Here is a 288,358-nt window from a genome sequence, read left to right on the forward strand (position 1 = left end):
CTGTGGATGTATATGCTTACCCCAACCTGTGTTTGTGTCTATTTGTGTGTGTCTGTGAGAATGAGGGAGAGAGAGGGAATGTTGAGGGGCTGGTCTGTGCCAGTCTAACCTACAGGAGTTGAATGCTGGACACATTTTTCTGTTGTCATCAACAATTTGTTTCTTAATTACATTTGGGTGGCATGGGCCTCATGACAGGCACACAAACACATAGACACACACACACAAAGAGGAAGGAGGTTTCCGCTGGTGATAAATTATGTTTATGGGAGAGGGACTGAGAGACTGCTCCAATGGCCACTGCTGCTATCTGAGTGTGTGTGAGTGTGTTTGATGTGTGTGCATGTGTGTGTGTTGTGTACACCATGGCCACTGTTGTTACTGCTTCTGCTGCCACAGTTGGGGTGGGAATGATAAACACCCGGTGTGTGTGTGTGTCTTCCCTCTGTGCTCCTCTGTTTTGCATTACTCTCCACAGCCAGAGCCAATCTATCACTGCTGCCTCCATCCTCAGCTGATTCCACACAGCCAAGACACAACAGTCCAACATAACATGCCAGGGACCAGGGGGGTATTCCAGTAAGCGAGTTTAGTGAAAACCCTGAGTTGGGTTACCCTAAAATGAGGCAAACTCAGGGTTTTTCAAGAAAGAGAGGTACCGAAAACTTTTGGTCAGTGTCCATGGTAACTTACTCTGTGAACCTAACCTACTAGCTAGCAGGTTTTCCATAACAAACTCTGCATTTCTACCTATCCCCTCCCACTTTCTGAGCCTGATAGGCCTATACAGTTGACAGGTGGGGTGTCCTTTCCTGGTTCAGCCGACCAATCTCGAACAAAATTTAATTTGCTTAGTTATATGTCGGGAGAGGATTATAAAACCGCAATTCGATGTGCTTTAATTCCCTGATGAATACCTAAGTTAACGTTACCATTTCCCGTCACACTCCCGTTGGCCTAATTTATTTTAGCAACATTCTCAGCCCTTACATCGCTTTACACACCGTGGACATACACCCACCAAATGCTTTTTGGCACTGAAATAATGACAAATCATTAATATTTAATTTGGTCTTCTTCGTTGTCTATAAATAGAAAATCAACAAAGAGTATTTATATAGGCTATTGTTCCTACAATTAACATTATTTACCTGTGACCATGCACCCTCCTGTAACTGGTGTTCCAGCGAATCTATTTCAAGATTAGCCTTTATTCTTCTGCCTAGAGTAGGCCTACACAATCTCTTGGTCAGTTTTTGGCACTTGCTTCATGAGACGCAGTTTGTAGAACTAATTTACTGGTAACTGGAATACATGAGATTACATTAAATTCCACAGTTCCACATCCAGAATTCACCTGCCATTAAATAAACATCTCACTGTATACAGCGTCCATGCTCTATTCAAACAGGATCAGAATGTGCAAATTGTTTTTCTATTCATAATTCTCTTAATGTCAGTGTAACTGACAATTCCACAAAAGCCTGTAAATAAAAGTACATGGGGAGAGAACTACCAGTAGCTCCCATACATAGGCTTCTCTGCATCCATTTCTGCAGCAGCAGTCAACATCTCTTCATCATCTTAATCATCATCATCATCCTGTGATGAATAGCATTCTGTTGGGGGTTACTGCGACTACAAGTTGAAATAGGCACCAACTGATATTTACTTTGTATCATGTCGAGTATGATTAAACCCAAGGTGACGTATAGGCTACGCTACAATAACAAACTTATAGGCCAAAGCAAAATATGCAGTCCCGTTCACCAATCAGAAGGTCAGTACCAGAGTCTTGAATCTGATACGGGCCATGATGGGAAGCCAGTGGAGGGAGATGAGGAGTGGGGTAACATGGGAGCGTCTGGGTAGATTGAAGTCCAGGTGGGCCGCTGCGTTCTGAATCCTCTGGAGAGGGCGGGTTGCGCATGCTGGGAGACCGGCGAGCAGCGAGTTGCAGTAGTCCAACTTGGAGAGGACAAGTGCTTGGACTAGCAGCTGGGTGGAATGCTCAGACAGGTATCTCCTGATCTTCCGGATGTTGTAGAGGGTGAATCTACACGACCGGGAGATAACATTGAACATGCTACAAGTCCACCACTTTTTCACCTGTAATATTAACGGAGAATGTGGTTAAATGTTCAATGTATGGACTGGCTACTGCATTCAAATTTATGCATTGACTCGGCCAGCAATTGTCTCCCACGCCATACGCTGCTACAGCCGTATTGCTTTTTTCCGTAATATCTGCTCAGATTCACCATGAACACGTTAACACTTTTATCTGAAGTGTGGTGAAGTAAGACAAAGTTTTTTTGTTGCCAGGTGCCATGGTGAATCCTAGTATTGGAGCTCCATTGATGTTGGCTCAGGGTGGACCTACTCCGAGTTGATTTAACAAATTCAAATCAGCTTTTCTGGAACCTGAAAGACGGAGTTTCCCATTTTAGGGTAAATCATTTCAGAGTTCAGGGTTAGGTTCACAACCCGCTTTCTGGAATACCCCCCAGGTGTTTGGATCTGTGTGTGTGTGCAATACCTGCATATTGCTTTTCAGCCTATTCCACTGTTCAAAAGTCGGGTAAATGTGGTGTCTGTGTGTGTGCCCCTGTGTATAGTTATACAGCAGGTATTAGGCCATACTTATTGTGGGATGTAGAAGTGTTTTATTTGTGTGAAAGTTAATGGCTGTGAGCTGAGCTCGAAAGCCCTGTAATCCTACTGTAGTCGCCACCGGCCTGATTGAAAACATGGAATAAAGTGTAAAAGGATAGAGAAAGAGAGAGAGAGAAAGGGGGTGTGTGTAGAGGGAGAGAGTGTTGTAGGGGAGGGGAAAACCAAGACACACACATACCCACCTGCAGTCATGCACACACATTTAGTCATTTAGCAGACGCTCTTATCCAGAGCGACACACACACACATCGAACCAGCAGTTTAGAGATGTTATGAGATATTATTATGTGCTGTCCACATCATCAAAAAGTTTGGCTCCAGAAAATGCGAACAACAATTCCACAACATCAGCCAAACTTTCACAACGACTAAGCAGCAATGATGGCCTGGCTTGAAACTGCAGCATCTTCAGTGACCACCAGGGGGGCGCGCACATCACACAAAGACAGTATCTTTAATTAGGACGACATGAAGGAACGCTGTAGTCTCACAAACAAACACACACTCCATTAATCACCCCACACTACCGCTCTGACTGCAGTAGGGAGGAGGAGGGAGGGATGGAGGGATTGCGTGCATATGCTCCTGTAGGGTGTGTGTGTGAGTGTGAGACAGATAACAGGAAAAAAGCAATTGTAGCAGAAACTGAGAGAAAAAGAGTGAGGATAATAAATGGTTCAAAAGAGGAGAGGGGGAGGAGTGGAGGAGAAAAAAAACAACGTAATAAAGTTTTTTTTTACTTCAAGCTCTTTATGATTGCATGTCGAACCTGTGTAGGTATTCTCATTCTCCTCAGAGCGCACACACAAACACACACACGCATACGCAGACTGACATGAGTCTAATGGGGCCTGAACAAGGGATGCTTAACAAGAAGAAATGCTAACAGGTGCTTCTCATTAAGGGCAGAAGAAAAGAAAAGAGAGTGAGTGAGGGGAAAAAAAGAAGAAAAACAAGGATGAAGAGAGGAGCAAACGATGTGCTGATATCCCCTTGTTCTTCATTAGTGCCTGCTATGCTGCTGATACCCAAGAACCCCCCTTTCCCCCCACAATCCTCCCCTCTCCTCTCACTGTTCTTATGTCTCTCCCTATCGTTCTCTCGTTCTCCCTCTCTCATTACTCTTCCTCTGCTCTGTCTCCGTTTCATCCTCCACTCCAGGTGTCGGCCTGTAGTAGCACCAGCAGTAATTGATCAAATTCTAACCAACAGATTCAAAGAAGCACATACACGCAAGTGTAGTACCAGTGCGCGCGCGTGCCCACACACACACACACAAACAGACACACACTTACGCACCTTGAGGGATGGTCCTCCTCTCGCAAGGCCAGACATTTACATTCTGCCTCTACCCATTCTAATTAGCCAGCTGGACCTAACTGTCACCGAGGGACCGGGTTATTAACCCTCTCTCCCCCTCTCACTTTGCACATGGATGCATCTGCTCCATTAACCATTGAAAAGTACCGTGCCAAAGCCCACAGGAGATGGGGGGGGGGGGGTCCTCATTAAACACTTTGAGCCCCAACTGAATCCATCACTGTGAAGTATTGATCCGTCAAAGGGTTCCTGGGATTGGGATGACCTCTGAGGTTAGGGGTGTATGTAAGCGGAGGGGGTGGGGGGTGTATGGTGAGGGGTGTATGTGGGGAGGGTAAGGGGGATGTGGTGGAGGGGGGGATGTTGGGGCGAATCTGATGGTGTGGTGTATTGGTGTATTTGAGGGGGGATGTGATGATGGGGTGGAGGGGCGTATTTTGTGGGGGTGATGTTTGGGAGGGTGATGAGGGGGGGGGGATATAGTGGTGGGGGGGGTGTATGTGGGGGAAGGGTGCGGCAAGTTTTCCACCCATTCCTCCTGTCCTTGCTTTATATTCATATCTCTATTTCTCTCTTCCCGTTCCTCTTCCTCTGTTTTTCTGCCCCTTTCCATCTCCCCCCTCTCTATCTCTTTCTCACTCTCTTTCTCTCTCTTGCTCTCTCCTTCTTTTAACACTTTTCTTCTAGCCCCCTGATTCCAATTACCATACATTTGTCCTGAGTTTGATATGGTGAACATCACTGTTGAGGCTTTGGGAACAGATGTGTGTGTGTCTGCTTGTGTGTGTGTGTGTGCTTGTATGTCAGAGAGCCTGGATGGTCTGGAAAGTTCCATGTTATTGTAAGTTATTTGAGGGACAGAGGGATATGGCCTGGGGGTAGCTTTGAAAAGATAACACACATTTATATTTTCATCCATGTCTCACAGAGAATCTCTTTTTTCCAATAATGGTCTTGCAGGGGTCTGATCCCCGTACATGGATAGGGATTAGGTTACTCTGTCCATAGTACATCAGCCTCCAACCTGGCAACCCTGGAATAAACTGTTGCTGTTGTTCTCATCAATTACTTACACACACACACCATTTTTGCTCTCTTCTCCCAGTGTGGGTATTATTAAAGCTAGTTGCTCTAATAACAAATGTTGCACATTGTCTTTCTGTCTCACGGCCACCCATTATGTGGATTTTTTTCATGGATTTTCAAGTCATGGCAGGGTGCTGTAGTTCCAGCTGGAGACAAAAATATTTGAAGCAAACACACTGAAGTGCACACACACACAGTGTGAGCTTTTGTCGATCACTGGCAGAAGGGGTATTTATTCAATTTATTGCCAACCTTAAAAAAATACTGAAAACATATCTACCCAGTAGTTTTGTGTGTGTTTGTATCCAAATAAATGTTTCATTTTACAATAGAAACATTCAAAGAGAGGACAGACCATCTTTTGTCTACAGACACACATTGAGTCATATCTCATGTGCATGTTGGGTCACTGTCACTGACCATCCCTGCCGGAGGGGACCTCTCCCGTAACTACTCTTCCCAAGGTTTCTTCCATTTGGTCTCAATCAGTTTTCCTGGGAGTTTTTCTTGGTTTAGGTGCAGTTCTAATGGGCATTTGTGAAGCCCTGTGTGACTGCTTGTAAAAAGTGCTCTACAAATAATTTAAATTACATTTACATTTATTCATTTAGCAGAGGCTTTTATCCAAAGCGACTTCCTAATCATAACAACGAGATAGCCAAACATGAAGCATACATTGTGAAAAGCAAATAAGTGCCAATGGGAAGAACCATAAGAGCATGTGGTTAAACAAGTTACAAATTAAACAACATGAACTTCAAAAAGTGCAAGAGTGTACCTGTACAAAAAGCAAGCAACAATAAGATAATTCACAGCGAGTACAAGAAGTTAAATCAGTTGCAACTAACCAACAAGAGCAACAAGTCCCTCAATAAGAGTCATTGTGTTCCTGGAGGAAGCTAACATCAGGTACAGCAAATCATTTCTAACTACCGTTGTACTCCCGGAACAAGTGCGTCTTAAGCCTTTTCTTGAAGGTGGGGAGACAGTCAGTGTCTCTGATGGAGGTGGGGAGGTGATTCCACCATTGGGGGGCCAGAAAGGAGAAGAGCTAGGGCTGGGAGCGGGCTCTCTTGAGAGGTGGGACCACCAGACGGTTGTCAGAAGAAGACCGTAGGTGGCGTGTGGGGATGTAAGGCTGGAGGAGAGACTTGATGTAGTCGGGTGCAGTCCCGTTCACCGCTCGGAAGGTCACTACCAGGGTCTTGAATCTGATACGGGCCATGATGGGAAGCCAGTGGAGGGAGATGAGGAGTGGGGTAACATGGGAGCGTCTGGGTAGATTGAAGTCCAGGCGGGCCGCTGCGTTCTGAATCCTCTGGAGAGGGCGGGTTGCGCATGCTGGGAGACCGGTGAGCAGCGAGTTGCAGTAGTCCAACTTGGAGAGGACAAGTGCTTGGACTAGCAGCTGGGTGGAGTGCTCAGACAGGTATCTCCTGATCTTCCGGATGTTGTAGAGGGTGAATCTACACGACCGGTAGACTGCAGCAATGTGGGCAGTGAGGGAGAGCTTGTCATCCATGGTAACCCCAAGGTTCCTGGCAGAGGATGAAGGGGTCACCGTCGCAGATCCAATGGTGATTGAGAGATTGTGGGAGATGGAGGGTTTGGCTGGGATACTGAGAAGTTCTGTTTTGGCGAGGTTCAGCTGGAGGTGGTGCTTGGTCATCCAGGTGGATGTGAGGCAGGCCTCGATCCTAGCTGAGATCCCCGGATCAGTCGTGGGGAAACGACAGGTACAGCTGCGTGTCATCAGCGTAGCAGTGGTAGGAGAAGCCATGGGAGGTGATGATTGGTCCAAGTGAGGTGGTGTACAGGGAGAAGAGGAGGGGTCCAAGGACAGAGCCCTGTGGGACACCAGTGGAGAGCTGGCGAGGGCCTGACACTTTGCCTCCCCAGGAGTCCTGATTGGATCTTCCCGACAGGTAGGATGAGATCCACTGAAGTGCAGTGCCAGTGATGCCCATCTCATAAAGTCTAGCGAACAGGATCTGATGGTTAACCGTATCAAACGCTGCAGAAAGGTCCAGCAGGATGATGACGGATGACCTTGAAGCCGCTCTGGCAGACTGGAGGGCAGTGGTGACTGACAGGAGGGCAGTTATGGAGTGCCCAGTCTTGAAGCCTGATTGGTTGGGGTCAAGCAGGTTGTTCTGAGAGAGGAAGTTTGACAGTTGGTTAGATGCAGCACGTTCAATTGTTTTTGAAGGGAAGGGTAGTAGTGATACTGGTCTGTAGTTCTGGAGGACGGCAAGGTTAAGGGAGGGTTTTTTGAGTAGAGGTAACTCTGGCCTGTTTGAAGGCAGAGGGGAAGGTGCCGGAAGTAAGAGAGAAGTTAAGGACATAGAGAAGAAAAGTTATGATGGAGGGAGAGATGGTTTGAAATAGAGGAGATGGGACTGGATCAAGTGGACAGGTGGGGCGATGAGAGAGAATGAGGTCAGAGATCTCTGCCTCGGACAGGGGAGAGAAAGAGTTTAGACATTTAGTTGGGTCAGTCATAGAGGGTGAGTGGGTAGGAATGGTGGGCACAGGGAACTGGCTGCTAATGTCAGCGACTTTTTACTCAAAGAAGGAGGAGAAGTCGTCTGTCGTCAGGGGGGGGCGGGGGGGGGGCGGGGGAGATGGTTTAAGAAGGGTGAAGGTAGAGAAAAGTTTGTGAGGGTTTGAGGCAGAGTTAATTTTGTTCAGGAAGTAGTGGGTTTTAGCACCAGTTATGTGAGCAGAGAAGGATTTACGGAGGGAGTGATACTTATCAAGGTCCAGACCGTCTTTGGACTTGCGCCATCTCCTCTCAGCTGCCCAAAGGACGGACCGTTCTTCACGAATAACATCCGTGAGCCATGGGCAGGAGGGAGAATATCGTTCAGGCCTGGTTAACAGGGGACAAAGAGTGTCAAGTGATGCAGTTAATATGGATAACAGGGTGTTGGTGGCAGTGTCAGTGGGGTGGGACGTGAACTCGTCAATGGGAGGGAGGGTGGATGTTACAATGGAGGAGAAATGGGAGGGGGATAGGGAGCGGAGGTTGCGACGGAAAGTTACGAGGGGTGGGGAGACAGGAGGAGTTGGAGGAATTAGATTTGATGTTGCCCTGTGCTCTATGATAATTAGTGACCAAGCAATCAAAACCCAACCTCTATTAACATAGTTTACACAAAATGTTTCATTGTAAGGGCTTGTGTGTTTTGAGGATGTATGAGTGGGTGTGTCATGCTGTACCATTATTTGGCGTGTGTACGCATGCATTTGTGCATGTATTCTCTTCATAGGGTGTGTTAGCGTGTGCACATGTTGTGTGAACGTGCTCTCCTCTTAGTGTGTGCACACCAGTGCTGTGCCTGTAAAACATTGGGGCTAAACACACTTAAGGCTGAGCAATCAGCCAGTAAACTTTCTACTGTGCTGTCATTAAGCCTGAGACTAAGCTGCCTTTATCCCTGTAAAGAAGAAAGGGACGCTGTCAGCATGTAATTAAATTAGATGAAAGAGAGGAATTACAGTGGTCCCCTCGTCTTTAAAGAGACGGCTTGATCAGGACCTAGGGCAAAATAAAGCTTCCCCTCTCTCTCTCTCTCTGTCTCTCTCTCTATCCATCTATATCTCTGGCCATGTGTAACTTGTAAACAGCATCAATAGCTAGCCCTTGACTGAAAATCTTGTACAGTTCTGTGCTATGTAGACCTCCTGCACCTCCCTTCGTTTTATGTTAGGGCCTTGAGTTCCTACCTTCTGGCTGCTTGCTCAACATCAACAGGCTGGACTAGTCTACAGTTGCTCAAATCAACACAGACCATCCATATGAATCCAACCCTGGCAAGCTTCAATGAACGCTAAGATTGGGACTATAACTTGTTATGGCCATTCTGTGCGCTCTTGAAAAACAGACCAAGAAGTGTGTGTGTTCACAGTTTCGCACGTGGGACGGTGGGCAGAGGATGAGAGGCGAAGAGGGGGAGACGGGGGAGGAAGAGAAAGGAGATAAAGGAAGCTGCTTAATGTGACAGTGTTTTGAGTTCACTGTTAAGTTGAGCTTGCGTGATAAAAGCATGTCCTGCCCCCCTCTACCCCTCTCCACCCTAAGGGGAGAAGATGAGACTGCTAATTAGACAAACAGAGAAACAGACCCAGCGGCCAATCAAATCAGCTTTTGAAACCCAACCCCCCTGAGATGCCGTGGAAATGGGACAACTCTGTAACCACGGCAATGGGGTAGGATATGATGTCATGCTGGGAAGAACTGTAACCACCCCCTCCACCAACACCACAATTACTGCCCGAAATTGTCTTCTTTTTTTTGTTTGTTCTTTTCTTCATATTTCCTCACCCCTATGATGAGCTGGTGTGCTGTGTCGCTTGGTGAGGGGGTGGGGGAGGCCGGGGGAGGGAAACAGGAAGTTAATTTATAGTGCAGTATAACACACTAAACTGTTTTTTTCTCTCTCCCTAGACAGAATCTAAGGGTGAGAAGAGAGATAGACATGTGGTTGGGGGGGGGAGGGGTTGAGAGAGAGAGATAGAGGGAGACATTGTTTTATGTTAAAGTCTTCATTGGACAGTCAAAAATGCCAGGTACCCATCAATTACATCACCCTGGACATTAGAAAAGTTATTTAATCACATTCATTCATGTCTTAGGCTAAATAAACAGAAATACATCTATTAACCCCCCCTGGTTACAAGTGAAGCAGTAGAGCCCCATCCACATAACTGTTTACATGGCATCCCTCTCCCCCCACACAACAATTAACTTCAATCTTTCCAATCAGCATACACTACAAAAAGACAATGCGCAATCTTGCTGTGATGAGCCCAAGCAACAAGGGCCCCAACCTTTGCATTCAGTGACCATATTCCCAACAACCTGAGAGACATACAATTGGATCCATCTGATCAATCACTGCGCAATGTAAGGCACAGGGTCTAATAAACTCCCAGCTGGTAACAACAGACAGGAAGGAGATGGTGAGAGATGGATAGGATTTGAAAGAGGGACAGCTGGAGGAGAGATAGAAATGAAGACAGAGAGACTATGAAGGAGAACCACAGAATGTGCCAGTGTAGTGATGTCTGAACGGAGATAGACAGATAGAAGAAAAAGAGGGTGAGCGAAAGAGGGAACATGGCAAGAGAGGAATCGATGTGGGTTATCACTGAGGGACATAATGTGATTTTCATTTGAGCTGTGGGGGGGGTGTGTGATGGTGTGTGTGGGTGAGAGAGGTTCTGGGATTGATCATGTCTGACCACACAATTGATGGACAATGTCACATCTCTCTGACCTGCACTCTTTCAATTATTCATCCCTTCATCCCTACTTCCCTGCTCCAATTACCCAGATCAAAGTAGGCCTGCTGTTCAATGTACGCGTCTGTCGTGATCCTGCGCCACACACATACACACACATACACATGTTCAACACAATGCAATTAAATCCCCATTTCAGAGCTTTTTGTGACATGCCATAACATTATACAGGAGTAACAGACCATGGAAGAGGAGAGAGAGTGTGAGAGAAAGAGAACGAGAGAAAGTGGTTAACATGAATGTAATGAGTGCTATACAATCTCTAAGAGAATTTGAACACAGAATGGAGCGGAGTTATACCCAAATAGTAATGAGGCAGATTACTGTGTTCGTGAACAGAGACCTGTCCAGGACTGGGGTGCGAGAGGGAAAGGAAGATTGAGAGAAAAGGGAAAGAGAAGAAAAGAGAGAAGGGGGAGAGTAAAAGACAAAGGAGTACCGAAGGTACCGTATTTTCCAAAATAAAGCCGCGGCCCGCATTTTAATTTTCTTGTGGTTGTACGGCTTATAGTTCGGAACGGCTTATAGACCGGTTTTAGAACAAAAAGGTGACTTTGTCCCAAGATTTCTACAGACAGTGCAGCTAATTTAATGCTCAACACTTGAACGGGGGCTTACTTGAAAGAGAAATTATTTACGGTGTCTCAGTTACACTATCTGGGCTTGGAAATACAGTGACTTGCTAAAGTAGGCAAATGGCTAGTAGAACATAACATTTCATAATAATTTCAGTAAATCTAACAGCTGCAAGACCCAGTGAAATGTTATACAGCTAGCAAACTAACATTATCTAGCATCGCTAACGACATTGGCCACCGTTAAACCTTCGGCTAGAGCACAACCTTTGTTCTCTCGCATATATATTATTGGGTGTGCTTTGCCTTCGGCAAGGGCTCAACCTTTGTTCTCTCACATATATATTATTGTGTGTGCTTTGCCTTCAGCAAGGGCACAACCTTTGTTCTCTCACATATATATTATTATTGGGTGTGCTCAAGCCTTCGGCGAGAGCACAACCTTTGTTCTCTCACATATATATTATTGGGTGTGCTCAAGCCTTCGGCGAGAGCACAACCTTTGTTCTCTCACATATATATTATTATTTTTATTTCTTTTTGCCCCCCTAAAACTCAGTCAATATTTGGCCTACATAGACAATGTAGGTGTCAAAAGTTTCGTCTTGGTAGCGATTGAGTTGCTTCTATTGGAATTTACGTTCCGTTGCATGGTTTAAGCTTAAGTTAAGTTTTTGTGGCGAAAAGTGAAGCTAACGGTGGCTAATTTGCTAGCCACAGTCACTGACGTTACTAACGTCACTGCGTCACTAACGTCACGAAAACACGCGTGACTACCTTTGCCAGAACATTCGTTTAGCATCTGTTAACTTGGGGGATAGCTAGGCTAACTATAGCTTTACTGCAAGGCAGCTGCAGAAACGCCACAAGAAAAGAGGCCACGGTGATAACTATTTACTCATTTTACTTTGTGATATGACACACAATTGTGATGTGTAATGTACAATATAAGCTGATATTATTAAGGAAGTACATCTACTTTCGGAAACAGTAGTCTACTATTTCACTGAAGTATTAGCATCATGACATTAGCCTGTGTTGCCCGGGCAACACATACTACAGTGGTTTATGATGTATCATTATCTCTTTTCAATCGTTAAAATAAACATTCCTCACATATACATTTTCGTTGTAGGATTTATTCTGACATTAGAAAACGATTTGTTGGTGAAATTACCATTACCTGTGGTTTCAAACCAGTGTAGGTCACTGCAACGCTGTAGCTTACGCGAGACACATTACTGTACAAAAACATCTACACTAAACAGCTGTTTAGGAAGTCAAACGGTGACAGAACATGTTCGGTACTCCCCTTACTTAAATCAAAAGTCTATCTAACTATAACCTGAACTTCATTGCCACAGCCTAAACGTTGTCAATCTGTTCATGAAAATAATTAATATCAGCTTAAACCGTACAACGGAACGTTAAATCCAATTCAACCAACGCAATCGCTACCAAGACGAACACAGCAGTAGTCTAGTACTGTACCGTAGTAGTACAATTTACTGGGGCAGCTTCTCCACACAGGGCTATATCGCATTTTGCGTTGTTACTGACAATGATCGCTACCAGTGAGCTTTTTATGAATGAGCGATTTTCCACTAAATAAATGTCAAGCTTGTTTACGTTTTGGGGGGCATATTTTCAGTTAGCAGATGGTACTGTTTGAATCGCGATTCCATCTTCTACTGCCGGGTAACGTCGTAGAATAATCTTCAAAGGGGGTTCTTTATTAATGAATGAATGCAATGAGTAGGCTAAATGCCTGAAAATATCATGAGAAGGGAAAAACTTAAAATGACGTTTAAGTCATAGAGATTAGGTCAATTTTTACACCGGTCTGCACAATTTATTCGTTTTGTTTCAACGATGAGGCTGCCTCTTGCAGGGGAAATGAGAAGACATCTATTTCATTCTACACTTCACTCGTATTTTCAGTTGTAAATGAGCAGCAAAAAAAAAATGCTTTTAAATCTATGTCATCTTTATAAATAATAAGTATGCATTTTTATATAAAATATACAGAAATTTCAGTTGTAAAAATGTCATTCAAAAACAGACCCCTGTGCAACCGACGCAAGCAAGCACACCCTACAATTTCCCCAGAAATTGTACCCTCTCTAGTTATTATTATTATTCTTTTTGCCCCCCTAAAACTCAGTCAACATTTGGCCTACATAGACAACGTAGGTGTCAAAAGTTTCGTCTTGGTAGCGATTGAGTTGCTTCTATTGGAATTTACGTTCCGTTGCATGGTTTAAGCTTAAATTACGTTTTTGTGGCGAAAAGTGAAGCTAACGGTGGCTAATTTGCTAGCCACAGTCACTGACGTTACTTACGTCACTAACGTCACGAAAACACGCGTGACTACCTTTGGCAGAACATTCGTTTCGCATCTGTTAACTTGGGGGATAGCTAGGCTAACTATAGCTTTACTGCAAGGCAGCTGCAGAAACGCCACAAGCAAAGAGGCCAGGGTGATAACTATTTACTCATTTTACTTTGTGATATGACACACAATTGTCATGTGTAATGTACAGTATAAGCTGATATTATTAAGGAAGTACATCTACTTTCGGAAACAGTAGTCTACTATTTCACTGAAGTATTAGCATCATGACATTAGCCTGTGTTGCCCGGGCAACACATACTACAGTGGTCTATGATGTATCTGTTTTCAATCGTTAAAATAAACATTCCTCACATATACATTTTCGTTGTAGGATTTATTCTGACAATAGTAAACGATTTGTTGGTGAAATTACCATTACCTGTGGTTTCAAACCAGTGTAGCTCACTGCAACGCTGTAGCTTACGCGAGACACACTACAAAAACATCTACACTACACAGCTGTTTAGGAAGTCAAAAGGCGACAGAACATGTTCGGCACTCCCCTTACTTAAATCAAAAGTCTATCTAACTACTAACCTGAACTTCATTGCCACAGCCTAAACGTTGTCAATCTGTTCATGAAAATAATTAATTTCAGCTTAAACTGTACAACGGAACGTTAAATCCAATTCAACCAACGCAATCGCTACCAAGACGAACACAGCAGTAGTCTAGTACTGTACCGTAGTAGTACAATTTACCGGGGCAGCTTCTCCACACAGGGCTATATCGCATTTTGCGTTGTTACTGACAATGATCGCTACCAGTGAGCTTTTTATGAATGAGCGATTTTCCACTAAATAAATGTCAAGCTTATTTACGTTTTTGGGGGCATATTTTCAGTTAGCAGATGGTACTGTTTGAATCGCGATTCTATCTTCTACCGGTAAAGTCGTAGAATAATCTTCAAAGGGGGTTCTTTATTAATGAATGAATGCAATATGAGTAGGCTAAATGCCTGAAAATATCACGAGAAGGGACAACTTAAAAGGACGTTTAAGTCATAGAGATTAGGTCAATTTTTACACCGGTCTGCCAAATGTATTCGTTTTGATTCAGCCTGTCAGCTGCCTCTTGCAGGGGAAATGAGAAGACATCATATTTCATTCTACACTTCACTCGTATTTTGAGTTGTAAATGAGCAGCAAAAAAAAGATGCTTTTAAATCTATGTAATATTTATAAATAATAAGTAGGCCCGATGCATTTTTATATAAAATATACAGACCCCTGTGCAACCGACGCAAGCAAGCACACCCTACAATTTCCCCAGAAATTGTATCCTCTCTAGTTATTATTCTTTTTGCCCCCCTAAAACTCAGTCAATATTTGGCCTACATAGACAACCTAGGTATCAAAAGTTTCGTCTTGGTAGCGATTGAGTTGCTTCTATTGGGATTTATGTTCCGTTTCATGGTTTAGGCTCAAGTTACGTTTTTGTGGCGAAAAGTGAAGCTAACGGTGGCTAATTTGCTAGCCACAGTCACTGACGTTACTAAAGTCACAACGTCACTAACGTCACGAAAACACGCGTGACTACCTGTAGCAGAACATTCGTTTCGCATTTGTTAACTTGGGGGATAGCTAGGCTAACTATAGCTTTACTGCAAGGCAGCTGCAGAAACGCCACAAGCAAAGAGGCCAGGGTGATAACTATTTACTCATTTTACTTTGTGATATGACACACAATTGTGATGTGTAATGTACAATATAAGCTGATATTATTAAGGAAGTACATCTACTTTCGGAAACAGTAGTCTACTATTTCACTGAAGTATTAGCATCATGACATTAGCCTGTGTTGCCCGGACAACACATACTACAGTGGTCTATGATGTAGCGTTATCTGTTTTCAATCGTTAAAATAAACATTCCTCACATATACATTTTCGTTGTAGGATTTATTCTGACATTAGTAAACGATTTGTTGGTGAAATTACCATTACCTGTGGTTTCAAACCAGTGTACTGTAGCTCACTGCAACGCTGTACTGTAGCCTACTTGAGACACTACACAAACATCTACACGACTGTTTAGGAAGTCAAACGGCGACAGAACATGTTCGGCACTCCCCTTACTTAAATCAAAAGTCTATCTAACTACTAACCTGAACTTCATTGCCACAGCCTAAACGTTGTCAATCTGTTCATGAAAATAATTAATTTCTGCCTAAACCGTACAACGGAACGTTAAATCCAATTCAACCAACGCAATCGCTACCAAGACGAACACAGCAGTAGTCTACTGTACTGTAGTAGTACAATTTACCGGGGCAGCTTTTCCACACAGGGCTATATCGCATTTTGCGTTGTTACTGACAATGATCGCTACTAGTGAGCTTTTTATGAATGAGCGATTTTCCACTAAATAAATGTCAAGCTTATTTACGTTTTGGGGGGCCTATTTTCAGTTAGCAGATGGTACTGTTTGAATTGCGATTCCATCTTCTACTGCCGGGTAACGTCGTTGAATAATCTTCAAAGGGGGTTCTTTATTAATGAATGAATGCAATGAGTAGGCTAAATGCCTGAAAATATCACGAGAAGGGAAAAACTTAAAATGACGTTTAAGTCATAGAGATTAGGTCAATTTTTACACCGGTCTGCCAAATTTATTCGTTTTGATTCAACGATGAGGATGCCTCTTGCAGGGGAAATGAGAAGACATCTATTTCATTCTACACTTCACTCGTATTTTCAGTTGTAAATGAGCAGCAAAAAAAAAATGCTTTTAAATCTATTTAATCTTTATAAATAATAAGTATGCATTTTTATATACCAACGCAAACAAGCACACCCTACAATTTCCCCAGAAATTGTACCCTCTCTAGTTTGATATGGTCTTGTGGACAATAAGACACGGACTCGGTGTCTTTTCAAAACTTGTATTTTCCCACTTCTGTTCTTGACATCGCCATTCGAACAGCCCTCACTGACTTCACGTAATGCTTACGTCAGCATCATGCCTACGGCAACTCCCGAGGGACAAAACACCCCTTTCCGCTGAACATAGAAAGGTCTGCTACAGTAGGCTATCCTCTGGATTTGCAAGATAGTTAAACTTATACCAGTGCTCGAATTATCTTTGTCTTTAAGGGGGTCTATCTCATAAAAAAAGTTGGCATAGCCTTACAAGGCTATACAATTAAATAGCCTAGGCGCGAGTGACGCTTTTGCTTAGTACGCGCACGGTAGGCCTAGGCTATAACTTGAGAAACGCACACAACAGACAGAGAGATTTTTTTGGCATAAATTGATTCCCTGTAATTAATTTCAACGTCAGACATGCAAACAGGTCAGAGGTAACAAAGGTGAGAACGATACGGCCAACCCAGACCCTCTAGGGGATCCGGGGGCATTGTACCCCCAAAGAACATTTCTTAAAATTGAAAGTTAAACGCATCAATCTAGTGCACTTTGAGAGCAAAATTAAGAGGCTAGATACATGTAGAATCTGTGCTCTTGAAAACAATGTCATGTTATTTTAACCAGCCCCTGATTGGCTGTGAGGTTTAGGCATTAGGAGTGACGATTGGTTCCAGAGCCAGTTGTAAAGTTGCGAAGCACAGGTAAAATGCTGTGTTGGCCAAGGCCACGACTAGGGATGGGCAATACCAGTAGGTCCGTTCGACATGGACTTACTTCATGCAGCGCTGCAGCCGGCTGCAGGCGGCTGACTTGAAACAGTGAATTCTGGTTACTTTTTGTCTGACTTGAGACGGCGCCGAGGCTAGGTCACTGTGACAGAGCCATCAAAGTACCGTGAGATCGATTCGAAGCTCATTTTCTCAAGAGCAACTGCACGGGTTCTAATGACGACACAGCTATTTCATGATTGGCCAGACTCACACACACGACAACTTTGACGCGTGTTTTGTAATTATTCTGACACCTTCAGTTTCGCCAACACTCAAATCCGGACCAAACTGCTAGTGATGGGCATTCCGGCTCTTTTTCGTGAGCCGGCTCGTATGGCTCAGCTCACTAAAAAGAGCCGGCTCTTTTGGCTCCCTAACGGCTCTTTAAAAAATACATGTTTTAACTATGAATTTGAATATGATAGGTGTGAAAACAATTTGATTAAATTATTAAATGAAATCATACTCGACCGTAACCACATATCTTTAAAAATGCATTGATTTGTCATGGCTCTCCTCCGAGTTTTGACTACTCTGACTGTGTGAGTTGGCTCGGCCCTCCCTCATGCAGGATTGACAGGAACAGACGATGATCGTGTGCGCCTTTAAGCCTACAAGTATTTTTTCGTTGTTCTTTGAATTAGTCAATTATTTTAAATACAATTAAAATTCATTATTTCATAATCATTTAGTTTTTATAGGCTGTATTAATCTATTAAAAATAGAGTCGGCTCTTCAGATATGCGAGCCAGCTCCCGACGTTCACCTTCAAGAGCCGGCTTAGAGCCGGATCGTTCCCGAACGACCCATCACTACAAACTGCTTAATTGAATTAAAAATGTGCTGAAGAAAGGGTTTTAGTCCGCCTCTTCACTAACGGAAAGACTAAGTTTAATTATAAATAAAGTAAAGTACAGCGCTTGATCGGCCATGACTGACGTCAACGCAGCAAACCACGAGAAGCTGGAATGTCCGACTTCACAGAGCCGTTTTCAACTCCTCCCCGACTGCAAGCGGCTACTCTCGCCGGTCGTTTCATGCAGTCGCAGTCCATGTCAAACGCACCTAATCATTTTATTTTCGATCTGATACCAAGTACTTTCAAGACCAGTATTGTCAATATCAATACCTGTAGGAGCCAATTGAGTCCTTTTTGAGTATTTGAGTTGACATTCCAGTTTGTGTGACTGTTACTAGTAATGATTTAATTTGTATCGAATTAGCCTGAAGTAGGACGTTGTAATTGTTTCTGAGTGTGTGCCCCCTATGAGTGTGTGCCCCCTATAGGTCAGACATTTACTGGCATCAGGATAAAGGTGTGACAGGCCAAGGAGAAGGGAGGGTTCCGGCCTGCGCATACCATCATTGACCGTGATTGGGATGCGTAACCGGGAAACGTGCAGAGCAGTGAACTGATCATAACGAAACAAGACAATACTTTACTTTACTTTTGATGGAGCTTGCGAAATAAATGCAATCAAGTTCGCTAAATCCACGTCTCCTGGACTCTATTCAGATCACGCGTCAAGATACAATCAACGGGACTCCAAGAAGTGGTCAAACAGATTAGCAAAGTTTTAGCCATTACAATACCGATACCGATACTTCTATGATTTTTTTGTTTGTTGTAATTTTATGATGCATTCTGAAAGTCATCGTTATTAATATTAAATAAACCGCAATAGGCATTACTGTCTGTGTTGCCTCCTCTGCTCGCGTCAGCTGTACTTCGTTGTGCTCTTTGAGGTGTTTAACTTTTAGATGCTTGTCATGTTTGTGGTATTGCCACAATGGCGTATTGTTGTTTGACAAATGTCATATAAAGCTTCATCGTTGTTAACTAGAGTGAAATAACTCCAGATTATGCTTCTTTTTCTTTTAGTCATGACCGCAGCAATGCACTCGAATCTGCGCTGAGTGTGCTTTCACTGAGTGAGAGTGAGAGAGCGTGGCACGCTGCCGCTGATGAACTAATGATAAGCACAGACACAGCGGAAGAAAAAATAGTTCCCATTGACTTTCTTATTTAAGTGAATTTCGATACTATATGGCCTACAACTATTATAAAAATATTCTAAAATCACTTGTTTAAAATAAATCCCAGGTAGGATCGATATTTCAAATTGAGAATCGATCCTTTTGATACAATGCCAGTATCAAAAATATCGCTACTTTAGGATCGATCCGCCCATTCCTAGCCACGACCACCCCCCACCCCCCCACCCCCAGGTGAGGAGTTTGCATGCCTGCAACATTTTATTGATTGTAATAGTCCATATTTAATTTCAATTTCGCAGTACAAAGAAGTAGACTAAACGATTTAGTCTGAGTGTCATTCTAAGTTTCAAAATGAAATATAACGTTTGAACATTCACTCATTTGAACCAGACCACCGTATTTACCTTCATAAATTCCTCCTCAACGTCCTCTGCCTCGGTAGAGCTAGTAGGCGCCTGGCTAGAACTAGCTGTTGCTAGTGCCATATTTTCTGATTCTCAATCTGCATCTATTTTTTGTTTTTTTTGGTGGTAAAACCTAAATTTGTAAGGGCCGAATATGAATTTGGCGCAGTTAGCCTTTTTTGGTGGCATAACTGAGAGTGATATTTAAGGTTTATTGTGGTCAGGGACGTGCACAGGGGGTGGCTAAGGTTGCCTGGGCAACTGCCCGTTTGCCCTCCTCGAGTCAAAGTGCCTCTCCGAGGGAAATATTTTAAATTAAATTAATAGTAAATTTAAACAGCTGCAGAATTTCATGTAGACCTAGATTTAAAAAATCGCCCCCCGAAACATTTCATAAAGTAGCCTTATTCACTTCCAATCAATAAGCCTATGTGCAACGAGAGTGGAAGTCAAAAGGGGGAGGCTTGTATGCCCCTTACGGTGCGTTCACACTGCAGCGTTTTTTAACGCTCTGCACCTCTTGCCTTCCCACAGTACACCACGCTCGGGGGCGTGTTATAAAAGTTAATACAGAGTTGTAGTTCTCTAAGGTCACTACTGTAGTCATGACCAAGAAAGCAGACATGGGTTCATGTACTGACAATATCGATCAAAATACCACTTTTACACAACATTTGTGTAAAAATACAGAATTTTTACTAGTGCAAGATTACAGTAGAATACATGTTACGCCACCGGTCACTCAACATTACGTGACAGAACAGTCACTTAATGTGACCAGACTGAATATAAAAAGTATAAAAACACACTAGGGACACTGACAACGTCGGAAACCCTGCACCATGCATTATTGGGTGTGCTCAAGCCTTCGGCGAGAGCACAACCTTTGTTCTCTCACATATATATTTATTAATTAATTGTTATTTCTTTTCGCCCCCCTAAGGATCAGTCAATATTTGGACTACATACACAACGGCGGTGTCAAAAGGTTCGTCTTGGTAGCGATTGCGTTGGTTGTATTTTTATTTACGTTCCGTTGCATGGTTTAAGTAGAAATTGCGTTTTTGTGGTGAAAAGTGAAGCTAACGGTGGCTAATTTGCTAGCCACAGTCACTGACGTTACTAACGTCACTACGTCACTAACGTCAGGAAAACACGCGTGACTACCTGTAGCAGAACATTCGTTTCACATCTGTTAACTTGGGGGATAGCTAGGCTAACTATAGCTTTACTGCAAGGCAGCTGCAGGAACGCCACAAGCAAAGAGGCCAGGGTGATAACTATTTACTCCTTTTACTTTGTGATGTGAAACACAATTATGAAATGTAATGTACAATATTAGCTGATATTATTAAAGAAGTAGGCCCACATCTACTTTTGGAAACGGTAGTCTAGTCTAGTCTACTATTTCACTGAAGCATTAGCATCATGACATTAGCCTCTGTTGACCGGGCAACACATACTACAGTGGTCTATGATGCATCTGTTTTCAATCTTTAAAATAAACATTCATCACAAATACATTTTCGTTGTAGGATTTATTATGACATTACATTACAAGTAAACGATTTGTGGGTGAAATTATCATTACCTGTGGTTTCAAACCAGTGTTGCTCACTGCAATGCTGTAGCCTACGCGAGACACTACAAAAACATCTACAGAGCTGTAGGAAGTCAAACGGCGACAGAACATGTTCGGCACTCCCCTTACTTAATCAAAAGTCTATCTAACTACTAACCTGAACTTCATTGCCACAGCCTAAACGTTGCCAATCTGTTCATGAAAATAATTAATTTCAGCCTAAACCGTACAACGGAACGTTAAATCCAATTCAACCAAGCAATCGCTACCAAGACGAACACAGCAGTAGTCTACTAGTACTGTACCGTAGTAGTACAATTTACCGGGGCAGCTTCTCCACACAGGGCTATATCGCATTTTGCGTTGTTACTGACAATGATCACTACCAGTGAGCTTTTTATGAATGAGCGATTTTCCACTAAATAAATGTCAAGCTTATTTACGTTTTGGGGGGCATATTTTCAGTTAGCAGATGGGAATGTCTGAATCGCGATTCCATCTTCTACTGCCGGGTAACGTCGTAGAATAATCTTCAAAGGGGGTTCTTTATTAATGAATGAATGCAATGAGTAGGCTACATGCCTGAAAATATCACGAGAAGGGAAAAACTTAAAATGACGTTTAAGTCATAGAGATTAGGTCCATTTTTACACCGGTCTGCCAAATTTATTCGTTTTGATTCAACGATGAGGCTGCCTCTTGCAGGGGAAATGAGAAGACATCTATTTCATTCTACACTTCACTCGTATTTTCAGTTGTAAATGAGCAGCAAAAAAAAATTCCTTTAAATCTATTTAATCTTTATAAATAATAAGTATGCATTTTCATATAAAATATACAGAAATCAGTTGTAAAAATTTCATTCAAAAACGGACCCCTGTGCAACTGACGCAAGCAAGCACACCCTACAATTTCCCCAGAAATTGTACCCTCTCTAGTTAGTTTAATGTAATCTTAAAATTCAGGCTCGTCACATTACGTAACTTTGTTCTGAACAGAACTGGGTGTGCAGACACATACGATAAGTTTCTCCTCTATCTTGAAATTGTAAAACCTAGAAATGTTTACCATGACCAACAGTTGCTACGTTACAAGAAACAAGAAACCAATCCGATTGGCCAACGCTAGCATTTTCCCGCTCCTCATTTACATAAAGTTGAGAAAATCCAACTTGCAACGCTTCTCTCCGCTCGCCTTCCCACAATGCCCTACGCGAGTGTCAACGCCTGGTTTCATTGAAAATGAATTGGAAGCCTGGCTTTTTTCAGGCCAGAGCAACTGCCCTTCAAAATTCCTGTGCATGTCCCTGATTGTGGTATTTACCTCCAAAGCACATTAAGCTAAAAGCAAGGTGCCTTCTTCGGACTTGCGAGTGCTGTCAAATCGATCGTATGCGGTTTGCTCACACATAGCCTAGTGGTGTGGTGGTGAAGTGCAGTCATGCTGCGTTCATGAGCGTAGGGTAGGCTCAGGTCTACATACGTCCCGTAGTAGCCTATATTTTAATTTAAAGTCTTTAATGGTAAGAGACCGCGGCGCACAGGGATGGATAATGAGCGTTGTTTAAGATTAAATTGCAATGCAACATATGGCAGACACCTTCAGATATGAGAGACCCTTCAGATTTTTTACTTTGTTGCTTTCATGGGAGCCAGTCCTCACTCTATGGGAGCTCGGCTCCCTCTGGCTCCCATGTAATTTGAGCACTGACTTATACTATATCTAAAATAATTTTGTAGACGTAACAATGGATTTTGCCACTAAATGAGTGACTTGGCTTTAATTCTGGACATACTATTCACAATCGAAGTGTGTTACACAATGCTGTAAAATCACCTATACTTGTGCATTGCTTGGTATTGTAGTGACAACGCTCTTGGTACCCAGAATAACCCGCGGCAAGCTGAAAAGCTACTAAGTTAAGGGCATTAGCTTAGTTAGATAAGCATTGTTCGGAGTTCTATTGTTGTGTTCGTTCTGTTTTGATATGTGTAATGCTTATGGTCTGTAGTTTAGATCATTTGAGTTTTCACCCTGATTGTGAATGTTGTCTAGTTAGATGGCTGTCCAATGTGAAAGAGTTTTTGGGTAAATAAACAGTCGGCCTATCCTGTGCGGCCTAGACGCCGATTTACAAACACAAAGTTCCTATTCTGGTGGGATGCAGCTTATAGAAAATGCGGCCTATTTTCTGTAAAATACGGTAAATGATAGAGAGAGTGAGAAAGGGAGAAAAGAGTGAGAGTGTGGGGAGAGGTGGAGAGTCCTTGGTAGTGATTAATACAGGACTGAGGAAAAACTGCTGGCTTGGCGCTTGCTAGACAGAGGGAGAGAGAAGGAGTGAGAGAGAGGGAAACTTAAAAAAAGCAATGTTTGAGAGGATGAGACAGAGGGAGAGAAGGTGGAGAAAGAGGAAAAAATGAGTGAGAGAGAGAAAGAAAGAGCAGTAGCTGAGATAGTTGGCATGATGTCATGGCTAAGGTGTAAGATAATTCTCTTCATTGTTCCTGCTTTCCGCTCTAAACTACTGAAGTGAATCCTGGATATACCCCTCCCCCCACCCACTGCAATTCCTTCAAACCCTTTCTCCTCACTTTTCCTGGGCCGATTCTCATTGTCTGCATCTAACGCTCTGTTCTGGAAGGCTATTTAATGTTCTGCTTCCGTTCTTTGATTCATTCCCTCCATTCTCCACCAATCTGTTTTTATTTTCCGTAGCCGGCATTGCTGCAACGCTCTGGAGCTTTCCTTAATGCTGCACTCAGAACTTCGCCAAACGCCTGCACCTCACACTGGTGTGTATGTGTGAGTGTGAATGGGGAGACCAGGTTTATGTAAAGACACACACAGTAGGGGTACGAGGATCCATGGAAATCCAGCTCTGCTATATAATGATGCCTCTTTGTTTTAATGAGAGCCCAATGAGGCAGCAAACCCGCCTGTCGCTGTGAGCTATAGACCAGCAGGGCCAATGTCCCTGATCACCACACTCTGTGGACACTTGGTTTGCTGGTATGATGTTGAATTGCACTATAGGTTAACCAGTATGATATCCTACCATCCAACCAAGTTTCACTTAATTAACAATGTAGGTTTATGTTTTGGAGGGTTGTCAACAGATTACAACAGCTTATGTAAGCTTGTGTCTTTGCTCAAAATCCCTTCATAGAGAGGCTCCACCCAGCTACCAACCCACCGGAAGGCATGGGGGGGGGGTGGGGGGAGGGTTCCGCACCATGGCCAGATGTAGCAGGGACTGGACCCTGAAGACTGCAGTACTCTTGGCAGACCCAGGTCTGGCACTGTCAAAGGTATCGCTTTCAAAGGCTATATGGGATAGTTAGTCATTAATGAACTGTGTCAGTGATAAATGTTGAATACTGAGTGCCTCTGTATGTGAGTGTAGCTCTCTTTCTGTCTTTCTATCTTTCTCTCTGTCTCTTCCTCTTCCTCCCTCTTTCTCAGATCATCACATCAACAGGGACATCAGCTTCTATTGAACAATGGAACAGGTCACACATAAATCTAACTTTATTTGGCCAACCTCCCATCTTCTCTCTTTCCTTCTGTTTCTCTCACTTGCTCTCTTTTGTGTTTTGATATTGGTTTACAATGAATTACAGCATTCTGAATACTCAGAATGCTGTAGGGGGATGACCTAGCCAGAGAGATTCATAACTAAGTGTTTGAGGAGGAGCAGGAGAGTAGTAGGAGATAGAAATATATTAGAAGATTGAGATAGTGTAGGATATAGATATGGAGGTAAAGGATAAGAAGTCAGAGATGGTGGAAAGGACGGAGATGAGCAAAATAGAGGCGGAAGTTCCTTCCAGAGGACATGCAGGATTTAAGGAGCAAAAGACAGAGATGGATGATCCCACCAAAATTGTGTATGATGCCAACACAAGGGACATGGGATGAGAGTGTGTATTAGGGGTGAAATAGAATATCATTATTAGTCTGCTGGAGAGCACAGCAAACACTGTGGGAACCAGACAACACTGAAAACCGACCCCCCCCCCCCCACACACACACACACACACGCAGGGATCGCCTGCTCATAAGCGTGAGTGTGTGTGACAGAGTGGTTCCACAGACCCCCGACTGAGCTTGTGAAGTTTTCCTGGCTCCTCCATTCTCGCTCAACAAAACGCAGGAATCAAGCTGTGTGAGAGAGAGGGAGGGAGAAAGAGAGATGGATGGAGAGAAAGAGTTGGAGAGAGAGGAGGGCATCAAACACGTTCTGCAATAACTGGCCTTAATTAAGACCAAAGGGATTAGGGGAGTTATTAGCTGTCATAAGCAAGTTTACCAGGCCAAGAGAAGGAGTGTTTGCTTGTGTGTGTGCGCGCACACTTGTGAATGCTAATAAAGCACATTTAGGTTTCCTCCTGTTATGAATATGTATGCTGAAGAAGAACATGACCTCATATCTCTTCAAAGCCACTCATAGACCAGTCATCATCCTTCCTTTAAACCGCCAGATCTGCAACACATACAGTATGACACACTCGTATTCCAACACACACTCACACACACTCGCAATAGCATTATTTATTGATCTTATATAGCACTTTCTACTACTCAAAGTACTCAAGGGTCACTTTACAGAGTCCAGTATTCATTCAGACACAGTCAAACTGGTGGTGGTAAGCCACAGCTGCCCTGGGGCAGACTGACAGAGGGCGTGGCTACCAATCAGTGCCTACGGCCCCTCCAACCACCACCAACATTCATTAACCAACATTCATTCACATTCATACGATGCATGTCTTTATAATGGTGGGGGAAACCGGAGTACCCGGAGGAAACCCACACAGGCACGGGGAGAATATGTTAACTCCACACAGAAAGGACCTGGAACGACCGGGGTTGGAACCAAGGACCTTCTTGCTGTGAGACGACAGTGCTAAACACTGAGCCACTGTGCTGCCCATTATGCATTATGTTAAAATGGTTCAAAGATTGGACATTTTCATTTGTTCCCCAGACAATCTGTGAAAGCTTCTGTTAGCATTAGTGCTAGTGGAGCAATGCATACAAAACTATTTAGAAAACACTTTCAGCTGTTTGGTACTCTGAATATGGCACAGTGTATGGTCAAGATTCAGTAGTACTGTATGTCTGGCTTTGTATCATAGTTGAATGTTGATACGTAATCAGAAAGTGTGGTGTCCTGTTTGTAAACTGCACAGAACTCACACACAGATACACAAACAGACTCACACGCACACCCACAGGCACATTCCATTTGGTTACAGGACCCTCTATCCCAAAAATCTAACGACTTGCCCACATGTACAAACACAGTATAATGACAAACCGGCTCTGTATTTATTTACAACATGTTGATACATACCCACCTTTTTTGCTCATTGTCTTCTCCTTCTCCCGCTCTCCTTCTCTGCACAATGCATTCTATTACAGTCTTCGCTCCATTGATTTGCTCTCCATGGTAAAGTGCTATTGATCAGGCTACATGTGCTAGTGTACTGCTACTGAAGGAAGGACCCCACTCGGCTCCTGTACCACTGCACACACTCTTTCTTTCACCCAGGGACGTGCACAGGGGGTGGCTAAGGTTGCCCGGGCAACTGCCCGTTTGCCCTCGTCGAGTCAAAGTGCCCCTCCAAGAAAAATAAAATAATTAATAGTAAATTTAAACAGCTGCAGAATTTCATGTAGACCTAGATTTTAAAAATCACCTCCCGAAACATTTCATAAAGTAGCCTTATGAGTTTTACGTTGTAGAAATGTATAACAAACGAACATTCATCATCAAGCTTTATGAAATGAATTAAAATATTCATAAATCCAGGCTCAGTTTGCCACGTTTAGCCAAAATAATCAGACGGCTAGCTTGCCTACCAGACAACCAGCCCGTTATCACATGCTACTTATTTGGTAGGAAAACTAAGCTATACATGTCTGCTGATGGTTAGTTTATAACATTTCAATTATGTTTGTGTTCATGTAATGTTGTTCAACACAACGTACCGTATTTCTTAAAATAAACGCTGCATCGTTTATTAAATAACGTTCATTTTTGGTGCGCCGTTTATTTGAGGGCGGCGTTTAATTAGTAAGGGTGATGTGACAATCATGCTGCTAAAAACGCAGGTTTAATTTACTACCGCTGATTTCCTTCTCTATTCTTTATTTGTCTCTGAGTGCGGCAACTCCCTTTCTCATTGGCTATCAATTAGTAAGTAAGACTTTATTTATATAGCACATTTCATACAAGAATTGTAGCTCTAGGTGCTTTACATAAAATCAATAAAAACAATAATACAAGTGATAAACAATTCAAACAAAAATACAAATCCCAATAAGATCTCTGTTCAAGAGAGAAAACAACTTTAAAAGTAGGAAAACCCTTTTGAGATAAAATTACTTAAATGCTTTGGTAAAAAGGTAGGTTTTAAACTGTCTTTTAAAAATGTGTGAATATGAGTGTTTGCTTCCCTAATATTTATGGGTAATTTGTTCCATAGTTTTGGGGCGTAATTGACAAAGGCCGAATCACCAATCTTCTTATGACTGCTTCTGGTGACCTCTAATAGGCCTGCATTTGATGATCGCAGTGTTCTAGCTGGTGTGTAATTTATAAAGGAGTTAGCAATGTAGCTAGGTCCTTGTCCGTGTAGAGCTTTGTATGTGAGGAAAAGGACCTTAAAGTCAATTCTGAAGGTAACAGGGAGCCAGTGTAAAGTAGCTAGGACAGGACTAATGTGTTCTCTCCTTTTAGTTTTGGTTAATAATCTAGCTGCAGAATTTTGAATGAGCTGTAGTCTTTCAGTGGTTTTCTTGGGAAGACCAGTGAAAAGTGCATTACAGTAGTCCAGCCGGCTGGATATAAAAGCATGAATTAACTTCTCTGCATCATTTTGGTTTATGAATGGTCGTACCTTTGCTATATTCCTCAGGTGCATCATTGGGTTCAGTGGATATATATAGTTGTGTGTCATCCGCATAGCTATGGAAATCGATGTTATGTTCTCTGATTATGTCGCCGAGTGGTAACATATAAAGAGAAAAAAGTAATGGACCTAAGCAGCTTCCTTGAGCAACCCCGTAGCAGTTCTCATGTTTGTTGGACCTATGGTCACCTAAACTAACATAAAACTTCCTTCCTGTGATATATGATTTCAGCCAGTTCAATACACTATCCGTGAACCCAATAAGCTTTTCCAGTCTATTGATTAGGATGTCGTGATCAATTGTATCAAATGCTGCACTGAGATCTAACAGGATAAGGATAGAGACTTTATTTGCATCAGAGTTTAGTCTGAGGTCGCTAATTATTTTGGTGAGAGCAGTTTCAGTACTGTGATATTTCCTGAAACCTGACTGCGAGACTTCCAGGATGTTATTTTCTTCAAGAAAATAATTTAATTGGACTAAAACTATATTTTCCAGTACTTTACTAATAAATGGAAGGTTTGATATTGGTCTGTAATTTGCAAGTAGACTGTTATCCAATTTGGGTTTCTTTAATAGGGGCTTTACAACAGCTGTTTTGAAGGCATCTGGGAAGACGCCAGTTCTAAGGGATGTGTTTATAATCTCTAGCACCGGACCTGAGACACTATCAAACACTCGCTTAAAGAATGTTGTGGGTATAGGATCAATATCTGAGGTTGTGGAGTTAGATTCGCTGACAATTTTGGAAAGTTCACTAAGTGTGATACAGGTAAATGTGCTCATGGTTATGTTGCAGAATCTACTGATGTCAGTTTCGACCCCACTATTAATAATACTCGCTCTGATCAAAGTTATTTTGTTCTTGAAGAACAAAGCAAGCTCTTCACATTTAACTGCTGAGGATGGAGGTGGGGCAGGGACAGTGTTTAGCAGCTGGTCAATGGTGGAGAAAAGAACTCTGGAATTAGGTGTGTGTTGGTAGTACAACTGTCTCAAATACAGGTATTCTACATTGTGTAGAAATCTGAAGCAGCATGCCTAAATGTTCATACACGTTAGCTTTCAAACAGAAAGTGTAATAACTACTGGGGTTGAATTTAACCAATTAAATGACCGTTTTCAGATTTTTTTCGTGCAGCGTTTATTCGAGGGCCGCGTTTATTACACAACGTTCATTTTTGGTGCAGCGTTTATTCGAGGGCGGCGTTTATTCGAGGGCGGCGTTTATTCGAAGAAATACGGTATTGTTCTTCTTCAACTCATGTTCTTCTTTGTTATCATTAGTAGGCAGGCTAATCTCTTGTTTTTATCCTAGTCTATAGAGCATAGACAGTAAGACAGTTCTTAGTTAGGGGATTGATTGCTGTATTGTAGTGTTTCATTTATTTATATTCATAAATATCCTGTTGTTGTCAGTTATCATGGGGATATTTCAGGCCAGAGCAACTGCCCTTCAAAATTCCTGTGCACGTCCCTGCTCTCACCTCTCCTGTCTCTTCTCTCTCTCTTCACTCTCTCATCATCCTCCTTTCTTTCTCTGTCCCCACCAATCTCCCTCCATTTCCATCCCTCTCTTTTCCATTTCCTCATTCTACCCTTTTCAAACTTTTAACTCCTCCCACACATCACCTACCTTCTCTCTTTTCATTGTCATTCTTTGTCTCTCTCGTTCTCTATCTCCATCCCTCGTTTAGAGCTGCTTGTTTTTTCATTAGAGAGGACCTGTATTGACTTTCCTCTCTCCCTGGAAGACATCTGTTTTCATGTGCCAGTTCTCAGCCATTGTTTTGGAAATAAAGGTTTGAGGCTATGGGAGGCGTATGTATCGAACCGGTAAAGTGAATAGGAATAGTGTGTGTGTGTGTTTGTGTGTGTGCTGATGGGGCTGATGAGTTTGGGAGTTTTCTGTGCTCGAGGTGCAGTGGTCCATTGACAAACTTCCTTGCTTGAAAAAAAATGCACACTTGGAATGCTGACAGCTCCAGGACTCATGGAAAAATCAATACGTACTCTCTCTCTTTCTCTTTCTTTCTCTATTTTTCTCTCTCCCTCTCTCTGCCTCTCAATCTCTCTCACTCTCTTCTCCATTTCTACCTTTCTCTCTCCTCTTCATTTCCATCTCCTTCCAGCCTCTTTCTCTCATCATCACTCTTTCCTCTTCAAATCTTCCTCCATTGTCTCTTCGTCTGTTTTTCATCATCCTCATGCTGGACGGAGCCAGCCAGCCAGCAGCATTCAATGTATGTCTGGTCAGCTCTGGGTGTTTCCCAGTAATGATGCTGCTGTTAGTTTTGAGCCAGATCCTGCATGCCCATTGGCTCCTTGGAGAGCCGTTTCCCAACAGTTACATCAGCCCGCCCATTACCGGTAAACCCTGCCTAATTGGACATTAGTCTAATTCATCTGTATCAGTGTCCCATGCCAAATGTGTATGTGTGTTTGTGTGACTGTGTGTTTATGTGTGTGTGTGAGTGAGGGAGTGTGTGTGTGTTTGTGAGAGAGAAAGCATGTATGTGTGTGTGTGCTTGGTTCAAAACAGCGGTTTCTGTGTGTATTCCAGGAATCAACTGTAATCTAATTGTTGTCTAGCCAGAGTATGCAGGAGGAGGAGAGAGTGTGTGTGTGTGTGTGTGTGTGTGCGTATATATGTACAGTATGTGTGTGTGCACATACACGTGAGTGTGTGTAAATGTGTGATGACAGAATGAGGTCCCACAACTCCCTTCTGCTGTTTCAGCACCTTGTTGTGTGTCTGTGGTGCTCTCTCAGGTTAGTGAGAGAGCACTGCTTGATGTCACTCACAAAGTCAGTCATTGCTACATTCAATACACACACACAAACACGCACACACACACAATTTCTCAAAGGACAGATCCATATTAATACCGACAAGCCATTTAATCCAACTTGTGAGACAGACACTGGAACAGTAAGAGGTCATGTGGTCAGCAGTATCTGTCAGTTTGGACTCTTCTCCTTACTACCTAGCCTGCTCCCTTACTGTGTACATACATCCATCAGGCTCGTTTTGTAATCAGATTTAATTTAACTTTAAATTTAGTTAAAAGTACTTAACAGCAGTCCTGACACACACACACACACACACACACACACAGTACACACACAAACTCAACAGGGTAATCAGGGTGGTGATGAATCCAGCATACTGATGTGTGTTTTGACCTCTGACCTGAGATTGAATAGGCTGTGGCTCACACACTTCATCATACAGGCTGCTCATTCCACTGTAACGGCGATAGGTGGTGCACTCAAAAGCACGACTCAGAATATTCACAAAAAAGGTTTTACTGGATTCAGAAGTCAAGGCAGAGAATGACATGAGGTACAAAGACAAATTAGCAATTAGAGATTGAAACACAAGGGCTAAATTCACTGGGGCTAGATTGAAAACAGGTGTTGTCAATCAGGACTGGGGAGGGCAATCACAGGCAGGGTAGGAGACACTGAAATGAGAGGAGAGGTGAGTACACACACACAGAAAGAACCAAGACATAACCTATGGAGTTTGGCGGGATGTGACAGTACATTTAGTCATTTTTACCCCTCCCCTTAGGGACGGCACCGGACATCCCAGGCTGGCGGCTGTGGAAATCATCAATATGAGTAGGATCCATGATGTAACTGGTGGGAACCCATCGCCTCTCCTCAGGACCATACCCCACTCAGTCCACCAGGTACTGACGTCCACGACCCCTACGACGAACAGCCAGGAGACGCTTCAGAGTACACTGGGCCACCATCTACAAGCCAGGGAGGTGTCGGGGGTCTAGAAGCAGGAACTAAGGGTCTGACCTTAACTGGCTTTATCCGGGAGACGTGAAATGTGGGGTGGACCCTCATGGAACTGGGTAGCCGGAGACACAGAGTCACAGGATTCATGACTCTGGTGATGGGGAAAGGACCCACAAACCGGGGAGCCAACTTGGGAGAGTCGACCCTCAGGGGGAGCTCTTGGGTCGACAACCACACACTTTGCCTGAGACGGTAGGCGGGAGCAGGGTTTCAACGTCAATCAGCCAGCCTCTTATACCGGCTGGAGTTTCGCAGAAACATCCGGCGAGCGTTGTTCCAGGTCCGTCGACATAAACGGACAAACTCTTGTGTAGAGGGAACAGCCACCTCTGGCTCCAGGTCAGGGAACAGGGGTGGCTGGTAGCCGTAGACGCACTGAAAGGGGGAGAGACCAGTGGCAGAACTAGGCAGTGTGTTGTGGGCATACTCCACCCAGATGAGGTGCTTGCTCCATGCAGTAGGGTTTCGGGAGACGAGACAGCGCAGCCCCGTTTCTCCTACTACACAACAGGGGGCCAGAATGTTAGTGGGGGCCTAGGATCAGAGCAGGGATAAAACAGGCGAGACATAGCGTCTGGTTTGACATTCTTGGAGCCAAGACGGTAAGAAAGGGAAAAATCGATTGAAAAACAGTGCCCATCTGGCCTGTCGAGAATTGAGGCGCTTTGCTGTTCGGATGTATGCCAAGTTTTTGTGGTCTATCCAAACGAGGAAAGGGTGCTCTGCTCCCTCCAGCCAATGGCACCACTCTTCTAGAGCGACCTTAACAGCCAGCAGCTCTCTGTTTCCCACGTCATAGTTCTTCTCAGCAGAAGAGAGCTTTCGGTAGAGGAAAGCGCAGGGATGGAGCTTGTGTTCCTCTGCCCGATGGGAGAGGACTGCGCCTACACCCACCTCCGAGGTGTCAACCTCCACAACAAACTGCCAATGGGGATCGGTTATGGTCAGGATAGGTGCGGACGTCAAGTACTGCTTGAGCCTACAAAAAAAATCCTCCACTTGAGGAGACCACAGGAACTTCACAAGAGGAGACGTCAGTGCATGCAATGGGGCTGCGATGGTACTGAAATTGCGGATAAACCGTCAATAAAAATTGGCAAATCCCCAGAAAACGTTGGACCTGTTTATGATCCGTGGGCTTTGGCCATTCAGCCACTGCACTGACCTCGGAGGGATCCATGTGGACAGAAACAACGTAGCCCAGGAACATGACCGTAGGAACATGAAATTCACACTTCTCCGCCTTCACAAAGAGATTGTGGCGAAGACGCTGTAGGACCAGACGGACATGCTGAGTGTGTACCTCTGTGTTGAGAGAGAAGATGAGGATATAATCTAGGTAAACAAAAACAAAGCGGTCAAGGAAGTCTCTCAAAACATTTCGTTCACCAAGGCCTGGAACACGGCAGGAGCGTTGGTGAGACCGAAAGGCATCACGAGATATTTGTAGTGCTAAACACAGTCTTCCACTCGTCTCCCTCTCTCATCCTCACAAGATGGTAGGCATTGCGCAAGTCCAGCTTGGTAAAGATCTTAGAACCTTGCAGTAAATCCAATGCAGAAGAAAGGAGTGGGTACCTGTTCTTGACAGTTAGGGCGTTCAGTCCACGGTAGTCAATGCAGGGGCGTAACGTCTTGTCTTTCTTCCCCAGGAAAAAGAAGCCGGCCCTAGCAGGGGAGGAAGACGGGCGAATAATCCCAGCCGCCAGTGAGGACTCAATGTACTCCTTCATGGTCGCAGTCTCAGGAGCAGACAAGGAGTAGAGACATCCCCTGGGCGGCATGGTACCTGGCAGCAAGTCAATGCTACATTCATAGGGTCGGTGAGGTGGCACAGCAGTGGCCCGAGACTTATTGAATACCTCCTTGAGGTCCAAGTAGCAGGAGGGAACCTTGGAAAGGTCCGGGAAGTCGGAGTCCGAAGATGGCAGGAGGGGACTGGAGACTCAGGAGTTGCAGGCAACGGAGAGACAGAGGAGTCTGGGCTGTCGTAAACAGGGTCCTGACCAGTGGCGGTGCGTCAATAGTGGGCGCAAGTGCGCCACCCCACTTAAAATTTTGAGATGAAAATATGTCAAAAGACATGTCAAAAAACATTAAATACAAAATAATAAGAAATGTACCGTGTTTATGCGTTAAATGTGTGTGGGAGACCGTAAGCCCCTGACAACAACCACTTAAATGTGACCAAACATAATATATTGCCATTCGTCATTACTGAGAAAAGACCCTCCTTCAGGTGAAGGGTGCAGGTAACAGCAAAGTCTATGGAAGCTTTCATTGGAACAGCATTTCAGCTGTTCCTGCTGAAATGCTGTCATTTCATTGGAACAGCTTTTCATTGGCGGATTGAAAGTTTGATTCTGGGGCGCAAATCTTTGCGCCCTAACCAATAACATGGGTTCCTATCATTCTTACTTCAACGCGATTGGACTGATTCGGTGACCATCAGCGACCTTTAAAATTCCCCTAGTTACCAGAACAAGCATCTACGAGAGCAGCATAGCTAGCAGAAACTTAAGTTTTGTGAATCAGTGGTGGTGCGTCAAAACAAATTCTGTCATTGATTTACAAAAAAAACCTTTCACAAGACGTTCGCTGGAAGAAGAAAAGAGGATAAAGGATCTCGGACCAACACAATTTACAAATCCAGCAGCAGGCCAGTGACCGAAGACGAAGCAGCAGGCTAGTGACCGGGGACGAAGCTACTAGTACAACCAGGGCTTCTTACCTGCTCTTTATGCGAAGTTGGCTGGCTGGATGTTCAAGTAGCTACTTAACATGCTTTTTGGTGGTGGATGGGAGGATATAGTAAAAAAAAAACGATATCCTCACTATCATGTTATGTTTGTAACTTGAATCTTGTATCGTATTGTCTTGCTCTTCTTAAATACAGTTGTTTAAATAAAGTAGTGGTGGTTGTTTTGCCCAGTTTCTAAGTGCTGCTTTCTGTTTATTGCCCCCCCCCCCCCCCCCCCCCCCAAAAAAAAAAACGCCCTCCCCAGAAAAATTATCACCAGCCGCTACTGGTCCTGACGGATACAGGCATTAGCACACCCCTCTCCCCAGCTGGTTACCTCGACTGTATCCCAATTCATGTTAGGGTTATGCTTAATGAACCAGGGTAAACCTAGGATGAGAGGCTGCACCGGGGAGCTGAAGATATGAAAAACAATGACTTGTGTGATTATCAGCCATGAGGAGCTGAAGGGGGCAAGTGCGGTGGGTTATCTGGCAAAGCAGACCACCATAAAAAGCATTCGCCTCCAACGGCTCTTGCAAAGGGACTATATTGAGCCCCAGTCTTTAGGCCAAACCGACGTCCATGAAACTTTCATCTGCCCGAGTCCACTAACACAGGATGACAAAGGGTTGTGGAAGGCGTTACCAGCCGGGCCTGTGTGAGGAGGCTCACCAGTGCTCCTCCTCTTTTGACTGGCAGGAAGAAACAAAGTGGCCCAACTGAGCGCAATACATGCATCTCCCCTTCTGCATGCGGCGCTGACGCTCGTCGGTGGACAGCCTAGCCGTTCCCAGCTGCATCGGCTCCTCCTACGTTGTAGGGGGTGGATGAGATCCCCCCATAGGCAGCATTCTGGCCGGTAAACACCAGGAGGGAAACTGCTGGGACTGCCCTTTCTGGGCCTGTGAAGCAACCATGTTCTTGGACCTCTCCTTCACTCTCTCCTGGAGCCGAGTGTCGATCCTGATTGCCATAGCGACGAGGGAGTCCAAGTCAGGGGGTAGTTCCAGAGGGACCAACTGGTCTTTTAGTGGTTCGGATAATCCTTGGAGAAAAGCATCGAACAGCGAATCGTGATTCCAGTTACTGTCAGCCACCAAGGTGCGGAATTCGATGGCATAGTCTGAGACTCGACGCTTACCCTGACGTACACTCATCAGCACCCTCGCTGCCTCCCGACCAGGAGGTGTGTGATCAAAAATCTGACTAAGCGACTGGGTGAAACGCTGGAGTGACAAAGCGGGGAATTCCTTCCCACTCTGCCTTAGCCCAGTCCCTCGCTTTGCCGGTGAGGAAGGAGACGATAAATGCTACTTGGGAGCTCCGTCGGAAACGAGGCCACCTGCAGTTCAAAGAGCAGCTCTGGAGCAGCATTGGACCAGGAACGGCTTGCAATTCCCTGAGTCCCCGGAAAAAGGTTTGGGGTTAGCTATGTGCGTAATCGGGGCTTGCGTTGCAGTGGCTCCAACTGGAGCAGGGACTGGAGAAACCCCCTCCGGCTCTGGGTTAGTCGGCTCACGAACAGGTGGGTCGAGCCGCTGCAGCAAACGCTCAAGGTTGCTGCCTTCGAGTGACATGACCCAAAGGTTCATTACCCAATTTTACCCAATACAAAAACAAATAAAAATAATTTTCTTTTAACCATTCCAATGTGGGGGATCTGAGACAGCCCGACAGTTAAAAGAAAATGCTTCACTTTGTTTTTGTATGAGGTAAATTTGTCGCAATACGACGGTGGGTCACAATGACTGATGGGTCAGAATGACCCGAAGATAACACAAGGGTTAAAAAGACATCAGAAATCACTAATATTTGTAGGTGATAGAGAGGAGACATAGGCCTATTTACGGACGCTATAGAATATATTCATTGACAGAGCCAGAGATACAGATATATTGCCAGAGCTAGATAGACACAGAGATTGATAAAGATGTTAGAGAGTAGGTGTACACAAGCACATACATCTTTCTATAGTTTTACCTTCAAATGTGGCCTTTCCCAGTTGCAAAAGCATGTTCCAAAACCTGAGCCGATAGTCTCAGGTTAAGTTATTAATTTAGCATATACTTCCTCTAAAACGAGGTCCCCGAGACTCGAACTCGCAAGATCAGTCTATAAAGCAGAGCTCTTACCACGAGGCTATACGGAACATAACTATACTTGAGAATTTTGCTATAAGAACCGGAACAAAAATATTATGAATGTAAAATTGCAAAAACTTTACGTTGTTTATAATACAAGATATATGCAAACATATTTTTGACACTAACAAATCGACACATTTGTCACATAACCTTTATTTATCAATGACGATTGTGAGACTGACGTCTCGAGGACTTGACGTCACTTGATTCCTTCCATCGCTCGATACAGTCGCCATACCATAATTCGGCCAGCAGATGTCCCTATGGAGAAGATGTATCGAACGCTTCGAAAAAGCAATACTTTTTCGACACAATTGTGTCAAATAGCTTGTTGCTTCGGAAAGCTTTGTTTCCTCCATCACTACTGGATTCAGAAGTCAAGGCAGAGAATAACATGAGGTACAAAGACAAACTAGCAAGGAGAGATTGAAACACAAGGGCTAAATACACTGGGGCTAGATTGAAAGCAGGTGCTGTCAATCAGCACTGGGGAGGTCAATCACAGGCAGGGTAGGAGACCCTGAAATGAGAGGAGGTGAGTACACACACACAGAAAGAACCAAAACATGACCTAGGGAGTTGAGCAAGATGTGACATCCACAGGTCAGTGCCTGCTAAACGGCAGATTCTTCCAGCACACACTCACACACACACACACACACACACACACACACACACACACACACACACACACACACACACACACACACACACACACACTGCTACTACTGTAACTCAACTGTTGTCTCAGTGGCCCACTCAAATACGGAGAACATGGGAATCAGCTCTGGATGGAGCATAGGAGAGAGAGACAGGAGAAAGAGGAGAGGGGGGGAGGGGGAGAGAGAGACGGGGGGGAGAGAGAGAGAGGGGGGAGGACAGGGAGAGAAAGGGAGTGATTCAGTAGAGATACAAAGAGAGAGAGAGAGAGAGAGGGAGTAAGAGAAAGACAAAGACACACAAAAAGAAAGAGAGAGAGACAGGAAGGAAGGAAGGGAACGAACGAGCAAGCAAGCGGCATAAGGGAAGAAGGGGGACACAGCTTCCTCAAGGTCATCCTTTTGACAAGACATCCCTTTAAAAATCCCTTGTTCTCATCCTTCTGCATGCTGGCGTTCCTTCCCTCACCTCCTTGTGTTTAAGTTCCCCTCCCCCGCCTGCTCCATAATGGAATCCCCTGACACACTCCGCAGGGTCCGGCTGTGAGGGGACTCCCAAGCGTGTGTGTTTCCATGTTCTTTTGATGAGGATGTCAAATAAACAGCGTTGATTGTATCAGAGGTGTGTGTCCCTGGTGAAGGGAGCTAATGAGCATTCCTGGTGTGTGTGTGTGTGTTTCCTTGCCTTTGAATGTTCTCACAGTTTGAAAGTAAGTTTGTATAACCTTGTGCGTTCTCAATTGTTCAAAACGTATTACTATGTATTGGTCAGGTGTAGTTCCATCCCCTACCTGTTGTGGGCATTAGGTATTTGCTAAAATTGGCTTAGTCAAAACTAATCAATTATTCACACTAAGTCACTCTATTCTGCCCATTTTGGTAAATTTGCAGGAGAAAAGAAGCCCCTTTCTGGTGGCCAATTTGGGCATGCGTGTGTGTGTGTGTATGTATAGACCCTTGTTAGTGTATATCGAGCTGCACTCAATGCTTGAACAACAGTAGCATGTGGTTGTGTGTGTTTGCATGCGTGCCTACATGTGTGTCAAAGCAAACAAGTATGTGTAGCATGTGAATCAACCAAAAACGTTATTTTGGTCACATTATTCCTGTCCGTTCTGCGTAAAGTGTGTATAGCAGCAGCCCTGCTCCCCATAGTCCTCTTCTGTCCTGTCCTGTGCTGCTTCTTATTACCTCTTCTTACCTCTTATTACCGCCGGAGGGCCGTAGGATTGTTAAAGCTGTGTCCTGCTGCAGGGTGTCAGCTCCACTGCAGGCTGGTCCTGCCTGGTAGAGCAGGGCTGGCCTGTCTCAGTTATGATATCTCTGATTAGGATCAGCTACGGAGTTCTGAATTATTGATAGGCGCTCATATAAGGGAGCTTTGTAGTGCCGGGTTAGCTCTGGTGCCAACACTCTGATAGACCATCGCACCCCACACCCCCTCGGTCTCCTCCCCTACACCCCTCTGACAACCCCATACCTCCTCCTTCTTCTCCTTTTGCTACTCAGAGATAAAGAAATGAAGAGTGAGAAATAGAGGGTGAGGGAAAGAGGCACTTGGTTGCTTATCACAATGTATGCTCATGTTTTGGCTTCCCGCAATGTTTTTTGGGGCTATCTCGTTGTTTATGATCATTGACCTATGCACTTTTTGTAAAGCTCTCTCTTGGAAGTTGCTTTGGATAAAAGCATCAGCTAAATGAATAAATGTAAATGTAATTTACACCCACGCCTGTTTAACCGAAGCTAATTCAGGTGGGTTTCTTGTCCCATCCCCATACAATGTCACTTCTCTATCTTTTACGGCCCTGACGAGAACGTCGGTCTCCTCGGCTGTGAACCGCTCCTGGCATGCGTCTGGCAAATCCGCCATTATAATAGCAATCCGCCATGGAACAAGCGCACCTGCTCTTAAAGGGAAGGTGAGGTGACACTATGATTGGTTTATTGCACGTTACGCCCAAACCACACCTATGAGTTATGCAGCTACTTCAGACCAACCCATTTTAGATTTGCGTTGGACGCAAGAGTCATTTATCCCGCCGGTATAATAGCAACAGCGCCGTAGTCCCACCCACAAAGTTACTTGTGTTTCGCATTTGATACTTGCGTTTCAGATAGTTAAAATAGGGCCCCAAGGCTGATGCATGAGATCGCGGATGCATGAGAGCAAGGAGGACTGAGCGGAGGAGTGTCCCATTATTCCACAAGTACGCATCATTGCACCCTTCACTTGGGAGGTGGATGAGGCCATATGCCAGGGACTAAGCGAACCGTCTCCTTCTAACTGTCTCCAAGGGGTGTCCTATGTTCCTACAGCAGTGAGAGATCAACTCCTCGACTGGGCCCACGCGACCCTAGCATCAGGACACTCTGGCATTACGCGTACCCTGCAGGCCTTACAAGGGAATTATTGGTGGCCAAAAATTGCATCTGATGTGCGCAGATATGTCTCTTCCTGTTACATCTGCGCTCAGAGCAAGACCCCTCAAGTCCTCCCTTACGGTAAGCTCCACCTGCTCATATTGCCGCAACGACCTTGTTCTCATCTGTCGGTGGATTTTATCTCAGATTTGCCTCCATCCCAGGGCTACACCACCATCATTGTCGTTGTGGATCGATTTTCTAAATCATGTCAGCTCATTCCACTGTCGAGGCTACCTATCGCTTTCCAGGCAGCAGAGGTATTATTCACATATGTCCTCCGCAGCATTTGACATTAACATTTTTGCTCACCAGCCACTGTGGCTAGTGGTTACTAACCACTAATTTCATTAGCCACAATTTTGTTGTTGGGAAATTAAGTTTTATTTGATTAAAGTTGACTACGGTTTGCTACAATTGACTTGAATAACTAGTTTTACAATCCTTTCACATGTAAATGACCATTGTCAACACCCAAATAAAGATTGTAAAATGTATATGTGTAAAATATATGAACTAAATTGAAAAACCCACAAGCAAAACTTTGTCAACTTAAATATTTATAAACATCATTATTTTTGTCTAATCAATTCCGATTCCCAAATGTCCTACAAACAAATGTTTATCTTATATTGTATTTTTGTGTATGTGTGAAAGCGAGAATGAATGTTGAAATGCGTGAGGCTTGAGAACCCTGCAATGAGTTTATTATTTTAGATGTGTTTTGGGAAGACTAGCCTACAACAGGGTTGCAAACTTTTCAAAAAACCTTGGAGTGAGATTTGGTGGGGCTGTCACAGTTACAGTGAACCCAGCACCACCCGTGCAGGGTTTAGATCTCGGCACAAGGCAACACAAAAGACTAGTAGAGGCCGACGTACAGAAATATATTTTATTATTTAGTAAAAACAAATATCTCCAGCCCCGCTCAGCCTGATTAGCAACTGGTGCGTCAAAACCCTCCCTCTCCTGTTCCACCCCGCGACAGGGCCAACCAAAAGTTTGCTGCGCAACCCAGCCCCAAGATTTCACGGGTGTTCCGTGTCCATTACTGGTCACAAAGTTAGCTAAACTACTTGGTCGTTTCCTTCTCAGCGTGAGAAATACAATGTGTGGCGTGAGAGCGTGTGAATTGGGTGAAATGCGAGAGAGTTGGCAGCCCTGCTACAATAAAAAAAATATATAGAGATACAGAATTCCACCCGCCAAAGTGACTAGTAAGACTGACTGCTTTACCCTCCACAGACGAATTCTACCCGCATTTGGCGGGTGGGCGGGTGCTAATGTCATGCCCTGGTCCTCCGGTATTATGGCATACCGGAGGACATCGTGTCTGACCGCGAACCACAATTTACCTCTAGAGTGTGTAAATCCTTCATGGAACGGCTTGGTGTGTCTGTTAGTCTAACATCTGGTCATTGCCCACAGTCCAACGGTCATGTGGAGAGGGTAAACCAAGAGCTGGAAAAGTTCCTGCGGTGTTACTGCCACGACCGCCCTGGGGAGTGGGCTGACATTCTTCCTTGAGCTGAGTACACCCAGAATTCCCTCCGACATTCTGCCATGTGTTCCAATGTTTTCTAGGCTTCCAGCCCCCCTTGCGCCTTGGCATCCTAGTTCAATGCAAGCCCCTGCAGTGGATGAGTGGTTTTGACGGGCAGAGACCATATGGAATGCGGCCCATGTCCGCCTGCAAAGGGCTGTGCGCCGTCAACGTATACAGGCTGAACGACGCAGAAGCGCAGCTCCTGTCTTCAGACCCGGAGATCACGCGCGTATGGTTATCACGCAAAACCTTCAGTTACGCTTGCCCTGTCGTAAATTAGCACCCTGGTATGTAAGGCCTTTTAAGGTCCTGAGAAAGGTGAATGAAGTAACGTACTCACTCCATCTTCCAGAGCACTTTAACCCGTTAAGGAATAGCGTTGCACATATGTGATCGTTCGAATGCGGGTCTCACAGCGTAACGTCGCACATATGCGATTTAGAAACATTCCAACTGAATATTTTCCGATAGACAAAAACTATATGACAAACGCTATAGTTAGTCTTCAAAATGTACTAAAGAGGAGGCTAACGAGTAACACTAGCAGGTAGTAACAGTGCTACGAGTATTATGCTAGGTAACTAGGTAACAGAAGCTAACTAAAGCCAGCTAATTTCCGTTTCGGAAAAATAACTTGCGCTGTGGGGACCGTCGGAAATATTTAGAACTCACGCATCTAAAGGTTAAGATCCATCGTACCTTTCATGTGTCCCTCCTCAGGCCGGTGGTGATGGGTGCATTCTGGTTTGCATAACCTGTACTTTGGGAACACAAAGCGCTCCAGGTTCTCTTCGCCCTTTGCCATTGTATTTTATCCCCTAGGCTTGCTGTAGAGAGATCACACGCTATTGACTGGAATATAAAAAAATTAAAACATGGAGCCACGGGAGCTGGTAACGCTAGTCATATAGTAATTCTAGTGGATGAGGAGAAGTTTGGTCAAACGAAGAAACTACAGTACTTCTCCATATACGAAGAACACATCAAACAGCAACTAAAGTCTACCATGCACAAAAATGTGAGGGGCTAGTCTACATTTGCTTTTTGTGTTCAAATGTGGTCTGAACAAGTATAATTTGGTTTCCCTATCTCTGTGGGCTAATTTAACTAAATACCACAGGAATGTAGCAGCAGCCATCTTGTTCCAATTGAAAACTACCTGTAATCCAAATCAGTAAAGGTTCGAGCTCCAGATAGTGGGAACAGAAGGAGGACTGAGGCTGCATCAGAGTTAAAGTGGACCTGAGAGAACTGAGTCCTCTTTCAAATGACTTGACAATGTGAACTAAAAAAGAATTGAGTTCCTTTTCGATTGGTCCAAACGGACAGTGTGTGTGTGTGCAAGTGTGTATGGACCTGACTGGATAGAGGTCCAAAGATGATTCAAACCCTGCAGGTCTACACTTCACTCTGCTTTTGAATCCCCTAAGATAAAGTTTATGTGTGTGTGTGTGTGTGTGTCATCATAGGGAATATATTGCTTTTGTGATTATGGACTGTTGAGGCTTGTCCAGAATATGCTTTATTAGAAATGCTTTGAATACATATCTCTCATTGTCAATGTTTCTTTTTCCTCTTCTCTTTCAATTGCTCCTCTCATTTTTCTTTGCCCTCCATCTCTCACTTTTTTTCTTTTCCCCCGAAGAGCTAAACTTCATATTTCATGAAAAGAGCTGGACGAACAGAAAGAAGAGGTCCTCTTCTTTAGTCAAGCTCAGACTGACAGATTGAAATCCTATACCATGAAATGACTTGGAGGGATGACCTCTGACTGTGGTTCTTGTACCTCTCCTCCTCTTCCTCTACTCCTCTCCTTTTCCTCTCCACCTATTCTTATACTCTCTTCCTCTCCTCCACTCCTCCTCCTCTCCACCTCTTCTCAATCCTCATGTTTGTTCAGCTGCTTCAGAGAAAAAAAAAACTTGCATTGTATTTCCTAACTCTTCCTTTGGCTCTCGACGAAGGCGGTCGCATTTTCTCTCCCTCTCCCCCCCCGACCTTCCCTGCTTGGCTTCTATCGTATTGTTTAGTCCTGTGTCTGGTGTCCTATACTGAGAGACTCTGTCCGCACCTCTCTCCGAACAAAAAATCATGGATTTGATCAGCTGGTCTCTTAATGCAATTGACACCATCTTCTCAACGAGAAGTTTGGGTTCGGGGGAACCTGACTGTCCTGACGGGACGTTCGCAGCTGGCTACTCAATGGACGCGTCGTGTGCCTAGCGGTGCTTTCCGTGGAGGGCATTGAAGACATCTACCTATTCGGAACCGCAATTACAGGCTTTTGCTGATTGGATTAGGCGCTGCCCTGGCAAATCGAAAAATTAAGGAAACGGCTACAGCTGTCAAAAGCCCCCTAAGGCTGGCCGACATGATTGGACCGACGGAGACCGGTGGAAAAATGAGTAGACGTGCAAATTGGAATGCGTCTACACGACCAAACAACCTCAATCTTATCTGCTTTCGGCACCCTAAACAGCACAGGCCTTGGCCAAGGCTGTTGCTGTTGCTGGAACAACATTTACCCTGAAGAGCGCTGCAGAGAGACTCTCTTGCATTCCCTACCCCCTTCCAACAGACACCTGAGGATTGCTGTCTCTGTCTGGGACCTGATCAAGGCTATCTCCATGGCAATACAATCTGCGAACTGAGAACTGTCTGATTGTGGCCTAGGCGATGGCGACAACCCAGGCTTACTCATACACTAACTTTCACATATAACAGGTATGCACGCACCCCCCCACCCCCATCCAACGCATTCGCCTGCTTCGTTCCCCCAGTGTGACAGGTGGGTCTGTGACCAGCGCCTATCATGGCTGCAGGACCAGATGGCTGCTTGTTGCGCTGGCTTACCTCCATCCCCGTTGCAAGTCATGAGTTTCTGTAATGTTGTAAAATGTATGTGCTTATGTGCTGAGGTGTTTTTTTTCCTGTTCCCACACTGTACTCCTCTAGGAGCACAGTCTGGGGGTTGCCTTTTTTTTCTCCTCTCTCCTCATGTTATGCTGAAATTTCTTCCTCAACCTTGTCTGTCTTCCCCCTTGTCATGTTTGTGTATTAGAAACTGCAAGTGGCAGCTCGGATCTAAGACCAGAGAGACCACAGATATGAGACGTTCCCAGGCCAGCCGAGAGACATAGTCCCTCCAGCTTGTCCTGGGTCTTCCCAGGGGCCTCTTCCCAGTGAGACATGCCCAGAACACCTCACCAGGGAGGCGTCCAGGAGGCATCCTGATCAGATGCCCGAGCCACCTCAACTGGCTCCTCTCAACTCGCCTTAAATTGTACATTGTACATTTCCCATGTCTTTGTTTGGAGAGTTACGCCTGGGACACACTGGCTGCGAAGCGCCTGGACGCGCCGCGAAGCACCACGATCGGCTACGACTGAGCAAAAGCTGTTCACACCAGACGCGCATTTCTCCGGTCACCAAGACTTTCAGCTACTCTGAGCTTTCCTTTTTCACATTACACTAACATGGTACATAAACATGGCATAGGTTATATTTAGAAAACGTGTTATTCCAACAGCATCCCAGTATTGATGCTTCTACGTTGTCCTTGTAAAAATCCCTGTGCTTTTCAACTTCGAGAAATAATTTGATGTTGTCCATCTCCTTGAATTTCTCGCAGATTTTAGAAATCGACTTGAGGGTTCTCTCTCGGCAGGCTATGCACGCATGTGTGTTGTGTGCAACGCGTGACAACTCGTTTCTCTCAAACAAACAAAACAACTACGGGCATGCTAGCTCAACAGATCCGAGTTTTTCTGGGAGTTTTTCCTTGTCTTCTGTGAAAGAAATTTTGGGCCTATGTACAATGAATGTGTTTTAGGAGAAGTTTACAGTTGGTTAAGAAGCTTGATACAATGAATGTTGATTCAACTCCATTTGGTAGAGATGCCATTTGCAGTTTTATGACACCTAACTAGGAGACGTGAAGTCTAGAGACGGGAAGTCTGGGTGACCTGGGAGAGTTCTTGTCACCTGGGGAGGAAGAGACAGTTGGTCTGGAGACAATGTGGATTCAACTGTATTGTTCTTAGGAGTTAACCAATAACAGAAGAGATTTGGTATAGCTGCACGTCTGTACGATGGACCAATGACTTTTGAGAACTGTCGTATCTATAAAATGGTCTGTTGAAGAATTTTCTTGGGGGTTTCAGGGCCATCAGCTGGGTAGTGCTGGTGGGCTGGATTCTCCCGGTTCCATTCTAGAATGCTAGATGGAGCTGTATGGAATTGTCTTTGTTTATTGTCTTATGTTTGTGTGTCGAAGATGTTATGTTGATAACGTTATTATTTTTAAATATACTCAAATAAACATTAACTCTGTACTTCACCCGACTTCAGTTTAAACGGTTTATTCTCTCAAAAACTTCCACGACACTTCCCTGAGGGTTTAGGTTGGTTGAGGATCAGTTCTATGGGTGTATGTGAAGCCCTCTGTGACATGCTTGCGTGTAAAAAGGGCTATACAAATAAATGTTGACTGATTGAACAGATCAATCTGTTTATTTTCATTCATTTTCATCAGGGTAACCACATGGAAAGGCCGTTCGTTACCAACATTGTGTAGTTAGGTTTAATATAGGGTGAATATTGGTACGTAGGCGTCCAAAGTAATATTAAAAAATCATTATAAAGTCTACAACTTTACAAATGTTCACCGTAGTCTACAATTAATGTAATAAAATCTTAATTGAATTGACTTTAAGGTCCTTTTCCTCACATACAAAGCTCTACACGGACAAGGACCTAGCTACATTGCTAACTCCTTTATAAACTACACACCAGTTAGAACACTGCGATCATCAAATGCAGGCCTATTAGAGGTCACCAGAAGCAGTCATAAGAAGATTGGTGATTCGGCCTTTGTCAATTACGCCCCAAAACTATGGAACAAATTACCCATAAATATTAGGGAAGCAAACACTCTAGACATTTTTTAAAGACAGCTTAAAACCTACCTTTTTACCGAAGCATTTAAGTAATTTTATCTCAAAAGGGTTTTCCTACTTTTAAAGTTGTTTTCTCTCTTGAACAGAGATCTTATTGGGATTTTTATTTTTGTTTGAATTGTTTATCACTTGTATTATTGTTGTTTTTATTGATTTTATGTAAAGCACCTTGAGCTACAATTCTTGTATGAAATGTGCTATATAAATAGTCTTACTTACTTACTTAATAACATGGTTTTTCATTCAAATATATCAACTAATATGGTGCATTTTATCATCCTGCAGCCGATTTCGGAAGTGTCTCGCGAAAGAATTCGACCAGCTGCAGAAACGATCGCTGCAGATTGCAGGCAATCACATGCAATCTCGGCGCTTTGCGGCCAGTGTTTTCGGTCCCATTTGACAACATGGGCGTCGAAATAAAAAGGCGGCGCTTCCAGGCGCTTCGCAGCAGATCGCAGCTAATTCGCAGCCAGTGTGTTCTAGGCGTTCTCATTTTCGTGCCACATCATCAATCCTGCGCAGAGCTGTTTTTTCCTCATGTTGTTTGTCATGAACAGAGAGCCTGTGGAGTTAGTCACGGGGGTGTAGTGTTGGCTCCAGGCGTGATGTTACATATTAGTAACTTGAAGTCCGTTGTTTATTTAGTGGAATGAGATGATGAAGACATTATGCACACTCACACAAACGGACACGCACTTCTTTTTGTCCATAATGCCTGTATCGTTTCATCCTTCATCATTCATCTCTTTCTGTGCATGATACCCTCTGTATCACACTCCATCAATTTACTTCTTCTTCCATCAATTGTCCTCCACTCTCTCTGTCTCTCTCTGTCTTTTCTTATCTATCCCTTCACAGCTGTCCCCAGTGTCATTCAGCCTTTACTGATGACTGCACTTGCGTGGAGCTCCCGCTCCTCTCTTTCTCTCTCTACCTCTCTTTCTCTCTCTCTACCTCTCTTTCTCTCTATCGCTCTCTTTATTTCTCTCTCTTTATTTCTCTCTCTCTTTATTTCTCTCTCTTTCTCTCTTCATTTGTCAATCCCCATACAAACATGTTCTACTGTTCTACTTGTTCTACTGTATTTCGTAATATACACTGTCGTCCTGCATGCATTATTTTGCTTACTAATGAAATAATAATGTGTCAGTGTGCTATAACCACCAGTATTTTGGACCGTACACATTTATAGGCATTGAATAAAAATCCAACCTCAGCCAAGTCCTCTTGAGGCATGTCAAAAGGGTTCACACTCTTTTGATCCCTTCAAAGGACATCCAAGGTGTTAGAATATGTGTTTGTGTGCATGAGTGTGTGAGGTTGGTGTGTGCGTTCAGGAGAAAATGTATGTGTGCGTGTTCTTTATGACAACCTGAAGTCACTAACCATTTTATGATCCCCAGGTGTAAATCAAAGACTAATTGTCTGCAATAAACAATATGAACAAGCATGATTCCTGGCTTTGACACACACAAACATGCACACATACACAGACCCACACACCCACACACACTAATGGTTTCATAATGAGGTTGTCACGCATGACTGAAACCTTAAAAGAAGAAAATACTCTTGCTTGCATGTATTTATGTAATGATTAGTAGGTATGTGTGTATGTGCGCTGAATGCATGTGTGTATGTTTGTATACAATCACTTCTGATGTAAGTGTAGTCAACTTGGAACGATTAGTATGTATGAGGCATTTTACTGGTTCAAACAGTGAACAGTTAACCAATCAAAAAGCTTGCCGCTCCTCCTTTAGAATTGTAATTAGGACTGTCGACAGGGAGAGAACAAAGGTGATGGAATGACATCCATTGAACTAATCCTGCTGGTGTCAAACTGACTAGGGTTTTTATTCGAAAGGGTACATGAGAAAAAAATTACTAAAAGAGAAAAAAAGAAAAAGAGAGAGCAAGAAGAAAGAGTGTATGTGTGAAAAGATATTTGATTTACTTAAATTGACAGGATTGATGAATTTCACATCTGGTGTGTTAATTAACCTCCTTTGTCCCCATCATTGTCCTGCTGCAAAATTTCATTCTAGTAATTTTTGATGACCAGATTCCCTTGACTTTGGCCCTTTGAGGTTCACTGCCAGTATAGAGACCTTAGCCCTTGTGTTATCTTCGGGTCATTCTGACCCATCAGTCATTGTGACCCACTGTCGTATTGCGACAAATTTACCGCATACAAAAACAAAGTGAAGCATTGTCTTTTAACGGTTGGGCTGTCTCAGACCCCCCACATTGCAAAGGTTAAAAGAAAATTATTTTTATTTGTTTTTTGTATTGGGTAAAATTGGGTAAACACAACGATGGTTCGTTATGAACCGTTGGGTCATGTGACCCGAAGGCAGCACAAGGGTTAAAGGGGTGATTGACTGGGTTTTTGGGGTATTTCAAACTGTTCCTTAACCCTTGTGCTGCCTTCGGGTCACATGACCCAAAGGTTCATAACATTTAGTCATTTAACAGACGCTCTTATCCAGAGCCATCGAACCATCGTTGTGTTTACCCAATTTTACCCAATACAAAAACAAATACAAATAATTTTCTTTTAACCTTTGCAATGTGGGGGGGTCTGAGCCATCCCAACGGTTAAAAGAAAATGCTTCATTTTGTTTTTGTATGCGGTAAATTTGTCGCAATACGACGGTGGGTCACAATGACTGATGGGTCAGAATGACCCAAATATAACACAAGGGTTAAGGTCTCCGAATAGGGTATGTAACATTGGTTGGGCTGAAAATGGCCCTCGGGCTGTTATGCTCCCTGATACATCCAGTGAAATTTTTCTGGGAAAAAACGCTAGGTTTTCTCCTTTTATGGTATGCTCATGAATATATAGATGAGCTGCTCATGATTGGTTGGTCTACAACGAGTGAAGCTGCGGAGCAAAAACGCAACATGAAGTTGGAGACTTGAAATAAAAATGAACAAATACACAACACTGTTTTCAACAGATTGACTAGATATCATTTGAAATTATTACGTTAGTTGTTTCCACTTCTGTTGTCGAAGCAAACAGGATCACCTTAGGTGGGTGAAACAAACTATCGTGATTCAACTCAGCTTCAGTTAGCTCCAGCTATCTAGCTGAAAAATAGATCTGGACAAATATGCATCTTGAATTGTAGATTTATATGACAACACGGGTTCTTTATTAGAATGAAACAGTCAGGAACATGAAATAACATTAGCTCCATTGCCAATAAACTAGGCTAAATCATCACACATTCTACCTATGCTCTTGCGTTACCAAGCTAAACTAGTTTACATGCCTATAGTCTAGGTGTTTTCGCTATCTAGCTGTTCTTGCATTCCTTGCAAATCAGCGTTAAAAAAACAGATAACCTAGAGTCTGGCTAACATTGACCAGGCGGGCATGGCTGATGTTTGTCTAGCGTAGAAGATCCCTGTGCAGTTCGACCCTCGACACATTTGTGCAAACTATTTCACCAAGGACGGTTTTGAAAACCTGGGACAATGTAAAGCAGGATTTGCTATGAAGCTGTAAAAGAGGTGCGATCCGACCTTACGTTCATCACAACCGCAAGCTGTAGTATGATTTTGTTGGTAACAGTTATTAGCAATGCTAACGTATCCTGTATCTAGGACCTGCCTTTCTCCAGTTCTTTCAAATAGATAATCTGGACAGGTGTTAGCAATAGGCTAGACTGCTATTCTTTTTCCGGCAATTTTTTCGGTAGCTTCCCTTCTAATGCCGACTACAGCTAGTCTAGCTACGGTAATTTGCTAAGTAAGGTAGAGCTATGTTGATGTGTTTAGAAACTTATTTAAATTCATTCAAAACTGTCTTTGATTAAATGGTTCGAGCAAATGAATAAATGTGTAGCGGGGTTTGCTCGTTTAAGATTAGCAATACTTAATTAATAATAAAGTATGTAGTTCTTGGGGGCACCACCTATTATTTGTTAAAGGGACAGAGGAAACCGTATTGAATAATAGCCTTCGTAATAATCAGTCTAATCTTTAGTGAATTTCTATGAAAGTAGAGTAGATCAGATAACGTGAGGGATAACGCGAGTATTATAAACAATGATTTATTTAAGGAAATGTAATTATAATGAACAAATACCAGAGAAGTTGTAGGTTAGTTGAAAGTGAGTTGAGTTGAACTGTATACAGTAGGTCCTAAACTATGATGAGGGTTGGTACAAGATGGTAGGTTGAGAGCGCGTGGGGAGGGGGAAGGGAGAGAGAGAGAGATAGGCTTCTGGAGAACAATGGGAGAGTATGTTAACTAATCCTAACGAAAGTTAGGTTAAATCATTTGCAACTAAAATCAAACGTAACAAATTAAATCACAATATGCCAATGTTCACAAGTAAGAAATGTAGCAATATCGCAGTTACTGTTGTCAGTTTGAAGAAGAAGAGTCAAAGTTCCGTTCGTCGTTGTCAAACGGTTAGAGCAAAGGAATCTTTCGTTCAAGTTCCTAGTGGTCCAGTGAGTTGCTGATTGAGAAGGATAGGTCAGATGTGTCGCGAACACTTCCGGTGAATCCTTGCGAAAAAGCAAGGATTGCTTGTGCGTCGAGGTTTTATAATCTTTGCGAAAGGGGGTATCCTTTTGGAGGTGAACTCTTTGATTGGTCAGAGTTCAGCTATTTCAAATGTCCATGTATTGCTTATACTTCAAAATATAACAATACAACATTAATAAATGGTTTAGTTTGTAGATTAGAATCATTTTGATATCAAGATTGACTGATTTATCATAACAGGAAAGGAAGTTACATTAAAACATCAAATTATATCAACACAGCATTAAAGGGAAAGCATACATTATAACACATCAACTGTCATTGAAATAGTGTCCATGAGCCATGTAGTCCTTGAGAATATGTTTGTAAATCCAGAAAAGTTAGTTATTCCTTAAAATCCTTTGTCTCCATACTGTAAGGCCATTTTGGTCTACCTTCTGACCCCATGCTGGGCCAGAAGCTTTGAAGCTCCTGCTCTGGAGATAAGGACAAGGGGGAAAACCCCCTTTCTCCTTGTCGGGGGTAGGGGAAAGGTGTGATGGTACGTGGTTTGTCTGTTGGCTCTGCTACAAATGAGTGTCGAACTTCACAGGGATCTTCTCATAGAAAAACATCAGACATGCCCGTCGAGTGTCTGGTTCCTTGGGAAGATTATGAAAAGTGTCAGCATTCCCTGTACAGCCTGGAAAACTGCATTTACCACCGTAGTCCATTTTCAATATGCTAGAAAAACTTTCTTTTTAATTTTGTGGAAGTGGCAGCGACAGCAAATGTTGGGGCGTAACCAAGGTACAGACCTGAGCCAAAAAAGGTGGAGCCACCGAACTGACCTGCCGTTTTACAGCTACATGTTTTAATTGTGAGATTTGCATAGGAACGAGGTGTCAATGGACTTTGAGGTTCACTGTATGTCCACTGTATGTTATTCAACTGTGACAAGGTTAATTCGGTTCTGCAATCAATGACCCCTTTAACAATCCGAGTGTTAATCAGGCCAGACGTTGTGAACATTCGGGACTTAGCCCATTCGGGGCTTAGCCATAGGACGTATGGTTTGATGTGATGCAAGAAAGGGACTTCCACACTTAATGCGAGCGCACAAAACATTTTGGCCATTATTTGAGTGCAAAATAGTTTTTTTAGCTGTTTGTAAAATAAACATAGCTGTTTTCCAATTGGTAAAACCTTGTCTAGTGATGCCATCACTCCGGCCCTTCTCCCATCCATCCTCCCTGACACGCATCGTTATGGTAGGGCCGCCCGGCCCAGCTATCGATAGCCTATCTGAAAAAACTTTTTGGAAAAGACGGGCTATGGACCCAACCAACTCTATTTGGGAGGGGAGAACTCCCTCATATGGTTGTATCATGCAGAGGCTGCGGTGTCTGAATGCGGAACGTGTGTATCATACTTTAAGAGAAGATACACTAACGTGACAAATGTAAAAAAAAAAAAATACTCGACCAGCCCAAAAGTGAAGCGGCCCACCGGCCCAAAAGTGAAGCGGCCCACCGGGACCTCTCCAAATTCTCCCGATTACCCACCCCGGGCCTGCTCCTCTCTCCCTCCTTGTCTTCTCTCCCGTTTCTCCTGCCTCCCCGCACCAATCCCCCTTCCCTCTTTCTACCTTCACTAATCAGCCTGATTGGTGTGTCAAAACCCTCTCTCTCCCGTTCCACCCAGCGACATATACTGTCTGTCTATCCCTGCTATACATGCAGGCCCCTAAAGATTACCCCCGCATCCCCCGCACCGCGGGGGGGCCTCGCGTGGCAGGCCCCCCGTTTTATTTATTTTTGTATCCAATTTGAATTACATGGGATGTCTTATTGTCTTGTCTGTGTTTCCAGAGTTGATATAAAAATAAAGGAAAGTATATTTAAATGTGCTTTCTTTGTTAGCTCGGTAAGTGACATGACGAAGTAGGTCAGATGGTCACACAGACCGGCGAGCCTGCTGCAAATAAGTAGCTAACTGTAGCGTAGCGTAGGAAAAATGAAACGCACATTTAAAAGCGGTGCCCAAAAGCGGCATTCAAAACAGAAAATTTCTGAATTAATTGCCAAACTTCCCAAAATTACAAATTTCTTTTTCGACCAGCCGGTGAAGGATGCACTCATCTGCCAGAAGAGACAGGTATTGTACTGTTTGCTATAGCTAACATTACTGTACCACGTAGCTAACGTTAGCCTATACTTGGACAGCTGTACTGCTCTGTCTGTGGTGTGCTTCCTAGCGTTAACAGAGCCTCCTTTCCAAGAGCCCGGACATATTAGCCTTGCTCCTTTATTGACTTCCTATCAAGCTGACAACATTGAAATGGAGTGAAACTACAAAAAAAGAGAAAGTAGAAAAAGTGCTTAATTATAAAATATATTACATAACTGACATTATTAGGGAGTCAGTTGGCTGAGCGGTGAGGGAGTGGGGCTAGTAATCCGAAGGTTGCCAGTTCGATTCCCGGTGTAGTTTAGATGTAAAGAGTGTGGTAAAAGACTTTGCACACAGATTTGCTAAAAGACGCGCACATGTGTAGGCTATTCACCTGCAAACCGTTTGAGCGTTTTTTTCTTATTGAATACATTTCCCTCACAAGACAAGCTTAAGTTTTGATATCTTGCATTTATTACACGGCTCTTCAGAATGTTCCAAAAAGTTCAGTTGATCGCGTCGGGGTCCTGTTCGTCCCGTCGGTATTTGTATTACATTATCCGTTACATATGTGGTGGTGGGGGGGGGGGTTATTCTGCGGGGGGGGCTCATGAGTTTCCGTTACGGGCCTGTATACATATGTGTTTATGTGTGAGGGTATGTGTCTGCGTGTGTGTGTGTGTGTGTGTGTGTGTGTGTGTGTTTGCATGTACGAGGTGTAATACTATGGGGTCTAAGTATGGGGTGTAATCAGTGTCAGCGTAGCTGCACACAGTGCGTTCACCGGGTACCTGATGTGGGTGAATTACGCGTGGGCTACTCTGGAGAGTTTTAGAAAGCGCGGAATGAATAGCCTACTACACCTTACAGTTTGATAGAAAAATGTGGTGTGCGTAATTTGTGCATATTACATTTGATAAGGCATGCGCACAGGCAGGTGATATGTGTGCTTCGAATACAAGCATACAAACCTGCGCACACCTGCCCGCCTAGACGTGTGAGATCTTTTGGCATGGGTTAGACCGCTTTTTAGAAATTTGTTTTGTGCCATTAGTTTTCAGTCATTTACAGGCTTAAACAAACCATTCATGGTTGGACTCGCATCCACCATGCTAAAATTGTAGAAGGCAATAATCACCGACTAACAACATGAACATGCATGACATATTGACCCAAAGCAAGCAAGTACATTTTCGGACAACGAGTAGGGAAAATGGCTCTGCGCTTCTAGAGATGAGGATTTTCATCGTGGTGGCACAGAATGAATTTGGAAACAGCGATCCCTTGATGAAACCTCTAGGCGGGCAGGTGTGCACAGCTGTTTGTGCGCTGACAATGTATTTCGAAGCACACATGTCACCTGCCTGTGCGCACGACTAATCAAATGTAATATGCCGGCCCTTCCTACAGGCGACATAGCCAGCCGCCTAGGGTGGCATGAAGAGGGGGGCGGCAATTTCCCAAGTACATCCTTTTAAATGGTATTCTGTATTGAATATTTTATATTATTTGTATATTAGGAGGTTTACTATATTTTAGGTTATCATAGATGTAATCTATGTTCTGTGTACTTATATGTTATGTTGTGCCAGGGCGCTCGCCTCGGTTTGGGGTGTAGGTAAACCTTGCCTAGGGCACCAAATGTGCTAGGACCATCACTGATTCTGCGCTTTGTAAAACTCGCCAGAGTAACCATAATTCACCCGTATCAGGTACGCGGTAAACGCACTGTGTGCAGCGACGCTGACACTGATTACACCCCATAGTGTGCATGCATGTGGGTGTATGTTTTTGCATGTGTGTGTGTGTACGTGTGTGGCCGGTCTAGACAAGCTCAGACAGCAGTACCATGGTGTGCTAGAGTTTATTACAGACTCATAAACACAGTTGTAAAAGGATGGTCATTACAGGCAGGCAAGCCCTCAGGCTGTGACAAATTAAAACTCTTCCAGCACGACACAACATCACACGCACTGACACATCCGCACTGATGAATTATACAGTTAATCAACAACCTCCCCCTCCACCACCACCTACCTAAACCTTTCTCCCACCCTAGTCCAACCCCTGTTCCTCCACTGTCCCACCCCCTCGCACGCCCCTTCACACACTCTTCTTCACTCTACCCCCCTGCAGCCCCCCCCCCCCCCATCCTCTCCACTCAGCACACTGAGAATTTACGGATGCCCATGCATCTCAAGCATGTGTGTTTACCGGCTCAATGGTGGGATGAAATTGGATCAATGAGCATGTAGTACATCACTCTGTGCTGAGGGCTTTATGGCCCTTCTGCGGAGAGCTAGGCCTGCTGTGTATGTGTGTGTAAATGTATATGTCTGTGCGTGTGTGAGAGAGGGTTTGTCAATGTGTGTGTTTGTGTTTGGTTGTTTGAAGTGCCGTAGCTGCACTGCCTTTGTGTGTAGGTATGTGTGTGTTTGTTGTGCTCTTGCAGACTTTGGATCGACAGGTTTGACAAAAGTAACATTAAAAGTAACATTAAAAAGTAAAATAGGTTCATATCTTGCAAGGTTATCCTGTCTCTGTCAAGGTTATTATAGTTTAGCATTTTTCATTAGTTTTTATTTAGATTTCGTTTTGCCATTTGGTTTCAAATTCAGTTTAGTTTAAATTTGTTTTTAAAGCTTGTTTTCTAGTTTAGTTTCTATTTTTTGAAAATGCTTAGTTTTAGTTTAGTTTTTATTAGATTTACTGTTAGTTTTAGTCTTTTGTATTAACATATTAACCAACGCTTCCTCCCGTTTGTGGTGTTCCTGCTTATTTACTAACCAGCAGCCATCGGTTCCCCGGTGAAAGCACTGCTGTAGTGTTCTGTCCTACGGTTGTCTCAGTCATGCTGCCTAGCCCTGTACCGGGGTTAGCGTCTGTTTCAGGGGAGGGGGGCTTGGCGTTGTCCTTTACCTTATTGAGGTAAGCTAGTTTAGCCTCCTTGTGCGAGCTTCTGAAATGTACTTTCAAATTTGTGGGATTTTTCCCTTTAATAAATTGTCCACATATTTCACCACCTTCCACTGCAAGGCACTTGCTTTTATCTGACACACAGTCATATTCAAAGTTGTCCCAAATAGGACTCTACTGCTTTCTTCTGACTTTCGGTACCACCATGATGCCAGGCGAGGAGCATAGACTATGCTGTGTTAAATTTGACATGGAATGTCGTAATGTCTGGGTTCACAGTCGGAAATGTAAACTTATTTGCTCTATGAAAGACATCGACAAAGACTAAGGACATATACTCTATAACTGTATTTTATTTTAGTTAGTTTTGCGACCAGACAATACAGTTTTAGTTAGTTATAATTTTTTTTTTAATGCCTAGTTTTCATTTCAGTTAACAACAATGGCCGGGTTTCCCAGATTCGTTAAGAAGCTCTTAACGCTAAGAGCTTCTTAGGAACGTCCTAAGAACGAATATGGGAAACCTGGCCAATGTTTTTTACCACCTAGTTTTCATTATTTCGTTTGTTTTCGTTTACAATTATAACCTTGGTACAATGCACCAGCATCGACAAAGATGGCAAAACTCACTTTCTTCACCTTCACACCTCCTGTGGCTTTAGTACCACCTCCATCACTCCATCCCACATCCCTCCTCCCCAACTCTATGTCTCTGCTCCATCACTCTGTCTTTGCACAGAGAGCTGTTTCGAACTTTTTTTTTTTGCTTCTGACAGATTTACTCAAACCCTCCTTCACTTCCTCCCTCTCTCTCTTTTAGTCTCTCTCTCCATCTCCCTTGCTCTCTCCCTCCAGCCCTCCATCTCCCTCTCTCGGTCTCCCAGTGTTTCATTCCCATTTTACCTCTCCCTCCCAACCTTTGTCTCTCTCTCATTTCCTCTCATTCCCCTTCTATCACATTTCTTTTTCAATCAATAATTTGCAGTGGCCCGATCGGGACAGTGAGTTGCTAGTTTAACTGTCAACTTTACTTTTTACTGGCCCCAGGCCATCGGGCCATCGTTATGGTCGAGCCTTGTACGGTTTAGTGGGCGTATGTTTCGTAAATACGACGTAAACTGAAGTATCACAGCGTGCGCAATCTGCGGGTTGGCCATGGCGCTAATAACGCTACGTTTGTGAATGTATGTACATGAGGCCCAAGGTCCGGTCAGAATCTCACCAAAATTTTACTTCAACACTGCTGGGCCACTGACTCCTCCTCCTAAGTGGCAATCAATAGGTACTATTTTAGCAACCTACTCAGTTTCCCTCCTCCCCCGCTCATCTCCCTCCATCGATATACCTTTCCTGATCCTACTGTTGCTATGCCCGAGGACACAGGGAGAGGTGAGGTGACAACAGTTACAGAGAAACAGCTCTGCCCCCCCAGGTATGTGGAGGTGTCTGTACACACACGCTCATACACATTCACACACACACACACACATGCATGCACACACACACACATGCACACAAACGTGCACACACACTCACACATGGGATGTAATCAGTCAGCGTAAGTGCACATTCATTGCATTCACCGCAGACCTGATACGGGTGAAGTACGAGTATGCTACTCTGGCGAGTTGTAGCAAGTGCGGAATGAACACTACACCTTACAGTTTGATAGATAATTAGGTGTGCGTATAAACAGGCGTAATTTGTGCATATCACATTTGATAAGGCGTGTGTATAGGCAGGTGTTATGTGCTTCGAATACTGTGTCAGCCCAGCACATATAACACCTTTTTGGAAAATGAGTCAGGGAAAAATGGCTCTGCGCTTCTAGTGATGAGCATGTTCATCGTGGCACAGAACGAATTTTGAAACAGCGGTCCCTTGATGTAACCTATTCTAACCCATGCTTAGAGAGCTCACGCGTTTAGGCAGGCAGGTGTGCCGTGCTGACACAGTATTCAAAGCACATATAACACCTGCCTATACACACGCCTTATCAGATGTCATATGAAAAAAAAAAATACGACTGTTTATACGCACACTTAATTATCTATCAAACTGTAAGGTGTTGTGTTCATTCCGCGCTTGCTAAAACTCGCCAGAGTTGCCTACGTGTAATTCACCCGCATCAGGTACGCGGTGAATGCTCTGTGTGCAGCTACGCTGACAATGACATTGACGCTACCCGCCCCTCCCCTACTCCTTTCATCTCAGGTAATGATCCAGCCTGAGGCCCTGGTGAATGTGAGGTCATCAGAGAGGGCCTGGAATCGAGGATTATCCTTGTGGAGTGCTGGGAAAACTGTGTGCGGCATTGGGGAAAGCTGTCAGGTGTCAGAAATGTGCTATTCCAGCCTGGTCAAAGAATGGCTCATTGTCACGGTTACTCACACACACACACACACACACACACACACACACACACACACACACAAAGAAACACATACATCAAGCTTAACACCTCACCAATTGACAGCATGGCTTTGATAGCCTGGAGCATGTGCCACAGTACTTCCGTCTTTCAGTCACTGACAGATGGCTTTAAACATGCTCTCCAGCTGTGTGTGTGGATGTGGCTGTGACAACCGTGTAACTGGTGTGTCAGCCTGCTGGGTTTCCGTGTGTGTGTGTGCCCTTGCTGTGTCTTAGCCAGAGGGTTGCTGTGCTTTTCTCAGCACCCCATCTGTGTAACATGGGTACCACCTGTTCTCCAGTTTGACAGTAGTCACATGAAGCCGGGGTAGAGGGTGGTCATGTATGTACCTGGAACATGTATGTTAGAAATCATTAGGTCTATACATGCTGGACTCCCTTGTGGTCCGTGACACAAAGCAAGACAGATGAAGGCAATCACAGCAGATGTTAACACACCGTGTTATAGAGTGTGTGTGAGAGAGAGAAAGAGAGAGGGGGAGAATAGTGTAAAGAAAGACTGAGGGCCTTATCTTGCACCCAGCGCAATTGACTTTGTCAACGACGCAAGTATCATTCCTAGTTTGCACTTGACGCGAAGCGGACTTTTCCCTCCACAGACACACGCCGGTAAATTAGGGAATGACTTTGCTCTCCTGGGGGCGATTCAGCGAAAAAAGGAGGCGTGTTCCGGCGCAAACGTTCCCTGGTGCTATTTTGCAGTTTCAGAAAAACAATTCTGCCACAGACCAGGAAAAACGTAGCCGTTAAACGTTATTCAGATGATATTTTAAGGGTGCATGCTTGGCCCGTGCGTACTGCTGGCGAGGCCAGGGTCTTCTTCCTGCGAAGCTACGTTATGCCTACATTGTTTTGATTTATTGTATGGCTGTGTTACATTTCTTTCATGTCAATGATTAAAAATATTTTTGAGAATATGAGAAATCTCTATGTATTTGAACTTGATTTGTAACAATTGTGGCAATTTCTTCCCACGCCTGTTTAACCGAAGCTAATTGGGGTGGGTTTCTTCTCCCATCCCAATCAGAATCAGAATTCTCTTTATTTGCCATGTATACACAAACACGGAATTTACTGTGGCAGGAAGGTGCAAACAATAAACATATACAGGTCTTAAATTAAGTAAAAAAGTACAATGGTTAAACTAATTCTAAGAACTAAACAATTGAAAAATATAGCAATTGAAAAAAATTAAATATATATAAAAATAAGACTAAGAATTTGAATGAACAGCATGAGTGGGCAACTTAGTGCAATGAGAAAACTGCTCTGCCTTTCCCATACAATGTCACTTCTCTATCTTTTACGGCCCTGACGAGAACGTCGGTCTCCTCGGCTGTGAACCGCTCCTGGCGTGCCCCTGGCAAATCCGCCATTATCATAGCAATCCGCCATGGAACAAGCGCGCCTGCTCTTAAAGGGAATGTGAGATGATTGGTTTATTGCACGATACGCCCAAACCACACAATTAGTAATGTAGTTACTTCAGACCAACCCATTTTAGGTTTGCGCCAGGCGCAAAGTAATTTATCCGGCCGGTATAATAGCAACAGCGCCGGAGCCCCGCCCACAAAGTTACTTGCGCTTTGCGTTTTGATACTTGCGTTTCAGATCGTTAAAATACGGCCACTAAGACTGTTTGTAATCTGTGTGTGTACTGTGTTTGTGCTTGCATGAGTGTGTGTTTGTGAAAGAGAGAGCGAGTCTGGCTCTCTGTGTGTGTGTGTGTTGGCTCGCCAAGCCAGCTGTAAATCCTTGTGAAAATGCTTAGTCACTCACACGCACGCACAGACACACACATCTCCATCATTATAAATCAGATGTCGCCAACGCCTTCATGCAGGAAGAATCCTTGTTACATCACTCTGTGAATGTATGTGTGAGTTAGGGTGGGTAAGAGAGTGACAGAGAGTGAAATTAGACAGAGTCTAGTGGGTTTGTGTGTTTGATGGCATGGATTTTCAAGGTCTTTGGACATAAAAGCAGATAGGAACTGATGTTGAACAGCTCAACACCTGTCCTTCAGGGCATGTTTCATTTCTTTCCCTTTTTCTGTTCTTTTCTCCATCCCTCCATCCATCCCAGCGCTTCTGGTTTTATTCAGGTTTTATTCAATTCTGAAATAAACACTTTTGGCACTTTTGATATTCTTAATGGGGCAATTACAAGCACTCAATTTCCAACAGCTTTGCTACCTGAACCTGTCTCTGGCTCTGGTCATCGACGTGGTTCCCAGCTGAGAAGCTCTCTCCACAACCCTGCTATTAAAGCTGTAATTATTAGTCTGCAACACAGTACTGGGACAAGAGAGGGGAAACACTGAAGCACCAAAAAGGCAGGGCAGGAATGGAAGGAGAGGCTTCAAACAGAGCTGGAAGAAAGATCATTGGCTGCTCCTTGGTTGATCAGAAAATACCTAGGCAATATTCCACATCTGCTGTTTGGAGTGCGTCTGTTCCTGACCGTCCTGGTGTGATAGAAGATGCTCTCCAAAGTTACAGCATATTCACTGAGCTGTCCATGGTTCCGAACCCCCCAATGTATGAAGACACGGGCAAAGCGCTCTCCATGGTGCTGAATTTGCAGCTCTAAGGGCCCTATTTTAACGATCTGAAACGCAAGTATCAAAACGCAAAGCGCAAGTAACTTTGTGGGCGGGACTCTGGCGCTGTTGCTATTATAGCGGCGGGATAAATGACTTTGCGCCTGGCACAAATCTAAAATGGGTTGGTCTGAAGTAGCTACATTACTAATGGGTGTGGTTTGGGCGTAACGTGCAATAAACCAATCAGAGCGTCATCTCACGTTCCCTTTAAGAGCAGGCGCGCTTGTTCCATCGTGGATTGCTAATATAATGGTGGATTTGCCAGGCGCACGCCAGGAGCGGTATACAGCCAAGGAGACCGACGTTCTCGTCAGGGTCGTAAAAGATAAAGTGACATTGTATGGGAAAGGCAGAGCAGTTTTCTCATTGCACTAAGTTGCCCACTCATGATGCTCATTCAAATTCTTTGTCTTAATTTTCTATATTTTATTTTTTAAATTGATATATTTATAAATTGTTTAGTTCTTATAATTAGTTTAACCATTGTACTTTTTCCTACTTAATTTAAGACCCGTATATGATTATTGTTCGCATCTTCCTGCCACAGTAAATAATATGTTTGTGTAACATACATGGAGAATAAACCAAATTCTGATTGGGGTGGGAGAAGAAACCCACCCAAATTAGCTTTGGTTAAACAGGCGTGGGAGGAAATTGCCACAATTGTTACAAATCAAGTTCACATGCATAGATATTTCTCATGAAAATCTTTTTAATCATTGACATGAAAAAAATTCTATGTAACGTAGCTTCACAGGAAGAAGACCCTGGCCTCGCCAGAAGTGCGCACGGGCCAAGCATGCGCCCTTAAAATAGCATCTAAATAACACGCCATTGACTTTAAACTACGTTTTTCCTGGTCTGTGGCGGAATTGTTTTTCTGAAACTGCAAAATAGCACCAGGGAACGTTTGCGCCGGAACACACCTCCTTTTTTCGCTGAACCGCCCCCGGGAGCGCAAGGTCATTCCCTAATTTACCGACGTGCGTCTGTGGAGGGAAAAGTCCGCTTTACGCCGAGTGAAAACTAGGAATGATATTTGCGTCGTTGACAAAGTCAATTGCGCTGGGTGCAAGATAGGGCCCTAAAAGTGTACGTATTACAAGCAACTGTACATGGTGCTGAACATGTTGCTGCACGGGGAGAGCAAAGAGCTGTCCATGGGCTTTAACCTGCGATTCACAACAACTTATTATTATTCTTATACCAGTTGAACTGGATGTTTTAGGGTTCACAGCGTTAATTATGTTCCCACTTTAAACAACACACTACCTGCAAGAGCAAAATGACAGTGTGACAGACACAAAAGCATAAGTGTCTTGTCAAGTCTGCCAGAGTGGGCGACCCTGACACTCAAACACACTTTAACACATGTTAATACAAGTTCCAAAGGCTTTCCATTCAGTCACGTTGACTAAATGCTGTATATGTTGTACTTGACTCCTCATACAGCTCATGTATCAGCTAATGTTCCAGTGTTTTGCAGGTATGTAATGTAGGAGTGTAATAGCCTATCTTAGAGACTGGGTTGGCCATCGCCCCTGTCTTCCTCTGATTCACCTGATGAAGGGAACCCCGCTCAGAAACTGGTGTGGGGGAGCGAGGGATGAAGGGAGGTGGAGGAGGGACTTAGGGGAAACGTTAATAAGTGAAGAGAACATGACGATGGGGGAGCAAGGGAGTGTGAAAGTGTGAAAAGAAATCCGGACGAAAAAATCTAATTGAAAGAAAGTGCAGATGAGGAAAAGGAAAATTCATTCCCTATTGAAGAGGAGAGAAGAGAGAAGGAGGTGCAACGCAGTGAAGAGTGTGGAGAGGTGAGAAAGACGCTGTTGTTGTCTGACCTCAGGCTGTGCGTCAATCAAACTGAGGTATCATTCATCCCACCTACACTTCCTATCATCAGGTACAGATGTAGAGCATGATATACTTTAGGTGTTTGAGTGTGCACCTGTGTGCCTTTGTATACTTGTGTGCCTGCGTGTGTGTCTGTGTGTGTGAGCTCACACAGGCACAAACACACACACGTACAGCAACAAAGACACCTTTTTTTTTTTAAGAGAGAGAGGAAGATAAGACAGACAAATAACAAGAAGCAAAGTGAGGGGTGGCTGAGGTTCGTGCTGTACATCACCAGAGAGATAGAGCTGAGAGCAGCAGCACAGGAGAGCTAGGATGAGAAGGGCTTTGTCTGCCTGTACACTCACAGAGAGAGAGAGAGAGAGAGAGAGAGAGAGAGAGAGAGAGAGAGAGAGAGAGAGAGAGAGAAAGAAAGAGAGCACGGTGATGGGATACTTCCTGATGGGAAACAAGCTTGTTAACCACACACTGTCTGGGCCTCTACCACCAATCCCTTCATACACATCTTGTGTGGTGTGGTTGTGTTTTTGTGTGTGTGTTGTACAACTCAGTAGCTGTGTAATAGGGATTCCCTGTCTTGGGACCCATTCTCACTTGAAGGGAAACATCAACAGTAGTTTGCAGTGTGTGTGTGTTTTTACAGCAGCAGTGCGACCAATTAGGACCTTACAGAAACTCTGCTGAGAGAGATGGAATGTAGAAAACCTGACACACCTCAACACACTCCACACACATCCTCAAAAGCTTCCCTCATGTAAACGTGTTCACCCAGGTGGCACCTGTTGGGCAGATTTTCTATGTACATGAAGCTTGGGTCTTCGTGAGGTCAAGAGGTCATGCAGCGAGGCCCGTCATTGAGAGCGAATATAGACATGGGGAACGTAATCGACCAAGACTTTGAGGAGACAGCAGGGGGAAAACATGCACAAATAGGAGCTTACATGAGTTACGACGGGGTTCACCTGTTGTCCGTTCTACTGTATCAATGTACTGATCTCTGAGACCCAGTAAGGAGGCGATTCTGTGAATTCTGTGTTTGAACATGTCCAGACTCACGTCGTGAGAGACAGAGTCTTCACTCATGCTAATCATTTTGTCATGAACTGATGGGTGTGATCCGAACAGCTCGTCTAATAAACCAAGTCAACTCTTTTACATTGTCGTGCCTCCTTCCGGCCTGCCTTCTGACAGAGAATTCATCTAACAGCACCCCAGTCCCTGTTGTGTGGGTGTTTGTCTATATCTCTCATTTATTGTTTACACATGATCCCTCATCATATTCTCTGTAGATGACCCCCCCAAGCACTAAGTTAATACACCCTGGCCCCCCTCACGTTCTATCTGTCTCTTCCCCTCCTCTCTCTCTGTCGTCTCCCCCCTCTCCTTTTCTCTCTGTCCCTCCCCCTCTTCCCCTCTCCTTCTCTCTGTCTCCCCCTTCCCTATCTCTCTTTCTGTCTCCCCAATCCTTGTCTATTACAGGTACCAGGCCACTAGGTCCCAGTGCTGGCCTCCCAATCACAGCCAAGTGACTCACCGGGTGAATTGGGTAAAATCTGGTCCCCTAAAGGAATTACATGCTCTATTTAAGAAGAGGAATGAAATTAACAAACAACCTCAGAGCCAAAGCAGTCCAGCAGCCTGCAGGGGAAGTCATAAATCTCTGTCTAATTTCAATCTTATATTTCATCGACTGATGCGTAGTTTAGATATGCTGACTCATTTGCTATGATGTTTTTAATCAAAATCAGACTGTGATCAGTCACTTCATTCACCTGGTGAAATAACACAGCCATACTGCTAGATCAGAGGAGTGTAGAGGAGGGTATGGGAGGGGAGAAGGGAGCAGAGCAGAGGACAGGACAGCGTCAGTGTCATTGTCAGCGTAGCTGCACACAGAGCATTCACCAGGTACCTGATACGGGTGAATTACAAGTAGGCTACTCTGGCGAGTTTTAGCAAGCGTGGAATGAACACTACACCTTACAGTTTGATAGATAATTAGGTGTGCGTGTAAACTGGCGTAATTTGTGCATATTACATTTGATAAGGCGTGTGTATAGGCAGATGTTATATGTGCTTTGTCTTGCTCACAGTCTGAATATAACTGTAGCTTGAAAGTGTGTGTGTTCTTTGTATTCATTTTCATACTAGGGGCCCTAGGGGCGCAATTGACTTTGTCAACGACGCAAGTATCATTCCTTGTTTGCACTCGACGCAAAGCAGACTTTTCCCTCCACAGACGCACGTCGGTAAATTAGGGAATGAACTTGCACTCCCGGGGACGGTTCAGCGAAAAAATAAGGCGTGTTCTGGCGCAAACATTCCCTGGTGCTATTTTGCAGTTTCCAAAAAACAATTCCACCAGAGATCAGGAAAAACGTAGTCTAAAGTCAACGCATTATTCATATGCTATTTTAAGGGCGCAAGCTTGGCCCGTGCGCACTGCTGGCGAGGCCAGGGTCTTCTTCCTGCGTAGCTTCGTTACATTGTTGTGATTTATTCTATGGCTGTTACATTTCTTTCATGTCAATGATTAAAAAGATTTTCATGAGAAATCTCTATGTATTTGAACTTGATTTGTAACTGTAGTGGCACTCCGTCTGTTCTGAGTCTTCTGTACCACAATTTTGAGTTCAGTCTTAGAAACGATTCATTGACACGCGAGTGAGACAAGTAAATCTTCAATACATTTTTTTTACTAGAAAACGTACAGATACAAGTTCACACGGTCAAAAAAAACTGTCGCTTCCAACCTCTCTGAGCTCAAATCTAAACTAAAAGTCCAACACGCAGGTATTATACTGACGTAACGTCATCTGATGGAAGCTTACATTCTGACAAGTTATTCAGCTTTGAAAAGCCAATACTAAATGATATAGTTTAACCTAAACATTCTTTCAAATCATAATGAAATTATTTATCTTCAGTTACCTTTTTAAATCTTTTTAAACTAAATTATTATAACACATGAAATAATGAATTTGGCTCTTACATTACCCGGCCCCTAATTGGTTAGACAGCAGGACTAAGCAATTATAACTTAAATAACAACAAACAAGAGCCACAATACTTCAAATGTCCATAAACTATTAAACTAGTATCTTCTCTCTTCACTCTTCTGATATTGCCTTTTCCAATAGGCACAGCTTGTTTACAGGCCTTTCCAGCGTGCTGGTTTTAGTCTTTATCTTTACTCTTCTCACTGTTCCATTTGAGTCTGGCAATATTTCCACAACTTTCCCCATGAGCCAGGAATTGCGTGGAGAGGAACTGTCCACTAGTAGCACGACATCTCCGGTCATGAAGTTTCTTCTAGGCTTCAGCCATTTCTGGCGCTCCTGTAGAAGTGGAAGATACTCACGTGTCCATCTGGTCCAGAATAAATCCATGAGATATTGGACTTGTTTCCATCTCCTTCTTGTGTATATGTCGTCTTTGCTGAATATGCCTGGAGGCATGCTGGGTTGACATTTCAGCAACAACAAGTGGTTCGGTGTCAGAGGCTCAACGTCGTTCACATCATCCGAGACGCTTGTGAGCGGCCTGCCATTTATGATGCTTTCCACTTCACACATTATTGTGTGTAGGCAATCGTCATTCACTGTCTGTTCTTTCAATAAGGAATTAAGGATTCTTCGCACTGTCCGGACTTGTCTTTCCCAAACCCCACCTTGGTGAGAGGCTGCTGGGCTGTTGAATATCCACTTTATCCCTTTTGGTTTCAGGGCTCTTTCAATCTTGACGTTATCCAGCTGTTGGATGGCTTCTCTCAGTTCTCTTTCAGCAGACACAACATTAGTGCCATTATCCGACCTCGTGATGGTAACTTGGCCTCTTCTGCTTATGAAACGTCAAATTGCATTAACACAAGAGTCAGTGTCAAGGCTATCTGCAACTTCGATGTGCACCGCTCTGAGAGTGAGACAAGTGAACATCACGCCGTATCTCTTGACCGTACCCCGGCCCCGTCTGACATCAAACGGTCCGAAGAAATCAACACCAGTGTTTGTGAAAGGAGGTTTGTCTGGCAAGAGACGATCTTCAGGCAAGCTTGCCATCTTCTGTTCTCCAACCTTTCCGTTGATCCTGCGGCATGTTGCACATTTGCTGATTATCTTTCGGATCGCAGAATTGGCCTGTGGGATCCAGTACTTGCGTCTAAGTTGTGCCAAGACATAACTGCATCCACAGTGTCCTGTTCTTTGGTGTATGTCTCTTAAAATCAGTGTGGCGGCTCTGCTATGCTTAGACAGAATCACAGGATGTTTAGCATTTTCTGGCATGGCAGACTTGTTGAGTCTTCCACCAACCCTTAAGGTGTTGTCTTGGAGAATGGGATCTCGTTTGAGCAACTGACTGCTGCGGCTGAGCTGTCTGCCCTCCTGCAAGGTTTTGACCTCTTCTCTGAACTGCTGTCTCTGGCTGCATCGGATAATCTCTGATTCCGCAGCTACTAAATCATCCAAGGTAAGTGATTTCTTTCCTTTTGTTCTTTTGTATTTCTTCATGTGTTGTTCTAATTTTGACTTTTGCTTTTCAGGGTCCTTTTCAGTTTGATGGATTGTTTGTGATAACTCTTTTCTTTCTTCCTTCAGCTTCCACAGAGTTTCCTTTACTTTCAAAATCCAGGCTACTGATCTTTTCAATTTATGCCAATCTGAGTGATAGTTTATCAGTTCGTTCAATGGTTCCATATCTTCTTTGACCTTGATTGCGTTGACTATGACTTTGTTCTTGACTTCCGGATCGTTTGTAAGGCTTTCTTCTTTTCTGTCTGGCTGCTCTGGCATTTGTCATTTTCACTGTTCAACAAAAAGTTTGGCATGTTGATCCAGGTTCCCCCTTGGACCAAGTTCTTTGCCTTCAGGCCTCTGCTGGCTTGATCTGCAGGATTCTGCAGGATTCTCTGTCGTCCTAACATACTTCCATTGTGACGGCTTGGTTGCTTCTTTGAGGAGTACAATTCTGTTAGCGACGAAGGTCTTGAAACGGGCTCTTTCTCTGTCAATGTATCTGAGCACCGTAGTGCTATCTGTCCAGAAGATGGATTGTTGCAGTGGGATCTTAAGTTCTTGCTGTAGCATCTTGTCTACCTTCACTGCCACAACCGCTGCGGTCAGCTCAAGTCTTGGGATAGTGATCAACTTGAGTGGGGATACTCTTGATTTCCCCATAAGGAACGCACAATGTTTCTTGCCTTCTGTATTCTCCAATAACAGATAAGACACAGTGCCATATGCGTACTCTGAGGCATCAGAAAAATGGTGCAACTGCGCTGCAGCAGTGCATCCTAAATCCAAAGGCTTCAAACACTTGTTCACTCGAAAGTTGGAGAGGTGAGTAACATCTCCAATCCACTTTCTCCAATGTTCAGCATGCTTCTCACCGACGTCTTCATCCCACCCATGTTGTTCTTTACAGAGTTCTTTCAACAGGAGTTTAGCTGGCAAGATGACCGGGGCCAGAAAGCCGAGGGGGTCGTAGATGGAATTGACAACTGACAAGATGCCTCTTCTGGTCATCGGTTTGTCTTGCAGCTTCATTTGGTATGTGAAATGATCTGATTCCGTGTCCCACTGGACACCGAGGGTCCTTTCAACTGGCAAAGCGTTGTGTCTCAGATCCAGGTCTTTCAATTCACTAGCTCTGTGAACCTCTGGGATTGACAGCAACACCTTCCTGCTGTTACTCATCCACTTTGCCAATGTAAAGCCCCCATTGGCACACAAAGTCCGTAGATCTTGAGCTAAAGCCACTGCATAATCTTCTGTTGCTAGGCTCTTCAAGCAGTCATCCACATAGAAGTTACGGAGGACTGTCTGAACGGCTTCTGGGGATGCAACGTCTCTGTGATCTTCAGCTGTTCTTCTTAGCGCATATGAGGCAACACTCGGCGAAGAGGTGGCTCCGAAGAGGTGCACTGTCATCCGGAATTCTTCCACAGGTTCAGTCAACTTGCCGTTTGGCCACCAAAGAAAACGTAGAAGGTCTGCGTCATGTTCTGGCACTTTAACCTGATAAAACATCGAATCGATGTCTGCCATTAACGCCACAGGTTCCTCACGAAATCTTAAGAGGACACCAACCAATGTGTTGGTCATGTCGGGCCCTTGAAGCAACTCACTGTTCAAAGATCGATCCTGGAAGGAGGCGGTGCAGTCAAAAACCACCCGGAGCTTTTTCTTCTTCGGGTGATAAACACCGTGGTGTGGTATGTAGAACACCCTGTTGTCGTCACGGTTCAGCTGGTGTGGTGGAACTTGAATGGCATAGCCCTTTTCAATGATCGTGTGCATGAAGCTCTTGTAGTCCTCAAAGAACTCATGATTCTTCCGTAGCTTTTTTGGCAGACAGGTTATGCGCTGTTCAGCAACGCACCGGTTGTTGGGCATTTTGACCTTCTCGTTCCTGAGTGGCAATCCAACACAGTAATGCCCCCTCTCGAACGTTGTAGTCTTCTGCACAGACTGCAAAAACTGCTTGTCTTCCTGGGACATCTCTTCTTTGTCGTCGTACTTCCGCTCTGGAAAATCAGTGTTGTACTGTTCGACTAGAAGTTTCTCAATTTCCATCACAGAGATCCTATTCACTGAAAGATGAGGTGACTCACTATCTTCGTCTTTCAGTTATTTTCTTATGGGTCCGTTCACCACCCAGCCAATGGCGGTCTTGACAGCATATGGGCCTCCATATTGACTGTTGATAATGTGCCATGGCTCCATTGTTCTCGCACAGTTGGCTCCAATAAGTAGGCCTATGTCAGCTTTTATTTCTGGCAAGCTCACTTCTCTGAGGTAAGGCCACTTCTGGATGTCTGACTGCTTAGGTATGTTTCCAGTGTGCACAGGTATGTTTCTGTGTGTGAACACCTTCGGCAGGTCAATGAAGCTGGTGTCTTCCCATCCGCACACTTCAAGGTCTGAGATAGCTAAACTGTTCATGAGCTTTGGTTCTTCAGGTTTGTCTTGTCCCATGGTGCTGAGATGTATTTGTGTCGGTTTTCCTTTGACACTCAGTTTTCTTTGCAGGTCTTCCGTACAGAAGGTTGCTGTGCTTCCCGGGTCTAAAAAGGCGTATGTTTCTACACACTTGTTACTCTTCTTTGATTTAATTTTCACCGGTACTATTGACAGCACACATTCAGCTTCTCCGGCCCCTGTGAGGCTACAAGACTCTTGGTGGACAGAAACCTGAGCACATGATACTTGGCTTCCATGAGCATGTTCTTTCTTTTCAGACACAGCAGATCCTTCTTTGATTATGTTCAGAATGTCCAGATGCTTCAACTTACATTCTTTACATTCAATTCTTACATTTACATTTAGTCATTTAGCAGACGCTCTTATCCAGAGCGACTTACAGTAAGTACAGGGACATTCCCCCGAGGCAAGTAGGGTGAAGTGTCTTTCCCATGGACACAACGTCAGTTGGCATGACCGGGAATCGAACTGGCAACCTTCGGATTACTAGCCCGATTCCCTCACCGCTCAACCACCTGACTCCCTTCTTCCTTTGCAGAATTTGATGAGATGGCCAGGCATTAAGCATCCGAAACACAATCCCTTTGACTTCAAGAAGTCCACTTGTTCTTTGTGTGGTTGAGCTTTGATTTTACTGCATGCAGCAAGAGTGTGAGGCTGCTGGCAGTACAGACACGGCTTATCGAAGGCGCTTGTGGTTTTGCTTGAGATCGCTGGCTTACCATGCGTTTCTTGAGGCCCTTTGCTTTCTGCTGAAACATTGGTGGCGAAGCTGCTTCCACGTATTTCTTTCTTTGGGGGATACCTCTCTTTCTGTTCTGTTTTTCCACTTGTAGATGGGCGGCTGTCTGGTATATTACCAAAGAGGGGATCTGATGCTATTTTAGCTTGACGGTCAATGTATTTCACCAAGTCAGCAAACTTCGCTCTTCTGCCACTTCGCTCTTTGATATCGAAAGCTCCAACCCGCCAACGTTCTCTCATTTTGTACGGCAGTTTGGACACCATTGTCCGTAGATTGGTAGGGTTGTCCATCTCTTCTAAGTATTCAATGTCCATCATGGTGTTGTGACATCCAATTAAGAACATTGCATAAGCACTCAATGCTTTTCCATCCTCAGACTTCACTTGCGGCCATTTTAGTGCTTTATCAATATACGTGCTGACAATCCGTAGTTCGTCCCCGTAGTGCTTATGAAGTAACCGCTTTGCTTCAAGATAGCCTTTGCTTTGTGTCATATGAGTGCAGCTGCGGACAAGCTCTTGGGGTTCACCGGCTGTATACTGTTCCAAGAAGTACAATTTATCCTGCTCATTGTCAGTCTTCTGGTCTATTGCATGTTCGAATGCTCTGATGAAAGATTTGAACTGTAGCGCATCGCCCTTGAACACAGGAATGTCCTTTGTTGGTAGCTGAGACAGCTGCTGTTGTTTTACAAGTAGCTCTGTGATTACATTCTGCCTTTGCATGACCTTTAGTATGTCATCATCTCTGTCCACTCGAGTGTTAGGCCGATGACTTGTGGCTGACTGAGACGGTGGTGGTTGAGAGTGCAGCATTGATTGTTGAATGCGACCGTTTGTGTTAGCTTGTTGCGGGATCCTTATGCTAACGCTTTCCTTCTTCACATTCCCAAAATGCGTATGGTAACTGTAACTATCTTCAGATCTTTCATATTCTTTAAGCACCTTTAATTTTGCTTGACTTTCAGCTTACGCCGTTTTCATCTCTAATTCTTATTTTTCAGCTTGAATTCTAGCGGTTTCAAATTCCTTTTCAGCTTGGATTCTAGCGGATTCAAATTCAAGCTCTTGCTTTCTCTTCAGTGCTGCAGCACGCTCTAGCAGAGCTGCATGCTGTGCTTCCTGCCTAATCAGTGTTGACGAAACACGTGATGCGGCTGTTGCATGACTTACTTGTGTTCCACATAGGCTACCACGTTCTGCATTTCTATCTCCTGCCTGGGAAATACTGTCATTTGGTCTAACAGCTTCTTGCAGGCTATCCATCCGATCAAATTCTTTTTGCTGTACGTTTTCCATTGGCAGCACTGATGTTGATTCATGCACAGCTGCTATCCATCTTTTAGTTTCTTTCATAAATTCTCTGATTGGTGCCATTTTAATTTCAAACCAATAATCCTGGTCAAACATCTTTCATCCTCACTTAAAAGATTTGCAACTTCACTGTTGAGACTTCTGAACTCTCCTACCAACTCTGCAAAATCATTTTCCATTGCATCTTGCACATTTTGGACGTTTCTAGCATCACGCATTAATATCTCAAACTCCCTTATTGTGTTTGTCAGAGTTCCTAATTTTCGTCTCCTCAATGCAATGTATTTCTGCAACTTGTCTTCTAATGCCTTCTCAGTTAGCTTACGTGATCTTCCCTGCGCCATCATATCCTCCTCGCCTCTCTGTTCTTCCCCATCAGCCATCGTACACGTTGCCGAGTTAATGCTCAAGCTGTATGCCACAGTTCAAAAGCTCTTTCTTACACGAAACTTTTCTTAATAAACGAGTTCAAAACAGCTTCTCAAAAATCGCTAAAAACTCTGCATTGACTGAATAAAGGCTTGCTATCAGCGTAGGTTCTTGCTAGGGGTGAATCACGTTGCAATTTCCAGCATGGAGTAGTTACAGTTTTAACTTTTGTTTTCCTCCAATCTCACTAATTATCTTCATGTCTTCTTAATACTCAAAGATAAAAAGTTGTTTTTCGATACTTGTTCTCGTAGAATACTTCAATGGATTACCGGTTCCAACGTTAGCTTCCAGTCCTTTTTACTCCAGCAGCAGGCTAAGCTGCGTTCTTCTCCTTGTTAAGGCAATCCAGTTAAACTCGGCTAAACTAGTTAGTTTTTTTGACTAAATGTAGTGGCACTCCGTCTGTTCTGAGTCTTCTGTACCACAATTTTGAGTTCAGTCTTAGAAACTATTCATTGACACGCGAGTGGAAATTGTAGGGTGTGCTTGCTTGCGTCGGTTGCACAGGGGTCTGTTTTTGAATGACATTTTTACAACTGATATTTCTGTATATGTTATATAAAAATGCATACTTATTATTTATAAAGATTACATAGATTTAAAAGCATATTTTTTTTGCTGCTCATTTACAACTGAAAATACGAGTGAAGTGTAGAATGAAATGGATGTCTTCTCATTTCCCCTGCAAGAGGCAGCCTCATCGTTGAATCAAAACGAATACATTTGGCAGACCGGTGTAAAAATTGACCTAATCTCTATGACTTAAACGTCCTTTTAAGTTTTTCCCTTCTCGTGATATTTTCAAGCATTTAGCCTACTCATATTGCATTCATTCATGAATAAAGAACCCCCTTTGAAGATTATTCTACAACGTTACCGGCAGTAGAAGATTGAATCGCGATTCAAACAGTACCATCTGCTAACTGAAAATATGCCCCCCAAAACGTAAATAAGCTTGACATTTATTTAGTGGAAAATCGCTCATTCATAAAAAGCTCACTGGTAGCGACCATTGTCAGTAACAACGCAAAATGCGATATAGCCCTGTGTGGAGAAGCTGCCCCGGTAAATTGTACTACTACGGTACAGTACTAGACTACTGCTGTGTTCGTCTTGGTAGCGATTGCGTTGGTTGAATTGGATTTAACGTTCCGTTGTACGGTTTAGGCTGAAATGAATTATTTTCATGAACAGATTGACAACGTTTAGGCTGTGGCAATGAAGTTCAGGTTAGTAGTTAGATAGACTTTTGATTTAAGTAAGGAGAGTGCCGAACATGTTCTGTCGCTGTTTGACTTCCTAAACAGCTGTTTAGTGTAGATGTTTTTGTAGTGTGTCTCGCGTAAGCTACAGCGTTGCAGTGAGCTACACTGGTTTGAAACGACAGGTAATGGTAATTTCACCAACAAATCGTTTACTAATGTCAGAATAAATCCTACAACGAAAATGTATATGTGAGGAATGTTTATTTTAACGATTGAAAACAGATAACGCTACATCATAGACCACTGTAGTATGTGTTGCCCGGGCAACACAGGCTAATGTCATGATGCTAATACTTCAGTGAAATAGTAGACTACTGTTTCCGAAAGTAGATGTACTTCCTTAATAATATCAGCTTATATTGTACATTACACATCACAATTGTGTGTCATATCACAAGGTAAAATGAGTAAATAGTTATCACCCTGGCCTCTTTGCTTGTGGCGTTTCTGCAGCTGCCTTGCAGTAAAGCTATAGTTAGCCTAGCTATCCCCCAAGTTAACAGATGCGAAACGAATGTTCTGCTACAGGTAATCACGCGTGTTTTCGTGACGTTAGTGACGTAGTGACGTTAGTAACGTCAGTGACTGTGGCTAGCAAATTAGCCACCGTTAGCTTCACTTTTCGCCACAAAAACTTAACTTCAGCCTAAACCATGCAACGGAACGTAAATTCCAATACAAGCAACTCAATCGCTACCAAGACGAAACTTTTGACACCTACGTTGTCTATATAGGCCAAATATTGACTGAGTTTTAGGGGGGCAAAAAGAATAATAATAATAATATATATGTGAGAGAACAAAGGTTGTGCCCTTGCCGAAGGCAAAGCACACCCAATAACAAATGTTTACTAGAAAACGTACAGATACAAGTTCACACGGTCAAAAAAAACTGTCGCTTCCAACCTCTCTGAGCTCAAATCTAAACTAAAAGTCCAACACGCAGGTATTATACTGACGTAACGTCATCTGATGGAAGCTTACATTCTGACAAGTTATTCAGCTTTGAAAATCCAATACTAAATGATTTAACCTAAACATTCTTTCAAATCATAATGAAATTATTCATCTTCAGTTACCTTTTTAAATCTTTTTAAACTAAATTATTATAACACATGAAATAATGAATTTGGCTCTTACAGTAACAATTGTGGCAATTTCCTCCCACGCCTGTTTATCCAAAGCTAATTGGGTGGGTTTCTTCTCCCATCCCAATCATTTACATTTAGTAATTTTTTTAGCAGACGCTCTTATCCAGAGCGACTTATAGTAAGTACAGGGACATTCCTCCCGAGACAAGTAGGGTGAAGTGCCTTGCCCAAGGACACTACGTCATTTGGCACAGCTGGGAATCGAACTGGTAACCTTCAGATTACTAGCCCGACTCCCTAACCGCTCAGCCACCTGACTCCCAATCAGCATCAGAATTTGGTTTATTCGCCATGTAGCCTATGTTACACAAACACAGAATTTACTGTGGCAGGAAGGTGCAAACAATAAACATATACGGGTCTTAAATTAAGTTAAAAAGTACAATGGTTAAACTAATTCTACGAACTTAACAATTAAAAAATACCACAATAAAAAAAAATATATATATAAAAATAAGAATTTGAATGAGCAGCATGAGTGGGCAACTTAGTGCAATGAGAAAACTGCTCTGCCTTTCCTATACAATGTCACTTCTCTATCTTTTACTGCCCTGACGAGAACGTCTGTCTCCTCGGCTGTGAACCGCTCCTGGCGTGCACCTGGCAATGCCGCCGTTATAATAGCAATCCGCCAATGAACAAGCGCGCCTGCTCTTAAAGGGGAGATGAGAGCACGTTACACCCAAACCACACCCATTAGTAATGTAGCTACTTCAGATCAACTTATTTTAGATTTGCGCCAGGCGCAAAGTCATTTATCCCGCCGGTATAATAGCAACAGCACCGGAGTCCCGCCCACAAAGTTACTTGCGCTTTGCGTTTTGATACTTGCGTCTCAGATCATTAAAATAGGGGCTTATGGGTTTTTATTTATGTGGGTATTTGTGTTTGATTATCTCTCTTTCTCTCTGTGTGTGTGTGTGTGTGTGTCTAAGGCCGTTCTGTCAGGTGTGAAATTAGTTTGGCTGAAAAGTTTCAACTGGTCCAGGAAGCACAGGGAGAGACTCCACACTGTCTTCCGATCACTAGAGAGAGACGGGGAGACAGAGAGAAAGAGAGCGAGAGAGAGAGCGAGAGAGATGGACAGAAAAAGAAGCAGATGGAGATGGAAAGAGAGAGAGAGGAGGGAAGGAGGTGAAAGAGGGAAAGGAAGAATCAACCAGGAGAGTGGGGAAAAAGAGGGAGAGAGAAAGCCAGAGAGATACAGTAGAAACACATAGACTGTGAAACGCACACAAAAGACCTTAAGATCAAAGTACGTGAAAGAGAAACAAAACACATCCTCTTTTCCTCATCACCCTCTTTTCCCCTTCTCTACTCTTCCCCTCTTCTCTCATTTGCTCGCTGCTCACTCTCCCTCCTCCCTGGCTCCGGAGTGAGAGGAATGGTACCAGTCGACCCCCATTCTCCACCTTCATTCCACATATACACAAAGATGGAGGGATGGAGAATAGACACAGAGGGAGAGAGAGAGAGAGAGCCGGCAGCCACAAGGGCGGGTCATTAAGCTCATCACATTATTTTAGCCCTACACTTTATTACACTTAAGTGTGGGAAAAGACACACTCACAACACACAAATGCACACACAAGGTAAAGGGCAGGTGTGGCATGATGTATGTGGGTGTGTGTGGCTTAGTTGATTGAGAGAATGATCCATCTAGTCGACTGCTTCCTCACAGTGAGCCCAGGGTGGTGAGACAGGCCAAGCAACTCTAATGTGATGCTAATTGTTTCATAACCTGGAAAATATGGGCTTAAGGACATACTTACAAATGCTAACCATTGCAGTGTGTGCACATGCGTGTCCGTGTGTATGCTTGTATGCGTGTGTATATGTGTGTGCTTGGATTGTGTGTGTGTGTGTGTGTGTGTGGGGGGGGGGGGGGGGGGGGGGTTGCGGAAAGCACTGATGCATTGCAGGTGCTCCATCACTCTGTCCAGGGTAATAAGGAAGAATGGGACACTAAGCAGGTCCAAGTCTGATTTATAAAGCATACGCACCAGGATAAACAGCTCAATCACCTGGACGGATTGCCTTGGAGATCTTATAGTACTCATAAGCTAGAAGAGAGGATCCGTGCATTTTGACTGACTGGTTTTATCTTCATTCGGGGCTTGAAAGTTTTTTTAGACAAAAAAGAAATACTATTTAAGATTTTTATTTATCCCCTTAGATCAGGGGTGGGCAATTCATTTTCCCGAAGGGCCACATGAGAAATTGGGACCGTTGTGGCGGGCTGAACCAAAGGCTGAACTTAATTCTGCTCAATATTAATTTGATTACTTTATAAAAAAAACAATACATTATATGGTTTTGAGCTGCTACTGGTAATACATGTTACAATAAGGCTATGAAAATATGTCAAAAGTGTCTTTTTTTGTTATTTTTACATACCTTTAAACCTTCACAAAAATACATAAGATGTATGTTAAAGGCCAGCAATTGATAAACTTTATACAAAAGCGCCCACACTGCATCAGTCAAGTTCTTGTATTGTATTGTTCGCGTGTTTAGTCCCGTAGTGCCGATTTAAATTGTAATCCTTGAACACAGTGACCTGTTCTCCACAACCAATAGCTACCTTTGTTTCCTGTCGGTGAGGCTGCCTAAGCGCACATACGTAAATTGCCTGATCACTGTAGTCTTTCAGGACTACAGATTTCCTACCGCTCAACGCATTTATTTATTTTTTATTTTTTATTTACCTCACTCGCCAGACTGGGACAGCAAAAGGGCCGGGTGTGGCCCGTGGGCCGTAAAATGCCCAGGTCTGCCTTAAATACATATTTTCTCTCTTTCCATCCCTCTCTCTTTCTTTCTCTATCTTACTGTCTCTTGCTCTCTCTCTCTCTTAGTTATTGTGATGGGGAGGGGGCCTCAAGCCCTCAGGTGGTATTCATTCTTATTTTTCTAAAATCAGTTTGACCTGAGTACATTTTCTAAAGTCCAGGGTGATGTAACTGGTGGGCAGTTTTGACTGCCCAGCAGACTTTTAAAATCATAATCTCACTCTCTTTCTCTAGATCACAAACTCTCCTCCACCCTCTGTAGTGTAAGTCTGAAAAGTGGTTTAGTGTACTGGGGCAAAGTAGTTGGGCTTCAAGTGTGTGTGAACATGGTTGTGTTTGTGTGCATGTGCGTATCTGTGTGTTGTGTCTGTGTGTGTTGTGTGTGCGTGTGTGCATGTTGTGTGTATGTATGTGTGTTATGTGTGTTGAGTATGCTGTGTGTCGTGTGTGTATGCAGCCCAGCGCTTGACATTAACATTTTTGCTCACCAGCCACTGTGGCTAGTGGTTTTCCAAAGTTACCAGCCACTCAGTAATTTCATTAGCCACAATTTTGTTGTTGGGAAATTAAGTCTTATTTGATTAAAGTTGACTACAGTTTGCTACAATTTACTTGAATAACTAGTTTTACAATCCTTTCACATGTAAATGACCATTGTCAACACCCAGATAAAGATTACATAAAATGTATATGTACAAAATATATGAACTAAACTGAAAAACCCACAAGCAAAACAACACCATCAACATCATTATTTGTGTCTAATCAATTCCGATTCCCAAATGTCCTACAAACAAATGTTTATCTTATATTGTATGTTTGTGTATGTGTGATAGTGAGAATGAATGTTGAAATGCGTGTGTTCCACGGTCAATGCGGGAGGCTTGAGAACCCTGCAATGAGTTTATTATTTTAGATGTGTTTTGAGAAGACTAGCCTACAACAGGGTTGCAAACTTTTCAAAAAACCTTGGAGTGAGATTTGGTGGGGCTGTCACAGTTACAGTGAACCTGGCTCCACCTGTGCAGGGTTTAGATCTCGGCACAAGGCAACACAGAAGACTAGTAGAGGCCGACATATAAAAATATATTTTATTATTTACTAAAAACAAATATCTCCAGCCCCGCTCAGCCTGATTAGCAACCGGTGCGTCGAAACCCTCCCTCTCCCATTCCACCCCGCGACAGGGCCAACCAAAATTTTGCTGCGCAACCCAACCCAGCCCTGAGACGAGATTTCACGGGTGTTTGCGCGTCGCGAGCTTGAGTGTTGCTTCACTCAGTGTATCTGCGCCTCGTCCATTACTGGTTACAACGTTAGCAGAACTACTTGGTCATTTCCTTATCAGCGTGAAAAATACAATGTGTGGCGTGAGAGCGTGTGAATTGGTTGAAATGCGAGAGAGTTGGCAGCCCTGCTACAATAAAAAATATATAGAGAGATATAGAATTCCACCCGCCAAAGTGGCTAGTAAGACTGACTGCTTTACCCGCCACAGACGAATTCTACCCGCATTTGGCAACTGCACATCGTAACTCATCCACTCAGCAATAAGTGATGTTTTTTATTGGACATCTGCCCCCATGTCATTGGGTCTAAGTCAACTTTCTATAAGATAAAAAAGATGGCCACACACAAACACGCGCACGCACACACACACACACACACACATACAGTGCACTCTATAAGATGAGGGGAACTCAGGATGGAGCAAACATGAGATGAAAATCTATTAAATCGCCCGTGGTGATTGGCACAGCCTATCAGAGACAAGCTGTTTGAGGATACCCTCACTTGTAGCATTGGCACCAAACATAAAACACTGCACAACATGTGTGTTGAAAGGGAATACTAAAGTCTAGCATACACTTCTGTAGAGGTGGGAAATATTGAATTGTAAATTCTGAGCATTATATTTTCATATCTTTAAATGTACCTTTAAAACACATTGTGCTCTAAGAGTGATAGTTAGACACGATGCCAGCTATAAAACCTTGCTTTACATCTGGTTGAAACTGTCAAGCATACATTTTACACCTTAATATTTGTATGCTTTAAAACTTATTCTATTGGCCAGAGATGATGTTTTATGTAAATTGTCTTATGAATAATTCACACATTGGTTATGTGTCAACTGCAAGTGTGTTTGTTTATTTGCAAATGACAGTGAGTGAGTGAGGGTGTTATCCAATTATTGCCATCAGCTCATGACGGTCATTTGGCATCGACCTCACGTAATGGGGTCTGCTTGTGAATGGCTGAGAGAATTATTACAAAATACAGCAGCGGACAGTATCAAAGCACACCTATGAGAATGGCAATCATATTAAAACTGGTTCTGCTAAACAGAGCCAATTATCTCCTCACAATACTGCAACCAGTGGAAGGAGAAAGGAGAGACATCTCAACTGTAATGAGAAAAAGCTCTAACATGTTTAACAAAAGCAGTTTTTTGCTGTTTTAAAGATGTTCTTAAGAGTTCATATGACGGATGCTGCCCCTCTCCTCCCCTCTCATCCTTGATTCCTGTAGGTGTCACTGCTGTTCCATGAGCCCGAAGAGAATGGAGCAGTGCATCGTGGGATACAAACACTCACAGTTGACGATAATGGTGACGAAGGGACTGGAGAAGGCAGGGGAATTACATAGGGAGGGGCGATTGGGATGGGTGTGTGGGGTTGGAGAGTATGGAGTTTGGGACAGGAGGGTTGGAGGGGTGGGGAGGGGGGTGGAGGGGTTAGGGGATGGGGTGAGGGCAGAAGGGGTGGAGTATTTTGGAAGAGCAGGGCTAGAGAAAGGAGATGAACAGACCACAAGCTTCAAATGAAGCCTGCAAAAACTCCTCTTTTCTCGCTCTTGCTCTCTCTCTCTTTCTCTCTTCCTCCCTGTTTCTCTCTCTGTCTCTCACACACACAAACACAATTAACTGTCGAGCATCCATTTCCCATTGTGGGGTAATGGAGATGGCATTTCCTGTATCTAGGGAAATGGGCGAGATAGCGCAAGCGTGTTGTCTCTATCAAACAGAGATTAATCAGCTTTTGAGTCTCTCTCCCCCTCCTCTCTGTCCTTCCTCCCACTATCATGCCCCTGTCTCCCTCTCTTTACTGTATCTCTCTCTTCCTCTCCCTCCCTCATTTCTCTTGTGTTTTTCTGATTGAGACTGTAATTACTTTGGTGTGGCCGGATAGAAGAGATAATACAGCTGTTTATCTAGTCACATGTCACTCACTACTTCTAAGTTTTGTGTTCTTCAAACACAAGGAACAGGACTGCAACACACACACACAAAATGCGTGGCTGCCCTGTGTGTGTGTGTGTGTGTGTGTTCAAAAGTTCCTGTGAATGTGTTTCATTGTATCATTTGTGGATTTGGGATGCATTTCAAAGTGTCCCCAGGCAAACCACTTTGAATGGTTTTCATAATCCAAAAGTGTTATTGTGTGTGTGTGCATGCATGTGTTCAATAAAAAGTAAAGCAGAGCGATCAGAGCAGTAATACACACCTCTCCCCTCCAAATCAGGGATTAGTCAGTGTTTAAGAGAAGAAGGGGAGTCAACAATTGACTGATAATAGACAGAGAGAAAGAGAGGTAGAGACACAGAGACAGCCAGAGAGAGAGAGAGAGAGAGAGGAGGGGGGTGGGGGGTGTAGTCCACACCAACAGGTTTCTGTGTCTGTGCGGGTATTCAAAAGAAATGTATCTCTTTTACACACACACACATACACACACAGTCATGCACACACAGACACAAACACAAACAGAGTAATATTGGAACAAACGACTCATACGACAGACAGGCCTAACACCACAAAGGTAACTTACACAGGGAAAGCGAAGGAGGGGAGTAGGGGGGTGAGGAGGAGAGAGAAGAGGACACTGGTCTTCCGTGGAATGGATGGATGATTAATGGGAAGCTGTCAGAGAGGTGGAGAGGGGAGGGCAAACAGGGCCAGGTGTAGAGAAACGACAGCGTGGATGACGAGGGAGAGAGATAAAGAGAGAGAGAGAAAGAGAGATGGAGGACAGTGAGGAGGAGAGAACCACATGCTGGGAAAGACCGTTACGAGACCGTTACAACTCTGTGCTTGTGATTTGACTGTGTGTTAGTGGGAGTGTGTGTGTATAATATTAAACTTGAGATTATATATGTGTGTATCATTATAAATATACTGTATACTCTCTATCCATATGCACAGCAGACACAGACATTCACATTTGAGAAACTTACCTGGACACTGAGTAAACCGTCCCTCACAGGAGAAGGAGTGAATCAGCACGTTTCAGTGACAGACACGAGCTCCACCGGCCCAGTATTCACACACACACACAGAAGCTGGTGGAGTGACAGACAGACGCAGGACACGTTTCTCCCAGTGAGACTCCAGCTGATAGAGATCTATGATGCAGACAGCGCTAGAGTCTACTTCTGCAGAAAGTACCATGGAGGACGTCTTATCTAGCAGCACTCATCAGAGATGGACGGAAATGCTTTCTCTCTCTCTATCTCTCTTTCTCTTTCTTTCGGACTATTTGTGGACGTTTGTTTTTTGTTGTTTTTTTCTCCCTGAATTGATCTCTCTCCCCATCCCTGTCTCCTTCTCTTTCACTTCCTCCTTGTGTTTCTGCCTCTCCTTCTCTGGTGTCCCTGCTCTCCTCTCTCTGAGTGTGTGGGTAAAGTCTATGTGGGACATGATGGTTGCGCAGATAGTACTTTAGGCCTCATTAATCATAACAGCCCATTTTAAAGACAATTAACAGGCTTTAGAGGCCGCAGAGAAGAGATTAAAGCAGAGAGAGAGAGAGAAAGAGAAGAAACAGAGAGAGAGAAGACAGAGAGAGGAGAAAACGACTTCAGAAGTAGTTCTATGAGATGAAAGATAGGATGGGAGAAATGAGTGGGTTTAAATGCAATAGATGTAATAAAAATTATACATACTATTTTACAGAAACTTCTCCGCGAGGTAGCATTTGACTACTTTTTGAAGAGTAAATGGTCCCATTGCACTTTGTGGCATGGATACGTCCTTGTTTTAAAAGTTCAATTTGAAAGTTAAACTGCAACTAAATCCAACAATAATCAGTTCAGTCAACACACTCACGTGATTGATTTCACAATTTATTCATGAGAATAGGTTTACCTTTGGCGGAATGGATGTACATGGGGAAGCGCTCCCTGCCTTCACTGCAGCATGCATGACATGAGGCAGGGAGCAACGAGTTCAATCCCCCAACAAGGAGTACAGACAGACAACATGGGGGAGAAGGAGATGGTGGTGGGTGGCAGCAGCGCAGAACACTAAGGTAATCGAGGATGTGTGTGCGTGCATGTGTGTAACTTTATAGCGCCGCTTATCGAGCTAAGCCTATGGGCTTAGAACAAGGCGATGGGTGATATGTTGTGCGCTGCCCGAATGCCATGCCTGAACTAGCTTCGCTCATTTAGTTTTGGCGTGAATCTTTTGATTGACATCTAGACAGTGGATGGGGAATGTGCTCAGAAAGCAGAAAGGAAATACCTTTCTGCTTTATATCTCTTTCTCTTTCCACTCCCCTTGTAGTCACTTCTTCTTCCCTCCCTCTCAATCTACTCCTTTTTATGCCCCTGCTCCTCCTCCTCCTCCATCCCTCCTACCCCCCTCCTCCCTCCTTCTCCTCCACCTCCCTCTTCCCCTCCTCCTCTTCATCCTTATACTCCTTCCTCATCCTCCTCCACCCCTCTTCCTCCATCCTACTGCTCCACCCCTCTCTTCCGCCTCCCTCCTCTTCGTTTCTCAGAGCTGTCGGGTCTCATCATCATCACTCCCTCTCCTGTCCACTCTGAACCAGGCCAGCTCCATCCCATGCTGGCTCACAGCAGAACTCCCTTTTCCAATGGTTTGGTATTCAGAACCCAGACGGAGAACTGTGCTTCCTCATTAAACCCCGGCACAGAGAGGAGGGAATGACATTGATTGGCTGAGAGAGGGCAGGGATTGACATTGATTGGTCCCGGCTTGTTTATGTGAGGAGGAAGAGATTTGCATAATGCGGACATTTACAGTCAGGGACGGTACCAGTGGTCAGAGACCAGGAATATAAACCTGAACAAAACAAGGATAGGCCTCTGCATCTTTTGCAGAATCATCTTGGCCCGAACCATCCTTCATATTTCAATTTAGAACAGCTTTATTTCTCTGTCTTGATAGTGATCATAGCGTTCTCATGCGATAAAGTTTGCGAGATGCCAAGGAGTTAGATTGATAAAACAGAGGATTCGAAAAAGACTGATATGAATAAAGAGACAGAGACAGAGAGGGAGAGAGGGGGGGAAGGAAAGTGAGAGGCAAGGAGAGAAGGAGAGAGGGAGCGAGGGAGAGATAAAGAGACGATAGAAATGGAATGACACAGAGGAAGAAAGAGATAGAGAAGACAGGGAGAAAGAGAGAACGACAGAGAGAGAATACTGGAGAGAGAAAAGAAGAAAGAAACAGACGGAAAAAAGACAGAGGGATAAAGAGAGAGAGAGAGAAAGGAAGAAAGAAAGAAAGAGAAAGAAAGAGGCCTGGATGTCTTTGTCTACCATGACAGAGACAGGCAGAGGGTGACAGAAAGACCTTTACGGGCGAGCTGGTTAAATAGAGACGAGATGGAGGGATGGAAATTAGGAGGAGAGAGGAACAAAGGAACGATGGTAACACTGGACCTAAATGCCAGTCCCCACATGTCAACCAGCCCTTCTGTTTCTCCGACGTCCAGAGATTCATCAGCCAGAACCACATTTAATAATCACCAAGGAAACCACCACCAGCATCGACGGTGCTGGAGTAAACTTGGCCTGTCGAGGTTTTAATTGTTCGACAGCAACGGTTAAATCAAGTTTGTCAGTTTGAAGGTGTGGAGGATGGGGGGGGGGGGGGGGGTGGTACACATCAATGCTTTGCAGACATGTGAAGCTGGTGTATGGGGTACTGTATGCCTTACACAGCTTTGAGGATGTTGTGCTGAAGTCGTTCCATCAACGGTGTGATCCAGGTGACTTTAAAGCATGCTTCTGTTAGTAACTGTTTCAGCTGAGAAGACTGGCCAAACCTACACAGAGCAGTCAGCTGTAGAAATAAGTCAGTGAAATGATTGGACCACTGACTGATGAGCTAGAGAGTTGATTGGATAATTGACTTGAGTGAGCTAAATGATTGGGAGAGTTATGGTAGAGTGGATGAAATGAGACATAATTGGTTCCACTTTGTTCCCATCCAAGGTTTTTGGACCATGTGGTATTTATCATGGAGTGCTTCTCCTTCGTCACCGTGTCCTTGAATTGAGATACGCTGGTTTAACAAGACTCAATACCAGAAGTACAAATCATTCCAATGACAAAAGGGAGTTGAACGTAAACGGAAGTTTGACATAAAGGGCCCGATCTTGCACCCAGCGCAATTGACTTTGTCAACGACGCAAGTATCATTCCTAGTTTGCACTCGACGCAAAGCGGACTTTTCCCTCTACAGACGAACGTCGATATGACCTTGAACTAGAGAGGGTACAATTTCTGGGGAAATTGTAGGGTGTGCTTGCTTGCGTCGGTTGCACAGGGGTCCGTTTTTGAATGACATTTTTACAACGGATATTTCTGTATATTTTATATAAAAATGCATACTTATTATTTATAAAGATTACATAGATTTTAAAGCATTTTTTTTTGCTGCTCATTTACAACTGAAAATACGAGTGAAGTGTAGAATGAAATAGATGTCTTCTCATTTCCCCTGCAAGAGGCAGCCTCATCGTTGAATCAAAACGAATAAATTTGGCAGACCGGTGTAAAAATTGACCTAATCTCTATGATTTAAACGTCATTTTAAGTTTTTCCCTTCTCATGATATTTTCTGGCATTTAGCCTACTCATTGCATTCATTCATTAATAAAGAACCCCCTTTGAAGATTATTCTACGACGTTACCCGGCAGTAGAAGATGGAATCGCGATTCAAACAGTACCATCTGCTAACTGAAAATATGCCCCCCAAAACGTAAATAAGCTTGACATTTATTTAGTGGAAAATCGCTAATTCATAAAAAGCGACGAAACTTTTGACACCTACGTTGTCTATGTAGGCCAAATATTGACTGAGTTTTAGGGGGGCAAAAAGAAAATAAATAAATAATAATAATAATATATGTGAGAGAACAAAGGTTGTGCTCTCGCCGAAGGCTTGAGCACACCCAATGAGCAGCATGAGCGGGCAATTTAGTGTGATGAGAAAACTGCTCTGCCTTTCCCATACAATGTCACTTATCTATCTGTTACGGCCCTGACTAGAACGTCGGTCTCCTTGGCTGTGAACCTCTCCTGGCGTGCGCCTGGCAAATCTGCCGTTATAATAGCAATCCACCATGGAACAAGCGCTGCTCTTAAAGGGAATGTGAGATGACGCTTTGATTGGTTTATTGCACGTTACGCCCAAACCACACCCATTAGTAATGTAGCTACTTCGGACCTACCATTTTAGATTTGCGCCAGGCGCAAAGTCATTTATCCCGCCGGCAAAATAGCAACAGCGCCGGAGTCCCGCCCACAAAGTTACTTGCGCTTTGCGTTTTGATACTTGCGTTTCAGATCGTCAAAATATGGGGGAAAGGGTTATGTTCTTATCTGAATGCACACACACATATGCACATGCACACACTCAGACACACGCACACACTTCTCTGTGAACCTTAGAGTAGAACCCCTTGAAGACCTCCAATTGTTGACTTAGGATCAATGGGACATTGAAAACAAACAAACAAACAGAGCCTCTCTCTCTCTCTCTCTCACACACACAGACACACACACACACACAGACACAACCAGACGCACACACACACAAACACATACATGTTGGGTCAGGAGCCTTGGTGACAGAGATTATCCAGCGTTCCGAGAGGGGAATTTAGGAACATCCAATCCCAAACCGGAAAAGCCGATTAGGGAAAAGGGGAACAACTGAGAGAGAGAGAGAGAGAGAGAGATAGAGAGAGAGAGAGAGAGAGAGAGAGAGAGAGAGAGAGAGAGAGGAGAGACAGAGAGAGAGGGCAGAGGGCAGAGGAAAATAGAGATATGACAAGGCCATGGCCAGCAACATGACGAGGCTAGATACAGTTTACAGAGGACAAAGGAGGATTGAGAAGGTAGATGGAGAGAAAGGATGGAACGTAGATGCATGTGTCCATTGTCCCACTCTATCCCATGGGTGAACATGGATCCACAATAACTAGATGAAATGGCAACAGAGGATAGATCAGTGTATGTGTGTTCATATCTGGAGTGTGTGTGTAGTATGTAGGGAACTCTCCTTTCTCTGTCCACCACACAGAATCACTCAATCCTTTCTCACACTCACACTCACTCTCTCTCACACTCACTCACTCTCACTCTATTTTTCTATTGATCAATGTGGCCATGTTAGTCTGAGTTAGACAGCAGGGTTTGTAGAAACACAGAGCTGGTAACACACACACTCACGATCACACACACACACATGAAATCCACAGGAAAACACCACTCCTAGATGTCCATAAAGATGTGCTAGCTGCTGAGATATCCATAACAGCATATGTATAGACAACCTCATAACAAATCATAGCAACTCGCATGTCTGGCAAAAATAGCATAGAGATCCACAGGAGATACAGCTCCGTATCTGTAGACTCAATTGGAGAGGACAGCAATGCAAAATCTGTGCGAGTGTGTGTGTTTGTAAGGAGGATGCGGGTGTTGGAGAGGAAGGGAAAATAAGAGACATAGAGAGATAAATTGGATGTGTGCATGTTTCTGTCTCGGTGTGTGTTAGCATATGACTTTGTGTCATCTGTAGATTCCAAAGTTAGGGCAGGCCTGGACTGGGTGTGGGAAGTGGGGTGAGGGGTAAAGGGCGAGGGGTGCGGGATGCAGGAGCAAATTGAAGTGTCATATAGATATTAATAGAGTGTCTGCGTAGCTCCCCCAAAGTCAGAACTAATGTGTCTAGCAGGGATACCTTGAGGAGCAGGCGGAGAGAGAAGCCTACTGGTTACAACATCATGCTGGTTGACTTGTAAACAGCTTGTAAACAACATATACCTAAGCAGTCTGTAAATAACCTGTAAACAGCCAGTAAGCAGCTTGTATACAAGTACAGTCGTGGCCGAAAGTATTGACAGTGACATTGTGGTGGAAATTAATTTAAAAAATCAATCGTTACATAAAAGGAATTGAAGGTTTTTCTACGGTGGCCCTGAAGTGCAAATCACAACAGCAAATAGAAAAACGCAACCGAAATCATAAAACAACTTCTCTCAAACGTGAATTCAAAGTGCGTATACTCATCCTGATGTTGTGATTGGTTGACAACATATCAACTATCACGTCGTATATATGCCCCGCATCAAAATGATTCTTAAAAATAGCGAAAGTATCTTCAGGAGTCCTCATGTTTTCAAAATAGGTGCTTTTCCGTGTTTTTCACCTCTTCTTCCTGTTACAGTTTTTTCCAATTGCTTTGTCCTCATCCTCTTCCACGTCCGACTCCTCTCTCTCTTTGTCCTCCTCTTACTCCATGCTTGCAAAGTTTTTTTACAGTTTTTTCCAATTGCTTAAGCACAATTTTGAAAACAGGGCTCACTTTGTCAAAACACAACACACGATTCACACAACTAGACACACAAGTAGCAGAACACCTCCAATCTTTTGCAAAATGAAACACTTTGTTCAAAACTATACAATCATGTATAAAAACCCATTTCTGTCACCGTATGCCACACATGGTTCATAAAATTGGACTCTGTTTGAATCTGTTACACACTGTAGTGAAAAATTTAAAACACTTTTACACCAACTATTCTTTTCTAATGATAGAACCTGCTTGATTTTGTCAGAGATATTGTTCCAGTAGAGTACGTACAAGTACATGAATATGTTGACCAAACAACCAACAAGACCAGTACTGCACACTGCTGATAATATTTACTGTATTTTTCCACATTGTCTACGTAAAGGTTGAATTTTGTGCAGAAATTCTGAACATATTTCAAATCAAATACTGTAGTAGGCTACATAGTAGTCTGTAAACACGCCAAATACATTTGTGGAGACAAAAGAAAGAATACAGCAAATGAAATACAGTACATTATTTCAATCATGGACTGCAGTGAATATGTACAAAAAAAGTACTGATGTAGTGCATATAGCTGTAGCTACATGTTGCTACATTTTACTGTATTGTACTGTAAACAGTAGAGAACAGTAGTTGTCACCTGTGCTCTCAGAGCACAGCTCTAGAGCTCTAGAGTGCGACCAAATTGGTCGCACTCTAGAGCCCTGCCTATGCAAATCTCAAAATGAAAAGATTTGGCTGTAAAACGCTAGCTTTTCAACAAAGCCACCGGACTGACGTCAGTCCGGGGACCGCCATTTTTGGCTCTGGTCTGTATCTTTGTCACGCCCCAAAATTTAGATCCGGACCAGCCCACTCACTGGTGTTCTTGCCCAGTCCGAGGTAGCGTAGATCTCCGATGCAAGTTTAGCTGCGCGCTGCTCTGTGTAGGCTACTTCTAAGCAATTACAAAGAATAACGTTTTGAAGTATAACGAGGATATTGAAAATGGACCACGGTCGTAAATGCTGTGTTCCAGGCTGTACAGGGAAGGCTAACACTCATAGTCTTCCCAAGGAGCCAAACATTCGACAGGCACGGCTGCTGTTTGTCTATGAGAAGATCCCGGCGAAGTTCGACACTCAATTATTCATTTGCTCTAAACATTTCACCCAAGACAGTTTTGACAACCTTGGACAATTTCAAGCATGATTTGCTAAGAAGCTGAACCTGAAAAGATGTGCTGTTCCGACCGTACGCTCATCGCAACCGTAATCTGTAAGTAGGCTACAGTATGATTTTGTCGGTAACAGTTATTAGCAATGCTAACGTCTCCTGTATCTAGCATAGGTAGAATGCTAAATACGTTTCTAAACACATCAACATACTTTACTTAGCAAATGACTCTAGCTAGACTAGCTGTAGTCGGCATTAGAAGGGAAGCTTCCGAAGAAATAGCAGTAGCGGTTAGAACCGAAACTGTACTGTACGTGACAGTGGAGCGAGTGGTACGTGACAGTGGCTAGTGGTACATGCCAGTGCCTCCACTGGCACGTGACAGTGGCTAGTGGTACGTGCCAGTGCCTCCACTTGTACGTGACAGTAGCTAGTGGTACATGCCAGTGCCTCTACTGGCACCTAGTGGTACGTGCCAGTGGAGCTAGTGGTACGTGACAGCGCCTCCACTGGTACATGACAGTTACTGTTCTGTTGATAGTGGTATGCAAGTGTGTCGTGGCAGTTGCATTGGGTGTCTTGCAGCTTTTGTTTACTGTCGTGTAACTGCCCCACGGCCATTTTAGAATAGGAGAACAGGCTATAAACTTTTATTTAAAAAAATAAGTTAAACTGTTCTTGCTAACAGACTCCAAACCATACTTTTGATGTCTCACTGCAAGCTCACCATACAAAGTAGTCGATTTAAACATTATATTGCATATAGTGTAATGGTGTGACTGTAATGTAAAGCAGACTTGTACACACATAATGAATTAGTAACAAATTATTTTACTCAGAGTAACTGAATTTAAGCGTGCACATGAGCCACCGTTGTAGACTCTCGTCTCTAATGCACATCGTTGTGTTGTTATCAGCGCCTCCTAGTGGCGTATATCATTAATTGTAATAACTGAAGTCAATATAGGTAGCCTACATTTGCATTTCGATACTCTGAGTAAATATAGTTGTTAATAATAGTTCATTATTTTCATATGAAGAACCTTGTCAATTAATGACACCCTATGATTGCAAATGTACTTTCCGGGTATTATACATATTGGAAACTACAAACTCTCCTGGAAATCTGTTTAAATCACTATTTAAAGATATCTTTATCACAACTGAAGTTACATCATTTTAAAGTCGACCTGTGTCAAAAAGTGATATGGGAGAAAATCCTTTTGTTCGTAAGGATGTTGTGAATGTAGGCTAAATGTCAGTTTAAGTATAGGCTACATTAATAACTTCTCAGCAAGTTATTTCATTGATCAGTTGTTATGGGTTGCTGCAGCACTCAAAGGAGCAGGCAAACTAAGCATTTGATTTGACATGGCTTGAAAATCTTGCTAGCTGTCCAAAAACCGTTGAAATTCATAGTTTTTCATAAGTAATCATATACTTTGTGTACATTACAATGAAGTTTAGGGTGTTAACGATATAAAACATCAAAAATCTCAATTTTGACAGAAAACGATTTTCGATCTTTTTTGGCTTATAGCCAACAATGAACGGCCGCGACATCCACGGGTTTCCGCAGGCCGCCACACATACTTAAACAATTCTATTCTAAAATGGCCGCGGGGCAGTTAGGCTACATGACAGTAAACAAGCAAGACACCCAATGCAACTGCCACGAGACACTTGCACACCACTATCAACAGAACAGTAACTGTCATGTACCAGCGGAGGCACTGGCATGTACCACTAGCTACTGTCACGTACCACTCGCTCCACTGGCACGTACCACTAGCTACAGTACAGTACAGTTTCGGTTCTAACTGCCTCTCAGAAATAGCCAGAAAACAAATTGCAGTCTGGCCTATTGCTAACGCCTGTCTAGATTATCTATTTTAAAGAACTGGAGAAAGGCAGGTGCTAGATACAGGATACGTTAGCATTGCTAATATGTTACCGACAAAATCATACTACAGCTTGCGGTTGTGATGAACGTAAAGTCGGAACGCACTCTTATCAGCAACAGCTGCATAGGAAATCCTGCTTTAGCTACACTGTCCCAGGTTTTCAAAACCGTCCTTGGTGAAATGGTTCGCGCAAATGTGTCGAGGGTCGAACTGCACAGGGATCTTCTACGCTACGGTATAGACAAACATCAGCCATGCCCGTCTAGTCAATGTTAGCTAGACTCTAGCTCATCTGCTTTTTATTAACGCTGATTTGCAAGGAATGCAAGAACAGCTAGATAGCGAAAACACCTAGACTGTAGGCATGTAAACTAGTTTAGCTTGCTAACGCAAGAGCATAGGTAGAATGTGTTATGATTTAGCCTAGTTTGTTGGCAATGGGGCTAACGTTGTTTCATGTTCCTGACTGTTTCATTCAAATAAATAACCCGTGTTGTTATGTAAATCTACAATTCACGATGCATGTTTGTCCAGATCTTTGTCAGGTTATTTTTCAGCAAGATGTCTAGAGCTAGCTAACTGAAGCTGAGTTGAATCACGATATAGTTTGGTTGCTATAACCTGTAACGTTCTACCCACCTAAGTCAATCCAGTTTGCTTCGACAACAGAAGTGGAAACAACTAACGTTATCATTTCAAATATCTAGTCAATCTGTTGAAAACAGTGTTGTGTAGACACAATAGATTTATTCGCGTTTTTATTTCAAGTCTCCACCTTCGGTGTTTCAGTGAGTGCTGTTGGCCGTATTGCGTTTTTGCTCCCCAGCTTCACTCGTTGAAAATCAACCAATCAGCGCGCAGCTCATCTAAATATTAATGAGCCTACCATAAAAGGAGAAAAGCTAGTGTTTTTTCCCGGGAACATTTCAGAGTATCTATCAGGGGGCATAGAACAGCACCCAGGCCATTTTCAACCGAACCAATGTTACATACCCTATTCGGAGACCTTAAGGAACAGTGTGAAATACCCCAAAAACCCAGTCAATCACCCCTTTAGAGAGCAGATTGATTGATGTAAAAGAGAGGACTATTTGCATATATTGAACATGTTTGCCAAAAAAAGCTTTTAAAACCTATGAAATGTGTATTATTGTTTTCCAGTATTCCATAAAATTACAAATAAATGACAAATACTGAATCAGCAAACTTTGCAAAACACAAAATTATTTTGGCCACAAATGAGCGAAGCTAGTTCAGGCATGGCACTCGGGAAACGCTCAGAATCAGTTATTTGCCCCTAGTCTTAGCGCGATAGGCACGCACATGCGTCCTTGATTACCTTAGTGTTCTGCGCTGCTGCCATTGCTGGTCGCTTCCCGTTCTATCTATTGTGTCTATCTGTCGTTCGCGTAACCCTGTCCGTCTCTTCGGACCCTGACAGCGTGTGCCTATTTTGGGAATCTGGAAGAAGGTTTCGAGCTGCTCCCTGATGGTTCTCTGTCCGAGGAACCCTGGGGTTGGTGAAAACTTGCGGCGCCGAGTCAGGCGCAGTTCCCGTTTGGCCTTGAATCGGACAACATTAAGGACTGTCCGTTGTACAAGATGGGGTTCCTGAAGCCACGAGGAGCTGTTCCTGTTTGTTCCTCGAGTGCAGCAAGGCCGTTCCATCCACGCCCCTGCGGAGAAGGCTCAGGCGAAGCATGGCTCCGTTACCCGTGCTGCTGTTCTGCTGCCCTCAAAAGGGGGCTCGCGTCCACGAGCCGACCACGTGCACTCGCGGCATATCGGCACATCTGATGAGCGAAATCTGCAGGTACAGACGTGAATCACGTTCAGATTTTCTCGGTGCACTGACCTGTTGGACAGGCGTCTGATCGATTGCAGGGATTTCAATTGCTTGGATTACAATACACTAGTCTGGTCCTACCAGACTCCCGTACATTTCATTTGTACAGAGAGTCTGGGCTCTCCATTGACAAGTGTTAACTTCCTTGAAGGCGGGTATTCTGTTGAAGTTTAAAACTATTGGATCTGCCCAGAGCCACTCTGGATCTGCCATAACCAATCGCTAACTGGACTGACACTGGTCGCACACATGCACGCACACGTGTCCTCCATACCTTAGTGTTCTGTGCTGCTGCCACCCACCACCATCCCCTTCTCCCCCATGTTGTCTGTCTGTACTCCTCGTTGGGGGATTGAACTCGTTGCTGCCTGCCTCATGTCATGCATGTTGCAGTGAAGGCAGGGAGTGCTTCCCCATGTACATCCATTCTGCCAAAGTTAAACCTATTCTCATATATATGAATAAATGGTGAAATCAATCATGTGAGTGTCTTGACTGAACTGTATGTTTGACTGGGACATGGTATGACCACACAGAAGGTGGAGTACATTTCTATGAGTGTGTGTGTGTGTGTGTGTGTGAAAATTATTCATTTGCCAGCCAAGCAATACAACCTAATTTGCTTAAAGGAAAATTCAGGGAGAGAATTGGAAGAGTGAGAAAGAAGCCAGAGTGAGGGCCAGGCCTCAGAGAGTAGAACAGAGTCGAATAGTAGAAGAAAGTGGAGATGGAGTTAGGTAGAGACAGAGCTCAAAAAAAGTGGGAGAGAGATGTAGATGGAAAGTATGAGAAGTAGATGGAGAGAGAGAGAAAGAGAGACTTAGTCAGGGGGCTATCGATATTTCCAGCATAAACACTCCTCCTAATGGGCATGGAGTGTTGGAGCGACAGGTCGATGGGAAGACGAGGAGCGACGGTAGAAAGAAAGGATGTATCTGGAGGAAATACACCTCTCACCTGCTGAGAGGGCTAGCCTGGGGGGGGGGGAGACAGAGAACCAGAATCCTGATGTTGTAAATGTATATTTCATGAGCAGTTGGATCAATCGTGATTTGGAGATTTCTCTTTGTAACTGGAACAAATCTTATGGGGTGGGGGGTGGGGGAGGGAGTTGGTAGATGAAGGGGGAAAGGAGGGAGGAAGAAGAAATAAATAGAGGGAAGACTGGATGGATAAATACATGACTGTTTTTAAATGAATAGAAGTTGGTTGAGGGAATTCAGGACAGAATACAGCCTGGGGGTGCAGGTGTGTACTGTATGCCATATTAACCCTCAATCAGGGAGCCACACAGAAGAGGACTGGCAATAGCTACTGTCAATACTGGGAAAACAGAGTCCATGGCTATGAGCATGAAAAATTAGTTGATTCCTATGTGAGTAGATGGAGAGAGAGACAATGTGAACATTTGACTACTTACACACTTGTACCACACTTTATCACACACATATACACACACACATTGCTGCTCTTTATGGGCCCACCTGTGGATGACTTATATGACTTTTAGAGAGAGAGAGACAGAGGAAGGGGAGAAAGAGAAGGAGAGGGAGAAAGAGGAGTAAGAAAGGAGGGAGAGGTTGAGATGAAGGAGAGGGAGACTGACAGGCAGAGGGAGAGAGGAGGGAGAAAGGAAGGAGAGGAAGGAGAGAGAGACAGGCCAACAAAAGGCAATGAAAGGAAGAAGTGATAGTCTGTGTTAGGATAATTTATTTATCAAGTAATGCACAGTCGTCGGATAAAAAAAAAGTACAATATTTTAATTCTTGCCGGCAAGGAGACAAAATCTGATCGCAATACAAAGTTTGTCTGGTTCACAAGTCTTTATGTAGACCATTTAAACATATTGGTGAGAAGTCCCTTCCCCTGCATATCAGATGTCAATGTGATCGATCCCAGAAGTAGAGTGCGCGTGTACGTGGGAACTTAAATAGAGTTCTCTGACCCTAGGTTTGACCATATGATTCACTCAACACAGATAAGGTTAAACACATTTATTGCACCTCTAGTATGATTATAGTCAGCTTAGGTTCAGTTTGTTTATGTAAGCCTAGTGTCATCTATAGGTCATGTGGGGAGGGGGTTCTCTACTGACAAGGAATGCTAAGCACCAGTATTTTCAGAATATAACGTTACATTCTAAATGTCTCCGACAGTCTGTCTTCTGCCTCCTAGTACCTCTGTGCTCCCTCTTCCCTCCCTCCTGTTTCCCCCAATTCTCCATTCTCCTCTCAAATGCACATCCTTTCTCTTCACCTTCCCTCTGTTAGCCATTTTCTTCTTCTCTCTCCTGTCTTTCTCCCAGGAGGACAGAAGAAGGTGATATGCATGAATGTACAGGACCACTCATAAAGCTACAACGACACCATCAACTCAAATCACCTTTCCTCTGACCTCTGTACAGGATTGTGAATTCACACACGCACACTAACCCTCAAACGTGAACATGATAAATCCATGTACTAAGAAGAACCAATACTGAGTATAGCACATTGATTATTAAAAGGCTACAAGATAAAGACCACATGAAGGGTAATTGTTTGTAATTGCAAGTATTTTTTTTAATCACTATTGACCCTATCAGGGCTGGACTGGGACAAAAAAATTGCCCTGCCATTTTTGCTCAGACCGGCCCACCACAATCGGTCGGACTCTTTGCCACTGCATCTGACACAAGAAACAGAGGGGAAGGGGTGGAGCCTGTTAAGAGATGTGATTGGGCCAGCCCAGTGTCAGTATGGAAAATGAACCACTGGGCTGCTGAGTCAATTCTACGACTGTTAAAGGTAAGTATGTTACTAGTTGGAGGCAATGGGGGACGGGTTGTTTCCATCCTTATTCTATAAGTATAACTTATTTTAGAGTTCTCTTCCCCTGGAACAGATTTCATGTTCCAACCGAGGGGGGCTGTCGCTGTCTTGGTGTGTGGGGCTGCATCAAATACCCCTTTTTTTGCTCTGCTATTATGACTGTAACTGTTAGCTGCTCCTGGCATTCTCTAATCCCTGCTCTCCTCTCTCTGTCCCTCCCCCACACACATCCCTTGTGGTGTGGGGGGTTTGAGTTGACAGCACCTGCCTGGTCGTCGGTCGGCCAACGCTGGACCTGGTCGCAAGTCTCATGTTTAGCCTGTGTTCTGCTCCTCTCTCTCACCAACCGTCTCTGGAGGAGGGGATCCCTCTCTGAATTGCCCCTCTCAAGGTTTCTTCCATTTTTTCTCCTGTTGAGAGTTTTTCTGGGAGTTTTTCCTTGTCTTCCTTGAGGGTTTAGGTTGGTTGAGGGGCAGTTCTATGGGCGTATGTGAAGCCCTCTGTGACATGCTTGCGTGTAAAAATGGCTATACAAATACATTTTCTTTGATTTGACCCTGTTTTATGGGCCGGTCGTTGGCCAATTTTAAGTTTATAAAAAAAAATATATATATGAAGATGTACAGTACTGTGCATAAGTCTTGGGCACCCAGGATTTTTTACACAAATAATGTCTTATACTGTATTTCTTCAATTAAATGCTACAGATTTTCTTGAATTACATGTTTCGATGAGGGCGGTGTGTACACAAGGGCAGCTTTTATTATTATTATTATTTAATTCGTAATTAAGAACAACACAGGAATTGCGCAAAGCAGTTTATTACTTAGTAGGCAACATCTCTGGTGTCTCGTCGGTGAGGAGGCAGATGAGGATACTAATAGTGACGCAGTCTATCCGTCCGTATCCGTAAGCCCGCCCATCCGTTAACGGAGTCGGAGAAGCATACTGCAGCCTTTACGGATACGGACGGATAGACTGCGTGTATGGTATCTCCGTAGGCTGTGGGTGCTGAAAACAATTCACTGCCAGAAGAGTTGGTGGCGCAACGGTTTTTTGTAAGTCGTCGTCGAGTGTTTATTTACATAGGTTACCGAGAAGTCGGAGCAAATTTACAAATTAGCCGTTTCATCAATAAAATACGCACATTTTCAGCAACTACAGTGCCCATTTCTCGTCACATTTTAATTCAGATGCTGATTTACATGTACTGTTTAGCTGAAATGTGAATCGTAAAAACTTACAGCAATGGCGGTCAAAGGATTCTGTTCGTCCTGTTTATCACGGAAACCTCTCCCAAGCGTTTCTTAACCCTTGTGTTATCTTCGGGTCATTCTGACCCATCAGTCATTGTGACCCACCGTCGTATTGCGACAACTTTACCGCATACAAAAACAAAGTGAAGCATTTTCTTTTAACCGTTGGGCTGTCTCAGTCCCCCCACATTGCAAAGGTTAAAAGAAAATAATTTGTATTTGTTTTTGTATTGGGTAAAATTGGGTAAACACAACGATGGTTCGTTATGAACCTTTGGGTCATGTGACCCGAAGGCAGCACAAGGGTTAATATTGACCAATCACAGCCAAGGGGGTATCCGTAACTATCCGAAATTACTACGGATAGTTAGAAAATTCAGGATGTGCACGTCAAGCTCTCCGGGGCTCTCCGAGGGCTCTTGGAGAGGGCATTCCCCATAGAGGAGGGTGTTCCCATGTGTCAGTTTTTTGGAAAAAGGAGAAGCATATATCGGCCTTTAGTGTGTGTTAAAGAGAGATGAGAGAAACATTAAATGTTTCTGGGAAAACGAGTCCCTCACACATTTATAAGAAATATGTGTATATGTGTGTTTATGTGTTTGTATACACTGTATACGTGTTTGTGTGCATACATGCTTGAGTGTGTTTTGGTGTGCAGATATGTGTCTGTGTTCCCTGAAGCTATGCTTGGAGGGAGGATATGAAGGTCTATTGGACTGTGGGCCGTTATCCCCTCTAAACTAATCCGACCTAACAAGTCCAGTTTACCAGGCACCGGGTTGACAACACACTGAAATTTCCCCAGTGTGTCCGGATGTGTGAGGAGTTGTTGACAAAGAGTGTGTCTTTCTGTGTTTATTGGTCTGCGTGGCTCTGGATGTACAGGGTGTATTTGTGTGTTTGTGTGTGCATGTGTGAGTGTGTATGTGTGTGAGTGTTTCTGTTTGAGTGGGTTAATGTGTGTGTTTGAGTGTGGTAAAGTTGTTGAGGGATAATCTGTGATTAGTTTTGGGAGTGGGTTCTGATTTGTCTCTTCTTTTAGATCCCAATGTGACATCTTCATCTTCCAAAGCTCCACTCGAGTAAGAGTGTGTATGCGTGTGTGTGTGTGTGTGCGCATGTAAGTATATGTGGTAACCATGGTGAAGAGATGCTTTGGCCTAATTAGCTGCCCTTTGATGGATATCACTCTCTTTTCTTTTCCATCATGTGTTTGCTCCTCTTGTTTTGTGTGTGCCCCACTCACCTTTCTCTCAAGACACTCATGGAGGCTTCAATAGGAAGTTTTTAATTTCACTGGAGGACTTTGGGTTGTGAGTGTTCAGTCTGGTCTGGATGGTGGGATCTGTTCGCGGCTCTCAGTTTGTTTGCGTTGTGTACTGACTTAAGATGCTTTTATCCAAAGTGATGTACAAAAATGCATAGATGTACAAAAGTACATAGAAAGTGCAGAAGATCTTCAAGGAGGGGAAGTGCCCATTTTCTAACGGTATTACTGCCTAGGAACACTGTGTTCCAAGACACAGTACAACAACAACGTTACATCTCAATTACAATGTCGTACACTTCTCCGACTATTACAGTGTCCCCATTTTTCAGATAGCACACTGGTACGTGCTCACACAGAACCTTACATGATTTCAATGCTTATTGAAGTGTACAATCTGTATTTTCTATTTCTACAAAACACTACTTAACTCTTCACTTCCATTGGCTCTGGGAGCTAACCAGATTAACAAGTCTTTCACCTTCACTTTCAGAGTTCATATTCACCCAGAATGCTTTACTCTTTCCTCTTCTCATCCCCTACCCATCTTGTTTTATTCTCTCCATTCAGAAAACAATGTGTTCCTTTCAGCTGTGGTCAAGATTCGCCACAGATAGAGCTCTTCAACTTTAAACACTGACGTGCTTGAGACTGAACAAATAGTTGGAGAAACAGACAACACAACCACAGCCTTGTAGTTCTCAGACCAGGCCTGTTGCTACCAGATCTTCCCTCTTTTTCTCACTCTCCCTCACTGTCTGTCTCTCTGTTTCTCTCTCTTTGTGAGATAAACACATCTCAAGGCTGATATTTATAATATCTTGCCTCTCTCACTTACTTATTTTTTACATTTAGTCATTTAGCAGACGCTCTTATCCAGAGCGACTTACAGTAAGTACAGGGACATTCCCCCAAGGCAAGTAGGGTGAAGTGCCTTGCCCAAGGACAAAACGTCCTTTTGCACGGTCAGGAATCGAACCAGCGACCTTCTGATTACTAGCCTGATTCTTTAACTGCTCAGCCACCTTCCTTTCTCCCTCTCTCTCGCTCCTCATTTATCGCTCCTTTTTTCTTAACAACACCAACCCAAATGATGGAATTGAACAGACCTTCAACTTGTCCTCCAGTCCCCCCAACCTTTCTTTCTCTCTCTCCTCCAGTGTTCCTTTCACATCCTGAAAGGAGGGAATTAGCTTTCCCTCATCGTGGGACTGAGAGCAGCCTTGTCCCTTTCAATTCATGTACACTAAGACTACATGACATCGTTGTCTGGATCGTGGAGGGGAGAGAAAGTAATGATGAACAGAACAGTAAGCTGCCTTAAACCACTCAGCCCAGACAGACAAACAGACAGGAGGAGATGAAAGACTTTGGGGAGGAGGAGAGTAGGTTTGTACTGTGTCTGAACGTGCAGGAGTCACCATGGTTAGCTAACAACCTTTTTTGGGGTCTCTGTTGGAAAGTTTATTTCCCTGTGTGTGTGTGTGTGTGTGTCTATGTGTGGGCATTTTACTGTGGTTATAACTGTAAGAGCAGACTGTGCTCCTGAGTTTGAGTGACAGCAGGCATCCCTGTGGACGACTCAAGTCCCCCTCCTTAGTTTTCTGACAGGTCTTTTCAAGTCCAGTTTCTGCTGTTGGGATCAGAGCTGAGAGAACACACACACACACTCACACACATGCATCCATGTGTGCCAATAAAGTTATCAAGAGAGGATGTCCACAGGAGCTTGTAAGCACATGTTTTGTTGACCGACCGCTAAACATAGCTAGCATACAGCTAGGCATTGTTACAATTCAAAACATACTAACCCTATATCTACCTACACTCTATCACACTTTGCTAACACAGGAAAAGCCAGGAAGAAAAAACAAACATTTTAAATTCACAAATGTGAAAACACAGTCGACTGGAAGGCCAGAGGATGTGGCAGGCCTTTCTCCTTCTCTTCTCGTCACCGGTGCCGAGTACTGTAGACCTCCAACCTGACCATCTCTTTTGAAGTTACCCACACACACTCTCTCCTCTCATATTGATGGAGCTCACACACTGCCAGCACGCACACACACACTTCAGTCACTCATACACACACAGACACACTCACAAACACACACTCACACTAAGTTAGGGCCATTGGCTGTGTCGGCACGTCCAGCAGTTCAGTGTTAAACCGCCTCCCTCTCCACATATCAAAGGAGAAGGTGTCCAGGAGGGGAAGAACATCCTGTCAACAACTAGCAATTACTCCACCGCAGTCCTCCCTTTCCTCTTTCCTCCCTTGCTACTCTCTAGTCTCTGACTCTCTCTCTCTCTCTCTCTCTCTCTGACTCTGACTGAGTTTTATTCTCTTTCTCAAGTTTTTCTAGTTTCTTTCCCAGGTGTGTCTCTCACAGTGCAGTTGTATTCTCTATGTTCTTTCTTAGATCTCTTATTTTCTTCCTGGTTATACAGGAATGTTCACTGCAGGATGCATTGAGAGATGTACAGTCATGCGGAATGCAACACTACTGCATAAAAAATGATGGCAGTGGCAAAATCGCCTCTTCAAACACACCGATGTACGCACACACAAATGAACATGCGTGCGCAAACGCAACTGCACGGTCTCTGACCTATGGTCATTCACCTGTAGGATGGTAGCTTCAGCACTGACGCAGGTTGGCAGTGAAGTCACACACACACGGCAGGCAGTGAAACTGGAGCTTACCTAAGTGGAGCTGTGCCGTGACCCTCAGTGTCACCAGATGGCTGTTCTGTTCTCTGACAACAGTGCTCCCAATGCTAACAAGCTAATACAATTATGGAAAAGAGAGGAAGTTGGTTTAAAATGTATTTAAAGAGAAAGATTACACAAACTAATGTGGAAGTACTATTATTAGTGCACTGACATATTGAGTTCATTTCCAAGTTCCCAAAATATGGAAGGGCTGTAGTATGTGTGTGTATGTGTGTGTATGGGCAAGGCACAGGGAGTAGCTAGCTAATCTATATTTTTATCACTTATCCAATTACATGAGAGGAAAACCAATCTCCAACTCCATTAAACAAGAGGCCCCCCTGTTCAAGGTGAAACAATCCACATTATCCTTCAACCAGGCACACACACACACGCATACACGTACACACATGCACACAATGTCCAGAGCAACACTTATTCCACATGTCTTTAGTTATATTCAACCATGATGACCTTCATTTATATCTACAATTTTGCATTAAAATTATATAAATCTTTCCTAGCTCTGACTTTAACGGAAATCTTTGATCACAGAACAAAACAGGAAGAATGCCTTTTTAACACATTACAACCAGAGAATACTGTAAAAGTTATGAGCACACACAGACACACACACTTGACTGAACACATCTGACACTAGATGTGAACTGACCCAAGTGCAGGTATCTGATATTGTGGAGCAGATTCAGTTTTTGCTCCTGTTTACACACATGCTGACAATCATCGCGTTCGAGGATGGGAACTTCATGGAAGAGAGACATGAAGAGGATCGGATGGGATTCACATGGTCGCTGACATTTCTGTGATATATAACCCCCCTCCGCCCTCTCCCCCTCCAAAACTAGTCTCACAGGTGGACCTTTATCAACAGTGACTGCTGGACCACTAATACTGGGCCAGACACAAAGGCAATCTCCCAGCACCACCCCATACCCGCTCTCTTTAATTCACTGTTCTCCTCATCCCTTCATCTTCCAATGCTGCAAATCCCACACAACTTTTGTTCCCCTCCCCTCTCCTCCACTCTTTCTTTAAACCCTGACCCTTTCTTTTCTAAAAGTTGTTTGAAGTTCCGACTCCTCTTCCTCTCTTGTCACTGAGGAGGGCTCAGTGTAATTTCCTTTTAATCTTTTCATCCCTCTGTTTCCTTAGGAGAACCCCTTACCTGAGGGAAAGAAAGAGAGAGGGAGAGGGACAGAAAGCTGCCCTGTGACTGCCCCCAATCAGGCTCCCCTTCATTCCCAGTCTCAGCCTCACTTTTTTTCTTTTCTACCTCTCTCTCTCTGTTTCTCTCTCTCATGGCAAAAAGCTTTGCTTAATCTCTACGTTTTACTAAGATGAGAAAGTATCATAGAGAAAAGGTAGAAAGAGCAAAAGAAAAGAAGGTGGATGATATCGGGAGAGAGTGAGAGAGAAAGGAGAAAATCAAAGAGTGAGAGACAACAAAACTATTTAAGACCATTGTCCTTTTATTTCAACTCCCTTGTTCATCTGTTGATGATGGCAAGAGGGAGCACCAAATGGATGGGAACAACGGAGGGATGGGGAGGAAGGAGAGGTGAAGGACAGTCGGAGGAGTGTGGAGCAGGCTTGGTCTTTCAGTAATTGTGCCGCGAGCGGTCAGAGGGCAGAGGTAAATGCCACACGTAGAAACATCCCTACATAATGAGCAGGAAGTTGGCAACACACACATACACACACATACCAACCCACACACACAAACACCTACCCACTCTCACACCCACACATGCACAAACTCACACAACCACAAACACACACACACACCTGGCCCTGGTCACTCCATGTGACAGCTACACATTATTACTCCTCACCACCTCTGTCACACACACACACACACACACAGACATACAGACAGATATGCACTGAGTACACACATGCTCACACATTGAACAACTCCTGACAAGCTTCCCCCTCCCTCTGTGTAGTACAGTTTGTCCCCCCCTCCATTGGTGAGCTGCTTTACTGCTGACTGTCATTCCACATTTGGTCCGTTTTCCCTCCTTCTGTCACTGGAAGCTTGTACCATGGTTGCCTCCCCCCCTCACCCCCATCATTTCCTCCAGCGTTCAGCTCTGTCACAGCGGTGAAAAGGCCAGTTGGATCTGTGGAGCAGGAGGGCAATTTACCAACCCCCCAGATAAATGGGTTGTTCTGGGGGGTTGTAGTTGTACAACATGGTGATCAGAAAGGAGAGGGATTTCCGGACTTGTTCTTTGCGTGTGTGTCTGTGTGTGTGTACTCATCTCCACAGTGTCCATTCACCTTTCCCATCTGCCCCTGGGCCCCCAACAGTGACACAGATGCTTCTCTCTCCCCATCATACAGCCTGTGCACCCCCTCTCAACCTCTCACCCTCCACGCCCCATCACACACACACCCCACACCCATCCCACTTCTCCACCGCACCCATGGGATGTCCTTGTCAGGGCAAGTGTGTGCATGTGGTGTTAGTGTGTGTGGGTGTGTGTATGTGTGCGCGGTGTGTGTTCTAATACAGTAGTGTATTAATGATGAAGCTGGCTGGTATCTGTGTGTGTTGGAGCTCCTGGGGCTTCCAGAGTAATTAGACATGACCTGAGCACCAGTGATATTAAGCCCAGATCTCCAAGGTGACAGGAACTACATTCAACTAACCAGTAACCACGGAGACAAAGATGGCAAGCAAAACTAACTTTGCCCTCTTGATTTTTGTCCTGGATGGCACTATTGAAATTAACAATGCAAACTATACTACGTAAGACATAGGTTGGAATGACATGTCTGATCTGCTGTTCTGGTAAAAAAAATTACTGCGTGTCTGTGCGTATGTGTCTGTATGTGCGTAGGTATGTGCTTGAGTGTACCTTGGAAGAAATAATTACTCCCCTGTCCATTAATGTGCTTAAAATTACTTATTCTTGTCAGAGGGCAGACTATGTCTGCAAATGTGTGTGTGTGTGTCAGACAGTTCTCCAAAAATTTTAGGGGGCTGACCTGTTACGCTACTCCAGTAAAATTGCAATGTTTTCCAGGACTGAAGGGATTAAAGTAAATATCTGCAAAATAACTGTTAAAATAGGTAGTTAGAAAATTTTGGTGAAAAAGTTATTATGAAATTATGTGTTTTAACAGAACATTTTTGTGAAAATGTTATTAATATAAAAAAATAAAAAAAAAGACATTTTAGTGTATTTTTAACTGACAACATTTACATTTAGTCATTTAGCAGACGCTCTTATCCAGAGCATTTGGCTGTAATATTTATGTAAAAATATAAATTTACTGTTTGCCATTGTCTTTCTATCTGTATTTCGTGTAATTCAGAAATACAGATTATTATTATTTTTTGTGTAGTTCAGGAACTTTCCATTGTCTTTCAAATCTGCAGTAGAACTCGTTCTCGAGGTCGTTGGCCAGACGGGAATTGTTAGTGGTGTGGGGGCCTCTGGGCTTGTAGTTGGTAATCTGCCTGAGACCTCTCCAGAGTACAGTCGTTTAGCCTCTCTCATCCCCTTGCTAAACCTGTACTTCGACTCCTTGAATCTGTCTCTGTACTGAAGGATTTAAAATCTATGTGTCTATTCCAATATGTAACGATGGTATTCAATGACACAAATCTGTGTTCTAGAAAGAGTGGTCTGGAGTCGCAGAGGGCCGATAATATCAGCTTTAATGCAGCAGTTGGAAATCAACAAGTACAGAGCTCTGGGGTTGTCTAAGTTTCCCTACCCGCAACAGAGTTTTGGGCTGGTTCACGAAGTCCAACTGGCTATCTTTCCCTGCCCCAGCATATCATATACAATGCAATTGAAAACACAAGTATCAAAAAAGGGTTGAGCTTGTTCTCTCGTGCGTCAGGGAGTTGTTCCTGCCTACGCGTCCCACCTGCTCGGGTGCCATCTCCACCCAGATTCAAGGTTGTTTCTGAAAATGAAGAGATAGAGACACAAAGAACAGCCTGCTTCCCACACTCAGTGTGAGACCCTATGTTTAAGCCTGAGCACACTTCTAAGTTTCATAACTTTAATAAGCACAATGCATAACTTTAATAAGCACAATATATTCTTTAGTACCCACTCCTAAAAGCTTCCTGCTTCTCCAGCCGCAACCATCTGAGCTTTGCAGAGAACCAGGGCTTGTTGTTGTTAAAATTCACCCTGGTGCATGTTGGAATACAGCAGTCCTCACAGAAGCTGATGTACGACGTCACAGCCTCTGTGAGCTCATCCAGACTATTGGTATCAGTCGTGAACATATCCCAGTCAGTACAGTCCAAGCACGCCTGCAGATCCTCGATAGCTTCACTGGTCCACTGTTTTGATGCCCTCACAGCAGATTTACAGAGCTTCAATTTCTGCCTGTATGCAGGAATCAGGTGGACCATGGCATAATCAGAGTGACCCAGTGTTGACCGAGGGACGGCGTGTTAGGTATTACTGACCGTAGAGTAGCAGTGATCCAGAGTGTTCCCTTCTCTGGTTGGGCATTTGATGAATTGTCTGTATTTGGGGAGTTTGTGGCTGAAATTACCCTTATTAAAGTCACGGAGTACGATAACCAGGGAATCTGGATTTGCTCCCTCCACACTCAGAATCTGGTCGGCGAGCATACATTGGGCCTCTTTAACCTGAAGACCCGGCCGTAACTACACTCCTACCAGAATGAGCGGCGCGAACTCGCGAGGCGAGTAGAAAGGTTTACAGTTTATAAAAAATAATTCCAGATCCAGGGAACAATGTTGCAGAATCACTGTCACATCTACACACCAGCCAATGTTAGTGTAAAACAAATACCACCTCCTTTCGTTTTGCCGGAGAGCGCCGTGCCCTGATCAGCTCTCACAAGTTGAAAGCCTGGTAGTTGTAATGCGGCGTCCGGGATCAAATCACACAGCCATGTTTCCGTGAAGCACAAAACCAAAGATGAAAGAAAGTCTCTGTTTTTCACCATCAGTAGCTGAAGTTCATCCATTTTGTTGCACAGTGAACATACATTGGAGAGGAAAAAACTAGGAACCCACGCCTGCATAGCCGAACTAGCGCTCCCACTTGCTTTCCCCTTCTATGGCGTTCCACTGCTTGAGCAAAGTCTAACGTGGCTTTGACGAAAATGCCCACTAATTCTGCCGCTGGGAGCAGAAAAATGGGAAATAAATCCACAAGAGTTGTTTCCCTGATTTTTAGGAGTTCGTCTCTTCATCTCTTCTCTGAAAATCTTGGCAGAACACTGAATTACAGACAAAACAACACAAAACAGAGCACACCAACCGACCGAGGCAGCTATGATCGGCGCCATGATGTCGGGCATAAACTCAAATATCTTAGAAGTCCCAAATGGAAAATGTTTGCGGTTTTCACAGTCCTGTAGGGAAACTTTCCTGAACAGATTGACATCAAGTTAAGGTTGTGGCATTGCAGTTCAAGTTAGTAGCCAAGGGTGTAAAGACCACTTGCAGGGCTGCCAACTCTCACGCATTGGCCGTCAGACACACGCATTTCAACAGCATTAACACTTGGATCGTTAGCAGTCTCAAATCTCAATCTCACTCCAAGGTTTTTGGAAAAGTTGGCAGCCCTGCACTTGGCTAATTACAGACATCCTAAACTGGTAAAACCCAGGTGCCACATACGGTATTCAATGCCTTTGTGTATTCACAAAGGCAATAGCTTCCTAAACAACTGTGGAATTTTAAATTTAAGTGTTTTGGTGGATTTGCTTGACTCATTGTCAGAAATGTTGGAATCAAACACGACAGCCATCCACAGGGGCTATTTCTAATGCTAACTCTTCAGACCTGGATCAGGTGCATCATTTACATTTACATTTAGTCATTTAGCAGACGCTCTTATCCAGAGCGACTTACAGTAAGTACAGGGACATTCCCCTGAGGCAAGTAGGGTGAAGTGCCTTGCCCAAGGACACAACATCAGTTGGCATGACCGGGAATCGAACTGGCAACCCTCGGATTACTAGCCCGATTCCCTCACCGCTCAGCCACCTGACTCCCCGCATCAAGGAGCAGCAGCAGGTCTCTGTCAGGAGCTAGTCTTAATGCTTCTTAATGCCTAATGCAGTCTTTAAGAGGTGAGTTTAACGTTACACATTAAGGTAAAATTACTTCTGTAGCCGGGGATATGGTTTTATTGATGCCACCGTTTTTTTCTGCTGTGATTTCAATAAAACAATATCCCCGGCTAAATAAATTATTTTACCTTAACGTTAAACTCACCTCTTCCTTGACTTTGAAGCATCCACCGAAATACTGATGAGTTTGATATAAGGGTTGCGCCATCACTTGGCTACCATTAAGACTAGCTTAAGACTAGCATGAATTAAGAGTGCTACTGCCGCTCCTTGATGCATGGAAGGCAGATGGCATGGTCCATTTCGCGCTCTCGTTTGCCTCACTGCGCCACTGAGCACTTTTTATAGAAATGAATGGGGACGCCATCTTGAAAGAGCAGGCTTGCTGTGTCTACTGTATTTAAGTCGATGGTATTCTCTCTTGCACATCCTGTTATTCTCTTACACTTACACACTCATTATTGTTCTTAAATATAACTATTCTTATTCACATAGACTATTAATCTTACATATACTATCATTCTGTTTCACTCATACTATTTGTCTCTCTTACATATATTGTCATACTTTAGTATGATGGTGCATATAAGAAGGTATTTTTGTGTGTTAGACAGAATAGCAATCTGTGTAAGATGTATGATAGTAAATAAAGGAAAATTTGACTGTGCATGTGCAAGAGTATGCCAGTGTATGTGCAAGAGTATAATGGTGTATATGTGAGAGTATAATACTATATATGTGAGAGTATAATGGTATATATGTGAGGTCATGGCGTGTATGTGAGACCAAGTATGAATTATGGCCTATACGGCCTCTCATAGTCCTCTACAACTCTGACGTACATTTTCCTTGTCGCTTCTCCAATATGGAAGTCTGGATTCGGGGTTTGAACTTAGTTGTGAGTGACGTTCCTTGTGATGGCTTCCCTGTCATGTGTTGGTGCTTTCACTAGACTGAGACATGTTAGAATTGACTTGATGTGAACAGACACTGGCTTCCTGCATTACCCCAACCCTGTGAGAGCGCTGAGCTGAAGCCAAGACTTCACCTCTAGGAACCAGACCTGTTAATCTGATGACATGGTTCATTATACCGCCTCCACAGCCCCTAATGAGATGACCCAATACCTAAATAGCCACAACATCTGACTCAGTTGAAATAATTTGTGTGTACTTGTGTGTGCATGATTGTACGAGCGTAGATGTGTACCCAGTGTGTACGCATGCCGCACGCACGAGTGTGTGTGTATGTGTTTTGATGTCCAACCACTTTTTAATTAGAGCTCAAGCTTAATTCAGCTTACCTTGCAGTTTTAGAGGTTAATGGTGAGTGTTTTGCTGCTCTAGGCTATCTGCACTTGAGCTCTCCAAAGAACCGAGCATTGTTAGCATTAAATGTGAGGGTACATTATTCCACAGGAACAAATAACAATAACAATCCTATTATACTCATCTACAACATTGATAGAGCGAGACAGAAAGTGAGACAGAAAGAGAGAGAGAGACAGAGAGAAGGACAGAGTGAGACCAGACATTACAAATATTAGTCCAGAGATTTATTGTAGTATGTGAGAACACTGTGAATGGGCTCTCTTGCCTCTGATAATACAGTTTTTCTCAATTGTTAAAACACGAAAACCCATTGGCTGAATAAAGTTCTCAGTTGCCTGAACTCATTTAGCTAATTGCGCAGTCTGTTGTCAACCTTAAACCATTTCACATGGTAAAACTCAATATGCAGATCTCACTTAGATTTTTCAGCAAAACTCTAAACTCATTCTCACTGTAAAAATAGGGGTACAAGGAGGAGGAAGGACAAAAAAAATGCAAAGAGCAAAGCAGATTAGTAATTTCTGGTTAATTTTGAGCTACTATTATAGAACATGTTTTCGTTCATCAAAAGACAATGACAGATAAATATGAAATTAGTTTTGAGATAAAAAATGAGAACTATATGTTTTTAACAATGTGTTTTCTATTTTTTGGTGTATTGTTTACTGACTGCTTGATAATGTATATCATTTTGATCACTTTGTTTATGATTTAAGAGCAGTGTTTGATTTTGAGAACAGGTAAAACAGTTTTGAGGGGAAAAGTTTAATTTTGCCTTAGCAGTCAGAGGTTTTGTAAATAGTGCTTGAAGATGAAGTTTTGTGTTTAATGTTTTCAGAAAATGGAGCAAGGTTTCAGAAATTGTGTTTTAGCAATTGAGAACAAAGTGTAATGTGTGTGTCTGTGTGTTTGCGTATGTGTTTGTATGGCTCAAAGGTTAAGTGTAGGTGGACATTCTAATGCTAATTGTCATACACTGACACTGAACAGATGCGGAGAGAAAAAGGAGAGAGAGAGTGTGTGTGTGTGAGAGAGAGTGAGAGTGAGTTTGGATGTGAAAGTGTGAGAAAGACAGTTTGTGAGAGAGACAGGGACAGAGAGATGAAGCGTGAGAGACAGAGAGAGAGACAGAGAGAGTGAGAGGTAAGGGAACAGAGTGCTGTGGGCAGAAGGTATATGACTGACAGACAGCTGGTAACCTTCTTGCCACGGCAACTCTGTGATTGACGTTTCCATGGCAAGAGAGTGGGTGTCGGAAGGGCAAAATATTACCACGGAGGTCAGGGTTGACCGAGAGCAATCACTGCACGTCCACTGATGGTGTGTGTATGTGTGTGAATCCTTTAACTACAGCAATTTTCTTTGCTTGATGAGATCAATTTAGCAGACAGATCACTCCTTTTGCTGAACGGTGGAAGTGATGTTTGATTCTCAAATATTTCGCCTGTAATATAAAAAAAAAACTAAAAACATGTAAGCTTTAATGTGTAATCAGTGTATTGCAATGATAGCGTCCTTGGTTTTTATGACGGTTAATTACAACAGAGTAATTTGCTGGGTGAATTAGAGTGGGAGTAAAAAATAGAGTGTCCTTCTCCTTGGTTTAGCTTGGTTGTTTTCTCAGGGTGTTTAAACACTGTAAATCACCAGACGAGAAAAGAGGAGAGAGCAGGGAGAGAGAAGCCGGCTACTCAGCCTCTCTCTGGACCTGGCTGAAACAGGGAGCTCCTTTTCTCCCTCCCTTCCCCCCTTCCTTCTCCTGTGAGCTTTAGACCTCAGACAGCAGGAGAGATGGAGGGGTGAAGGTGAATGTGTGGGGATCAAGAGGTAGGTATGTGTGTGTGTCTATTGAAAGTTTCATGAGAGGTATTTGTTACTCAGAGGTGCCCCCCTCCATTCTTCATTGTTTAGGCTGTCACATGACTAGCTGATGATTTGATTGTTTGTGTGTGTGTGAAACATGTATTCTCAAGTGTGCATGTGTCTGTCAGTTAAACGTTTTCTCAAGTGTGCACGTGTGTGCGTGTGAAACATGTATGCTCGAGTGCATGTCTAATGTGTGTGTGTGTGTACATGCCAGAGAAATCATATTGTCTGGTGGTTTGAGACTTGGTTTGTTCTGTCAGCTCATTTGTCTTTATCACACAAAATCAAGCTGGCCCCTTGAGAGGAGTGGAGTTACTGTCTAATTACTGACAAGACTTTAGTCACACACACAATCAAATACAGATGAACACACATACACACACACACAAACACCTGGACTTTCTACGCCTCAAACCTCATGTACTCAGAGAAATGCATCCAGAATCTCATTCACACAACCATCATTTATTTTCCACGGGAGACAGTCGGTATGACAAACCAAATCCATAATTAATCAAGTCTAATAGCCACCTGTCTGGAACGTGGTTGTTATCCTGGATAAATGATGCTGCCTGAAATCACTGTGTTTTTGACTTGAGGTAGATGGACGACAAAGAAGAAAAATGCATTGACAATGAGAGTCCCCGTTTGTAATCCCAGGCTATTCAATGTGGAGGCTGCTGCAGAGACACTCAGGTGAGTGATTGTCACCAGACACGTGGAAATGTCTGAGTCATGAGGAACGAGGAAGGAGAAGAAGAGTGTTGGAGGTTGGCCTGATTTAAATGAAAAACAGCATGACCAGTCCAATCCCCACCTTTCTTCCTAAAACCCACCCCTCAATCCTCTAACAGCCCCTGCTCTAGCTCCTGACCTGCTTGTCCTTGCACCCCCCCCCCCCCCCCCCCCTCACCTGAGTGCCTATAATAGAGATCGCAACAATCTGCTGTTGTCCATGGAGCGTTAAATCACATTTGGAATTAGCATAGATTAGATCACACAGACGTACACGCTAACACATACCTCACTAACACACACCACACACACAGACACAAATGAGCCTGGATTAAACTGATTTCCCAGGCTCCTCATCCCCTTAATTGGTCTTTCTTCACTGAGTCCACCTTCATCACTGAGATCTATAAATTTCCCATCCTCTTTCTGCCCATTTCGGCAAGGCCGTAATCATAATATATATTTCAAATCTGGTCAAAAAGGTCCCCTCCAATATATTGATATAATAAGATAAAAATACATATATATATGTCCTACGTTACGAAAGGCAACCACGCACGCTGTCCGAAATTTTCATAAAAAATGAAATTTGTCGCCCCCAATGTTGACTCCATGGCTATGGCCTTGCATTTCGTTATGATCTCCTCCTCCTCCTTTTCCTCCTCTCATTGATTTAAAAGGAAGACTAGAGAAGTACAATGCTCACTCATTGATTGTTATGGTAACCCATAGTCAAAAGGTATGATGTGCCCTGGAGGTGAACTTGTCTCTGGTTGTCTGGCTCACCAGTTTAGATACTACACTAAATAAACACCATTAGTACATGTTATACATTAAAGTATTGTTTTTTATAATATGTATACATACAGTGTATAGTATTTCTTTGCATCAACTTAATTACAAATGGTTCTATTATATGTCACATTCATATCCTTCGGCTTTCAAATAAGATCATGGTTTTTAATGTATGGAAAATGTCTGTTGTGTGATCAAATTAGCAAATCAGGGCTTGGAGGCTGGACGGGGAGGCAAGGACTGTCAGTGTCTCCGGCAGACTGGACTCGGGAACACTGAGAGGACTCGGAGACTTCTGTGAGTTTCAGAATGAAATGGTCAATAGAATTCCAATTCCAGGTGGTGGATTTACCCTTGTTAGTTTAATTATCATCCTGGCATCCATGTTTTTTCTCTTTGTTTAATATAATTTATATGGCAGGCTTAAGCACAGCATAAAATGTATACTTTATTGTAAAAAAATACATACAATGTTGTAGACTGTTTTACTTTGGTTATGAAAAGAGCAGGACATGGAACCAACTTTTATCTGTTCCAAAGCATAAGTTATGTAGTTTTAAACATCTTAAGCCTCAGAAAATTACTTTTTCAGAATCTCTAACCGAACTCGCCCTACTTACTGGTATCAAGGTCAGAAACAACTTTGTTTTATCGTCTTCAAGGCTTTCTTTCCACACCAGACCTGTGAATTAGAATGGCATCAACCTTTAATACATGGACAACTTTATCTTTGTCAGGCCTCGTGTCACATGTTTGACAAATCCTGTCTCATAAGACGAATAACCTGGAGGAGGACTGTGATAACCTCCCAAACGACCTCTCCAATAGTCTATCACGACAGACCTATTTTTTCTTCTGCTCAGAGGCATCCACGGGCGTGCTGTGCAATCCTGTTCTCGTGTGAAATGTATGATTTTGTTTTGACAAATTGCTTAACCCTTTTATTTAAACAGGACAGTTGGTCCTTGCTTTAAATGAAAGCATCAGGAATCTTGGATGTTTCCGATATATTTGTTTTAATCATTCCTGTCTAGACAGAGGTCAGGTCTACAGAGGGAGAGGTGGGTGGAGGGTTCTACAGGGAGAGAGGTGGTGGTGGGGGGGGGGGGGGGGGGGGGTAGAAAGTTGTGAAAGGTAAGCGACAGTATGATATCCTGATCATTGATTCTATGTCTCCACAACTTCAAAAACCTCATTCCCTCCACAGCGCTTTGATTTCAACGGGTTATAACAGTTTGATAATCCCAAAAATTTACACGCTGACTGTCCACTATTTGGGCTGTGAGCAAATAGTGAGCCCTCCCCCCAAAAACACATCCTCTCTTGAATTTACTCTGGGCTCCTACCTTTAAAAAAATGTTTTACCACTTCTGGTGAGAAACTGACAATTTTTTATGTTCATCAGCATAGAGCTTTGGAGTGCTAATGACAAAGCTGCCTGTAAACCATTCTTAAACACACACCTGCACACAAAACACACACACACACATTCGCCTGCATGCAAAACACACACATGCACACAATTCAAATGAATATTTGTGAAGCGTCAGAGTGGCAGAGCCCACAGCAGTGGAGGACTTTAGCCAGTCTGAGTTCTACCAGAAGGGGCATAAAATTAAGAATTGGTTCAGGCCTTGGCGCTGGAATGGGCATCCATCTCTAGATGTGCAAGTGCTATACCTTAACTTGCGTGAACTCACATGTATATGCTGGCGTGTGGGCAACTTGGTGGTGTGTGTTTGTGTCGAGTGCTGGAATAGATATGTTGGGGAGAGGAAAGATTGTGCAGCAACCAGAAGAGATCCATCACTTTCTCCAATGTTGTGGATCACCTGGATGCCGGTGTAGATAATCTACACTAGACCGGTTCCCAAAAATGTAACTGGTCAAACCGAGGCCACTAAGGGACTTTGGGGAACACACGCGCACGGAAACATTTTCCCCAGCTCATAGCCAACGGACACCTTTTTTTTCTCTTAATGGGTAACCCAGCTCCCTGCCAGTCAGCCATCTTTTTACACCCACATGTATGTATTTGCGTTGCCTGTGTGTGTTTACTCTTTGTGGTGCCATACTGGAGGAACAATGTCCCATGATGCTCAGCAGGAAAGACCATCACCCTCTGGTTGCTTCCTGTAGCTACTTCCTGTATATTTGAAAACAACATAACTGTTTAGAGATGGGAAATACCTGTCAGAAACACACACATGCACACACACATACACACACATGCAGGCATATTACAGTTTTTCACGATTGCCAAAACACATTTTTGAAACAGTCAACCATTTTCTCAAAACTGTAAACACAAATCCAAATATTCAAACTCAATTTCCAAAACCTCTGACTCCTCATGCAAAATCAAACACTTGCCCCTAAACCATTTGACATGAGCTTAAAATCAAACAATGCTTTCAGATCATAAACACAGCAAATCAATATATACACACTATGGAGCAAGCATTTGACAACACAAAACAATTTAGAACACAGAATCCAGGCCATGTAGTTTCATGTAAAGACACATTTGTTTATGTATACACAGTAAATGCATTTACGTAGCAATAAAGAAAATGGATTTAGGATTTTGAAACACAGGATTTGGGTGTTTCAACATCCATTGACACTTTCCTGATGTATGACTATGTTTAGCCTGTGTTCTGCACCTCTCTTTTGCCAACCGTTTCTGGAGGAGGGGATCCTTCACTGAATTGCTCATCCCAAGGTTTCTTCATTTTTTTTCCCCTAGTAAGTTTTTCTGGGAGTTTTTCTCTGTCTTCCTTGAGGGTTGAGGTTGGCTGAGGGGCAGTTCTATTGGTGTATGTGAAGCCCTCTGTGACATTGCTTGTAAAAAGGGCTATACAAATACTGTACATTTGATTTGATTTGAAAATATTACAGTAACCATCACAACTTACTACTCTCAACAAAGAACAAAGAAAAACAGGGTAAAAACCCTCTGGTGTGCTGGATCCAGCCTTGAAAACACTCCACACCTATGTCACCACAGGCCAATTCCATTGCCTGTAGGAGATTTACCTTGGTATATGGGTTTCGATCATAGACCCTTCAAAGCCAGACAGAGAACAACTCTTCAATTGGGTTGAGAAAAGGGCTGTATGGTGGAAGGCAAACATTTACAGAAAAAATGCTGGTTGATGTTGAACTATTGTTGTATACGGACACCACGGTGAAAGCTGACATAGGGACCTATTTTAACTATCTGAAACGCAAGTATCAAAACGCACAGCGCAATTGACTTTGTCAACGACGCAAGTATCATTCCTAGTTTGCACTCGACGCAAAGCAGACTTTTCCCTCCACAGACGCACGTCAGTAAATTAGGGAATGACTTTGCGCTCCCGGGGACGGTTCAGCGAAAAAAGGAGGCGTGTTCCCTGGTGGTATTTTGCAGTTTCAGAAAAACAATTCCGCCACTGACCAGGAAAGACGTAGTCTAAAGTCAATTGCGTCGTTGACAAAGTCAATTGCGCTGGGTGCAAGATAGGGCCCCTAAAGTCAATGGCGCTTTATTCAGATGCTGTGCGCACTGCTGGCGAGGCCAGGGTATTCTTCCTGCGAAGCTACGTGTTTTGATTTATTGTATGGCTGTGTTACATGGCTTTCATATCAATGATTAAACATATTTTAATGAGAAATCTCTATGTATTTCAACTTGATTTGTAACAATTGTGGCAATTTCCTCCTACGCCTGTTTAACCGAAGCTCATTTGGGTGGGTTTCTTCTCCCATCTCCATCAGAATCAGAATTTGGTTTATTCGCCATGTAGCCTATGTTACACAAACACGGAATTTACTGTGGGAGGAAGGCGCAAACATATACGGGTCTTAAATTACAGTTTTTTTTGATAGCTTACACACTAAAATTAAAAGTACTACACTATGAGCAAAACCTTACACTCAAGAAGCAAAACATCAGCCCATATTTGCACAACTATAAGCACATTGTCAACCTCACACTTGTTGCAAAACTCTACACACAGTGATTTGCAAAACACTAAACACACTTAACATACATTACACACAAAAATCTATCATGAAGTCACTTCCTTGCTATACCAAAGCACTGACTGTCAAATTACCGCACCTTCCAACCAATTGGTTCAACACAGTCATCAGGTGTGCAAACACTTGTTTGCTTAATTGTAGACACACCAATCAGGTGTGTAAGCACTATAAAAAGCAGCAGGTGAGTTCATCGGTTTTCAAGCACAATGGAAAGAGTCAGAGAAAGAGTAAGACAGGGAGGAGAACGAGGAGGAGGACAAGGAGGAAGAAGAAGGGGAGGAAGAGGAATCAACAGAGGAAGAGGAAGAGATGGAGGCTATGCTGGAGGTAGAGGTAGAGGAAGACAAGAAGGTGCTCAAAGAGGACCGAATCTGACAAATGAGATCCGCGCAACACTGGTTGACCACGTTGTCAACCATGGCCTGACGCTGAGGGAGGCTGGACTGCGAGTACAGCCAAATCTAAGCCGATACACAGTGGCAAGTGTGATAAGAACATTTCGACTGGAAAATAGGTATTGTAAAAATATCATATCAAACATATCTGCACGGTTTCAGTAACTGCTTACAGTACTGTATTCTATGCACTATCAGCACTTCTGTTACCTTTTCCTGTGAAATTACTGTACTATTGTATACAGTTTTTTTTTTTCTACATAGGATTGAGGGTCAGGAACAACAAGGGGGAAGGCCTCCTATGTTCACAGAACAGCAAGAGAGGGAGATAGTAATCATGGTTTTGGCCAACAATGCTATAACACTCAATCAGCTCCGAACTAACATTGTCAATGACCACGCCAGTTTCAACGATATCCATCAAGTCTCAACATCAACACTGGCACACATCCTAAAAAAAAAAACATATTCAAATGAAGCAAATTTATGAAACGACTGCGGCATGATTATGCAGCGGTATGTATTCACTTTAGCAGTGTGATCTTCCATACTGTCTCATACTCTTTTACTGTACTGTAATATGTATACTACATCTACACTGAACTACACAATTTTGCCTGACGCTGTTCTTCTGAGAGTTTTACGAATGGATGGAGAGGAGATCCAGCATGAGTTCATTTACGTAGATGAGGCTGGGTTCAACCTGACGAGAGCACGAAGGAGGGGAAGAAACATCATTGGCCACAGGGCTATAGTCAATGTCCCAGGGCAACGTGGGGGTAATATAACACTCTGTGCAGCCATTACACAGAATGGGGTCCTCCACCGCCATGCCAATATGGGCCCTTACAACACAGCACTCATACTTACATTCTTGGACCAATTGCACAACATAACCGCAGCAAATCAAATCGATCATATGCAATACATTGTTGTCTGGGACAATGTGTCTTTCCACCGCTCTGCTCTGGTTCAGAACTGGTTTCAGCAACATCCACATTTCACCGTTCTATATCTTCCACCATACTCTCCATTCCTCAACCCTATAGAAGAGTTTTTCTCGGCATGGCGGTGGAAGGTATATGATCTCCGTCTCCAGGCTGAGGTACCACTCATCCAAGCCATGGAGGAGGCCTGTGACCAGATGGAGGTAGCAGCAATGCAAGGATGGATTCGTCATTCAAGATGTTTTCTTTCCAAGGTGTCTTGCTAATGACAACATTGCCTGCGATGTTGATGAAATTCTCTGGCCAGATCCAGCTAGGCGAAGAGACAATGTCTAGTTTTGTTGTGTTTGTTTTTTACAGTAAACTTACAGTACAATACGTAAAGTGACATTTTGTTACAGTATTATGAATCTCCATGTCAACATTTTGGGCGTGTTGAGAAATAAATGAGTTTCTTCAGTCTGCAACATTGGTCTTGTGTAGTGTTTGGTGAATTTACATTATATTTGTACTTTGTTGATGGTAGCCTACTCTAATCATAGGGAAGTAGAAGTGCTAAAAGTGTTTTAGGTTTATCACAGAAGAGTGTAACTCGTGCAAACAGTATAGTAATGTGAAACGTGTGTGTTTCATATGGTAACAAAGTGTGGTTTTTAAACAAAAGTGTATAGTTTTTACAAGAGTGTTTAATTATGCAAAGGATCTGTAGTGTTTTGCTAATTGTGTGTGTGGTTGTGCTAATTGTGTGTAGTGTTTTGAAAACACGGGCCCTGTTTTGAAAATCGTGCTTAAGCAATCCCAAAAAAATTTAAGTAACAAAGTCAAATTGTTAAACTAATTCTAAGAACTAAACAAGTAAAAAATATAACAATTACAAATATATAAAAATAAGAATTTGAATGAGCAGCATGAGCGGGCAATTTAGTGCAATGAGAAAACTGCTCTGCCTTTCCCATACAATGTCACTTCACTATCTGTTACGGCCCTGACTAGAATGTCGGTCTCCTCGGCTGTGAACCGCTCCTGGCGTGCGCCTGGCAAATCCGCCGTTATAATAGCAATCCACCATGGAACAAGCGCAGCACTTAAAGGGAATGTGAGATGACGCTCTGATTGGTTTATTGCACGTTACGCCCAAACCACACCCTTTGGTAATGTAGCTACTTCGGACCTACCCAATTTAGATTTGCGCCAGACGCAAAGTCATTTATCCCGCCGGCAAAATAGCAACCGCGGAAACGTTTGCGCCGGAACACGCCTCCTTTTATCGTTGAACCGCCCCTGGGAGCGCAAGGTCATTCCCTAATTTACCGACATGCGTCTGTGGAGGGAAAAGTCCGCTTTGCGTCGAGTGCAAACTAGGAATGATACTTGCCTCGTTGACAAAGTCAATTGCGCTGGGTGCAAGATAGGGCCCAGTGTGTTTTACAGATGAAAACTGTGTTGTAGTTGGGTGTGCTCAAGCCTTCGGCGAGAGCACAACCTTTGTTCTCTCACATATATATTATTATTTTTTTTTATTATTTTTTTTGCCCCCCTAAAACTCAGTAAATATTTGGCCTACATAGACAACGTAGGTGTCAAAAGTTTCGTCTTGGTAGCGATTGAGTTGCTTCTATTGGAATTTACGTTCCGTTGCATGGTTTAAGCTTCAGTTAAGTTTTTGTGGCGAAAAGTGAAGCTAACGGTGGCTAATTTGCTAGCCACAGTCACTGACGTTACCAACGTCACGAAAACACGCGTGACTACCTTTGCCAGAACATTCGTTTAGCATCTGTTAACTTGGGGGATAGCTAGGCTAACTATAGCTTTACTGCAAGGCAGCTGCAGAAACGCCACAAGAAAAGAGGCCAGGGTGATAACTATTTACTCATTTTACTTTGTGATATGACACACAATTGTGATGTGTAATGTACAATATAAGCTGATATTATTAAGGAAGTACATCTACTTTCGGAAACAGTAGTCTACTATTTCACTGAAGTATTAGCATCATGACATTAGCCTGTGTTGCCCGGGCAACACATACTACAGTGGTCTATGATGTAGCATTATCTGTTTTCAATCGTTAAAATAAACATTCCTCACATATACATTTTCGTTGTAGGATTTATTCTGACATTAGAAAACGATTGGTTGGTGAAATTACCATTACCTGTGGTTTCAAACCAGTGTAGCTCACTGCAACGCTGTAGCTTATGCGAGACACACTACAAAAACATCTAGCTACAGTACTGTACACAGCTGTTTAGGAAGTCAAACGGCGACAGAAAATGTTCGGCACTCCCCTTACTTAAATCAAAAGTCTATCTAACTACTAACCTGAACTTCATTGCCACAGCCTAAATGTTGTCAATCTGTTCATGAAAATAATTAATTTCAGCCTAAACCGTACAACGGAACGTTAAATCCAATTCAACCAACGCAATCGCTACCAAGACGAACACAGCAGTAGTCTAGTACTGTACCATAGTAGTACAATTTACCGGGGCAGCTTCTCCACACAGGGCTATATCGCATTTTGCGTTGTTACTGACAATGATCGCTACCAGTGAGCTTTTTATGAATGAGCAATTTTCCACTAAATAAATGTCAAGCTTATTTACGTTTTGGGGGGCATATTTTCAGTTAGCAGATGGTACCGTTTGAATCGCGATTCCATCTTCTACTGCTGGGTAACGTCATAGAATAATCTTCAAAGGGGTTGTTTATTCATGAATGAATGCAATATGAGTAGGCTAAATGCCTGAAAATATCATGAGAAGGGAAAAACTTAAAATGACGTTTAAATCATAGAGATTAGGTCAATTTTTACACCGGTCTGCACTAATGTCACGAAAACACGCGTGACTACCTTTGGCAGAACATTCGTTTCGCATCTGTTAACTTGGGGGATAGCTAGGCTAACTATAGCTTTACTGCAAGGCAGCTGCAGAAACGCCACAAGAAAAGAGGCCAGGGTGATAACTATTTACTCATTTTACTTTGTGATATGACACACAATTGTGATGTGTAATGTACAATATAAGCTGATATTACTAAGGAAGTACATCTACTTTCGGAAACAGTAGTCTACTATTTCACTGAAGTATTAGCATCATGACATTAGCCTGTGTTGCCCGGGCAACACATACTACAGTGGTCTATGATGTAGCGTTATCTGTTTTCAATCGTTAAAATAAACATTCCTCACATATACATTTTCGTTGTAGGATTTATTCTGACATTAGAAAACGATTGGTTGGTGAAATTACCATTACCTGTGGTTTCAAACCAGTGTAGCTCACTGCAACGCTGTAGCTTACGCGAGACACACTACAAAAACATCTAGCTACGGTACTGTACACAGCTGTTTAGGAAGTCAAACGGCGACAGAAAATGTTCGGCACTCCCCTTACTTAAATCAAAAGTCTATCTAACTACTAACCTGAATTTCATTGCCACAGCCTAAACGTTGTCAATCTGTTCATGAAAATAATTAATTTCAGCCTAAACCGTACAACGGAACGTTAAATCCAATACAACCAACGCAATCGCTACCAAGACGAACACAGCAGTAGTCTAGTACTGTACCATAGTAGTACAATTTACCGGGGCAGCTTCTCCACACAGGGCTATATCGCATTTTGCGTTGTTACTGACAATGATCGCTACCAGTGAGCTTTTTATGAATGAGCAATTTTCCACTAAATAAATGTCAAGTTTATTTACGTTTTGGGGGGCATATTTTCAGTTAGCAGATGGTACCGTTTGAATCGCGATTCCATCTTCTACTGCCGGGTAACGTCATAGAATAATCTTCAAAGGGGTTGTTTATTCATGAATGAATGCAATATGAGTAGGCTAAATGCCTGAAAATATCATGAGAAGGGAAAACTTAAAATGACGTTTAAATCATAGAGATTAGGTCAATTTTTACACCGGTCTGCACTAATGTCACGAAAACACGCGTGACTACCTTTGGCAGAACATTCGTTTCGCATCTGTTAACTTGGGGGATAGCTAGGCTAACTATAGCTTTACGGCAAGGCAGCTGCAGAAACACCACAAGAAAAGAGGCCAGGGTGATAACTATTTACTCATTTTACTTTGTGATATGACACACAATTGTGATGTGTAATGTACAATATAAGCTGATATTATTAAGGAAGTACATCTACTTTCGGAAACAGTAGTCTACTATTTCACTGAAGTATTAGCATCATGACATTAGCCTGTGTTGCCCGGGCAACACATACTACAGTGGTCTATGATGTATCTGTTTTCAATCGTTAAAATAAACATTCCTCACATATACATTTTCGTTATATGATTTATTCTGACATTAGTAAACGATTTGTTGGTGAAATTACCATTACCTGTGGTTTCAAACCAGTGTAGCTCACTGCAACGCTGTAGCCTACCCGAGACACTATGAGTAGCTAACAAAAACTCCTCAGCTGTTCAGTTAAGTTTTTGTGGCGAAAAGTGAAGCTAACGGTGGCTAATTTGCTAGCCACAGTCACTGACGTTACCAACGTCACGAAAACACGCGTGACTACCTTTGCCAGAACATTCGTTTAGCATCTGTTAACTTGGGGGATAGCTAGGCTAACTATAGCTTTACTGCAAGGCAGCTGCAGAAACGCCACAAGAAAAGAGGCCAGGGTGATAACTATTTACTCATTTTACTTTGTGATATGACACACAATTGTGATGTGTAATGTACAATATAAGCTGATATTATTAAGGAAGTACATCTACTTTCGGAAACAGTAGTCTACTATTTCACTGAAGTATTAGCATCATGACATTAGCCTGTGTTGCCCGGGCAACACATACTACAGTGGTCTATGATGTAGCATTATCTGTTTTCAATCGTTAAAATAAACATTCCTCACATATACATTTTCGTTGTAGGATTTATTCTGACATTAGAAAACGATTGGTTGGTGAAATTACCATTACCTGTGGTTTCAAACCAGTGTAGCTCACTGCAACGCTGTAGCTTATGCGAGACACACTACAAAAACATCTAGCTACAGTACTGTACACAGCTGTTTAGGAAGTCAAACGGCGACAGAAAATGTTCGGCACTCCCCTTACTTAAATCAAAAGTCTATCTAACTACTAACCTGAACTTCATTGCCACAGCCTAAATGTTGTCAATCTGTTCATGAAAATAATTAATTTCAGCCTAAACCGTACAACGGAACGTTAAATCCAATTCAACCAACGCAATCGCTACCAAGACGAACACAGCAGTAGTCTAGTACTGTACCATAGTAGTACAATTTACCGGGGCAGCTTCTCCACACAGGGCTATATCGCATTTTGCGTTGTTACTGACAATGATCGCTACCAGTGAGCTTTTTAGGAATGAGCAATTTTCCACTAAATAAATGTCAAGCTTATTTACGTTTTGGGGGGCATATTTTCAGTTAGCAGATGGTACCGTTTGAATCGCGATTCCATCTTCTACTGCTGGGTAACGTCATAGAATAATCTTCAAAGGGGTTGTTTATTCATGAATGAATGCAATATGAGTAGGCTAAATGCCTGAAAATATCATGAGAAGGGAAAAACTTAAAATGACGTTTAAATCATAGAGATTAGGTCAATTTTTACACCGGTCTGCCAAATGTATTCGTTTTGATTCAGCCTGTCAGCTGCCTCTTGCAGGGGAAATGAGAAGACATCATATTTCATTCGACACTTCACTCGTATTTTGAGTTGTAAATGAGCAGCAAAAAAAAGATGCTTTTAAATCTATGTAATCTTTATAAATAATAAGTAGGCCCGATGCATTTTTATATAAAATATACAGACCCCTGTGCAACCGACGCAAGCAAGCACACCCTACAATTTCCCCAGAAATTGTATCCTCTCTAGTTGTGTTTACAGTTTGCCGCTTGTGTTTACCATTTTGCAGCCCAAGTGCATCACAGTGCAAAATGTGTTTAGTGAATGAGAATGTGATTAGAGTTTCGCCAAAAGAGTGTCTGATTTGACAAATTGGTTTAGTTCACTGAACATTTGATTCAGAGAATGGGGTTTAGTGTTTTAGCAATTGTGAAATTGTGACTGTAGTAAAGGTACAGTTCACCCCAAAATCTAACATATATATTTTTCCTCTTACCTGTAGTGCTATCCATTTACATTTAATCGGGAATCGAACTGATTGATTACTAGCCCGACTCCCTAACCGCTCAGCCACCTGACTCCTTCTATCCATCTAGATTGTTTTGGTGTGAGTTAGCGAGATTGTTACACTTGGCCTGTGCTGCTCAAAGCACCAAAATATAATACATATTATTCAACAGCAATGTATCTTCCTAGAAATCTTAACCTGGTTCAAGAACTACTCAAGATAGTCGATAGACCTTGTGACCAGTTTCATGTTGAAACAATTTTCTTTCCATTCAACTACACTTGCCAACTGTCTCAGAAAGAAGAGCTGTATTTAGTTTGTCGCTTTCTAGTTCCATAATACTCAAGAGAAGACAGACATCTCTATGGCCCACATCTCCAAAACAAAACAGACCAGATGGATAAACAGCACTACAGATCAGAGGAATGATGCAGTTTTGATTTTGTGGTGAACTGTCCATTTAACATCCTTTGACTAATTTTTCACTTGCGTAACAGCAGCACAGTTACAGAACAGTGGAAAATGTGTTTTTGGCATGCACACATAATACAGTACCTGTGGACAGACTGATGATGTTTCAGTCACAGAAAGAATCCAGATACAATGAGAACGAAGTCATAGTGTGAGTGAGAGCCCGATGTGAGAGTTGACCAGCCTGATCCTGACTTGTATTCACAGTCATGCATTTTTAAAGAGTGACTGAGAGTGTCAAGCCAAATTTACTTGATTGTGAAGATATTGAGATGAACGGACCAGTTCCAGCTCACACTGTGTGTAAGGTGTGTGTGTACTAATGGTTGTGTGTGTATTAGGGTGTGTGTGTGTGTGTGAGTGTGTGTAAGAGGATGAGTGCGTGTGTATTATTAGATGTGTGTGTGTGTGTGTATTTAACAGTGTGTGTGTGTGTGTCAGAGGGTATGTCTGTGCATAACAATGTGTGTGTGTACATTTTTAAAGCCCTGGATCTGTGATTACAACCCATTCTGATCTTCTTAAATCCTCCCCACCTGTCTATCTCCTTCTTCCCGCCCATAATGCTCACATCTGCTTACACTCCAATTAATCTGAAGGGGATTGGGTTTATGACCTGACAGACCAGTTGATTGGGTGAGGGTAATTGGAGAGGTGATACAGACGTAGTGGAGGGATGGAAGAGAGGAGGACATGAACGGTGGGAGAGCTGGGTATTGATGTAACACATCACTGTCCACTGTGAGAAGACTGTGAGATGAATTCATCCTTATGCCCTGAATCCACCAATGGTGTGTGTGTGTATGTGTGAGAGAGTACGCTTCACCTTGAAGTATGGCTGAGCAATCAGATATTTGATCTGGGCTTAGCGGTAAGGTTTAATCCCCACAATGGTTAAAAGGTTTTTTCTGGAATTGCATTCATGCAATTTTGCCTGCTGGAGCATTTCTATAGAAATGAATCTGTGCAATACCAGCATCTGGGATTAGGTTGTTTTTGTGTTTTCTGTGTGTATGTGTGCATGTTTCCTGTGTGAGTGTTTGAGTGTTTGTGTGTCTTTCTGTGACTGACACAGAGAACTAATGCCAAACCAAACAGTGACAGGTTACATTGGGCACAAATGGAAGCATAAAATATTTTCAGTATCAATGCAACCTTGCAGGAGATTTCACACCTATACGTTAACATGCTCTCTCTCTCTCTCTCTCTCTCTCTCTCTCTCTCTCTCTCTCTCTCTCTCTCTCTCTAGTATTGTATGTATGTCATCAATCATGCATCACTTGGGTTTGGTATTATGTTCATAATGCATTATGAGCGTTGAACTGATCACAAATGACTCTATGCTATAATGTAATCCCTTTGTATTTACATCTAAACTCAAAGTTTGTTGTTAATAGCCCAGTGGATGTGTGGCTTTCACCACAGGGATCGTTTGAGTCTGGCTCTCTCTCCTCATTACAGCCAGGGTGCCAGTTAGACAGGTAAGTAGGGAGGTGAGAGTGTTGAGCGTTAGAATGCTTCCAACAGCATGCTCTCATCTCACACACACACACAAACTCATACACACACATACTGGGAACACACACACATGAGTTAAGAAGCCATCTATCTGACGCAGCAAAAACACTTCACTCATGTGAAGTGAAAAGAGACCAAAATTCTCCATGGACTCAATCCCAACATGGTTTTTCACCAGAGACGGGCTTTGGATTGCCTCTTGATGCTGACTGATCTGAAATGAGACGAGAGACAGGAGAAAACAAACGGGTGTGTCTCAATTGTCAACAGAGGTGATCTCTCGTCTGTGTCAGTCTAATGCACGTCCCCATCAAAGAGCTGCAAGGAGACGTGTCAGGGAGTGACTCACACTGTGAGGGGGGCCCACCAGAGGGTCGCTGACTGATTGCTGGGGGACCCACTGTTATAGATTTCAACAGTCTTACGGTACCAACAACTTGATTAAGTTATCAATAAAGTACTTTATATATTACTGTAAATATGTATATAGTTTAGTCTGTGTGGCCAGTACAATTGTTAGTGAGTACACACCAAGAGTTTTTGCTGGAAACACATCTGCAATATTGATAATACATCACTTCAAGTGATAACTGACTACATGAATTAAGAACATTCGTCATTAAGAATGTATACAGTAGAGTATATACGTGCATGTGTGTGTATCTTTTTCAATACCATCCGCCTAAGTGTACTGTGTCTAAAATGGCACTGTGTGTTTTCAAATGTAGCAGGGCTGCCAACTTTAAAAAAACCTTGGAGTGAGATTCGGTGGGGCCAACCAACATTTTGCTGCATACAAACCTAACCCCCCCCCCCCCCCCCCCCCCCAAGGTGTGGCGTGAGAGCGTGTGAACTGGTTGAAATGCGTGTGTCTCACGGCCAATGTGTGAGAGTTGGCAGCCCTGTGTAGTCATGAGGTTAGCATGACAGCTTTGCCGCTCTGAGGTGGAAAGGCAGGCTCCCTTCAGGAGAGGTGCGGTCTTCAGGCTTGGCACACATGTTGATCAAGAGATAGAAGAGACAAATTAATTCCTTGGTGGATTGACAGGACAGACTCCAGCTTACATCCACATCCAGCCGATACACCCTTAGCATAATGAGCTAGCTTCTCCCTTGAGTGTTTGGATAACACAGAATTCTTTGTATGAGTGTACTTGTGTGTGTGCGTGTGTATGTGTGTGTGCAAGAGCGTGTGTGTATATATGTGTGAGTGTGTTTTCTTTCTCCCAGGAGCATTTGAGTAAATCTAAATGCTGCTCGCTGGCGTAAGAGGATTTGGCTTCTTCGTTGTCTTGGTAATAAGCTACGATAAACACAGTCGGATAAGTCACACGTTGAACACACGTGCCTAAACACACACACGCCGCACTCGGTGACGCGTTAATGGAGGGAAAACACAGGATTTAGATCTACCGCAATGATTTCCCCCGAGTGCCTAGGGCTGGCACAGGAAGTGTGCGATCTTGTTTTGGGTCCCCCTAGGTTTCATAGGAAATGTTTTCCATTCCTTCTGGCAAGACTGGTTGCTGGGGTGAAATAACCTTATCCCACAGGAGAGATTATGCTTGCATGTGAACCCTTTTCCAGAATGTTCATTCAGAATTCACTGTATGAAAGACAAGAGTTGTCTAGAAGCTTGCGTCAGCATTTGGCAAACCTCACACTCAATTAGAAATTAGCCAAGCAGAATTCCAGCAGGAAAAAAGTCAAACCTCTTGAATGGCGTGCAGATGTCAGATCTGACAATACAACAATCCCTCTTGGTACACAAAAAATCTCCTTCAAAGGAAACACTGTCAAAGATATACAGTATTTTCCCATTTACAGGCGAGACAGTCATGTCCTCCTCTTCTCTCTCATCTACCATGAAGAGGAGGAGGAGGCTAAAAGAGGAAGGTCCCCTCTCTCTCTTGAATGATTTACTAAACCTGCGTTCCCATGATCAAATACCTGAGATGGGACTGAGATGAGCTGTGTGTGTGTGTGCTTGTATGTGTGTGTGTATCAGAATGAAAAGCATAGGGCGTGATGGATTGTGATTGGTGTCCCCCTGCACCAGTGTGTTAATAATGCAATAACTAGCTTTATATCTGTTATGTATTATTAAAACAGATTATACACTCAGACACACATGCTGACACACATACACATCAGGTCCACAGGGAGAAAAAAATGAGGTGTGTGTGTATGGAGATAAAAGCATGAGACAAGTCATCTGCAGGCCCAAACGTAATACGTGGGCGCAGAATTCCGGCGAAAACCCGCAGAACGCATTGGTCTGAGGCAAAATGGAAATACATTTCTCAACTCATATTACGTCTCTATTATCATTACTGCAGAAAATGTAAAAAAAATCTGCGTATTACGTTTGGGCCTGGTCATCTCCAATTGTTTTAATGCAGCACTGACTTCCCAGACAATGTTATAACAAGCACTCAAAATTCTTTGCCAGCATGTGGGGCTGGAATAAAAATCCATCTATTAAGATCATATATCCATGGATGGATGTACGTGTGTATGTGCACGTGTATACATGTGTGTGCGATCCTACATACAGTAGTTGATGAGATAAGGGCCTGTGACCCTTCCTTGTGACAGACACCTGATAAACGGCCAAGGCGATGCTCGGTCCACCTCTATCTACCAGGTATCACACCATGTCATCAGACCTGCAGCTCCTTCTGTATGTACTGTATAGGGAGATAACAAGGAAATTGTGTAAATGTACACTCTACAGAGGGGGGAGTCTGAAGATGGTCTGTCCAAGTTCATACTCCAAAGACCATTTTTAAAATGTTTATTATAAAATAAAGATATATTAGATTTAATTTCTTGAGGTTTAGATGTGCTGGGTCTTTATCTCCAACTCCTGACTAGACTGTTCTCTTCCAGTCTAGTCAGGAGAAGAATAATTGTCCAGCTCAAACAACAAAAATATTTTTGATGAGATTCAGCCAGCCAGCATCCGGCCTGCATCCAGCCAGCCAGCATTCAGCCGGGAACTGAATTTGAACTTATTGTCTTATCCTTCCCAGGTAGTGTGGGTTGAGTCAGTCCATACATGGGTGGACGAAGAGAAAAAAATGACAACTTTGTGTTTAAACCCTTTGCATTTAATTCAATGTACCAGAGACTGCAACTCAAACACTGACCAACATGACAGCTGTGTAAGCACACTGGTATGGCTAACCAGCCTAAAAAAAACGGATTGAAGGATTCAAAGGATATATGTGTATGTTCTAAGAATCTTTGATTTAACATGATCTATTGAAACATTGACAGAAACTTAGGGAATCATGGCACATCAGCAGCAGGAAGTAAATGGCAGTGCAGAGGGCGTCAAAATGCTGACCCAGAAAGAGGGAAAAATACCTTGATAGAGAGCTTCAGAGACGGAAAAGAAATGTTGAGGCAGGAAAAGAGTGGTGAATGAAGTGAGAGAGACCAACGACAGAGGCGTAAACAGTGGGGAAAAGCACACAACAGAAGGAAGGAGAGGAAAGGAGCAGTGAGGAACTTGACCTTCACATGGGCCAGATCAAGTTCCAGAACAGTCCCCACAGCCAGGATCAACAAGGTCAGGGCAATGTGCATTTAAGGTTTAGAAACTAGAGAGGTTGAGGGCCCTATCTTGCACCCAGCGCAATTGACTTTGTCAATGACGCAAGTATCATTCCTAGTTTGCACTCGACGCAAAGCGGACTTTTCCCTCCACAGATGCACGTTGGTAAATTAGGGAATGACCTTGCGCTCCCGGGGGCGGTTCAGCGAAAAAAGTAGGCGTGTTCCGGCGCAAACGTTTCCTGGTGGTATTTTGCAGTTTCAGAATGGGTTAGAACTATGGAGCAAGCATTTGACAACACAAAAAAAATTTGAACACAGAATCCAGGCCATGTAGTTTCATGTAAAGACACATTTGTTTATGTATACACAGTAAATGCATTTACGTAGCAATAAAGAAAATGGATTTAGGATTTTGAAACACAGGATTTGGGTGTTTCAAAACCCATTGACACTTTCCTGATGTATGACTATGTTTAGCCTGTGTTCTGCACCTCTCTTTTGCCAACCGTCTCTGGAGGAGGGGATCCTTCACTGAATTGCTTATCCCAAGGTTTCTTCTTTTTTTTTTCCCCTAGTGAGTTTTTCTGGGAGTTTGTCTCTGTCTTCCTTGAGGGTTGAGGTTGGCTGAGGGGCAGTTCTATTGGTGTATGTGAAGCCCTCTGTGACATTGCTTGTAAAAAGGGCTATACAAATACTGTACATTTGATTTGATTTGAAAATATTACAGTAACCATCACAACTTACTACTCTCAACAAAGAACAAAGAAAAACAGGGTAAAAACCCTCTGGTGTGCTGGATCCAGCCTTGAAAACACTCCACACCTACAGTTAGGTCCATAAGTATTTGGACATTGACACAATTTTCATCATTTTGGCTCTGTATACCACCACAATGGATTTGAAATGAAACAATCAAGATGTGCTTTAAGTGCAGACTTTCAGCTTTAATTTCAGGGTATTTACATCCAAATCAGGTGAACGGTGTAGGAATTACAATACATTTTATATGTGGCCATATAGAATACAGAAGTTGTGTAGGCTTATTACCAGAGAAAATAAAATTAAGATACTGGGTCTTCAGAGGCTCGGATGTAGGAACTGTAAAAAGATTTTTGTTTTCATTTGTACATCCAAACTGAGCAAATGTAATGCTTCGTTCGTTTGCAAGCCATGATGTCTCTCTAGGATAAAAACACTTGCACGGTCGTAGCTCAGTTTCTTATTGGCGGGCCAGATTCTCTGGGCGGGCAAAGCAGAGAGAGGGGAGGTAACCTTCCTCCTTGTGACGTAACAAAGAGGAGATTTTCAAACAGAGCAATTGAGCTTTCATTTTCTGAAAGGCAGAGAAGAACACCCAGGGCTTGGTTTACACCGATCGAAAATTCTAGCCACTGGGGGACCAAAGGCAGGCTAAGGGAACTCATATTAATGTTAAAAAACCTCCTAAAGTGAAGTTTTCATGTCATGTCACCTTTAAACTAGGGGGGTTCTGATAGTGTAGATGGTACATTGAAGAGGCAGACAGGTTGGTGGCTAAAGGGCCGTGATATAATCGACACACAGGAGCGTTAAGGGAGCCCTCAATGCAACAAACACATCAGTGAAGCAGTTCTATGTAAGTGTCGATGTTGAACGTGCAATGAAGCTGATTCCAAGCCAGATCAAAGCGGTGCCCTTCACTATGAGAATACACAAGGTCATCATCACCCTCGTTCCTGGAAAAGCGATGCCATCCTATAGTTAAAAGATATTTGTGACAAAACATTGGAACGATTTGGCAACCCTTTCTTCCTGTGGATAGATGACCCTCTTAATAGATAAATGGTGCTAATCCGTAGTGACAGAAACAAGCCCTAGTAACCAAAAGTCCCTGGGAAAGTTTACTTCCAGTTATCTACCTGGCCATGAACAAACTATTTTTACAAACAAAAATGTATTTATGTTAAGTACATTTCATGCTAAATTACGTTCTTTAGAAATAGTGTCACACTGCAGATGCAGAGTAATGAATCAAAACTAGGGCTAACCCAAACCCTCACATTGGTGTGCATTCCTGTTTCAGCTTGATAACGCTCCCATGGACAAAGCGAGGTCCATCCAGAAATGTTTAGTTGAGTGTGGTGTGGAAACACTTGACTGGCCTGCACAGATCCCAGACCTAAACATCATCAAACATATTTGGGATGAATTCTGGCACCCTCTGCAAGCCAGGTCTAATCATCCAACTACATTTACATTTAGTCATTTAGCAGACGCTCTTATCCAGAGCGACTTACAGTAAGTACAGGGACATTCCCCCGAGGCAAGTAGGGTGAAGTGTCTTGCCCAAGGACACAGCGTCAGTTGGCATGACCGGGAATCGAACTTGCAACCTTCGGATTACTAGCCCGATTCCCTCACCGCTCAGCCACCTGACTCCCCAACTAGTGCTCAGCCTCTCTAATACTCTTGTGGCTGAATGGAAGCAAATCCTGCATCTATGTTCCAACATCTATAACCTTCCCAGAAAAGTGAAGGTAGTTATAGAAACAGTGGGAACCGACTCCATATTAATAATCATGATTTTGTAATTAGAGGTTCAACAAGAACAAGAGATGTTTGTGTACTAAGTGGTGTCCTCGTACTATTGGCCCATGTAGTGTACATCACAAATGATTCAGGGGCTTGTGCTGTGGTTATATAGCCTGGTCCTAACCAGACTCTCGTACATTTCATTTGTACAGAGTGTTAAGCGTTAACTTCCTTGAAGGCGGGTACTCTGTTAAAGTTTAAAACTATTGGGTCTGCCCAGAGCCACTCTGGATCTGCCATAACCAATCGCTAGCGTTCGCCAAAGCCAACTCCTTTACCACTAACGAAGCTAGCTGGAAAATCAAACGAACCCCGTGGGGATCAAAGATTGTTCTTGCTCCGGCTTTAACTTCTGGATATTCGGCAGCGTTGCCACAACGGACCCAATGGCTTTGCTCGCATCTTCTCCGCCGCCATTACAGAACTACAACTCAAACTAACGCACAACATCAATGTCATCGTTCTCAGACACTCCCTCTGTTCGCTGATTGGACCGGTACAAAGTTTACCGGAGACATCTGACCAATATACCTCAAGCCCAGACGCAGTACAGAAGCAAAATGAAAATTGAGCGGAAGTACGTAGGAGGGCAGGGCCAGGCTAGTGGTTATAGGGACAAGGCTGAATATCTGTTCCATTGTTATCTGACAGGATGCTGAACAAAATCATTACAAACTAAATCAAACCAAAAATGTATTTAGTGGAATGAAATATAGAGGACACTATTATCTCAGTGTCTTGTTTTGCATGGATTGTCTAAAATAATTAAAAAGCAGCAGAACGCAATCTTTGTAAACATAGCTCATAATTAGCTAGCTGTAACTGGATCAACTGAATTCCCCAAATACATCTACCACATGGGTGGTCTCATCCAATCATATTGCAATTTGATGCCCAAAGGGTATCCCATTATAAATCAGTATATTCACACATACTATGAATATTACACCCAGTAACAACTTGCATTGTTCACAAGTCTCTTGTCTGAATTCCAAGTCAAGTTTGAGGTCAATTGTTTATAAGTCTAATTCAAGTTGCAAGTCATTTTCTATGCTTCTCAAACTTGTGTTTCCATGTGTCTGGCTGTGTCTTAACATAGATGTGTTGAACCTTGTTTTGGGATGAGGAGGGAATAGATAACCTAATGGCATTGTGACTAAAGTCTACACACCAGTAGGATACCCTAACGATGCTCTAAAATCTGTATGTCGGTGTGTGTGCACACATCTGTTAATGATGTGTGTCTTTATATCTTCTCTTCATGGCCCATTAATCCCAAAGGGACAAGCTGCCATTACATCTTTAACCTAGGTGACACTGTGGGTGGGAGATAGGTGCTTTCACCATGGGGAGCTGTGTGTGTGTGTATGTGTGTGTGACTCGAGCATGCGTGTGTGTTTGCATGGGCAAGTGTTCACCCGTACTGCATCCCCCCAAAAATGTACTGACCATGTGTGTGCACATTTCCATTGAGAGTGTGCATGTGTGCGTGGCCAGATATGATATGTAAAACCTGACCTTAAGATAAAACCCATCTCAACGCAGCTCAACCATCCCATAATATTATTCTTCCCCGGTGACTGTTAGATAAATTCCAGCGTTTGGAACAAGTGATGTAAAGAGAGAGAAATCAACCAGGTGAGACTTCTCTTCAACATGAGGCCACCTCTCCTGAAGACTGATACAGCCACACAAACAGTCTTTCAACTCATGTTCACCTCATATTTCACCATGCACTTCAGACCAGGAAAATTCTACACATACTTGTAGTCGACAGAATTCCGAAGGCTTCGCTCCCGTCTTCCTGTCAGCTTTCCAGACGATCTTTTCTGCTTGGGTGGACTTTGAGGATCCGGGATAAAAAAAAGCAGCTTAAGCAGCGAAGTGAAGCTATTACCATTCAGGGCTCACGACACGGAAATCTCATAAATTTGCTCAGATTCTCGTTTTTCTTTTTCACTGGAGAGATGCCCCAAGCACAGATAACCTCAAGAATCCACTAGAAGGATTTCAAGTGGATTCCCTTGAATTGGTTTCACCATTAAAGGTGGTTCTTCACATGTCAAACCCTGTTCACTGTAGGATTGGAGAGTGCGTGAATCCTGGTGGGGCATGGGCATCTGTGTGAGAGTGGTTGTGCGTGTGTTTCAAAGTGGGTGCTTACCTGTGTGTATTTTATGTGTGTTTGTGTGTTTGTGTGTGTAGAATGGAGGGGGTGTAGTCCTAATATGTTTTGCTACCAGGGGAAATAAAAAGCCAATACTCCAGACACCCCAGCCTAATAGTCAGAAACCACCTCCTCACCTCTCACTTTATTTTCATTTACACCACAAACACAGATACACACACTCTTGAACACACACACCTTACACACACATTTCTCTCAAAAACATCGACACACTGACCCTTCTCTCTGTGTAATCTGTATACTAAAACATCATCTCCTCTGTCCCTCTTAATCCCAGCAGTGATGTTCCATTCCCTGGGCCTGTCCTGGGGAATAGTCTTAAGCATCTGAAACACACGCACAAACACACACCGACACACACACACTTACGGTATAAATACACACATACAGTGCATGCCCTCACACACACATACACACAAACCGACACACACAGACTCATGCTGCATGAAACGGCAGCTTCTGAAGCTAACTACGAGGCCCTGCGGTTGGCGTCTAAGTCACCCCACAAACTGACAGTAATTGCGAGCGTTTTTTCCTGCCTGTGTTTTAAGGCTGACAGTGACCCTGCCTCTGTCACATTCCATCTGCAGCAGTCGAAGAGACATGAGGCCCTGGGATTGTCTGCCTGGGACTGAGGAGTCCACCTTCTAAATGGAGCAGTGCTCTGAGTGTGTCACAGTGTGTGTGTGTGTACAGTTCTTGCGTTTGTTTACGTGCTTCTGTATGTGTGGATACTGTATAACCACATGTGTGTATGTGTGTGTATACGTGTGTGTGTCCTGTACATATACCCCTTAGGGACATTAGCATAATGTATGAGCAATGTTTCATAGGCAGTGTCGCTCGGCATCTGCATCGGCCTGTAATCCTACAGCCCTGAGTGAGAAGGATTTAAAATTGCATATAGGCATGAGGAGAGACAGAGAGAGAGAGAGAGAGAAAGAGAGAGATGGGTTGGGGATGGAGGCTGACCCCTATTGTTTTAAGACGTCCTGTCAAACATCTGCCACAATATGCTACTAATTTCCAATGGATATTGTTTTATGGACCTTCTGTTTTCTTTCTTTCTATCTCTCTGGCTCTCTCCCGCTCTACCTTTCTCTTTCTACTTGTTGTTTTCTGTCTCTCTTTTTTACATACACTCACCACACACACTTAATGTAGAGTAACTGTGCAGGTCTCTACTACACGATACTTTCTCTGACTCACCTGTCTTCATCAATGGTAGATGGACAAGTAGACAGATAAGTCAGAGAAGGGCTGTGAAGTCTATGTGCATGTTTTATGGCAGATTTGTGTGTGTGCGTGTGTGTGCTTGACAACATGTTTGGGTCTGCAGCCAACTTCCACACTGGATAGCTGGATCCACTGCTATTCACTTGACGCCTCCTTTTTAAGGATTGGGCCATTTGAAGCTAATACACTTTAGAAAAGGTCCAATTTAAAATCATTGCATTTTAAAGCATGTCTCCTTTGAAGTCAACACTATTCAAGGAAGGCTTCCTTTGAAGTGAATGGTGTGTCCTGTCCGGGTGTCTCTAAAGGCTGTTGCTATGGACATAAATGGGCTTGGTGAGTGATGAGAGTGAGGATCATGGCTACTTGGGGATCAAATCTTGCTCACTTAGTTCCTTGACATATCTGTTTCCGCCCATTGATAATGCATTCCGTTATTGAGTAAAGTGCTCTTTGTGTGTTTGTGTGTGTATGCGTGGGTTAGTGTGTGTGTCTGGGTGCTAATGGATTTCCATTTATCCCTGTCATGTTCGATTGAAACCACATGGATAGTGGTATCATCTGGTGTGTTTTTGTTTGTGTGGGTGTACATGTGTTTGTGTGTGTTTATTTGTGGAAGATGACATACTTGTGTACACAAACACACATGCTCACACAACAAACAAATAAACACACACATTGAGCTTATTCTTAACAAGCCTTCATAGGCTGGATTCTCTCAGACTAGAAACTTCCATCTCTCCAGGCCTCTTTTTCCTCTTTTCCGCCCTCTTTCCCTGTAGTTTAAAGAGAACAACATGTTAACGGTGGAAGAGGTGCAGAGCAGCTCCAAAGTCATTTTTTGCGACACAACCAACACTGCATGTGGGGGTGGAAGTAATTCATACTTTCCATCTCTCTTCCTTCTTTCTCTCCCTCTCTCTCCCTCTCTCTTTCTATCTTTCTCTCTGTCTTCCTCGCCATCTTTTTTTACCGGGGGTTCCGCAAAATGTGTTCTGAAATTCTGGCATTGCCGTGCCAACAGCTGTTGCCTGGCGGAGAACAGTAATTATGCCTAAGTGCTTTCGGCTTCTCATCAATAGCTGTAATTATGGGGGAGTTGCCAGTCCGGGCGCAACAAGTGGAAAACGCTAGTCTGAGCGCGTGCGCCGCTTTTGTGTGCCCCACCACCACCACCACCACCAATCCTGCGCCCTCCCCCGGCTCTGATGGAAAGAGAGCGGTGGCAATCGTGAGCTAAGAAAAGAGTGAATGAGAGAGACAGAAAGACAGAGATTAAGATGAATTAAGTAAAATGATAGTCTGTGTGGCATTAAGAGAGACCCCTTGAGAGGCGGAGCGAGGGATGAGCATGGAGATGGGGCTTGGATGGAGGAGGGTAGCGAGTCTTTTGAACCTGTGTAAAATGTCCGCGTGCGCGCTCACTGACTGAGATTGGAGCTGGTTGCATAATCAAACATAACATCATCCTAAATTTATGTTGCTTTGCCTATGGAAAAAAGGGGAGCAAGTAAGAAAAAGAGACACAGATAGAGAGAGAGAGAGACTAAAGAGGAGAAAAGCGAAGAAGAGACAGAGAAGAGAGGATGGTGACTGAGAAGCATCAGGTTCTATTTAAAACTCAGTCAAATCTTCCTAAAGACAAATCATGTCTTCAACATGACACATTGACATGGACAGGAAAATGGGATGGGGTGGGGGGGTTAAAAGGAGGAGAGGACATAGGTTAGGGAAGGAGGAATCAAAGAGGAGACATAGAGGACGGACATGAGAGAGGGGAGTGGATAAATATAGAGAGACGACAAGCGTGAGCGAAGAGCATGATGAGAGGAGAAAAAGGAGAAAACAAGAATGATGTTGGCTCATATCGCTATAATTCACAAGCTGCCCTAATCCATCTTCATGTCTTTTAGAGTTTTGGGGCTGAATTTCAATCAGTATAAAACGATGTGACAAACATTCTGAATATGTTTGGGTCCCTGTTTAGCAGGCTGGGGGAGATTGGGAGCCGTGGTGACAATCAGCCACAAAGGCAGATGGTATGTGTGCATGACTCTTTAGTGTCATTCACAGAGACAGGAAATCCACACACTAACTGTGATAGAATTTTAGGCATGTAAAATGAATGTGGTTTTTAGTATGGTTTGCTTTGTAAGTTTCTATGTTTATTGGATAAGCAGGAAAGGGTAATAATTGAGTTAAGGTCAAGAGGTTGTAAAGTGTTAGAAACTGTTGGGGGATTGTTTATGTTAGGACAGATTTCTGTATTAACTCTGTATTAACTATTTCTGAGATTGATGACCTCACAAGGGACAGTTGACCATTTGGGATGGTAATTTTCTTGGAGTTTTAAGACTTCCTGACTTTGGGAGACTTGCATGAGTGTTTTTTATTACGTGGAGGGAAGGGGCTTTGGGAGAGTAGATCTGAAGGACTGTTGTTTCAACTCTGATTGTATTGTTTCAGGACTGCTTTGATCCAGGAGATCATTGTGCAGGGGAATGTAAATGACGTTTATATTGATTGATTGTTGCTAAGAAAGACCAGGTGTCAGACAGACCTGGTCACAAAGATAAGTATTTTCGGTATTAATAAATAATTTGTATTACTACGGCATCCTGACTATTCTATCACACAGTGTGTGCAAAAATTCAAACACAAAACACAATTCTTGTGTGTGCATATACGGTATGTGTGTTTTTCGGTCTGTGGGTGTATGCATGTGTGTCTTGTGGTAGTCAGATGGTTGAGCGGTTAGGGAACCGGGCTATTAATCAGAGGGTTGCCGGTTCGACTCAGGCCGTGAAAAATGACGTTGTGTCCTTGGGCAAGGCACTTTACCCTACTTGTCTCGGGGGAATGTCCCTGTACTTACTGTCAGTCTCTCTGGATAAGAGCCTCTACTAAATGACTAAATGCATATTTGGCTCTGCAAGTGTCTGTGTGAGTGTCTACCGTAAGCTAGTAAGCTAGTTCACCAAGCTCCTGATCTCATTCCACATCACTGAATCCGTTGAACTTGTTGGTTCATGTCAGTCAGTATGAATTAACATGTTAAATTATATATATTTTGATATATAAGTCGCACCTGACTATAAGTCGCAGGACCAGCCAAACTATGAAATAAAGTGTGACTTATAGTCCGGAAAATACGGTCTGTGTGTGTGTGTCTGTGCTCATCTACGTGAACCACGTTTGGAGAGCTGAGCAGATCTTCAGCGATGAGAGCTTACAGCGTTGCACAAACTACAGCATTCCCCTCTGTTTCTACAGACACAACACAATCTATAATTCATCTTTCCTCGGGGAGGCAAATATTATACCTGCGCGGCTAAATCATTAAAGAGTCCCAGTAATAGACTTGTAGGACGGAGGTAGTCCCTTGAGTGTTCCAGAACTTGATATCATGTATCCTTTTAGGCAGAAGGCAGAGAGGATGTAGAGAGACGAGGGTGTGGGAAAATACAAGCTTTGAGGAGTGCCGTATCTGACCCATTAACTTTCACTAACAGGAATGTAAGAAGACTGAGATATCTCCCCCTTTTTTGTGGGGGGGGGGGGGGGGGGGATAATGTCATTTGGCCAAGACAAAAAACGTGTCATCTGTGTCTTTAATTTATTTTCATTTTATGACGCGTTTATTAAATATCGTTCATTTTTGGTGCAGCGTTTATTCGAGGGCGGCGTTTATTCGAGGGCGTCGTTTAATTAGTAAGACAGATTTCGTGAATTGTAGCTGCAGTGCAGCCATAGACAACTTTGTTGCTGGCATTTTGACAAATGAATCATGCAGCTAAAAACGCAAGTTTCATTTAGGCTACGACCGCTGACCTCCTTGTCTACTCTTTGTTTGTCTATGAGTGCGACAACTACCTTTCTCAATTATTATCAATTAGGTGTGCGTTGGTAATACAATTGTCTCAAATACAAGTGTTTTACATTGTGTAGAAATCTGAAGCAGCAGCATGCCTAAACATTCATACACGGGCGGCGTTTATTTGAAGAAATACAGTACATTTAAATGATGACACCTATAACCAAACAACTCCAGTGTTTTTTTTTCTTTCTCCCAAAACTTTTGTTTGTGTGTGCAATAAGAAAGAATAGACAATGCCTACAGGCGAATGCATTAGTTCGAACCTCGGGACATTTTGGATCCCTATGCAGGTAAATGAATGTTCGGGTATTTGGACACCACAGGCTGTGTTAGAGAGCAGGCAAGGGGCCAGGTAGACAAGCCCAAACTTCCTAACCCATAGGAGTTCTGTACTACATTACATCAGAATCAGAATCAAGTTTAATGTAAGTAAGTGTAGGCAAACAAGGAATTTACTATGGTGGGTAGGTGCATATAGTAAATGTATAATAAAAGTATAGAATTACAAAAATGTGCATTCAGTCTTAAATATAAAATATACAAATGTATGAATGTAAAACATTTACAACAAAATACTGACAAAACTGTACAGTATTAAATATAAAGTAAAACTAAAAATGAAAGCAGTAAGGCTGTATGCAATAAAGTGTAGAGGGTCTCATGTACTAACGCTTTTGCGCCCACTTCAGGCGTATTAGTTTTTCGCAATGTGTGCGTAAAAGCATGGCGATGTACGAACATGCCGCATTGAGGTAAAAGCGCAGACTGCCTGTCGCAGGAACTGAAAATGGCAAATTGCGCTTTTCCGTGTCATGCATATGCATTCACTGGAGGGTCAAGGGGAAAGTGGGCATCCGCGTAAAGTGCGCCTAATTATGTATTCCGCGGTATGTACAAAAAACGCCTGTGAAAGCGCACCTCTATTTTGCGGTGAAAATTCTCTGCCTGTTAAAAGCATGCGTAAACCAGGATGCGCATATGCCTCCTGGTGAAATTGCAGCAGTAATCCGAGCAAGACGAAGACCTAAGGATTTTTGCCACAACGATCACACTTTTTGAGTTACGCGTTACAGATTAAGCAGCCATGCAATATTACAGTTACTGAAAGAAATCAAAGATTACATCGAATCTCCGACTCAGCGTTCACATTCCATTCCAGCAGTTGTTAAAATCCTCGTTACATTACAAATATTGGCACTAGGATAATTTCAAACAGTCATCGCTGTTTTGACGGCTGATCCATGATAGAAAGAGAAGAGGCCCATTCAATTGCGCGTTTAATAGCTCGCAATGTACGTTATAGCGAGCGGAGAAAGGCGCTGATTACCCGATGACCTGCAGGTTTAGTAAATACGACGTAAACTGAAGTATCACAGCGTGGCTTTCTGCATGTTGGCCATGGCGCTAATAACGTTACGTTTGCAAACGTACGTACATGAGGCCCAGAGTGATGTCAGTTGGGGGCCTTGTTGATGAGGCCTGTCGGCTGGAACAGTGTGTGTCCAGGGTGGGAGGAGTCGACCACAATCTTTGTTGCTCACCTCAGGGTCCTAGAAGTGTACAGGTCCTCGAGGGATGGCAGATTGTAGCTTATCACCTTTTCAGCAGCGAGGATGATACGCTGCAGTCTGCCCTTGTCCTTGCCGTTGCAGTGGCAACAGCGTACCAGATGGTGATGGAGGAGGTGAGGATGGACTCAATGATGGCTGTATAGAAGTACACCATCATTGTCTTTGGCATGTTGAACTTCTTCAGCTGCCACAGGAAGTATATCCTCTGTTGTGCTTTCTTGGTGAGGGAGCTGATGTTCAGTTCCCACTTGAGGTCCTGGGAAAGGAAAGTGCTTAGGATCGGAAGGACTCCACAGTGTTGACTGGGGAGTCACACAGGGTGATGGGGCTGAGTGGGGCTGGGTTCTTCCTGAAGTCCACAACCATCTCCACTCTCATAAGAGCATTGAGCTCAAAGTTGTTCTGGCTGCACCAGGTCACCAGGTTGTCAGCTTCCCACCTGTAGTCAGACTCACCCCCACTGAAGATGAGCCCAATGAGGGTGGTGTCACCCACAAACTTCAGGAGTTTGACGGACTGATGACTGGAGATGCAGCTGTTGGTGTACAGGGAGAAGAGCAGAGTCGAAAGGACGCAGCCCTGAGGAGATCCGGTGCTGATGGACCCGGAGTCAGAGATGTGTTTTCCCTGCTTCACACACTGCTTCCTGTCAGACAGGAAGTCTGTAATCCACCTGCAGGTGGAGTCAGGCACGTTTAGCTGCGAGAGCTTGTCCTTTAGCAGAGCCGGGATGATGGTATTGAAGGCAGAGCTGAAGTCCACAAACAGGATCCTGGCGTAGGATCCCGGGGAGTCCAGATGTTGGAGGTTAAAGTGGAAGGCCATTCTGGATCTGCGTAGTTGATCACTCTGTAAGAATGTCACAGCAATGTAGTCGTCAAGTCTTTGCATATGAATTGAGTTGGATTCTTTGGGGAGTGTGCATGTGTGTATCTATGTGTGTGTGTCCTGGCATGAAGACCATTAAACAGAGGCTGTGTGTTATCCCTATTGTTGCTGAAATGTCACCGCTGTTATTAGGGAAGATTTATGTGCTATGCCAAGGGACATAGAGGCAATGCCAGTGTGTGTGTGGGTGTGTGTGGATGTTTGTGTGAAATTTGTGTTTACGGATGTGTGTGTACGACATTTTTTGTGAGCAAGTGTGTGTTTATCAAGTGTGTATGTGTGCACACTCATTTTATGAGCATGTTCTTGTTGTGTGTGTGTTGTGTGCGTATGGGGCATATGATTAATTCAATACACCAGAGGACAGGCCTGCAATGTCAGTTAATGTCCAAGTGCATGAATCATGTCAACTTTCAGAAACTTCATAAAAGTCTTCAAAAGACCTTTCTTTACATAACACATCAGGAAGAAAAGAGAATGAGTACATCTGCAACCGACATCAACCATTACTCACTATTTACGCCTTTAAAAGCAGACCGTTCTAGGTCAGGTTTAGGGTTGGACGCTATTATTGTTACTGTCTCTGTGTTTAAGGTAAACATCTGATTTGACTTCCAGGGTTTGACTGCACATGCAGTACAGACTTATGCACACTCATAAACCACCACCCATGACCTTACTCTGACAGACAATTATGACAACTTCATCGGTGTCTATAAATATGTGTGTGTGTGTGTTTCTATTTGAATGAAGGTGACAAATGATTTCGATGCCTCTCCGAAATCGTTCTGTCAGTATCTTCCTCTGCGGGCGCTGATGACAAGCCTGATTGTCAACACGGTGAGATATGAGGACATGCACAGACACACACACACACACACAGTTCCAACCCTCACGGCCATGCGACTGGAGGCTTTTAATTAAAGCTTCGACAGTGAAATGAGAAATGAGAGGTTAAACATCGTTGGTGGGAAGGGGGGGAGGTGTGGAAAGGAAGGAGAAGGTCAGTGTGTCTTCTATAAGGATGTCCCATGCATTCATTAATCCTCTTTACCTTTCCAACCCTCCCCCTTTCTCTCTCCTCTCTCTATATTCTGGCCTTCCTTTCTCCTTTGCTCTCCCCTGCCCTGTCCTCTATCTGTCCCCCTGTCTCCATGTCAGATATCATCCTGCTCTCCCTGTTGTCCTTGGGAAGTGTGTGTGTTGGTGTCTTCTGCTTGTCTGTGTTCAACGGCCCTTTAACTGTTTGGTTTGTCCATGTCTCTGCACCACAGTTTGCATGCTTAACATATATTTGATTGTTTGTATGCATCCCTGTGTGTGTGTGTGTCTAATAGCCTGTCAGGTTGTATTGTCTTCTCTTCTCTGAGGGATGGCAGGGAGTGGGCAGCACCAATGCCACCTTGAAGCGTTTTTATTATCGACGGGCGGGAGGTCCCACTGGCGATGGACGTCTGACGGGAGGCTTGATGCAAATACACCCTCTCTGTCTGAAAAGCCGCTCTGCTGCCCCGGGACCAGGGCTCTACTTCTCTCTCTCTTCTTCTCTCTCTTCATCCCTCTCTCTTTATCTCTCTCTCTCTTTATCTCTCCCTCCCTCTCTGTTTATCTCTCCCTCTTGCTCTTTATCTCTCCCTTTATCTTTCTGTATCTCCCTCTCTCTATCTCTGTGTACCTTTCTCTCTTGATGTGTTTCTGTCTCACTCCCGCAGCGCTCCATTTCTCTCTGTTTCTGTCAATCGTTCATTCACGCTCTCTCTCTCACTCTCTCTCTCACGCCATTGTTCCTGATTACTCAGATCAGTCATCTCTCTCAGGCGTTCCGTGTCAGATGCTCTTTCCATCCATCCCTCCCTTTCTCACAACTCTTACTTCTTTTACACACACTTGTGTGCCCTTTAACACAACCCAATCCTCTTGACTGAACTCCAACTGTAGGCATGTAGAGAAACCAGTCTTTACAGTCCAAAATGATCTAGGATGAGGTCTCCTGGTGTATATCAGATGATCCAGGAAGTTTCCTGGTCCATGTCAGATGACATCAAGATGAATAAGGGATGATCCGAAGGTGGCATGTTATGAAGAGTTCTGTCTGTCTTTCAGGAATGGTGAGACTATTTGGGTTAGAACTCGGTTTACAAGTGGTAAACATCCAGGGGATTAGAGACTGAGAGTTTGACAAAACACCTCAACATGATGACCAGAATGAATAGTAGTAAGGGGAAAACATTACTAACATCCTGCCAACAGGTGTTCGTTATTCAATCAGGCGGATACAACATCACAGACCCTTGACTGTCATCAGAGCACCACATAGGTTACAGCATGAACACATGAATACTTAATAAGATATAAGACATGGACAGATAGGATAACAAAAATGAATCTACAGATTGTTATTAGCATAAGTACATGAGAAATCCTTGATTCCTCCCACACATGACATGAATGCTAAATGTTCTATCTGAACTGAAGCAGAGATAAAGGCTGGTCCATGCCAACTCCACCCACAGCTCAAACTTCACAGGGAAACAGAGGGAGAGAGGTAGAGGGAGAGAGAGAGAGAGTCAGATTCTTTAATACAGTGGAATCTTTTCAACTTCCAAAGCCATTTATTCTTCTGTTTGATACATCTGTTAGACTGTGAGGGTCTGTTGCTTTCATCCTTAAATCAATGTGTGTGTGTGCGCGCATGTATATGTTTGTATATGTGTGATTTTGTGTCTGTGTTTGTGTCTATTTTCATATTCTATCTCCACTGTAAGTCTGCTCATCTCCAATGACCTTTAGCTTATCAATTCTGTGGGTCATCATGGATTTGAGACTTCAATCAGCGTTTTATTCTGGCCTGGCCTGCTCACTGACACGATCCTCCACTGCTTACTCGATTTAGACACAATAAATAACGCTTGTGATCTTTGTCAGGGGATTGAAACTATCCTTGTTTTAATATGCAAATCAGTGACGTTCTCCTTCCAATCAGCTGAGAGAGCTGTGGATACAGTGCACACACGCACGCTCGCGCGCTAATGCGCACACACACTTGGCGTTGGATCAGAGAGAGACGTTGTGCCAGTTTGTGTTTACCTCAGTAGTCTTTGAAAGTGATAGCTACTTTCATGGCTGAGCGCCCCCACTGTGTTTCTGCAGCACTCTCATTGGTCCTGATGGAGTAACACTACAACAACAGACAGCGTTGTTTTGAACTTGCTGGATAATCTTTCTGTACATGGCAGAACTACTAGTGACTTGGCATCCAGGGTAATTAAGGTAAGTTAAGAGATAGTGGAGTGACGTATATTTAAAAGCAATGGTGATTTCTATATATATATATTTTTTTAAATATTTCACAGCATCTTAATGTCAGGGCCCCTACCATGTTTAGCTTTTTTCCCCTCCCCCCTGTCGCCCCCGCCCCCCCAAACACACACAGATGACAGCCCCCTCTGCTGTGATGCCCAGTGGACACTCTATCATTCCCTACAGGGACACCCCCCAATGGCCCTGTCAGTTTGTGTTTTTCTGTGTGTGTGTTCAAGTAAGTGTGTGTGGGCATGTGTGTTTTCTCTTAGTCTCAGTAGTGTGTGGCAAAAAAAAGTACCCAAAGGGATTCTGGGCTCTAACTTGCATTGTATAATCTGACTAGAAGGTATTTTCTTTCTTCCATACACACATGGGACATTCCACCTCTCTCTTCCTTTCCTTCTAAACCCAACATTCTCTTTGACCTCTCCCTGGATTTATTTCTCACTGTCAATATCTCTCTGTCTCTGTGTAGATCCCTTTAGTTGATCTACAGAATGACAGACACACACACACCATAGTAGCATAACGGGACTATTTCACTTTTTCAAATTGCCTGAAATCAGACACAATCATCCATACATGTATGCATGTATCACATCAATATTGCAGTTAATTTCCCCATGCACCAGAAGATTACTAATGGATTACGCAAAGCTTTAATAATTCTGCATGAACTTTAATATACAGTACATGAGACAAGACTCATATCAATCACAGGATATACCTGGAAACTCAATTTACAACGGCATTCTGCTTGCTAGGGGCAAACGTGACATAAAGAATTGAGTTCAAAACCATCTCAAATGAGATAGCGCTAGTAAAGGAACAGAGTGTTTCCATGGCTCATGTACACATTTTCTCCCTAAACTTTCCTAACCCTTGAGTCGAAGGAAGCTTCTGCAAGCCTTGCTGTCACAACACCCTCCCTTATTTAGTCACAGAGGAGGGGCCTCTGCCGTAAGGCTGGATGAGTCATGGTCACTGTCATTCCAGGTTACTGGCATTCTGGAATTTGATGTTTACAATGGTCAGTATATGACCAGGAAAATAGAGTAATATGACTACAAAACGGCAATGTGTTGGTTTGAATCTTGTGCGTGTGAAGTATGTATTACATTTTGTGCATCTGATGACACGCACACATAAATAAAACCTTTATGAGAATGTGACCAACAACAGAATTTTATTGAGCGTATTTTACAAGGTGCGGTAAAATGGACAGAAAGGCTTCAAGCTAAACGCTTGGCTGACCACGTACAAAGACATTAACTTCAGAGTGTGTGTGTCTTTTGGAATGTGTTTGTGTGTGTAATACAATACTATTATGTTTAGGACAAGATTGGTAACAGTGTCAGTGGCATTTTGCACCATTCTTTCTTTCCTTCCTTCTCTCTTTCTTTTTTCTTCCTTCCTTCCTTCCTCCCTACCTCCATCCCTTCCTCCCTCTGCACTTCCTTCATTCCAGGGGTGAGGCAGCGGTGATCTGCCAGGCTTCAGTATATGTCTTTGTGGCATTCTGTCTCAAACCAGCTTAGTCACAGGCAGCCCTGAGGTGCGACTAATAACAAGAGACGGATAAAAACGAGAGAAAGAGGGGGAGAAAGCGGGAAAATATCAACGTTTGATGTCGACAAAAGCCCTACCCAGAGTCCTCTCTGGCAGCGGAGGACTCTCCGGGTAAGCTTTCTATCGCTCCAGTTATTCCCGATGTCATGAACACACTGATAGCAGAGAGAAAGAGAGTGACAGAGAAAGACAGAAAGTGGGGACGAAAGATGGAGAAAAAGAGAAATAGAATTGGTACTTTGCATGACAAAATCTGAAAGGAGTCTGAGGGAATGTGAGAATGCACACTAACACCAACACACATGTACTGTACGTAGATTCAAACACACTCACGTATTTTGCCCCTGAAAAACACTCTGGCACAAGAGAGCATATCTTCAGAGGAAAGTTTCAGACAGGTGCACAAAGCAGAATGTAGGTCAGAATGCATGTGTGTGATTACAGTGTGAGTATGAAAGTAAGAGAGTTGCACCTAATTTGTACACATCTTTCAACAAAATAAAAGGTCTTTGTTGATTGTTAAGTATGAAAGAGGCAGGAAATGGGTTGAGTCTATTGATTGAAGACATATGGCCAATCTTTCTTTTCCTCTGTCTGTCTCTCTCTCTCTCTCTCTACTTCTCTCACTTCCTCTTTCTTTCTCTCTCTCTCATTTCCTCTTTCTTTCTTTCTTCTCTCTCTCTCTACTTCTTTATCTCTCTCTTTCTCAGACAAATCCTGACTTAATAAAATACCATGGGGGCTGGTCTATGGAGACATATGCGTCTAACATCCAGTCTTGATAGTGAGGCTGTTGTGTGCAACACAGGGGAACAAAGGAAGCCCAGACCAGTCCTAACGTGGCAAGGGGGGAACGATTTTTAAGTGACACATCTCATAGTCTGTCTGATGATGGCACAGCAGACACACACACAGATTCAAGGGCAAAGCAAAGTACTGTCCTTGGTAAAAAAATAAAATAAAACACCTTCTGAAAAGAGAGCAGAACTTTATTGAACCACTTGAGAAATCAATTTTTAAGACTAATGCTGGAACCTACTATACTGACAAGCTGCCCAACACACATACAGATACACTCTTGCTTCCTATTTACATTTACATTACATTTATGCATTTCGCAGACACTTTTATCCAAAGCGACTTCCAAGAGAGTTTTACAAAAGTGCATAGTAACTGATCATAACAACGAGATAGCCCCAAACATTGCGGGGAGCCAAACATGAAGCATACATTGTGAAAACCAAATAAGTCCCAAAGGGAAGAACAATAAGAGCATGTAGTTACACAAGCAAGAACCTCAAAAGTGCAAGAGTGTACCTGTGGAAAAAAGCAAGCATCAATAATATATTTCACGGCGAGTACGATAATTTTAAGACAGTTACAACAAACCAACAAAAGCAACAAGTCTCTCAATAAGAGACATTGTGATCCTGGAGGAAAGTAACATCAGGTCCAGCCAATCATTCCTAAGTGCCTGTACAGTTTACTGTACAGTATACAAATTCTGTATCTAATTATTCTGCTACAACACTGACATTATTTTCTTGTCACTTTAATAGCTCACCTGTGTTTTTGACCTGCAAAAACAAGTGCAAGTCTGGTAAGATTTGTAAGTTGCATATCAAATTAAGCTTGCGCAAGTTCAGTCAGGCAAGACCAATCCCTGCACTCGGGCTTTCGTAGTGTACACTACTCATTCCCCCCGCTAAGAACGCCCTTCCTTCCCCCGTTCTCTGGTCGGGCGGTCACTGGGGTTCAGGTCGATTAGCGCTCCCGCCTATCAATTAATGGCGTTACATGATCCGTGCCTTTAGATATGATTCTCTTCCTGTGTAGTTTGTTCATGCTATCAACTGCGCGACCCTCCACCACCCCGTCGCCATCAGGTTCCTGTCTCAGTCTTCGGATCGATTGGTCGTCGGCTGCTGCCACCGCCACCAGTGTCTGGACTCCGTGGGGAATTCTTCTTCGGGCGTTGGGCAGGCGCCCGTTGATCTATATAATTCCCTGTGGGGTTCAAGCTCCAAACACCATAGTACATTTATTATTCTGTAATAAACTTCTTTCACTCATCCCAGGTCTCTCTTGATTGAAATGTAGTGCAGCTTCTCACGATCATTTCACGGAGGGGAAGTAGAAAATAGGCCATTTTGCTTCACACTGTGAACAACTGATCCAAATGCTAATGATGCACATTCTAAGGAATCAATCATCCACAAGCATAAAGTACACATATGTGACACGGTCTGGTGAAAAGGGACCATTGTCGGCCAAGGTTATTTCTCAATTTGTTTAGGTTGTGAAAGGGCATATTGTAAACTTTAAAATGATGTGTCATACATTAAAATCTGAAAATAGTTGAAGAAGATGTGTTTTATGTTGGTAAACCTGGAATGCTCTAGCAGAGAAATCCCCCTTGAAAGATTCTACACCTTTTCACGCCTTCTGACAGGGTATGATTGTTTTTGCGTTACTCATTAGACGTGCCGAGCGCCGGTCATTTCACCGCAGTGAAGAGAAATAATATATCTTCGCACTCGATCTAATTCCAGGATCCTGCTTTCTTGACTTATCCTAGATGTGTAAAGCTTATGCAAAATTATGACAAATTCTTTATTGAATTCTATGAAGTTCACTACTGCCAATTTGTGTGTAGACAGGTATAAGCACAATTCTTATTTTATGAGATTAGCGGCAACAATATTTGTAATGGTAAAATTAAGTAGCCTATGTTTTGTAAAGCGGATACACATGTATAAATTAATCAAGTGAGTTACAATAAATGAGTAAATTAGTATTCTACAACATCTTAGAAAGCTAAAGGAGGCCTTTTCTTGAGGTGGTGAAAGAGCTTTGTAAGCATTGGAATGCTTGGAATGTTGACGGTAACTTGACTTGAGTAGACTATATCAGTGTACGTTGAAGGGAACTTGAGAGACCAAATCCATTGATTCACTACGCAATCGATCATTAGAAGGGGAATGAGATATCGCACTTTCCAAACAGCCTGAAAGATGTATTCACGGTTTACCAGGTCAAACAAAGACAAATTAATCCTGTGCACAATGAAATGCCCGAGATTAGCCTATTCATTATATTTAGTCCGTCGATGTCCTTAAACATATGACAAAAATGTAAGCCAAACACGCAGAAGGCATGCTTGAAAGTTAACAAAACTATAGTGAAACATTATATTTAAAGCCGCTTGCACCCCAGCTAACACATGACGTTGCGGCAACGTTGCCAGTAAGTGCTCAGTTGGTAACCCGCGACGTTACCTTCTGGCAACGTCGTGGCAACGTCACCTTCTGGCAACGTCGTGGCAACGTCGTAGCAACGTTATAAAGGGAATTTTGCCAGTCGGTCCCATGGACAACGTTGCCACGACGTCGTACCTTGGTCGGCTGGTTACGTTATTTTTAGACCCATGGACAACGTTGCTGCGACGTCGTACCTTGTTTGGCTGGTTACGTTATTTTTTGGTCCCATGGACAATGTTGCTGCGACGTTGTTCCTTGGTCGGCTGGTTACGTTATTTTTAGACCCGTGGGCAACGTTGCCGCGTTAAAGTTGCTCTTTGGTCGCAGGACAACGGATCTCGAGTGCAATATAGGGGTTTATCCAGAAATGGAGAGATCACACTGGACTGCTCTCAGTTCTGACACTTTTGCAATGTACATTACATTACATTTAGTCATTTAGCAGACACTCTTATCCAGAGTCACTTAGAGTAAGTACAGGGACATTCCCCCGAGGCAAGTAGGGTGAAGTGCCTTGCACAAGGACACAACGTCGCCGGGAATCGAATTGGCAACCTTCAGATTACTAGCCCGATTCCCTAACCGCTCAGCAACCTGACTCCTATGTAGCCATAGTCTACATGAATTTCAATTACACACAATATTAAATGTTGCACCCAGCACGTATACATGCATGTCATTGGTCATCAATTTTGTCATATGCAGAAACATAGCTTTAATAAAAGACTGAATTTGGAATATAATTTAGTCTTTCATTCTTTACTATAAACATGTACAAAAGCAAGATTCAACCTCCGCTCCCTATCCCCCTCCCGTTTCTCCTCTATTGTAACATCCTCCCTCCCTCCTATTGACGAGTTCTCGTCCCACCCCACTAACACTGCCACTGACACCTTGTTAACCACTTTAACTGCATCACTTGACTCTCTCTGTCCCCTGTCAACCAGGCCTGCACGATCTTCTCCCTCCTACCCGTGGCTTACGGATGTTATTCGTGAAGAACGGTCCACCCTTCTGGCAGCTGAGAGGAGATGGCGCAAGTCCAAAGGCGGTCTGGACCTTGATAAGTATCACTCCCTCCTCAAATCCTTCTCTTCTCACATAACTGGTGCTAAAACCCTCTACTTTCTGAACAAAATTAATTCCGCTTCAAACCCCCACAAACTTTTTTCTACCTTCTCCACCCTTCTTAACCCACCTCCCCCACCTCCTCCCTCCACCCTGACAGCAGACGACTTCTCCTTCTTTGAGAAAAAAGTCGCCGACATTAGCAGTCGGTTCCCTATACCCACCTTTCCTACCCTCTCACCCTCCATGACTGACCCAACTAAAAGTCTAAACTCTTTTTCTCCCCTGTCTGAAGATCTCTGACCTCATTCTCTCTCATCGCCCCACCTCCTGTCCCCTTGATCCTATCCCCTCCCCTCTCTTTCAAACCATCTCCCCCTCCATCATAACTTTTCTTCTCCATGTCCTAAACTCCTCTCTTACCTCTGGCACCTTCCCCTCTGCCTTCAAACAGGCTAGAGTTACCCCTCTACTCAAAAAACCGTCCCTTAACCCTGCCGTCCTCCAGAACTTCTTTTCAAAAACAATTGAACGTGCTGTATCTAACCAACTGTCAAACTTTCTCTCTCAGAACAACCTGCTTGACCCCAACCAATCGGGCTTCAAGACTGGCCACTCCACAGAGACTGCCCTCCTTTCAGTCACCACTGCCCTCCAGTCTGCCAGAGCGGCTTCCAGGTCATCCGTCATCATTCTGCTGGACCTTTCTGCAGCATTTGATACGGTTAACCACCAGATCCTGCTCGCCAGACTTTCTGAGATGGGGATCACTGGCACTGCACTCCAGTGGATCTCATCCTACCTGTCGGGAAGGTCCTCCCAGGTCTCCTGGGGAGGCAAACTGTCAGGCCCTCGCCAGCTCTCCACTGGTGTCCCACAGGGCTCCGTCCTTGGACCCCTCCTCTTCTCTCTGTACACCACCTCACTTGGACCAATCATCACCTCCCATGGCTTCTACTACCACTGCTACGCTGATGACACGCAGCTGTACCTGTCGTTCCCCCCGACCGATCCGGGGATCACAGCTAGGATTGAGGCCTGCCTCACAGACATCTCCGCCTGGATGACCGAGCACCACCTCCAGCTGAACCTCGCCAAAACAGAACTTCTCATCATCCCGGCTAAACCCTCCATCTCCCACGATCTCTCAATCACCCTGGGATCTGCGACGGTGACCCCTTCATCCTCTGCCAGGAACCTTGGGGTTACCATGGACGACAAGCTCTCCCTCACGGCCCACATTGCTGCAGTTTCCCGGTCGTGTAGAATCACCCTCTACAACATCCGGAAGATCAGGAGATACCTGTCTGAGCACTCCACCCAGCTGCTAGTCCAAGCACTTGTCCTCTCCAAGTTGGACTACTGCAACTCGCTGCTCGCTGGTCTCCCAGCATGTGCAACCCGCCCTCTTCAGAGGATTCAGAACGCAGCGGCCCGCCTGGTCTACAATCTACCCAGACTTTCCCATGTTACCCCGCTCCTCATCTCTCTCCACTGGCTACCTATCATGGCCCGTATCAGATTCAAGACCCTGGTACTGACCTTCCGAGCAGTGAACGGGACTGCACCCGTCTACATCAAGTCTCTCCTGCAGCCTTACACCCCCACCCGTCACCTACGGTCTTCTTCAGACAACCGCCTGGTAGTCCCACCTCTCAAGACCGCCCGGTCCCAACACAAGCTCTTCTCCTGTCTGGCCCCCCAGTGGTGGAATCAACTCCCCACCTCCATCAGAGACACTGACTGTCTCTCCACCTTCAAGAAAAGGCTCAAGACGCACTTGTTCCGGGAGTACAACGGTACTTAATGGTTCGCTTGACCCGATGTTAGTTTCCTCAAGGATCACAATGACTCTTGCTTAGAGACTTGTTGCTCTTGTGGTTAGTGGTAACTGATTTTGGTACTCGCTGTGATATATTGTTTTATTATTGTTGCTTGTTTTTTCTACAGGTGCACTTGCACTTATAGCGGTTCATGTTGTTTAATTGTAACTTGTTTAACTACATGCTCTTATGGTTCTTCCCTTTGGCACTTACTTTGGTTGTTCACAATGTGTGCTTCATGTTTTGGCTACTCGCAATGTTTTACTGGCTATCTTGTTGTTATTATCAGTGACCTGTGCACTTTGTAAAGCTCACTCTTGGAAGTCGCTTTGGATAAAAGCATCTGCTAAATGAATAAATGTAAATGATTAAGCACTTGTTCCGGGAGTATTGTTGAATACCTTTCCATTTTCAATCATGCATTATTGCAACTCACAAAGTCGGATTGCATTATTTTCTCGCACCATTTCAATAATGGCAAGCTCTTGTTGTTGAGTGAAGAGCTGTCCCCTTCCACCTTGAAGAGGACGTCCAACCATTCTGTAGGAAATGCCACCACAAGTTGTCATTGGTTAGGTTCTTTTTCACATACTGTACTTTCAATCTGTACACAGTACTGTAACATTACAATGGTATTCCTTTACATATACTTCACAGCACTACCCATTTTTGTATAGTACACTTACAGTAGTACAGTAATACTGTAATATGATACAGAATCATGTGACACATACAATAGGTACAGTCTGGAGTAGAAACTTGAAGATATACCTGTTCTCCAGTCGGAATGTCCTTATTATCAATGCTACTGTGTAGCGACTGAGGTTAGGGTGGACTCTTTGCCCAGCCTCCCTCATGGACAGGCCATGATTTATCACATGGTCCACCAGAGTAGCCCTGATGTCATCTGATACACACACAAGTAGCAGAACACCTCCAATCTTTTGCAAAATGAAACACTTCGTTCAAAACTATACAATCATGTATAAAAACCCATTTCTGTCACCGTATGCCACACACATGGTTCATAAAATTGGACTGTTTGAACCAGTTACACACTGTAGTGCAAAATGTAAAACACTTTTACACTAACTATTCTTTTCTAATGATATAACCTGCTTGATTTTGTCATATGTATTGTCAGTACGTATAGTACGTACAAGTACATGAATATGTTGACCAACACAACACACAAGACCCGTACTGCACACTGCACTATTTTTTCACATTGTCTACGTAAAGGTTGCATTTTGTGCAGAAAATCAGAACATATTTCAAATCAAATACTGTAGTAGGCTACATAGTAGTCTGTAAACGCACCAAATACATTTGTGGAGACAAAAGATAGAATACAGCAAATAACAGTACATTATTTCAATCATTGACTGCAGTGAATATGTACAAAAAAAGTACTGATGTGGTGCATATAGATGTAGCTACATTTTACTGTATTGTACTGTAGACAGTAGAGAACAGTAGTTGACACCTGTGCTCTTGTCGAAATGTCCAAATTACTGTTGCAACAGTATTTAACCAACCCCCTGAACCAATTCTGCTAAACTACAAGAACAATTCCTGCTTTACAATCAAATTGCAGTTCTTTTTTCAAAACACTACACACAATTCTCTGTATTTGGCATAATTTTCATGAAGAAAATCTTTTGTTGAAGAACATACTGCCATTCAAATATGCACACTGACTCATCACATGGGAAAACACCTGTCACAGAGTTTTACAATTAGCAATCAGAGCTTTAGCTTTAGCTTAAAAGGGCAACAGGTGACCTCTTCTGTTTTGGAGCAATGGATGCCAACATTGAAAACAGAGGCAGAGGAGTGAGAGTAAGAGGAGGAGGACGGGGAGGACGAAGAAGGCCAAGGACCGTAATCTTTGATGAGATCCGAGCCACTTTGGTTGACCATGTGGTCAACCATGGTCTAACAATGAGGAAGGCTGGGCAAAGAGTACAGCCAAAATGTGAGCAGGTACACTGTAGCATCCATCATCCGGACTTTCCGAAATTAAAATAGGTAAGAAATCTACTCTCACTACAAAATTGCAGTAGGCCTACTGCATATCAATACAGTACTCAATGAGTACAGTAGTACAGTATAGTACAGTATTGCCTGTGGACTACAAAATAAAGTATGTTTCAAGTATTTGGGAAATGTATTCCTACTTTGTATTCCTTTACAGTATTTTACTATTTGTTTGGCAGAGCTTAAAGATTACCAACACAAGGTGGTCGGGAACCTCTTCTGTCTCCTGAACAGGAAACTGAAATCATGAACATGGTCCTAGAAAATAACGCCATAACTTAAAGGCAAATACAAAGAAAAATTATAATAATGTAACTGTCTACAGTATATATTAAATTATTCTGTTGTTTTGTATGTAGACCACTGTATGTGCAACTTTGTGTTGGTTGGGATGTACACTGTGTACATTGTTTTTGTGGGAAAAATAAAATATATTTGTTACCGTGTATTTGTATTGTGTTCTGAGTATAAAAACAATATTCTCAAATATTTTACAACACACTTGTGTATGTACTGTCTGTAATAAGTGTAACACTGAACAAAAAAATGCCTAAATCACTATGATGAATGAAGAAGAAGTGTTTTCCATTCATCATAGTGTTTTACATTGAGCACATCAGTGTTCAAATGGTTCTTATAAATGTCTATTCATATGATGGTTTGTGTGTGTCATTTGAAAACAAAATAAAATTTTGAGATTAAATAACATTGTTTTGAATGTAAAGTTTAATTTTGCAGGAGAAGTGAGGGGCTTTTCCATTGTGTGTGTGTTTTTTGATTTGTGTGTAGAGTTCTGAGAGTATTACAGTAAGAAAATGTGTGTAACCAATAGAGAAAAACTGTAACATTACCAACATAACATTATCGACACACAAACATAAGACAAAAACACAAAGACAATTCCATACAGCTCCATATAGCATTCTAGAATGGAACCGGAAGAATTCAGCCCACCAGCACTACCCAGCTGTTGGCTCTGAACCCCCCAAAAACATTCTTCAACAGACCATTTTATAGATACAACAGTTCTCAAAAATCATTGGTCCATCCTACAAACTTGCAGCCATACCAAATCTCTTCTGTTATTGGTTACAGTTTTTAACAATTGTTAACATGCAAAAAGCAAACATTTGGCACAATTTTCACAACCTTCACTTCATGTACCAATTGCTCGACCGAATTTGGCACTACTTCACACTCCCTTATCTGCATTAGACTCTGATTTTCCTTGTTTACACACTGATGTCAATTACACATCACCTTGTTGTCAAAACACTACACACAATGTTCAGTTGTTGCACACACTTCTCAAGTAAAGTCTCAAAGCATCAACCTACAACACAAAAATATTCAAATCTCTAAACACTCAGGTCTGGTGAGCAATTTGCGATCAGGACTGCAACATAAAAAGGGCCTTGAGCCTCTGTTTTGTTTGGTGAACAATGGAGAACGTAGAACATATCGACAAGCAGAGAAGGAGAGGGGTAAGAGTGAGAGGAGGAAGAGGACAAGGAAGAGGAGGGAGAGGAAGAGGACAAGAAGTAGGATGAAGAGGAGGACAAGGAGGAGGATGACAAGGAGGAGGAAGCGGAGGACGACAAGAAGAAGGAGGAAGAGTAGGAGGAGGAGAAGGAGAAGAAGGAGGAGGAGGAGGAGAAAGAAGAAGGAGAACGGTGATCTCTAATGAGATTCGGGCCACCATGGTTGACCATGTGCTCAACCATGGTTTGAGAATGAGGGAGGCTGGCCAGAGGGTCCAACCAAATCTCAGTCGCTTCACAGCTGCTGCCATCATTAGAACCTTTAAAATGGAAAACAGGTATGAATTATATTTGCCTTGTGTACTGAAATACTGCATATCAATAGAATACAGTGTGCTCACAGTATTTGTATTTTGCAGGACTGAAAGAGAACCTCACTGTGGAGGAAGAACACACACTTTCACAACCAAACAGGACACTGAAATTGTGAATATGTTTTGTGAGAACCACGCTATCACACTCCGAGAAATACAAACTAGGATCCTGGCTGACCATGCTACATTCATGAACGTCCAGACCGTCAGCCTGTTCTCTGTGTGTACCGAAATATTTTTTTTTGCTGCATATTTGTGTACTGTTTTATGTTTGACTATGAAAAAAGTAGGCCTACACTGAGACATTTAACAAAAGGAGAAATGGCTCATTGTCATTCATATGGTGTGTTCCATTTCTATAATTGTGTTTTGCAATTTTGCACATCAGTGTGTTGTGAATGCTTGGTAGTGTGCAGCAAATACTTAGTTGTGTGTACTGTTATGAATGGTATGTGTGTGTCATTTGAAAATATGGCTGTGTGTACCAAATGAGAACACGAGTTCCATTTTGTGAACAGGTCAGAGATTTGATGGCAAAGAGTCATCTTGCAAAGGGAGTGTCAGGTTTAGCATTTTGTGTGTGAGGTTTTCAGTTTTGTGTGTGCAGTTTTGAGAAAGCCGTTATTGTTTTGAGAAACGTGTGTTAACAATTGTGAAAAACTGCAACTCCTTAGAACAATACAGTTGAATCAAAATTGTCTTCAGACCAACTGTCTCTTCCTTCCAAGTGACAAGAACTCTTCCAGGCCACCCAGACTTCACGTCTCTAGACTTCACGTCTCCTAGTTAGGTGTCATAAAATTACAGTTGGCATCTCTACCAAATGGAGTTGAATCAACATTCATTGTATCAAGCTTTTTAGCCAACTGTAAACTTATTTTAAAACACATTCATTGTACATATGACCAAAATGTATTTCACACTAGACAACAATATTCCATAGTGACCGACTATCAAACAAATGACAGATTGATGAAGGCCACTTCAGTTTCTGACCTTGCCTTGGCTGCGTGCAAGAAGAGCCATCAAGCAATCATTGGGCGACCATCGACCCCCTATCCGCACTAAAAGTAGGCTAGGGAAAACCGGCTGCACCGTGATGCAAATCAATCACATCAGGCATGACGCGACCACAACTCAACTGGAAGCTTAGGTAATCAAGAATAAATTATGAGTATCGAGTAATCCTAAACATAGAAGGAGTCAGGTGGCTGAGCGGTAAGGGAATCGGGCTGGTAATCCAAAGGTTGCCAGTTCGATTCCCGGTCATGCCAACTGACGTTGTGTCCTTGGGAAAGGCACTTCACCCTACTTGCCTCGGGGGAATGTCCCTGTACTTACTGTAAGTCGCTCTAGATAAGAGCGTCTACTAAATGTAAACATGTTGTTTATTACAGTTTTTCACGATTGCTAAAACACATTTCTTGAAACAGTCAACCATTTTCTCAAAACTGTAAACACAAATCCAAATATTCAAACTCAATTTCCAAAACCTCTGACTCTTCTGGCAAAATCAAACACTCGTGCCTAAACCATGTAACCTGTGCTCAAAATCAAACTATGCTTTCTGATCATAAACACAACCAATGAATATATAAACACTATGGAGCAATCATTAGACACAACACAAAAACAGCACACAGGCATGTAGTTACATGTAAAAATAATTTGTTTATGTTTATGTTTACACAGTAAATTCATTTACTGTAGCAATAAAGCTATACAGTAAATGTTTTATGTATGTTACGCTACAGTAAATGCAAAGAAAAAAACCTCTGGTGTGCTGACATTGTCCCAAACCACCATTAGAAACAAGTGTGAACAATTTTGAGTCATTGTGTTTTACAGATGACAACTGTGTTGTAGTTGTGTTTACCATTTTGCAGCACAAGTGCATCACAGTGCAAAATGTGTTTAGTGAATAAGAATGTGTTTAGAGTTTTGCCAAAAGAGTGTTTGATTTGACAAATTGGTTTAATTCACTGAACATTTGATTCAGAGAATGGGGTTTAGTGTTTTAGCAATTGTGAAAAACTGTATATTGAGTGACTTCTTCAACACTTTGTTTTGTATTATGCAAGAAAAGGAAAACTGTAAAAAACAAAAATGCAGACAACAGCCCCTTTTTACCAGTGCATCTTCACATATACACATATACATGTATACACACACACACACACACACACACACACACACACACATGCTTGAAGTCTTACTAGTAACATATTAGCAATTAAATCTCTGACAGTAAGGTAGAACATCATGAGATATCTGACGTGTACGCATTGTTCAGTAATTGAAACCCAGCTAAGCTGAGTGTGTGTGTGAGAGAGAGCATGTGACTGGCAGATGTGTATACAGTATTGCATTTTAGCAAGAGTAAGGAGTGTGTGTGGAGTGTACGCAGCTGACAAAACTGTCAACATAACGACTGAATTACTGCATCACCAGGCTAACCCATCTGCAGACGCCGAACCCTGGCCTCTCTCCACAACCTGTTCCAGATCATCGAGGATCCTGAGAGAGAAACTGACACACACAAAATGAAACGTTCCCAGATAATGAAACTTAGTAGGGGATTCATGAGTGCTGGGACACAATGCACAGTTGAACTGCAATGTAGAGAGAGCTTTTAGATTGAAGGAACAATTCCATAACCTGTACTTACCTTCTGTGTATTTAAAAGCCTCAGAGAAGGACTCTTACACAGGACGAATGTGTGTGTACACACTTTCAGGTGTGTGTACAGTACGTAGACTGCAGTGAGATCTGACACAAATAGAGCCTAACAACTTGGAGAGAGATTGTTACTGCCAACATCCTCTCAAGACAAAAGCTTGGGGAAAAGTGAGCATAATGACAACCAATGACAGCAATCTCCATTGTGTTTTTTTGTTTTTGAAATCTCTGGTGTATGTTCTTACTAGCGATGTTTGGATGAGATGTGAGAGCCTAGTTGTTCCTCCCACAGTACTCACTTGGAGAAGAAGACATCATATCTTCTTGCTTGCAATACACTGAAGCTAAAGGGTACTAATGTTCTGTGGTCTGTAAACACAGTCTGACAGAGTATTGTGTGCGTGTGTGTGTGTGCATTTCTGTCTTTGTAATGCTTGTTGTGTGTGATCACATACTAAACCATGCAGTCCACAACCAACTCAGTCCTTTTCTCTCTCTTTTGTGTGTGTTTGTGTGTGTTTGGTATCTGCCTACATTTCCCCGACCTCTCAGGATCAATGTCTCTCCCACCTGACTGGAGGAGGGAAATCCTGTCGTCATGACAAAACTGCGAGGGCCAGAATCACTATGGAGACACTCGCTATCAAATTGAAGCCCAAACAGAGGTATTAAGATGATCCAATAAATAGTGCTCCATTGCACACGTACACACACGCACACGCCGACATACAAACACACAATGACACACTCACGCAAATGAACGATTGTTCTTTTTTATCTGATATTTCAGCCAATGTATTCTGTCCATCAGACAACTCAAATGAGTCCCAGAAACCCTCATCAGGAAAACCTCATCCATAAGGTCTGATACAGAGACACTCTTCCTGTTATGATACGTTTCATTTCTATCTGTTTCCTCCCTGCATCAGAACAGATTCGCTGAATGTGAACCTAAAAGTAGTCCTAAGAACCATGTGACAGTATGTCAATCCAGAACTTCATGTTTCCCATCTCACCAGCTATACACTGGAGCGGTTGTGTATCTCATACAATTGCTCTTTGGTTATCCAGATTCCCATAGTTCTGTAAAACCCCAAAAAATGTTCTGCTCCATCAGAGAGCTGAAACGACGGAGACAACATCATCGCACCCTGCAGAGACTTTCTCTCTTTCCCCCCCCCCTCTCTCTACAGTCTGTCTTCCACCCCCCCTCTTTGTCTCATTATTTTTCTCCTTCTCTCTCTCTCTCTGTCCCTCTCTCTCTTTCTCTCTCCACAGTCTACAGTCTATCTTCCATTATCTCTCTCGATCCTTCCCTCTCTCTCTCTCTCTAGAGTCTATCTTCTATTATATCTCTCTATCCTTCCCTCCCTCTCTCTCTCCAGTCTATCTTCCATTATCTTTCTCTATCCTTCCATCTCTCTCTGAACAGTCTATCTTACATTATCTCTCTCTATCCTTCCCTCTCTCTCTCTCTCTTTCTCTTTTTCTACAAATACCCTGGATGAGAGTGAGAAACATCCCACATGGACTTGTTGAGACATACTGTCTCAGGTTGCTAATGAACACCCCAATCGAATCAACCCAATCAATTAATCCGATTAAAGTATGTAATCCCATTATTTCTGCACCTTGCCCCCCCCCCCCCCCCCCCCCCTCCACCCCCTCTGGTCACCTGAATGATGGAGAAATGGAGGAAACAGAGGCATAAGAGCGAGAGAGGGATGAGCTCCGAATAGATTTATGAGCTGGAATGAGATTGGCTCATCCTCTTGGTTTAACGGTCACTCATAAAAACCTGAACTTGCCACTGCGTTAAAGACATTGGCATGAGAGAGTGGGAGACGCATGCACGTACATGCATGAATGTGTCTGTGTGTCTGTGCATACGTGTGTGCATGTGTGTGTCTGTATGTGTCTGTGTGCACGTAAGTGTGTACGTGTCCTCGATTGTGTGTGCCTTTGAAGATGCAAGTGTAATCCACTTTAATTACAGTTTTTCACAATTGTTAACACACATTTCTCAAAACAATAACGGCTTTCTCAAAACTGCACAAACAAAACTGGAAACCTCACACACAAAATGCTAAACCTAACACTCCCTTTGCAAGATGACTCTTTTACATCAAATCTCTTACCTGTTCACAAAATGCAACTTGTGTTCTCATTTGGTACACACAGCCATATTTTCAAATGACACACACATACCATTCATAACAGTACACACAATAAGCATTTGCTGCACACTACCAAGCATTCACAGCACACAGTAGTGCAAAATTGAAAACACAACTCTAGAAATGGAACACACCATACGAATGACAATGACTCTGGAGAATGAGCCATTTCAACTTTTGTAAAATGTCTCAGTGTAGGCCTAATTTTTTCATAGTCAAACATAAAACAGCACACATATGCGGCAAAAAAACGTTTATTTCTGAACAGTACAGTACTGTCAACAGGCCTGCTCAACCCATTGCAGCACAAAAAGTGATGTTCCCATCACGCTGGCCGGGGACCTCAACAATGGCGCGATGGCCAATGACATTTCTGCTCCGGCGCCTCCTCTTCACCAGGTTGAATTCAACCACATCAATGAATATGTATTCATATAGATCATTAGCTGTGTCATGCTCCTGGATCCGTTGGAACAGACAGCATGATAATGCAAGTTATAGTATGGACACAGATGGGTCAACACAGTGGGCTACAGTGAGACAGTGTAGAAAAGGAACAATATTGGATTACAGGTACAATACATGAATGTGTCAGTGCTGAATGTATGGGACTTACAAGCACAAACTCTTGCCGTAACTCCTTGATGTGGTCTGTGTTCCGGTCGAATAGGACCCTGTACACTTGTTTCATCCGCATGGCATTCCTGCGGAGAACAAGGTCCAGTGTAGAGAGGCTGACGGTCTGGATGTTTCTGAATGTGGCATGGTCAGCCAGGATCCTGGTTTGTATCTGTCGGAGTGTGATAGTATTGTTTTCACAAACCATTTTCACAATGTCAGTCTCCTGTTCGGCTGTGAAAGTGCATGTTCTTCCTCCACGGTGTGGTTCTCTTTCAGTCCTGCAAAATACAAATACAGTGAGCACACTGTATTCTATTGATATGCAGTATTTCAGTACACAAGGCAAATATAATTCATACCTGTTCTCCATTCTAAAGGTTCTAATTATGGCAGCAACTGCTCTTCCCTCTTTAAGGTTGTGAAAATTGTGCCAAATTTGTGCTTTTTGTGTGTTAACAATTGTGAAAAACTGTAATAACTTGATATTGTTGGAAACGGGCCCAGACTGAGGCTTTTCCTGAAGAGTCTCTAGTCTCTCTCTTTGTCCCTGGTTACTGTCAAGCCATGCTGGCTCCCATCCACAGGACTTTGACTCTGCAAAAAGGTGTATGTGTTTGTGGGTGATGATTACTGCATGTGTGTGCGTGTAATGGTAAATGGACTGCATTTATATAGCACTTTTCTGCCTTAGTTGCACTCAAAGCGCTTTACAATGTTTGCCTCTCATTCAACCATTCATACTCACACTCACACATACACATACACATACCAACTGCATCGAGCTACGATGCAAGGCACCGGCCTGCCCATCGGGAGCAATGTGAGGTTCAGAGTCTTGCTCAAGGACACTTCAGCACATGACCTAGGAGTAGTCGGGGATCGAACCGCCAACCTTGCGATTAACAGAAAACCCTCTCAACCCCCTGAGCCACAGCCGCCCCGGTAATGGTGTGTGTCTGTATGATTTTACTGTTTGTTTGTTTGTGTGTGTGTGTGTGTGTGTATGATGGCATGTATGTGTGATGGTAAAGTAAGTGTGTGTGATATTGCACAAACTTAACACCAGAATTAGAAAGGCCACCAGTAAAACAATGTTAATCTCTGTGAAAAGCTGCATGACTGGGATATTGATGCCTTTCTAAATCTGAAGGAATGCTGTCTTAGAGAAAGCTTTTCCATTGGTTGAACAGTGCATTCATCCAACATGGGGTGACACATAGTGGAACACATAAAGTGGTTTAAACAAGAAGCAACAGCAAACAGATAGATGGAGAACTTCCAAAAAGCAAGCTCTTCCCTCTTTCAAAGCACTGTGTCATGAAAATACTGAAGAACGACCCCTGGTGTAACTGTGCTGGCAGACCAACAGAGAAAGCAGAGAGAGAAAGAGAGACAAGCACAGGGGTTACGTGTGTAGGAGAGTAAACAAGGAGCAGAGAGAGAGTGAGAGAGTCAAAGAGAGGAGAGAGATCAAGAAAGAGAAAAGAGACAGGGCAGAAGTTACAGAGAGAAAGAAAGAGAAAAAGTATAGACAGAGAGTGAGAGACAGATGTGGGGAGATATATACAAAGCAGACTTTAAGGGTGTTGCTTTACGATGTTAAATGGAGAAGGGTGATCGTCTCCAGGGGTAGTTTCTTGATTGAAATGACACTTGGTTTTTATTGGGCTGTTAAAAGTGAAGTTTTATCTCCTAAATCATCCGTTCGGCTACTCTTTTTAAACTTTGAGGGAGACTACCTCCGTCATCTTGGGTGGATTTATGTATCGTCTAAGTGTATGTGTGCTACAGTACCTGTCCACGTACGTATCTGGAAGCTTAACTAGTTTAACGACTTTTCATGTCCGTCTTTTTTTCCGCTTACAATCTTTTTCATCCCGACTTCGTTTCACCCCTTCGCTTCTCTTTGCCCCCCTCCCCCATTCTCTCTGTTCTCCTGGAGGGTCCTCCTTCGTTCACCTCTCTCTCAAGTATTGTTTGTTTGTTTTGCTGCTGTTTTCATCATTCTGCCTCCTTTGTAACCCAAACATCTTGTCTTTGTTTCTCATCTACCTCCTTTCCCTTCCTTTCTTCTTCAGTTCTGTTTCGGCGTACAATCGAAAGTATTTTAAAATACGCTCAGCTTTATAAACTTTCAACGTTCAAACGAAAAAAGTATTTCACCCTGTTGGAGGTTTGTGTGTTAGGGTTGAAAGGATTATGGTTAGAGTAAAGAGAAGCATATGGAGCTATACTTTATTTCAGCTCAATACTCTGTAACTTATTCAGATATGTGGTTTTGATGCAAAGAGAGAAAAGAGAGAGAGAGAGAGTGAAAGTAAGAAAGAAAGAAAGAGAGAGAGAGAAAGAAAGAGAGAGAGATAAAGGTCATATGAGGAGAGAGCCAGTCAAGAGTGGGCTCAACTATACATTTCATGAATTTGTAGCTGGAAATTCAAAGAAATATATATGTTTTATTGTTTCTATTGCATATTTCAGCAACTGGATTCAAGTGAGTGTATTCCTTCTTTTGGTTGAAGGAAAGACAAGCCATGTTCCTCAGCCAAACCATTAGCTTTGGAGAACAGCTAATGCTACTGCATGCTAACATGTATCATGTTCTTTATGCTACTCAGCTAAACACATTCAGCAAAATGTTAAATGATTTATTGACAAAGAGCATTTAATGTAAGTAATATATTGCATATCTATTTAAAGCCAGCACATGGAAATATTTCCACTTGAATAATGACACTCTCTCAGGGGTTAGGGTAAAATGTCCCCAATTCAAAATAATAACCAGTGTCATGGTCTATAGTCAATCTGTTGCTATAGACAAAGCAATGACTCAACCAGCTGAAACAGAACACATTATATAACACTCGTAAAATGATACAGTTGAGTCATGTGCACACATTAACCCTGACAACAAATGGCCTCAGTTGACCTCATATGCTATGAATAATCAGCTGAATAAAGCATGGAGAAAAACAAGTTATAAAGTATTACTGTAAATAGGACTAGGATATGGTACACTTTGGTCTCACCCTCTCCTTAACATTATATTAACCCAATATGCCCCCAGATGTAATAATGCCAACAAAAGTTTTGCATAGAAAACCATTTAACCATTTAAACTCTTCCGACTGCATTATGCAGGACTATTGCAACATTATGTGAAGCCTACTGTAGACATAGTCAATCTAAATCTAGGGAGTCAGGTGGCTGAGCGGTTAGGGAGTCGGGCTAGTAATCCGAAGGTTGCCAGTTCGATTCCCGGTCATGCAAACTGACGTTGTGTCCTTGGGCAAGGCACTTCACCCTACTTGCCTCGGGGGAATGTCCCTGTACTTACTGTAAGTCGCTCTGGATAAGAGCGTCTGCTAAATGACTAAATGTAAATGTAAACACACACATACACCTCCTTCTCTACACAAACACACAGATGCACACACTGAAGTATCCCAAATTAGGTATCACAGTTATCAACATCACACCGATGGCAGTGTCTAGTTGACCTCAGATGTGGGACATGTGCCCATCCTCACAACAGAATACTCTTCTCAAGGGCAATGAAGAAACATGGCTGCCAACAGCAGCCACTTATTCTGAGCGGTCAGTGTTAACGGCACGTTGCCAGTTTGTGTACAGATTCTGAAAGAGGAAATATGCAGAAGCACTATGGAGATACCAGTGTCTGACAAACACAGGTGATTTGTCTTGGCTGATAGCTAGCCGTTGTGTGTGTGTGTTTGTGTGTGTGTTTACGTTGTGGTCCCTGTTAGTACAGCTGTCCAATCATAATAGACGTGCAGGGAGGGGCCCAGGTGTCATGGTGACAGGGGACTTCATCCACACTGATGGGAATGTTTTCCTCACTGACCAGGTCTGTGTGCTGGAGGAAGTGAGACAGAGGCAGAAATAGACCCAGAAACACAGAGACAGAGGATTAGACAAATGGAGAGTAAGAAGGTTTGGAAGAAGGTGGATTAGGTTTGAGGTTTGAGTTACTTGCTTACAAACACATGATGATGAAGAGTGCCTGAATGACAAGAGTGACTCACAATAAAATGTGACGATGATGATGAAAGAAATGACCTAGAAAAGGCCTGACGAGCACTGCCCCTCTGGTGCATTTAGGACAAGCTCCTCATTGTGACTTTACCCTCCATCAAGAGATATTACGCTGAACAAGGCATCACTTTTACCCCCAGGGTTCTATTAAAAACCAACGTTTGTCATGAGAATGACAAAACTATATTCTCAACTTTATGTGTCATGGTTGGGAAAGCCCCATGGGGTAGCTTGTTTCTCAGAATAACTTCCCTCAGGGGGGTAGTGAGCCAACTATGCAGATATAGGTCAGTCAAGATCTGAAAGTAACTTCTCATTTTATTTAGAGCAGTGTAAGGTCATGTGACTTATATTCTCCAACTGTTTATCACAAGTTAGTGTGTTTGTGTGCGTGCAGGTGAATGAGGATATGTGTGGTTTTGTTTGTTTCTTCCTAGCAAATTGCATTAAAGCTGCAATAGGTAACACTATAAATTCAATTATTGTCTAAACTTCCACGTTTTCCTCCAGCATGGTTGTATTGACAGTGGTTTCACAAAATTTGAAAGTGACATTCCCTTGGAATTGAGCTGTTTGTGTTGATAAACAACTCTCAGAGGACCTCGTTAGCTTACACAAGACATGTAAAGGGATCAAAACTTTTTTTTATTTTACTGAAAATATCTTACTCAGTGTAGCCTACCTCTAAGTCTTCCTAGACCATCATGAAGTCTTTCCTACTGGCATCCTTGCCCAGTGAAACACATTATTACATTTTTTCTTTCTGTTATTCATTAATCCCTGGTGGACCGTAAAAAACATTTCGAAATCTCTTTTTACTCCTCTGTCTCATCCAACGGAGGGCCAGCGTACAGAGCAGCTACATTAAGTTTGGCTGCTCTGTTTCAGTAGGTACTCAGTGACCTCATCAAGAACACAGCCGCTCCAACATTTTCCTCGGCGCTCTGAATTGGCGGTTATCTCTTTCATTGAAGCGCTCCGACGTTCAATTTCGCCTTGCAGAGACAACAGGTGTCACGGCAGACAGAACCTCTGGGAATAGAGTCTTGAGATGGGTAAAGTCTGCTCGGGGAATGGGGTGCTGAGTTTATGTGTGTGTGTGTCTGCGAGAAAGTAGCGTGTGTTCATCTCTGCCTATTTTTGTGACTGTCCGTTCGTGCTTGTGTGTGTGTGTGTGTCTCCACGCTCTCTTTACAAATCTAATTCTTCCACCCAGGTGCATACACGTCTCTTGCTGTAGCTAACAAGGCAATTGACTGACCGATACAAGCGCAATTTAAAGCCTGGTATTTCCGTAATGTTGAACACTAGAATAATCACTGACACAGCCTCCCCCGACTCACACATACACCTCCTACTTCAGCCCATCCCTCGTTCTCTGTCTCTGATGCTGCTCATTTGATACATTCATATTGGCTCTCCTAACGTTCACAGCAGAAAGGGTGGCCCACATTGGCTCCAGCCTTGCGCATCTGTGTGCTAGTGCGTGTGAGCGTGTTGATGGGTGTGCGAGTGTGTGTGTGTGTGTGTGAGTGAGTGAGTGAGTGAGAGAGAATGAATGAATGTGTGTGAGAGCGAGCATGTCTGTGCCCGTGTGTGTGCTCGGGTTAGAGACAATCTCAATTTGTGTCTGATAAATGCAGAGGGAATGCAATCCCACTGTGTCTCCTAGCGAGGCTTGGCGTAAATGCTGGAAGTGATTGCTGCTTTTTATTATGTGAATTGCTTTTTGCTGTCTACAGGGGGAGAGCTAGGGACAGGGAGAAAGCAGGCCCAAGACAAATTAACATAAAAACGGGCGTCTATTGAAATGAACTACAATTAAGAAAGGGATCACCTAGGTACAGTGAATCTGTGAAGGTGCTGAACGCCCTCCAATTTACTGTACCTAACCCCAACCTCACACCATCCAATGTTAAACCCCAAACTTACTCTTTACTTTCACCAGTTTCACTTTTCACAAGTACAGAAAATGATCAGCCAATTAAGTTATAATAATTAAACAATTACGCCATTACAAATGCTCATCAGTATTAAACCATTCTATCTAAATTCCAAAACACATTAATCTTAAACATATTTTCATGAGTAGTGCCCTTCAAGTAGGCCTACAGAAATCCTGTCACTACAGAATAATTTACAAAGTGTCCTTCAATTTATGCAACTAAATTCTCCCAATTGTGACGATTGTCTTTAAAAAAAAGTCTGCCTTTGAGCACTTCATCCTCGGGGAGCGACGACTCCGTCATCACATTTCCTTGACAAGTTGTCCGCCCCTCTTTTCTTCTTTTTTCTTTCTCACAAGTTTGTTTACTCTAGTCTAATGAATGTATCATATGATATGTGTTATTCCGAGTGTGTTTCTCTCTGACCCGTCACTCATCTGAAGTGGTTTGAAGCAAAAATGAGCCGTCAAGAATTATCATCGTTCAGAAAGACGTCTGAAGTTCCGCGTGGAAAATTTCCCTCTTTTGATGGACTGTAGATTACAGATGGAATGTGCTATTAATGAGTCAGATTACACCAAACTGGCGCTAACCGGATTATCACTAATACCGTTCCGTTTCTCCTCATTCCAAAACCATCCCTCGTTCTCTCTCCTCCTTTGCTCCTCTCTCTCCGTTCCTCTTCTCTCTTCTCATTTCTTGCATCTCCTCATCCTGTCAGTCACAAATGTCTCAAACTACAATGTGTGTATGTGAGATGATAGCTACACTAAGAAACGTTACTTAATGAAAGGAACACACATAATTGCACACGCATCACACACAAGCACACACACACACGCACATTATTTGCAGTCTCAGAGTTAATGTTCGGTAATATGAATTATGCTAATATCTCAACAGGAGACAAAAAAGGGTTTCACCATTAGAACAGCTAGACAGAAAGTATAAAGAATTCTATTTTGACAACTTAATTGCTTCTAGCTGGGATATAGCTTCAAGTCTCTCTGATTAGTGCCTGAAAAAGAGATGAAGAAAAAAAACTGCAGAGAGGAGAGTAAAAAGGAGGGATAGATTGTCTGACAGCTTTTGTAGTTGGCAGACTGAGAGAAGGCCTGTTCCATTGGCCAGGGGAAACTCAATGAAGAGAACAAGTCATAAAAGAGGAGAAACAAAGAAAGAAATGGAATGAAAAATGCTCACACAAGGAGAGATTAGGAGAGAGAAAGGAACAGAAAGAGAAAGAGAGAGAGAAGGAGAGTGAAAGGAGTAGAGAGAGGCATCTGAGCTTTCACTCTTCTCTGGACTAATTGGGAGTGTCAGAGCCTTTCTCCTCTCTTTCCTCCTTCTCTCCTTTCTCTCTTCTCTTTTTCACCTCTCGCTCCTCTACAGAAGGGATTAGAGGCGGGTTTAGAGAAACGATAGGGCTAACACACGGCTTAAGTGGCCAGAACCAGAACCAACCCAAATCAAACATTTGAACATTTTGCTGACAGGGTGCATGATAATCCCCATTTGATCAGTTTTCTCTCATCTCTCTCTCTCCTTCCACTCGTCCAGCACGCTCCCCCCTCTCATGTTGCTCTAATCACCCTGTGTTGGCGCAGTTGCATTGCTACTGGCACCCTCTGGAATTAAATGTGTTTAATTGGCTTAAGACACCAGTGTAGCTCCATATACGGTGACTGATGTTAGCGCTAAAACTCACTCATTACTCACTTAAGCCCTGGTTAGATATTTCTTAGCGCAGTCCGCCACTGAGAACTTGTTTAGTCCCCGGGCATAAGAGCATGTAGAAACCGTGAAACAATAAACATGAGTGGACACTGGAGTTCTGAGAGGTGGAGGACCTGCAAGTCAAATACATCTACTGCAGCAGGGCCACCCTCCAATCCACCGCATTTCCCTTGCAGCCATTTTGGGCTGGTGCAGATCAGTTTCCCTCTGGCTTCCGTCTTTGCCATTAAACTACGGTGCAATATGCAGTGTGCCACTGCCATCTCCTCAGAGCCAACATGGAGCCATCCAGCACCCAGCAGATGGTGCTAAGACTGGGCCATACGGACAGCAGCACAACCACAAAATTAGAGAAGGGGTGGTTCGAAGGAAAATGGAATGATATAGAGGGAGAGAAAGAGTATTGGACAAAGAGAGAGGGGAGGAAAAAGAGTATTACAACTAAGATAAATAGAAAGAAGGACAGAAAGAAAAGGGGAAAAGCCAGAGTGAGGTGGGGGAGGGGAAGGGGGTGCAGGAGGTGGAGCAGGAGTAGAGAGCAGTAAAAACATAATGATGAAAGGTAGAAAGGGTCTGGGGAACAGAGAGAGAGAGAAAGAGAGAAGCAAGCAAACGCAAAATAATAATGATGAAAATGATAAAAGTATAACCAGTACCTCATGTCCCTGAATTGAAGTTGCTTTCTCTCCATTCCCCTCCACTGTGTAACCCTGTTAACAGTGGAGGGGAATGGCTCACTACTCCCCCTCTCTACCATATGCCACAATGACATTGTGCCAGACTCTTTAGGCTGGAGGACAGCACTCTCTTCTTTTCCCATCATTGGGCAGAAACAAGACGTGTGGCACAACACTCCAGTTATCACTGTAGCTCCAAAAAGGTATTGGCCAGTTGAGAACAGTTATTACAGACCTGTGTAAAGTAACATTGTTCTCAATTGTGATGAAATGTTTTGAGATGTAGATTGTGTCTTTACTGAAAACTGAGGTAAACCCATGAGGCCGATTTATACTTCTCCGTTTTTACAGAGACGGACAAAGGGAACGCCCTCTCTGATGAGGAATTCCCTCTCTGGGCCCCTCGGAGAGCTCTACGTGCACCTCCTGATTTTCCTGACTATCCGTCTGTCCGTCATTTTACGGATACCCCTTGGCTGTGGTCCGTATTAAGAACCGCATGCGTAAGCGGCGGGGTTGCCGTGATAAACAGGACGAACAGAATCCTTTGACCGCCACTGCTGTAAGTTTTGACAATTCATATTTCAGCTAAACAGTACGTGTAAATCAGCATCTGAATTAAAATGTGACAAGAAATGGGCAGTGTAGTTGCTGAAAATGTGCGTATTTTATTGATGAAACGGCTAATTTGTACATTTGCTCCGACTTCTCGATAACCTAGGTAAATAAACACTCAACGACGACTTACAAAAAGTCGTCGTCGGCCTTAGACCCAGGGCAGTTTGCTTATAGACAAGGAAAGAGCACAGATGAATCACCAGTTTCATCTACTTAGTCCTGAAACACCTGGAGAAAACTAAGGCATGTGCAAGCATACTTTTTATTGATTTTAGTGCAGCTATTAATACTATAATTTAATTTAAATTTAATTTAAATATGTTATACTATTTACTGATATATATATATATTTTTTTTGTATTACTAGATACATCACAACACAACTTAAACAGATGAATGTGAATAATCATTATCTTTCGTTATCTATGTTTTTTGTTTTTTTGAAAACATATAAATCACACTGGACTATAAATCGCATTTATTTAGAAATGTATTTCACAATATCCAAGATCAAGAACAGACATTTATTGTAATCTCGAAAGGCAAGTTATTGAACTACACGATAGCACACAGAACAACAGACTGAATAGGTGTCCGATATGTTAACGTAACACATTACGTAACAGTTATTCAGCTACACAATAGCATAAAGAACATACCTGGGAGGCTGAATAGGTAAATAACCATAACAAGCTAGCGAGTCCAACAAGCAAGTTACCGGTAAGCTAGTTCACCAAGCTCCCGATCTCATTCCACCTCATATTAAAATATATATATTTTGATATATGTCGCACCTGACTATAAGTCGCAGGACCAGCCAACCTATGAAAAAAAGTGTGACTTATAGTCAGGAAAATACGGCACATGAATACTGCCATGTGGTTGCCTGTGTCATGTCTGCAGTAACTGTATGAGGAATGTAGAACCTCAAATGCAGCGACACTGCCCAATAAATATTATCCCAAGGGGACAATAAAGGATATTGTATCACAATATCACTAACACACATAGAGAGAGAGGGCAAGAGAGAGAAAGTGGAGAGAGAGAGAAGAGGTGGAGAGAGAAAAGATGCAGATGGAGTGTGAAAGAAAGGTAGAGATGGCAGAAAACCATGTATGTGCACACTTGTTTGCAAGTCGCTCATTCACAACTACACAGGCACGCTCACAGAATTGTTTTGCACAATCAAAGCGACCAAACGATCCAAATCAGACACAGTATTTTACAAGACTCAGAACTGTTGCACTCACTTTCTGTTCAATAGCTAATGTTTAGTCAATGAAACCAAAGCAGAGGAAGAGAGGAGGAGTGGATGAGGAGGAAGACTCATGAAGGAACATCCCACCAAGGGGCTCAGGTATCTGTTAATTTCAGTTGAATTCATTCTGTTCAGATGAATTACAACATCATTAGCAAGCTGTAATTAATACGCATCACTTCCTCCAAGTAGCAGTGGGGGACAAAATAACAACCCCCTGCTCTCTTGCAACTTGAACGTTCATAACTTGAATAAAAGCAAAATTCACATTTAAAAAAATAATATTTATACATTTTATTTTGAATTCACATGAAGAGGATCTCATTGTAAAAGTTGTCTTCTTCATTTTAATGAAGGTAAGACTGCAGAGTGTAGGGGGGAAGGAAGCCTGGGGCTCCTCTCCACAGATATGCCAGCAGAGGAAACATCTCACCATCATTTGCCCAATAATACATCAATACTTGTGTTTGTGTGTGTGTAGAGACAGAGAGAGAGACAGAGAGAGGGCGAGAGAGCGAGCGAGAAGGGATCGGGTTTTCTTTTCAAATGAATAAATTCAACTTATGGAAAACACCATTCAGAAGCTCCAAATGAAGATCAGTTTGAGCCACTGTGAAGGGGAATGTCTGTTACTGGAAAATGTGTGTGTGTGTGTGTAGGTGTGCATGTTTGTGCTTGTGTGAGTGCATGTGTTCAAATTTTTTCATAGTCAAACATAAAACAGCACACATATGCGACAAAAAAAGTTTTATTTCTGAACAGTACAGTACTGTCAACGGGCCTGCTCAACCCATTGCAGCACACAAAGTGATGTTCCCATCACGCTGGCCGGGGACCTCAACAATGGCGCGCTGGCCAATGACATTTCTGCCCCGGCGCCTCCTCTTCACCAGGTTGAATCCAACCTCATCAATGAATTGGTATTCATATAGCTCATTAGCTGTGTCATGCTCCTGGATCCGCTGGAACAGACAGCATGATAATGCAAGTTATAGTATGGACACAGATGGGTCAACACAGTGGGCTACAGTGAGACACTGAAGAAAAGAAACAATATTGGATTACAGGTACAATACATGAATGTGTCAGTGCTGAATGTATGGGACCTACAAGCACAAACTCTTGCCGTAACTCCTTGATGTGGTCTGTTTTCTGGTCGAATAGGACCTTGTACACTTGTTTCATCCGCATGGCATTCCTGCGGAGAACACGGTCCAGTGTAGAGAGGCTAACGGTCTGGATGTTTCTGAATGTGGCATGGTCAGCCAGGATCCTGGTTTGTATCTGTCGGAGTGTAATAGTATTGTTTTCACAAACCATTTTCACAATGTCAGTCTCCTGTTCGGCTGTAAAAGTGCATGTTCTTCCTCCACGGTGTGGTTCTCTTTCAGTCCTGCAAAATACAAATACAGTGAGCACACTGTATTCTATTGATATGCAGTATTTCAGTACACAAGGCAAATATAATTCATACCTGTTCTCCATTCTAAAGGTTCTAATGATGGCAGCAACTGTGAAGCGGCTGAGATTTGGTTGGACACTCTGGCCAGCCTCCCTCATGCTCAAACCATGGTTGAGCACATGGTCAACCACGGTGCCCCGAATCTCCTTAGAGATCACCGTTCTCCTTCTTCTTCCTCCTCCTCCTTCTTGTCGTCCTCTTCCTCCTCCTTATCCTCCTCCTTGTCATCTTCTCCCTCCTCTTCCTTGTCCTCTTGCTTGTCCTCTTCCTTGTCCTCTTCCTTGTGCTCTTCCTTGTGCTCTTCCATGTCCTCCTCTTCCTCCTCTCACTCTTACCCCTCTCCTTCTCTGGTTGTTGATATGTTCTAAGTTCTCCATTGTTCACCAAACAAAACACAGGCTCAAGGCCCTTTTTATGCTGCAGTCCTGATCGCAAATTGCTCACCAGACCTGAATGTTTAGAGATTTGAATATTTGTGTGTTGTAGGTTGATGCTTTGAGACTTTACTTGAGAAATGTGTGCAACAACTGAACATTGTGTGTAGTGTTTTAACAACAAGGTGATGTGTAATTGACATCAGTGTGTAAACAAGGAAAGTCAGAGTCTAATGCAGATAAGGGAGTGTGAAGTAGTGCCAAATTGGGTCGAGCAATTGGTACATGAAGTGAAGGTTGTGAAAATGTTTGCTTTTTGTATGTTAACAATTGTGAAAGACTGTAATATGTAAAAACTATAGAAGCATCTTTCCATTGGCAACAAATAGTATTGAGATTCCTGTATACAACTAGTATACAGGAATCTCAAAATCTCTCAGCTTATCTTTGTATTGTCCGTGGTCTTCGCAAGTTGACACTGGCAGTTTGCCGGCCCGCACCTGAACACCGGAAATCCTCTCACCTGCTCTCCGACAACAAAAGGCGATGAGCGGTGCCTCTAAAGCACGTCTTCGCCAGAAGAAAGGCAAGCTACAATGGAGGCACAATACCACAATCTGGCGCTGAAGGTCATCGTGGTCCCCCTCCACTATGTACGAGTGACGGGGAAAATGTCAACCGTGTCATTCTATCACCCAGTCAGCCATCATTTTGTAATCCCTCATCTTCAAAGCAAGAAAAAGAGAGCGAGGGAGAGAGAAAGGGATAGAGATATGAGAGAGAGAGAGAGAGGAAAGGCGAGAGAGATAGAGAAAGGGAGATAGAGAGTCGGAGGGAGAGAAAGAGAAATGAGCCTACATTATCCTGGAGAGAGAGAGAAAAAGAGAAGGAGATGGGGGGAGAGACAGACGGATAGTCAGAGCAAATCAGGCAGCGGTAGGTGAAGCGTGCTCATCAGTGACAGCAGACAATAGGTCCCAGATGTTCCTTCTTCCTTTGTTAAGCGTGATTGATATCTCCTAGTCGCCAGTGAGTCGGAGCCAGTTATTATATTACCCACTGCATCGTTAGCCACTTCACGTTATGTAACCTCCCACATGTCTAGAAGATCAGAGACAAATTGTCACAATAAGCTATGATGCTGCAGTACCATACTTTACTGATACATATGTATCTATGTACATGTATGCATATTTATTTATAAATGCTCTTAAGGTTACTGTCTGGTAGAACTAGGATCTGTTTTCATTCAGAAATGAGTGAATTCAGACTGAGTTCAGATCAATGTGTACAGTGGTGTAGTGGTAAAATTAGAGGTGGGTAAACTATGAATTTTATTATTTATTTATTATTACGTTTCATTAGGCCTATTTAGATGGAACCAGTAAGGTTGGCTTGTACCTGCATCATCGTATTTGAAGGCACGTTATTAGGCTAGCCGCTAGCGTTTGTCCCTGTCTTAATGCGATGTTGTGCGAACCAAAACAACATTTACAAACGTGAATTGACCTTACTCTGTACTTGAGGCCTTTTGCGGGCATCTGTGGGAGTGGGAGCACTCGATGGTCTCTTCAAAAATCGCCTGATATTCCTGGCTAATTAATCCATTCCGAACAGGGGCCTGTTCCATAAAGGCCGCTCAAATAAGTTGGGCTTAAAGTCCCAAACCAGACTTGAATTAGCTTAACAAGTCAAGCGGGGCTAAAGCGGTTCCATAAAGGCCAATTTCAGCTCAGGCAGTCCTACTAATTCAAGTCAGATTTAAGTAGTCAAGCTAATTGCACGTGCACCCTATTCTTGACCAGCCCGAGAGGTAAAACATGGATCATACAATCCACCACGGCAAAAGCAATGCACACGGCCACGTGACTTCTTCCAGAAAGAACGTTCCCTTTAAGCCTTGTACTATGACAGCTCCCTCATCCACCACTTCATCAAAATGAAACGACACACCATGATTGACGTGAACGATAGGCTACGTAGGTCGAGGTCCTTTTTTAGACCTTTACTTCGTTGATTAAAAAACATACACCCTCTAAACACATGTAAATTAACTTTTTTGAAATTGTTTTAAATAAATAGCCTACTATTAATCAATACATTACCCAGTAGCCTAACGTTTTAACATGGTTGTGTCGGGAAAATGGATACTCGGATAATTTAGATTGAGATAGGCCTATCCCTGATGCCTAAACATTTGAAATCACAAACTAGGCTAGCCATAGGCTACGTTTAACGTGGCGTGTATCAAATCATTGTTCATCATCGTTTAATACATTAGACTAAATGTTGTAGCCTATGTAGGCTATTTAAGTTGATTTTCTATCAATGTTGAACATATTGAACTGATGAGAATAAGAAAATTAGACTATCTGTGGTAAATCATCGTTTTGCCGTTGGGTCAGTGTTACAGGAAGGTCTGGTTAAGCACCAAGTCACGCTAAGCCTGACAGTTAACCTGCCCCGGACCAGACTAGTTTTGCAGCCTAAGTTGCCATATTAACCGAGTTTGAACTACGTTGAGCTAGCTTTATGGAACCGAATGAACTAGAAATGAGTCCGACTAACTGACATAAGTCTGGCTTATTCGGTAAACTCGCTTTATGGAACAGGCCTCAGGTAGGCTAATCCACAATGTGTATGTGTTTACATAGTACTTCGTGGATCCTGATTGTTTTTGCCGCCGCAGCCGCAACGCATTGATTGGAGGGTCAGACTACAGCGTTTATATGTTCAACAATATGAAATTTAGTTTTTGGCGTTTTAAAATTACACCAAATTTATTTCGGATTTTTCCAATGGCAGAATATGAGGCGCAGGGAACTTAGATGTTCGTAAACGCACATAAACGCAATTTAGAGGTGGATAAACGCAATTTTCGCAATTTAGAGGTGGATAAACGCAATTTCACAATTTTGGGAGGTTCGTAAATGGCGATTACGTGCGTTTAGCCCCCACTACATCCCTGACTGTGTACATGTGCAGAGAACATTCATTTCAACAACCCTGCTCTGATGCTACGGTATTTTGAGAGAGCGAGCGATAAAGATTTTATTACAAATGTTTCTCACCGAATACTACAGATATCAGAAGGTCGGCTGGAAATGGGCTCCGGCGTCTCACCTCGTCGCTCCTGGTTCTGCGGTGAGGTTCCGGAATTAAAAAATACCCCAAATGTCTGTGGTGGAACGGGGCGAGATAAAGAGTGTGGTATCAGCTGCTGATAAAGTGGCTACACAAAGGCAGTGCTGGCCAGAGGACACTATGGACTCTGGAAGATCAAGTGACACTGGAAAACAAGAGCGGGTAATGCAATTCCTTCTTTTACATCTCTTTCTCTCTCTTTTGCTCTCTGGCTCTCTGTTCCCATCCCCTCCCCTTTCAATCATCTTCTCACTTCTTTGTTTTTCCACCTTCCTTCATCTTCAGGTCGGAAGGTGACTTTGATGAGGTGGAGGAGGTGAACGGTGATGATCTAATTCAGCAAGAAACAAGAGACAATGGATGCCAACAATAGGGTTCTCTCTTCATTCTCTTTTTCTTTTAATCTCTCTCTATATCACTTTAACTCTCTCTTTGTCTTTCCCTGTCTCTCCCTCTCTCTTCTTGTCTCTATCCTTGCAGTCCCCCTTCACCACATGCACACTCAAACACACACGCACACAAACACACACGCACATACACACATACTTCATTTACAGTTGGAAACAAAGGAAACTTTGAATGTCTTCACCCAAGGGTGAAGAATAAAAAAGAGGGAAAGAGAGGGGGAGGCACAAAGGGAGAGAGAGGGGGGGAGAAAACAAAGCATGCAGAAGAGGAGGCAGCTCCATCAGTAATTCACTGTGTGTGTGTTTACCTGTGCATGTGTTTACCTGTGTGTGTGTATGTTCCCCCTGTGCGTGTGTGTATGGCGGTGCTGTGCCTTATAGTTTTTTACGATTGGATAAACACTAAAATCAAAAGTATTACACAATTATCAAAACCTTCAGTCAAGGAGCAAAACAACGGCTCAGATTTGCACCACTATAAGCACATCAACATCACACTTTTTGCGAAACAATACACACAAGTGATTTGAAAAACACTAAACACACTTGTATGCATTAGACACAGAAGTATATCAAGATGTCACTTCCTTGCAATTCCAAAGCACTGACAGTCAAATTACCATACCTATGTGGCAATTGGTTAAATACAGCCATCAGGTGCGCAAACACATGATTGCTTAATTGTAGACACACCAATCAGGTTTAAGCACTATAAAAATGCAATAGGTGAGTTCACCTATCTTCAACCAAAATGGAAGGAATCAGAGGGAGAGGAGCAATGTCGGACTGGCCATCGGGAGAATCGGGAGATTTCCCGAACGGCCGGTCCAAGTAACGGCCGCTATGGCCACGACACTATGCAACAAAAAAATATAGCCTAATAGTTTACGCTTTGAGGACAGCCTGAATACCAAGAAAATGTTTAACCGGAGCGATCCAAAATCCGAAGGGTGGGGGTGGGGATTCCCCCAGTGTAAACTTGAATGGTGAACTTGTCCGTCCGGTTTACAGATCGCGATTGGTCAAAAATCAATCGTTTTCCGAGTATGGACAGTTAGTTGGAGTGGGTGGAAGCAATGAGATGGCGTGCAGTGTTTTACAGTTTTTTTGGATTGCTTAAGCACGATTTTCAAAACAGGGCCCGTGTTTTCAAAACACTACACACAATTAGCACAACCACACACCCAATTAGCAAAACACTACAGATCCTTTGCATAATTAAACACTCTTGTAAAAACTATACACTTTTGTTTAAAAACCACACTTTGTTACCATATGAAACACACACGTTTCACATTACTATACTCTGTTTGCACGAGTTACATTCTTCTGTGATAAACCTATAACACTTTTAGCACTTCTACTTCCCTATGATTAGAGTAGGCTACCATTAACAAAGTACAAATATAATGTAAATTCACCAAACACTACACAAGACCAATGTTGCAGACTGAAGAAACTCATTTATTTCTCAACACGCCCAAAATGTTGACATGGAGATTCATAATACTGTAACAAAATGTCACTTTACGTATTGTACTGTAAGTTTACTGTAAAAAACAAACACATCAAAACTTGACATTGTCTCTTCGCCTAGCTGGATCTGGCCAGAGAATTTCATCAACATCGCAGGCAATGTTGTCATTAGCAAGACACCTTGGAAAGAAACGTCTTGAATGACGAATCCATCCTTGCATTGCTGCTACCTCCATCTGGTCACAGGCCTCCTCCATGGCTTGGATGAGGGGTACCTCAGCCTGGAGACGGAGATCATATACCTTCCACCGCCATGCCGAGAAAAACTCTTCTATAGGGTTGAGGAATGGAGAGTATGGTGGAAGATATAGGACGGTGAAATGTGGATGTTGCTGAAACCAGTTCTGAACCAGAGCAGAGCGGTGGAAAGACACATTGTCCCAGACAACAATGTATTGCATATGATCGATTTGATTTGCTGCGGTTATGTTGTGCAATTGGTCCAAGAATGTAAGTATGAGTGCTCTGTTGTAAGGGCCCATATTGGCATGGCGGTGGAGGACCCCATTCTGTGTAATGGCTGCACAGAGTGTTATATTACCCCCACGTTGCCCTGGGACATTGACTATAGCCCTGTGGCCAATGATGTTTCTTCCCCTCCTTCGTGCTCTCGTCAGGTTGAACCCAGCCTCATCTACGTAAATGAACTCATGCTGGATCTCCTCTCCATCCATTCGTAAAACTCTCTTAAGAACAGTGTCAGGCAAAATTGTGTAGTTCAGTGTAGATGTAGTATACATATTACAGTACAGTAAAATATTATGAGACAGTATGCAAGATCACACTGCTAAAGTGAATACATACCTCTGCATAATCATGCCGCAGTCGTTTCACTCTTTCGGAATTGCGCTCGAAAGGCACTCGATAAATTTGCTTCATTTGAATATGTTTTTTTTTAGGATGCGTGCCAGTGTTGATGTTGAGACCTGATGGATATTGTTGAAACTGGCGTGGTCATTGACAGTGTTAGTTCGGAGCTGATTGAGTGTTATAGCATTGTTGGCCAAAACCATGTTTACTATCTCCCTCTCTTGCTGTTCTGTGAACATAGGAGGCCTTCCCCCTTGTCGTTCCTGACCCTCAATCCTATGTAGAGAAACAAAACAGTATACAATAGTACAGTAATTTCTCAGGAAAAGGTAACAGAAGTGCTGATAGTGCATAGAATACAGTACTGTAAGCAGTTACTGAAACCGTGCAGATGTGTTTGATATGATGATATTTTTACAATACCTATTTTCCAGTCGAAATGTTCTTATCACACTTGCCACTGTGTATCGGCTTAGATTTGGCTGTACTCGCAGTCCAGCCTCCCTCAGCGTCAGGCCATGGTTGACAACGTGGTCAACCAGTGTTGCGCGGATCTCATTTGTCAGATTCGGTCCTCTTTGAGCACCTTCTTGTCTTCCTCTTCCTCTACCTCCAGCATGGCCTCCATCTCTTCCTCTGTTGATTCCTCTTCCTCATTTAGAAAATTCAAATATCCAAACCATATTGTTTTCATTTTTCTAAAGACATATACATTTGGTATTACTGTTAGGCAATATATAGGCTATACATTTTACAGGAAAAGAAATGGCCAAGAGAAAAAGGCACTGTTTCAAATATGCACAACATGTTTTTTTGGCTTTAAAATTAAATGTGCTTTTCAAATGCAATTGTCTTATTTGTTCTGTTCTGTGCAGCGACAGGTGACACGGGGAAAGAGATGGAGGCTGTGGTGACAGGGTCCGGTAGAGAGAATTTGACAGGTGCAGCAATGCAACTGTACACATTAGACTATATGTTAACAGGGTTATTATATGGAAATTATTTTGTTGAATGATTTTCATTATTGACTATAGTTGACTGATTATTATTCTTTTACAACATTTAAAAGCAGATGCAGAAACAGAAAGAAGCAAGGAAAAAGAAACTAAGGGAGAATTGCCATATTCATTTTTAGATACTGTATTAGATCTAATTTTGTTAACAGTCTTCGATAGCACTGCATGATACTTTATTATTATATAGCCTATTTGTATTACGTAAGCAACTGTACACAGGTTGCGGGCCGGTCTGCGTTTCAAAGTCCCGGGCTGTTTTTTGGTCCCAGTCCGACCCTGGAGAGGAGTGAGGGTGAGAGGGGGAATCCACGGAGGAGGAGGAGCAGAAGGAGGAAGAGGCCGTGCCAGAGACTGAGCCAGAGGTAGAGGCCGAGGTGGAGGAAGAGGAAGAACTGAAGCAGGAGAGGCTCAAAGAAGAGGACCAAACTTGTCTGGTGAAATTCGCGCCACACTTGTTGACCATGTAGTAAACCATGGGTTGACACTGAGGGAGGCTGGGCTACGAGATCAGCCAAATCTTAGCAGATTCACAGTGGCATCTGTCATTAGGACCTTTCGATGAGAAAACAGGTACAAAATAATCTGTTTACAGCTGCTTATTGTATGCACCATATCAGCACTTTTGATACCCCTTCCTGTGACATTTTACAGTAGGTTACATGTATTTTGTTCTACATAGGATTGAGGGTCGAGCACGACAAGGAGGAAGGGGCGCCCATTTTCAACCAAGAGCAAGAAAGAGAGATCGTTAACATGGTTCTGGCCAATAATGCAATAAGGCTCAGAGAAATCCAAGCCAACATTATTGGCGACCATGCCATTTTCCATGATGTCAATCAGGTCTCTCTTTCTATACTGGCACGCATCCTAACCAAAAATCAGGTTATGATGAAACAGATTTATCGAGTGCCTTTTGAGCGTAACTCAGAGAGGGTCAAACGTCTGCGGCATGAGTATGTGGAGGTATGTATTGTTCACTTTAGCATTCTAATGTTGCATACCTTTTTACATGTAAATGTACTGTATACTAAATCTATGCTGAACTACACAATCTTGTCTTTCACTGTATTTCAGAGAGTTTTACAGATGGATGCTGAGGCAATCCCTCAGGAATTTAACATTGTTAAACTTCACAAAAGTTAGGAGAGGCAGAAATATCATTGGCCAGAGGGCTATCATCAATGTCTCAGGGCAACGTGGGGGTAACATCACCCTTTGTGCTGCCATCACCCAGAATGGGGTCCTCCTCCGTCATGCCAATATGGGCCATTATAACACAGCTCACATCCTCACATTTTTGGACCGATTGCAAAACATCATCACTGCAGTAAACCACATGCACCAGATGCAATACATTGTCGTCTGGGACAATGTGTCATTCTGCTCTGGTCCAGAACTGGTTTCAACACCATCCACAGTTCACAAATCTTTACCTTCTACCATACTCTCCGTTTTTTAACCCAATCGAAGAGTTTTTCTCGTCATGGCGGTGGAAGGTGTACAATCTCCGGCCCCAGGCTCAGGTACCCCTCATTCGGTTGCCTTGCCAATGAGAATATTGCCTGTGATGTCGATGAAATTCTCAGGCCAGATCCAGCTAGGCGAAGAGATGATGTATAGCATTTTCTGTACTGTATTTTCGTTTTTTTCAGATCTTTTTTTTTGGTACTGGATACAATGTTATGTTTGTCCAATAGCTTACACAGTATGCAGTTATGAAAACTTAGACATATTTTGTTGTGATTCTCCATGTTGACAAATTTGGGTATATGGAGACAAATAAATTATATTTTAATCAGTCTGCAGCATCGGTCTTGTGTAGTCTTGAATTTAGTGGTGAATTTATTGTATATTTGCACTTTCTCTGTGTACTTCACTTACACTACTCTAATCACTGATAAGTAGAATTGCTAAAAGTGTTTTAGGTTTGCAACAGCAGTGTGTAACTGGTACAAACAGAATTAAGTCATATGCAACGTGTGTGTTTCATATGGTAACAAAATATGGTTTTGTTAAATGAGTGTATAGTTTTTACAAGCGTGTTTCATTTTGCAAAAGGATCTGAGGTGTTTTGCTCATTGGGTGTGTGGTTGTGCTAATTGTGTGAGGTGTTTTGAAAAACAAAACAAAACGATCAAAATCCTGCTTAAGCAATCGAGAAAAACTGTAAATAACATTCCCTCCCTTTCCTCCAAACAAAGTATAAATGAGGGGACCTTTGAGCAGACCCCCAAACTGAGTACATGATGCTTACAGAGACACAAGGCACTTACACACAGTTCCACCCTTACACACAAAACACGCACACACCCTTACACACTAAACACCCCCACACGTATGCATGAGTCAGTGGTGGGGGTCGTAGGACACATCTGAAAATGTCACATTAAGATTTGATGAAAGTGAAAGAAATGAAAGTGCGGGGAGGTGCTGATGCGTAAAAGTAAATTCATTTGGCATAAGTCGGCTCTGAAACACACACATATCTGTGACCCCCATACACATGCCCCCCCCCCCCCACACACACACACACACACCATGATGGGGAACAGTGTTTTGACAGGATGCACACACAAGGGGCTTAACCTTTCAGTTTAACCCCTCCCCCCTCAAAGGTTACAACAGGGCCAGACCCTGGAGGAGGCCAAGAGGCTGAAGAGAGACCAGCTGACACCCTTCAATGAGTAATGAGCCAGTACAATTGTACAGATGTAGTCAGATGTACAGATGTCTACATGATGCTGGAGGTTGTTTGAGGAACACCTCAAACAAGCTTTAGCCTTAGTAAAGACATGTCTTTACCTGTGTGTGTGTTTGCACACTTGTTATGTGTGTTTTTTCTATATGTGTGTGTGTTGTGTCATTGTAACCACAAATGTGTATACAAAGTGATGTGATTGCATATGTTTTCCGTGGTATGCTGAGAGAAAGAGAGAGGCAACAACAGGGTGAAGGAGAGAAAAAAATAAACTACCTTCAGCCATGATCCAATTTCACCTCCTCTTTCTATAACCAATTAACTATTGATGACGAGTGTCCCACTATATGTTCTAAATGTGTGTAGTCTAGACTAGTGTGTCATGCTGATGGTGAGTGTGTGTTTTCGTGTGTGCGTGTATTAGTGTGCTTGATTGGCTTTGTGCTTACTGTAGGTGCTTACTGTATGTGATCACCTTTGTCTGCATCTGTGTGCGTGTGTGTATGACTTGGGTTGTTGTCTGTGTGCCTATTTGTGTGTGTTTGTCTTTCTGCCTGTGTGTGCATGCTTTTATGTGTGCTTGTGTGTGTGCACTCGCTTGTGTGTGTATGTGTGCTTGATTGTGAACTTGTGCGTGTTAGTGTGTGGCTGTATGTGTGAGCTTGTATCTGTGTGCCTGTGAGCTTATGTGTATATGTGAGCGTGTGTGAACTTGGGTGTGTATATGTGCTTCTCTCCCTGCTCTTCATTCACTCTTGTAGCGTAGAGAGAAGGGACCCATCCATATTTAATACACAGCTATCTATAATTCACAGGCCAAACCTCAGCGCCTTACTAGTGTGAGACTACTAATAGGATGGGACATCTCCACCTCTCTCTCCTTCTCTATTTTTCATTTTGTTGCATGGTAGACTCTCATCCCTCCCTCTCTCCCCCTTTTCTCTATATCTCTCCATGTCTCTCTCTCCCTCTCTTCCAGTCTTCCTCTCTCTTTTTCATTTGTTGTATGGCAGTCAGACTGAGGATAACTGTATGAACTTCTTCCTCTCATCTTTCTCCAGCTCTTCTTTTCTGATGAGTCAGCTCACAGGACCTCATAGCCATGTCTGTTTCCATAGGTAATAGCCCATTAAAACTATGGATTTGAATCCAATTTGATCAATTAGCACATTCATCAACAATTTAATAAACTAAATTGAACTGCAATCAAGAAACCTATTCAACCATACCAAGCCTTGCTCACCTTAACTTTTCCCCATCTCTTTCTCTCCCACACAGCCCTTCTCCTCTCATCCCCAATTCCGTGCCTCTTTCTTCCCTCATCCCCCTTTTCCTACCTTCTCCCACACTCATTTCCCCTGGGAAGTTTTCAGTAATTACAGTGAAACAAGCTCTATTCTCACCTCCTACACTTGAAACAGCCTTCTGAAGGTTATAAACCTTACCAACCGTCCTGGCAATGAATCACCACACTAAACACTGTCCATCTTTCTCGCTCTCCCTCTCTTCATCTCTTTCTCTCTATACTCTGAGTGGAGGGATCTAGTATTTTACCATGGAGGTTGACATTGAACCACAGGGACTTGTGCTGTGACCAGCCTGAAAAAGATGGAACATGTTGATCTTTCACCCCCCTCTCCCTTCTAGTGTGTCCTTCCGTTAATCCACCCCTATCACTGCCTAACATAACCCAATCTATGAACACTTGTAGCTGACACCATTTCTTATATTCGGGTTTGAACTTCGGCAAATGAAAGTGTGTGTGTCAGAACAGTAATTATGTGTGTGTGTATGGTGTAAAGAAAATGGAGACCATGTGAATATTTTTTATTTTTTTTTATCCGTTGCAATCATTCTCTAATCGTGCTGGGATAAAGAATCGGCTTTGGGTTGCTTGGCAACAGTGGCAATATTACACACCCCTCAGAGGAACAAAAATATGTGAAAGAATATAAACTAACCTTTTCCCAAGACTCAACTGTTCAATGAGCTAGACAGAGAGAGAGAGAGGAGAGGGGGGGAGGAAGAAGACAAAAATAATCATAAGATAAAGTGGAAATGAGGATCAAATTAAAGTTACATATCAATTAACTTTAAACGCTGCTGTGAAGCAGTGTGAATTGGAACACAAGGAGAGAGGCCAGCACTCAGTGTAGATGTAAGCATGCTTATTAGCAAACAAATTAAAATCGAAAAGTCATTAGCCAAAATTAGACTACTTTATTCTCAGACCAAATTATATTACAACAAGCGTGACATGATTTTTATAGGAATATAAATGATTGTTTTTTCTCACTGTTGGGATCTGTACTTGATTAACTCTTGAGCAGACTTGGAGATTACTCTGGGATCGACTATTCTTCCTTACCATCTATGCAAATCATCTATGGTACACTGTGGCTGAATTATCCATAATGACTACATGATTGCATATACTGTTTAATGGATATGGGATGGAGTTTCAACTTGGGACTGAAACAACATTTTAGCTTCTAGTTCCACCTGCTTTTTATATGGACACTATAAATACAGTTTTTCACAATTGTTAACACACAAAAAGCCAAAATTTGGCACAATTTTCACAACCTTCACTTCATGTACCAATTGCTCGACCCAATTTGGCACTACTTCACACTCCCTTATCTGCATTAGACTCTGACTTTCCTTGTTTACACTCTGATGTCAATAACACATCACCTTGTTGTCAAAATACTACACACAATGTTCAGTTGTTGCACACACTTCTAAAGTAAAATCTCAAAGCATCAACCTACAACACACAACTATTCAAATCTCTAAACACTCAGGTCTGGTCAACAATTTGCAATCAGGACTGCAGCATAAAAATGGCCTTGGGCCCAGTGTGCGAATTACGGGGGGGTTTGGGGGGGTCTGACCCCCCCTATTAAGGCTCGGACCCCCCCAAAAGAGGTAAAAACCACAGGTCGGGGGGGTCGATACATTTCGTTCTTACCTGTAATAGTAAATATTACAATATATTTACCATATTCATTCAGTAACAGGTTGGCGATACACAGAAATTTTGACTTTATGGCAGGGAATATCACACACAGTATTACACTGACTGCCATCTAGTCAAAATTCACTCAATAAACACAGCGCGAGTGACAAGTGCCCGATACAACTCAAGAAACAGCGCGAGTGACCAGACAGTGTACACTGCTGGTTCAATCACCTCAGTGTAGCTAGCGGTACGTTCCGCGTCGTGAGAAGGTTCAAGAAAGGCAAGTTATCTAATACCCCCCAAAAATCTGTCACGGATGTATTTGTAATGGCAATTAGCTGTATAATATTCACAAGAATGTTAATGATAGAGACATGGTTAACCACCCACCAACTTACTGTAACAATTGTGAAAAACTGTAACACGCAATTTATACTTTTGCATAAGTACTTGCTACATGCTTCGATAACCTGTCGTGGTGCACGTAACTCTGTCATATTGCATTTCGTACTTCTGTCGTATTTCCTGTTAGGTACTATGCATCCAATCAGCAACGAAAGTGTTGTACCTACTCTTTCCGTTTTGATTTTACGTAATGTTGTTTCCAATTTGGGGGATCATGTCTTTGTATTCGGGGGAGGTGAAAAAGTCATCGCAATTGGGGTGAGTTGACTCATAATTTTGGGGGAGGGTTTTCATTTGGCGGATGTACTCGTATTAGTAGGTGTGTTAGCTGTGTTAGTTAGGGAACAATCGCCACTGATTGATTTACTTGGAGCTGAATGAGCACAATTTTGTATGTTCATGGCATGACAAACGTAATTGCAGCCTAATATGATTAGTGATATTGTGGCATGTCAAGGCTCATTATAGATTGTTGACATGTTCTTCTGGAGCAAAGACGAAGATGAGTAAATCATGTCTGATAACCCCAATATTGTTATGGTTCAGGCAGGAGGACTCAGTAGTGTTGCTACTTGATACTTTATTCCACACGATACAATTCATTATTGTAATATTTGATTTGGCATATGATTGTGCTCGCAGTGGCTCCCTGCCCCACCCAACTGAGAAACCGTGTCCTGAGACACCGTCTCGACATCCGGGCAGAGAGCAGCAACGTATTCCCCCTGAGAAAGAAGAACCAGACAAAGGGTGGAGGCGCAGGAGACCGACTGTGTAGCACTAGCAATGCAAGTGCCGGGATCCCTGCTATATACCCCGCCCTATTAGCAGGGCCAGGTTAAGGTCATCTGGGGCCCGGGGCAGAAGCCTCCCCGAGACCCCCCCCCCCCCCCCCCAAAAAAATCCGCGATGGGACTGAGCTAGAATAGCTTCGGTGACTTTTTGTAGTACAAAATTACTGTCAATCAAAAGGAGATGCAGTCTTTCGACAGACCCTCCAATGATCATGCGGAAGCCCAGCGTCCAGGCCAGCCCACTCCTCCATTCACCCCCAGAGACGCTGAGCGTCCGAGGATGGACATAATCTCAGCATTCATCCAATGACCGTATAGTTTCGAAGCACTGAAAAAAAAACAGTTAAAAGCAGCCCCATTGGAAGTCCATGGAAGCTGAGCTTCAACAGGGTAATGCACTGTGACGCTACGGGAATGTATGAGAAGGAAATCAGTCAGTCGACCTGCTAATGTAGCTGATTCTGAAAGAACTCGTTGAAATTAAAGAAATCGCCACTGATTGTAATACATTGTAACACGCACCCCTAGCCAGCCACGATGTCAAATAAATTGGAACATGCAGTCTAGCGTGCACACGCACAGCCATATACACAACACATATATACAAACAATTCGATTGAACAATTTAATGATCAGGCTGTGGCCGCCTACTGAAAAGAACATAATCAAGCTAGATAATCAGTGTGGGACTAGTTTAAGTCCACTCGTTTACTTTTTTGAAGGCAAAGTCACGAATCAAATGTTGAAGTCAATTTGGCGAAGCAGGTCAAACTGGTTTGACATCACCTTCATCCGAAGCCATTGCTGTCTTGCATGCTTTGATACCGGCAACAACACGTGACGCTAAGAGAACGTGGACTTCACTACGGGTGGGTAAATGCATCAAAAATATATATTTTTTATTTTATTTTATCTACCGTGCCGGGGCCCCCTAGTGGCCGGGGCAGCAGCCCCTCCTGCCCATTGCACAAACGCGGCCCTGCCTATTAGGAAGGTGTGCCTTGACGCTTGATGAAGATTGCTAGTGACGCGCTAGGTCTCGCTTCCCTGCATGAACCAGCTCCGCTTGATTATGTAACGTTATGTCAGTTAAGACCACAAAGATAGTAATAGTAAAGCAACACTCATCATCATCATATATCAGGCTATATAATTTAGCTTGCTTTGCCGACAACGACGGAGCCAGATATTCAAGTCTCTTTAATCCGACACAATTCTTAAGTAGTCATACTAAAAACACGAAGCAAAAAGAACAACGTATATGTGGTGAGTCTGAGTCGTATGTGGAAAATATGTTCCATCTAGAATAGGCCTATATTTCTAAAAACCAAGTGAAAGAAATACTATACAGTACTAATAGCATTGATTATCGTAAAGTTCACATGATGTATCTGCTTCTTGATCGGACTTGTACCCCACTCAGCCAGTTTTCTAACTCTACTGCAGGGGTGTGGAACCTTTTTTCTGCCAAAGGACATTTGAATTTTATAAAATCATTCGGGGGCCGTACAGAATTATCAAAAGACGGCGCGGTCCATTTCACGCTGTCGCTTGCCTCACTGCACCACTGAGCACTTTCCATTGAAATGAATGGGGACACCATCTTTAAAGAGCAGGTTTGCTTGGTCTATGGTTTAATACACATCACATTTTCTATCAAACTGTAAGGTGTAGTATTCATTCAGCGCTTTCTAAAACTCCTGGGGTCTCATTTATAAAGCTTGCGTAGGCACAAAACGGGGCTGAAAATGTGCGTACGCCACTTTCCACGCCAAGGTTGTGATTTATAAAAAACAAACTTGTGCGGTCCTCCACGCAAACTCTGACCCTCCCTTAGGCCTACGCACATTTTGAAAACAGTTGGAATTGGCGACGCATATGACCGTACTGTAGTCAGACTGCAGAAAGTAAATGTGAGAAGAACGATTACTCATAATATTTATATATTTCGTTTTCCTCACACACGTTTTTTTCACTTGATTTCATCTTTATCATGAAGATTCAATCCAGCAGTGTTATTTGAGCTTGTACTGAGTGATAATTGTTCCATAAACACCTTGTACAATCAACTCAAATTTTAAATGTAAAAAATACAGCAGCACAGTAGATAACTTTAATGACGAAATATGTAAATTGCTTTACAGTGAATGAAATTACGACTTAATCACATTAAAAAACTGTTAAGTCTACAAAAAAAAGTCTTAATTTCACATAATTTCCTGTATTTTTTTACATGTAATAATTGCTTATTGTGCATCATTAAATGATAAAATTAACAGGGAAAGATCATACAAAAAACTAATTTAAACCAGTAGAACGGTAAAACTTTGCATTTTAAATGGAGCTGTTCTGTATATTATACATAAAAGCTATTCATAATATGCTGTATTTCTATGTTTTAATAATCAAGTTATAATGTATAATTTACTTATAAACCTCAAATGATTTCTACTACGCCTACACCAAGACATGCAATAATACATCTTGAGAAAAGACAAAAGGAGGAAAATATCACTTTTGGGAAAATGTATTTAACAGCAATCGTCAATACTTTTATCCAACAACTGGATGCATTTTTTTTTATTATCAACGTATACAACATGCAAAGAAGCTCCATGTAATGGTTCTTTTAACTTTGACGAATCCAAGTTGAAATACTCCAGAAGATTAGCCTCTTTAAATCTGGAATTTTTTCTGTCACAAATTTAAGTGCCAGGCGCACAACAACCCACACTCTCCGTCTGCAATTTTCCACATTATGGCATAAAACTTCTCCATGGAGACAATCAAGTGATGCCAACAGTATCAGGGTGAGGACTCGAGGGTTCACGTTGAGACGACGCTTGGCGTTTTTCTCTACTTTGGTTCCTTTTCTGGGTTTATCGAGAAAAAACACCTGTAGAATAAAAGCATATTAATCGATCACTTAAAACACACACATTAATTGATCACTTAGGCCATAGTGGGATAACAAATATTGCCTCCAGGTCCTAGAGTCCCAGGTCTGACAAATGAGTAAGCCATTTTTAGGTTTTAAGTTTACTCACCTTTGAAGAAACTCCAGAGTTGATGCCAGCTCAGTTGGATAATATTGAAACAGTAGTAGCTCCCGAACATAAGTAAGTAAGTAAGTAAGTAAGACTTTATTTATATAGCACATTTCATACAAGAATTGTAGCTCAAGGTGCTTTACATAAAATCAATAAAAACAATAATACAAGTGATAAATAATTCAAACAATAATAAAAATCCCAATAAGATCTCTGTTCAAGAGAGAAAACAACTTTAAAAAGTAGGAAAACCCTTTTGAGATAAAATTACTTAAATGCTTCGGTAAAAAGGTAGGTTTTAAGCTGTCTTTTAAAAATGTCTAGAGTGTTAGCTTCCCTAATATTTATGGGTAATTTGTTCCATAGTTTTGGGGCGTGATTGACAAAGGCCGAATCACCAATCTTCTTATGACTGCTTCTGGTGACCTCTAATAGGCCTGCATTTGATGATCGCAGTGTTCTAGCTGGTGTGTAGTTTATAAAGGAGTTAGCAATGTAGCTAGGTCCTTGTCCGTGTAGAGCTTTGTATGTGAGGAAAAGGACCTTAAAGTCAATTCTGAAGGTAACAGGGAGCCAGTGTAAAGTAGCTAGGACAGGACTAATGTGTTCTCTCCTTTTAGTTTTGGTTAATAATCTAGCTGCAGAATTTTGAATGAGCTGTAGTCTTTCAGTGGTTTTCTTGGGAAGACCAGTGAAAAGTGCGTTACAGTAGTCCAGCCGGCTGGATATAAAAGCATGAATTAACTTCTCTGCATCATTTTGGTTTATGAATGGTCGTACCTTTGCTATATTCCTCAGGTGAAAGAAAGCTGTTTTGGTCACTTTATTAATGTGAGAGTTGAAATTCAAATCTGAGTCCAGGATTACGCCGAGACTCGTCACCTCTGGTTTAAGACAGGGGGTTAAGCCTCCAAGATTCTTAATAAGCATCTCTCTTTTGGATTTGGGGCCACATAGTAGGACTTCGGTTTTGTCTTCATTTAATTTAAGAAAGTTATCATTCATCCATTTGTTTATTGCCAACAGGCAGTTTGTAATGGAATTGATGGCCGTTGCATCGTTGGGTTCAGTGGATATATATAGTTGTGTGTCATCCGCATAGCTATGGAAATCTATGTTATGTTCTCTGATTATGTCGCTGAGTGGTAACATATAAAGAGAAAAAAGTAATGGACCTAAGCAGCTTCCTTGAGCAACCCCGTAGCAGTTCTCATGTTTCTTGGACCTATGGTCACCTAAACTAACATAAAACTTCCTTCCTGTGATATATGATTTCAGCCAGTTCCAATACACTATCCGTGAACCCAATAAGCTTTTCCAGTCTATTGATTAGGATGTCGTGATCAATTGTATCAAATGCTGCACTGAGATCTAGCAGGATAAGGATAGAGACTTTATTTGCATCAGAGTTTAGTCTGAGGTCGCTAATTATTTTGGTGAGAGCAGTTTCAGTACTGTGATATTTCCTGAAACCTGACTGCGAGACTTCCAGGATGTTATTTTCTTCAAGAAAATAATTTAATTGGACTAAAACTATCTTTTCCAGTACTTTACTAATAAATGGGAGGTTTGATATTGGTCTGTAATTTGCAAGTAGACTGTTATCCAATTTGGGTTTCTTTAATAGGGGCTTTACAACAGCTGTTTTGAAGGCATCTGGGAAGACGCCAGTTCTAAGGGATGTGTTTATAATCTCTAGCACTGGACCTGAGACACTATCAAACACTCGCTTAAAGAATGTTGTGGGTATAGGATCAATATCTGAGGTTGTGGAGTTAGATTCGCTGACAATTTTGGAAAGTTCACTAAGTGTGATACAGGTAAATGTGCTCATGGTTATGTTGCAGAATCTACTGATGTCAGTTTCGACCCCACTATTAATAATACTCGCTCTAATCAAAGTTATTTTGTTCTTGAAGAACAAAGCAAGCTCTTCACATTTAACTGCTGAGGATGGAGGTGGGGCAGGGACAGTGTTTAGCAGCTGGTCAATGGTGGAGAAAAGAACTCTGGAATTTCTGGCATTTTCTGTAATAATGTTGGAGAAATATTCTCTCCTTGCTAGACGGATGGTTTTGTTAAAGGTGGTTAGTGTATCTTTGTAGATATTGTAGTGGATAGTGATCTTTGTTTTCCTCCATTTTCTCTCTGTTGCACGGCATTTTCTTTTCGTTTCACTAACATTTTTATTTCTCAGCCATGGGGAGGTTCTGCTTGTGCACTTCTTTTTGGTTTTCAGTGGTGCAACAGAGTCTAACACAGATAATAGTGCATCATTGAGGTTCTCTACCATTTCATTCAGAGAGCAATCATGGTAAGTCGGCTCATATGGAGCAAATTGTTCAGAAAATGTCATCATAGCTGTATCGTCTAAATATCTTCTATGGACTAAGAATTCTTTTTTGGTTTTTGTTAGGATAATTTCCACATTAAAAAGTATATAATGATGGTCTGAGAGGGGTAGATCAGTTATTGAAATATTATTGATATTTAGTCCAGTTGTTATCACTAGATCTAGTGTGTTTCCGTGCCGGTGTGTTGGGTCTGTTATGTGTTGAGTTAGATTGAAACTGTCAAGGAGATTTAAGAGCTCAATAGTTCTTGGGTCTGCTTTTTTATTTACTTGGATATTTAAGTCTCCGTTTAAAACTACTTTGTCATATCTAGTGACACATAGTGATAATAGTTCAGAGAATTCTTGTATGAATATTGGCGAGTGCTTGGGTGGCCGATATATAATAACAAAAAGTATTGATTCGGTTTTGAGCTCTATAGCAAGATATTCATATGAAGTGAATTCACCTAGCTCAGTGATTTTGAACAACAGTTTAGAGGAGAAAATAGCTGCGACTCCTCCACCTTTTTTTGATGTCCTTGAAACTTGGTGAAAGCTGTAATCAGGCGGACACGCTTCTATCAAAGTTGCTGTTGCCGTGTCATTGTTTAGCCAGGTTTCTGTTAGACAGATGCAGTCTAAGTTGTTTTCTTTGACCAGATAATTAACTAGGAATGTTTTGTTATTTAGTGATCTAACATTTAGAAGGGCCAGTTTCATCTGTGGGGTATTAACAGATAAAACATGGGTAGATAAATCTGTTGGAAGAATATGGATAGTTCTGTGACTTCTAACACTAGTTTCAGGTTTGTAACCATGCATTCTACCATGCCATTTTCTGTTTGTGATGATGACCGGTATGTCCAATGAAATAGCATGGTGGCTGTCCTAGCGTAGCTTTTCTTTGGGAAAGTCTCTGTCACTGAGCTGTTCCATCACAAGGGAATTCATCCGGGGGGTGCAGATCTGTGCAGGGCCCAATAAGGCACAATGCAGAAATGAAGGAGGAGATGTTTGTGTTGGTAAGGTTCCGATCCAGACTCAGCATGTACCTTGTTGAGGAATAGCAGAACTGTCCTATAAACACATTTTTTAACAGGTTATATTAATAAGCACTGCACTCACATGACAAATTCCATAAACAGTGCAATTAAAATAAATAAAAGGATATATGAAACAGACTTACCACAGACAATAACAGCGGGTGTCAGAGGCACTTGCTCCAGTTGGACCTCTTCTGCCAGACATGTATCTTCTACATGGAAGAACATGGACTCCTCCTTCTCATCAAAGTAGCTGAGCAGAAGCAGGAGCATCTCTATCACATCATCTGAGCAGCCACTCTGCAGTCCCCGCATCCTCTGAAGCCTTGCATAATTCTGAAGGAACTTCTTGCTCTTGTTGACACAAACTGTGGTCATGTAGTCGAGAAGCCTTTTTCCCTTCAAATCCAAATTTCGTGTGAATGTCTCTTTGAGGTCCATCCCAGTGAGTTCCTTGAAGTGTACAGACATGCCAAGATCATGAAACCAAAATGGCCACTCCTCTCTAAGGCATTTGATACTTTTTCCCTGGTTGACATGTTGACGCTGTGTGTAAAAAGGGGACTTCATTAGACATTTTACCTCCTCTGGATTAGCGTCAGAGTTTTGGAACATCACCTTGAGTTCTTCCATCTTTTGCTGCTGGCTCTCTTGAGTTTCTTCAAGGGGCAGATATTTTACATTCCATTTAATGCATCCGTAAGTGTCCTGCATTGCTGCTCTCTCTTCTAATGGGATCTCGTCTGTGTGGTCTGAGACATCTGTCTGTTTTCTTTTTCTTATTTTGGGTGTTGAAGTGCGTCTCACATTTTCAATTCTGTTATGCAACTGTTTGGCAAGGGAATAGTAGCCTGTTCCAACAATATCACCCTCTATTACATCTTGCAGAGGATTGGGATATTTTGCCACCTTTGACACAGACCTGCCCTCTCCAATATGATCATGTAAATGAGACACTAGCTCTTTCACCGTGTGAAAATGGCAGGCACATAATGAAACTGCACATTTTAAATCCGCAACAACAGCTATAGGAGCAGTTTGTGATGCAGTTGCATTGTGCACACGATACAAATGGCCCTTGAAAGCTGAGTAAGTGGTAAATGTTTGACTACAGTTGGCGCCAACACATTTGAAAAGACAACGGGGCTCATTCCTATGCACTCTGCAATGTAGTACATAGCCTCTTAATGTATCCAATTTCTTTTTACAAAAGACGCAGGTGATCATTTTGGGGATTTTAAGTGTCTGCCTGTGCTTTTCAGCTGAACTAAATAATCACGCATTGACCTAGCTAGCTAGCTACTGGTCTTGGTGCTAGCTTACACCATGTGCTTTTAGATCACATTTTCGTTTGGTCTTGGAAAAAATAGTAGGCTAAATGTGAAGCTTACCGTGCAAACTTGCAATTTTCCGATTGAACAGCAGCAGACCAGCCAAAATAAATTGTATTAAAATCGTAAATTTGTCCTAAAAACTTTTAAAATGACAAAATGGTCCGAAGATTTCTGCTCCGCTCATGTGTTCTCTCCAGCAAGCGCCGTTCTGGTTCTGGCTTGCTCGTTAATTACGTCATCCAGTCAGCAGTGAACGAGGAGCTGTTCTCCCGCTCCACACTATGAAATTCAAAATTTGGCGGACTCGGTGCACAATAAGTGTACAAGTACAAGTCTGTGGTTCGGAGGCACTGTTAGGTTGTTTAGCCTGTGACACAATGCTCAAATTATTATTTTTAGAAATATAAATAGAAAAAAATGAATTTTAATTTCTTATACACACATCTACAATATGCTGGAAAATAGCCAAAATATAAAAAACTGTTATATTATAATTGTAGCCTATATTTTTATATATAAATAGATAGGCAACCTATCAGGTTCACAATGACATTTTTTGTGAAAATATTTTTATTACCTCGATTGGCATCGTTTCATCAATCATGTTAAAAGTACAGCATAAACTTGTAAAGTGACTTACATATATTTTTTTGTATAAAAAAAAAAACTGACCAAAATTATAGTTTTTACAATATTTGCATGTCAAATTAACAAATTTGTTTTGTCATGAATATTACAGTATTTCTCTGTTTTTGATAGTAATATTTGTAGTTTTAACAGATACATTTGATTATAATCACATATACTTGTTGTAAATATAACAAAAACATTCTGTTTAATAGTTTACAAAAGTTCACTGTGATTTAAACAAACAATATGTTTTTGGGTTTACAATACTTTTCTGTAGGGATTTTACATAGTTTTTATGTAAATTTCACGGTCTTTTTTTACAGTGTGGTGATCTACCGGCCACCAAATTTTCTGAGTTTTTGGGCTCCACCAATAGGATAACAGTGTCTGAGAAGTTGTCATGCACCATGATTCACCGTAAAGAACAATCGCATGCCAGGGTCATGATGAGATACTAGATTAACATTCATGAGGTGCTTTGCATTGACTATTTATGGTTAAAAATGGGCGTGTTCAGGGCGGGGTACAATGCTGATTCACGTACGCACACTTGTGGGTAATCTGTGATTTATAAAGGGAACATTGCGTACAGGTGTGCGTACGCACGGTTTTATAAATCTGAATTTTTGTGTGCGTACGCCATTTTAGGCTTTTGGGCGTAGGTACACTTTTAGTAAGAATCCTACGCACAGTTTTATAAATGAGACCCCTGGCCTCCAAGCCTACGTGTAATTCACCCATATCAGGTATGCGGTGAACGCACTGTGTGCCGCTACGCTGACACTGATTACATCCCATAGTATTCCACCTCATACATCCGTGTGTGTGTTTGTATGTATGTGTGAGTGTGTGTGCATGCATGTGTGGATGTGTGAGTATTTGTTTGTTTGGTCATCAATGTCAAGGTACAGTGGCCATCTTTACCCCCTAAGATTCAAATTTTGGGCAAACACAAAACGTATAGTATCTGCTCTGGGTGTTAAAGGATTGTATGACTAACTGTTCGTCGAAAAAACACGAATCAGAATCAGAATGGGATTTTTTCGCCATGAAAGTTTGCACAGACAAGGAATTTGCTTTGGCAGGAAGGTGCATACAATAAACATATAGGGACCTAAAATTTAAAGATCCTGTAAAGTAAATTCCATGTTTTGCTTCTAAGTACATTATATACGTGTGAAATGAGTTCCTGAAAGCATGTGCAAAGCGCTAAAACTTTGTCACACTGAAATGTGGAGTTAAACCGAAGAACAGTTTCTCTTCCGTTTTCAGATCAGGTTTTAATGGGTGGAGCCAAAAAATTCCCTATCTACGTAATTTCGCCCTACGTCAGATCACTGAATGGCTCCTCCTGCTGTACTGTTATTGTAGCCTACATCAGCTAGCTAGCTAGCTTCAGAATGTCTCCCACCACCCGCAACTGCATCTTCCCTGGATGCAAGAACTCCAGCTGCGCTGCAACGCCATTTAAGTTCCCTATTGATAATGAAAGGAAATATAGGTGGATAGATTTTGTGAAGAGCCACGCTCATGGAAAGCTTCGGATAAACTCCAACAGCCGCCTCTGCACTGACCATTTCACAGCGGATAGTTTTAACATGGACCAGAGACAGACGGGGTTCGCGGACACACGGCTTCTCTTGCAGCGCGGAGCCGTACCGAGCATCGCCCTCCCGGCCGTTCCTCCTCCGATCGCACCTGGACAATCCACCACTGCCAGCAGTTCATCACTCTGTTCTGTGTACTTGTTATAATTATACTAGATAACTTTTCCAGAGGTATCTCTGCTATGAGTTAGTGCAAACCGCTAAATTGATATTAGGCTACTCGGTGTAGAATGATGGTATTTTGGGTGAAATGGTAGCTAATGTGTTACAAGTAGCCTAGTTGGAGAGCTCACTGTCTGCTGTCTCTGGTGTCCATTTTTACTGTTACAGCTTAGGGGAACATTTCATTTATATGCATCTGTATGTTTCACTCATTGAACAAATAAATTCTGATTCTATACGTTTTTGTTTGGCTTGACATAGCGTCCATTATCTGGGTCGGAGGTAGGCACTAGGCAGCGAGGGGCGGAGCTTCAGCTCCTTCAGGCGACACGCCCCCCCAGTCTCAAGCAGAAAAGACTGCAGATTTTTTCACGATTTCAAAGCCTAATTTAACATACTTGTCGGTGTTATTTTTTCATTAGAATTTGGATGGGTAGTTAATAACACATTATTCTGTGGTGTGGCGAACTTAAAACTAATTTCCAGGTCCACTTTACAGGATATTTAAATATGTGGACTATCTATACTAAGGGTACATAAACTAGCAGTACTAAGTGGAATTATAATTAAATAAAATATACAAAATATAAATATAAAAATACAAATATTACAAAAAATACAAAAGATACAATTTTGCAGTGCAAAAAGCAGTGTGTTTTAAGCAGGAAGTTATTAGAGTCAGTGTGAACCCTTGGCCTTGGTGAAGAGGCCAACAGCGGAAGGGAAGAAACTGTTTTTGTGGCGTGAGGTATTGGTCCTGATGGACTGCAGCCTTCTGCCGGACAGGAGTGACTGAAACAGGGAGTGTCCAGGGTGGGAGGAGTCGGCCACAATCTTCCTCGCTCGCCTCAGGGTCCTCGAGGTGTGCAGGTCCTCGAGGGTAGGCAGATTGCAGCCAATCACCTTCTCAGCAGTGCGGATGATACGCTGCAGCCTGCTCTTGTCCTTGGCAGTGGCAGCAGCGTACCAGACGGTGATGGAGGAGGTGAGGATGGACTCAATGATGGCTGAGTAGAAGTGCACCATCATTGTCTTTGGCAGGTTGAACTTCTTCAGCTGCCGAAGGAAGTACATCCTCTGTTGTGCAACTCTTTCTGACAAATAACCAAATTTTTCTTTCTTCCTCTGGCCTGAAGGCAGAGAGATGGTGACGAGGGAAAGTATTTATCTGTTCTTATCTGTGTTTGGAGGAAGTATGCAAATAGCAGGTGTACTGTGTGTCTGTGTCAAAGAGGGGTGGAGGTCAAGCACCAGTTTATATCCTGGAGGACCCACTGTTGAGAGAGAGGGAGTAACGAAAAAGAAACAGACAGCAGGGAAAACATAAAAAGGCCATGCGGAATCGTTGGCTTGAATTATCCATGGCAGAGGATGTAGACATCAGCATGGCTATTTGACTACAAAGACAACCAGGCCCAGTGTTTTCTGTGGAGGGTGAGACGAGAGGAGGAGAGGGAAGAGGGAGTGGAGAAAAAGAAAACACTGTGTTATTTCTGTGCTTCGGGACTGAACGATCCGACGTCTCGGAAAGCCACTGACGGTTCAGTTCTGCTTCAACAAACAGGGCGTCTAACTCATACTCTTCAACCCAAAATCAAAAACAAGAGCCATGTTCACGAAACACCTACAAATGCTTTTGTTAAGTCCAATGCTTCTCTGCATCGCTCGGACAACGCAGGCTTTTGTAAAACTTTGAACATCATGAACGATGGAAAAAAAATAGGAAATACGAGTGCAAGAGTGAGCAATAGAAGGTTTGACAGAGGGGGAAAAGGAAAGAAAATGAAACTGAACGCAGAGGTTATGCCTGGTAGTGTTAGTGGTAGAGACACGCAGCATCACACCGATGTGTTTTGACAGCACGCAAGCCCAAAATGTGCCAACTAACAAATTAGTGTCAATGGGTGCAGTCAGCCACTCTCAGAGTGTTGGTCCATTAACATGGAATGACAAGGTAAAATAGAGTGCATCTGGCCTTCAGTCCCATCACTCTCATCCGGCTCAGAAGAGGCTGGAAGAAACAGCTCCAAAGTGGCCAGCTAAAGGTGGTTTGGCAGTGGCTGTTATTTATCACAGAGGAAATGTTAAAGAGAACTCTGAGACAAGAGCTGGGGTTCAGCGTGCATTAAGCTGAGAGGGGGGGAGGCTTTCGAGACTTTGGGGGAAAATGGTAATGGGAATCAGAGGAGAGTCTAGCCTTGTTGATCTCCATGCAGCATGCAGATGCTAGTATAACCAACAACACCATTGTTTTTTTAACTTTACAAAATGTTTTCTTTAAAAGTCAAGAATACGGAGTTTCTAATTTTGGAGTTACACAATGTTGGTCTTGGACCAACACTGCTCTCTGATGTACAGTAATGACTGAAGGCTGGAGGAAGGTGGAGCAGGGTGAAGGGGGTGGACAGGGTGAAGGGGGTAGGAGGGAAGAGAAAGTGGGGATGTGTGGAGGAGGGGGACTTCTAAAGCTCTAATAACTCTGGAGTCATAGTCACCTCTTTTCTAACCAGTACAGTCTCACTTTGTTACTATTTGCTCCATCTGTGTCTCTCGCTCTATCTACATCAGTGTCCCTTATCTCTGTCATCTCTCTCACTTTCACTCTCTCTCTCCTTTGCTCTCTCTCATTCTCTCTCTCTGTATCTTTGATTTTCATCTTTCTGTTTTTCTCATGCTCTGTTGCTTGTCTTGGTCTCTCTCTCTCTCATTCTCCTCTCTTGGAAGGCAAGGGAGAAGTGGGATGGTATTTATTGTAAAAATAAATCATTTCAGCGCTAAAGCCACCCACAGCCAGAATGTCTCAGTATGCTGTGTACTGAGCCAGGGAGCTTATTTACTGTGATTTGAAGTGTGTGTGTATAGGTGTGTGTGTGCGTATGTGCGCGTGTATGTGCGTTTCTGTCTTTTTGTTAGTATGTGTTTATCTGTACATTTGATCATGTTTGTGTGTATCTTTACTTGAGTGTGAAGCACGTGTGTGTGTCTTTGCTTGTGTGTACAGCATGTGCGTGTGTATGTGTGCCAGTGTGTGTGTTGGCATGTGTGTGGCACAAGGCTTTGTAAAGCGCTGTTATAATGAAACAGGATTAAAAGGAGGATTGGCCAAGGATGGCTGGCGTTGAAACTGGAGCTTGTTTGTTGAAACAGCAACTTATCCTGTATGTGCTTCCTTTGTTTCTGTGATGCCGGTGTGTCATCTGTTTGTTTTTGCTGTCTGTCTGGGCGTGTATTTTTGTCTCCTTAAATGTGTGTGTCTGTGTGTGTACGCATGCATTGATTTGACTATAAACCAGGGTATAGAAGCCAAGGGCAGTGATGTTGTGTAACAAAGCAGTGTGGCATGGCTCTACATGGGATTCTGGCAGTGTTCTTTTCAGCTCAAGTCGTGCGCACGTAACATAATGATTACAGGGTTCTAATCTCCTTCTCGTCTTCTCCTTCCTTCGTTTCTTCTCAAATGTTTTGTCTTAATCTCTCTTTCTGTCTCTCATCCTTTCCTGTCATCCTCTTCACTCTATTTTGTCTTCTCTCTTTTTCTCTCTGTCTTTCTCTCTCTCTCTTCAATGTTTTTGGCACATCACCACCATTTTGAAGCCCAAATGGGTTTGTTCCTTGTTCCAGTCTGTGTTGTAACACAGTGTTCCGACAGAAAGCCTCTGTCCTCTCATGACATGGCAAACCCGGGTCTAGCTGGTTCTGGCTAGCAGGTTTATGTTCTGACTGCTCAGACACAGAGACAAGCTCAACAGGTCTGCCAGACAAAAGTGCCAGACAATTAAGTTGTGATTTTGAATTCTGTTCTTGAAGTAGTAATACCTAACACCTAGTATTAACTAACACCTGGTCTGTGACTGTGCCCACTTCCTTTGTCCACTTATTTTGCATCATTGGTAACCTTTTAATTATCAAAAATAGATTTTGTTTTCGGGGCTTCCGGTTTGGCGAATGGCAGAGTAGGCAGCAAGCCGGAGGAGCTCTGTCACAAATTTGACATTTATGGGACATTCATACATATAAATCGTGGAAAACCAACCAGACTGCGGGATAACTTGAATTAGAAGGAAAGAGAATCCAATAAAACGAATAAAATGGACAAAAAAGCTTAGAGGGCAAGGAAAAACGATGAGAAGGACGCCGCTAGCATCCAGTCAGCTCGTCTAGCTAGCCAGGACTCCACGCACATGGAGGGCGGCACGTGCAATGTGACTGAACTTGAGAAACTACTCGCTGCCATGGAATTATTGACGACCTCTCAGCACGAATAGCATCCAACCACGCCACCATAGCCAAGCACGACCAGATGATTAAGGGTATAGAAGAAGCCATGACTGATCATGAAACCCGAGTGACGTCTCTGGAAGCTACAGTCACACGACTTCTGAAGGAGAACACTCAGCTACTGCTAAAAACTGATGACCTCGAGAACAGGTCCAGGAGGTGCAACATTCGTATAACAGGCATACCGGAGTGAGTGGAGGGCACCCAACCCACCGCATTCGTCGAAACCGTCCTGGGGGAGTTATTCACTGACAGGTTCCCTGAGGCTCCCACCGTGGACCGAGCGCACCGAGTGGCTATCCAGAGAATGGTCCGCCGCGCCCTTTCGTAGCCCAAATCCATTACTTCCAATCAAAGCTACGGATCCTCCAGCTCGCACGAGAGAGGGGCCACCTGTCATACCGAGGGGCCGAGATCCACATCTACAACGACTACAGCGCAGAAACAGCCAGGAAGAGGGCCGCCTTCACACCCGTCAAGAAACAACTGAGAGAAGCTGGTCTGCAGTACAGTTTGCTTTTCCCTGCGAAGCTCCGGGTGATGGACAACGGATCGAAACATGAGTTCACCACTCCAGCCGAGGCTACCACCTTCCTCACAGGCCGCAGACAGCGTCAGGCATCCGGGTGAAAGGCTTCTCTTGCGCCGTAGCAATGAATAATCCATTACAATGACAGTAGGTTTTCTCGTTATTGGTGAGTGGCCATATACGAACTACTGTGTGCTGTGAAAAATGTTTCAATGTGACGAACAGTGAGTACGGCATGTTAGACTACTGCTGTTTTTATTTTATTTCCTAACATTTCTTGAGCTCGCTCATTTCAAACACAGTCTGATCACGCTCATTAAGCCTTTATGTCCTCTATGGATAGGCATATTGGGTAACCTACTTCTTTCCCTTTTTACATTTTCTTATACTCAGTGCTGATGTTTAGAAAAGCAGCCTCTGGTTTTGCGTTCGGCCCGGTTGCATGTTGAGAACGCCTAAAGTAACCCGCGGCGTCAACGCTGTTATGCGGCAGCCCCCTATTTCTTTGTTTCTTTTAAAGTTTAACACGTGAGCCGCAGAAGCTCATTCTATTCAGCTAACGTAGACTTATTTGGTCATTTTACGAAGCATTGGTGACACCATTTATTGGTGTAGGCCTATTTTTATCCAATTTTGATGACGTGCACTCGCATAGGCCCTGGGGTTTTTGTTCAGAATCCATAGGCATTCAATTTTTTTTCAAGTTGCTTATTTCTGTTCTGACAGTCATTTTGAATATTGACTTAAACCTAGTTAAGGATGGTTCACCACATCCTATATATGTTATTTTTGTTCCTGTTTTCTATATATTTCATATAGACAGAGTTCAAGTGCAGGTAGAACCAAGCACAACGTTCGAGATAGCTCAAGAGCTAAGATTTACTGGGTTAGGGTTACTTGGGCTAGGGCTCACTGGGTTAGGGTTTACTGTGTTAGGGTGTACTAGGTTAGGGTTTACTGGGTTAGGGATTAATAAGCAGGTTTTCTTTTTGAATGTATTTCTCTCTCTCTCTTCCCTCCCCCCCAATACCTTCCATCCAAACAAGTGGCTTCCCTTTTATTCTCCTGAAGTACTATGGTGGTTCAAACCAATACAATGACCAACAACCCAACTAGATTTATATCCCGGAACGTGAAGGGCATTAATGACCAGGTTAAAAGACAAAAGGTCATGTCTCGGCTACAGCAGATGCAGGTGGACGTTGCCTTTCTATCGGAAACCCACCTTCGTCAAGCCAGCGTATCTGGGCTTCAACGAGGCTGGGTCGGCCAAGTGTTCCATTCTAAATTTAACGCGAGAGCTAGAGGGGCGGCAATTTTAATAAACAAGAATATAGCTTTCCAACCTACAGAGGTGATTAGTGACCCTAACGGGCGGTATATCATTGTCACTGGTCAGATCTTTGCCAATAAAATCATTTTGGTAAACGTGTATGCCCCCAACTGTGACGACAGTACTTTTTTCAGGAAATAGTTTATGACAATACATAAGATTGATGATGGGTTCCTCATCCTTGGAGGTGACTTCAACCTTGTTTTAAACTCCACTTTAGATAGATCCTCGAACGTCACTCAAAATCTAAGTTATAACTGACTTTATGGACCAATGTGGTCTATCAGACGTCTGGAGATTTCGGTTTCCTCAACGCAGAGCTTACTCTTTTCTTTCTAATGTACACCACACTTATACTCGCATAGATTATTTCTTACTCGATAATAGATTGCTACCCAGAGTTAAATCTTGCTCATATACTAGCATCACTATCTCGGATCATGGTGCCATTGTATTTGAATTAGATCTTCCAAATCGCCCTCTGCCAAACAGAATCTGGAGACTCAATCCTCTTCTACTATCAGATGAAAAATGTACAGACTATATTTCAGACCAAATAAAATTCTTCTTAGACACCAACTCTACCCCGGGGATCTCCCAAGCCACACTATGGGAGACTCTAAAAGTATATCTCAGAGGACAAATTATTGCCTATTCTGCCAGAGCTAAGAAAGAGAAGAACTCCAAATGAATTGACCTTTCCCAACAAATTCAGGACACTGACGAAAAATCACCTACACCTGACCTATACAAAGATCGGCTAAAAGCACAGACTGAATTTAACCTTCTCTCCACAGATGAGGCAACGCGTCTTATTTTGAGGTCTAGACATAACGTTTATGAGTTTGGTGATAAAGCGAGTAGGTTATTGGCTATGCAAGCACGCCAAGCAGCTACTGCACGCTCAATTACTAAAATCCAATCAGACACAGGCGAAGTCTTGACCACGGTGGCATAAACAAAGCCTTCTTGAACTTTTACTCTAACCTTTACTCATCAGAGTGTTGTAATGACTCTGATCGCCTGCACGCTTTCTTTGAGAACCTGACTTTACCCACAGTGTCGGAAGAGCAAAATACCCAGCTAAGTGCTGAGATTTCAATCCCTGAAATTATCACCGCGATCAAATCCATGCAGAGCAACAAGAGAATTTTATAAAAGATTTGCCCAGGAATTGGCACCAGTTCTCCAAACTATGTTTCGGGAAGCCCTAATCTCGGCCATTCTGCCCAGGACTCTGAGACAGGCGGCTATCTCTCTGTTGGCCAAGAAGGACAAGAACCCTTTGTTATGTTCATCATACCGTCCAATCTCGTTGCTCAACGTGGACTAAGGTCCTGGCTAAGCGGTTGGAGACAGTGGTTCCAGATATCGTATCACCCGACCAGACAGGATTTATTCGGGGGCGACACGCCTACTCAAATCTTAGGAAGCTATTCAATATTGTCCACACGACCCGGTCAGGAAACCCAGAATTAGTAATCTAGCTGGACGCAGAAAAAGCCTTTGACCGGGTCGAGTGGAACTATCTATTTTGTTCCCTTCAGAAATTCGGCTTCGGAGAAGACTTTATTGCCTGGATCAAATTACTATATTCTGGTCCCCTGGCATCCGTGCTCTCTAACAGCACTCAGTCCAGCTACTTCCCCCTTGGAAGAGGGACAAGACAAGGTTGTCCACTCTCCCCCCTTCTATTTGCACTGGCCATCGAGCCTCTGGCCATCTCACTTCGTCTTTGCAAAGGCTTTAGAGGTCTTACTCGTAGTGGGCTAGATTTCAAAGTCTCACTTTATGCTGATGACTTGCTTCTGTATGTCTCAGACCCGTTGCAGTCATTTCCATATATCCTAGACATCCTAAACAAGTTTGGGGCAATTTCTGGATACAAACTAAATCTGCAAAAGAGTGAACTTTTTCCTTTGAACTCTGAGGCGGGTGTGCCCTCTAACCCTTTAAAAAGGTACAGAATGGCTTTAAATACCTAGGAATAGAAGTAACCCTTTCTTACACATCAACTTTTACTTAAAACGTTACTGCTCTTCTCACCCGGTGCAAACAGGATATGGCCCGATGGACTTCCCTACCACTCTCATTAGCTGGGCGCATCAACCTTATTAAAATGATTGTCCTACCTAAGTTTTTATATCTTTTTCAAAACATCCCCATCTTAATTAGGAAGTCTTTTTTCAAAACGCTTGACAAAAGTATAGTCCCCTTTATATGGCAGAACAAACACAGTAGAATTAATAAAACCCACCTTCAGAGGTCAAAATGTGCAGGAGGCCTGGCCTTGCCCAACTTCCTCTACTATTACTGGGCGTGTAACATCCCAAAACTGCTTCATTGGTTTGAGGACAGACCCATTGCGGAAAGGGCGGACTGGGTACAACTGGAACTTGCCTCATGCAAACACAACTTGGGTTCTGTGGTTTGTGCAGCCCTGACGTTTGTCAATGTCCGCAGTTCTAGTATAGTAGTTGAACACTCCGTTAAAATCTGGACTCAACTCAGAAGACATTTTGGGCTACAGGGTGCATCGATCCTCTCTCCCATTAAGTCAAATCACATGTTCATGCCCTCCCAGACGGACTCTGCATTCATGGCTTGGCCCACCAAGGGGTTGAAATTTATTCAGGATCTTTATGTTAAAGACATATTTGCATCTTTCGTTCAACTCTCTGAAGCGTATGGTTTGCCACATAGACACTTTATTCGTTATCTACAAATCAGACAATTTGTCAAAAAGACGTTCACCTCCTTCCCAGCAAAACCCTCCAAATCACTTGTTGACTGCATTTTTTAACTTAACCCTGACAGTAGAGGATTGATCTCCCAGATTTATGAGCTCATTAACAATATCACCCCAGACGCCATGGGAAAGGTGAAAGAGGCTTGGGACTCCGACCTGGGGGTTGCGTTGAGGGTCGATCAGTGGAATTCTATCTTGGACCTGGTCCACACCTCGTCTGCATCTGCTAAACATGGAGTGATACAAATGAAAATTGTCCCTAGAGTTAATTTATACCAATGCTAGATTGGCAAAGATCTACCCCAATATTGATCCTTCCTGCCCTCGATGTAGTGGTCAGCCAGCTGACTTAATGGATATGTTTTGGCTTTGCCCACATCTCCATAACTATTGGGGAAATATCTTCAAAGCTTTTAGCGATATGTTTGGTGTCCAACTCAACCCTGACCCAATCTGTGCCCTCTTTGGTGTAACACCTGAGGAATCTCGTGATAATCTTCCAAGTAAAGCTCATGTGGTAATAGCCTTCACTACACTCCTGGCCAGGCGCCTGATTCTCTTAAAATGGAAACAGTGCGCCCCTCCCTCATTGTCGTACTGGGTTAAAGACGTAATGTTCTTCTTGAAGCTGGAAAAAATAGAAGACACACTTAGGAAAACCTCACAAGCTTTTCTAAAAACGTGGAAGCCATTTTTAGATTTCTACGACTCCTTACAGGAGCCCCTTGACAATGATTAGGCAAGGCCCATAGTTTAGACATGCACATCTTGGCGGAGTGGTGACCCCTTTCTCCCCCCCCCTCTCTCTTTCTCTCTTTTTTTGTATGAATGTCTGAGTCAATAGGCAGTACAGTGCTCATAACCAGTGAACCTGTGGATGGGTTGGGGGTGGGGTGGGTGGGCTGTGGGGCTTGGGTGGGCTGGGGGAGGGGGGGGGGCTTGGGTGGGCTGGGGGGGGTGGGTGGGGGGGAGGGACTAGGGTGGGTTGGGGGGGTGAGTGGGGGGAGGGACTTGGGTGGGCTGGGGAGGGTAAGTGGGTGGGAGGGGTATTTGATACGTTTTTGTTACACATTCCATGTACCTGTGCTCCTGTTTATTCATTGGAAAAAATATAAAAAAATATAAATAAAATAAAATGGATTTTGTTTTCAAGACTGTGTGATAACAAATTGTGTGATTAGGCGAGATTGTTAGTTGTGTTCCATGTTGTGATGAACTTGTCATCTATACCTTGATCCAACCATCCTGTACTCACTTCCTTTGCCTACTTCCTGTGCCCACTTTCTTTTTCAGAAGCAGGACCAGCAACTCACCATGGTGCACCTTGTAGCCAACAGTAACATCCCTCCCAGGGGAGTGACACATCAACAAAGAATGTAGGAGTGGCTTGGAGTCCAGGAAGCCGGAGCCAGGGACATTTATACTGATAAACCCAGAGAGCAGCTGTTGAGATGGATGCTGCTCAGTTTTTTTTCCATAACTCTGTTTTCATAAATTTTACATTGACCAGGTGGCAATCCAAAACGGATCTTCAAAGTGCCAGAACCAGACCAGCTCTGGGCAATGACAGCGGACCACCCTAAGGCACTTCTGGAAAGTCACGTTTGAGATCCAATTCACCGAACATGACCAGGTGAAAGTTGGGCAGGAAATTGCATTGACTTTGCATATAAGAGCAGCTTTATTTATAATTTAGAAACAGAAAAAAAATACAGAAAAGGAACAGCGTTGAGTTTTGGGGAGAACAGCTAACGATGAAGCTGTTGGAAAGAAAGTGAATGTAAAAAACAGAACTTCAAAACGTGCTCACACACTCACTCGCTCAACTCTCTTTCTTGCTCTCAATGGCTCAGCACAGGGACCAATCAGTGATATTTTGCTGAGATAGAGGAATATGTGAGAGTGTGTGAGGGTGTCTGAGAGTGTGTGAAAGTGTGTGAGTGTCAGGGGCACAGGGGAGTTGTTTAAGGTATCAGAGGAAGTAGCTTTCTGAGAGGAAAAAAAACCTTTGAAGTACCTCATTTGTATGTCAAAGAGGATATTGTTGGACTGCTAAATGTGTGCGCGAGTATGTGTGTACGAGCGCGAACGTGTGTCAGTGTGCGTGTGTTTAGGCTGCAACTTCCTGGTCTCAGGGATGCAGTGTTCTGCTCTTTGGCTTAAAGTTTTTCACAATTGTTAACACACGTTTCTCAAAACAATAACGGCTTTCTCAAAACTGCACACACAAAACTGAAAACCACTCCCTTTGACACTCCCTTTGCAAGATGACTCTTTGCCATCAAATCTCTTATCTGTTCACAAAATGGAACTCGTTTTCTCATTTGGTACACACAGCCATATTTTCAAATGACACACACATACCATTCATAACAGTACACACAACTAAGCATTTTCTGCACACTACCAAGCATTCACAGCACACTGTTATATAAATGGAACACACCATATGAATGACAATGGCTCTGGAGAATGAGCCATTTCTCCTTTTGTAAAATATCTCAGTGTAGGCCTACTGTGATAGTATTGTTTTCACAAACCATTTTCACAATGTCAGTCTCCTGTTCGGCTGTGAAAGTGCATGTTCTTCCCCCACGGTGTGGTTCTCTTTCAGTCCTGAAAAATACAAATACAGTGAGCACACTGTATTCTATTGATATGCAGTATTTCAGTACACAAGGCAAATATAATTCATACCTGTTCTCCATTCTAAATGTTCTAATGATGGCAGCAACAGTGAAGCGGCTGAGATTTGGTTGGAACCTCTGGCCAGCCTCCCTCATGCTCAAACCATGGTTGAGCACATGGTCAACCACGGTGCCCCGAATCTCAGTAGAGATCACCGTTCTCCTTCTTCTTTCTCTTCCTCCTCCTTCTTCTTCTCCTCTTCCTCATCCTCCTTCTTCTTGTCGTCCTCCTCCTTATCCTCCTCCTTGTCATCCTCTCCCTCCTCTTCCTTGTCCTCTTCCTTGTCCTCTTCCTTGTCCTCCTCTCACTTCTCCTTCTCTGGTTGTTGATATGTTCTAAGTTCTCCATTGTTCACCAAACAAAACACAGGCTCAAGGCCCTTTTTATGCTGCAGTCCTGATCGCAAATTGCTCACCAGACCTGAGTGTTTAGAGATTTGAATAGTTGTGTGTTGTAGGTTGATGCTTTGAGACTTTACTTGAGAAGTGTGTGCAACAACTGAACATTGTGTGTAGTGTTTTGACAACAAGGTGATGTGTAATTGACATCAGTGTGTGAACAAGGAAAGTCAGAGTCTAATGCAGATAAGGGAGTGTGAAGTTTTGCCAAATTGGGTCGACCAATTGGTACATGAAGTGAAGGTTGTGAAAATGTTGCCAAATTTATGCTTTTTGTGTGATAACAATTGTGAAAAACAATGGCTTAGATCGCTGTTTCAAAATTATGTTTTTAATGCACACATGTCACCTACCTGTGCGTACGCTTATCAAATGTAATATGCACATATTTCACCTGTTTTTACGCACACCAAATTTCCTATCAAACTGTAAGGTGTAGTATTCCGCGCGTTCTAAAACTCTCCAGAGTAGCCTATGCGTAATTCACCTGGATCAGGTACCCGGTGAACGCACTGTGTGCAGCTACGCTAACACTGATTACACCCCATAATTACACCCCATACGCATGCACACACTCACACACGCACACATCCAAACTTCTCACCATCACTTTCTCAATTATGAGGGCCGTAAAAAGGGTCACTGGAGAAAGCAGACAGATGCATATCTGAGTAGTGGAGGTGGTGTGTGTGTTTGTGTGTGCGTGTTTGTGTATGTGTGAGAGAGAGATACCTATCTTGAGAGCCGGACGTTTGATAAATACGCTGGGAGAGGCTGGCTTGCGCCTATCAATCACAGAGACCTTGGGCCATGGCAGCAAAGTAACATAAGCCGTCCCAAGAGCATGGAGAGGAGAAATATGTATGGCATCCGAATGACAATGACAGAAGCCCTTGGACATGAGGGGGATTATGCCTGCAACACACGCACACACACACATATGCATACACACACACACACAGGCAGAGATATTATAATGTATATATATGGCACCAGATGGCAAAGGCAACATTGGGGATACCTGAAATATAAACATGAACAAGCACAACATTCTATCAAAACAGTCACACACACAGACAAGCACACTAATCCATACTATGCACTATATTATATTTGATGTATGTACCACATTGTGTATACATACTGGATGCAAACTTTTGCATAAGCCTATATACTATAAATACAGCATGGCAGATGCATCCATTGAGATGTCATGATGCACGCCTTATAGCATGGAACAGCACTAAAAGTATGTTAGTGTGGGTGGACATCCAAGGACAGGTTCACACCTGCAGTGGACATCATCATGTCGTCTAAACACTGACAAGAAGTCTAGGTTCACCTTCCTATATTTGAGCCGAGACAAAGAACTGCTTGTGTTTGTCTCGTCGGCTGTGAAATTAGGGTTCGGCTTTGCCAAACGAAAAAAGAACGGGCGGAAGGCTGGATCAGAGGCAGGACAAAGAGGAGAAGCGGGGAAGCGGGATGGGGGTGAGAGACTGATGTGTAGCTCTCACTCTAAAGCCATGAGGGTGGCTGTGCAAGCTAGACCTGTGCCGTGGTGATGGCCGAGAGAGAGGGCTGACGTGCCTGAACGGAGACTCCGTAGATTAATCTTACAGTGCCTTGTAAAATCAGGCAGTCTGGCACACGCTCAAACACACTCTTAGACATGCTCCTGCGTGCACACAAATGCACACACACACACACACACGAACACATAGACACAGCCAAGTACCTGAGGTGGTGTATTAGCCAGCTCTGTCCTGGCGAGTGGACAGCAGTGATGCTGAGTGTGTGCCTGTTGAGAATCCAGCAGCATTGCATTAGTCTGAGAGAATTAGGAGACAGAGACTGAGCCAAGTCCACCTGAGAACAGGAATGAGCTGGGCAGCGAAACAAATACCACCACTGGAGAATGTTTAATGAGTCACAAATGAACACACACACACATAGGATACGCTTCATTTGAATTTGCTAATTCCGTTGTACATATTTATAAAAAATTCAAGTATTTTGCAAGCAATGCAGATGCACAAGGGTACAGACATCTCACACACACACACACACACACATAAACTCACACGCACATGAGTGTAAGAAATCATTAGGATTTAAATTTGGATGGGTGATATGGTTCACACACATACACTCAAAAACATGTATTGGTCTTGTACTCAGAATAAGGTCCAAATGTATGCAATTGCACCAGCTTGTACATAATGACAAACATAATTCAAAGACTGACACTGGATAAATCTCTCAGTCAGATGTGCTTGTTTTAGTGTTCTGGTGTCACACCCTGCTCTGCTTGAGACGTATTTCAGATGGGACTGCTCCCTGTCCCTCCTGTCATTTGGCATGATTTAAACTGCCTATTTATAGACCTCCTCCTGTCACACACACATACGCAAAAGTCACAGGGAGAGTGTTCTACATACTAACCCTCAGTACCTTTCCGTAGACTTTCGTTCTCATTGCACTCCGGAACACAGCCGTGATAATTCTAAAGCAATGAATTCTCAGCCTGCAGGAAATTCCTGACTTATGAGGACCAAGGAAAATCTCTCTGGTCGTTGTTGAATGGAAGCAAAAATGTCGTAAGAGGCAAAATAGAAGGAAAAAAAATTACGAATGCAGAGTCAGCCCAGTGACATTTTTCCTTCCTGTGCATCAAGGAGATTTTAAATCCTTCCCATACAGAACAAACAGGCACACACAAGAAGTCTGACTTAAGCACACACTCACACACGTGTGCCACTGTACATGCTTGACTTCAGTTGAGTGGTCCAGCATTTACAACTCTGGCTTTGCATTTAAATTCTGCGGCCACACACACACGCACTCCAACACAGACACACAGCCCATACACCTGCACACACACTCCAACACAGACACACAACCCATACACCTGCACACACATCCCAGAATCCAGTTTACTCTTGCACTTTCCCGTCTCAGAGGGTCAAATCCCAAAGATGCTCCCGGCACTTCCCTACTCCTACTGAGTGGAGGAGGGAGAGCGTGTCTCTGCACCAAACAGGAACAGACATGATTGGTTTCCTGTTCACTATTGAGGATAAAGAGCATCAATCTGAGCTTTTTTCAACCTCTGAAACGTATCGGTTGTTACCAGCCCGATCCATGATTGTAATGCGTCGTGTATCATGTGGCCTGGTCTTCTGCTGGTCAGGACGACAAAACAAACACCAATAATTGTTTTCAAATGTCAAGATTCTATTACGAAAGCTTAATGCGGGAGACCTCTTGTCTGACTCAATATCTGGAAATTGTTTTAACATTTCTGAACTCAGATAAAGGCACTGGGGAGCAGTGAGTGCAGAATGTGGACAATAACATTAAGATGGAAATTACTGTTATTACTAAAGTAATCTCTTTCACAGTTTCACACTGTCCCTTTGCCTGTTTGTTCACCTTGCTACAGCACAGTACATCCTTCCCCAGGTCTGCCTCTCTTCTCTGTCATCCCTCTCGTTCCTGCATCCCGGGTACTGTATCTCTCCACTTCTACATGTTCTTTTTCTCTTTTCTCTGCCTCTCTCTCTCCATATCTCCATCTCTCTCTCGCTGTACATCTTTCTCTCTCTCTCATTCTCTCTTTCACTCTTTCTCTCTCTCTCTCTCTTTCTCTCTCTCTCTCTCTCTCTCTCTCTCTCTCTCTCTCTCTCTCTCTCTCTCACTCTCTCTATCTCTGTCTCTCTCAAGACACAGTAGCAGCAGGATGAATTATACATGAACTGGGTTGTGGTCTCCTCTGTAGGGGAGAAAGCTGGAGCATGCAGACGCACCTCATAAATGGGGCTTGTCCCAGATACTGTACCCTGCCCCCCTGTCCTCCCCCCAACAAACAAAACAAAACTGATCCAGCAGAACTCCTCTAACTCCAGCACCAAAGCTTTGAGAGCGTATGCCAAAATGAGTGTACATTTGTTTGTCTGCTTGTGTCGGTGTGTGTATGTGCTTATAGACCCGTGTGAGGGAGAGAGAGTTTGTGAGTGCATGTGTCTGTGCGTGCGTGCACATGTGCGTGTGTGTGCAGTTGGTGTCTCATCCCTGCCGGACTGGCCTGAGTGGATGGCCAGTGTGGTCAGCAGAACAGAAAGTGCTGACCCTGTCCTTTGTTTAGGTCCGCTCTGTGATTTGGTCCACACTTGATTGACAGGGGGCTCTGCAAAGGGTCAGAGCCTGTGAAACAATGAAATCATATTCCTCTTCTTCTCTGTGTGTGTGTATGTGTGTATCTAAATAACTAAACCATCAGGCAGGCAGGCAAGCAGGCCACAAGACAGACAGACAGACAGATGGACAGACGAACAGACGGACAGATGTATAGATGAGGTAATTGGGTCTCACTCTCATCCCAGTTGTTTGGCACTGTCCCTAATGCCTTTCAGAGCTCTTGCATATTTCAACTAAGCCATGCTCATTTAGAAAACTGTAATTGCTCTGAAATGTAAAATATTGAGCAGACTCTCTAAAACTTTGTCGTTTTACTTCAGGGAAAGCACAAGGACGGCAAAGGATTTTTGCTCTCCCCTCTAAATCACTTTCTTCGAGAATTGTATTTCCCTCTCTACCAAAAGTTCCATGCTCTTTCGTGTCAGGGAAAACAGTTGTGCTCTCAGCTCTCACCGGATAAGGGAGAGACTGGGATTGAGGAAGTCAGTCAGGGGACATGGGGAACCGGCAGGTCTTTAATCCATGTCCTGCACCTCCCAACCCAATCACACAATGTGCTATGACCAACAGAGGAAGATAGGAAGTAGCACGTTGTGGCAGCGATGACGATAATGACGGTAGTGACTGTAATGATGATTGTGGTGACGGCGATGACTGAAATGCTAACGAGGACAGTGGCAAACGTTGCTTTCCTCTCCGAGTACGGTTATTGTGCATCTGTGGAGCGTTTGTGATGAGGAAGGGTGAGGAACTATGCCATGCCCGGTGAACCTTCCCAGAAGCCAGGGTCTCCAGCTGAGAAAGAAGGCTAATGATTGGACAACTTCCACGGGTAGCACATGTATTTTCATGAATGCATGCACGCGTGCCCACACACACTCACACCAACAGGCATGGTTTTGCACGTTAAAAACATATACACAAACAGTCACACACATCCATTAAAGATTGCAATCCATTACCATTTTCTACTTGAAACATTCCAAAGCATTCCATTCTGCAAGGGCCAATTAAGGTTAAGAGGCATGCCGGAGGGCAATACCACAGCACGGTCAACATGGATACCACTCCTCTGCCTCTCTCCTCTCCTGTCCCTCCTTCCTCCAACCTCTCGTGCGTCTGTGGTCTGCTGTTATCATCTCAGCCATAGTGTGAAAGGATAAATAGGAGTATGTGAGGAGGAGGAGAGGAGAGGGGGAGAGTGTGAAGGGGGAAAGAATCTTAGAAAGGATGCTGAAGCAGAGCAGAAGTGCCCTGATAAAAATACATGGCCCAAAGCTAGGAAACTATATTTTAACAAAACATGTTAAAATACAAATACTCTCTCTCATTCATATATATATATTTGCATGTTAAGTACGTTGTTTTATGTTTGAATCTGCATGATGTATTCTACTGAGTCTTAATCTTTTCTACATGTGGTTGCAAAAGCAAGAACCGACCAGCTTCAAACCAGTGACCCTCAGTGTGTCAGGATGAGTGGAGGAACTGCACATCATTACTGTACTGCACTCATAAGAAACAAATTTAGGGAAAATACTATCTCACATGCCCACAACACTACAGCATCTAAAATAAACTCATTATATTGCGTCCATCATATTCATGTTAGAATGTCAGATGGCTGAGCGGTTAGGGAGTCAGGCTATTAATCAGAAGGTTGTTGGTTTGATTCCCAGCCGTGCAAAATGACGTTGTGTCCTTGGGCAAGGCACTTCACCCTACTTGCCTCGGAGAGAATGTCCCTGTACTTACTGTAAGTTGCTCTGGATAAGAGTGCACTCTTGGTACACTCTTGCACTCTTGTGGGGAGTTTCATGTTGTTCAATTGTAACTTGTTTAACTGCATGCTCTTATGGTTCTTCCCTTTGGCACTTATTTGGTTTTCCACAATGTATGCTTCATGTTTTGGCTGCTCGCAATGTTTGGGGCTTTGATCATTGTTATGATCAGTGACCTATGCTCTTTTGTAAAGCTCTCTCTTGGAAGTCGCTTTGGATAAAAGCGTCTGCTAAATGCATAAATGTAAAATGTAAATGTTCATGCTGTGGTCCTCCTGTAGATTCAAATGGTTCAAATGTTTGTTTTATGGTCATCAAAATCTTTATGTACAACCTTATCTCATTGGCATGATGTTTCTTTGCAACTGCTCTGGAAAAAAGTTTAAAACTTTTACATTTGACCTCAGTGCTAATCTTTAAACAGTAGGACTGAATGTGAGACCGAAAGGTGTAGGATTTAAATGATGAAAGGTACTATACATTGCTGCCCATCCTACACTTACCAGTCCAAGCACTCTTCAGGAAATGGTTATCCCGCTGAATGATTTGAACAGCAACTGTTCTATCTGGTCTTTGACATCTTAAGAGTTGCCGTAAAGACTTGGACGAGCAGTCTGTAATTTACTCAAATAGATTTTTTTAAGACCAAAGGACTATACTGACTTCTTTGAAATCCTTCTGGAGCGTTTTTGTCTAGACGGACAAGATTACTTTTTTTTCAATCAATTAGCTTTTTACAGTTTTCCCTGAGAGCATCTGGCCTGGTCTTGATTGTTTATCTGTGTCAGTGTGTCTCTGTGTTCCTTGACCAGGGACAGTGACTAGTTTCCTTTTGGCTGGCTTGGATAGGATGATCTGGGGTGACCTTGCCCTGGCCCCCTTGTATGTCTGCAAGCCCCCACCGTGTCCCTTGGCCACCTTCTGCTGTGTATCTGGGTCTCAGCTGGGAGCAGGGCTTGGATCCCTGGAGATGCTGGAGCCCTCTGGCATCCCTGCCCCCAGTCATGGATGTCAGGGGCCAGAGGCTACTGACATGCTCCCCAGGGTTGGAGTAGCTGTGCTGGGCTTGGATTCCCTGGTGGGGTGGCATGGCCTCTGGGCATCCCTGGATGGTCTGGCCACTGTGTTGGCCTCCAGCGCTGTGGATATCTGGAGCTGAATCTGGGGCTGTCCCTCTCCAGGGCCCCTCTGGCTGTGGCAGGACCCAGCCTGGCCTGACCAACGTGTGTGTGTGTTGGCTTGTGTTTGTGTGAGAAGGACTCAGCAGGACTGAGCTGACCAGATGGGCTTTAAGATCCAGAACAAGCCTAGAGGGACACACATGCATGCACAAATACACACACAGAGAGAGAGAGAGAGAGAGAGAGAGAGAGAGAGAGAGAGAGAGAGAGAGAGAGAGAGAGAGGAGAGAGAGAGAGACCCAACCCAAACCATATTTATGGCCTATTGGACTCACTGGTAAAGCAATGTCTTTCTGTAAATATTTCACAATCACCACTGACACGTAGACCCTCCCTCACACCCACCCAGTCATTAAATCAGAGTTCCAATCTCAAATCACTAAATCAATTGGAGATCCAATCACAAATCACTAAATCACTTAGAAAAGGTTCAAATGAATTACCTCCTTCTGAACCCAACCCCCTCACTGTGCTTTCATGTCAACATGGAAGGGTCTGTCTGTATGGAGTTTGCATGTTCTCCCAGTGCTCACATCGGTTTCCTCCCCAATATAAAAACATGCAGAACACCCATGCCCTGCCCATATTCCTGGACAGGGCATGGGTGAGCACCTGGACTTGGCTTCAAGTCGTCTTGACATGGAGAGAGAGACTGCACCTCTGTCTGTGTGTATTTGTGTGTGCATGACCATAATGTCTGTGCTGTTGCATTGGGGGCTCAGTTCCTGAAGCACTTGAATTATTTTAAGTGCTTTCTCCCCTGGAGATATGAGCTTTCCAGTACTTATCCCCTTTAGGTATCCAGATTGTGTACCTTAGGTATCTGTGCGTGTGTGCATCTGTGTGAACAGCTTTCTTGCACATTTCAATATGCTTGTTATATGTTGCTTGTGCATTCCTGTGTGTGCACGTGTGGATTTGCATCTATTCTTGTGTAGAGTATGTGCAGTATATACTGTGTGTGTGTGTACAGTGTGTGCATCTGTGTATGACACCAACCGCTGGTGACACCTGTTAACATCACCAGTATTGAGAAGGACTTTGATCCTGGCAGTGGATAGAGCTATGATTAATGCCTCCAGTATTTCTTTCCAATCAACCATGTTCCAGAAATAATCTTTCCCCCAGATGAAATCCTTGGCACCAAATTCATCAGAAAGGAACGATATTCCGCATGTAACAACCTAAAAATTCAACATGTTCCGCTGTGTTGAACAGTGTCATCCAATGGAACCAAAACATCTGCAACCTCTATGGCACCAAGAGATGATGACTTGCATTAAAATCAACTTTTTAATTTTGGTTTCTAGGAGTGTGTGTGTGCGTGTGTCTGTCTGTGTGTGTATGGTTTGTGTCCGTGTGTGTCTGCGTTTGACTGTGTTTGTTGGTGGTCTATGTATGTGTTTGTGTGCGTATGTGTCTTTGTGTGTGTGTGTGTGTGTATGTGTGTGTGTCTGTGTGAGAAGAGGCCAACTGCCTGAGATCAAACACCGGGTTTTGTGATGGAGATGTGCGTTTGTGGGAGTGTGTATCAGACACTGCCTCTGGGTGCTGTGTGTTATCTAGGCATCCCAGTATGCAGTTTATTTTGTTGCTTTGTTGCAGTGTGTGTGAGCATGTGAGTGTGTGTGTGGGTGTTTAGGAGTCTGTCTGCAGTTAATATCAGTTGAATTCCATCGATGGCTTCTAAAATATGTCCTGGCTATGGAAAATGATCAAGTCACTTCACTCACTCTCCAAGCACGCGCACACACACACCGTCATTCACACACACAACCACACGCGTCATATTGATAGATTGGCCAGGGAATGACTAACATGTGTTGGGGATAGATAAGCGGGGAGTTATCAGCTGCTCACTGTGTCCCTCTTAAACACCCATCTTTCATAAACACATTATCTATTTTCATAAAATACACATTTTATCACCCGTTCATGCGGAGGGAGGGAGGGAGGGAGGGGAGGATGGAGAGTTGAAAGGAGGAGGAGATGGAGGAGAGGATAGAGGGAGGAATGGAGAGGAAGGAGGGAGGTGGAGGGGATGGAGATTCAGAGGGAAGAGGAGCTGGGGAGGATAATGGGAGGAATGGAAAGGAAAAAAGAAGGGGGGAAAGGAGGAGGGTTGAGGGAGGGGTACCATCACTTTAACTGAACCGTCCGTACAGCAACATTGATGGTGACATAATGTAAAGGGAGGTACATGTCATCAAATTCCTGTGGATTGTATTTCTGTGTGTATGGTCCTTTGTGTACAGTAGCCTACTGTCATGGGAGTTGTATCACTGAGCAATACAAACACAGCTCATCTACTGTATACAGAGAGGCAGACAAAACACATTGGCAGTTGTGAGCCTCGGGGGAGAAAAATAGAGAGACAGAGAAAGAGAGTCTGTGAAGGGCCAGAAGTCATTAACAAAAGCAATATACTGTTGGAATTGCATCAGCTTTCTTGCATGATAAATCCTTCTTTTTTTGGTTTTCTGGATTTCCTAGCCATGCAACCTACAAACAATCTTCTATTTTTGCCCTGGCTAATACTCAGGCCCTAATATTTGGATTTGATTCCTCTATCTATTTACTCATTTCTTAGAGCAGTTTGTTTACTCTCAATCAACATTGATGCCAGAAACAGGAAATTGAATTTTGCTTTTGGAATGATGGGCTCCGGGTGGAAGACATTTCACCTTTGACCTTTGTTGTGGCATTTGGAATACTGTAGAGGTCAGCTGGGACTGATGAGTCTAGAGTGGTCAGCAACGGTCACTGGTCAGTAGAATTGAGGGAGGTCGCTTATTAATGAAGACAAAACGAGAAAAAGAGGTTAGGGGATAGAGAGAGAGCGAGAGAGGGAAGAAGGGAGGGAGGGTGTGAGAGAGGAGTAGAGGGAGAGGGAGAAGAGAGGGAGGGAAGGAGAGAGAAAGAACGGAGGGAAAAGGAGAGAGAGAGAAAAGAGAGGGAGGGAGGAGGAAGAGGGAGATGTTTGAGATGAATTAAAGGTCCCATGACATGAACATTTCACTTTAGGAGGTTATTTAACATTAATATGAGTTCCCCTAGCCTGCCTTTGGTCCCCCAGTGGCTAGACATTTTGACAGGTGTAAACCAAGCCCTGGGTATTCTTCTTCGCCTTTGAGAAAATACAACTCAAACGCGCCGATTTGAAAATGTTCCTCTTATGTCGTCATAAGAGGAAAGGTTACCTCCCCTTTCTCTGCTTTGCCCGCCCAGAGAATTTGGCCCGCCAATGAAAAAATTTGATACGACCGTACGAGCGCGATATTGGTTTTTCCCCGAGAGACATCATGGCTTGAAAACAAAAATGATCCAACAGTTAGGGGATATGTAGTTCAGTAAGAGTAGCCAGGGAGCCAGATGGCTGAGCGGTGAGGGAATCGGGCTAGTAATCCGAAGGTTGCCAGTTCGATTCCCGGTCATGCCAACTGACGTTGTGTCCTTGGGCAAGGAACTTCACCCTACTTGCCTCGGAGGAATGTCCCTGTACTTACTGTAAGTCGCTCTGGATAAGAGCGTCTGCTAAATGACTAAATGTAAGAGTACTGAAGTACCTATGTGGCCATCAGTGACCAAGCATTAGTCTATAGTCTAAGCCATTGTATTAGATCAGACAGCAGTAATTTAATCCAGCTTTGCAGGGGGCTTTCTCTCCAATCACAGTGCTGTTGTTGCAATGTGACCTTGAGTTAAACAACACATACACTGAATGAAAACAAGTGCAAGAAAGGAACAGTTGAGAGACACAAGGACACACACATGTGCAAACACGTGCCACAAACAACCACACACACACACCACACAAACCACTCTCATACACATGCAGAAGGACCATTATAAGATGAGTAATGACCTTTAACGCCTTCTCAATGGCCAAAGCAATGGAGATGTATACTGCAGAGAAACGGCCAGTTAATTTGCATACAACAGGGTTTTGGGGAGACAGGAAGTGATGATGAAAAGGGAGAAAGGGGATGAGGGAAAAAGGAGATCTAGAGCATTTCGGAAGGTAATGTCTTCTCCCTCCCTCCCTCCCTCCCTCCCTCCCTCCCTCCCTCCCTCCCTCCCTCCCTCCCTCCCTCCCTCCCTCCCTCCCTCCCCCCTCTTTCTCTCTCTTTCCAATCTCTCTCTTTATCTGTCTCTTTCTCTCTCCCTCCCATACTCTTTCTCATATGCCTTCTCTCTCTCTCTCTCTCTCTCTCTCTCTCTCTCTCTCTCTCTCTTTCTTCTCTCACTAGCTGCAAAATATTGGAGGATATGTGACATTATTCAGTGGCTACTGTATAAATCATAGCAACACAGAAGGATTTTTCTGACTGTTTGCATGGGCGTGCATGTAAGCATGTGTGTGTGTGTATGTGTGTGTGTGTGTGTGTGTGCACGCACGTGTTGAATACAGATGGACATAGACTCAATGGAAGTCAGTCCCTAAAGAGAAGCAACCCCAGCAGAAGACAGTCTCTGGACCCAAACGTGTTATCAGCCTGTCTTATCTGGGCTCGGGAGGACCAGAACATCCCAACTACATCCATGTCAACTTCCCCTGTCTCCACACACACACACAGTCACCCAAAAATGAACACCTGCGTACATACCACAACCACTTGTCTCCCATTCCCTCTGTACATCATTGTCCTTTTGGTATATATGGATCTGTGCATGGAGTTTGTGTGCATGTGTATGCGTGTTTGTGTGCATGTGTGTGTGTATGCATGGGGTTTGTGTGTGAGCGTGTGTGTGTGGTTGTGTTTATAAGCATATGTGTGCATGGTGTGTGTGTGTGTGTGTGTCTGTCTGTGTGCACGTGTGTGTGTAAATGCCAGACTGTCAAAGCAGACAAGTCAGGGAGAGCAGGTGTGACGTGACAGACAGGTGTGACATTTACCTTTAAGTTTAATACAAGAAACCCCATCCATCTCTGTCACACACACACACACCCACTCGCACACCCATAGACTCACTTGCACAGACGCCTACCTCTCCACCACACACCATCCAACACCACTTCTTTGCCATAAAGATATTCATACTGTAGATATCGTTTGTGTGTGCATGTGTGTGTGTGCTTGAGTGTTCATCAGCTGTTGCTATTGCATTTTTTAACATAATTTGTATTATTATTTAAATTATTATTTTCAAAAGCAACTGTTTAAAAGCCTACATTATAGAGCTCCATAAGAATAGAAGTTAGAAAGTATATTTTATGTGGTAGACTTCACCAACTTTTCTGTCTGTTGGTCACTAATTATATTACTTGTATGTTTGTACCACCATATGTCACAATAATGGATGACATATAACACAATGCAAAACATTTTTTTAATCACATTTCTTTTCTGGATGCAAAATAATGTTGACAGCTTTCAGCCTAAAGAAAGGGCTTGCGTGTCTTCTGTGGAGACAGGACTGAGGAGTCTGTAGGCGGTTTTACAGTAGTGAACAACCCAAAGCCTCCATTTGGAATGTGGCCGCCTGGAGGGAGATACAGTAAAGCCTGTTTGGAATGCAGCCGCTAAGACAGCTAAGCTACTTCGTCTGAGCGCCGACCTGACGACGCTACAAACGGAATTAGTGGATTTCCCCCCAAATCTGGACTGGAGCGACTTGAGGTGGGGGAGTGTGTGTGTGGGTGTGTGGGATGGGTGATCGTGAGTTTGTTTGTGTGCTTGTAAACAAGAGGGACAAACAGATGGAAAGAGAGAAAGAGAGCCAGAGAGAGAGAAAAAGAGAGGTAGAGACAGAGTAAGAAAAAGAAAATGAGAGTTTGCGGTGTCAGACCAAATATCGTTCAGTTCCAGACCCTCACACACTAAAAAGTAGGTCCAGAATGACTTCTCCCATCTCTCCCCCCATCCACCGCCCACTTCCACCCCACTCCTTGGATATCCGGTACACAGGATCACGTCCCAAACTAATCACGTTTGTAGATTAGAGTGGAAGTTTGACTGTGTCCAGACAAGTGTGTGGGACAAACCCACCTGCCCGCACAACCTGTCGATCGCTGGTCTCCCTGTTCCTCCCACGCCAACACCTTACCACCGCGGAGAGACCCCAGAGAGACGTGGTGGGGTGATACGAGCAGCGCACGCTGATGCAATGCGCTGGCCTCAAACCGAACCGTCCGTCTGTTTGAAAATCCCGTCCAACTCCTGTGGCCTTTGGGCGGGGAGCTCACCATGAAATTGGATACGTCTGGTGGATCATTCGGTCTCTGCACTGAAGTTCAGCACCGTGTAAATGTGGTGGGTGTCGTATGACAATGCAGTTCAACCTGTGTAAGGGTGTTCTCTGTATGTGGACTCTCCCCCACCTGGTGTGTGTAGCTGGAGTCATTGTTCTGCACGCTACATGAGGAGTCAACACCGAGCCAGGCGGTTCAGTCATGACTGAGGTGGTACAAACGCGCATGTACGCTCACACACAACATCACCACTGTGAAATAATTGGATGACAACTAGCACAGACACCGACACATATACACATAAACACACACACATAGTGCACCTGCTCTTGGTGATGACTCTTGATTAGTTATAAATCTATTGTTGACATGGCCTGTGGACATCTCTGGGTGATAAATACACAAAAGCATATCAGATTAACCTTTTCATCTGGTAAGATTACTCTCTTCTGCTCTCTCTTTTTCTCTGTACCTCTCTTTCTCTGTCTTTCTCTCCTTCCTTCCCTCCCTCTCTGTCTCTCCTCTCTGCAGTCTCTCAGTGGTACTGCTAAAGCAGGTCCTACCTTCGGTGTGTCAATGTGAGTGTCTGTGAGATTAATTCTTCAAAGCTATGTCCCAATCTATTCTTTATTAGCTTCCTTCAAATTATTATTCCTTCAGGGCGGAGCAAAGAGAGAAGGGGGGGCTGGGGGCGGAGAGAGGGGAAGTGCGAGAGAAAGAGGGAGAGAGAGAGACAGGAAATGAACTGTGTTTGCTTTAGTCATCTTCCTCACTCTCACCCTTATCCTCTCTCCCCCCCTTTCTCTCTCCTCCTGCATCTCCCCCTCTCACTGAACTGAAGGATGAGGTGCCAACCAAATACATTTATAATTTGGGGAAATAATTAATACTGAAGATTGTGGGAAAATAATATAATCACAGATATCATATCTACTTGTATCACCGAGGGCTTGGCAACCATTATCTATTATGATGAGAGACCTTTTGTTAAAAACTAATTCAATTCAACTCACGTTTAATTACTTCATTCTTTTAACTGAATAACATTGAAGTCAACCTTCTTTCAGTTCAGATACAGTCATTTAATTGGCAAGTACATTAGTTGGCATAGTAAACATCAGTAACACAATGTATATTTGGTTGTAACAAAATGTGTTGCGACAGCTGAAATTGTGGAAGAAATTGGGATTTCCTGTGTGCTTACATTAATCACTAATCAATAGAACTAGTCATTGGATACTAGTTAGTACGTTTATCATGTAAGCTTGCTATTAATAACAGTAGATTGTGTCTATGTGTCAGGGTTAATAGATGTTCGTGATCAGGAGAAAGTACTGGGTAAACGTCCTTTGTCATGACTACAAGGAGAGCGCCAACTATGATCTCTCTAGTCTGAGTGGTCATGTGTTGGGAGCTGTGAAGCTCTTCCTCTGAGACTGTTGTAACGTCATTACTGCCTGACTGTCACTATCTATGTTTACATTCCTGTGCCCTATAAAAGATGGTCCTCCGGCTTTCGGAGCTGAGAGAGACCTGGTTGAGACCTAAGCTTGGTGTTGTGTTGTCATTTATGGTCAGAAGACTGGTTTTCTCTCCCAATCTGCAGATTGATAAATACGTATTAAAATCCAGAACTCAACTGAACTTAGTCACTCCGTTTATGAAGAGACGGACAAACACTTTCTTCGTCAAAATCCACCAAAATGGTGAAGAGTAACAAGTCTGCCCTAACTGTATTGACAGGGACAACTGAGTTCTCAGGGCCTCATGTACTAACGCTTTTGCGCCCACTTCAGGTGTATTTGTTTCGCAATTTGCGCGTAAAAGCATGGCGAGGTATGTACAAACATGCCGCACTGAGGTAAAAGTGCAATAGCCTGTGGCGGGAACTGAAAATGGCAAATTGCGCTTCTCTGTGTCATGTATATGCATTCACAAGAGGGTCAATGGGAAAGTGGGAGTTTCCCACAAAGAGATGGGAGGGGATGCGTAAAGTGCGCCTAATTATGTATTCCACGGTATGTACAAAAACCGGCCGTGAAAGTGCACCCAGTGCGCCGCTGCTAGCCATTTTGGTGCCCTAAGCATAATTCCTTTATGATGCCCCCCCCCCCCCCCCCCCTAAAAACCCAATTGTTTTTGCCAGTTTGACTTTTTATTACCAAATATATAACTCAATACCAACCCTAACCCGTTGCGCTTTAGTGCCTGTATTTAAAGTATACCACTAGTCATCCTGTTCGCTTTGCAAATCTTTCCTTATTTTTCTGACCGGACTCCTGCTCCTCTGTTTCAGCCTCTGCACCCTGGAGACCCATTCACTCCCGCCTAGCCACCCTCACCACTGACCTGCACGTTTGTTACCACTATCCCCTGTATCAGAATCAGAATCAGAAAGGGATTTATTCGCCATGAAAGTTTGCACAGACAAGGAATTTGCTTTGGCAGGAAGGTGCATACAATAAACATATACCTAAAATTTAAATATGTGGACTAACTATACTAAGGGTACATAAACTAGCAGTACTAAGTGGGATAAATATAAGTTGCCGTAAATTACAATATAAAAATACAAAAATACAAATATTACAAAAAATACAAATGTACAAGATACCATGTTATGGTGCAGTGCAAAAGCAGAGTGTTTTAGGCAATAAGTCATTTGAGTCAGTGTGGTCCCTTGGCCTTGTTGAAGAGGCCAACAGCAGAAGGGAAGAAACTGTTTTTGTGGCGTGAGGTATTGGTCCTGATAGACCGCAGCCTTCTGCCGGAGGGGAGTGACTGAAACAGGGAGTGTCCAGGGTGGGAGGAGTCGGCCACAATCTTCCTCGCTCGCCTCAGGGTCCTCGAGGTGTGCAGGTCCTCGAGGGTAGGCAGATTGCAGCCAATCACCTTCTCAGCAGTACGGATGATACGCTGCAGTCTGCTCTTGTCCTTGGCAGTGGCAGCAGCGTACCAGACGGTGATGGAGGAGGTGAGGATGGACTCAATGATGGCTGAGTAGAAGTGCACCATCATTGTCTTTGGCAGGTTGAACTTCTTCAGCTGCCGAAGGAAGTACATCCTCTGTTGTGCTTTCTTGATGAGGGAGCTGATGTTCAGTTCCCACTTGAGGTCCTGGGAGAGGATAGTGCCCAGGAAGCGGAAGGACTCCACAGTGTTGACTGGGGAGTCACACAGGGTGATGGGGGTGAGTGGGGCTGTGTTCCTCCTGAAGTCCACAACCATCTCCACTGTCTTAAGAGCATTGAGCTCTAACTTGTTCTGGCTGCACCAGGTCACCAGGTTGGCCGCTTCCCACCTATAATCAGACTCGTCTCCACCAGAGATGAGCCCAATAAGGGTGGTGTCGTCCGCAAACTTCAGGAGTTTGACGGACGGATGACTGGAGGTGCAACTGTTGGTGTACAGGGAGAAGAGCAGAGGAGAAAGGATGCAGCCCTGAGGTGATCCGGTGCTGATGGACCGGGAGTCAGAGACTTGTGTTCCCAGTTTAACGCACTGCTTCCTGTCAGACAGGAAGTCTGTGATCCACCTGCAGGTGGAATCAGGCACGTTCAGCTGGGAGAGCTTGTCCTGAAGCAGGGCAGGGATGATGGTGTTGAAGGCAGAGCTGAAGTCCACAAACAGGATCCTGGCATAGGATGCTGGGGAGTCCAGGTGCTGTAGGGTGAAGTGGAGGGCCATGTTAACTGCATCGTCCACAGACCTGTTGGCTCTGTAGGCAAACTGCAGGGGGTCCAGTAGAGGGTCAGTGATGGATTTAAGGTGTGCCAGCACCAGGCGCTCGAAAGACTTCATTACCACAGAGGTCAGGGCGACGGGTCTGTAGTCATTATGTCCTGTTGGCCTTGGCTTTTTGGGCACAGGGATGATGGTGGAGGACTTGAGACAGGCTGGCACATGGCATGTCTCAAGGGAGGTGTTAAAGATGTGGGTAAACACCGGAGACAGCTGGTCAGCGCAGTGCTTGAGGGTGGCTGGAGAGACAGAGTCCGGCCCAGCTGCTTTGCGGGGGTTCTGCCTCTTGAAAAGTCTGTTAACTTCACCCTCCTGAATGGAGAGAGTCGTCACTGTAGAGGGGGGGAGGTGGGAGGCCTCCTGGGTGGGAAGGGGTAGTTCAAGACTGTCCAATTGTCTTTCAAATCTGCAGTAGAACTCATTCAGGTCGTTGGCCAGGCGGGAGTCGTTAGTGGAGTGGGGGGCTCTGGGCTTGTAGTTGGTAATTTGCCTGAGCCCTCTCCAGACAGAAGCAGAGTCGTTTGCAGAGAATTGGTGTTTTAGCCTCTCTGAGTACAGTCGTTTAGCCTCCCTCACCGCCTTGCTAAACCTGTTCTTCGACTCCTTGAAACTGTCTTTGTCCCCACTCTTGAACGCGGCCTCTTTCTCTGACCTCAACCTTCTGAGTTTAGCTGTAAACCAAGGTTTGTCGTTGTTGTAGCTTACCCTGGTGCGTGTTGGTATACAGCAGTCCTCACAGAAGCTGATGTATGATGTCACAGCCTCTGTGAGCTCATCCAGACTATTGGTAGCAGTCGTGAACATGTCCCAGTCAGTGCAGTCCAAGCACGCCCGCAGATCCTCCATAGCTTCACTGGTCCACTGTTTTGATGTCCTCACAGCAGGCTTACAGCGCTTTAGCTTCTGCCTGTATGCAGGAATCAGGTGGACCATGGCGTGGTCAGAGTGACCCAGTGCTGCTCGGGGGACCGCATGGTATGCTTTGCTGATTGTAGAGTAGCAGTGATCCAGGGTGTTTCCTTCTCTGGTAGGGCATTTGATGAATTGTCTATATTTTGGGAGTTCTTGAGTGAGATTGCCTTTGTTAAAGTCGCCTAGCACAATAACCAAGGAATCCGGATTTTCATGCTCCACACTCAGTATCTGGCTGGCGAGCACACGTTGAGCCTCGTTGACGCTAGCCTGCGGAGGCATGTAGACGCCAACCAGAATGAATGATGCAAACTCTCGTGGCGAGTAAAAAGATCTACAGTTAATAAAAAATGATTCCAGAACAGGAGAACAGTGCTGCAGAATCACTGTCACATCTTCACACCAGCCACTGTTAATGTAAAAACAAATACCACCGCCTTTCGTTTTGCCAGAGAGCACAGGGTTACGATCCGCTCTCAGCAGTTTGAAACCTGCTAGCTGTAGCGCAGAGTCTGGGATCAGTTCACTCAGCCATGTCTCCGTAAAGCACAAAACGGAAGATGAATGAAAGTCTCTGTTTTTCCACACCAGTAGCTGAAGTTCATCCAGTTTGTTGCTCAGTGAACGCACGTTGGAGAGAAATATCCCCGGTAACGCTGTGCGTGCCCCACGCCGACGGAGTCGCACCAGAGCACCGGCTCGTTTGCCTCTCCTACGGCGCTTCGCTGCTAGGACAAAGCCGAGGGTGGCTTTGACTATAATTCCCACTAATTCCGCTGCTGGAAGCAGAAAAGTGGGAAATAAATCCACAGGAGTTGTAGTCCTGATGTTTAGAAGTACTTCTCTAGTTAGAGAACCCCGGAAATCTTGGCAGAACACTGAATTAACAGACAAAACAAGACAAAAGACAAAAAAGAGCGCACCTAACGACCGAGGCAGCCATCATCGGCGCCATCTTGGATCAACCAACCCTGTACCCACCTGTCACCAATAAATAAAAAAATTTCACCACCTACCAGTCCCGGTCTGCATTTGGGTCCCATCACTGGGATTTGTGACAGACCGGCCAGACAATGGACCCAGCAGCCCTGGACCCTGTGCGCCATGCCGTCTCCCAACAAGGCAATCTGTTGGGCCAACACGGCACGGCTTTGCAGGAGATAATGGCATTAGTACAAAACCTCTCTACCAGCGTGTCCAGTATCCGGGACCAGCTTAGTGCTCCAGCGGACCCGCAACCACCTGCACCTTCCCCCGCACCTGCCGAAGCAGGACCTGCTTCCATGTCTGTTCTGGAGCCCAAGGTTCCTACACCTGAGAGGTATGAGGGGGATTTGGGAAAGTGTCGCTCGTTTCTCATGCAGTGTGGATTGGTGTTTGACCTGCAGCCCCGTACCTACGTCTCGGACAAGGCCAAGATAGCCTGTCTAATTGGGCTGCTCCGGGGAAAGGCCCTGGAGTGGGCGTCAGCTGTTTGGGAGCGACAGGACCCCTGCATTGCCTCATACCAGGAGTTCACGGCTGAGATGAGGAAACTATTCGACCACCCCGTACGAGGAAAGGACGCTGCTAAGCGTTTGTTTGACCCTGAACCCATGCAGGTGGGAAGACACGGGTTATCCACTGAGGAGCGCCAGCGTAGACGGGAGACCAACAGCTGCCTCTACTGCGGACGCACGGGCCATTACATCTCCTCCTGTCCTCAGCGCCCGGAAAACTCCCAGGCTCGCTAGGTATGGGGGGTCTTCTAGCGAGCCACCTTCCTCAGTCTCCCTCACCCCGAGCCAGAACCCTTTTTCCTGCCACGCTCATCAGGGAGGACCAGTCAGTAGAGGTTAATGCCCTCGTCGACTCTGGAGCGGATGACAGCTTTATGGATGCTGACCTGGTGGAACAGCTGGGGCTCTCCAAGGAGCAACTCCCAGAGGCCATAGAAGCAACTACCCTAGATGGCAGACTGCTGGCAAGTTTGACCATGAGAACGGAACCAGTTACGATGCTTTTATCAGGCAACCACTCAGAAGTCATCTCCTTCTACATCCTGTCCTCACCACGCGTTCCCCTGGTTCTTGGTTACCCTGGCTGAGGAAACACAACCACACCTTCGATTGGGTGACAGGTTGGAGTGTTGAATGTCATGCTAACTGCCTCAAATCTGCCTGTTCCCTGTATGTTCCCAGACAGAGTAAGCCCTCTGCCCCCCCGGATTTGTCCCTGGTGCAAGAGGTCTATCACAGCTTGGGTGAGGTGTTCAGTAAACAACAGGCACTGTCACTTCCCCCTCACCGACCTTACGACTGTGCGATCAACCTGATTCCTGGGGCCGCCTTTCCCAAGGGACGCCTTTATAGCATCTCTCGACCGGAACGTGAGGCCATGGAAGCCTACATCAAGGATTCCCTGGCGGCAGGCCTCATTCGTCCCTCGTCATCCCCCCTGGGTGCAGGATTCTTTTTTGTTGGTGAAAAGGATGGGTCCTTGCGGCCTTGTATCGATTACCGGGGGCTAAACGACATAACCATCAAGAACAAATACCCTCTGCCGTTGATGAATTCTGCCTTTGACTCCCTGCAGGGTGCCACTGTGTTCACCAAGCTCGATCTACGCAATGCCTACCATCTCGTCTGTATAAGAGAGGGGGACGAATGGCTAACCGGATTCAACACACCCATGGGCCACTTCGAGTACCTGGTCATGCCGTTTGGCCTCACCAACGCCCCTACAGTATTCCAGAGTATGGTAAACGATGTTCTGGGAGACATGATTGGTCGCTTTGTGTTTTTATACCTGGATGATATTCTCGTGTTCTCTGAGAACATTCTTGTCCACACCCAGCATGTCTGGCAGGTCCTCCAGCGTTTGCTTGAGAACCGCCTTTTTGTGAAGGCAGAGAAGTGTGACTTCCACGCACACACCACCTCTTTTCTCGGATACATTATTACGGGGGGACAGGTGAAGATGGATCCGGAGAAGGTGAGGGCGGTTCTGGACTGGCCTCAGCCTGGTACTAGACTGCAGCTCCAGAGGTTCCTGGGGTTCGCAAATTTCTATCGACGGTTTATCCGAGACTACAGCCGGGTGGCCTCCCCTTTGACAGCCCTGACGTCTAGTGTCAGGCCCTTCTGCTGGAATTCCGAGGCAAACAGAGCATTCCTGGATTTGAGGAACCGGTTCACCGATGCACCCATCCTCACCCAGCCGGACCCCTCTCTACAGTTTGTAGTGGAGGTGGATGCCTTGGATGTGGGAGTTGGCGCCGTCCTGTCCCAGCGAAGCCCCGCTGATGGTAAGCTCCACCCGTGTTTTTCACGTTGTCTTTCCCCAGCCGAAAGGAACTATGACGTAGGGAACCGGGAACTACTCGCCGTGAAGCTCGCCATGGAGGAGTGGCGCCACTGGCTGGAGGGAGCGGAGCAACCGTTTATCGTATGGACCGACCACAAGAACCTTGCATACGTGCAGTCGGCCAGGCGACTCAACTTCCGTCAGGCCAGGTGGTCTTTGTTTTTTGGGCGCTTTAACTTTACCCTCACCTATCGACCAGGCTCTCGGAATGGCAAGGCAGACACCCTATCCCGTGTGTTCTCTAGGACAGAGGAGACAGGAGCCAAACCCGAGGCCATCCTGCCCCAGGACATCGTAGTGGGGGCAGTTGTCTGGAAGATCGAGGAAGACGTTAAAACGGCCCTTCTAAATCAGCCTGGTCCAGGTAACGGCCCACAGGCCAGCTTGTATGTGCCCAACTCTGTCCGTTCTGCTGTGCTCTAGTGGGCACACACTGCTAAAATTGCTTGTCACCCGGGCGTTGCCCGTACCATGGCTCTATTGCGCAGACGCTTCTGGTGGCCTGGCATGGGAAGAGATACCCGGGTTTTTGTTTCTGCCTGTCCTGTCTGTGCTCAGAACAAGGGAACCAACCGACCCAGTGCAGGACTTTTACACCCTCTACCGATTCCCCGGCGGCCCTGGTCTCACCTGACTCTGGACTTTGTAACCGGTCTGCCCCCGTCCGAAGGTAACACTGTTGTTCTAACCGTGGTTGATAGATTCAGCAAGTTTGCACACTTTCTGCCCCTCCCGAAGCTTCCTTCGGCTACGGAGACTGCTGCGATCCTTGTCAAGGAGGTTTTTCGGATCCACGGTCTTCCTGGAGACATCGTATCAGACCGAGGTCCCCAGTTCACATCGGCGGTAAGGAAGGCCTTCTGTACAGCCATTGGAGCTACTGTCAGCCTCTCTTCTGGATTCCACCCCCAGTCTAATGGCCAAGCTGAAAGGGCCATCCAGAAGATGGAGACGACGCTTTGCTGCCTTGTCTCCTCAAACCCCACCTCCTGGACCTCCCATTTTCCTTAGGTGGAATACGCCCACAATACGCTTCCTACCTCCGCCACCGGTATGTCCCCTTTCCAATGCCTTTACGGTTATCAACCCCCCTTGTTCCCCGCACAGGAGAAGGATCTCGCTGTTCCCTCTGTCCAAGCCCACGTCCGCCGCTGCCACCTGACCTGGCAGCGTGCCAGGGCTTCCCTGTTGAAGGCCTCCGGTCGATATCAAGTCCAGGCCAACCGTCGCCGTACTCCTGCACCCTCCTATGCTGTGGGGGACAAGGTCTGGCTGGCTACCCAGGACCTTCCACTGCGAACAGAGTCTAGGAAGCTGAATCCCAGATACATCGGCCCGTTCGTGGTGGAGAGGATCATCAATCCCGCAGTCGTCCGGCTAAAGTTGCCCAAGGCCCTCAAGGTACATCCTGCCTTTCATGTTTCCTGCCTCAAGCCTGTCCTCCTCAGTCCCCTGCTTCCTCCTCCCCCTCGGCCTCCCCCTCCTCGGATGATCGGCGGTGGTCCTGTTTACACGGTGCGCTGCATCATGGACTCCCGTCAGCGGGGCCGGGGATTCCAGTTCCTCGTGGACTGGGAGGGCTATGGGCCGGAAGAGAGGTGCTGGATCCCTCGGCGTCAGGTCCTGGACGCTGGCCTGCTGCGGGACTTCTACTGTCTCCATCCAGGTGCGCCGGGTGGTCCGCCCGGAGGCGTTCGTCGGAGGGGGGGGGGTACTGTCACGGCCCCACCCCCCTGAGCTTGTTTCCATTAAACACCTGCTCCTGATCATCGTTACCACTACTTAACCTGTGGCCTGACATCCAGTCCCTGCCGGATCGTTAGACGTACCAGTACGTTGCGCTTTAGTGCCTGTATTTAAAGTATACCACTAGTCATCCTGTTCCTCTGTTTCAGCTCCTGCTCCTCTGTTTCAGCTCCTGCTCCTCTGTTTCAGCCTCTGCACCCTGGAGACCCATTCACTCCCGCCTAGCCACCCTCACCACGACCTGCACGTTTGTTACCACCATCACCTGTACCCACCTGTCACCAATAAATACCTTTTTTTCACCACCTACCAGTCCCGGTCTGCATTTGGGTCCCATCACTGGGATTTGTGACAGACGGACTGGGAGTAAAAATAGGCCCTGGACTTTGATCCAGACCGGCCCACCAGAACCGGCCCCCGTATACGCCACCACAGCTGCCCTTCCAATGCATCCACATTCTGTGTTTGATGTGATGCTAGTTACGGAGTTCAAAACGTAATGCGAGCGCGCAAGACGCGCGAGCGAAGAATGTTGGCCTTTATTTGAGCGCAAAATAGTTGAGCTTCATGTAAAATAAACAGCCGTTTTTCAATTGGTGAAACCTTGTCTAGTGAAGGTGATGTATTTTGGACTCTTAATACTTCAGCCCCACCCTTACGTTTCTTAGCATGGTTTTCCAAATTATAAACATTTAAAACTGAAAGCATGCAGCCAAGGAGCTCTCCACCATTATTACTCATTTAAAAACTATTTGATAAATCGAATATAAAAGCATCATAGAAATGTAAAGTAACAGCTAGCTGGCGTCACTTGTAAAATGCATAGATAATGTTTAACAGTAAAATCCCAATTTAGCTTGCACCTAACATATTTGAGTGTGCTAACATTAGCAATAACGTCAGCTAATTCGAGGTGCACCTCGAACTAGCAGCACATTTCCCGTATTTAACAATGATTAAACATGGACTTAACTGAAAGTGATGCACGGGCATCATTTCGCAGTTTCTTTCTCTTTCTTATTTCTGCCCCTGACTCCTGTTGTCTTTTTGAGGCCATGTTCGAAAAGTTGACCCTACTGTCAAAGTTCGTCAGGCCACTGAGATAGGAAAGGGCACCCACGGCGAGCTTGGGAAGTTGAGTGTGTATTTGTTTTTTTTTTGGGGGGGGGGGGGGGGGGGCACCATCGTAACTTGTTTTGAGCAATTAAATATATCTCTTGTTCTGCCTGTTTTGTGATATACATGCCTAAAAGGTGCCTAATATTTATATACTGATATAATATCGGCATTATAATTATTAGTACTATGATGATTTTTGAGTTGGCAATTTTTTGGTGCCCCCTCAGGACTTGGTGCCCTACGCACAGCGCGTAGTGTGCGTTATGGGAGCGGCGGTACTGAGTGCACCTCTATTTTGAGGTGAAAATTATGCGCCTCTTAAAAGCAGGTGTAAACCTGGATGCACGCGGGTTCCCTCGCATATGCCTCCTGGTGAAATGACAGCAGTAATCCGAGCAAGACCAAGACATAGACCGAGGAGACGATCTGAAAGGATTTTTGCCACAAGGATCACACTTTTTCAGTTAAGGGAACACAAAATCATTACGCGTTACAGATTAAGCAGCCATGCAATATTACAGTTACTCGAATTTGTAATTTCGGTCCAGATTGAATTTTTTTGTGTCGGTGTGGAATTCCGGCCTTGTATAATATTTTAATTCGCTGTTACCTCATGAACAAGCACATCAATATCGTTGTCACTAAATCATTGTTTTCGCTGTTTTGACTGTGACCATGATCGAAAGAGAGAAGGAGGCCCATTCAATTGCGCGTTTAAATGCTCGCAATTTATGGTATAGTGGGCGGAGAAAGGCGCTGATTACCCGATGAACTGCAGGTTTCGTAAATACAACGCAAATTGAAGTATCACAGCGTGCACAATCTGCGGGTTGGCCATGGCGCTAATAACGCTACGTTTGCAAATGTACGTACATGAGGCCTTCAGTGGTTAAACAATCAGCAGCCACGCTCGTTGAGGAGAGCAACATGGATGCTGAGTCGTAGGGTGTCTGTCCCTGCTTCACGTCTTCATGTATAGTCAAATGTAGACCTTTTTCCACTGACGAGGTTTGGCAGAATGAATATTCTGGAAAAAGAATGAACATTAAGTAAGAGCAAGGTTCATGACACACATTTACGTCATCCACAGCAGTGAGTCTTGTGTAAAGCTAATCCTCAGTGTTTCACTTTCAGAGAGCCATTGTGAAGTATAGGAGAGAAAGGGGAGGTGGAGATACACAAATATAAATAAAGAGGTAAAGTGAGGGAGGATTAGAGGGCAGGACTTGGAAAGTAAAGAGGGATGGAGGGGAAGGTGGGAGGGATGTAGGGAGAGAGCATTGAATTCTCAACAGTGTTCTATAATTACCTCATGTCATCAGACCTGTACAGTCTATAATTACTGGCCTATAGGGATTAACATGGTCAAAGTCAGAGAGAGGAGGAGGAGAAGGAGGAGGAAAGAGAGAGGTATTTTTCTTCTCCCTGACTCGATTAGTCTCCAACCTATCTATCTATTTATCTATCTATGCATCTATGTATCTGCCTGTCTTCTCTCTCTCTCTCTGTCACTCTGTCTCTCTCTCTCTCTCTCTCTCCCTATCTATCTATCTATCTAATCCATGTGTGTACCCTGTGGCCCGCAAGTGAATGTGAGGCAACACCCCCCCCCCCCCCGTCTCTTGCAGTACTGGCGGCTCTCTGAAGCGCCGGTCGGACTACCAAAGACGAGACGGCCGGAGGAGTGAAGGACGCGTTACATCATCACGGTATCCTTTGTGAAAGAGGAAGAGGAGCAGGAGGGGATCGTTACTAAGGACGAGCAGACTAGAAATGAAGAAAACAGCATCGCTCTTGTGGTTCACGTGCAGCGTCACTAAAGCCTGGTCGCCACTGGTTACGGGCACAAACAAGCTTTGTGGTGTGTCCACCGCACACTGCTCTGACCCAATCACACAGGCCCAGATAGGGAGAGAGACAGGAAGATAGACAGAGTATGAGAGACAGAAGAGATAGAGAGAAACAATTCATGAAAGGAGGAGAGAGATGAGTGACAATGAGACAGTATGACAGAGATTGAGAGAGCAACCGTTTGAGCAAGAGTCAGAGAGTACGGGAGAAGGGGAGACGTATGAGAGAGAGGGGGAGAGGGAGGTAGAGAAAGTATGAGAGAGAGAGAGAGAGAGGGGGAGAGGGGGAGAGGGGTGGGAGGTGTGACTGCCTCGCTCCACTTGACTAATGAACTGGTGTTAACCGTGGAGTTGTCGGGACTAATTCAGCCTGCATGCTTGACCCCAATTCTAATGTGACAAAGTTATGACACTGGCAGGCGGAGAAGGAGAGAGAGAGAGGCAGAGCAGAGAGCGCAAACGAGAGACAGAGAGAGAGATAGAGAGAGGCTGATGAACCAGCACCCTCCATATTCATTCACAATGGGGTGAGGCATGTTAGAGAGTTAAAAGAGATATAGAGTGGGGGATGGTGGGAGTGGGTATGGTAGAAAGAAAGAGAAAACAAGGCAACACAATTTGAAGGTACAGCCGTTCCTGTGTGATCCATTGATATTTGAAGAGTCTCTAAGGAGATTACTAAAGACAAGATGACTAAGGCAAGGTACTGTGTGAACAACCTAGCTAGCTACGGGAGACCATTTGTCTCAACAGCATCAAGCTGCATGCCACAGTACCTTGAGTCCTATTTCCAGCCTTCTTTTCCCTTTCTCCTTTCCTCTCCTGTCTGTATTGTACTATAGGACAGCATGGTTGGGGTTTGTGTGGTGTGTTCATGGGAGCCAGGGTGTGTATGGGAGGGGAGGATTGGGGGAGGGGGATTGGGGTGGGAGGTCTGTTGGATGAACCGATGGGTGGTTATGTTTACAAATGGAAGGACGCAAGAAGGATGGAGGGATGGACAGATTCGGGATCAGACGATAAGACAGACAGACACTTCTCTCACCTGACACTTAATACCCTGTCCGGCCCCCCCCACACACACACCTGTTTATGCATATTTATTCATAACAACTCTGCCAATCAAAATGCAGCCATGAACAGTTCAGTGGCAGAGAAACTCCAGTAATATCCTTTCTGCCAGGAATGTCAACAGAGCTCTGGTGGGTGCACCTGGCATGTTTTTGGAATCAATGCTTCTTCATCTTCTTCATAAGAGGACGGGGGCGCGTGCGGGGGGTGGGGGGTGTCGTCTGTAAACCTTAAAGGGGGGGTTTAGACAAGCTTAAGCTTAATCTTAAAGGGCTAGTTTAACGTGCATGTAAAGCACTGAGATATATTTCAGTCCTTGTGCAGTAAGTTTCAGCCATCTACAGTAAATCAGAGATTCTTAGGAGTACCTGCAAAGAAAATAAAGCCAAGGAAGAAAAAGTAAACACAAAGTATAGCTGTCTACCTTGAGTGTGTGTGTGGAGGGGCTTGGTGGGTACTGTGTGTGTGAAATGTTGATTGTGTGTGGTTGTGTGTTTCTGTGTATGTGTTTGTGTTTGTACAAAAGCCAGGTTCCTATGGGTGTGAATAATGTGTTTACCTTGGAGAGATCTCATTGTTTCATTCAAGCATTGCTGTAGTTAGCAGACTTGAAGACTTGCTCTTTTTGTCTCATTCGAACATAATCAGGGACTTCCTGACTGGGTACTGAATAGTTGTTTGGTAAATGCTCCTGGAGATGGAGAGCGGCTTGAATGTGAAGAGAAGGCCTCTTATCTCCAGAGAGTTAAATGTGTAGATGTTTTGAGAGCTACCATGAGCGATAGCTTGAGTATGTGTGTGCTGTGTGCATGCATGCTGCTGTGTGTTTAACATCAAGTTCACATGGTGTGCTAGCATCCCTGTTCTGTCAGAACAACTTTGGCCAGGCTTTGATCAACTCCCTTGCACAACCCAGACCCACACACATGAGCCAGGAGCCAGGAGATCACAGAGCTGGAGCCCACTGAAAGCTCACCCAAGTGGGCCTGACCAGCCCACAGCTCAGCCTCTCCTGGACCAGGCCCCAGACTCCAGACTGCAGCATGCATCCGTCAGCAAACACACACACAAACACACTGGTTTCCAGACATAGGCTGACAGCGTTAGCCATATCAAGCAGGCACACAGGCCTCCTCAAGCTAATCTTCCAGGGAGCTCACACACACGCACAAAGATATACACACACAGAAATAAATACACACACATCCAGACACACACACACATTAATAAACAAACACACACATGTACCCACCTGCACACACACAGACAAATGCATACACAAAATCAAGTGCACACACAAAAACACACGCAGGGGAGCAGGACAGACTGAATTATATAGCACGTCAAACACTGCAGGGCAGAGGAGAAAGAGGAGGTGCAACCACAGGGTGCCAGCCCAAATTACAGTTTACCCCAACGTGACTGTGTGCCACTTTCTATCCTGCACAGAGGGCACACACCGGGGCACACATGGGTCACGCAGGTCCCTGTCAGACTTCACCACAGAAACAGAGACAAGGAGGTGTGTGTGGAGTGTATGTGGGTGTCTTGCTGGCCAGGATCACAGAGGGCATGCTGAAAGGCTGAATGAGCACAGAGGGGTTGATGTCTGTCTCGATGTGGGGTATGGACAACCCTCTGTTAAATACCCCCCCCCCCCCACACACACACACACACACACTCATACACACACAAACACACACTCCCACTCCCCAAACCCCACCACCAGAGAACACACACACACATCAAGACACTACAAGCACAAAATACACATGCAGACAGGTGCACTGTACGCACAAAACCCCTGCAGTATGGGGTGTAATTATGGGGTGTAATCAGTGTCAATGTAGCTGCACACAGTGCGTTCACCGGGTACCTGATACAGGTGAATTATGCATAGGCTACTCTGGCGAGTTTTAGAAAGCGCAGAATGAATACCTTACAGTTTGCTAGAACATTTGGTGTGCGTATAAACAGGCAAAATGTGTACATATTACATTTGATAAGGCGTATGCACAGGCAGGCGTGTGCATTCAAAACATTATTTTCGAAACAGCGATCTAAGCCATGCCTTAATAGCTCACAAGTCTAGGCAGGCAGGTGTATGCGAAGCACACATGACACCTGTCTGTGCGCACGCTTAAATATCACTGTAAGAGTTAAGACCTCATGTACGTACATTTGCAAACGTAGCGTTATTAGCGCCATGGCCAACCCGCAGATTGCGCACTCTGTGATAATTCAGTTTACGTCGTATTTACGAAACCTGCAGTTCATCGGGTAATCAGCGCCTTTCTCCGGCCACGATACCGTACATTGCGAGCATTTAAACGCGCAATTGAATGGGCCTCCTCTCTTTTTATCATGGACCAGCCACCAAAGTCAAAATAGCGAAAACAAAGATTTTGTGATAACGAAATTGATGTGCTTGTTCACAGGGGCCCCGCCAGGAATTTCGGGCCCCATGGCAAAAAATTCTAAGTGCGTTCGTGAATCATTAGTATGACTCGGGAGTAACGAGTAGTCTCAGAGAGCGATTCATTTTCTCGTGGCCGAGAAAAAGAAAAATGTTAAAATAACAAAACCGATAATTATCACTTGTGAACGAATATCATTCACGTCTTACTAAACCTAGTCAAGCGAAAGTGAATGAGGTAAACAAATAATTTCTGTTTCCTCTTCTGAGCCTATGCAGGTCACGTGAAAAATGATCCAAAGACTCATACCCGGTTTAGTAAGACGTGAATGATATGCGTTCACAAGTGATAATTACTGGTTTTGTTATTTTAACTTGTTTGTACTTTACTTACAGTGCAGTGTAATTGTTTGTCGTGATAATTAAATGCTAGTGTGAAATGACCATTTCAAATCATACAAACTGTCATGATGCATTATTTTAATGCAGGAATTTAATTTAAAATAGTATCTGCTGGTTTACATGCACTAACATAGGCTACAGGCCTACATGAGAATATGATAAATGTTTGCAGTGGACATAAATACCCCCCCCCCCCTCCCCGTTGAAATGAACAAATGACTCGAAAAAAAGATTCTTTCATTTTACTGAACGAGATTCAGAACCGAGTCAGTAAAATGATCCGAACTTCCCATCACTACACAATACGATACTCGCTGTGCAACAGCACATCCATGCGCGTCGTATCCATGCGTCGTTGCTAACGTGTGCTGACGTTGTGTATGGAGGATTATAGGGGCCAAAACTAAATGAATAAATACATAAATAATTAAATAATTGAATGGTTACTGGGACACGTGCCTCAGTATAAATCTGCTGTGCCCCAGTAAAATCAAAAGTTTGAGTTTTAACAATTTACTTTATTAGTCATGCATGAATGCAATGCATTCATTTAGATTGATAATCCCGGAAAAAATAAACGCAGTATCCCAATCAACGCTTGTAAAATCAAAGCAGTTTAACCGAAAACACAAACCAATGCCCGCAGAATTCCATGTAAGCGCGCTCTTCTGAGCTGGCCAATTTCAGATCATCTCATTGACATATACAAATATATCAATTACAAATTAAATGATACACTAAATAGATAAATGTTACATTTGTGTGTATATATATAGATTATTTACTCATTTTACTTTGTGATATGACACACAATTGTGATGTGTAATGTACAATATAAGCTGATATTATTAAGGAAGTACATCTACTTTCGGAAACAGTAGTCTACTATTTCACTGAAATATTAGCATCATGACATTAGCCTGTGTTGCCCGGGCAACACATACTACAGTGGTCTATGATGTATCTGTTTTCAATCGTTAAAATAAACATTCCTCACATATACATTTTCGTTGTAGGATTTATTCTGACATTAGAAAACGATTTGTTGGTGAAATTACCATTACCTGTGGTTTCAAACCAGTGTAGCTCACTGCAACGCTGTAGTTTACGCGAGACACACTACAAAAACATCTAGCTACAGTACACAGCTGTTTAGGAAGTCAAACGGCGACAGAAAATGTTCGGCACTCCCCTTACTTAAATCAAAAGTCTATCTAGCTACTAACCTGAACTTCATTGCCACAGCCTAAACGTTGTCAATCTGTTCATGAAAATAATTAATTTCAGCCTAAACCGTACAACGGAACGTTAAATCCAATTCAACCAACGCAATCGCTACCAAGACGAACACAGCAGTAGTCTAGTACTGTACCGTAGTAGTACAATTTACCGGGGCAGCTTCTCCACACAGGGCTATATTGCATTTTGCGTTGTTACTGACAATGATCGCTACCAGTGAGCTTTTTATGAATGAGCAATTTTCCACTAAATAAATGTCAAGCTTATTTACGTTTTGGGGGGCATATTTTCACTTAGCAGATGGTACCGTTTGAATCGCGATTCCATCTTCTACTGCCGGGTAACGTCGTAGAATAATCTTCAAAGGGGTTGTTTATTCATGAATGAATGCAATATGAGTAGGCTAAATGCCTGAAAATATCATGAGAAGGGAAAAACTTAAAATGACGTTTAAGTCATAGAGATTAGGTCAATTTTTACACCGGTCTGCACTAATGTCACGAAAACGCGCGTGACTACCTTTGGCATAACATTCGTTTCGCATCTGTTAACTTGGGGGATAGCTAGGCTAACTATAGCTTTACTGCAAGGCAGCTGCAGAAACGCCACAAGAAAAGAGGCCAGGGTGATAACTATTTACTCATTTTACTTTGTGATATGACACACAATTGTGATTGTGTAATGTACAATATAAACTGATATTATTAAGGAAGTACATCTAATTTCGGAAACAGTAGTCTACTATTTCACTGAAGTATTAGCATCATGACATTAGCCTGTGTTGCCCGGGCAACACATACTACAGTGGTCTATGATGTATCTGTTTTCAATCGTTAAAATAAACATTCCTCACATATACATTTTCGTTGTAGGATTTATTATGACATTAGATTACAAGTAAACGATTTGTGGGTGAAATTATCATTACCTGTGGTTTCAATCCAGTGTATCACTGCAAGGCTGTAGCCTATGCGAGACACTACAAAAAGCATATAGCATTAGCTATATCCAATGCTAGCTGTCCAGAACAATGTTGATATAAATTTACATTAGTAACGTTAGTTATGTAAGGTATTTTATTATGAGCTTTCATTGTGACAAGGGGAGTCATTGTTCTGACGGTCTGGCGGAGTGAGTTAAATAAAGTGAGACGTGCAGTGCCGTCTTGGAAGCCTGTGTCCTTCTTTTAAAGCCCAAACCTAAGTTTAGCATATATAAACTATCGGATATAGTTATATGGTTGAATTATGTTATGTTACTTGTTTGAGTGGCGTTAGTATGCTAAACTACTTTTCATTTGATGTCCTGATGTGACTGATATTACAACAGAATCTGATGGCAGTTCATTGATATAAACGCTATTCGTGTAATGTTAATATCGCTTGATTAACAGACTGCCACTGACCCTTCCTATGATCAAGAACATTTTCTTAATCTCCAGAATCATACATTTTGGGATCATTAACCCATCCTGATGAGAAGTAGCGGTAGGCTTCGGTGCTTTTAAATGCCTTAAGGGCTTCCCCAGGGTATGGAGAGGGATTGTGGACGAGGTAAATATAGATGTCAGCAAACGTCAAAATTGACTGGTTTTTACTATACTAGTGAAGTAAGCAGTTCACTTGTCACTAACTAAGGATCAAAACCTACAGTATCTATCTTATAAAATATATTGGTGCTTTTCGTCGGTGGTAAGGTGTGCTATTTTCGTGTGCGACATCATTCATTAGGTGCATTCGACATGGACTGCAGCTGCATGAAACGACCGGCGACAGTAGCCGCTTGCAGTCGGGGAGGAGTTGAAAACGGCTCTGTAAAGTCGGACATTCCAGCTTCTCGTGGTTTGCTGCGTTGACGTCAGTCATGGCCGATCAAGCGCTGATCTAATAAGACTTGGAAATTAAATAAAAGCTTGAGAAGTGTGTCTAAAATATACTTTATTTAACATTTGCCTTCGAAAGGGGCATAGAACTAGGCCTATATACAAGACGTTTCCATCAGATATAAGTGGGGGAGAAACATAGTCACTGAGGACCTTCATTGTCCCACAAAAGCAGTCTGGCTTGATGACACGATTAAAAAAAAGAATAATGGGTGTGTTTAACAAAAGCTTCTGAAGGCAAGACTAATCATATTTATATCATTTCTTATTGTGGTTATCAGTTAAAGTATTAATCTTCGTCTTTGCTCCAGATAGACATGTCAACAATCTATGCTCACGCTTAACATAATATAATATTTGCCATCATGTCATGAACGTAAAAACGTTCTTGACAGAAAAATTATTCTATGAAAAAGCTAGTAGTATGAGCCAGGTTCGAGAATCGAACAAAAATTATTGGGGGAGATCGTTTTGTAAACGAACGACCGGAAGAGCCGGAAGTCTAACAAGAAATGCAATACCACCTACATCCACCGGGGCCATTGCTTCAAGCCGAGGGGTGGGGGCTTGCTTGCAATTCAGTCCTAAAGATGGCGGCGCGACCACTGTGTGACGTCACATGAATTCATGAATAAAAGCTAACTGTTTACAAACCTCACTTGCAAATGTGTATATGCTCCCCAAGTGGGTTTGATATTGTTCATGCATGTAAAACATTGCCAAATGGTTATAGTAAATCATTCTGCAATAACAAATTACAAAATAATATAATATAACAAACATTTATCTAACTGGCAAAGAAATATATAATATTTTTGCCATTATCGTAGTCATTTAACTTAAAATTCTTAGTTATTGCTAAAGGTTAATATTTTAAGGCATTATAGTAAGTCAGTCAGAGAGAGATGTAGGTGGAAACAGTCAGACTGACAGGTAGACAGACAGGCAGGTTGACAGTCAGACAGAAAGGTAGCCAGACAGACAGGCAGACAGACAGAAAGGTTGTCAGACACAGACAGACAGAAAGACAAGTAGACAGACAGACAGACTGTTAGGCAGACAGACACAGATATCTGTCTCTGTACTCGTGGATGGAGTTCAAGCTGTTTGTATGAACAGTGTGTGTACCTTATGTGGGTGTGAAGGTGTGTCAATGACACTGTGAGCGTGAGAGTGTGTTCTCATCTCCCTCTCCCCAGGCAGAGAGATTACACAGCAGTGTGGTGTTCCACCAATCAGAACTTCCATTCACTTCCTGTCCCTCAGGACGAAGCAGCAGGAAGAAGAAATGCACCCTGGGATAGGTGAGGCTTACAGCAGATGGGTGAGAGAGCTGATAAACCTGCCTGCCTCTGTGTGCGTGCGTGTGTGTGTACGTAAGTGTGTGTTTGTATTATCAAACAACATACACCTTGTAGTAATGGACAGGGATTACACAGACATGCGTGTGTATGGGTGACACTGGTGAGTAAGCTACTGTGGATTGCTACGTGAGAGACTGTGTGTGTGTGTGTGTGTGGGGGGGGGGGGGACTGTGTGTGTGGGGGGGGGGGTGTATGTCAGCATCTCTTTGAGGCTCTTTAAAGACGTACACACACACCCACAATCAGACACCTCTCTGAATAACTTCACACCTCTTTCATCTCAATCTCTCTTTCTTCCCACTGTCATTCCTGGTTCCTTTTCACCTCTCCACCTGCTGTTGATTCGGGTGTGAGTGATAGAGTAGTGCATTCCTCCCTCCCAGTGCCACTCCTTACTCTTCCATCCTCCATCTCTCTCTCTTACCTGCCGTCACCAGATGGCCCCACCACCTGCCTTCAGCAGTCCAACAAAGGCTGCAATTACACTTCCTGTCTAACAAACACACACACGGGTACGTTCATAAGCTCTCCCACTCCCGCAGACACACTCACACACAATCGTACACATAGCTACGTTTTTAAGCATGGGTCAGTTAACTTTTTATCTTGCTCTATTCATCGTCATCTTCTCAGACATTAGATCTTTTCAGCTCATCCCTGGAAGATCTGCATACATCAACATAATACCAGAGACTGTGACAGATGACAGACACCGGTGTGTGTGTGTGTGTGTGTGTGTGTGTGTGCGTGCATGTGTGCATTCATGCAGGTGTTTGTGTGAGTCTGTCTGTTTCTTGAGAACAAAGTCACAAATATGAATACCAACACACTTAATAGAGTACAGATGAAGAGAGGGCTGTGTGTGCGTTCGTGTATTTGTGTGTTAGATCTACAAACCCCTGTCTTTATAAGTTGATGAGGGTTATTATGCTGTCTTATTGTAGCTCACACCACGCGTGAGACATTACTGACAGGAAGAACTCTGCACATAATTACACAAGTGATTGACTATGCATGTGCGTACGTGACTGTGTGTGTACGTGTGTGTGTGTCTGCTACTGGGTGCGAGCGCGTCAGTGAGTGCGCGGGCGATTCACATAATTACAGGTATGATTGACAGCTGTAATAAACAGCGCCTAAGTGTCACCTACTGAGTTCTGTTGCTCCAGGCAACAAGAAATCTAACAGGAAGTACAGAACACAGCAGATAGTGAATTCTAAAATAGAACGTTGGTGTTTTTCCTTCGCTGTTTTATTACTGGGTTGGAAATGAGAGAGGGTGGGGGGTAGGGGTAGCCCAAACCACTGTATAGTACCCACTGGTACTATTCACCTTACTAAGACTGCTTTCTTTCACAACCTAAAATTTTCTGTTACAACCTTCCGTTCGCTCTGTTTTCCTTTCTGCCTTCTTCTTCGCCCTCTTTTTTCCTCCCCCCATAACTCCATCTCCTCACTCCCCCTGTTATTCTTCCTCATCTCCTTCTCTACCTAATTTACCTTGAATCTCTCTCTTCTGTCTCTCTCTCTCTCATTTGTAATTCCAGTTCTTCCTGGTTGTGAATCAGAGCTCCGAGTGAAATGTCAGCCATTCCAGAGGTCGTAGGTCACAATTTGCATACATACGATTAAACACACCTGCCCTTTCTCAAAAGACCAGGCGCTCCGTTTAATATTCCTTTAGAGAAACTTCTCTCCTCTCCTCTGCCCGCCTCTGACAGTTGGCTGAATGGCCACTGTTCCCTGGGTGACCAGACCATCAGCAGTGCGGTAAAGACGTGTCAGAAAGCTCTCTTCTCCCACAAAAACAAGCTTTAACTCCTCCATACCCAGGGGATTGGAGATCATCCAGAAATCATTGTTTTGTGTTTCATTTATTTGCCTCTGCCTTAAACCCTCATGCATGCTCCGACCTGGGATCTGCTGCAACAACTTAGACCGTTTGTTTGGGTAATGCACTCTCAGATTGCTGCTAATTAGAGGCTATGTATCTGCAGGTGTGCGTGCGTGCACATGCAGAGATAATGTGTGTTAGGATGTGGTGATCTCGGGAGAAAGTAGCAGAAGGGTGTGTGTCTCATCTTAGTCCATTACTATCCACAGATGGCCCCCAAAAGATCTGTGGGTAGCTCTTTCTCTATGTCTCTCTCTCTTTCTATTACTCCCTTTTTAATCGATTTTTCTCCCTGTATCTCTCTGTCTCTCTCTTTCGACGAATCTTCGATTGCACACTTTTCTTCTATCCCTTCAACAAATAAAGATGGCAGTTGGTAGCTGTTTGCTGTGATGGTTCCCAGTAAATATCTGCCTTCCTTCCTTGGAGCAGATAAACTGCAGGTAAGGATAACCTGGAATGGATGCTAAAGTCTCTCTCTCTTTTTCTCTCTCCATTCTAAAAAAATTAAAGTGAAACAAAAGCAAGAACAAATATGGACCTGATTATAAACAAGCATCGTGTCATATCACTCATGGCTGCACTTCACGGCATGAGACTAGGTTGAGACAACGGTATCATATTGTGAAAGTTTGGATTTCAAAGGTCCAGTTAGATCTCTTCACACATAGCAGCAGTACACTAAGTTATCTACAAGCTCCAGGTAGCTAACCGTAGGCAATTGTTGCTCTTTCATGATTCATTACTAAAAAATGATTTAATCGAGAAATTCTGCCATCTGCCGTAATACATTCAGTTAGCCAAAGCTTGTCTCATGTCATGTGTCCATGAGAAATGTATTAATAAGCAAAGGCTCATGGGTAATCAATTGATTTTTCTAAACTTTACTAGATTGAACATAGACTTAGGACTCTGGCTCAGAACTTAATCTTTGGCTGTCTCAAATGCCCGCAGTCAAATTGTCGGCCTCAGTTACCTTGGTTTAATATTTTAAGCATTTACATCGTTTATTTGAGGGAACAAAGAAAGGTTCTCTTGAATCAAAAGTAGCTCCGAGCAAAGACAAATAAATTAGTAATTCTGTTTTTTTCTCACTCCCTCTCTATCTTTCTTTACCTTTAATAGAGAGCAATTTAGCTGCTAGCATCTCAAGCCACTTTATTTGTCTTCATTATGAGAATTTGAGGACAATTGCTCTCTTTAAATAAGATCTAATGCAGGTTTTTATTTCAGAGAGTGAGGTTTAACGATTTGAGCCTAGGCCATTTGTATTTGTAAAGAGTTATATTTTGTGATGAATATTCATGCATTCTAATGTATTTTAAGAGGTTCTTTGTCGATTAACCTTCTAATGGGCCTTGATAGGCTGGTGGAGTCTTCATCATCCTTGGAGGATACAAGCATTTCACCGGAAATGCATGAACCACACCAAACGCACACTTGCACATACACACATACATATTATTAAGCAATCAAATGTAGGTATGAAGATAAAATAAGTCTTTAATCTGAAAAAATAAATACTAATACATTAGTTTGAACACATAAATTCCAGGCTGAATACATGATTTTTTTTGGTTGCCATGTGGTGATTTCCTTTAGACACAACCAGTCAGCCACAGTGTTTTAAGGTCTATATTTTTAACATCAGCTTGTTTTCAGTATTTGGCCTGTTATACCTCACTTTTAAAGGAACTGGAATGATCAGAAATTGTCTTAGACTAAAGACAAACATAACAGACAAAGATGCAACTCAGGAAAGTATAGTGTGTGAATACTTGTGTGTGTGTGTGTGCTTTACACGTGTATAGCTTAGCTTGTAGTGTTGCTGTTGCACAACAAAGCCTGGAGTGTATGAATATATCCCTGGAAGTGGAGCACACCTTTAAGGAACAATGTCAAGCTTAAAGTGGAGCACAAATAAATTCTCTATATCTCTCTGGCTCCCCACATTCCCTCGAGCTAGGCGCTGATTAAAAAAAAATCATTTCCTTCCAAAATTAAATTTTTAAGCGACAACTTTCTCTGAATACAATGACATTTTTGAAAAGTGAAAAGTTCCCTTGAACTTCAACCTCAAATATCTTCCATTCTCTCCTTTCTAACTGTGTTCTAATGCACCTCTATGCACCAGTGCTTTTCTATAAACTGGTTTTCCAAATTTATGAAGGCATACAAACCCTACATTGATTTGTTTTGATGGAAAAGTGGAGTCCTGCTTTGATTAATTGCCCATTTATACATTCGCCCTCCCTAGATATGTCTATAGTGAACCAGGGCATCGCAAAAAGTTGTCTCAAAAAAGACATGAGAAATGGCTCAGCTATGCTAAACAACGTCATACCCAGCAAGACTCCAGTCAAATCCAGACCTTGATTGATCTCTCCAACATGAATCATTTCCCGCTTATTTATCACATCTAAATTGTCACTGCTTGATGAGCACATTCCTTCTTGTGTCCCAGAGAGGCAGCCCATACACACATAGACACATACTTACACACTGGTTTGTTTTTATATCCTTGTGAGTACCGAATATTCACTCCCAATCAAAATTGTGTTATGTCTAATCCTAACCCTAACCTTAACCCTTAATGTAATTCCAACCCAGAAACATTAGTTATACCTCTCACACTCAACTCCCTGAAACCCCACAGACATAGCACTTGAAGTTGTGGGGCACAAACAAGGTACTTTTATTCTATGTCTTCTATTCTTGTAGGGAGGTCCCAACGAGGGTAGTTAAACAAGATTTTACACGCACACACACACACACACACACACACACACACACACAATGGAGGATGTTATTTGAGGGGAAGCGTCGAAGGCGGCCCAATCTTCCCTAGCCTTGGTCTAATCAGCAATGACAGACAGGCCAATTACAACAGTTAATCATGTAATATCAATTATTCCTCCTCGCCTCACACACTGTCATTATCCTTCGTCCTCTGTTTGACTAACACACACACACACAGACAGACATACTTACACACATACACACAATGAAGAATAGTGAGGGTGAGGAAGGAATGGGTAAGGAGACTGGGAAAGAATCTTCCCATCTTTAAATTGTTTTACATTTTAGTCATTTAGCAGACACTCTTATCCAGAGCGACTTACAGTAAGTACAGGGCAATTCCCCCGAGGCAAGTAGGGTGAAGTGTCTTGCCCAAGGGCACAACGTCATTTCAGTTTTGCATGGCAGGGAATCGAACCGGCAACCTTCTGATTACAGTTTTTTTTATTCGCTTTGGTACTATTTTCACAAGTATGTGGTAAAACCTCTCAACTGTTAGTACAAAACTCAAAGCAGATCATCAAAAAGTCTATTTTTTCAAACATGTAATCACTCAGTTTAGTACTTTTAACAATCAGTTCATCCAACAGCAAACAATGCAAGATACATGTTTCAAATCGGCCTTAGAAGTGCTGAAATTAATATGTTCCAGTACTATGTAAAAGACAGATTACACAGTTTCACATTAGGCAATACACTTACATTACTTACATTTACATAGTCAATAATAATTTCCAAAATATCCATCCTATGTCTAATCAAGGGAATTATCAATGAAGACATCGTCTACAATCATTTGGGCAAATTACGTAGTTTTTACTATTTTTCAGATATAATTGTAACATAGGTATACTTTCTATTATGTAACTAAATGAGAACAAAACATAACATTTAGAGGCCCCATGCCCACCTCTCTGACCTCTCTGTTGGTGCCCATGCCCACCTCTTTGACCTCTCTGTTGGTGCCCATGCCCACCTCTCTGACCTCTCTGTTGGTGCCCATGCCCACCCCTCTGACCTCTCTGTTGGTGCCCATGCCCACCTCTCTGACCTCTCTGTTGGTGCCCATGCCCACCTCTCTGACCTCTCTGTTGGTGCCCATGCCCACCTCTCTGACGGATCCCTTGTCCACAAGCTCTTCCTATTCCTTGCTGTCTATCCTGCTATGTTGAAAGAAATTGCCACCCACTTTTACGTATATCTAATGACCAATTGTGGTTACCCCAATCTGAAATCAAGTAGCAATAACGAGTATTCATCATGTGTGGTTAATTTATATGTTCGTACAAAAACACATTTTATTTCTGTAGTTCTCAAAATCAATATACAGTTTATTGCTGAAATGAAAATATATAGGTTTACCAAACGGTTCAGTGATTAAACATTACAGTAAGATCAGTTGGATTAAGTGTTGGTCAAATGTATTTACGCAAATTAGATGAGAAGCATATCAAAAGTATTGTGAGCATTGCATTGTGAAAGACAATTACTTCATATGAAAGGTATTTCTTTGATGACACACTGATTAGGTGTGGTGAAAAAGTGATTGTGTAATTTTGTGCATTGTACTTTGTCAATTGAACATGTGATTACATGTTTGAAAAAACTGACTTTTTGATGATCTGCTTTGAGTTTTGTACTAACAGTTGTGAGGTTTTACCACATACTTGTGAAAATAGTACCAAAGCGAATAAAAAAAAAACTGTAAGTCCAGACTTACCATCGACACAGTCATGTGTGCTAAAGACTTTACCATGGTCCCAAACGGTTCCCACAGCGAACTGTAATTCTATAGATAAAATTAGGATTCAAATCTATTCTCTTCTGTTACTGGCACATTTACATTTTACATTTAGGCATTTAGCAGACGCTCTTATCCAGAGCAACTTACAGTAAGTACAGGGTCATTCCCCCGAGGCAAGTAGGGTGAAGTGCCTTGCCCAAGGACGAAACGTCATTTGACACGGCCGGGAATCGAACCAGCGCTCTTCAGATTACTAGCCCGACTCCCTAACCGCTCAGCCATCTGATCCCCATACTCACATAACATACTGCTCAACAAGGAGAGTTGAAATGAGGATACTGATATAAAATACTTGAAGACTTGTTTCTGACATGGAATACTTAGATACAGATTTAGAACTGGTACCGATGTAGAATGCATACAGATATTAAATATGTAATATACAGTATGTTACACTTGCATTTATTGTATTTACATTATGAATACAGAACACTTCCAGACTTAAAACAACCAAACACTTAAGAAGCTGTTGAAATGGCATTTCTTGTGTAAAGAAATGTGAATGACGTGATGGAGGGGGTGGTGTGTTGCAGTGTTGCAGTTAGGAACAGAGAATATTTGATGACGAATTTTCTTTAATTTACATTTTGATCTTAAATTAAATTAAGTGGCCATTGTTAGGACTTATGAATGAGTTTAAACTGAAGTGGCCTCTCCACAAGTCAATTAAAACCATTCAAAGGGTTTGTAATTGTTTTACACTGCCTTATGTCACATGAAATACTCTCACTGTAAAGTTAATTTATTTTCTGTCCATTACCTGAAGTCAGTGATAAACTCATTCTTTGTGTGTGAACATGTGCGTGTGATGTGTGTTCATATGTGTGTGCGCACACTTTTGTTGATATTTGCTGTTGCTATTATCCATTTTCATATTCAGTGTGTGTGTGTATGTTCGTGTGTGTATGCGCGTGTGTATGTGTGTGTGTGTGAACGTCTCAAGTGTGTGCCTGCTGTGTTTAGTGTGCCAAGGAGAACAGAATCCATGAGAATGGTGGCTCACTGTAGGAGACAGCAATGTTTAATAAACCATTTGGCACTCACACACACACACACATACACACACACACACACACACACACACAGGCAGCATGTAATAAACCATTTGGCAAAGTTTGTTCTCTGCTGCAGTGAGACTGAGAGTTAGTAATGCATTGGATGAAAAGGTTGTACCATAGTTAGATTGTGTGTGTGTGTGTCTACTGTATTGTATGCGTGTGTGTGTAATATATAAATTTGTGCTTATGTAAATTTGAATCTGGGATGTTCTTGAGTCAAAATAGAATGTAGAGTATAAAATAGAATGGCATTTGAATAAAATTAGTTTGATATACTTGGTTAGGTTTGGGGTTATGGTTAAAAGGTTGCATTTAGATGTGTGTATGAGTGCGTGTGTGTGCATGTGTGTCATCTTGACAGAGAGAGCTGGCAGAGAGGGGTAACTGAGATTAAAACCTATAAATTGCCAGGGAGACCATTCACACAGAAGTGCTCCCAAGGCACTCTGTCATTATGAGGGAATGAGATAGCTGTCAATCAACACACACATGCACGCACACACACACACACACACACACACACACACACACACACACACACACACACACATGCTTATATTCACACACAGCCATTCTCTGTCATTTTATATTCGCAATGGCAGTTACATAGGTGTTCTATTTAACTATAGACATTAGAGCTTTAGACTTTCATAGCATGAGTTTTACAGTTGTTTCTGATTGCTAAGGCACTATCTTTGAAACCATTGGCTATTTTTGCAAAACAATACACACATCACAAAACCTTACATCAAACCATTAAAACATTATAGTTATCTTGCAAAAGCAAACAATTCTTGCAAAACTCTTCAAACCCTTAAAACTATTTTTGCATCAAACCGTACACACAAACACAACATTTGATATGCACATGAAGCACAAACTACGCACTGATAGTATAAATGAAAAGCATTTGAGGTGTTTGCTTTTTATGTATGTAGGGCTAATAAGTTTACAATAAAGTTTTGTTAAACATGTAATACTGTAAACACACACAAAAGTATCCAAATGTATGTTTAACTACATGCTCTTATGGTTCTTCCCTTTGGCACTTACTTTGGTTGTTCACAATGTGTGCTTCATGTTTTAGCTACTCGCAATGTTTTTTGGCTATCTTGTTGTTATGATCAGTGACCTATGCACTTTGTAAAGCTCTCTCTTGGAAGTCGCTTTGGATAAAAGCGTCTGCTAAATGAATACATGTAAATGTAAATGTATGGATCTGTTTTCCAAATACAAAACAATATCAACACAAGTAGGGGGAAAAGTAAAAAATTCTCTCAAGGAAAGAGTTTCCCCTCATTTGTATGAATGTGTGTTATGTTCGGATTTACATTCATGCTGTAGGCCTTCATATTTGGACACCTGTGTGTGTGTGTGTTTACAATACTATGTATGACAAAACTTTACAGCAAATTGCTATGCCCTCTCACAGAAAAAGCCACAAGTGTTTTTCACTGATCTCTCTAATAATGCCAGGAATCTCTGTTTGCTGTCTGTCTCCCTGCCTGTCTGTGTATCCACATTTGAATGGGATTTTAGGGCAGCTAGTTTCCCACGATTATCTCAAGAACCGGGCACTTTGCCAAATTAATATTTTGCAGGTGTCCTTTTTTTAATACAACTAAGTGCAGTAATTGGGTGTGCTCAAGCCTTCGGCGAGAGCAAAACCTTTGTTCTCTCACATATATATTTATTGGGTGTGCTCAAGCCTTCGGCGAGAGCACAACCTTTGTTCTCTCACATATATATTTATTTATTTATTTTCGCCCCCCTAAGGATCAGTCAATATTTGGACTACATACACAACGGCGGTGTCAAAAGGTTTGTCTTGGTAGCGATTGCGTTGGTTGTATTTTTATTTACGTTCCGTTGCATGGTTTAAGTAGAAATTGCGTTTTTGTGGTGAAAAGTGAAGCTAACGGTGGCTAATTTGCTAGCCACAGTCACTGACGTTACTAACGTCACTACGTCACTAACGTCACGAAAACACGCGTGACTACCTGTAGCAGAACATTCGTTTCACATCTGTTAACTTGGGGGATAGCTAGGCTAACTATAGCTTTACTGCAAGGCAGCTGCAGAAACGCCACAAGCAAAGAGGCCAGGGTGATAACTATTTACTCATTTTACTTTGTGATGTGAAACACAATTATGAAATGTAATGTACAATATTAGCTGATATTATTAAGGAAGTAGGCCCACATCTACTTTTGGAAACGGTAGTCTACTATTTCACTGAAGCATTAGCATCATGACATTAGCCTCTGTTGCCCGGGAAACACATACTACAGTGGTCTATGATGCATCTGTTTTCAATCTTTAAAATAAACATTCCTCACAAATACATTTTCGTTGTAGGATTTATTATGACATTACATTACAAGTAAACGATTTGGGGGTGAAATTATCATTACCTGTGGTTTCAAACCAGTGTTGCTCACTGCAATGCTGTAGCCTACGCGAGACACTACAAAAACATCTACACAGCTGTAGGAAGTCAAACGGCGACAGAACATGTTCGGCACTCCCTTTACTTAATCAAAAGTCTATCTAACTACTAACCTGAACTTCATTGCCACAGCCTAAACGTTGCCAATCTGTTCATGAAAATAATTAATTTCAGCCTAAACCGTACAACGGAACGTTAAATCCAATTCAACCAACGCAATCGCTACCAAGACGAACACAGCAGTAGTCTACTAGTACTGTACCGTAGTAGTACAATTTACCGGGGCAGCTTCTCCACACAGGGCTATATCGCATTTTGCGTTGTTACTGACAATGATCGCTACCACTGAGCTTTTTATGAATGAGCGATTTTCCACTAAATAAATGTCAAGCTTATTTACGTTTTGGGGGGCATATTTTCAGTTAGCAGATGGGACTGTCTGAATCGCGATTCCATCTTCTACTGCCGGGTAACGTCGTAGAATAATCTTCAAAGGGGGTTCTTTATTAATGAATGAATGCAATGAGTAGGCTACATGCCTGAAAATATTACGAGAAGGGAAAAACTTAAAATGACGTTTAAGTCATAGAGATTAGGTCCATTTTTACACCGGTCTGCCAAATTTATTCGTTTTGATTCAACGATGAGGCTGCCTCTTGCAGGGGAAATGAGAAGACATCTATTTCATTCTACACTTCACTCGTATTTTCAGTTGTAAATGAGCAGCAAAAAAAAATGCCTTTAAATCTATTTAATCTTTATAAATAATAAGTATGCATTTTCATATAAAATATACATAAATCAGTTGTAAAAATGTCATTCAAAAACGGACCCCTGTGCAACCGACGCAAGCAAGCACACCCTACAATTTCCCCAGAAATTGTACCCTCTCTAGTTGATGTTGTTTGGATAAGCATTTTGACATATTCCAAAAATAATTCGCTGCCAGTTTTGCTTGTTCTTTTCGCTCTGGACTCAACAATCTTGAGTTAACTGAGCTTTTTTTTTAGGGCAATACTGTCAAACTGAACTTCCCTCCACTTCACCTCACTTCTAATTCTACAAACCAAACAGAAGAAAATAACTTAGCCACAGCAGCAAAATGTACATGTGAAAGTAAGCAGAGAGGGAGAGAGAGTAGAGAGATACAGAAAGAAAGAGAGAGTTTTTGTGTTTTAACATACCTTCATGGGTCCCTTAACGGCTGGCTGGACGGTACACTTTTCTCCATATAAACATATAACATCATCTTGACCCACAAAGATGATAAAAGATGAGTTATTTCCCCTCTACGTAACAGTGCACTCTCTCACCTAATTTGTACAAAGATACCCACATAATTAATTGATTTGTAGAGAGAGAGAGAAATGGATTCATAGAGAGAGAAATAGATTTAGAGAAAACGAAAGAGAGAGACAAGAGAGGGTTGGGAGGAAGGATGGATGGATATGAATGTGTTCAGTCAACAACCTTTGGAAGACAGATGTTTGATTCTCTCCCCTTTTGACGTGTCTCTCCCAGTGACGAGAGTCCAGCTGCTCTGGTTGATGGATGGAAGCTCTCATAGATTTAGGAGCCCTGTAGGAGGGACATTGTGATATGCAGATAGGCTAAAAACAAGCCTCTCCACATTCTAGGTAATAATGATTGTAGCACTCTCACATCCATCGAGAACAATCACTGGGGGGCTCTAGTGTGTGAATGTGTTAGTGTGTGGTGTATGTATGTGTGTGTGTATGTGTGTGTTTGTGTGTATGTATGTTTGTCCACTTTAAGAAGATAAATCAATGTGTCACGTAATTGCTTGACTGACCTTTGCTGATAAGAAACGGGAGCCCTTTGAAATCTCTATCGGTCTCCGTCACTTTGGGTATCTCTACCTCTGTCTCTTTCTCTCCTGTCACCAGCTGGAGACTTATTCACACACACACACACACACTTACAAGTGCACAAATATAAAAGCACACACACGCATGCAAGCACACACACACACAGGCCATGTTCCCTTTGATCACACTTTAATGTAAGTAAACATAAGTGAGCACCAGATTTTTCCATTTCAATCTGTTGAATCTTGTCTCTCCATGGCCGACAACCCCCAAAGTCTAATAACCACAGTGCTCAAGGTATCCGGCAGCCACTCATTCTTTACCTCCCTCCTTCTCTCTTTCTTCCTGTCATTGTTTATCTATTTATACATTTCCTTCCTCGCTGTCTTTTCCTTATCGCTGCATTCATTGTATTTATTTATCTGTGTAATTTCACCCCAGTTTACCCAGCGCTGTGCCAAGTCTCTCTCTCTATTATAGGTCAGTTAGCTCATTTCCACCCCCGGTGTTTCTCTCTCTTTTCAGGAGAGGAGGAATGAGAGGAGAAGAAAGGAGAGGAGGAGATAAGAGGAGAGGGGAGAAATGATATTCCGTTCCTGCTAGGTGCTTCCCTCGGAAGTGTAATGGTTTACAGAGTCTTCAGAGTGACGACCATCTGTCATAAACACTCAGATGTTACCTGTGTGTGTGTTTTTTTTTTTTTTGTGTGTGTGTACTTATTTGAGTTTACATTGTCTGGATTGCTTAAACACTATGACCAGGCTTTTGAACAAACATTTCAAAGCCATAATGCCATTTATCAAAAAGCACACCCATATCCCACTATTCCCCTGTTTTGAGACATTAGTCAGATTGGTTGAACTGTCTCTGCAAAACTCTACACACAAATACCTTCATTTCTCATTGCCTACACCATGTGGTCAATAAGAAATAACTAGCATTCAATATTGTTCACTCAAGTCAGCACAGCTTGGGCACAATTAGCACACAAATACCCATGTGGAAACACTAAGGGCCTCATGTACTAACACTTTTGTGCCCACTTTAGGCGTATTTGTTTTCGCAATTTGCACGTAAAAGCATGGCGAGGTATGCGACAAACATGCCGCATTGAGGTAAAAGCACAGACTGCCTGTCGCGGGAACTGAAAATGGCAAATTGCGCTTTTCCTTGTCATGCATATGCATTCATGGGAGGGTCAAGGTGAAAATGGGAGTTTCCCATAAAGAGATGGGAGGGGATGCGTAAAGTGCGCCTAATTATGTATTCCACGGTATGTACTAAAAAAGCCTGTGAAAGCGCACCTCTATTTTGCGGTGAAAATTCTCCGCCTGTTAAAAAAGGCGTAAACCAGGACGCAAATATGCCTCCTGGTGAAATGGCAGCCGTAACCCGAGCAAGACGAAGATATAGGCCAGGAGGTGGAGGAGGTGGAGGAACATAATTGGCCATCGGGCTATTGTGAATGTCCCTGGCCAGCGAGGAGGGAACGTCACTATGTGCACGGCCATCAGCCAACGAGGGGTACTCCACTGCCATGCCATTCTTGGACCCTATAACACTGTGTTCCTCCTTGGTTTCCTTGATGGTCTAAGAGAGTGTGTGTCAGCTTGACCAGAGGGAGGCAGCACAACGAGAATAGCCTCGCTACGTTGTTGTTTGGGATAACGTCATCTTCCAAAAAGTTGGATGACCACCCCGATTTGCGCTCCCGGGGAGGGGGGGGGGGGGGGGGTTAGGGGGGGCGCTCGTGTGATAAATCTTGCCTAGGGCGTCAAATGTGCTAGGACCGGTACTGTTGATCAATGACCCATTTGAAGAATCTGAAGTCAATGCGCGGCTGCGCTGCAGGGTCATGTGACTGAGTCTGCGGGATCTCAGTCAGGTCGCAATTAGAATTGCGTTTTGAGTTATTCTGTAGAATCGTCCAGAAAGTGTTGCAATCACTATAATGATAGTGATTTAGATTCCTATATGTTTAATGTTTGCACCTTCCTGCCAAAGCAAATTCCTTGTCTGTGCAAACTTTCATGGCGAATAAAACCCATTCTGATACTGAGGGTGTCACGAGGGTTGATTAGGTTTGTCTGATGTGATCAAATCAGACTCTTCAGATGTGGCAAGATGTTGGCGTTGTGTGGTCGGGCTGACCTCACTACAAGGCCATGGAAGAAGCCTGCCTATACATTTCAGTTTATGCGTGCCAGGGGTGGATCAGGCATGCAAGATGATTTTAACCCGCTGCCTGGCTAGGGCCAATATAGCCTCTGATCAGAATCAGAATCAGAATTCATTCAGTTTAACAAGTTCTCGGACGATCCCCATTTGCTACATACCCTCCCCCAGAGAAAGGTGTGCCGTAGGGCGGGAAAGGGGAATGTAACATGCTGATCCACGCCCGTACAGTAAGAGGGTAAATGTATAAAGGATAGTGCCTTAGCAATCAGAAAAAAAAACTGTGAAGATGAAGACCTACAGTGCCAGTCCCCTCCTACCTCCCTCTATCAGGGGGCCCCTCCTTCTGGCCTCCTTGTCACATCCCAGCAGTCTCTGTACCTCTCTTCCTCTGTCTCTACATACACACCTTCATCTGTGCTCAACATGACTTATTTCTCAAACCATGAAGACATTGAAGAACTCGAAAACATGTCAGAGCTAGATCTCCTGCCATCATACAAGTTCACGTGAGGATTTAAACACAACCAACAGTACTTACTTATCTTTGACTACAACTAGCAGTACCAGTACACTATAACTATAAATATCTGGGAGCTGTTTAGAGTCAATAGTTGATGAAGACTCTTGACAATAAAGATCAATTATACATGTTGAAGAGCTTCAGAGGAACAAGCCCTGGGAGTTGATGAGAGAGTGACCTGCTTTCTTAGATACTAGCTGGTCATAGTGCACGCGCACTCGCACACAAGCACACAAGCACACATGTCCTCGCACATACAAACATGCATACATGCAAAGGGCACAGGGAAGGTACAGTATATAGGCACACACAGTGTCTCACACACATTCACGTACACACACACATGGACGTCTGCACAAAAATGCCCCCGCAGGAAGTGCTCTAAATACAGGCTTCAATTAAAACAGTTATTGGGTCAGCATTGTATTATCCCTTTAGAGAGAAGGGATTTGGCTCTGAGTGCCAGAACGCAGCTTGAATGCAAAACTCACTCTCCATAGCTGACCATAGACCCACTGGCTGAACTGAGTTGGAAAACATCTCTCCCCTCATTTAAAAACACAGACACACATACACACACACAGAGGTTGAGGTTAGTGAGTGTCTGCGGATGGAAAGGATGGGCAGAGTGAGAGAAGATGGAGATGTGGGTTTGTAATCCCTCGTTGCCCGTGTGTCAGACATGACCTCGATCAGAAGCTTCTGATCAAGAAGTATGGTGGGAGACAATAGAACTGGAGAGAATGGAACACCTGCTTTTGGATCTCTCAAACACACACACACACACACACACACATGCTTACACCACCTGTCCAGGAGACAAGGGGACTTTGTGCAGCGAGATGAGCAGAGATCTGTCCCATTCATCTCAAAAGTAAACAAGGCCAGTTGCTGGCGGTTACCAGAGTTCTGCCGAAAAGCCCAGGAGAGCCATGGCAGATGTGTGTATGTGTGTTTGTGTGAGTGTGAGAGAGAGACAGAAAAAGAGTGAGAATTAAAGTGGCAGATTGGATCAGAACCAGGTCCACTTGGACAGGTGGCTAATGTGTGGGATATACACACTCACAAACACACACACACTCACATCATTCTCAGGAGTTTATATCATCTAAACCCATGGTACCTTTTTTGGTGTGCTCTGATCCACCCTCTCTCAGAGTAAAAATTACAAATAAAAAATCACAATTTGTTTGTGTTGTTCAGTTCTTCTGGTGCTTGACTCATGTTATCATGCATTGCTGCCTCAAATTGCTAGTGCTATCGAGTGCTGGTACAAATTGCAAAAGTTCAACTCGGTTAGCAATTTGTGAAGCTGCAGTCACTCAGCAGAGCCTACTGTTACACAGAACCTAACAACAAAACCATGAGCTGGAGGAGGAATAGGAAGTGAGAGCTGTACAACAGGAAGTGAGAGCTGGACAGCCCTGAGCTGGAGAAGAAGCAGGCTTGACAGCCTGCCCCTCTCTCTAGGCCTGTGAAACAAACACACATGAAGAACAAGCCAAGATATGTGCATATGCAACAACTGCCACTCTCACCAAAACAATATTAATCTGGTGAACCATTCACAAGAAAACACAACAGACAGTTTTCTGAGAATACAAATAGCAAGTCATTGAGAATAAAACATGTCTGGTTCACACACAGCCAACCTGAAACAATCACTCTCACACATACACACACACCCCACTGCACCTGCCAGGACTCCCCATAGTGATGGAACAGGCAAATCATGGAGTCTCGCCGCAGTCAGGCAAAACAGCTCAATATGGAGGAGAATTCTCTATCCATACCACACCCCCCCACACACACACCAACACACACACCCACACACAGGCACCAATTCTTGCCTTCAAGCAAACACAATCACTCATTAGAGGAAGAGATTTGTTTGTTCATAAAGAAAATTGTGACGTTTTTATTTAATTGTTATGTTGCCGACATGCTATGTCCCTTCAAGAAATCACGACATTACTCCTAAATAATTTGATCGATAATTATTAGTGTGTTTGTTAGTAATTTAGTTAACATCCCACTTTTAAAATTGGGTGTTGGTTATGGGTTCAAATGTCTTCAGCTAGCTGTTGAATGTGTACAAAAAAATGATGTGACAGTGTAGGGTGAAAGAGTTTTGACCCCATGACCCGGAAGTGGTGGGCGTATCCTTTCTGAACCACTCTGGAATCTGACAAGGCAGCCTTGATTTCGGTCCGGGCCCACCCGCGGGCCATAAACGCTGCCCCCTCCTCCACCAGTTACTGCGCACTAAATTTTAACAAATATATTTTTTAGACTGCTACACATGTAATAAATCGTTGGAAAGCTATGATTCTTGTGCTTGTACTTATGGAAACCATTTCAAGATCAAGTCGCAACAGCAAGTATTACCAACGTCTTTGTCCAGTCATAAATAGTCTGGAGTCAGGTGGCTGAGCGGTGAGGGAATCGGGCCAGTAATCATAAGGTTGCCAGTTCGATTCCTGGCTGTGAAAATTACGTTGTGTCCTTGGGCAAGGCACTTCACCCTACTTGCCTCGGGGGGAATGTCCCTGTACTTACTGTAAGTCGCTCTGGATAAGAGTGTCTGCTAAATGACTAAAGGTAAAGGTAAATATGTAAACAAAGCAAAAGTAAACTATTCTACTCACCCTAAAAGGTTTTGCCTAGTCCAGGTATGCAAACAATCCGAAAAAAAATTGACTGGTTACATTCCCAAAAGTCCAAACTATCTAACCGTGTCGAGTAGTTTGTCCAAAACAATAAATTATATCCAGACCTAGCCACGTTCTTGTTGCTTCATTCTGCCTTCGCCAATAATTTTTTTGCTCATTGCAATTGCTCATAGGAGGAGAAGTGCTTCAAGTATTTACGATTGGAGAGTGTCAAAATGGCCGCTACACTCTGCCCTTTCGATTGACACTGTGTTTGACCCAATTGGAGCTTCCATGCCCTGGTGACAGCCTTCTAAAGCCAACTAGGTCTGTGTGTCCTGCCACCCCCATGCCCCCCCCCCCCCCCCCATGCCACCCCCCATGCCCCCGCCCCCCCTCCCCACACAATTTCGTTCTAAACAAATTTCTCAAACTGGCTTTGACTGGCTCTGAAATGAGCTTGTTAGCCTTGTAGCTAAGGAAATGCTGCAAATGCTAATAACCAACATGATAGGTATCTGTGGAGCCTTCAAAATAAAAGTCCTTGGTGCAAACTGGATGGACAGAAGCAGTGTTCTTTGTGCGTCAAAACTGCTGAATCAGATAAAGCACTCCAATGTGTTCATGTTTTTTATGTTTCAGCAATACTAATGGGGGATTTAGCTATAATATATGATAGTTCTAAGTACCACCTTTCATTAGAGATAACAATTATGAAAAATAATACCTTTTTATCCTAAGTATTTGACCTTTGTTACAAAGGGTCATTTTGGAGTCTCCAAAAGGCCCTTTTAGAAAACTCCTGGATGTACTCTTATAAAAACGTGTTAAATATGAATATATTGTGGTATTATGTTTGAATTTGGATTTGAATTGGGTAAGGCTTTAAGCTGTGGTCCAATTCTGTCTTCCAGCTAATATCTACCACCTCTAGGCCTCTTCAGCGATGTGACCAGCCAGGACACCGTGCTCCTGTAGCGTCCTGCAGCTGCGTTGGTATGATGTCACACATCCACTTGTACGTTTCAGCGAGCCGCGAGGGTTGTACTGTTGCATGCCACACTGGAGGGTTAGATCAGAGAGGTCCTAATGCCCCTCTTGAGGACAAAGCCTGACCAATGGACGTGGCTTGTCGTCTCTCTGCCCAGTGTGCCATGACATCAGATATACTGGTACAGATAAGCACTTGGAACAAAAACATTGGAGATGATGACTATATTTCCCCTCAAGAAAAGAGAATCAGTTCAGTCAGCAAGATGAAAACCATGAGGAACAAATGTGTTTTTGAACACTCTTCTTGTGTGATACAACCCTTACGAGTTGCCTTAGTTCATGACTCTGCTGCATTGTTGTCACAGTCAACCATAAAGGAGCTCTCTGTCTCTCTTTCATCCCCTTCATTCTCATATCCACCACACCAGGATGAGGACAGAGATGAGAGGGGAAGGGAGGAAGGGAGGGGTTGGAAGAAAAAGAGAAAAGTTTGTAACAGAAGGGATCCATAATGTTTATGGAACTTTGTTGGTTTGAGGTAACTTTTTTACTCCTGCTTTTTTAAGTGGGGGCTGAGCTGAAGAGGACAAATTGAGCAGAATAAGGTGTTTTAGATGTCCTGCCAGTGATAATCTGTGTGCATGCAAGTGTGTGGGTGTCTGTGTGTGATTAAGTCCAGACTGTGTGTGTGTGTGTGTGTGAGAGAGAGAGAGAAGTTTTGCTCTCTTGTTGATGGATGGAGCACTGGCCGGCAGGTCAGTACAACACCAGCATCACTCACACCTCATCCCCATACACCAAGATCAATAATAACCTGTGTGTGTGTGCGTTTGTGTGCATGTGTAAGTGTGTATGCGGGTGTGTACGTTTGTGAGGTTGTGAGTATGCATGTAGGCCTTTAAAAGTAAAAATCAAAAAACAAACAATGGTAATCTGTCTTGCATATGTGTTGGTTTGACAGACTGTGCGTGTGTGTGTGTGTGTTTGTGTGTGTTCACCCCTGACTTGTTCTGTGAGAGACTCCCATTCCCCCATGCCAAGACGGAACCCCGGTAGCAACCCTTGGGCGGGTTAGCCGAGCACACACGCACACACACACGCCCACACACACACACACACACACACAGTATCTGTCAAGAGACAAACACACACACCCAGGGGAGACAGCAAAGAGGTTTGGGCTGTGAGATGCCAAGGCAACACCTGCTGTTCTCCAGCATGTCTCAGCAAGCAAGAAATACCTTTGAGAGTCCCCTCTCTCTCTCTCTTCGTTCATCTCCTCCCTCCCTGTCTCTCTCTCTCTCCCTCTCTTTCTCTCTATCTCTGTCTTTCCCCTCGCTTTCTTTCTGTCTTTCCCTCTCTCCATCTACATCGCTCTTTCTCCATCTTCATCTCTCTCTCTTTGCTTGTCCCCTCTCTGCCCCCCAATCCTCCTTCACACACACACGCACACACACAGAGCTCTGCTTGCGGTGGTCGTGTTTGAGAGAGGGCCCTCAGATTGTGGGTCTCCGTGGTCCCTTCGGAGAGGTCACACCAATGACTCAGTGCCTCAGGCAATAATACTGAAACACCAAACACACACACACACTCATTCAGTGCCTCTTTTCATAGAGAACACCCTCCACGAACACCCTCCATTTGCTGCCTTCCTGACTTGGTCAAGGGTTTAAATAAAGTTGTTTTGAAGCATTGGACACGGCACCACATCTGCACTGGCCTTTGGCAAGGCAAGGTAGGAGGAAGGCATGTTTGTTTTATTTCTGGAGGGATGTGTTGATTTTGACAGGTATTGCTTTACTAATACTGTGTCTTTTCCAAGTATTTGTTTAGACAAGTTTGGAATGAGGAAGCTTAATCCAAAATAGGAGGACTGAAAGAGAAGTTATAAGAACATTTAAATGTGTCAGGGAGCCTGTTCATAATAAGAATCAGATTCTCTGTTTGCCATAAAAGTTATATTAGCTAAGCCATCTATAGTGAATATTACACACCGCCACACTGTCATCATTAAAAGTCTGGAGGTTTTATTAAAACTGAGGAAGTCGGAAAGGCCACATGGATTGTTACACACACACAAACTCAAGCACGTACGCAATCACAGACACAAGCACACACAATCATAGAGAGCCATGCATACACATCCAAACACACACACACTTGTCGTGAAAAGGCCAGTCATATTTTGGTACGTAATTATCTGGTGTGATTGCTCTCGAGATCCATCCTTGTTTTTGAGTGGGAACATAGATACACACACAAAACCCATGCAACAAAAACTTCTCTAAACCATATACATTCATGTGGTAAATAATACATAGACATTTTAACATAAACTGCAGCTTGTTAACTGCACAATGCCACTAAGCCAACCGAAAATGCAGTGTAGTTTGCAAATAAAACAAAAGGACAGAATCTTGTGCTGCAGAGTTTGGCTGCTGAGAACCGCTGTGGTCCTGATAGTCGGGCGCAGCCCTCAGAGACAAGGAGGGAGGGAGGGAGGGAGGGAGGGAGGGAGGGAGGGAGGGAGGGAAAGACAGAGCGAGGGATGAGTGGGTGGCTTGATTTCCCTGGTGGAGAAGTGGAGGAGGAGGGGAAAAAAGGGACAAGAAGGAGGTTTGAATGACTCATGTTCTCTTGTCCCCATATGGAGAGGTTAACTAGGTTAGCTCTGTGTGTGTTATATGTAGATGAATGTGTGTGTGTGTTTGTTTGTTTGTTTTATATGTGTGTGTGTGTGTGGTTCTTCAAACCCATAATAGAGTGACTGAGTTCAGACAGGCGAGATGAGAGAGATTTAAAGACTTTATAAATGTAGAGAGAGAAAGACCGTATTTGTCATATTTCTGATACATTTACTGTAAGTTCTTTAACACCATGTCTTAACTGGATGCAAGCGTACGACTGTCGCGTAGCATCAGACGCTCTCTGTCCACACTGAATTAGTCAAATTCACTTTTGTTACATCATGTACACTAACCACGTTACTATGACTTCATGTGCTACAGAGCTTTCAACGCGAGCGACAAGAACTAAGTAGAAACAGAGCGTCCGACAAAAATGTCGGCCAAGACGTCGCACTGCGCTGCGCTGCGCAGCATCGCGTCGCTCGTGTCGCTCGCATCCAGTGAGGACATTCCAACTGAAAACAAGGCAATCAAACTGCTTTTAGTCGTGTCGCTCGCGTCCCGTCGCTCGCGTTGCATCCAGTTAGGACACGGTGTAAGTGGCTTTGACAGTCAGTAAGACACATACACACACACGCAAACACACACACACAGAAACTCACACACAAACACACATAGTATCATGAGTGAGCATCTGTCTAGAGCAGATGTGTTGCCCTCTGATCATCAGGTTTATCTTAATGTCACCCCCAGAGGGGTGGAGCGTATCAGCGGGTCCCGCCTCTGACAGCTGGCTCTTCCTTCTGTGCTATAACAACACTGCCCCACGTCTATATGCACTTCTTGTGTGAGGAACATTCGCCTTCTGTGTCAGGAACATTTTCTTCCGGTGTCAGGAACATTCACTTCCTGTGTGAGGAACCTAGTGGAGAGGGCTAGCTCTAAATGAGAGGTGCATGGGGAATGTTGTGTCAGGTGTCTCAACCTTGTCCTCAGTGTGTCCTTACAGAGAGCAATAAAGTATTGTAGCATTTTTTCATTGTGGCTGTTGTTAGTAATCTACTGACATTAGATTAAAGAGAAATATCCTTGGAGACAATAATGAATTTGTCCAATGCTTGTTTTTTAAATCAATACATTTCATCCCTACTCCTAACTGCAGTCAAATAACAGGCCTCTTCTTTTGATGGCAATCCAATCACAATCGCACACATAACTATGCACAAACTCTCACATTCAGGTGCAAAACATAAACACACACACACAAGCACATTATATGACTTAACAGAACAGTACTGGAGTGAATTACTTAAAAGCTCTGCCTCCATCAGAATAGCTTCAGAGTGACATTTGCATCTCCTTCACGTGTTGTGTTTTAATTTAACTTTGAATTTCTACACACTATTTGTAAATTACTCTGCATTATTTGCATATGGCTATGTGTGAGTGTGTGTGTCCATGCACACACATATGCAAATGAGGAAAATATGAACTTTTAAATGACTTTTACGTAACAGAAAATATATTGCTTTTCCATCAGGGCAATATTGAGAGTGACTCACCAAGTGTAAACATCTCCTTCTGTGTGTGTGTTCCCAGTGCCGAGACAACAGCACTGATTTCATTTGCACCACGTGACCTTGTAACTGGGGCTCACCAATAAGACTTATCTCCCAAACAGGGGACGGAAAACTAATAAAAATGACTTTTGGCAACTCGCCAAGTCAAAGTTATGGACTATGAATACAAGGTAATAATGTGTTAGTGTGACACAGAATATGGAAAAAAAAATCCATTCTAAACTTGAAGGTGTTTTCCATACATTTTCTGTTACTGTTATATTCTGTTTTACTGCATGATTGTACCATATATTTATCACAGTTTCTTTTTAGATTCATAATTTTAAACATTACATTGAGTAAATTTTCAAGTTTTACGTCACAAAAATGTATCAGAAATAAATCCCTTGTTTCTTATATGAAACTGTTCCAGGAGAATTTACATTCTTTTGATGTTTGCTACTTCCCCTTCGCCTCTTTCTCTCTCTCTCCTTTCTTTCTTTCTGTCTCTGTCTCTGCTTTCCATATTCACAAAAAGTCATCTCTTCTTCCACCTCTATCTTATCTTCAGCGTGGAGTTCTTCAGAGAAACTCCTCCCCACCACCTTTCTCCTGCAAAAGTATAAATAGGTGATCTTCGACAAGTGAAAAGGTTAACCAATTAAAAGTAATTGCCGGAGAAGCAAAATTCCTATTTCTGTCTTTAGATGGCTACAACAGAAGCCCTGAAGCATTGTTCCTGCATTATTCAACATGGCGTCTTCCCTGTCCCTCTCCTCCTCCTCTCCTCGCCTGGCAAACACACATCAAAGCTTTGAACAACTTAATTTGACTAAATGTACGTAAGGTGGAAATTACATAATAAAAAAAGTTTACAAAAAGTTAAACCGGCTTCACCTTCCCACAGTTGAATTCATAAAGGGGAAGATGAAGATGTTGATGGTGATGATGATGAATTTCTCTACTGTCTGAATCCATATGTCTATGTGACTCCAAACACCACCAGTGACTAGAGCAGTTGGGAAGCGTTCAGTGGGTTCTACATAATTGAGAGGGAGAATAGAGAGTGGTTCAGCCTCTGTACACAGCCTCTCTTGGGCCTCTCTTACTCCATATTTAACGTGGCTGCTTTTCATGTCTCCCAGCCGGACGTTTGTACGCTTTCATGTCCTCCATTGACAAACATGTTTGTTTGTAACAGCGGCAGGGTCCCTCAACTGTGACCAAAGACAAATCAAAACACATGCACACACACATGCGTGTGCACGCAGCATGCGCACACACATACACGAACACATGCACATGCTTAGGCAGGAAAACACACACAGTACACTCACACACACACATGATTACACTCAGTCAGACACACATACGTGCTCCCTCACACAGACACACACATACTTAAATCAAAACACCGCTCAAAAGGAAAAAATAAATTGAGTTTCATATTTTATTCACCACTGAGCAGTTAGCAAATGAAACATCTGACGTGGGGATGGTCTCAGGCCAGAAGGAAGAGACGGAGGATAGAGAAAGGGAGAGAAAGGGATAGAGAGAGACAGAGAGCGAGCAAAGAAAGAATGATAGAGCGAGGAAAGTAGAAAGAGATGCAGAGGCTGAGAGAGAGAGAGTCAGAGAGAAGGAGCATTAGTGACACAGAGAGAGGGAAGGAGAAAGAGAAACACAGAGGCAGAGAGAGATATAAGACACAGAAAAAAAAGAGAGGTGGAGGACAGACATGTCCTCTCATCTGTAGTGCACCCCACCCCCAAAGCCTGTTGCATAATTCAAGCTATCACCCCTTCTCCCCTCCCCAGCTCCAGATGTCAGAGTCGAGGAGCATGACAAGGAAACCATACAACCGGGAAAGCGCATCCTCGCCCAACATACCCCCCCCCCCATGCTAACGCCCCGCTCGTCTCAGGAGCAAGAAGGAGACAGCGAGTGAGGGAAGGGTGGAAGGGGGTGAGAGGGAGGGAGAGGAGAAGGGAGGGAGGGGTGCATGGTCATGAAGTCAGGAAGCGTATGGTCTTTATCTCGGTCTGCCAGCTGGCCGTCTGTCACCCGCTCCTACAGGTGAGCCCTGGCAGCAACACACTCTGAAAAGAGACCAAATATGATTTGGAAGTGGTTGTTTTTTTAAGGCTTTGTCAATAGGCTACTACTGGCCCTCTATGAAGATTATTTCCCCACCTAAGTCTCTTTGGGAACTGAGTTAGTCTCAAGGATTGTCCGACGTGAAAGCGCAGAGCGCGAGGTGATGTTGTCACCTCTCTGGAGTGGCAGGAACGCTCTTTTCGCGGTGCAAACACACACACGTCCTATAAGCCAGTGGGGGAACTCTGTCCTAGACAGAGTTAAGCTGCACTCCTGGCGTAGGCTCAATCATGGGTACTGGGCACGGTTTTAAAATGACAGGTTGTGTGAGTGAGTGTGCATGAGTGTGAGTGAGTGTGTGAGAGGATGTAAGTGTCAGCGTGTGTGAGTGTGTATGTGAGTGTGTATGTGTGGATTGCTCCAGCGGCTTAGCGATCAGGCCACCAACTCCACCTCCTGTGAGTGACAGGTATCAGAGAAATGGCCCTGCCCAGCTCTTCACACACTCTGTCACTAGGGACAGGGGTGAGGACAGGGAACTAAAGAAGAAGGAGAGAGAGAGGAGAATAGAAGGATGAGCAAAAGGAAGAGGGAGTGAAGAGGACGGATGGGAGGAGGATGAAGCGAGAGGAAAAAAGAGAGAGAGAAGAGAGGGAATCCCAAAAATAGAGACAGAAAGCGAGAGAAAAGAATGAGAGACACAGAGAGAGTGAGAGAGAGTGCATGAAAGAGAGACTTGCAGTGGAGAGACAGGCAGAAGGTAACAGCGGGAGGTACTGTTCGATCGTCTGTGGTGTTCCTCAAATGACTCTTTGATGAAATGACAGCATCTCTCTCTGACAGGCATGAGCACAGCTAATTAAAGAGTATGGGTAGTGGTGCAGTTTTAATTGGCCTCCAGTGTGGTGTGTGTGTGTGTGTCACTTTCCTTCAGCGCCCTCTTTCCTCCTTCTGTCATGTGGATAGACCCAATTGTATCTGTATTTGTACATGTTGTTATGGTAGGTCACATAACCAGCTGGTAAGCTCAGTAACCAATGACCATCAATGTTCCTGGGTATCCCTAGTTAAGACCTTGCTGTCGGTAACATATGTTTTACTTTCTATACACACACACTTAAACACACACACAGTTTTACAAATGATCAGAATATTGCACATATGGACCACCCCAACAGAAACACACACACAGACACAGAACACATTCCCACCAAAAAAACCACAAGCATAAACACTCACCTGCAGAAAAACATCCACACCTGTTAAAACCGCCCACAGTGCTATGAGTTCAGAATACCCCGGGATCCTCCTTCCTTGTCTACATAAACATATTGATTTGATTTATCAGACGCCTACGCCATGTTTCCACATCGTCGCAAAACGAGTGACAGCCAGATGACTGGAGCGGACGACTAACAGTGAAACCTACGAGATAAACAGAGGGAAAACATACTAGGAAAGGAAAGCAGACCAGATGCACAACCTCAGACGAGCGAATCAGGGAGAGAAGGGAGGAATCAAAGCGTTCATTAGCTCCTCATTACCGTCAGAGAGCTGCTCAGAGACGAAACTGGTGTTTACATAAACAAGGGCACGTTTAAGATGAGAGGACATTCGCGGATTGCGATGTGATACACTGTTAATGATCCTTCTCTATGGTGGCAGTGTTACATCTTCTTGTCTTGCGTCAGTGTCAACTCAAATAACTGTTTGCAATAATTTGTTTAAAGTGTGTGGCTGGACTGTCGCACATTCAGGCTTGAACCATATAAAGATACACTGCTCATTACTAGTCCATTTTTGTACAAACATGAAAGTCTTGAAACATTCTTAAGGCCAGACTGTGGGGGATACAGTAGGTTGAGGTATGGTCACTAAATCTTTTCACACCTTCACACAAGGGGCCCGATCTTGCACCCAAGCGCAATTGACTTTGTCAACGACGTAAGTCTCATTCCTAGTTTACGCTCGACGCAAAGCGGACTTTTCCCTCCACAGACGCACGTTGAAATTACCTTGCGCTCCCGTGGGCGGTTCAGCGAAAAAGGAGGTGTGTTCCGGCGCAAACGTTCCCTGGTGCTATTTTGCAGTTTCCGAAAAACTATTCCGCCACTGACCAGGAAAAACGTGGTCTAAAGTCAATGGCGCATTATTCAGATGCTATTTTAAGGGTGCAAGCCTGGTCCGTGCACACTGCTGGCGAGGCCAGGGTCTTCTTTCTGCGAAGCTACGTTACATTGTTTTACAATTGTTGTGTTACATTTCTTCAATGTTTCAAAGATTTTCATGAGAAATCTCTATGTATGTGAACATGATTTGTAACAATTGTGACAATTTTCTCCCACGCCTGTTTAACCGAAGCTAATTTGGGTGGGTTTCTTCTCCCATCTCCATCAGAATCAGAATTCGGTTTATTCGCCGTGTAGCCTATGTTACACAAACACGGAATTTACTGTGGCAGGAAGGTGCAAACAATAAACATATACAGGTCTTAAATTAAGTAAAAAAGTACAATAGTTAAACTAATTCCAAGAACTAAACAATTAAAAAAATAAAATATAGGGTAGGCTATATACAAAGAAGAATAAGAATTTGAATGAGCAGCATGAGCAGGCAAGTTAGTGCAATGAGAAAACTGCTCTGCCTTTCCCATACAATGTCACTTATCTATCTGTTATGGCCCTGACTAGAACGTTGGTCTCCTTGGCTGTGAACCGCTCCTGGCGTGCGCCTGGCAAATCCGCCGTTATAATAGCAATCCGCCATGGAACAAGCGCTGCTCTTAAAGGGAATGTGAGATGACGCTCTGATTGGTTTATTGCACGTTACGCCCAAACCACACCCTTTGGTAATGTAGCTACTTCGGACCTACCCATTTTAGATTTACGCCAGGCGCAAAGTCATTTATCCCGCCGGCAAAATAGCAACCGAGCCGGAGTCCCGCCCACAAAGTTACTTGTGCTTTGCGTTTTGATACTTGCGTTTCAGATCGTCAAAATAGGGGGGAAGGTGTATTTGTGTTTATTTTATTTTATGGAGAGGGCTCTTGACCGAAACTTAAAACAATTACCGATAGAAACTGAAGATGCTAATCAAACACCACCCACATCCTGCGCCCACAACTCAAACTTTCCAAACTAGCAAGAAAAGGAAAACAGTCAAATGGCACCTTTTTACCAGACCCCATTACAAAAGGCTAAATGCAGAAAAAGTGTTGTTACTGATACCTGGCTAATGCCATACCACGTTTAATATTTCATACCATACCTTGGTCCTTCTCTCTTTCCCCCTATCTCTCTCACTCTCCCCCCACTCTTTATCCCTCTCCCCCTCTCTTTCCCTCTAAAACACTTAGGGAGAGTCCCTGCTGTGCTGAGTAATCCCATAGAACACTGCTCTCTCTGTCCCTCCCCCTCTCCCTCTCCCTCCATCTTCCTCTCACTCTCTCTCCCTCTGTTTCTGTTTCTCTCTCTCTGTTCACTCTCTTAATGTGTTTAAGGGAGCAGAGACGTTCTCCAACAGACTTATCTACCTAATGAGATGTTAAAGTGGGATGGACGCCAAAGCAGGTTAGGCACACACGCACACACTTACACACGTGCAGTACACATAGTGTAAACACACACACACTTGCACACACTCTTACACACATACAGTAGAGAATGAACACACTGTACATAGCACACATGTACATGAGCATACACACATATACACACACACACACTCATACAGAACACACACTGGACACGCACTCAACACATACTACAAAGCTTCAACCAGTGACTCACAAGGAATGAAATCACAGCTTGATTTCCTGAAGACAAACAGACAAACTGCAGAGAGGTGAGTTCTCTACTCTCCTCGCCAGCCTCCAACACGTCATGGGAGTCTAATCACTATTTCCATCATCCCCCTCTCCCAGGCATCGCCATGGTAACCCTGTGGGTCGTGGTTAGGGGCTGAGAGGGAGGTTAGGTAACAGAGATGAGATGGGAGAGTCTGCCGGGGGAGTGATGGAGTGATGGAAGCTTCTGGAAGCATCTGTGGGAATGGTGGCCTCAGGGTAGGAGAGTTATATAACACAGGTAATAAATGATGATGAAGCATCTCAGTGTGTGAGTGTGTGCACGCATGTGTGCGTGTGTGTATCCCATCCATCTCTTTCTCTCTTGCTATCTACATGTGCAGAGTACACAGTCTCTACCTCCATTCCATGGTCCTAAGATACATTTAAACTGCCAGACTTGGAGATCCCCTCCCCAGAGATGCAACATGTTTTCATAGGTTCTCCTCCCTCTGGAAGGTTCCTGAAAGACACAGACTCCTGCATTAACAAGCTGTTACCCCGTAACTGCTCAAAAGGTCTGCCCCCTTCTGAATCACCTCTGAGAAAGGAGTTCTCTCTCACGGGGCAGACAATGATGAGAATGAGTCTCCTCTGAGAGAATCACTGACCTCAATCAGAGGCATTCTTCTCTCTCTCTCTCTCTCTCTCTCTCTCTCTCTCTCTCTCTCTCTCTCTCTCTCTCTCTCTCTCTCTCTCTCTCTCTCTCTTATTTCCATGATTCACCACTTTCCCTGCATCTTTCCCTATCTTTTCCAGCTGTGCCCCCCACACCTATCATTTATTTATGCGGTGTGGGTGTGCAAGTGGGAGTCAGATGGATGAGCGGTGAGGGAGTCGGGCTAGTAATCTGAAGGTTGCCAGTTCTATTCCGGCCGTGTCAATTGACGTTGTGTCCTCCACTTAACCCTACTTGCCTCAGGGGGGAATGTCCCTGTACTTACTGTAAGTCATTTAACGTCTGCTAAATGACTAAATGTAAATGTAATGTAAGTGGTTACACCATGGTATTTGGTGAACCTGTTGGTTGGACCATTGTGAAGTGCACAAGAAAATAACGAGAAAAAAAGAACAAGAGGAAATTGATGGTGTTACCTCGGCAACTACAGGCAACAATAAGGAACCTGACTTGCCTCTGGCCCTCTGACATGGTCCACTACCTGACAAAGGAAGATGTCTTCGAAGACTCCTTGCTTTTGTGGATGTAACTTTTCCTCAAGATTGAGAACTGATTCAACCTTTTGGGTCAGATGGTATTTAAGGTGTGCTCACTCCTGGGGTCCTTCCTCCTCACGTTACTGTAGGGACCTCAAGGTGTTATTATGTTCTCAAAGTGTACAAGAACAGCTGCCGAGGGATGTCCTCCTTATGCTGACCAGGTGGGATGGATAAGAGTAGATGAGCTTCCCCTCGACCTCCCTTGTGAGGTCACTTCCTGTCAGGTGGTGCAAGATTTTACTTCCTGGAGGATAAAAACCCCTGCCGCTCCTCCAGAGGGGGTTTCGTTGGCTCCACTGACCCGGAAGGGATGCAATCGCACCCGCACCATCTCCAGTGATATTTAACTTGTTTATCGCATGGATGGCCCTGCCAATTGGCGAAGCACCGTCTGTGTGCTTGTGCGCCTTGTTCTGATTTGATTTGTGAGGAACGCTCGTGTGAACCTGCCTCCGTGTGTGCATGTGTGTGTGTGTCGTTTTGATTTGTGAGGAGGGGCACGAGCAGCCACCCTTCAGTGATTACTGTAATACACAATCTGCTGTATGCCGGAAAGGAAAAAGCCATCTAGCCGAGCAGAAGAGGAATGGAAATGGAATGAACTTATTCCAAACTGAATGTGCTGTATCATTCGTCCGGTCTGTAATGTGGGTTGGTCCAAAGACATAGAGAGAAAGAGTTGCGTCAACTGAGGGTCAGGCAGCTAGGTAGTCACGTGGTTCATGTGTCTCGAAACTGTTCAAAACAAAGCTGAGCGGGAGATTGAAATTAATGGAACAACTCACCTAAGCAATTGCGGAGCTCTACAAAAATTGTTTTTTGGTAACTACTGAACAAAACAATATTAACAAAAACAAAAAAAGATTAAACATGGTGCGAATTTAACTTCTGAACTTCGAACAGTGCTTGTCATACAGCAGTGTCTCAACGATACTGCTGCTTTGTTTGGAACTTTTCAGTTTTTGGAACTTTTCAGGTCCAAAAACAGTCTCATTGAAGGCAATGGAGTTGACACAACTCTTTCTCTCTAGGGCTCTTGGTTGGTCAACAAATTGTAGCTGCTTTGATGGCTGCATGCTGTTTCACATCTAAACATGATGTTGGAGATAAAGACAGAAGCAAACCAAGAGATCACTGTGAAAACTTGCCGGTAGTATGTCTATAGCCTGTCCTTACTGGTACATATGTTATGTGTACGTATATGTGAGTGTATGTTTTTCTGTGAGTTTGTGTATGTCTATTGTATGTGTGTATGCATATGTGTGTGTGTATGTGTTTCTGTGAGTATGTGTGTGTTAGTGTACTGTATGTTTGTATGTGTGTGTTTGAACATGTTTCTGTGAGTGTGTGTGTGTATGTGAGTGTGTATACCCCCACACTCTCTCTCCCTCTGGTCTGACACGTTTGCAATAGGGCTTACTCTTACGAAGGTACCTATTAAAAAACAATGATTACAGTTACAAAGGGAATTAGAAGCATGATTATGAGTGTGATTACGGCAATGATAATGATTGTCATGTCACCTGAAGAAGTCTTTATGAGAGCAGATGTGCTTTAATGAAGATTAGTAATTACAGTCATTCTTCTCATATGGAGGCTTCAGGAGTAGGGTAGCATCACATCCCAGAACATCTGTAAAAATGTAGCCTCTGGACCTGACGGATCCCAGACCAGAATGGCATCCGTCCTCTTAATCGCAGGATATGTGTGAGGTGACTGGTTCTGGATCTGTACCCAAAGGTACTATCCATCCCAAACATATGGCATCTCAATAAAATCTGTCCTGAGATCTACTGAGCTCTACAGCCCAGATCCGACCATCCAATCAAAAACTCCCTGGTCACCCACCAAGCTTTGATTCACCAATCAGAAGGTCTCCTGGTGGCTTCTGATCTCCAGTCATGGGATTCTACTGTATTTTTCATAACCATGACAACTCTTAACAAATCTCTCTCCTCATATGCCCCCTCTCCTCTGCCTCTTCCACCTCTCCTCCCCTCTGCCCTCCTTTCTTCTCTTCTCTTTTTCTTCTCATCTCTCTCTTCTCTGCTCTTCTCGTCTCCTCTCATCTCTCCCTTGTTTTCTCCTGTCCTCTCCTGTCCATGGGTGAGTAGTACCATAAGCAGGTGAAGAGAAGATTGGGTAGGTAAGCCTTCAATGTCACAATGTGAAATGGTTCGTGACTACCAGGTAAGATTGTGTCTGTAGGTGTGTTTCCGGGTGTGTGTTTGAGAGAGAGAGTGCGCCAACGACAGTGAAATCACGTACGTATGTGTGAGTGCATGTCTGTGTGTGTGTGGCACGCGGTGAAATTGGTCGTGAGGATTTGGTGAGACAGGGTGTCATTGGGCTGTCAGAGGTGTAACTCTGCACATGCTGAGAGGAAGACAGACGCATCTCAATGGGCGTGCGCATGTGGGTGTGTGTGCATGTGTGTGTATGCTTGAAGGCAGAGAGAGAGAGAGAGCAGCAGAGAGGAAAAGAGGGAAAGAGAGAAAAGAAAAGAAATAACAAATCATATTTTCTCAGAAATCCAGTCTTTGTCTATCTGTGAATGCTCAAATTTTAAAACACAGCCATCCAACAATTTTTCTCCTTGTGCACCACAATGACAGATTTGCATCGAACCTACAATATCTCCTACTTCTCTATCTCTCGCCCCAAAATCAAGAGAGAAGAGCCAAGAATAGCGCAAACAGAGATTGATTTCCATTCGAAATGAAGAATTATCTTGGTATCAGAGACAGAGTTTAATAAAACAATAAGCTGAACATTTACACAATGCAGCAAAAGCAGAAAAGGGATCACCTTCAAAAACTCGTTGTGTTTAAAATAGTTTCTTTTTGAGCTCTTTTAGAGAAAATGAAGAAACGAATGATAACAAAAGAGAATATTTGTCTTCTTTCTTTGGAACTTTTCATGAAATTCATTGTTAAAGATAGCCCCCCCCCTACACACATGTACTATAGACACACACACACACACACACACATACTGTACACACATGTACTGTACACACACATACTGTACACACACATACTATAGACACACACACACACACACACTGTACACACATGTACTGTACACACACATACTGTACACACACGTACTATAGACACACAAATACATATATACACACACTCACTCATACATTCACAATGTGATATCAATGGCTGTGACACTAAGTAGATGAGCCAGTTATTGAATATTACAGTTATTTACCCTCCTTGTCAGACTGAGTTAGAGATCCACTGGAATTTCTAGATTGGCTGTCCTGCTCATGATCCTCACTGCTGTGCTGCTATTCACCAACCGTGTGTGTGTGTGTCTGGGTTTGTGTAGTAGGAGTGGTGAAGAAGGGAGTCAATATAATGTTCTCTCTTCCTCTATTTTTCTCAATCTCCCTCCTCCATTCTCTCTCTCTCAGGATTGGGCCCTGTGGTTTCACCAGTTCACGTCTTGTCAATTAACAGAATGGAAGATGACAGAGCCCTTGACAGCTTACTGTAATATCCATTACAATAGCACCGACCACTCACAAACACACACACTCACAAACACACGTGCACACACCCAAATCCACCCGTGTGCTGATATCTCATTCCGTCCTGCCTCTGACAATGTGCTCTCTGACTGAGGCAATGTCACAACTGTTTATGCAAGAAGGAAGTCACGTGTGTGTGTATGTGAAATTATTAACACACACACACACACACATAACCCTTTACAGAATAAACAAATGTATAGGGTTGTGTACACAGGGATGATAAGTTCTAGTGAGTGGGCCGAACATCCACTACAACACTTTGATGTGGTCTGAGTGCTTCTCCCCGCTTTCATGTTGGCCCATTCTTTTGTCGTTTTCTCCTTTTATCTCCAACTCGTCTGTCATTCACTCACAGCAACAAAGACACACTGTTCTTGCTGTTCAATAAACATACAACATTGTCTGGTGAAATAACACATCTTTCTATACTGTGGTAAAAATATAGACCATACACTTTTATTGTCTCAATAGATTTAAGGAGATCGAATAAGCAGTGAGTGAGTTCGGTTCTCATAACGAAGTTCTTCCCTGCAGTGCCCCAGTGGCTCCTCGGATAAGTGTGTATGTCAAGTGTTACTGCAGAGGCCTGGGTTTGTATTCTGCCTGGGTCATTTCCTGCATGTCCACCCCTCTCTCTCCTTCCCTTACATCATGCTCTTCACCATCTCTGTCCCATAAAAGCCGAAATGCAATTTCCATGAACCATGTTCTTCCTATAGCATTGTATAAGCACAATCTGTAATATGAGTGTGTTGCTGTTTGACATTCCAGGATACATATAGAGTAAGAGTACTGTATGTGTGTGTGTGTGTGTGCCTGACAGAAAGGATAATGATTTGGGATTTCATGCAGGAAGTGAAGCACAGTCAGATCACATGTTCAATTAAGACTGTCTGGCTATCCTGTGGCTTACAGATCCCTCTCTCACAGACAGGCTGTGCAAAATGGATTACTTTGGTCTGGATAAATCACACATTGGCATTTCAGCAAAGACAGGGCTGGGTGACACACACACACAGACACATACACTCACATACAGATGCACACTGCCGATAAGAGCAGAAATCAATCTGAGGTCCCCATGGCTAAATTGATATCATTATGTTTACTGCAGAATGAATAATTGATTATTGTAACGTTATATGTGGGGGTAATGACTCGTGCACAGGTAGATGGCTCGCCGCAGGTGAGAGTCACAATTAATGTCTGATTTCATTCACACATACACAAACACAAAACACACACACACTAAGTTGTGAAGGCACTTAGTTCCTCTTCAGTTGTTTGCTTCCGAGGGACATCTCATTGCACAACTATTTGTTCCTCTCTGTCCCCTCCTCTCTTCTCCCCCTCCCATCCTCTCTTTTCTTCCTCTCCTCCTCTCTTCTCCTCCTCTCCCTCTCCTCCTCTCTTTTCTTCTAAGCTATTCTTCTCCTCCTCTCCTCCCTTCTCCCATCCCACGTAGTGCAGCAGAGTCTATCTTGAGAATCAGTCTCGCTCTCTGAAACCCAGGACTCCAAAGTCACACAACAACCATGCAGTCGTAGAATTTTATTTTTATTTACATCACACGATCCACAGTGAGAAACAGAAACGCTCTTCAACAGAGCTGGACGAGCATGTCCCCAAAGCCAGCACGGCAGCTTTCCCAGAGACAGCGTCGAAAATGGAGCTCATAAAAACAGCCTCTTGATTACAGACTTATACCATTCCAGCACATTCTCAGTGACACGGTGGCGTGTTTGAAGGCCACTCCCACTCCCAGGCTGATTGGTCGTCAGCATTCTACTGAGGTGTCCGCTGTCTGACGCTGGTCTTCCAGGTGATGGTAAACACCTGGTCAACGAAGACAGGTTTGGTGCTGGCATCTGCGATCAGCTCCTGGAGGTCCAGAGAAACACAGGATGAAGGGAGGGCGGGAGACATAAAGGAAGACAAGAGAGAGAGAGAGAGGCATGCAGGCATTTCCATGTATACACATACACACACACACACACACACACTCACACACATACATGTGCTCGCACACAATCCCAATGTCCTGAGACTGACAGAGGATGCATGAACAGACAGTGAGAGTGTAAGTCAGGGCCCTATCTTGCATCCAGCGCAATTGACTTTGCCAACGACGCAAGTATCATTCCTAGTTTGCTGTTGCTTCCCTCCACAGACGCACGTCGGTAAATTAGGGAATGACCTTGCACTCCCGGGGGCGGTTCAGCGAAAAAAGGAGGTGTGTTCCGGCGCAAACGTTCCCTGGTGCTATTTTGCAGTTTCAGAAAAACGATTCCGCCACAGACCAGGAAAAACGTAGTCTAAAGTCAATGGCGCGTTATTCAGATGCTATTTTAAGGGCGCATGCTTGGCCCTTGCGCACTGCTGGCGAGGCCAGGGTCTTCTTGCTACTGCGAAGCTACTTAAATTGTTTTGATTTATTGTATGGCTGTGTTACATTTCTTTCATGTCAATGATTACAAATATTTTCATGAGAAATCTCTATGTATGTGAACTTGATTTGTGACAATTGTAGCAATTTCCTCCCACGCCTGTTCAACCGAAGCTAATTTGGGTGGATTTTTCTCCCATCCCAATCAGAATCAGAATTCGGTTTATTCGCCATGTATGTTACACAAACACAGAATTTACTGTGGCAGGAAGTTGCAAACAATAAACATATACGGGTCTTAAATTAAGCTTAAAAAAGTACAATGGTTAAAATAATTCTAAGAACTAAATAATTGAAAAATATAACAAAAATAAATAAAATTAACATAAAATTAAAATATATATAAAAATAAGACTAAGAATTTGAATGAGCAGCATGGGTGGGCAACTTAGTGCAATGAGAAAACTGCTCTGCCTTTCCCATACCATGTCACTTCTCTATCTTTTACGGCCCTGACGAGAACGTCGGCCTCCTCGGCTGTGAACCTCTCCTGACGTGCGCCTGGCAAATCCGCCGTTATAATAGCAATCCGCCATGGAACAAGCGCGCCTGCTCTTAAAGGGTATGTGAGATGACGCTCTGATTGGCTTATTGCACGTTACGCCCAAACCACACCCATTAGTAATGTAGCTACTTCGGACCAACCCATTTTAGATTTGCGTCAGGCGCAAAGTCATTTATCCCGCCGCTATAATAGCAACAGCGCCGGAGTCCCGCCCACAGAGTTACTTGCGCTTTGTGTTTTGATACTTGCGTTTCAGATCGTTAAAATAGGGCCCTCAGTGTGCGTTTGGGTGTGTGTGTCTATAGCCATGCAGTGTAGCCCTAGAGTAGCAACTGCTAGAGCATGTCCACCATTCAGTTCATTCATCAGTTATCTCCATTTTACTCTCCTGATGTCTTGGAACAAGGACAATGGCTAAGTGCATGTTTACAGTCTTGCACTGCTCTCAGAGACCAAATCATGGTTATCACAGGCCCATTTATTGTGCCTGAAAACTGCAAAAAAACATGATCATTCCTACATCATCCATGATTGTAGTCTACCTGTATGTACGTGTGAATGGCTGCTAACAATACGGACACGCTTAGAAACAGTCAACACTCCCTCCCCCTGCCTCTCACACGTGGTGACTGACACTCAAAACGGCGTGCCGGTGCAAAGCGATTTCACACTCACTGTGAATGTGGCGCAGATGAATGGATGGGTCTGCTCTGAAACACCACTTATTCGAATCCAGACGCACTCTGCCTCGACAAGGTCTCCCATCTGGGCTTTCATTCCCTAAAATGAGTCTACCTCTTCAGCTCCCTCCAAAATACGGCTGTTTGGGGTTTCTATGGGTTACCGGTGGATGCTGGCGTGGCTGACTACATGCACGAGTCACCCAGACAGTCAGATGATGTCATTAGCGTCAGAATAATCAACCTAGTCTGGGATTGACTGACTTTCCTGCTCCTGCTTCCTCCTGCTGTTGATTGGTTTTGTCTTGAGATTTAAATCAGCTCCTGCACGTACCACTGCCGTATATACCAACACCATTGCCTGTTCGTAGTATTGTCTTTACACATCACTGCCTGTGCATATCCTTGATCTCAACTTGAACAAACACTTATCTGGGAGAATGAGAAAGCAGATTCTTCACACACACACACACACACACACACACACACACACACACACACACACACACACACACACACACACACACACACACACACACACACCTCTCACCAGCCCAGTATTTTTCACAATCAGTGGAAATCAAGGAGAGGACCAAAATGAGAGGAGGCCACTTAAGTGGATTGAGATGCACCCTTGTGACCCTCTCTGGCTGGCTCTCCAACCCATAGCTCATATTCATTAGACCTGCAAGGTGACCGCAGTGTTCAGAGCTATTAGACACAGCCACGGGGCTGGGAGATGAGGTGGGTTAATATTAAGTTAACGTGTTGAATGGTCATGGATTCATTGGAGGTTACGCTCTCTGATAAAAGAACATATGAAGAAGCCGTTAGTATGTGTTGTGTTCGGTGTGTGTGTGCGTTCCTGTGGTGTTCCAATGTACCTGCGTGGTGGTGTTGTGCTTGTGGGTCAGATTTTGTGCAATGCCCATCTCGTCCTGCAGTATGACCTCCGTGATGGGCACAGCCCCAGACCCCCACACCTTGACCTGGCCCAGGACCAGCCGGTCAGCCGGGGACAAGCCCTGGTGGACCACCCGACTGGAGAGGGTGTTCTGGTGTAGAGGAGGACCAGGGAGGAGGGAGGGAGAGGAGGAAGAGTGAATGAAAGAGAAAGGGGTTGGAAGGGGAAGGAGGAAGGGGTAAATGAGAGTGATTGGGGAGGGAGAGAGTGAAAAAAAGAGATAGAGACATGGTCAGCTACAGACAAATAACATTACCTGTACTCTGGATGTTCATATATTCTCTACTTACTCCCCTAGATTATATTCCATGCCAAGACTGACATGTCCTAAAGCCAGCAGTCAGCATTTGCACACACAGACACAAACACACACAGAAACACACACAGAAACCAGAGTTTTTGTGTGTGTTCTCACCGCCTCTTACTGGCGGTGAGACTGTACGTCTGCCTTATCGCAGTGTGAAATTGCTTTGGAATGGGTCTGATGCTAGGCAGAGGACAGCCACAGATGTTTGGCAAAGAGTGTGTGTGTACGTGAGCCTTTTATGTGTGCTTGCGTGATTGTGTGTTTGTAACGTGTTTGTGATGTGTGTGTGTGTGCATATGTGTGTTTGTGGAGCACTTGGCTGCACAGAGGGTGGGCTTGGCTATTCCCATTAGTCCTAGTGGTGACTCAGTTTCTGTCCAACCATGCACAAACACACACACACACACATCCTACTTGTCCCCAGATGAAGGGTTACACACGGTCTGACCAATCTCAGGGAAAAACAACACAAAAGCTGCTGCTTCATTTGACCCTTCTCTGAAACGCCTCTGATCTGAACTGACAGGTGTAAGCAGTGGGGTGGAACCACAGATTTTGCCCATCCATATGTGTGTCAGTTAGTTAGACTGGTTGTGCGTGACCCTTGACCCCTGGGGCTAAAGCTCTGGAGGTGCCCCATGCTTGGACTCACCGAGGAGGCTGTGAAAGAGGTGAGCAGGTACTGACCCTTCTCATAGGTGTCTGGAGAGAGGAAGACATGAGATGGATTACTGTGAGATGGAGGGAGGGCGGGTAGGATAAAGAGAGAGAGCGAGCTAGTGGGAGAGACAACTAGTAAGAGATACAGAGAGAGTGTGTCAGAGAGTATAAGAGAAAGATAGGGAGAGACAGAGAGAGTGTGGGAGAGCGATAGTGAAACATACAGAGAGAGAGAGAGTGTGAGAGAGAGGGAGACAGAGAGAATGTGTGGGAGTGAGAAAAATAGTTGGAGAGAGGGATAGTGGTTGCAGCATGAATTGTGACATATTAATAAAACAGGGAAGATAATTGGAGGAAGATTGAGACCGTATATGAAGCAACAAACAAAGTATAAATGTGAATGACAGAGAAAGATAAAGAAAGAAGTATAAAGAGGAGAGGAGGAGGGAGGGAGAAGGAAAGGGTGAGTATTATTTAGGGAGAGAGGGCTGAGACTGAAGAGGAGAGAGAAGGGGGAACAGATCGAGACAGATGGGAGGAGAGAGAGAGAGAGAGAGGTAGAGAGAGAGAGGAGATAAAAGAGTGATTGATGGAGAGCATATTTACAGGCAGAGACGAGGGGCATTATAGTAATAGTTTCTGTCACTCCTCTTCTATGCCATCCCCCTTCTCTCTCTCTCTCTCTCTCTCTCTCTCTCTCTCTCTCTCTCTCTCTCTCTCTCTCTCTCTCTCTCTCTCTCTCTCTGTCTCTCCCCCTCACTGACACTTTCACACATGCTCTTTCTCTCTCTTTCTCTTTCTTTCTCTTTGTTACTCAATACAAAGAACCCTTCTAACAAAAGATACAGTCACAAACACACTTCAAACAGTCCAGTACTCACCAATCCCCTCGCCATCATCCCAGAACAGTGAACCTTGAGCTGTCCCACTGTCGCTCAGGGCAACGATTAGCCCTAAAGGATTCCTCCGACTAGGACAGAGGAGAAAAAGAGAGAAAGAGTGAGGGGGGGAGGGAGAGGGAGTGAAAGAAAGAGAGAGTGAGAGATGGAGCAAGAGAGGGGGAAAGATGGATAAATAGAAAGAGAGGGGGGGAGAGAGAAGGTGATTGCAGACTGCTGAAGGACAATGGCAAGTGTAGATCAGCTGCAGTGCACTATGGGAGTTTATTTATATCTCTGTCTGAGGACAGTTCATATGCACGCTTCCTTGGTAAGCTAACCCCAACTACAGTCTAATGAAGGCCACTCCACAGAGAACTAACACACACCCACACAAACACCACACACCTGTAGAATGTGTTGTTCTCTGGTTTCTGCCAGGGGAGGATATAGCCTCCCCTCACATGAAGGTTGATGTGGTTAAGAGGGGTTGGCATGGTTACCATCTGGCCCCTTATCTTCACATCTGTTGCCTGAGAGGAGGAGGAAGAAGAGGAGGAGGAGGAAGAGGCGGAAGAAGAGGAGGAGGAGGAGGAGAAAGAGGAGGAGGAGGCGGAAGAAGAGGAGGAGGAGGAGAGGAGGAGGAGGAGAGGAAGAGGAGAGAAAAATGTTTCTCCTATTTCACATACTGCTCATTGTTTGAATGAATAAAGTTCTAACTACAGGGTATATGCATTATTTTGTATAATGTGTGTGTGTGACTCACCGTGTGGAAGTCATACCAACGAGCATCGGGGACGTATCCCTTCACCTCCCTGACCCCCTGTCAATAAAGCACACAGCTTCAGGACAAATTCACTACTTATTATTCTCATAGAGTTCAACAGGAGAGGACTCCTGAATGGGTTTATTTGTAGGTGCATCTGTGAGTGTGTGTGAGTGTGTGTGTGTGTGTGTGTGTGTGTGTTACCAGATCCAGAGCAGGGGTAATAAGTAGAGCTGGACCCCAGAGGAACTGCTTATGGATGTCCCAGGTCTGTCTGTCATTCACAAACCTGGAACAATATCGCAAACACTTATACATGCGAGTAATTGATCTGTGTGTGTGGTGTATGTGTGTGTTCCTGGGTGTATACTGTCTCTACATGAGTGTGTGTGTGCATGTGTGTGTGTGTGTGGGTGTGTACTCACTCATGCAGCAGTGGTCGAACCACAGTGCTTCCTTGTGTGTGAGCTTCAAACATGAGTGTGTAGAGGTAGGGAAGGAGTGTGTAGCGGATGTTTAGCACGTCACGAGAAGCCTCAGAAAATGCATCATCCCAGGCAACCGGGTCTTGTCTCTGTAAAACACACACACGCATATACAGACACACACACACACACACACAAACACACACCGCAAAGATTGTAAGAGACATCCTAACATTGAACCCCTGCTACAGTGAATGCACGTATGTAAACCTAATACACTCAAGTGCTTCAGTCGGTCGTGATGTGGCGGTGTGGTTATGGAGACATGATTAATGCATGGTCTCACTTGTGTTGGAGTGAGAACATGAGAGAGGGCAGGAAACACACTTTGGTGTTCCTCAGCAGAACTGGGACGTACTCTGTTCAGATATAGCTCAGTTTATGGAACATACTGTAATGAGGACAATAGACTCGCACACGCAGGCATGCACACGTGCGCGCACACACACACACACACACACACACACACACACACACACACACACACATAAGCACGAGCAAAGCAGTTTCTCAAATACAGTTGAGCGCAAAGCAGATGTGACCCACTGGAACCAGTTATACTGGGTCTGTGTGTGTGTGTGTTTGTGTGTGTGTGGAGGGGTGTTTGTCTTTCAAGTGCAGAACAGAAAAAAGCTCAAATGAGGCTGAAGAATAAAAGCAAAGGAGGAGCAGGAGAGAGTGGCGGGTTGCCAAAGCTGCAGCCATAAGGCACTGGTGTGTTTAATGGCTCAGGTACAGGAGGAAGACAGCAACGATCCATTATCTGGTGAACCATGACTCGTCTGATTTGATCATTTCATATCCAGGAGAAAAACTGTCCACTATTATAATCGTGTAGAGACTGGGGAGTCTCTGTCTGCAACGCTGCTCACTTAGCCAAAACACTACATCCTGTCTGCGAATGCTGGGTTGCTATGGCAGGTAAGTGTGTGTGTATGACTGTGTGTGTGCATGAGTATGTGTGTGTATGCATGTACAGTATGCGTGTGTGTGTTTGAGGGTCAGCTTGTACCCTCAGTGTGGACGTCCTTAGCCCACAGCTCTATAATTAACTCACTTAATTGAAGGTGCAGGGTGGCTACTAATCTCCTCCCAGCTTAGTGTGTGTTTGTGTGTGTGTGTGTGTTCTTGTGGGATAAGGGCAACATAAAAGGGAAGGAGGGAGAGAGAGAGAACGAGAAAGTCACTACCTACTATATTCTAAAATTTGTTTAGAAAGTTTTTGGTTTCTGGTTGGCGTATTAAGCAGTCAAGACTTTGGCAAGGTCAGCTACACTATGACTTTGGGTAGCTTCATGTGTCATACCTGGAACTGGATTCAAAGTGGGACTTCTTCTGGAAACTTCATTGACCTCAAAATTCTTGTTCCCTCGCTGCCTGTTTGTGTGTGTGTGTGTGTGTGTATGTGTGTAAAAGAGAGAGTGCCATTCTGTGCAGAGGCAGGACAGAGAAACTGTAATGAGTATCATATTTCTGTATAAGAGCGATGAGTAGGTTCCAGTTACCCAGCAGACCCAATGGATACTTCTAGAGGCTGAAGGTGTGTCTGTGTGAATGTGTGTGTTTGTGAGAGAGAGTGGGTGTGTGGATCTGTGTGTGTGTGTGTGTATATGGTGGGCGGGCAGAGGGAGTGTCACTGGAGCTATTTTGATTATAAAAACATGTGAACCCACACCATGAAAGACACACACACACACACACACACACACACACACACACACACACACACACACACGTGCTGAGTCAGTCATCAATTGATCCATTGCACAAAAAAACAAACAAAGACAAAGTTACATAATGGTGACTTCACATAAAGTAAAACACAAAAAACACACACACACACAGCTGGGTTATGACTCAACCATAACTCTGCTGTTTGCGCTTCCTGGAGATATTTCAGGGAAAGCAGGTGAAGATACGAGACCTGATGAAGAGGAGTGTGAGTGTGTGTGTGTGAGAGAGAGAGAGAGAGAGAGGAGAGAGAGAGAGAGAGATGAGAGAGGAGAGAGAGAGAGACGAGAGAGAGGAGAGATGAGAGGAGAGAGAGAGAGAGAGAGGGAGGGACCAGTCCCTCTGACCCTGAGACATTCTGGATGGGTGATCGGCCCGAGCAGTCTGCTGTAACACAGCAGAGGGAACACCCACCTCTCCAGATCAACACACACACATGCACAAACACATTGCACACACATACACACCTTTTCTGAGATTGCAAACATGTCTTTCTCAGTCTCTCTCTCTCTTTCTCTGTCTCTGTCTCTGTGTCTCTCTCTCTGTGTCTGGTTGTGTCTGGACGTCCTCCAGACACACCTATCCCCTGCCTCCCCCTCTCTCCCTCTCCCTCTTTTCCTCCCTGCCTCTCCCTCCCCCTCTCTCTCCCTCACTTTCTCCTTCCTTATTTCTCCCTCCCTCCCTCCCTCCCTCCCTCCCTCCCTCCCTCCCTCCCCTCCCTCCCTCCCTCCCTCCCTCCCTCCCTCCCTCCCTCCCTCCCTCCCCTCCCTCCCTCCCTCCCTCCCTCCCTCCCTCCCTTACTGCATCTTTCCCTGTCATCCAGCTTCCACAAGTTCCCTTTCCACTCACCCTTCAAACTGTCACTAGTTTACATGGGAACATGCAGTCACCTGTAACTGCCTCTCTTTTGTACACACGTCTCACAACCCCCCCCCCCCACCACCCCCCCCCCACCACCCCCCCCACCCCCCCACCCCCTGCCTATCCCACCTCCTTGTCTCCTGTGGAGTGTACTTTTCGCTCAATTTTCTCCTCGTTTGAACACCCATTTGCGAGCCATTATTAAATGATTGTGGTTGTGTGTATGTGCGGTTTGTGTGTGAATCGGTGGGCCTTAGATCACCCTTGAAATTCAATTATATCTCACTTCACACACACATACACACACACCCCGCCACTCTGTGGGTGTCGTATTCCAACTCGCGGGGGTGAGGAAATCTAGCTCCGCCAGATCGATCGCCGGACGCCCGTTATTGGATTCTGTCAGATGGGTTCCAACACTCGCAAAGGTCACCGTCGCAGAGAACGCCACCGCCACACTACTCTGCAGAGCAAGTTCTAGTGAACACAAGGTGTGTGTGAGACTGACATACTATATAAAAAGGAAAAGATAGAAAGAGAAAGACAGGTTGCGTGTGTCTGTCACAGACCCAGAGAGTGAGAGAAACAGAGGGAGAGAAACACAGGAATAGCTGGAGTGTGAGTGTATAGAGGCAGGCGGGTATGTTTGTGTGGACGTGTGTGTGTACAGTGTTTAGGCTGACTCACAGGGTTGCCCTTGCCGTTGTGGTTGCGGGAGTATGGGTAGAAAAGCTCCGAGCTGCATCCAGCGAAGACACATCTCATAATCAGGATGGTTGAAGAAGCCACAAATGTCTGCTCCAGTCTGTGAGAGGAGAGAGACAGAGAAAGAGAGAGAGAGAGACAGAGAGAGAGAGAGAGAGAGAGAGAGAGAGAGAGAGAGAGAGAGAGAGAGAAGAGAGAGAGAGAGAGAGAGAGAGAGAGACAGAGAGAAAGAGAGAGAGAGAGACAGAGAGAGAGCGAGAGAGACAGGGAAAGAGGATGATGACATGGAGAGAGGATG

At 43.6% G+C, this 288,358-nt stretch overlaps 1 protein-coding gene across 1 annotated transcript in view; it reads right to left on the bottom strand.

Moving 5' to 3' along the window:
- Positions 1 to 278,610: 278,610 nt before the first annotated feature.
- Positions 278,611 to 288,358, bottom strand: part of si (sucrase-isomaltase) — a 41,042-nt gene continuing 31,294 nt past the window's right edge. The window contains 10 exon segments of the mRNA XM_067246607.1: positions 278,611 to 278,953; positions 281,588 to 281,758; positions 282,627 to 282,676; positions 283,516 to 283,604; positions 283,921 to 284,045; positions 284,279 to 284,335; positions 284,483 to 284,567; positions 284,704 to 284,852; positions 288,043 to 288,084; positions 288,086 to 288,160. Coding sequence (XP_067102708.1) covers positions 278,858 to 278,953; positions 281,588 to 281,758; positions 282,627 to 282,676; positions 283,516 to 283,604; positions 283,921 to 284,045; positions 284,279 to 284,335; positions 284,483 to 284,567; positions 284,704 to 284,852; positions 288,043 to 288,084; positions 288,086 to 288,160 — 939 coding nt within the window. The 3' untranslated portion in view covers positions 278,611 to 278,857.

Source organism: Osmerus mordax, chromosome 11 (genome assembly GCF_038355195.1).
Source record: "Osmerus mordax isolate fOsmMor3 chromosome 11, fOsmMor3.pri, whole genome shotgun sequence".
Classification (NCBI taxonomy): domain Eukaryota; kingdom Metazoa; phylum Chordata; class Actinopteri; order Osmeriformes; family Osmeridae; genus Osmerus; species Osmerus mordax.